Source organism: Plectropomus leopardus, chromosome 17 (genome assembly GCF_008729295.1).
Source record: "Plectropomus leopardus isolate mb chromosome 17, YSFRI_Pleo_2.0, whole genome shotgun sequence".
Classification (NCBI taxonomy): domain Eukaryota; kingdom Metazoa; phylum Chordata; class Actinopteri; order Perciformes; family Serranidae; genus Plectropomus; species Plectropomus leopardus.
The window spans coordinates 26,994,520-27,239,330 of NC_056479.1; the positions used below are offsets into that span (position 1 = coordinate 26,994,520).

At 40.6% G+C, this 244,811-nt stretch overlaps 4 protein-coding genes and 1 long non-coding RNA gene across 6 annotated transcripts; 3 read left to right on the forward strand and 2 right to left on the reverse strand.

Annotated features, from left to right (window-relative positions):
* Positions 1-2,175: 2,175 nt before the first annotated feature.
* LOC121957304 (heme-binding protein 1-like) lies at positions 2,176-9,526 on the reverse strand. Its single transcript, XM_042505874.1, has 4 exons — positions 9,206-9,526; positions 4,237-4,375; positions 3,329-3,509; positions 2,176-2,755 (listed from the first exon to the last, which is right to left on the reverse strand). Exons 1-4 carry the CDS (start codon positions 9,281-9,283, stop codon positions 2,578-2,580), a joined length of 576 nt encoding a protein of 191 aa, XP_042361808.1. The 5' UTR covers positions 9,284-9,526; the 3' UTR covers positions 2,176-2,577.
* Positions 9,527-11,234: 1,708 nt separating this feature from the next.
* fmc1 (formation of mitochondrial complex V assembly factor 1 homolog) lies at positions 11,235-13,476 on the reverse strand. The gene is made up of 2 exons (XM_042505631.1): positions 13,326-13,476; positions 11,235-11,850 (listed from the first exon to the last, which is right to left on the reverse strand). Exons 1-2 carry the CDS (start codon positions 13,452-13,454, stop codon positions 11,647-11,649), a joined length of 333 nt encoding a protein of 110 aa, XP_042361565.1. The 5' UTR covers positions 13,455-13,476; the 3' UTR covers positions 11,235-11,646.
* Positions 13,477-27,402: 13,926 nt separating this feature from the next.
* LOC121956616 lies at positions 27,403-64,530 on the forward strand. Its single transcript, XR_006106709.1, has 3 exons — positions 27,403-27,528; positions 29,147-29,254; positions 64,303-64,530. It is a non-coding gene; the product is annotated as an uncharacterized LOC121956616 (long non-coding RNA).
* Positions 64,531-64,665: 135 nt separating this feature from the next.
* Positions 64,666-193,658, forward strand: LOC121956614 (glutamate receptor ionotropic, NMDA 2B). Its single transcript, XM_042504929.1, has 14 exons — positions 64,666-64,968; positions 126,865-127,008; positions 128,286-128,556; positions 138,770-138,962; positions 155,251-155,365; positions 162,060-162,268; positions 163,307-163,478; positions 169,779-169,932; positions 171,497-171,622; positions 174,991-175,220; positions 175,310-175,470; positions 176,332-176,519; positions 182,706-182,944; positions 191,361-193,658. Exons 1-14 carry the CDS (start codon positions 64,705-64,707, stop codon positions 193,656-193,658), a joined length of 4,764 nt encoding a protein of 1,587 aa, XP_042360863.1. The 5' UTR covers positions 64,666-64,704.
* Positions 193,659-222,223: 28,565 nt separating this feature from the next.
* Positions 222,224-243,048, forward strand: tcf20 (transcription factor 20). 2 transcript variants are annotated; one of them, XM_042504160.1, is made up of 6 exons: positions 222,224-222,492; positions 227,986-236,387; positions 237,212-237,305; positions 238,209-238,272; positions 238,438-238,538; positions 241,465-243,048. In XM_042504160.1, exons 2-6 carry the CDS (start codon positions 229,179-229,181, stop codon positions 241,479-241,481), a joined length of 7,485 nt encoding a protein of 2,494 aa, XP_042360094.1. In that variant the 5' UTR covers positions 222,224-222,492; positions 227,986-229,178; the 3' UTR covers positions 241,482-243,048. The 2 variants fall into 2 exon arrangements, with proteins under 2 accessions (XP_042360094.1, XP_042360095.1); XM_042504161.1 differs by having other exon boundaries at positions 238,209-238,258.
* Positions 243,049-244,811: the final 1,763 nt, after the last annotated feature.

Below are 244,811 nucleotides of genomic sequence, written 5' to 3' on the forward strand. Positions count from 1 at the left end.
ATGCTACAACAAGCAATCATGCACCACCATCCAAAATAATCATTAGCAGAGGTGTTCACATCATAAACTTAACAAACTGCCATTGATATTACTGCCAGTTAGTATTACAGTGTTCGTCAGTTCTGCGAATGATTCGTCTTCTCAGTATCTCAACAGAAGTTGTCGCTCAATTGTCATGGCTAATGTTTGGTAGTGTCAAAGACTGTACTTCCTTTATTTCATCAGTTTAAATCTATTAAAAAGTAGGAAACTATAATGTAATGCGAGTGTTTTGTGGGCTGCATATCTATACTGATATGCAGCCAAGCCTAGATACTGATGTTCAGTATTTATACTGAACAACTGATGTTGGCTCATTAACAATGTTAATATTAGCCTCGACTAACCCTTCATTGTGCAACTTTAAGTATTTAAAAACTTGTAAGTTGCACGTCTGCAATTTTTGACCTGTGCGTTTTGCATTTTCCAACTCATTTTTGTTGACTACCGCTTAGTTTTTGCATACAAATAAAATTCAATTATTATTTTTGCTAAAACGTAACATAAGTTATAAATGGTTCTCTCTTGCAACTTGTTTTAATGCAGGTAAAAAAAGTAAATCTCGACATTCTGGGTATGAGTAGCATTAACATTATTTATAATTGTTAATTGAGGAAATTATAAAGAAATTTAATTTGTTTGTGGCACCCCAAAATGTTGGCCCGATAGTTTACGGCCCTGGTACAACAGATTTTGTGAACTTTTGTGACTGTTACCATCCCTGACAGTGTTTCACAAACTATAGAAATAAGACAAGTAGAATCATCCACAGTCTTACTGAATAATGATATTTAATATATTATGAAACACTATCAAACCTGAACATAATATTCACCCGTCACAGGAAATCACACAGTACAGATGTTTCACATAGCACAGTTTCAAGAGCCTAAATAAATAAAGATGGCATCATCGTCATCATGCACTACAACACAAACTGCACACAGACGCTTCCTGGATCAACAGATAATCACAGAATTTATTATAACAACACCACTTCTAGCTAGCTAACTAATTTCCACTCAGCTGTACACCCAGTAATTCATAAAGACTAGTTCTACTTTATGGCTCGACTCCTGTTTCTTTACAGTTCCTAAATCAGGAAAAGAAAGTGTGCTTTTTACTACCATGTATTTAATATTAACTCTATACATTTCTCTGTAGCCGTGTAAACTAGATTAAAAAAAAGCTCTACAGTGTGTTCATTAGGGAGATTAAAGCTCTACAGGGACCAAATATATCATTCTAAAAGAAATAAATCAATTCAGTTTTATTTAAATACAGATTATATTAGATTATTCACTCTGTTTCACACCTCTAAACATCTGGCTGAGGCGTAAAAGTTTATCTTCCCCTTACTTTAGACATCTGAGCATTGAAATTAAATTCATTAAAATTATGTATGAAACATTTCATAGGTCTACAAGAAATACTTTCACTTTGTAACACAGCATTTGTCTAGAGGCCATTAAAGAGAGAATTAAGCCAAAATTGAAAAAAATATCTGTAGTGCTATTTATGAATCTAGATTGTTTCAGTGTTCGGCATCAGTTTTCATGTATTTAGAAGCCTTTTAAGAGAATTTAAACCTCTGACACGTGAGAAAACTGGATTGATGTCATTTGAAAACATGGAAGAATAGATAATGAGCAACTTGGCAATGACCATCGCAGAATAAATAAATAAATAAATAAAGTAAGTAAAAGATGGCAAGGAAATGGTCTGAAAATTTGCTGTGGGGAATTTTTATATATTATAAAAAATATGGAAAAAAGGCCAGAAAAGCATGTTTATAATTCCTATAACTTTATATTGAAAAGTATGATACAAAAAAATGTTTTAGCACTTTAAGGTTATTTAGTTTTGTTCTTTTTACTTTACTACTACTTACTTTAGTCATTTTCGTGTAACTTTTTTAATTTCTTGTTTTTTCCCCTATTATTTTCAGATAATGTTCCTGTAATTTTATTTTATTTTTTTATTAATTTCTTGCTAATGTGTTTTGCTTTTCAGACAATTTTCTTGTAATTAATTACTAATTTTTTGGCTGATGTTTTCCGCTTATTTTCAGATAACGATCACGTAATTTTTGACTAATTTCTTGCTAATTTCGGGCCATCTCTTGTTAAATTGCTCATTGCTTTCTTCCCATGTTTTTGAAAGAAATCCAGCCAATATGCTCAGGTTTCAAAGGGTTAATCACTTTCATCAGAGCTACAGGAGATTTTAAATTAGAAACAAAAACAAAGAAAAATGTTAATTGGACAATGCTCCTGTTGAATTTTAAATTGTCCTGCTGCTTGAACGCCTAAATTCAGTGTAGCTACTGTTACTGAGTGACGAGCAGAAGACCAGATGGGTAAAGGCAACATGGGTAATCTCTATCTGTCCATTTGGGCTCAAAGGTCTGTCAGGTCACCATATTGCTCTTACCAATCCAACACTGTTAGAGCTACAGGACTGTCGGCAATGAGAGGGCAGTTAAAGTAGAATAAAGGATTCAGCATGAGATTTGACTCAGATCGGATCCAGCGGCTTCTACGGCTCCTCCTGTAGGAACCAAACCTCGTTGCGGCGTCCGTAAGGCTTGAGTGGCGGGTCGTAGCTGCAGCAGAAGTACTGCTTGCGCTGAAAGGGGGCCGTCTCACCCAGGGTGCGCGTCAAACGCAAGGCCTCTGCTCGGTACTCGCTCTCCCCGGCGAAGCCTCCAAACTGCCTGTGAAAAACAACAAAAAAAACGCACATTTTTAAAATTTGATTAGATCAATAGATAGCACTACAGGTGAGAGGGAGAATATTTATTTTTGATTTTTTGATTGAGAAATATCTACTAGTACATAAGTGTCCTCAATTTGGCCAAATAATAACAGTGGAGAAGTAAGATATTTTATCCTACCGTGATATGAGACTATATATTTTCTTAGATATTGCATATTGTTGTATAATAAGGAATAAATGGTGTTTTTGCTGATTTTAAAGGTTGCATTACAGTAAAGTAAAATACTTTTTTTACTTTCATACTTTACCTACTCAGTCCTTAAATCAGTCAGTCCTTAAAGTAAAAACAAACATACCAAAACAATTAATCAGAAACAAATACGAGGGATGAACGGCAAAATAAAAATAAGTCAAAGGCCAACGAGAGGAAGTGGGTCTTGAGCAAAGACTTAAAAACCTCCAGAGTCTGAGCTGATCTAATATGAAGTGATAAATTGTTCCGCAGTTTTGGAGCCGTCACCTCAACCTTTACGTCGTGCTCCTTGTATAAAACACTTCAAATGACACGTACAGAGCGTAGACAGTCATGCCGGGCCGCTCCTCGATCTTGATGGCACTGTCAGAGGGCGTCGGGGGGCTGATCTGGTAGTTGGTTGGGATGCGGATGGCGACCACCAAACGGCGAGACATAACACCGTCGTTGCGCGGGTACACTGTGATGATGATGGGAGCCGCTGTGCCCATGGCCTCGTCTTAGAGGGTAAAGAGTGAAACACAGAGTGAGTTTAAAACGAGAAACTCCATCATACCCCCTAAAGCAAACTACCCAAATCTAAAGGTCAGGCTTTGTGCGGTTCTCAGTAGAGGACATAATATCATTATGCAGATCCCAAAAACAGACCATGTAAACTGCACCGTCATGACCAGCAAACAAATTAAAAGATGATTCTGCAGCGAGGCCGGCTGAGGTTAAAGCGGAGAAACATGACCTCAGAGGACATTCGTGTCTGAGCATTATTCAAATATAGAGATAATATATAAAGCAACGTCATTTTATGTCAGCTTATTCTCTAACATCAGATTTTTCATTTGAAATGAGGATGAAGACAAATTGTAGTATATGTTGATCGTAAGAAATAAAACAAGGAATATGATTTTTAAAAAATATACTCAGCCTAAATAAGGTACGGAAGCCCTGAGAGGCAAGTGAGAACAAGAAAAAGGAAAAAGTTTGATCTAAATTGTTTTCTCTCCTGTGTTTATGACTTATGAACAGGTGAAAAATGTTTTTGCCAGGATAATCTATTTAAGTTTCTCAAAAGAAATAATCTGTGAAACAGGTGGGGAAAAAAATTATACAATTTTTAATAATAATAGTAATTTTTTTAAGGTACTTTTTCTCACCTGTAGAAACAAGGAATGAGTATTACACAAACAAACACCTGAAAAAAAAGGGAAAAAAAACTTTGATTGGCTTACTTTGTTCATTGCTCCCGCCGATGTACATGAGCAGCTTCCTCACTAACTCCCCCGTCACTTGGTCAAAAGTTCGTCCCTCAGAGGACACGACAGCGTATTTGGCACCATCGTACCGCCGTACCTCAAAGCTAACTCCATCCTGAAGGAAGAAAAAAAAAAGGATATCCAGGGGGGCGATTTTAGGCATCAGAGGGCCGACCACAAATGTAGAAATTGCTTTAATGCACACATACACACAAACACACACACACACACACACACACACACACAGAGCCAGTCCTGGGGGATGCAGCATGGGAGAGGTTAAGCTCAGATGTGATTCACCTCTGACACACTGATGTTGACAATCTGCTCCTGAGGACGAAAGCCCTGAACTGGCGAGGGGGGGCGGGGAGGGGGTTAACACTCAGAGCACTCAAGTGTGCGTTTGTGTGACATGTGGGTGTGTGAAACCGATGTGGGCGGCCAAATAACGAGATGCAGATGAAACGTATCTACACTGATTTGATTTAGTCTCTTCTTCTGCTCTGCGGGGTTCAGTCAGCCCACAGAGAATAATGGGCGAGAGATGTCCTGTTACATAACTCACACACACAACTGCCCCCCCACAGACACACAGCGTCAATATGATGCAACAGTTTTGTATTAAATATGATTAAGTGGGGCTAATGTGGAGCACGGCTACTCGAATATGCTGCTGAGCAATAACTTTAATAGGTTTTGAAGGATTCTGGCCACTGTAGTCTCGGATACAGCAGCTCGTTCCACTAATGTGATTATGGTGTGTAGCCTGTAGCTCCGTGTTTGTTTGTTTGATGTTTTTTGAGCATCGGACTCTCGTGTCATTATGATTACAGTGTTTAACATCTATCTATAAGAGGCTGCTGTTATATATACTGTTGAGTCTGTCACGTTATTGACTTATTGAGGTCAATAATCCAGGTCATAACCATGTACCGTATAGTCCTTTTGTTTACATGTGTGTTTGTTCAGTGACATTTTAGCCAAAATAATGCCAGATTAAATCCTGGTAAGTAATCAATCTGTACCCCTCTGCCAAATATTTAATATTTATTTATTTAAGTACAGTTTTTGTGAGAGGTTTTACTTATTTTTTGGGTTGTGTGGTTTTATTTTATTTATCTTTTGATTATTTCATATTCCGGTTTATTCTTGAGAATAAATAGTTTATTGCCCGTCCTTCATTTAAATGTAGATTTTGTTAGAGCGTCATTTTTATTTATTGTTTTGGTTGTATAATTTTGTTTACTTTATGTTTTATTTATTCACCAAAATTTAATCTTTTTTTTCATATTCCAATTCCAGTGTATAGATATTCTTAAGAATTAAAAGTTCATTGCTCCTTCTCCATTTAAGTGCTATTATCATTATATCGGTGTAAAATGTTCTCAAAATGACAGTGATATTTTGATTAATCTGATACTCCTCAATTATTTCTGGAACATTATGATCTACTAAAATTAGTTATGAAAGGCCTGTAGACAATTTATTATTTTTCAGATGAAATTTTCCCCAAATGAAAAAAGCAACAAAAAATGACATCAACGGAAATACACACCATGCATCATTTCCACTTTATATGCTTGTATGGGATTCTTAAGTATGTTTTCTATTCCCTGAATGAAAACTCAAATCTCAAAATATCATGGAAATGATATGTCTTCAACCTTATTTCTGTCTATTGGTCTGTTTTCCAATCATATGATATTTTGGCTGTTGTTTTTTAGTTATTTAGATATAAATCTCAGGTGTTAAATTATTTCCAGTTTTATTTATTTATTATTTAGAAACAATGTCACTTAAGTATACACTGTTGAACATGAGTCACAAGTTTTATTCTTTTCATGTGTCAACGTGTACACAGTGAAAAAATTAACCTTGAACCTTATTTTTTAGGTAATTTTCATGTCTATTTATTTATTCATTTTTACAAATTTCTTGCTCTTTTTTGGATCATTTATTCTTAAATTGTTCATTGCCTATTCCTATGTTATTGGAAGAAATCATGACAATTTGTTCAGGTTTCAAATGCTAAACTCCTAAACCATATTTTTTCATGTATAGATACAAGCTTAATTTTTATTGTCAATATCACACATTTAAATAAGCTGCATTTACATGTGCTCAGAGGCGTTCATTCCTCAGCACATACGAGATAACACCATGTTATCACGGCATTCGAACTTGTGACAGGTACAGAAGCTCCTGCTTGCTAATTACAGTGGTTCTGCTCTGCGTGGCTTGTCAGCGGGACCACCATTAACATTGTGTACAAGGTGGCATACCGACAAAGCAGAGCTTGACTTCAGTTTGCAGTGCAATTAATTTGTCCATTACGTCTCTGTGGCTGTGTGTGTTTAGCTGCTGTCTTATGCCAGTTTACAGGCTACAGTGATAATTACTCTGTGCCTGAGGAGAGCGCACAAACGGTATTATCAATGCTGTGAGTGTTACATGGCCGTGTCATTTCAAGCACTGCTAAAATAATCTTGTGCATTCATTAGAAAACTTGCAGCCAAACTCCATGCATATGTCGGTGCTTATTCTGGTGTGAATGTGTGTGTGTGCATAGGTACGTGTGAATGCCCTGCCAGCTCCTCTGTATTCTGTGTCAGTTTTAATTAAGAGTGTTGGGTGTCAGAGTCAGGTGGGTGCTTCACGGATCAGGTGACGAGCTCTGATTTCAGTACCGGCTGTTTAAACGAGTCAGTCAGGTCCAGAGATTTGATGATTTCTGGCAATGCAAGGCTGCTTAATGATCACTTAGAAGAAGTGTGGGGACCGTAGTTACCTTTGACATCATCCTGCATTTGCGTGATCTGTCGGCTTTTTTTTTAGCCATAAATTGTTGACATTTTCTTGACGAGTTCTGCAGTGAAATGTATTTTCAAGATAGTCATTTTCCTGCTGGCTTAAACTGACTTTTTCTTGAATTTTAGCTCCAATAGACAATAGATGTTAGTATGCAATGTCAGAACAGATCTGCCTCCCAGTGTGTGTGTGTGTGTTGGGGGGGGGGGGTAAATGTGTCACTTTGGGTCATGTGATTGTCTGGTCATTTGGACTCTCAGTTTGTGCTGCTTTGTGTCCTCGTCAACAGTTCAGCCAGCCATTCAGAGATCAACACACACAATGCAGATTGAAAAATGCATGTCGAGCGTGACATTACATGGCCATGTGCACATTTACAGTAGTGCACTTGGGGTCAACAGAGAAGAACCTCGAAATGGCTGTTGGGCATTGCCTCGGTTAAAAACACACATCACTGGGTTTGCTGGATTGTATCCAAAGTGTGCATACATTTAATATAGGCAAACACAATATAAACAGAGGCAGGGGTGGGGGAGGTGACATGGAAAGGACATATCCTTTTTCCACTGTGACGCCACTTTTTAATGGTCAGCGTATCAGTGTGCGCATGTCTGAGCTCATGGGTTAAACACAAACACCTCTGATCTGCATCCTCTTCCAGGGCGGTGTCAGTTGGCTCGGACTTTGTGGTTTCACACGCACGCATTACCTCTTTAACCCTTTTTACTCAGAGATCGGGCTATAGAGCCACTACCAAGTGCCACTACGAAGTTCCACCTTTGCATGTTTACACAAAACGAAATGACTTTGGCATCATGCCGCTCCAGTGTGTGATTTTAGATAGCATGCTGGCATTACAGAAACAAGTGGCGCGTCATGTAACACAACAGCGTCTGCCACAAGTGTGTTTGATTTTGTTTGCAATTTTTAATTTCTAAGTTGGAATCGGCTGAATATATCATTTGAAAGACTTAACATTGTATAAACAAATAGTGGAAGCTCTCTGAGATCTCTCTCACCCCATAATGGTGCAGAATGGTTTAGTGCGCCCCTTCAAAAATGCTATTCAAAGGATGCTGGGACACGCTCTTTGACCCTGTGGGGGTATGACACATGCGCAGTGTAACTGGAGCTGCCATATTGGAGGGTTACAGCAGATGGCACAAGAAATGTAGGGTTTGAGTTTGATCAGGTGCTCTTTGTGTGCACTCTTTTTAGCCTCTTTGGTATATTATGTATATATTTAAAATTGTGTGATATTTTTTAAGCATCTTCTTAAGATATATTTTCAATATTTGTTTCCTTTTTTTTTTTTTTTGCTTATTTTCAGGTAAATTTGTTCTACTTTCTTGCTAATTTTTGTGCCATTTCTTAAGTTGCTCATCACCTTCCTCCCATGTTTTTGAAAGAAATTAAACCAATTTGCTCCATTTTCAAAAGGACTAACGTGGACGTTTATGGGGACTGAATCTGTTTTGGAGTCAACCTTTCGACAGTATCAACATTTTGAAAATATTCCTTAATTTTTGCACAAATCTGCAATGGAAACCCACTTAAACAGACTTTGTGACAAAAAGAGAAATAGATCAAGAAAGGAAATGCAGGGGCCCACAGAGACTGCTTTATGCATAGGGCCCTAAATTTGCCCCTGAACATAACACACTCATGCATCTATAATGTCATAGTGGAAAAAGGCAGTGTCCCACAGCCCGTTAAAACCTTCCTGACTTTAGTCCTGTGTGTGTGTGATTGTTTTAAGGTCACACAAACCTCAGCCTCACCATCTTTATTCATCCCTGTCTCGCTGATTGGCAGAGGACCCCCCGGCTGCTCTGCCCCCTCGCCCCTCACTGCGGCTCAGCGGGCATCCTTATAGGTCACAAGCAATTAACTGGCAGGCTGTCAGTCAAGGTTACAAGGTTGTGATGCGCACTGAAAAAGCCCACGACCATTTAAAAACAAATAACATAACCTAGTTAAGGGTTAAACGCCTGATGAAATATTAATGCAAACAGGAGGAGAAACCTCGCACCTTTGCGCATTCAGGCGTGGAGAGACGCGCGTTGGGAGGAATTTGCAGAAAAGACGTTAGAGTGGTGATGACGTTGTGTCTGACAGGTGTCCGCGCGCTGCTTACCTTGGTCTCGCTGCTGAGCACTTTATACTCCGTCTCCTCGGTGTTTCCGAAGAGCGAATTTTTGATCATGCCAAACATGTCGCTTCTTCGACCGGGTCACCTCTCCTCTCTCCTGCTCCTTTTTTTTGGTTTTGTGCGTCCTTCCTTTTCTTGTGGACAACTTTACTTCTCTCTGACTGCTCCTTTATGTGGTCGTCCAGCTCCTAAAAAAAATAATAAGACGTAATAGTATCCAGATGCTCCAAAGTGCAAAGAGTGCGCGCCCTCTTCCAACAGCCCTCTCAACAGATGCTTTTCCCCTCGCGGAGGCAGAAGTTGGAGATGCTGACTCCTCGCCCTTTGCCAGCCCAGGAATGAGCAAATCAGCCTCCACCGTGACGGCTGGAGTGTCTCCGCCCTCCTCCGCTCTTCCTTTTACCAGCTTGACGCTCACTTATGTCACAATCTTTCACTCATAGACGTTTAAATCCACTTAAAGTGGGGCATCAAGCTTGCAGCATAGGGCTAATTTCCCACGGTTTATCAAAGCGTGGGAAATTAGATTCAGATTACGCTCAAATAAAAAAAAAAATCATTCACTTGCATAACTAACTCTGCAGCATCTGCAGGGAGTCACCTTCCTAAAATACCCCCTTCCCCAAAAATAGAGTAACCTTCAGTGCCACTCAGCTTTTGTTAGGGTTTTCTCTCTCATTCAGTTTGTCACGGCTGTCTGTTCCGGGATGCGTAAAGCAGCGGGGAGTGGAGAAGCACATTTACATCCAGCTTTTTGCGCAATATAAATTTTGACACAAGCCGTTGGTTTGTCAGGATGCATTGGACTTTCTTTCCCGGGCTGTGTGTGTGTGTGTGTGTGTGTGTGTGTGTGTGTGTGTGTGTGTGTTTGGGGCAGCGAATGGGCGCGCGTCTTACTCCCTGTGTCACTGTGCGTTGCTTTGCTTTAGGGTTAGTCTATTTAAATTCACACTGAAGGCAATGTTAGTCACTGCTGGGGAGTAAGAGGTAACAGGAAGGGCAGATTTAATGAAAAGAAAAAGGGTGGATGGATAACAGTGGGACTGAAAAGATGAGGTGCTGTGTGTGTGAGAGCTGTGGACAGAGAGGGGAGGTGAGCTGGTGCTGCAGCCGCTGTACACACACTGTAAAGAAGATATTATCTGCTGAAATCACTGAGGTCAACAGGCTTATGTCTGGGACAGGTGTCTATATTGGACGAGCTTTTAATTCATTTCACATAAAACTTGCTCAGCAAAGATGGAAATACAATCAAATTAATTATTTAACCTTTTGAGACAAATTTGTAACAAAAAGAAATGGCCCAGAGGTTAGCAAGAAATCTGTGAAAATTACTTGAAAATTTGCCAAAAAGTACAGTAAAAAAATAAAATAGATATATTTAATTATTCTGGAAAATAAGTTATAGTTTACTGGACCACACATGAAGAAATGAACCAGAGGTTAGAAATAAAGGGGAAAGTACAAGAAAATAACCTGAAAATTTGCCATAACTTTTTAAAAAAAAATCTCAAACAACCAAAAAGAGAAAGTCTACATCTACTTGTCTCTTTGTTTTTCATCTTACTTGTTTACTATGCCAGTAATACCGTCTCCTTTGGTGCTCATGAGTTTACTTGAATGTGTATTGCAGTAGAGTAGTGTTTGTTCTGACTGTGTCACAGAGCTCATGATTCAGCTGTTAAATTTTGAGGATGCAGTATTTAGTATCAACAACAAACATATATGTATGTATATACAGCGTGTTCCTGTTCGCAGGGTTCCTGCAGCTTGTGGCCAGTTAGATTTTGGACTAAGTTGTTTTTTTTTTATATATATTTTTTAAATAACTCCCTGAGGTTTTACAAACTAAAAGTTTCTCCCATGCTGACACTTTCGTCACACTTTTTAATTCATTAATTCCATTGAACTAAAATGCTGATACAGATAATCTGCAAAATGCAAAATATTGGCCCCCAATAATCTCTTGACCCCTAATGTGTAACTCGTTCTTTTAAAAACAACTCTCAAAGTGTAGCAGTGACTCATATTTTAATGGGACATATGAATCACAATGAAAATGTACTTACAGTCCATTTGAATAGTTGCTTTTGCCTTTTTTACGGTTAGGAAAATTCCAAAAACAGAGACAAAAGCAGATGTTGATGAGCCGTCGCAGTATATTTACAGCTTTACAACACATCTTTCAATTTTATCATATATTTTCACAGTTACCTCAAACACTCTCAGACCAGATTATCCTCATATTGACCATTATTAGACCACACAACAACAATAAGTTGAGTCCATGATGGCACAATCTCCCGTCTTTATCCCTTTGGACTTTTCATGTGGTGATTTGTATGTGATCAGATAAATCAGCCACAGAAAAATCATTTCTGAAGAGTCTCAAAATTTTTATTCCAACAGGTCACCCTCCCGTGTCCTCACTTCTCCCAGCCTTTACCTCCAGGCTGCGTGGGCAACCGGAGCCCCACCAGGCCGGCCACTTGCTCCGGGCTGCGCTCCCCCTTGCTGTGGTAAAGGTTGTGCAGGGCCAGGTGAGTCCTGGTGGACGCCAGCAAACACAGGTATGTGTGTGAGTCGTGGTGTGCCTCCTGCTGGGCACGGCAGTACCTTTCTCCTGTAACCTGTCAGAGGAGAGAAGGGAGAAAATGTTAGCGAAAGGAGACAACATGTACATTTTTATTCCATCACTATGAAGAAAAATGAAGTCAAGTTTATAAAGAAAAGCCTCAAGGTCTAGCAGGTGGTAACAGACGATTTAAAATAAACAAACGTGCCCACATCATCAGCTTTTCCTTCATTATCTGTGGTAACCGCATGGATTGTAAACATTTGGTACATACCCTATAGAGTTTCACATATACATTACAGCGCCTTGAGGTCATTGCAGAGCTGGGACAAATACACACTGACAGGAAAGAGTTGCTCGCAGCTATTTTGCTTCACTGACTGCACATGCATTTGACCAGCCTGGTGAGCCGTGTTCTCCCAAGCTTAAATAATACAAGCTTTAAGCCTATATGCTTTAAAAAAAAAAACAACTCTTCATTTGAACGCGCAGCTCTACTGAGTTCTGGTTTGAAACAATCACAGGCACTCAGATTGACGTGATGATGAATTGTTTAATGGCGGGGGTGGGGAAAAACTAAATACAGGAAAGTATTAGGATATTTTATGTGGCAATATTTTATCAATACATGGACACCATTTTTTTTTATAACAATAATTAATAATATAGCAAATATAAATTCTAGTTTTGGAAGCCTACTAGAATGAAAATGAAATTCAAAAATGTCCTGAAAAGAATTGAAAAAAATTGAGAAGCAAAGTTTAAAAAACAAGAAAATAAATCATTGGGAGAATAAAAAAAAAGAAAAATTACACACACATAAAAACATAAAAAAGAAGGTACAAAAAAAATTAACTGAAATTTCAGAAAAACCCAAACAAAACAAACAAGTTGAAAAACAAGAAATGTCCTGACAAACAGTGAAAAAACCCCCCCAAAGAACATAGAAAGGTCAAAAAAACAAGATAAATAGAATAACACGAAAATTACCCTACGATTATTTTTAAAAAGCCAGGGAGTTTTTCCACTAATTATAATAAATTTATATTAATAATTTAAATTTCATATATTTATTTACATTTTAATTTTATAGTTTTAATTTACATTCAATTAAATTTCTTTAAATTTGTGGACCATTTCCTACGAAGCTGCTGGTTGCCCTTTTTCCACGTTTCTTAAAAAAATCGCACCAACTTGCTCTGAGTTTTTCTGAGAGAATTCATCAGTTTATCTTTGAACCTCAACACTGAGCGATGCTAAGCTAATGTTAGCATGTCCTTCTACTTCACCTTGTGCTGAACTGTTATGCTACTAAAGTTATCAGTGACATAAATATATTTTTGATAAGGGATATTCGCTCATTTTCTACGTCTGTGAACACCTGAAGGTCGAAAACAGTTTTAATTTATCTCGTAAAAAGTTATCATTCGAGAGTTAGCATGTTAGCTAGCGTTAGCCACGCATGCAGTTTAACGGTAGTTAGCACACTGAGCTAACGTTAGCAGAAAGGCTATTTGGTAGGAAACTCGCCTTATTTTTGCGAAACTGGTCCATCACATAGTTGTAGGCGAGTGAGCGTTTGTAAGTTGGTCCCTGGATGGCTCGTAGTTCTTTTAGTATCCCTCTGCAGACTCGCAGCGGTGATGACAGCGCCGCCATCTTTGAGCCGTGTTGTTGTGATTGAAGCCAGACAGCATTAATCCAACACCGCACAGTCGATCAGACATTACTGCATGTCGAGCACAGGGGGGCGATATGTCCAAATAACAACAAGTGTGATGCCGCTTCCCAAACAAACATTTACCTGCAACAGCTTCAAGGTAACGTGGATTTGATTTAAAAAATGAACACAGTCTGTCTGTAAATGATTATGTAGCCGTGCAGCGTCACGGAGGCTCTTTTGGGTGTTTTTGTCCTCCAGTATTCGTCAAACTAATTTCACTTTTCTTCTAACCAGAGTCTGTAAGGTGGCTGGTTTTAGTGCTGCTGCACGAGCCCGGGGTAAGTGCATGCTAACAGTCACTAGTTCACATGTCATAAAAACACTTTAACCTTTTTGTTACCTCAACTTTTTATATACATCAATTGTCCCAAGAGTTAAAAAAACGACCCACCTTCACTAAACCCCGAAAATAAAGCACCTTGATTGAATGTTAAACCCCAAATGTAATTCGCACGAAACATTCATCACAAACTTAGTGAATATCTAGGTTTGCCCTCTTCAAAGTGCAGAAAGACTGCATTTAGTCAGTGGAGTCAACTCGTTTTTAAGACAACATACCTGTCATAACTTATTTCTTTATTGAATTTGAGGTTTAGTGTTACTATAAATAATGTAAAATGTACTGCATATGTATAAACATATTTTTTAGCCAGATATATTGCTTGTATAACCCAAGAAAGTAGAATAAATGTGCAGAAAGTAGTTTTGAATTCAGTCTTAGCAACACAGTATATTCTACTGTACAATGAGGACAGTGTGCAAGTTTGTGTGCATGAACTTTGCAGATGCATTTGTGTGTGTGTGTGTGTGTGTGGGGGGGGGGTTTGTGGTACAAAAATGATTTCATAACTGGTAAAACATGACCCCTAAGACAAAATTTTTACACTGTTGGTGTACAGCTTTCATGGACACAAAGTCTTTGAACTTTGTCATTCTAGGAAAAGTCATCAAATTTCAAGTTGAAATGATCATTTAGGGGGGTTTATATTCTGTTAAAAGAAGTGGAGGTTCATTTTTGACTCCGAAGACGACCTTAGGGTGAATAATCAGACAAATGATATTTTCTATCTCCTTAGCTACTATTAAAGTTTTTAAAGAGTTGAAATGGCCAAAGAGGAAATGGAAATTCAACATAAGATCTCTTCTTTGTCAAGACTGTGTGTCCTTGACATAGCTGAGCTCGGTTTAATGTCGATATGACCATTTTCTTAAACTTCTGGTGCAAAAGTATGCAATTTATAAAGCATGTAAGCTCAGCAACTAGCCTTCATTAAAAACAAGGCTATCTGAGACATTTATCTCCACAGTGTAGTATTTTTTTCTGGATTTATTGACTGTGTGTTGAATGTTTTTAAATTCAGGTTCAAAGATGATGCCGGACACTTTGGGAAAAGTCAAGCTTTACCACAGTGCTGCCTCCTTTTTGGGCGGGTCCATCCAGGTGCAGACAAGAGAGAAGAAAGCTGCATCATCTGTTTGCCCTTCGAAGCCTCATTCACATGGATTCAACCTTCAACTTCACTGTAAGGTAATTTTTTTAATGGAACCAACAGGACGAACAGGAAGGAAACCCAGGCATTTCAAAAATGTAAAAAACGTTAAAAAAAAGCAGGAATTACAAAAAATGTTCAAAGTGACAGAACAGTAATAATAAATAAATGAATAATAATGATAATATTTAAACAAAAGTTTAAAACAAAATCAAAACAGCAAGAAAAAAGCAAGGGAAAAAAAGGAAAAAAAAGAAAAAAAGAATTTCTGGCATTTCCTGTTAATACAGGGACCATTGTTTATTAAATCTTTCATTTTCCGACTGCAACCCCAACGTTTTTTTTCCCATTTTAAATACAGTCTTCCCCCTGTCTCCTCACTGGTTTATACTCGGGGGCTGCAGCTTTTTGCTGCAGAATCCTTTGTATATTAATAATTTTTCTATTTGTCAGATCATCTGGCGTGCACATCAGTGTTTTTTACGACGCTGTTTGACATGTCGGAGATGGTTTGCTGGCCCAGCACCTGCTTATTTATGTTCCCAAAATTCTCTCTGGTAACTTTCAGACATTCAGGAGGTCTCCAGAACAAACTGACGTGGTGATTTTAAATGGATAAAAACACTGAAAAAAGCAGTTTTTCCAACGCCTACATCTAGAACCTGCGTTGGTTTGTCCATTCTGGGCTACTGTAGAAACATGACGGTGCGACATGGCAATCTCTATAGACAAGCACTCGCCCTATATAGATATAAACGTCTCATTCTGAGGTAACAAAAACACAACAATTTTTATTTTCAGCTGATTATACGCTCATATTTTGTTCCATTTCTGCTAATATATCCCCTTAAATCCTACACATTGCACTTTTTAAGCGATTACTGTCAGATAAAAGAGTTAACAGAGGAGACGGATCTGCCAGCCTCTCTTTCCTCACTATACTATAAATAACAACTGCAACATAGTAAGAACCAAACTACACATGCACTGTCTTCTTAACTGTGGGAATAACATGAAAAACGACTTATTCCCCGAAGAGAATAAAACAAAAGAGTCACCTCATGCTCTGTTGAGTATAAGCCTCAATTAGGCCTAGGGTACACAGTGTAGCGTCTCGTCTGCAGAAATATTTAGGCAGAGACACGACTAGTGTGGAGATGCACTGCAGTCTTCACCTTTTGAAGGATGCTATCTTTGTGTGCTACTAGCTTTTGATTTGGACACTCGAGAGTGGTCATCTGTCACCATAGCAACACTGAGTTTAGCCGAGGGCAAAATGCAGAGGAAAGGATCAGTGTGTTTTCGCAACGCCGCAGACGTGAGCTGAGATTCCTTTAATGCTTTGTCCGATTTTATGTAGGCAGAGTGCACAAAGTGTAAAAGGTAACGGTGTTTTGTCACAGAAACACGATAAACGCCGTCCTTTACGTTTGACTTTGTGTGCTGAATTGTGGTCTCATGCAACATTCCCTTAAATTTCTCTTAATTTTCAGCAGCAGAGTTGGAGGGTGTATACAGATCCTTTACTTAAAAAAGTAAAGTAAAAGTACTAATACCAAACTGTGAACATACTCTGTTAGTAAAAGCATTGAATTCAAAATGCAAAGTAAAAATAATGTGAAATGTATTAAAGTGTTAAAAGTAAAGTACACGTGCATAAAAGATTAAATGAATTAAATAAATTAAAAAATAAAATTAAAATAATAAAAAGGAAAAGCAGCAAGCTCTCGTGTGTGTGTGTGTGTGTGAGTGTGTGTGTGTGTGTGTGTGTGTGTGTGAATTTGCAACCATGAAATGTTTTTTTGCATAAGAATGACTTAAAATGACTACACAACACAAACATGTTACTTTTTACTTCACAGCTTTTACCTATATCTTAAGATTTTGCACATAAACCACATTAAAGTATACAAGTGCAGCTAAAACAATTACTTAATTAGAAATTAATTGGAAACTGTTTTTGAAATTGTGTAAGTCATTTTTCATGCAAAAAACATTTCACAGTTTCAGCTTCTCACATATACTGTACACACATATACTTGCTGCTTTCCTGTTTAATTATTGTATTTATTTTGATTTATTCAAACCTTTGAGCATGCGTCCTTTTCTTTTAATACCTAAATACTTTTCCCTAAACTCACATTAATGTTTTTTAAGTTCTACATCAATGCACTCCTGCAGAAGTGCTTCTTCTTACAGCCTTTTTTGGTGTCTTATCTCCAGTCTTTGCACACAGCACATCACCTGCCCTTATATGGTGTTTCGTGGGCGTTACCTGTGCTAACAGACTTATGATCAAGTGGGATTCATCATAACCTGGATAAGATCAAAATTGGACGGTTAAGAGTGTTTGCTGCGTCATATTTTCTCTTTCCAGCAAAATTAAGAGAAAATAAAGGAGAAATTTAAGAGAATGTTTCTTTCATGAGGCCTATTGTCTGTAAATAGATTAAAATAAATGCAGGTGATGCAACACTGCAGATCTGAAGCCGTGCATTTAGCAAAAGATTTTAAACTGTGAGGCTTAGCAACAGATCTGGGTCGCAGGTCATCAGACTGGTCTCTCCAGCACTGCGCTCCCAGTGTTTCCAGTCATTTGAAGTTGTGTATTGATGATTGACTCTAGGGGGAGCCAGTCTCTTATCAGTTTCACACACCGGTTTGGTTCCTCGACATTTGTTGGTAGGCACCCCTCTCTCCTCCTCCTCATCTCCTCCCTCTCTCTCTCTCTCTCTCTCTCACTCTTTCAATGAATACTAATGCAGCGAGTGGGCCCACCTCCCTTCCTCCCATCTTTTTCGCAGGGATGGGCGGGAGAGGGGAGACAGAGCAATTCCAGCTCAGTATCCTTCCTCATGAGGCAGGCAGTGCTTGACTAGCAGCAGCAGCCCCCTTTTTTTCCTCCCACTGAGCAATATTGGTGATACTGTGCGTTGCTGCTGCAACAATGTCTAACCTGTGTGAGTGGTGGCACGAGAGATCAGACCAGAGTTGAGAGAGGGAGGAAAAGGACATCTGTGTCTGCTGTTTTTTTTGTGTCATCTGGATGGGAAGTCTTTTTTGGGAGGAGGAGAGACAGAAGAAAGCAGAAGGCAGCCGGGGAAGGGGAACAACTGGCAACAGCCAATCCCCCCTTCCACATATAGACTGGAGACAACGGAGGCCACTGGAGTATTTGCTTTTATCTTTCGTTTTTTGTTCTTTTTTTTCCTCATCGCGCTGCTGGGAGGTGCTTTACCTTTTCATTTGCTTGCTCTCTCGGTCCTCTGTCTTCTCATCTATTTCGCCATTTACCTGGTCAACAATTTCTTCTATTTATGAGCCAGACAAGGAGGCAGAGAGAGAGGCAGAGAGACAGAGAAAAAGAGAAAGAGAAAGAGGAGGGGGATTTTTTTTGCCCCCCTTTTATTCTCTTTTTTTTTTGTTCATTCATTCTTGCGTCCCTCTCCATCGCGATCACTTCCAGCCCTTTCTATCCTTGTGCAGCCCACGCTCCCTCCTCCCTCCACCGCCTCCCTCCTCCTCCTCCCTCCTCCTCCTCCCCCTCCTCCTCCCCACTCACTGTCCATAACTTTGGCTACTTTTTTGACTTCACCACTGTTTTAATTTAACAAAAAAACCTCTCATAGAGACATTTTAATTGGCTTGCTTGTATTTTCTATTTATGCCTTTTTCACTTTTGTACCTATTTCCTATTCCCCCCTTCTCTTTTTTCCTCCTTCCATCCTATGCATCTTTTTTGGGCGATTCTTAATTCTAACCATAGGTAGGTCTAATTTAGTGTTTAGTGTCTGTCTCAAAGTCTTTGTTCCTTTTTCTGTGTATGCAAGGTGTTTTGTGTGGGGGTGCACATACATCACACACACACACACACACACACACACACACACACACACACACTGGCCTAGCGTTAACCATGTCTCCCCTCCCATCTGGCGCTCAGCTGATTTTTGCCTCATGCCGTGTCATCTTCACGTCACTCTGCATACAATAATGTGTGTTTTCTCACTTTTTTGTGTTCTCAAAGTGACTCATTAAGCAAGCACCTTCTCCAAACCACATCTTTTTTTTGTGACCACCTCATTTCCATGTTGTTGCACAAAAGTCTGTCCTTCCATTAAAAAAACAAAAAAACAATCCCACGCCCTCACGTGTCCCTTTTTGTTCATGCACATTCCTGCGTTCAAGTTTTATCAGGTGAAGGTCAAAGTGTGCAAAGGCCTAATTCACGATGCACCGTTGTTGCAAAGTGCATTTGTAAGCCAGCGCTCGTCCGTTCTGTCGGGGTGTCATTTGTGTTTATACACTCCTCTCGCCTCCTTTTTCTCTGCCCTCTTTTCCTCTCTCTCTCTCTCCCTCTCTCTCTCTGTCCTCTATCTTTCTGAACTCTCATCCTCGCAGACAGACACACATAAGCACTCAAAGAGAATGGACTAGAAAATTACTGGCTTTTATCATCCGGAGGAATTTTTTCTCCCCCTTCTTTTTTTTCCCCTTCTGCCATAATTTACACTTTTTTCCACTCACTTTGCTTCACCCTCACTCTGCTTTTAATCTTTTTATTATTATTATTTTTTGTCTCCATCACTCGCACCCTCCCTCCCCCGTCTGAATCGATCCACTCATTGATTTATTTGTTGTTCCATTTTGTCTTTTCATTCGCCGTCCAAAAAGTGTCATGTCCTACCGCTCACACGTCATTGACTCGCTTGCATCAGAGAGGAGTCGCTGTTTATTTTGCATTTTGGTGACGTAATTTTTGCAATTCATCACCTCGGCTGCTGCCATTTATTGAAACACGAGGGGCAGATTATTCCTGAATAATCGAAGATAGGATGGCTCGAAAGATTGACTGCAAAGTAACAGAATAATTTGGCGTGTGTGTGCCTGTGTGTGGTGTGTGTGTGAGCGACAGCGAGGCACAGCAGTAGACAGATGCATAGCAAAGTGAAGCAAACCACACAACTCATTTCCTTGTCCATCTCCTTTTTTTGTTATATTTCCACTTTTTACCCGAAGGAGATTTAAACGCCTCTCCTCTTCATTACACGAAGATTATGGGAACTTTTGAGCAGCCGTCACCATGATAAAGGCACTCTGGATATAGCTGTTTTCCTGTGGAATTACCCTTTAAATCCCGGATTTGAATCCAAATGAAAAAAATAATTAACAGTTATTAAAACTGTCCTAAATTCTGGACTCTTTTTGTGACTTTTTTTTGTAATGGACTGAAGCTGATTTCAATATTTCTTTTTCGACTATTGAATCTTAATGGGATTTCACTGACGCGGATTAAAGACTCAAGCAACATCTTTGTCTATTAGTCGATGTAATAGCCATGATTCTTGCCATTTCTCCAGCCTACAAAATCCATTAGTTAATATTTCTTAATGTTAAGGGTTAAATAGGTGAGTACAGTGCTTTGAATCCATACATGCTATTGCTGTTGCATGTTTCGGATGATGATTAATGGATATTCATCTTGATATTTTTTGTCATTAAGCCAGTATTTTTGCATGCGTGTGTGTGTGTGTGGGTGTGCATACACGTGATTTAAATGGATTTATTTGGGGATTATCAGAGATGAGTAATTTTCCAAACACTTTGCCATTTATCCTTTTTACCCCCCATGAGCCTTTAACCCTCTGAAACTTGAGCATTTCTTCTGGAAATAAACAAAATTACAAAATTAACAAAAAGTTACAAGAAAATTGCCTAAAAACCGAAAAAAGAATATTAAAAACAAACAAGGAAACTACCTGAAAAAAAGTACTAAAAATAAAAATAATAAAAATTCTGCAGCATATTTTGAATATAGAATTCTAATAATAATAAATATAGTTTTTGGACATTTTTCTTTAATTTTTCCATAGTTTTCTATTATTTTCTTATGCTCTTTCTCTATGTCTCTCTCTTTAAAACTAACTGAGGGTTGTTTTCTTGTCACCTTTTACCAATTTTTTTGCATTTGCTCATTTTTTCTTGGGATGAACGGTTTGGGAGTTTTACCTGATATCACATATGCCACTATAGAAAAACAACTTATTTGGCTGATAACAGAAAACGATATTGATATGTTCACTTTTTTCCCCACCAAATTTTCGTGCTCATCAAGTGTCTTCTGTAGTGGAATTACACATCATGTCATGCATACTCTTAACATGGTGGCCGCCAACAGTTGGAGACATGAAATACAATCACTTTCAATGTATGTAATATTTATTCACTGTGCAAAATTATAAAAAAAAACAACTTCATCTTAGGGTTGTGTTGTGTCCACTGCAGATGCACCAAACGCTCTTGTGTTTTGTTAACTTTTCACTTAAAAAAAAAAATCAGTTTGTGATATCGGCAGAATTAGGCATCTTGGTCGATTGCAATGTTTAATTTAAAATTTTAAAGACGATATCTGCTGATACTGATGATATGCTGATATTATCACGTATCCCTTCTTTTTTCCCATGTTTCTGAAGAGAATTGAACCTCTTTGCTCAAGTTTCAGAGGTAAAACACTTGTGAAAGGCGCCCTAATGAAGCACAAAAAATACTGATTTCCATCCAGATTTCAAAGTGTTAATTGTCTTTCTGATATTCAAATAAAATCACATGGTCATATCTGATTGTGCAGAAATGTACCACACAAATGAATCTCCACACTTGGTTTTCTCCTCATTAGCCACACTCCACCTGACGGCCACTTCTGTCATCAAATCTGCTCAGTGCTGCTTCACGCTCTCTCTTAAAGCTGAGGAGTGTGTGTGTGTGTGTGTGTGTGTGTGTGCTTGCATGAGAGGAATATATAGGCAGATCAATAAAGTAATCTACATGAAGAGACACACTGCATTGCCCTTTTCACAAAGCAATTATTTTTATCTGCTGTTATTTCAACGCCACACAAAGTGCTCCACGGCGGGAGAATGACTCTCCTAGTGGAGTGTGTTGGAATGAAATCTTGCAGCAAAATGCAACTCACACCCACTCTGTCTCTCTCTCTCTCTCTCTCTCTCTCTCTCTCACACACACACACACACACACACACACACACACACACTCGATCACACATCTATCCATCATAGGTGCATCGACGATTGACCCCTTTTCTCTGATTAACTTTCCCATCATTTGGCTGACAGCAGTTTGGATTTATGCAGCATGTATGTGTGTGTGTGCACGCTGCGCAGTCAAGGTTAGGGCTGCGTACCCGTAAAACCCACCTGGGACTTGCTCTCATAACCCGGGAACCATTACCCATTCTGCTCCGCGCTCTTGGCACACATGTGACCCCCGTAGCCTATCTACAGATGGGCACTTAAGCTCAGGTAGTGTGTCAAAGCTGTCACAGCTGCAAAATGGACGTGGCAGGTGCTGCCTCTTACACGTGGCTCACCGCCGCCTTTTTTACTATAATGATCACAAAAATAGTGTTTTTATGATCCAGTGAAACTCACTTCCTGCTGTTGGACTCCTAGACAATGTAGTAGAGGGAGGTAAAAGCACAATGGGCGCTGATGTGAACGTTATGTCCCACTCAGCTGGAGGACTGTAGTTGATACAGCTGATCTGATCATTGTTTTGCAAAGGATTGAGTCTGAACCGATGCTTACGAGCGTGGCTCGGTGGTAGAGTTAGCAATCGCTGTGTGGCTGAGCATCACTTTCATGCAAATGTGGAGATGATATGATGACGGGACACAGCTTTTTTGCAAAGTTTGCATTTGTATATGATCACTTTTTCTCACTGACAAGAAAGATGAGATTATATTTTGCAAGATTGCATCGCATTTTGTTAAATTAACGCTCCAGGCAAAAGTGTCGTCGTAGTTAGTGTTTTATGGTTTGGTCTTTACTGTAAACCTAATTCTAAATGAATCATTTTGTGTAAAATGAACGTGGCCTTTGATACGCTGCTGCCTTTTTACTATAATGTTCACAAAAATAGTGTTTTTATGACCCAGTGAAACTCACTTTCTGCTGTCGTACTCACAGACAATGTAGAAGAGGGAGGTAAAAGCACAATGGGCGCTGATGTGAACGTTATGTCCCACTCAGCTGGAGGACTGTAGTTGATACAGCTGATCTGATTATTGTTTTGCAAAGGTTTGGGTTTGAACCGATGCATTCGAGCGTGGCTCGGTGGTAGAGTGAGCAATCGCTGTGTGGCTGAGCATCACTTTCATGCAAATGTGGAGATGATATGATGGCGGGACACAGCTTTTTGTCAAATTCTGGATTATATTTGAGATCATGAACACTTTTGTCATTGACAAGAAAGACGTGAATGTATTTTGTGAGCTTTTTCCAGATGAATTACCCCAGAAAGTGTTGTCATGTTTTGCTAAATCAACCCTTTGAAACCTGAGCAAATTGGCTCGATTTCTGTGAAAAACAAGAGAAAAAGTCACAAGTTACAAGAGAAGTACCTGAAATTTAGCAAAATAATAAATAAATAAAAAAAGACAAAAGTTCATAAAATTACAAATATAGTTTTCTGGACATTTTCCTTATTTAAAAAAATATTAACTTTATCTTTTTTTTAACAAATACTTTCTCTCTTTTAAAAAAAACAATTTTCAGGTCATTTTCCTGTCAATTCCTTCCTAATTTTGTCAAAAATGTGGGAAATCTCTTTCCACATTACTCCTTGCCAGGCTTTCAAAAGAAATCAAACCAGTTAGCTCAAATTTCGAAGGTTTAAATGCTTGTGAAAGGCGTTTGAATGCAGCAAAAGAAAAACAAACCCAAAAAACAACCAAAACCTGATGTTGTTCCAGGTTTCAAAGAGTTAACGTTCCTGCCAAAAGTGGCATCGTCAACAGTGTTTTACAGTTTGTTGTTTACTGTAAACCTAATTCCAAATGAATAATGTTTGTGTAAATATGGCCACCAGATGTTATGGAACGATAAATCAGCTGTATTTGGTAACCGGGGCCCCGTATTTCAAACTTCCTGTCAATTTTTAGTGTTTGAAAACAGCCTGATGCCAGAAGCTTACGTGGAAAAAAGAAGTCTGCCAAAAGTCTCCAAACAGAGCTTAAGAGATTTCTTAGGCACCGTGTTTGCAGTCGTCATTGATAAACAGGCCAGGAGAGGAGACAGCAGGGGCTAAGGAGATTCATAATCCTATCCCCTCTTCCTACTGATTCTCTCCCTGTCTCTCCTTCTCCCCATGTGTTACCTAATGAGACAACAATACAGCTCCTTCGTCTGGCTCTGAGCACTGCATCTGCCTTAATGAAACCGGCAATAACACTCTATTAGATATCTTATCTTTAAAATAGCTTCCACTCCTGCGCCATCGAGGGATTGCTGTGTTCTGAAGCAGTGCGCCGCGTTCGCCAGAAACCTGAACGTGAGGTTGTTGGTTAAAGAGATTTTTTTGAAGTGGGGTTGTGTGGGGGAGAGCCCGACTGATAGAGGATTTTTGGGGCCGATACTGATATCGAGGAGTAAAAAAATTAGAATATTAGATTATTTTTATTGAGTTTTAATAAGTATACACTGTACACAACAGGTATAAAACTTGATAGAGCATATACGCGATGAAAAACAAAGCATGATGTCCAATCATAGTCCCCCCAGCAGGAATACTGACTATAAAACAGACCTAAATCTTTGGAGTAGTACAGAAATGACATGAGCTGGAAGTCAGTTAAGGGAGTAAAAAAATGCTGATGTTACATCGTCCAATATTAAATGTACATGTAGTTAAGCAATGCAGTTTTCCCCCGGACATGGTAAAAAAATAGTTGTGACTAAGATATGTAATGGCATGAGGATATTGCTCAGTTTAACAACAAACTATAGTTAAAAAAAGTAATAATTGTAATTTGCTCATTGTAAATTACTCTAAGCACCTTTTTCTGCATTTTGTTCAGTTTAAAATACATTTTTCATATTATGCATATCAGAAAACATATAAATCAGTACAAGTATATATGTGATTGGCTGATCTACATATCGGTCAGGCTCTAGTATGAAGTACTTATCCGTAGACCGTATATAACAAACAGTAGGTGTCAGTTAGAGCGCCCCCAGTTTGGAGAAGCAAGCGAAAGTTCGACAAGGAAACTAAATAATCTGCTGAGGACGGGGCAGCAACAAAATGAATTTTGCGTCCTAAAAAAAGTCCCATCTAAAAAAAATCATTACCTCATTAAGAGTACATTATATTTAGAATATTTTCACTGCTTTACCTTATTGTCAGACAGTGTTGTTAAACGGGAAAAAGAGGCCATCATATAGCTCTCATCAATGCCAGACTCCATTGAGAAAATCAGTGATTTAGCATAAGCTGAACACAGAGGCTGCTGGTCTACCGCTGCCTCAAACAGTTTGTTTATTTGTGTTATTTTGTGACTTTGGTGTTTGAAACAGTTAGATCAGATTCACTGTCACACAGTAACACAAAGTGACTTACTGACCGAGGCAGCGGTAGACCAGCAGCGCCTGTGTTCAGCGAGCTAAACTTACTGATTTTGTCAAAGGAGTCTGGTAACCTTGATGAGATATATGAGGAACTGAACTTTTAGGTAGGTAAAGGTAAAGGCTTAAAGGTTAATTGGTGAAAACACTTGAACTGATACTGATTATTTAGGTGGCTTAAATATATTACCCATCTATGCACTTGTCAAAGCCACCAGACTCCATTGACAAAAACACACATTTTAGCTCGCTGAACGCAGGAGCTGCTGGTTGACTCCTCCTTCGATAGGACAGTTAATTTGTGTTATTGTGTGACTTTTCCGAACTATCACATTTAAATGCCAAAGTCACACAACAACACACAACAAAAAACGAACTGATGGAGGCAGCAGTTGACTAGAAGCTCCTGTGTTCAGCGATGTTAAATCACTATTTTTCTCAATGGAGTCTCGTTTTGACGAGAGCGATACAATGGTTTAATTTTCTGGTTTTACTTTATGATTTTAAGGTAAAGCCGTGAAAATATTCTAAATATAGCGTACACTTCAACTGATTTTGATTTTTTTTTAACATGGGAATCTTTTTGAGAGGCTAAAATACTAGATTTTTCTTGCTGGACCCCATCTACAGCAGTTACCCTTAAATTCCTTGACTCTTGCATTTTTTTCCAAACTATGAGCATGCCAGCCATAGTTAGCTAGCTATGGATCAGTGCCTTATACAACCCAATTAAAAAAACCCAAAAACTATCCCTTTAAAACCTCAGATTCACACTTGTGTGCAGCTCCATGGCGACCTCGTCCATCATTTTGTTAAACGAGCGGATGAGCCTGAGCTCCGTCTAACTTTCTGCAGTTTGTGTGTCTGAGTCAACCGTTAGAGAGCGAGCGGGGGAGCGTATGTGGGGCGACTTAAAAAGTACGATTTTTATTGGCAGCATATTCACTTCAAGCGAGCGGAATATGGGTCATGATCTGATATAAAAAGGCTATTCAATAATTCATCGTGGCTGATTAAGAGGACTTGTATCGACGCAGACACTGCCCATGAGAAGGGGACGGGAGTACGCAGAGAGGCAACATTTAGGGGCCCCTGTTCGTGGGATTAGGGGAAGCTATAGAAACAAGCTGGGCGTTTCAAACGAGCGTCCTCCTTTGATGTTTTTTAATCTGCTGTACGTTCACCCCTTCTGTTTCATGTGTCGCATGTACGTCTGTGATTGCTGCCAGTGTGTACATGTTGTGCGAGTTTGTGTGAGGGCCCATCAATCTATTAAATATGGAAAGTACAATCTGTTACCCCGCAGAGACTGCTTTATTATTCATCGACATATTTCAATTAATCATTAATTTACCTAAAGTATGGCCCCACACTCTCCCCTTCAATTTGGAGTGTGATCACGCTATATGAGTTATGTGTAATCTGGATTAATAGGAGCTATTTATTATTCTTCTGATCTGCTGTAGTTGGGCGGTTGTTGGGGGATGAAGGCAGAGACAATTTAGTACTACAGTACATTTGGAGGGAATGTATTATTTATTATACTGGGCCGGATTCTCCTAAAATCAGACTGTTTTATCCCCCTGCACAAACACACACACACACACACACACACACACACACACACACACACACACACACACACACAGACAGTTCACTAAAGGGAGTTGTGAGATGCATTCAAACAAATTAAGGAGAGAGACGCATTGTTTTTATAGCGCAGAAATAGCCTTTCACAGTGGATTAGGATTGTAAACAATAATGCAGAAAGCTGCATTCAGATCTGCGCATTTTAAATTCCCCCTCATTTAATCGTCACTTATTAATTCTAAGGAGAGCAGGTCGGAGGTTGCACGCCGTGCTGAGGCGCAGCACGGCTTTATTAGAGTCTAACTGACTGTGACCTGCTTCTAACCCTCTGTCCTCCCTGTTCCCTTTGCAATAACAGACTGGCGGACGTCAGAAAAACAAGCGACGCCAAACATCTCTTCAGAGGAGCGAAAGGGAGAACAGAAGTGAAGCTGCTCCTGTGGAGTACAATTACCTCGAAATTGCTGCTTTACCCTCTTGACCTGACGAGGATTTTACCTAAAACTGCTGTGAGTTTCCCCCCCTCTGGCCGTCTTGTTCGCAATCAACACTTGGAGGATTATGATGTGCAGAAGAAATAAATGCTCGGCAACGTCGCCTCATTTTTAAAACCTCACCTCCCCATTCATGAACATCTGTATTTGCTTCAACAAACCCCACACAGCTAATGAGGTGTCCTGGTAGAGAAGTGTAATTTAATTAATCATGAAGACTAAAACCCATTTATTTTATAAAGTGCAGCTGGTTAGAGCAAACAAACCCGCTGGTGGAGAGACACCTGAAAATGATGAATTTTTAGGAAGCAATTTTGTGTTTTAGAGCCTTTTCTCTTTCAAAGTTGATCATCTTTGCCATAATTTTTCTGCATTCAACTGTCAGAAGTTAATGTGATGCTGTTTTCATCTCTTTTGATTGCTGATTGCACAGTCAGAGACAAACTGTTGTGACAGAAACTCAAAATTAGAATATTTTGAAGAGACAGTTCACCCCAAAATCACAAATACGCATTTTTCCTCTTACATGTGGAGCTGTCTATCAGATTGTCTTTAGATTGTTTTAGTGTGAGTTGCAGAGTGTTGGAGAAGCTCAGTGTCTCTTTCCAGAAATCAAGACCCGATTACTCAAAACGATTTACAGATCTTGTTGTGAGCTGTTTCATTTAGGAACTACTTTCTCTGTACTGAACTGCAGCTTCCAGCTGTATCACTACACAGAAGGAAGCGTGGTTATATGGTTATAAGTTCCTCCTTATTTTGTAGAATAAGTATCTATTCGTGATGATGGTGGTGTGGCAATCAGCTGTTGCTGCTGTTTGACGCAGCACTGAAGGACCGTCTCCTTGAGCTGCTCTCCTCCTGCTCCCTCTGCCAGATTAGCAAAATCTAACACAGCTGCAGTGGCTAATATCCAACACTGAGCCATTAAACGATCACAACAAACTCACATTGACGCTGAAATGGTTTGATTTTGTCCTGTTATAGACCTGTTGATAACTATCGGGTAACATTAGCCATGTGATGCAAACAGATAGCCCTGTCACTGCGTGTATGAATCTGTCCCAGGCACACAGCTCTCACGCTTCAGTTTTATGATAAACAGAGAGAGGCTGAGCTAATCAATACACTGCATGCAGCTCTAAAATAAAATTTGATTTGACCAGAAACCATTTGCTAAATTTGCATCAACTGTTGCACCTGAACATTGCAACATCCTGGAGGAATGAGGAGCTATCACTGTCATGAGTAGATGCACACTTCCTTCTGCAAGTTGATACAGCTGGTGGGTGTAGTTCAGTGGAAAAAAAAAATCCTACATGAAACTGCTCACAACAAGGACTGTGAATTATCTTGAGTAACCGGGTCATGATTTCTGGATTAGATGATTTCTTTTTTTGGTGCTTTGAGCACCACAAGCTGAGTGCTATCAAGCTCAATTATACTGGAGAGCCTGCAGACATCTCTGCGGCCAATATCTCCAACACTCTGCACCAAAACTATCTAGATTCATAAAAAGCACCACAGGTGAGAGGAAAAGTATGTATTTATGATTTTGGCGCAACATGCCCCTTTAAGAAACTATAGCTGCTAACAATCAATAATCATGTCTTGTCTGTTGTTTTGATTGTAGTTCAGCCTCCCTCAGTCTGAGGCTATGAGAGGGAGAGAGGAGTCCCAGGCCGCACCATCATGCTACTTCTGAGACGCCGGGATGAGACTTTGGCTGGCAAAACACAAGGTGAGACAATATTGATGCATGAGGCATCTCTACAACTCGAGCTGTTCTTTGTTTGTCCCTGTAGAGAACCGCCGAAACACCCCGTCTTATCTCACCGTTGAGTGTTTGTGCGTCTGCAGCTTCCCTGAGCGTGCGCCTCTCCTGCAGCTCAGTGATGGATGGTCTGAAACTTCTAAAGGCCTTTTTTTGCTTTGTATCTCACGCCAGGTTTGCTTGAGGGTCAGGATAATGGTTCAAGGTGGAGCGTACAGATGAGTGGTTTAATCCTGGGTTTTTAGCACAGTGTGCACTTTGATCAGCGGCATGCGTCAGCGCGTGGACGTTCAACCCCGACCCGAACCCCTATCGACTATCGGCTTAATTTGCATGGCTCTACAGGCATTGATCAGGCAATTAAAGGATTTGTTGAGTGAGATTTCTGTGTCAGGGGCGTGTGACCGTTTGTGTCCATGCTCCGTATGAAGGACAGAGTTTTGTGTGATAAGATAAAAGAAGACATAATTCTTTCTCTGTCCCAGGACCACATTACGCAGAGCAAATGTATTTGCCACAAGGGTCCGCGAGAGGCCATTATCATATCAGCACATTCCATCGTTTTCTCATATATTCATCTCCTCGCTCCTCGGTGCTTTGCTTTTTTTTCTCTTTTAATTGCTCTTAAGTTCCATCACCTTTCTTCCTCTCCCTCCCGCCCTCTCTTTTCTTCTCTTCCAATGCACTATTAATCAGCCGTGACGTTTAGGAGCCTCGCCGCAGAGGAGCAAGACTGAGAAACTAAATTTCTTCTTTTTTTTTCCGTTGATGGGAGGCACTGGTTGTTGTGGGGGCGATGGACTGTGCACACTGTGTGAGCACACTACAAATGCTGCCATTACGCAGTCACTCCTATTACTCTGAGCCGCAGCCTGAGCCAGCAGCAGAGCGACAGTGCAGCCTCGTAATGAAGTGCCTCGGCTCTCCGCCGTTAGCTGAAAGTCACACAGCTGCCTCTTCCAACGCTGACGCTGCACATTGCCTACTATCGCCTTACGTCATAAAGCATTACCATATAGATGAATTAACAGTGGTGGTGAATCTCATTAACAGAACCATCTCTGAAATGATTCCACACCGGGTTCGTATGGTCATGAAAAACCTGGAAAAGTCATGACGTTTGCACATAGCAATTTCCAGGCCCAGAAAAGTTTTGGAATACTAAATATACCCTGAAAGCTTTGGAAAAGGCATGGAATTCTGTTTCACAAACCTGTATAATGCACATGATGTGTTCAAGAACCATCAGGAATGTGAAAATCCAATGATAATTTCTGTCTTAACAGTTTCTGGCTGTGATAATTGGTGTAATTTTTTTTAAAAGAAAACACGTCTTCCAAACTCATTGGAAAATTACTAAAATTTCATTAAGAAAAAAAATGCCAAAAAAATGTTAAAGAAAAGATGGAAAATTTAAAGAAAAAACCCCACCAAAATGTTTTGTTGAAAAATGTGTTTCTTTAAAGAGCTCCAGAATGTTAAAAGGAAAAAGCTCAAAATAAATAAATAAAAAAATCGACAATTTATTCTTTAAAAAAACTATTTCTTTCTTTAAAAATTGACAGTAAAATAATTTGTAATGAGAAAAAAAATCAACTGTTTTTCTTGAAAGAGCTCCAGAATTTCTAAAGAAAAAAAGCTCAAATAAATAAATAAAAGCTTAAATAAATAAATAAAAATCAACAATTTTGTCCTTTAAAAATCTATTTCTTTCTTTAAAAATTGGCAGTAACATAATAGTCCCTCCCCAGTGCTTAGGAAAAGATTTGACATGCCTCTGGACCCCCTCTTCTCTCTCATAAATAACAAAAAGGCATATAAGAACTCTGCTTATACTTACAGTTACAAAATTTTCAGTCTGTTTGGCCTATTATTCAAGTCCAGCACACCTCCCGCTCTTACATAAGCTGTTCAGAGAACGCACCGGTTGGAATAATGCTTCAAATGAGCACATATTAGAATAATAATGCCTCATGAGTTTTTTAAAAGCTTTATCTCCAGCCCTTGTGTACCTAACCTAAATGGGATTCTGGCCCCTCATTATATCACCACCACTCAGTGCCATTAATTAAGTGCAGCCTGGCTCATTTTTCAGTCAAATCCAATTAACAACATTTAGACCCTGGGAGCCCACGTCATCACTCACATCCAGTGCACAAGCAGAGAATACTATATCCAGGCTGCAATCTTGAAATAAAGTATGAAGTATTTTCGGATCACCTTTCCTCCTCCCCTACAGAATGTAATTAACAGCAGATTTCTGTATCGAAGCGTAACAGTGAGATAAATGAGCTCCTCCTGGGTATATCTGTCTTCCTCCTATAGTGTTTTTTGAGAGTCTGGTGCTGTTCTGCTGAATCGGCCAGTATGTTTATGTGCTTATTTTGGGAGAATATTTATAACTGACATCTATGTTCTTTTCATGCCTTTTTTTCAATGGAAAGAGGAAGTTTTTTATGCCTCCGTGGTGGCGATAGCTGAGGCTGGAGGCATAATGTTTTGGGTTTGTCCATCGGCCTGTCCTTAAGTACAACCTCCTGGGCCATTCTTGTAAATGCAATATCTAAAGAATGCCATGAGGGAATTTTGTCAAATTTGGCACAAACATTCAAGTAGATTTAAGGATGAACTGATTAGATTTTGGTAATCATAGGTCAAATGTCAAGGTCACTGTGACCTTGACTGTGTCATTCTTGTGAAAACTATATCTCAAGAATGCCTTAAAGGGATTTTTTTTTCATTTTTGGCACAAACGTCAGAGTGGATTCAATGATGAACTTATTAGATTTTGGTGGTCATAGGTCAAGGTCACTGTGTGGTCTGTCTCTCTTGTGAACACGATATCTCTAGAACACCTAGAGGGAAATTCTTGAAATTGGGCACAAACATCCACTTTGACCCAAGAATCCATATGCTCAAATTTCACACATTTTTAATAGGATATGATGATGAAGTTCAGACATATTACATCCAAAAGGTCAAAGGTCAACTGCAACATCATAATGTTCTGCAAAAACACTTCTCTGGCTGTTATTGAACACAATAACTCAGAAACAGGAGGGAAGATACTGAATCGGTGACACTGATCTTAAAACCGCTGATTGTATAGATCTTCCGTGTTGCCGGAGGGAAGATGCGTGTGAAGCATCCGTGTTTTTACAGACATGGATGTAAATTTGTAAATGTAACCTGACTGGTGCCGGTAATTCTGATTTTTTGAGTTTGTGGAAAGAGGACGTTTTTTTCCTCGACTGTGTATTTCTTAAATTAGAGCAAATTCAAGAGCCGGGGAGTAAGGATGCTTTTGATGGGAAAAAAAAGGACAGGAGAAAATAAACAAGTGTGTTTTTAGTTTCCGGGGAGAGGATAGAAAGAGTTCAACTGTGTGTTTTCTCAGGAAGACAATGACTTGTGATGAGCCTGTGCTGCTGTCTATTCTGTTTTGTCACCACATGCAAAAATTACACAACAGTGTGTGAGCATATCTCATTAATTCAGTAACTCAGTCTTACTCAAAGAAACTTTTCAGGCACGGCAAACTCGCCCCGGCACGTTCCTCTTTGTAATGAATTACAATCAGATTGTTACACCTAGGCTTCACTGATGTCCTATTATCTTGTAATTGAATAAACTTGTAAGGTACAGCAGCGGGGTGAGTGTAAGTCTCCGGTGGGTTATTTATCTCTGAGTAACGCCGTCATTAAATATTAATTGAATTGAGGCTGTTAAGATCACGTGTCTTTTAGCCTGACCTGAAAACACAGCTAAGATCTGTGCGGTGGCATTGATTGGGTTGCAAAACAGCAGATCAATACGGCTTCACTCATCCTCGTCTCACAGCAGAGGAGCAGCAACATAAGTCACCTGGAAAACGGCCTGCAGATCTAGTCATTAGCTGAGCGCTGCACTTCCAACATTTGCTTTGGTGGCATCTGTTATTTTCTGGCAGGGCCTCAGATGCTGCTGTGAGGAGGCTTCAGGTGCCGTCTCTGTTTGTGCTCCAGTTGTTGGGTAGATCTAATGCTGGGACCGTTTGTCGATCAATGGGATTTTAACCGTTTATATCAAGTCCTTTACCATTAAAAATTGTCAGCATATAATGCTTCCAGCTGCTCAAATGAGATGCTTTGCGGCTTTTTTTTCTCCTTTATGTCAATGCAAAGTGAATGTAAACTGTTGGATTAACAAAACAAGTAATTTAAAGGCGGAATTTGTGATGGCCATATTTTTAGGGAGCAGGAAGAACAATGTTACGATCGCTGTGGGTCTGCGGGATCCAAATCTGTCTCTCTACCGGCCGCCCTCTCTTTCTGTGTCTGTCAGAAGTCAGTTTCATAAAGCTCTGCCCGTTCTGTCAAATATGATAAAAGAAGTAACAATATTCATTTCTGGTGTGTTATTTACCTGAATACATACTACTGCTACTACTACCACCACTACTGCCAAAACAAGTAGTATTACCACTGCTACTACTGCTACTACTACTATTACTTTTACTGCTAATACTACTGCTACTACTACTATTACTTTTACTGCTACTACTATTAATACTACCACTATTGCTGCTACTACTACTAGTACTACTACCACCATCACTACTACTGCTACTACTAGTGCTATAACTACTGCTACTACTACTACCACTACCACTACTACTACTAGTGGTACTACTAGTGCTACCACTACTGCTACTGCTACTGCTACTGCTACAACTACTACTACTACTTCTACTACTACTTCTACTAGTGCTACTACTAACAACTACTTCTACTACTATTTCTATTGCTACTATTGCTGCTATTACTTCTGCTAGTGCTACTACTACTAATACCAATACTGATAAAAATAAACTTCATTTGTATAGCACCTTGCAGACAAAAATGCAGCACAAAGCCAACACAAAAGGGATTAATAGTACCATTTAGGACTCCACTGCGGGATACAACTTGACCTGTTATATTTGTTTACATTTTGGGCATAAAAAGTATGCCGAATTAAGTACTATCACTTCCTGTTTACAATGTACCCATGGATGTACAGACAACTATCACTGAGTGACTTTGATACTGAAGAAAACTTAAAAACGTGATGTTTCCCGGGCACGTTCTGGAATTATAACAAATGTCTTTCAGTTTTATGGACGTTTATGTGCTTGTATGGGTTGTGATAATGTTGTCCTCGGAAAGCGTTAGTCACACCGAGTCTAAAAATAGGCATAACATGTCTGTGTGTTTAGAGTTATGACTCCAAGAAGGAGTGTTTTTTTAATGCAAACTGTGAGCCAAATCCGCTTGTTAAACTACCTCCTTCCTTCTCATTCACCTCACGCAGTATCTTTGCCCCACGTCTCGCTCCACACCTCCCCTTCAGCTCAGCTAGAAAACCTCTGGACTATTCAAATAATGGATTCGTTGTGCAAATACAGATTAATCACTTGTGAAAATAACTGTTATTTGCAGCCCTAGATAGATTAGTGTATTTTTTTGTCTGTGTCTATATATATATATATATATATATATACATATATATATATATAATGTATATGGGTGCATGCATTTCATTGTTGTTTCTTTATATACACTAAATCCACATATCTGCACAGCACTCCAGTAAAAGCTCGCACAGGTATGTGAGCAGCTGTCTGGAAGAGCAGCTCTGCGCTTCAGCTGACTTGTTGTTTTTCTGGCCTCACCTAGAGGTTGTGTTGTTGAAGCGGGTGAATGATTTGTTTTAGTGTGTGTGTGTGTGTGTGTGTGTGTGTGTGTGTGTGTGTGTGTGTGTGTGTGTGTGTGTGTGTGTGTATTCGCCACAGGTCAGCATCTTTACGCTGCAACGACTGACAGGAAACATTTGTGCTCATGCCTAGAGGACTAACAATGCAGTGAGTGTCAGAGGGGCTTTGCTCTATAGCTGAGAGAAAGGATGATTGTAGCTGAATAGTAAACCAAACATATTTTTTATTCGTATAGTCGCAGTACAGCAGCGATACTCAGCACGCTATGCTTGGGGCCAATTTTGCAAAATTACAGGAGGCCAAGGGCCAGTCGCAGCAGCCCCATACGTGTGTGTAGGACTTTAGGACAATTGTAGGATTTAAGGACATTTGTATAGAATTTCAGGCATTTGTCGGATTTTTTGACATTTGTAGGATTGAGGATGTTTTTTTTTTTAAGGATTTTAGGACATTAGAGACATAGCTAGGACCTCTGTCTGGGGTGCGGGGGATCCTTCACTGGCACTTTATTGATAAACAAACCCCTATTTTAGGACCTTGCTAAGATTGTAGCATATCTCTAGGATTTTAGGATGTTTCTTGGATTTTAAAACACTGCTCAGATTGAGGGATGTTTCAAGGATTTTAGGATATTTCTTGGATTTTAGCACATTTCTAGGTTTTACAGATGTTTCATGGGATTATAGGACATTTCTAGGATTTTAGGACATTAAGGGTTTAGCAAGGACTTCTGTTGGGGGTGCGTGGATCCTCTACTGACACTTTTTTTTGATAAACAAGCTCTATTTGTATGCTGTGTTATGCACTCTGACACCTTATGTATACTAAAAGTGCAAAAACTTTATTTTTATTGTGAATAAGAAAATGATTGGTGGTGCCCCTTGCAACCTATTTGGGCCCTGCTTTGGCTCGCGGGCCATAAATTTGGTATCGCTGCAGTACAGCTTAAAGGCAGTGAGACAGCGAAATCTAGTCAATGCTACTGTCACTGTAAAAACGTGTGATATTGTGTTATTTGGTAAAAGCACAGACTTTTACATAACTTCCAGGAGCTTGGAGTTGTCTTCTTTGATTTAAGGGCAGCTCCTCTGATCCAGCTTTAATTTGGAATAATAACACCTGTGTCATAGTAATGTGATAAATGCTTTACTTGAAGAATTTGATCAATGTCTTGTTGTGCAGAAGCCGCAACTAAGTAATGCCGTTTAAACTTCTTTTTCTTTCATCTCCGCTCCATAAGCTACGTTTTTCTTCCCATTATGAAGGCTGCGCGCCGGACAATAAATCAGTCTATACCAGAGAAGGGATTACTTTCCCCCCGATACGGCCTTCTACCAGGAGCAAAACACGCCCCCCCGCTGCTCTGAGATTGGATGGCGGTGCATCATCAGCCGAGCCGTGCACACACACACACACACACACACACACACACACACACACACACACACACACACACACACACACACAAAAGAATCTTTAAAAGCCTGTTTTGTGATGATGCTCAGATGAAATGGTCAAGCATGGGCAGTGACCCTCGACCATCCCTGAGTGCGCTCAGGACACAAGGCAGCGTCTCGTGGCCCTGCTGCTGTTGAAATGTCATAACTAATGCTCACCTCGCTTCAGTCGCCGCAGCAAGGCGAAGCGTGCTCTGCCCTCCCCGCCACCTCTCAGCGGTGGTCTGTCCCAAAGCCTCCTGCAGCCTTTTGCTGTGCCTCTGTTTGCCAGTAGATAATATTAAGAGTTATTGATTGCGTTGTGTTAAGGAAAAATGCCCGCCAGGAGTTTAGCAGAAGAACTCCCAATGGGAAGCTAATGCCTCTCTGAGGGACCTCGTCCACATACTGTCAGAATCTGTGATGTGTGGCAACCAGGCTGCAGAGAGAGGGAGGGAAACAGAGAAAGAGAGGGGTGGTGGAGGGACAGAATGGGTTGTATGTGCCAATGTGTTTCATATAGGACAGGACGATGCTGTAATGCCTCCAACCAGGCAGACAGACAAAGGGAACAGAGGGGAGATTGCAATGTGAGCTATTGTGAGAGATACAAACATAATAGGTTTGTCAAAGTGCGCCTGATTAAACTCAACGCACCTGGAGATGATGCAGCTCTCACGCAGCCGTTTAACCTCTTCTGTGTGTTCAGTCGATTGTTCCCGTTTGCATCTCGCATCGATTTCCGAAAGCGAGAAGTGGAGTTTTGAGAAGTATTGAAAACGCTGTAAGTGCTGCGACTGTTCAATTGTGAAAACTCCCGACAAACATCGACCGGAGATTTCGTCCTCATGGATTAATTGTGGATCGATGTCCTCACACACTGTAACTTGTGTCAGTGATGGAAAAAATAAAGATCAGTCTTACAGCTCAAGTTTGGCACTGCATCAGTTGTTTTCATGATATCTTAGTCATCGCTGGAGGGATCTTGATAAAACTTGGGGCAAAGATACTTTTCAATCGCATAAAGTAGTTGAGCGACAGTTGGAGGTCAAGTTAAGTATGGATATAGGACTGTGTGGTTTCAGGCAACAGTGTGTTCCCTGTTGACTTATTTGATTGATTTACAAATATTTTCCAGTGTTTTCAGTATTACGGTCTTGCTTTAAGAAATTTGAAACGTCACAGTTATGCATTTCGCATAACCAGAAGACACTGAGAAGTGCAAGTTCATCGAAAATTATCTATTTCGCAGTAAAGACTGAGATATCATGAAAACAACTGATGCAGTGCCACCTTCATTTCTTCAGCGGCGTAAAAGGTTAAACCAGTCTAATAAGGTTTATGATCTAAAGGAAGGCCATATAAAAAGTTATGTTTTGAGCTTTTCTTAAATATGCTCACATATGTAACCAAAACATTTGAAAGTGAGGCTACACTACACACCTGTTGCTTCTGGTGGCATGCTATGCAACTAAATGCCTCGATTCACATGTTGTGTCTGGAATTAAGTAGAAAAAAAAGTATCAAATGAAGTTCTTTTTCCCCAAGTGTACTGGTAGTGATACTGGTGACACTGGTTTTGTAAAATGAGGCCTTATTTTAGGTCTTCTGTCTGAACAATGACCGTAGCTGACCCGGTTTCCTTATCGAGGTACGGCACAGGAAAGCCGCCCAGCTAGACGAAACATCTTTTAACCTTTTAAACGTGCTCAACACTTTGGACGCTTTGTTTCTGCAGCACTGTCAGAGGCGCGCTCTTTGCGGTATTGTACACAAACAGAATAACAAGGGGATCAGTGCATGCTTGTTTCTAATACGGTTGGTATCTCATGACAACAGCTCGCCAATTAATTTAGTGTGAGCAGAGACGGGGTGGCGGGGGGTGACGGGTGCAGTTAGGGAAAGATGAGAACAGAAAGAGCAATAACAGGGGTGTTGGTTAGGGTACAAGAGTCCTTTTGGGGGGTCGAGTCCCGGGTGTAAGTGATTGTGTGTTTGTGTGTGTGTGTTTTTGAATGTGTGGCTGGGTGTAAATAACGCCAGTGCTGGGTGTTAAATTAAGCTTCGGCCCGAGAATGTGCCACCTCGAAAGATAAGACAATTAGAGCATGCTCACACAGCCAGACCCTGATGGCACCCTCATTAAGGATGTGTGTGTGTGTGTGTGTGGAAGAAAGAGAGAGAGAGAGAGAGTGTGTGAGAGATTAGGGCTGAGTACTTTCAGATTCTTTTATTGAGCACTTGATGATCAATGACTTCCTAGGCTCACTATTGGGGCAGAGCCACACTGGGGGGGGGGGGGGGGGTGGGGGGGCTATGTGGCAGCTATGTGCCCTGTTTTTCTAATCCATTTGAGATAATAAAATGCCTAAAAATCTGTACATAATTTGGGGGAAACATGATCAGAAAAAATCCATCCGTAGAGCCTACATCCTGTTTTGTGTTTAATTGTTCTCCAACGTATGCTGAGAATGACAATTTTTTACTTCTGCCACCTAAAACGATGTGAAAATAGTTTGATGTCACTAAGTGACATAAAATAGGAAGTGTAGGAATCTATCCTAAATGGCATAAGTTATCTTTAAACCTGTTTTTCCCCTTCTATGCTGTAGTAGAGTTCACAGAATGACTCCAGGATAGTACATTTAGCTGGCAAATCTGCTACATTTGAATCCATGCCATAATAATCTGGACAGCTCTAACTGCAAATCAAGGATCCCCATAAATGACAAGTGAGGCCACGTCTCGATGAGAACAGCCTGCATTCATGTGATAACATTGTGAATATTCCTGGTGTGCACAGATCTACAAAAACAACAGAAAATGCTGTTCTATGCATGCAAGGACAGAAGTTGGTGGAGTAACTTTGTAATGACACACCATAGAAGAACAGCGCGAGAAGTACGGCTGCAACATCACCGTTCTCACAGGATCCGTGCACTGCCAGTTTACACAGCGACAGAAGGGGTTTTCAAAAAAATTACACTCTGGCCCCCAAAATACTGCGTGTGGACAAAAGGCCAAACCGCAACAAAAGTTTAAAATGTAAGAACCGTGTAAACGGTCCCTAAGTCTGGTCATCATATTAGACCAACAGGACATTAACTCAAATTTCTTCAGGGATCGCATGGTAGAATAAACATTAATTTATAGCCCTATGAAATCGGTTTTAATTTTTTTCCAGCTTCAGTTGAACTTTTTCCCTCCGTGTTCGACCACAGAGATTTGAGTGACCGCGAACTTGATGCAGAATCATCCAATGCTGCCTTTAAAATGATGGGATTTGACCTGGCTTGGCTGACCGAGTCTTTACATTATTATTTAGATGACACAAAGTCAAAGGTATTTTTAAAACATAAAAAAGATTCAGAACTTTTTATAAAACAATCACGGCTGAAGCCCCTGAAGCCACCCACTCCTCCGTCTCTGTTCGCCAAAGTCTTGAAACCATGTTGATTTGACCGAACCAGACAGTGCATGAAGGCCTTTAAAAAAAAAACAACAGAATCCACATAAGCGTACATATTTTATTTTCTCATTGCAAAGAGATAACAAGCACAGCAGACCCGAGAGAGACCTGTAAAATGTTGCAAATACATAATATGCACGTCGGCCTGCCAGGTCACCGAGATGCTCCATTAAACATATAGCTAAGAGTATAATAAGAGTCAGTGGAGGGTAGAGAGGCAATCAGCCTTAAAATGTCCCGCCTAGTGGGTCTATAGGACGAATACAGTCCATATTAATTCTCAGAACTAAGCGCTCAGCCAAAGATTCAAGCTGTTTGGACTCGTAAGGCTTTCACACGTTATAATTGTAACCATAAATCCTTCAAGGGATTTATCTTTGCCGTACAGTGAGTATTATGTGGCACAGTTTGGATCATAATGTGGATACTGGTTGCAGTTATGGGGGTGATGATTGACAAGTCCCATCCTAAAACTATGTATGGAGGAAGATACATTAGGCAAGAGCTCGGGGTGACAAATATATATGTGGCTAAAAATAGGCCAAAAAACTGCCACCTCCACATTCTTACTGTATGCAAATTTAACTTTTTTAGTGCATTTCAAGATGTTCGCAGCACTTAGTAAATGTTATAGATACTGCAACGTGTTAACAGCAGCTGTAAAGTCTCATATATGAGCCAATGGTCAAATATGGTAAAATCGCACTTTTCCACTGGGAAAGGGCGAGCGCTGTTTTGACACCAGGATGATAATATATATTTCATTTTAAGTCCACTGGAATTATATTATCTGTCAAGACAAAATTGCCCCCTGACATTATCTGTAACTGCTGCCCAAGTGTCTGATATCTATTATGGAGCAGGGAAACCCTCGGGGTGACATAAGATACTGTCTCCTTGGTTGCAAAGTGCAGCGTTAGCCCTCATCTACGCACCATGTTCTCCAGTCAGTGTGTGTGTGTGTGTGTGTGTGTGTGTGTGTGTGTGTGTGTGTGTTTGCATACTGTAATGGAGAAAGAGTGAGAAAAGGGAAAAGACAACATGCAATTGACAGTATGTACATTATAGTGCAGAGGGTAAGACTTACAGGTAACCCCCCCCCCCCCAAACAATTATTTTCATTAATAATCAATTAATCAATTAGTTCATAAAATGTGTAAAATGCTTGTCAGAAGTTCACAGAACCCAAAATGATGTTTTCAAATAGCTTCTTTTGTCCAAAAGCGAAAGACTCTTCATTTACTATGTATTAACTCTTCATTTACTTACTATTTACGTTATCTGTAACTTTAGTGATATGCAGCTTTGCAGTGCAATGCAACAACCTTTTAAACAAACTTTCCAGCGGACTGTGGTTTGTGCAAGATCTGACGCTGCAAAACCAAAGCAGTTCCAGATGACTGATGAGACTGAACCTTTTTTGGGAATGCACTGGTCATGGTGTCGTGTGAGGGGGGTGGGCGCAGTGAACTATGGAAACCCAAAGAGGAAGCGGAAGAGGAAGTTTAAGAGAAAATCTAGGTTTTCATTTTTCCTAAACCACAAATTTGCATTAATAGATAAGATTTATCACTCAGCCCTCAGTATTACAATGATTTTTTCATCCATGTATTGGTAGTGAAAATTCAGTGTCAGAGTGTGGACCATGGGATTTTTTATTTTTTTAAAATAATTCTGCCATCCGCTGACAGCGAAAGAAGCCAATTTGAAAATGATCAAACAATAAATTAGAAAAGATTCTATCTGATTATATATCAGCATGATTGTCACGTACTGGCTCCTCTGTCCCTGTTTGACTGCGTCTTTCTCTAAGTGTGTGTCTTTTGTGATAAATCAGTTGTGTAATTGAAGAGGCGGTATGGATATGCTCGAATGGTTAATGTTGAGAGACAGAGTCTGCATGTTCATTACTTAACACTGAAGCCTTGTGCGCCTTCTACATAAATGGATTATTTCATAGTATGTGTATGCATCATTCAAATTGATGCAGCCTTCTCCAATGTGCGTGTGTGTGTGTGATAGAGAGTATGAGGTGGGTCAGTGCGCATGTCAGTGCATGTTTATGTGTTTGTGAGTGTGTGTGTGTACTCTCATTGTGGTTTCTGTCGTGATTGCGAGTGAGCCAGACCTTAAAAAATCAATCATCGAGAGTGACGAAGAACGAGAGAGCACAGAAGGAAGCAAAAACACATGCACAGATGCACACACACACACACACACACACACACACACACGGAGCGAAGTCCTAGAACACTGCAGTGAGAATAAACGCAGGCACGAGGAGAGTCGAGACACTCTGTGCTTTTCTGCTTTCACTTCAGTGCAGAATGAGCTCTTACTCTCCACTTATCTCACTCCTGTAATCACTCTCTTTCTGTTTCTTTTCCCTGCTCTCCACTATTTCACTCTCTGCATCATCATTCTCATCTAATGCGCCCCTCTCTCTCTTCTTCTGCACCCTCTTTCCTGTCATCCTCTCTCTGCATTTATCTCACCCCTCTCTCTCTCTTTCTCTCACACAGTTTTTTAATTAAAATCTTTCTGTATCAAGGGATTCTGTTATGGTGGTGATTTAAATGGAGGGGCTGACATAAACTTAACATTACTGTCAGACCAAAGCAAATTCCATCAGCCATGCTTAAATTTGCAGCGCTGGCTATTTTCCAAAAGGCTTCTCATTCTAGAGCCAATATCTATACTGCCACCTATCTATCATCTTTTTTTTTCTATCTGCTCTTGACCTGTGCTATTTTTTTTTTTTTTATTTTCAGAGTGTCAGGTCAGAGGCATGCATCAGTAAGTGTATGTCATGTATATGCAGGTGTGTAGTGAGGGTAATAGTGGGATTAAATGCTCAAAAATCCTAAATATCTGGAATATTTCCTTCAATTCGTTTAAAATTATTCCAATTAGAGCTTCCTACGTACCTGTTTACACAGATGCCAAATTAAGTGATCTGATAAGAGTGTGTTTACATTAAACCAAAAATAAGGCAATAATTGGTATTAGAATATCGTAAATCACTCTTTCAAAAATCTGAAAAAATGCAAATAAAAGGGAAAGTAGGATTTTCTGATTCATGTTTTTTCTGATGTAATTTAACATTTAAAAAAATTGGTGATCTCTATTTAAAAAAATAATTTACCGAATGCCTTTTGCATAACTAGAAGACAGTGAGAGGTCCAAATTTAGCAAACATTGTCTGAATAACCAAGATTTTGCAGTATTGAATCTTGAAATGCATAAGACAAAAAAATCCATAAGAAAACTTGCCAACAAACGCTAGGTATGTTCTGTACTGTTTTACCCTCGTCTCTGTCACACAACATTTGGGCAAGATGTGCGGGATCAGATAAAGTGTTTAAATTGTAATTTGGCACCAATATATTATTAAATTCATATAGTCTCTTTTTAAAATAAACGTACCTAGGTAAAAAAACTGCTCTGAGGTTCACTTCCTTCGGTTTGGTAAACAGAAGCTCATCATGAGGTTTAGAAAAAGCATCATGATTTGAGTTAAAATAATATATATACATTTTTTACTAAAGTAATGTTTCCTTAAACAACTGGATTGACTTTAGGTTTCACGGACACAAACAGCAGTCTCTCAGATGAAAGTCCGGAGTTTGTTTGACACGTCCATCTTCCCTCTGCCCCATGTGTTTTTTTTTCTTGCTCTTTATACTTATGACAGTTGCTGGGATTGTCAAAAAATGCCGCCGCCTGGTGCATCTCATAGTTTCACCAAAGGGTGCCTCTGTGACTCGGTATCTGACACCGAGGGCCGCCGACAAAGTGTCTGTATTTGGTGGATTTTGCTTTTCTGTACCGCAATACTTTTTAGCCAACTTATACGCTGATACTGAAATCAACCTACTACACCAGCATTGTCGATATGCATCCGTCAGGCTCCAGCGCAGACAGACCTGCACATATGCTCGCACGCACACACACTTTGACACACTCATGCTGAGTTATATGCCCACAGTGCCAACCACCTTGCAGTGAGAAACGAGACACTTCCCCTCCTCATGAGTGTTAGCATCCCCTCCATGCCTCCTCCTCCACGGCGGACTCGCTCTCTCTGGTGGATGGGAGCCCGTGGTCGGGTCTTCATAAATCAAGATGTTACCACCGGCGCTATAAGGCTACTTTTTAATTAAAACTGTGAATCAGTCGGCCCTGATTATGAATTGTGCTCCGCTGCCACTGAATAAAATATACAGGGCTCACTTCTTCTCCCCCTCTGACTCTTCCTCTCTCTGTCTCTTTCTGTCTCGCTCTGTCTGCTCCCCCCTGTCTCTCTCTCTCTCTCTCTCTTTCTCTCTCTCTTGTTGCTTGCTGCTCAATTTTCCACCCGAAATTGAGAATGTCCACAGCAGGCCTTGGCCGTGCACAGCGACTGAAGGCTGACATCATTGTGAAATAGTTGAGGAGCTTAGCGGTTGCATAAATTTAATAACTCAATATGGAGGGACTGGCGCCACTGGGGTCAACACCATTATGTCACACAAAACAGCCAGCAGGACAGAAACACACCACTAAAGCTACTGGGCCAGTGGGGCTGTTTACCACACACACACACACACACACACACACACACACACACACACACACCACACACCACCACTCCTTTAATTATGTCAGGGAGACTCAACTTGCTTCGGGGCCACTTTTGCAAAATGACAGAAGGCCAGGGGCCAGTCACAGCAGCCCCACATGTGTGTTTAGGGTTTTAGGATGTGTCTTGTATTTTTGCATTTTAGAATGTTTCTAGAATTTTAGGACATTTTAGGATGTCTTAGGACATTTCTTGAGTTTTGGGGCGTTTCTGGGACTTTGGGACATTTGTAGGATTTTGGGACCTTTCTAGGATTTGGGGATGTTTCTGTAATTTAAGGACATTTCTCAGATTGTAGGATGTTTCTAGGATTTTAGGACATAGGGGTTCAGCTAGGACCTCTGTTGTTGGTGCAGGGAATCCTACACTGGTACTTTTTTGATTAAAAAAAAGCTCTGATTTGATGCTGTTGTATGCACTCTGGCACCTTATGTGTACTTAAAGTACAAAAACAATTCCCAGTATGAATCATTTTAATTTTTCATTGTTGGGGGGCCACCCGGCACCCTATTGGGGGCGATTTGGCTCGTGGGCCGTAAGCTGAGTATCACTGAATTATGTCACAACATGTGAAATATGCTGCTGTGTGTTGGATGATCTTATCAAAGCAGAGACGAGAGAGCAGTCGGTCTTATCACGGTTACACGAGAAAGCTTTTGTTCCACTGGTCATATCGAATGCATCTCAGATAAACAATGAAAATGGCTTCTGTTTCTATGTCATTCATGGAGTCTGCAAGAGGAGCAGCTCGGGCAAGAGAGGGAGCAGCTCGGCTTTTCACTGTCAAAGGGCAGCGACATCAGCAGCGCTATACTGTCAAATGAAATAAATAAACCCCAAATCTATGAATATATTTATATGCAAAACAGTGAGTCTTAAAAGCTCCTCTTAGGAGTAGCACCAGGTTGAAGCTTAACAGCATGTCTCCTTCAAGGGGCCTTATTGCTAATTTATGACCTTTGCGTGTTCTGCAAGTACAACTGACACCGTCCTAGGGAGATACGGGGATGAGCCAGGCCTCGACGGGGCCCAAATTAGCCCGACGGAGCGCGGCGGTGGCGATGTAGCGGCGCACGGGGCTGCGGCTGTCGTGCCGCTGCCTCTGCTTGCCTTTACAATATATCAGCAGGGCGAGAGCAGGGAGGAAGGACTAACTAGAATTCAATCTTACAGCTTTGCACAAACAAACTCATGAATGATAATGGGTTGCTAATTGAAGGTACTGGAGCGATTCCCTCCACTGACTGTGGTGCTGCAAATGGAGTCCTCCGGGTAGTCATGGCGACAGGCGCGGCGAGGCTCTGGAGGTCTCCTGACCTGAGCTGGAGTCAGATCATCTTTTACACACGCTCCCCGTAGTCAGAGCCACCATTTGGTTATATATGCACGCATGAATATTTATAAGGAAAGTGTTTGCAGTTGGTGCATCAGTGAACTGTTTGAAAAGTTAGTTCAAGTGCAGGGTTGTATTTGTACGTCTGCATTTCAGATGCAAATATTCGGATGGTTTTATGTGCTATGCTTGTGAGTGTGAGTTTATTTAGGTGTTCATTGTGTAAAAAATCATTTTTCTTACTTCATTTCAGACAGTTGATCACTTTTAAAAAGGTGAAATAATAATTGAAATGAGAGAATCTCAGTGCATCAGTTGTTGTGGCTGTCTGTCTGTCTCACCGTCCGTACTGATGATTTGTATTGATGTGTACTTTGAGTATCTTCAGTATTCATTTAATAGAGTACAAGAACAGCTTTGGTTGCTGCAGCTCTTTCTAAATGCAGAAAAAATATATGTTTTTAGTAACTTCAAGAATATTAGGATCAGCATTATCTGAGAAAATTGTTACCAGAAAGGTTCAACAAATTGACTTAGTATCCACTTTTCAGAGTTCCCACGATCATGAAATTCCTAAAAAAGTTACAAAATTAGGAAAACTCTGTTCCAGGCCTGGAAATATTTTAGAAGTTTTAGAAAGTTTTGGAAAAGTTTTGAATTTACATTTAATTTATTTAATTCTAACAATACTTTTTTAAATTTCATTTTTTATTTAACTTCCTTATAAACGTATTTTATTAAATGTTATTATAACTGCTGTGTGTTCAACTTTATTATATGACAGTAGCTACTTTATTTAACTAAACTGTAACTGCAGTTCTATAAATAATTTTGTATTTGAAGTCAGAACTGAAGTGGGATAGAAAGCTTTTAGGTTCTCTGCACCTGCTGCATAGAACAATCTGCAGATGATCTGCAGATGATGTTGATTAAATATATGTGCTTTTCTGTAAACTGTTGAAACTCAGTGTTGCTGCTGTTCTTGGCCAGGGACAAATCTGGTTAATTAAAGGCTAAAAGAAAAAAACAACATTTTTTTCAACACTGATTAGCATCTTAAAGTCACGTGAGGTGGCAGAAGGCTTGCACAGTGGGAACTACGATGCGGGTCCTTAAAGCGGGCCCTTACTGAGTGTCTGACCTGTGGAGCTGTCCTTGAGCAAGACATTGAATTTCCACCAGCTGCAAGGTTGTCATTGTGCAGCTGACTGCTTGTGTTGACCTTGTTGTGGATAGAGCGAGGGAGAAAAAGAAGTGCTTTAAAAAGCTGCTTTTATCCAGGGGTTGGTGTATTATCAGCTCAAAGAGAAACACACAATCCAGCAACACAGAGGCATTTTTATCAGTATATGTCTTCAGTAGACACCTTGTCATACTGTTTCTGGATTAGAGGAGCCGTCTTAGCTTTGTGGAGACCAGTTTTACTCTGGTGCCACCCACTAGGTGTTCACCTGTGGCAGTGTGTTTGTTCCTGTCTTCTTCTATTCCTGCCAGTGAGCTGGCCAGTCTAACAAACTGTCTCTTTGCGTATTTCATTGGCTGCTGCCTGTCGAAGTGGCAAACCTGGCCCGTCTGTCCGTGTCTGCATGTAGCGCCGCTGCTGCTGTGGGCGAGCCAGCGTCTCTCTCTAGCTGTGCGTTGGGTGGGATTAAATGCGGGGGACATCCGTTGGAGGAGATGCTCGTAGATGCCATTATCCCTGTGGGGAGTCTCATCATCATCCCGCAGCGGAGAGGCGCTCAACACGCCAGCCACCGGGAAGACCGCGAGAGAGACAGCCGTGACAGCCTTACGTCTGCAAGAAAATGTGATGATCATGCAAAAAAAAAAAAAAAACAACATGGATGGAGATGTGCTTCAGTGACAATGTGGTGAAAACGGCAGCGTGGTGGCAGCTTCTAATCATAGCGGGTCCCGTGCAAGAATACCTGGAATTAATTGAAATGTGTAAAATTAGCAACAGAATTGATAGCTGAAAATGAAAGTCATCAGTCAATATTCAGCCTGAGGAGGGGAGGGAGGAGATGGCTGCTTCTGCAGTGTGTTTGCAGAGGTGGTGTGAATTAGAGGGGTCTGCAGGAGATTATGGATGGGGGATTTTATGTAACGTTATCATCGAAATTACAGAATAGTGTGTAGGCAATTATAGCTTGGCAAATAATTAATCTGCAGCCAATTATTAGAACACCTTGGGTAAAGTTAGGTAATTTGGGACACCTTTTGGTAGATTACTAAGAAAACCACCTAAAACTCAAGTTCAAATTTATTGTCATAGACATTAAAAAGTACATTCAGTGCAGTGGAATGCTTTATGCCCCAACACTCATTCAGCCCTTAAAACCTATTAACAGACAATAAATAAAAATACATAAAAGACAGTAGCAGTGTATACTAAAACATTAATAATCCACAGCATCTACAGTCCTAAAGGGCTATAGCGCAGTAGTCTGCAAACTACCTTAAAGGGATAATTCACTCCAAAATGAAAATTTAGTCATTATCTACTCAGCCTCATGCTGACTGAAATTTGTGTGAAGATTTATAGTCCACAAAACACTGCCTGAGTTTCACAGGGAAAAGGAGTTGCACTCATCTCCCAAACAATTGAAGCAAATGGTGTGCAGGATTCAAACGTTTAAAAAATGCATAATAAAACCACAAAATGTCTCCATACTGCTCTTCTGAAGTAATCCAAGTTTCCTGAAGCCCTGATGTGCCAAGTTGTTTTGAAAATGTCACAAGCGTCATGTCACGCTCCACTCTTATTCTCTGCCGGTGTCTCCAAGTGTCCACTCTGCCCTCATTCTCTGCTGGTGTCTCCGCCGGTGTCTCCGAATGTCCACTTGCCTTTAAACCTGGCAGAAATAGTGATTTGATGTATATTGTGATATACATCGATATCGACTGATATGAAAAAAATATTGTGATAAGACTTTATTCCATATCGCTCAGCCCTATCTGTTATATGTTATGTTATAATGTTATATTTTTGACAAGTGAACTGGCCTCTGTTTTAGCTGGAAAAAGCCGGCTGCTGTGTGACACAGTAAGGCTGTAAGCATTTCTTGCCAGAGAGCTGCGGCCAAGTTACATAGTGCTGAGAGAAGGCCACTGGGGCACAACTGGGGATAGATGCCATTCACTATTTTTGAGGTGGAAAAGCTACATAATGTTGCTTAAAGAGCCAAAGATGTAAAACCTTATTTGTCCCATTTTACCTGATGTCCCATTTTACCTGACTTCACCCTACAACAATTTTATTTAAATTAGATAAGGTGTAAAAAAAATGATGCTTTTGTGAAAAAGTTCCCTTAAGAAAAATGTTGTTTTCCGGTACACAATTTGTCCTCATTGTCCTCTTCCATTTGCCGGGTTAGTGATGTGTGTATTGTAGCGGCAGACGCGGCAGACACAGTACAGTAGCGGATTAGGCCATGTTCTTGCTTAAGCATATTTCAGGGCTTGGGTTTTGATGTATCCAAGCGTACCCATGAAATGTTGATTTCCACTCGAGGAGGCAGACTTTGAGCGCGCAGCCACACTGTATTTCAGTATCTCCTTTTAAGAAAGCGATCCAGCACAACATCCACCCGAGATTATTCTCCCCTCTACAATGGAGCGGTGCGGATACCTCGCTTCACAACCTTGTTGTTTCTCACTAGTACACACACATAAACACTCGGTTAAGAAAAAAAAACACACTTCCACACCTACTAATCCAAAAAGGCAGAATCCTGGTGCCAAAAATAACAGCTTGGAATGAGATGGATAGAGGAGGACAGATTATTGTGGCTCTAATCTGTGAAAAGCTGACAATAAAACACATTTAAAGTGATTACAGCGCCGTTATTGGCATGGGGGTCACTCGATGCACCGTGCTCTTGCTATCCCGAGCTTTACCTTTCAACAGACAATGCAGTCTGCTGCTCGTGTAAACACTCCCGCTAAGGTCTTTCACAATGACACATGGGCTGAAGCACTAATGCTGATGCAAGGCAGATGAGAAGAGAGAAGGCAAAGTGAGGCGGAGGGGAAGTAGTCGAACAGAGAGAGAAGTGAGGATGGAAGAGAACAGAGTGGAGAGAGGGATTTCGGAGCTGAAGCCACAAATCATGGAGAAGATTAAGCGTCTCCTCTGCGAGGCGGAGTAGGTGTAAATAGAAACGTGTCCCTGGGAGAGATCCTAGAGACCAAGTGCTTATCTCCCTGAGTGTTGTCAAAACACATTTGTCAATCTGAAGTGTGGAAGTGTCTTTTGTGTCTATAGGAGACCTGATATGCAAAAATAAACAGCTGATAGTAGATAGAAAAGGGTTTGCAACAAACGCTTGCAAAGACACACAACCTGGAGATCACACAACACCTGAGACAAAACTGTTTTCACTCTGATATGACCCCCCCGGCTCGACAGAAGTGTGCGGACGAGCACGTTGATCATGCATTATCCCCGCGTCTGCAGCTGCAGGACCAGCACATCATCAAACAGCTGCAGGCGGTTTTACCCGCTCAACAGCTGCCACATCTCAGGGAACGATGAGAAAACGCTTCACTTTGTGACTGCGTCTGCTCAGTAATTTAGCCAAGTGAGTCCGGGGCTCTGGCGATGCCTTTCCCTTAAACTGTGATGTGTCCTGTGGGAGCTCACTGGGCAGCTCTGTGGCTCGGATGCTGCCAGGAACAGCTGCTGGGAACTCGGGCAGCAGGTCTGCATTGTGGTTAAACAATTGGGTGCAGTATTTGACATTAACCCTTTGAAACCTAGAGTGACATCAGTTTTCTTGTGCTACTTTTTTCATGAAACCGAAGCAAATGAGCGCAATTTCTTTAAAGAACATGGGAAAAACTTGAGAAATGATCCACAAATTTCTAGAAATTAGAAGATTATTTTAAAAAAAGCCAAGAAAAAACAGGCTAGGGATAAAAATAGAAAATTTTAGCAGACCGTTAAAATAAAATTCCCTTTTTTTTTTGTCAACGATCTACAACATCTTCCTCAGGCAAAGAAAAAAAAGCCCATTGGGATTTTAACAGTGTGTGGTACTTTTACTGTTTTTATGCAGTAAGTACATCTTTTGTCCTAAACTCGTTTGTATTTTGACTTTATGTGCACACATTAGTTTCTCTTTCAAAAAAGCTAGGGAAAAAGCAGAAAACACCCAGGGAAAAACTATACTTGTAATTATCATAGTTACACATTTAAAATTATGTTACAAAATAATATTTTGAAGCAGCTAGTCTTGTTTTCCTTTGTTTCTTTTTCACTTTGTATTTCTTTTTCATACATGTATATGTATAACTAATTTTTTGGGTAATTATCTTGTACTTTTTACTAGGGATGCACGATTTTGGATTTTTGCCCATATGCTGTTATAGTATAAAAACTCATTTGGCTGATAACTGATACCGATATCGATATGTCGACTTGTTCCCTATCTAATTTTAATGATAATCAAGTCCCCTCTGTCGTGGAATTAACATCATATTATGCGTCACATAAAATACAATGCTTTTCAGTATATGTAAAAAAAAAACAAAAAAAAACTTAAACTCAGGGTTGATGTTTTGTACATTTCCACTTTGTCACTTAAGAAAAAAAAAATCTGGTTTGTGATATCAACAGAAATTAGCATGTTGGCCAATTCCGATATTTCATTTCGAAGCCAATATCTGCTGATACGGATGATGTGCCGATATTATCGTGCATCCCTTACTTGCTAATTTTTGTGTCATTTCTTCTATTGTTGCTCACTGCCATCTTCTCAAAAAATCTGGACTATTTGCTCAGGTTTCAAAGGGTTAAAAGTGTTGTCTGGAAGATGAAACGCCCAATACTGCCCCTACCAGTGTCTGTTCAGGGCCCTTGTTAATTTGGTTTTAGCATTAATGTGATTTTCGTCCTGCTTCTTGGTTAAAGTCACACAGAACTCTGGCTGGAGGCCAGCAGGAATTTTATGATCCTCCATAATTGTATTAATTCATTAAGGACGGACATTTCATAGTGTCTTGTAATTGGGAAAAGCAGTATGATTTGTCTAACGGCGTACCTTACATTGCATCCAACACATGATCTACACACTGTTAAGACTTGGGCTGTATGCCAAAGAGTATGGATCCAATTCAGCCTGTCATATTAAGTCCATTTCTAACCAATTTATTGTAATTTTTAGGACTTATGATGCATCTAATAATAGTTTTATAAATGCGCCCACTGCATGCCCCCTACCTCATGGTCTCTTGGCATCTTCCTGCACAAAGCACTTAATGAAAACTATACCTTTATTACCTTTTGTTAATCTTTGCATGCTGTTTTGAAAACAGGGCAGCCTAATGCATGCTCATGTAATTACTTACTTTGTTACATTAATCAATGGCATCATTTTATTAAATACAGGTATAATTCAAGTTGATCACGAAGTTGGAAAAACAATATTCTAATAGCAGGAGTAGGAGTAAGTACCCCCCAAATATAGCATGTATATAACGTATCGCTACTATTTAGGTACATTAAAGCTGTGAATATAAATATCAGTACCATCAACTCTGAGCATGTGACATTCTCGTAACTTAATTTTAAAGGGTAAATTGGGTATTTTTCAACCTGATCCCTACGTTTTTGTGTGACCGACGAAACAACAATTTTTGATAATGGTCGAGTACTTGGGGAAATTATGCACTGTCAGCATAGGTCCACCAAAGTGCTTGTTTTTACTACTGACAGGCTCAGATTGTTATTATAGGTGTCTGACAACATCATGGAAAGGATTCTGACAAAGAAATATCAGATTTTTGTTCCAACACTAGACCAAATACAAAAACTATTTATCCGATTAGTCATGCTGACCAAAATTTCCCCTCGAAGTTACTGTATAAGCAAATAAAAATCCTCTCATACTTCTTTCAACGCTTGTAAAATTAGTCAAAATTGTAAGTATGTGCACAAACAAAAGGGTAAACAAAAATCTTTTTTTATCAATAAATTGTTACAGATGATGCCTAAAGCACAATTCATCTGGAAAATGAAGTACAGTCCTCTGGATCGTATTGATGAGTGCTTGAGCAGGGCTCATTCACCGTGGGAAGCTGCAGCTGGAGACAGTAATTCACATTTAATATCACACACATCTCGTCCAAGTCAAAATGGCTTAACGTGAAGTCGACCAGCTATTTCAGCAACTTGTCAGTGACTAGTTAGCTCGTTCAGTACTCCCTCCTGTTCATCATGGATGCTGCAGGCCCAGAGCAGAGGCACAGACAAAAAGTGAGAGCCATAGAGCTGCAAGGGACTGGAGACTACACCACTGTGCATCTGGTTACACACACACACACACACAAACACACACACACAGAAGCTTGACTTAAAAATAAAGTAGGAAAAGTGTGCAGAGGCGTAATCATAGACCTTATGCACAGACCATGACTGAGCCCCCTGCTGCTCTCCTTCCGCCATAATTATTCCATATATAACAAAAATCTGTATGTCTAATTATCCATGGCTCCCACATATTCATTTTCTAAATATGAATTACACCCAATATCATCTGTCCTCTACTCCAAATCTGTCTGGGGACATTCCTGCTTCGATCTGCTCACAGCTTTTTTGCATTTCAACGACGGCCAATTTTACTATGACTAAAAAAAAATACCCCACAAACAATTTTTTGAAGTGAGACTTGAAAGCAACAACAAGTGTTTCAGTTGAGGGTAGTGTGTTGTCTCGGTTGTGTGTGTGTGATCAGCCGCCCCCACGTCTCGCTGCTACGCGGTCAAAGAGGTTGTCCAGGTAACGTTTTCTTTCATCACCTGTCAGCACTTGTTCTGGGTCAGGGCGAGGTGCCACCTGAGGGTTTAGCCTGGAAACACAAAGAAACACACAATGTGGAGCCAAACAAGTCAAGAACAGCAGCATATGGCTGTCAAAAATAGCTGCTGTTAAGAGTCTTTCTCCCTGCAGAATGCTAAAAGCCTCAATTCAGTTCTTATAATTAAGCACTGGCAAAAAATTGACATGTAAGTAGCCTCAAGTTTGTGCAGGTTTGACCAAACAGACTATTTTTATGTCTTTGCAACAACAAGGCATTATGTTTTCGAGTTGTCCGTATGTCAATCCTGTTCTTGTGAACGCAGTATCTCAAGAATGTCGCAATGGAATTTCTTCCAATTTAGCACAAACGTCAACTTGACCTAAAGAGTGAATTTACGAGATTTTGGTGGTCATAGGTCAAAAGTCAAGGTCACTGTGTCTTCATCTGTCTCATTCTTGTGATGCAGTATCTCAAGAGCACGTTGAGGGAATTTCTTCAAATATGGCACAAACATTCAAGCGGACTAAAGGATGAACTGATTAGATTTTTGTGGTCAAAGGTCAAGGTCACTGTGACCTTGCATCTGTCTCATTTTTGTGAACACAATATCTGAAGATGGCCTATAGGGAGTTTCCTCAAATCTGACACAAATGTCTACTTGGACTCGAGAATGAGCAGATTAGAATCTGGTGGTTAAAGGTCATAGGTCAAGGTCATGGTGACATCATAAAACATGTTTCTGGCTTTAACATGAAAATTCATTAGTTCTAATTTCACAAAAGTGTCTAAAAGGATATAATAAAGTTCTGATATTTTATATCCAAGAGGTCAAAAGTCAGGAACAGAAGGGGAGACATTTAGAAAGTGAATTGGTGACACCAATTTTGAAATTATGCTGGCTGTGTAGATCTTGTGCATTGTCGGGGGGAAGATGCGTGTGTCCATCCATGTTTTCCCAGACATGAATGTAAACTTGTAAGTGCAACTTGACTGGTGCGCGGAGGCATAAAACCACATGGTGATATTTTTAGCTCCTCTGCTGCTTTTGATACGTGAAGCTCTCATCATGACATTCTCATTTCAATTAAAAGGAGAAATGAAGCCTCTACACTACAGCACGCCTGACTTAGCAGTTAAGATAACGTACTTGCACCACGAACAGTTTGAAGTCATCCAGAGAGATATAGAAAGATCGTCCTTCCGTGCTGTCTTCTGCTGTCCTCCTAAATATCAAACCAGGCAATAAATGTGAAAAATTGCCGGTAGCCTTTGTCCTCCAGTTTTCATGCAAATAACACCATCGACAAACCTGACACTTACCACATAATGAGAAGAGGGCGATGAGAGAGTGCGAGCGCAAGAGAGAGATAAGTGGGAGAATTGAGAGGAGGCATTGTTCGAAGGGACAAAATGATAAAACAGAGAGAGAAAGAGATAAATATCGTTAAAAGGAAAGGAAGAGAAAGAGGGGGAATCTGGGAGGAAGAGAGCGATGGACGCTCCAACGTCCTTCTCGTTCTGGAAATAGACACCATTATGCCTGTAGATTGGTCCCGGAGCCTCGGCGGAACATGTGATTGCAAAGCTGGCTGGTCTGCTTTGGTGAGGGGGCTGGTGAGTGGCTGCTTCAGAACATCATGTACAGACACAGGTCCAAACACATAATCACACACACACACACACACACACCACCTTCCACCTCCACAGCAGGCTGCATAGACAGGCTGCATGAATATTTATCAGAGCAGTTTATAATGAGTTCACACATTAGACCAGCGTTTCTTTCCTGTTCTCACGTATCGAAGGTTTGGCAGCGACCACAGCATCCAGCTGATTCCTCCTCTCATCAGTATGCCGTGCAGTGACCCGAACCGCGGCCCGAGCTCGTCCCCGGGGCAGAGGGGCTTCTCAAAATGCTACCACGGGCTGAAAAAATGTCTTTAATATTGGCAGGAATCAATTTCAAATCAAAGACATCTCTCGTCGCTGAAGATTAGCTCTAAGGCTCCATTTTTCTGCTGGCTTTTGTTTGAACAAAAAAAATAAATGTCACATCTAAAAATGCATTAGGGAGAGCAAGCCACTGCTAGCGCTGTTCACAACCTTTCAAACCAAATTCATCAACTACACACACACATATTTCTGCTGCCCACGAGCGCACAAACCATCCTCGGCAGTAATGCTTCCTGTCTTGTGTGGATTTATGACTGTGAGAGCAGAATATGTTGGGATAGGAATGGAGTGCTGTTCAGTCACTTATAAAAAAGAGACAGTTCATCCTAAAATCAAATATTTGTCCTCTTACCTGTTGTAGCACATTAGTCGGATTAAAACAAGGCTAGACTGATGGTTCCATTCAGTTTATTTTACTCTTGATGAACATCGTCAACCAACATAAGAGCTAAACAGAAAATAAATAAACAAAAGGCAAAACAATACATTCAACTTTGCTCTAAAAGCACCTTGAAGTTAGAAAATACATGAAAAACTACAGATTGTGAGACAGTCAGACACAAAAATTCAGTTCATACCTTGTTGCCCTTTCAACTACAGTTAAACTCTCTGTTCGTCTTTATTTCTTATTTATGCTGCGTGTTTTTTGTCTCTGTCTTAACATTACTGCTGTGTTTACACGCCAGTCAATTTCCACGTGAAACCTTCCGTGCAACTGTCTCTCCAAAATTAAAGCACTTCCGTGTTCACAAGACAGAAAGAAATGAAAGCAACATAAAAACATTTCAAATGCAAATTTAACACGTCAGCTACTGAACTTTGGGGTCATTACACCCTGTAGTGCTATTTATCGATCAGAATTGTTTAGGTGTGAGTTACAGTGTCGGAGATGTTGGCTGCAGAGATGTCTGCCTTTTCTCCAATATAATAGAACTAGATGACACTCAGATTGTGGGGCACAAAAACATAAACGGCAACCTTGACAACAGCGTCTCCTTCCAGAAATCAGATCAGAACAGCACAATGTTGTGTCCTCTATCTGAATTCAGTTGTTTGTTTTTGGGGTCTGTGAACGCAGCACAAGTGGAATTCATTACTTTTCTTTTTTTTTTTGATCGTTTATTTAGTTTTTGGGTAAAAAAAAAGAGTTGTTTTCCTTTTTTTCCCACAGCAGAAGCTTTTTTGAGCTTGAAGCATTGGGTAGAGAGTTGATTGATCAGGGCTGATCAGATTGAGGAATTGGATTGGAGGAGCAGCTGCTGGAGAGGCGAGTGAGTGCAAACTTTTGGACCCAGGTTAGAACAGCCCTCTCTCATTCCAAATACTGCCACTTTTGCAGTGTTTTCTGTGTATTATACCGACGGCAAAAGCCACCTTTAGTGCCCACATGATACGCGTTTTGTTGCCATGTGCTTTTATTGCCTAAACAAAACCACCTGCAGTGTATGCCCACCATGTACTTGTGTTGACATCACAGTGGCGGCACCCAGAAACATCAACAGCAGACGCAGAAGGATACTTAAAGCATAGTCCACACAGAAGTCCACTTCATGGGAACACAGCCATATTACTGCTGGATTAATAACAGTGGCGTTTTTTTAGTTTCACTTTCGTCTACATTCTGCTACTCCATCTGTGCCCAGAGTATGCTCTGTGCTCCGAGAGTGTAGTGCAATGAATAATATATGAATATGTTTACTCAAACAGCCTACTAATGAACAGGCCAGCTCCAACAATTGAAAATGTATTTGTGGTGGATGATCTTGGATTATCTTAAGTGAACAGGTCCTGATTTTTGGAAAAAGACATTCCTGTTAAGTTTTTTAAATGTTGAGTGACATCAAATTCCATTGTTTTGAAGCGAAGGCAAACACCTCCACCACCGATATCTCCATCACCCTTTAGCTCACACCAAAACTATCTAGACTGATAAACCACACTTACAGCTAAGAGAAATTATGTTTGTTTTTGATTTTGGGGTGACTGTCCCTTTAAATGTTTACCTGTATTTGGTGTTATGAATCCGGAAAGCCAATTCTCCTGATTGTGTTTGTTCCACACTGGACCACATCAAAACCTGCTCTCTTATAGTTGGCATTTGACACATTCAAATTTCCGCTGTGGACTCCCTGCTAGTTATAATTGTGTGATTTATAGCTGACAAAAAGAAAAAAGAGAGTGGGGAGCCAATTACACAGCTGTAATATCTGCGTCATGCCTCATATCCCCTTCTCTGTCAACTTTGCACCACAGTAATATGAGCCATGTTAGCCTTGATGTTCATTAATGACCATTACTGCGGTTATTATCCATTTGGGCCCACTTAGTACCTGGTTTTGTTTGGTTGGGGCGGGTAACTACCTGAAACGCTGTGTTCTTACCTAATTGGCCGATGCCTTGTTTCATCTGTGCAGTAACAGAGGCTGAAGCAGTCATAACCAGGCAGTAGGAGCTCAAAAATATTGTAGTTTCCCCAATTCTGCTGTGTTAGTAAGAATGTTTTTGCGTTTGAATGTGAACATGGATACATATCCTTTCTAAAAAAAACACAGGGAAACTGTGTTTGGCATAAAAAGACATGCAACAAAAAATAAAAAGACTGTAACTTTTTGATCAATCTACCGATTACTTTCTCAACTAATTGATAATCCTTTTTTGTTTAAAATGTCAGTAGATAACAAAAACTTCTCATAACAGGTTCCCAGGTTGTGTCTAAGTGATGGTAATAACAATTTTGGAAATTGGAGTGGAGTCTGGCGAGTGTGGCTGTTTGTGCTGTTTTTGGTTAACAAAATAAATATTACTCCTCTGTAGGAATCTTTATCATAATGTGTCAGACACTGAAAGCAACAATCTGAGCCTGTCAGTGGCAAAAACAAGCACTTGAAGTGGATGTCAGTGGATGGTGCATATGCATGGAGTGCTTACATTGCAGCCTGTTTTTTTGCTACTGCCGCTGCAGCTCTCTCACTCAATACTGGACCAATTTCTTAAAAATGGTTGTCTCCGTTAGTCACTTAGAAACAAAAACCTGAAAAAAATACCAAGCTACCCTTTAGAGGTGCTGAAAATATATTTTCTCGATCAGCTTCTTACAGTGAGTGATGGGGTCTGACATGAAAACAATTTTCTGCCGGTTCGAACACGTTTGGTTACATAAACACAAGGGATGTCTGTTTTTATCTGAGCTCCTCTCACTTGTTTCAGGTGGGCAGGACTCAGTTGCAGAAAGGTGATCTCCTGTACTTTCACGTGCCAATCATGATTTAGCAAAATTTGAAACTGATGACAGTCGGTGGGTTGTTTTGCTTCTGTTGCCATGCCGATACTGTCAATCAAACCCGATCACACACACCCACACAGTCCTGATGAAGCAGATTAGCTGAACGTTTAAATGTTAAACTCTTGATATCAATACTTAAGGCTGCTCTTCTGTAAACATGATCTTGAATTGTTGCTTGTTAAGTCACTGATTAAAGAGAAACGCTTTGAGAGTTTTCAGTGGCATTAAAATGTCTTGTTTTGTCTCACAAACAGTCCAAAGACACTCAGTTCATCTGTTTTCTCTATTATAAAGAGGATGAGAACTAGAAAATATTTACCTAGTGAAGGTAAAACTACAACTACTGCAACTAGTGAATTTTTTGCATGAATTTTAAAAAAAAATCAGTAATTAACTAGTTGATGAATTTTCACACAAGAACTTTTTTTTTTAGTGTCTTGATACCACAGAATCCTGCATGGGTCTGGTTCCCAAACTGGAATCTTGGCATACATGACCTCACCCAAATCAAATTATACTTATTTTATTTTAATATATTTTTAATTCAACACACCTGATCTTGGTGTTTCTATCGAGAACCAAACCAGGATATTAAAGAAGACCAAATAGCACCCATGAATCAATTTTTGTGGGTCACCTGCTGGGTACATGACCCAATGCAAACCCTCGACACATATATTTGTTGTAAAATAAATCAGAATTACAGGAGTTTGCAAAGCTTTGAAATCAGTGGGAATCGGCCACACATTCCTTCAGAAGAATTATTTTCCAGCAAATGACATTTTAATTCCATACACTATTGAACAAATTTGATTGAAAATCAAATCAAATTTGAAATTTGATTTCTTGCAAAAACATCAGGAAAAGGTAATGAGCAACTTCAGCAAAAAAGTACAATAAAATTACCTGAAAATAAGCAAAAAAAGTAAAAACAAGCAAGACAATTGCCCCTAAAAAGTGCGGAAAAATTGAAGAAAAAATATATATATGTAGTTTTTCATAGTTTTCCCTTTTATACAATCTTGCAGTTTGTCGACATTTCTTAATTTATTATTATTGCCACTGTTATTATTATAGGTGTTATTATTATTGTTATAAACATAGTTTTCTGGACATTTTTCCTGCACTTTTTTAGTTTTCCACTTTTTATAAACTAAATTTCAGGTGATTTTTGTTGCCCTGTAACAAATGTATTAAATAAAGGCATGCACTTTTGCTTTGTTAAATATGTGTGTGTGCATTCAGAAAAAAAGATGTTCAGGAAAGCAGGAAAATGTGTGTGTGTGGCGGTTTGGACCTCGGGCGTCCTGGGCTGGTAGCGGCTATCTGCGGTCCACCCATGTGTAACTGATACGGCTGCTGTGTGCGCTGGTGTGGCTAATAGAGCAAATGGTGGGTGAGACGCGTGGGCCGGCTGACGGGGAAATGGGGTCATTTAGTGTCATAACCTCACTCATGTAATCTACGGTTTAATACGCGCCTTTTGTGTTTCTTTATGAGACATGCTTTGACTCACTGTGGGACTTTTTAATGACCTCGTCTCTCTGAATGATCATTGGAGTTACACAGTGCGTTGGCTAATATAATCTGTACCCCGGGAGTGTGCGTGTGTGTGTGTGTGTGTGTGTGTGTGTGTGTGTGTGTGTGTGAGAGCGTTGCAGGCGACTGTGTGTAGCAGGGAGAGATGGGAAGTGTGTTTTCTGTGTGTGTCAAAGGTCTCGATGCTAATATGTGCGTGAGAGGACTCTGCGTGTGTAAAGTGCACCCTCTTGAAGGATGCACACCGGACAGCATCCATGCATTTACATGATCAATGCCTTATTGCAAAATGTGTGTGTGTGTGTGTGTGTGTGTGTGTGTGTGTGTGTGTGTGTGCGTATCTCTGTGTCCATCAACTGTGTGCGCATGTAGGCCTATTTTAATTGTTGCCATGGAAACAGAGTGCTGCCAGAGAAGTCCAGATTTCAAAGAGGGCATCTCTCTCTGTCTCTCTCTGACTCTCTTTCTTACCGCTCCTCCTCTTCTCTTCCATCCCTCTTTTTTTTCATCTTTCTGGCGTCTCACCAAGGTCCTCCATGGTTTACACTCTCCGTCTCTCTCCGGTTTCCTCCCACTCCTCTCCCTTCCTCTCTTCTCTGTCTCCTCGTGCCTCTTATCATCCCTCCCTCGCTCCCTTCCCTCCCACCTCTCCATCCTTCCTGGAGAGTGGTGTGCAATAGACTATTAACACAGGGACCTGTAATTAGAGCTGACGAACCTCCAGCAATTAGTTTTCCCTAAAGAAGTTGTTCTGTCATCTCTGCATACGTCCCTTTATCCCTCTCTCAATCTCCTTCTCGCTGTTTCTTCCCCTCTTGTCATTTCCTGTCTTATTAGCTGTCAGCTTGGCGGGGCGGTTATTGTTTTAGTGTTTTTGTTCTTCTTTGTACCTTCCATCTGCCTTGTTTAAGGCAGTCATCGATGAGATATACGCACAATACACCGCTCAGAACAACTTTATGAGCAAGTACACCCCCAACGTCCCGCGTATCTCTGCCCACAAAATCAGAGGGAACATCTATTCCCAACGACCGCACACCTACACCGACTATACGCTGATAAAGTGGAGAGGACGCACGCTCTCCCACACACTCAGATGTAAACATGCAGAGAACACACGCGTCTTTATCTGAGGTCTTTTTTTATTTCTGTCCTCGGCCCAGTCTGCAGAAGAAAATGTTGGCATTGTGGATCTCTGCAAACCACTAATATTTAACATTTGCAGGCTTCATGTGCGTCATCTCGGTGTTGCTGAAGTGATATAATATGTGAGTGGATTTGTCATCGGGTGGTGGAGGGGACAGTGGATGGCGTGTCACCTAAGCGAGATGACTGCCAAGCTGTAGGCCACCGGTTGTTTTATGACGAGTCACTGCGATGTTTCCAGCGTTTCAGCCCCCAAACGTGGGTGTTTCTCAGTGACCCATCGCTGCTTTTGCAGTGGCGTTTAAGCTTACAAACGTGAGTGTGTTTTAGGGACCTGTCACGTCTTTTCCTGTGGCTTTTTAGATTCCAGATATTTGTGTTTTTTTGTGACCTTTCGCCTGTTTTCCTGTGGCTTTCAAGCCCCCAAATGTGGGTGTTTTTTGGGGACCCAACACTGTTTTTCCTGGAGCTCATAGCTCCTAAATGTGGGTGTTTTTTTTTAGCAAATCATCACTGTATATCCAGCGTTTTTTCAGCCCCGAAATATAGACGTTTATTAAGGGACCTGTCACTGTTTTTCCTGAGACGTTTTTTAACTCCCAAACATGAGTGTTTTGAGTGGCCTGTGGCTGTTTTTATAGCAGCTTTTTAGCCCCAAACATTTTTAGCAACTTGTTGCTGACATTGCTTGCAGGGATTACGCCCCCAAAACTGGATATTTTAAGCCAAGACATAATCTTTCCCCAAACATTTTTTGCCTAATCTAACCTGACCAGATGTTAACCATAGCGTTGCTGAAACATAAAGTTTCAACGTACCCGCTACATAATAGCACGCAAATGTAACATCCATGTCTGCAGAAACATACAGTGCCAACATTTTTTTCTGTTGATAAGGTTGCCGTCTTTTGTCTCGAGCTGTGTTGCTGCTGTCCCACCTTGCTGCCGTCATCTCTCTCCTCCTCTTGTCTTCTCTGGATCTTGCTCATTTCCCTCTCCCTCTTTCACCGGCCCTCATGGCCCTTCCTCCTCTGCATCCCCATTAATGAAAAGCTCTATAAATAAGCACAGAGAAGAGGGAGTCGGAGAGAGAGAGAGAGAGGTGGTCAAGTAGAACGTGGGAGGGAGGTGGAAGGATGGACAGCTGTGAACGCTAAACTAGGCCAATAGGGGTGAAGGGAGGAGGGCGGGTATCATATCAAAGTCTTGCAAGTTGCTCCGAGCTCCTCTGCCGTCAATCACGTAATCAATTTCGGCGTCAGTCAGTTTGTCTGCGTCTCGGGTTGGTGTGTCACTCATCTCGCCCCAGACAGTTTGTCAGTCAGTCGGCGCTGGCGTGGAGCCGTCTTTTTTCCTCCATCTGCCCTTTCTCTCGTTAGCATTCCCGATACAGCTTCCTTAGTTCCTCCCTCCTTCCCTCCCTCGCTCCCCTCCCTGTCAAGAAGCCAGCATCTCATCTGGGGGGAGAGTTTATATCCTCCATAATATATACCATAATACTGCTTCAGAACATTCCACATGAATTATTGATCCCAGTGAGATTATGTGTAAACTATACGCCATCCTGGCATGTATCTCTGTGTGTGTGTTTATGCACTATTTATGTGTGTCAAGTATGACCTCTTCTCTCATCCCTCTTTCTGTTTTTAAAGCAGCGATGCTAAACTTATGGCCCGCAGGCCAAATCGGGCCTGCAGTAGTGTGCTGAGTAGACCCCCAACCATTTTCTAATTCATAATAAAAATAAAATGATTCACTATAAGCATTGTTTTTGTACTTTTAGTGTACATATGGTGCCAGAGTGCATAAAACAGCACAAAGCTTTTCTAAAATCCCAGACACGCCCTAAAGTCTTAGAAATGTCCTAAAATCATTGAAATGTCCCAAAATCCTATGACCCGAAACATCCTTAAATCCTAGAAATGTCTTAAAGTTCTACAAATGCAGTAGAACTTCTATACTTTTATCTCTTATACTATTTAAATTCAATATTTTTTGTTCTTCAGTTATGTTAATTGTTTTGCCCCAAAAACACCAAGTCAAATTCCTTGTATATGGAAATGTATTAGGAAATAAAATCGAATTCTGATTCTGAAATGTTCTAAAATCCTAGAAATGCCATAACACCTGAGAAATGTCCTAAAGTTCCTGAAATGTCTTAAAGGTCCTACAAATGTCCTAAAACCAGAGAAATGTCTTAAAATTTTAAAAATGTCTTAAAGTCCTACAAATGTCCTTAAACCCGAGAAAAGCCCAAAAACCTTAAAAACTCCAAAAATCATTGAAACATCATGAAATCAGAGAATGTCCCAAGATCTAGCAAATGCCCTAAAATCCCAGAACCTTGTCTTTCTGTGACGGGCCCCCTGTCATTTGGCCCCCAAACAAAGCTAGTTGCGTATCCCTGCTTTAAAGCCTCGTTTTCCACATGGTTTCCCGCTCCTTCCTTCTCTCCCCTCTGCGCCTCATTCCCGTGGACTGACATTGATATGCACTGATTCATGTGATGCATGTAGCCTCCTGGCAATTCACTTCATTCAATCAATGTTGCACGGTGCTTTATTAACCTCGATCTTCTTCTCTCCATCTCCCGCCTCCCTCTTCTTTCCTTTTGTTTCTTTTCTCCTGTTATCTTTGTTTTTATCAAATCTCTGCCTACTCCTCCTATCTCCATCTCCTTCTCCTCCTCCATCTCTCCAGGTATTACTCTCCCACTCCTCCACCATGCCTGTCTGCGGCCGTCGCAACCCCTCCACGCCTCGCTACCAAGCCGGGGCCTCCTCCTCCGCCCCTTTGGTCGCCCCAGAGCGAGAGAGGCGAGTCCGACCCCTCCATCCACCCCCGCCTCCATCGCTCCACCGCCACACCATCGCCTCTCACTGCCTCTCCCTCCTCCTCCTGCTGCTCTGCCTTCTCCACCTGCCTCCTGCCTGCCACTCACGGAGAGAGAAGGGCGGAGGCGGAGGCGGGGGTGGTGGAGGTGGGGGAGGCGGCGGCGGCCACTACATCCCCATCCCTCAGCCCCCTCCCCACCACATGGCGTTGCCCAACATCCTGCGCGGCCTCAGCATCGCCGTCGTCCTGGTGGGCAACTCCAGCGAGATGGCGGGGGCCGGGGCTCGGGAGAAGGACGACTTCCTCCACATGGCGCCCAACGTGGAGGTGCTGACCATGAATGAGACGGACCCTAAAAGCATCATCAAGAGCATTTGTGACCTCATGACGGAGCACTGGCTGCAGGGAGTGGTGTTTGGGGATGACACCGACCAGGAGGCCATCGCCCAGATCCTCGACTTCATCTCAGCGCAGACGCATATCCCCATCCTCGGAGTCCGCGGGGGCTCCTCCATGATCATGGCTGCCAAGGTAGGAAACTCAAAGTCTTTTTTGTGAAACTGCGATCCAAAAAGATTTAAAGTTCTCCTGCGAGGACTTAAAATAACTGTGGCTGGTTTGAGTGTTAAAATATCGAGATGCGCTCATGTTGCAGAACGGAAAGTGTTGGTCAGCAACCGCATGTGACTGCTGGCAAAAAATGTTAAATTCAACAGTTTGTCCCGAAATATAAGAGCTTACAGAATGATGCCAAACTATACTTTTAAAAAAACAATTGTAGAATTGTAGATCTGTAGATTTTTTGGCTCCTGGTTAAAAAAAAACCCTGAGCAATAAACACTAAAGGAATTCTAGCTGGGAGAAGTTTTAGCTGGTTGCAATCTGCAGCTCGATGCTAGACGCCACCAAATCCCCCTAAATCTTACACACTTCACCTGCACGGACAACAGAAGTAACTGCAGTTGCAGCGCCACAAGATCTGTTGTTTCGTTCTTGTGAGGCCGCTCCGTGAACTCAGATTTCTGCAGGATTTCGTTTTATTTTGCTGTCAGTCTCGGCTGCATGTCTGTCACTTTGTGAAAGCTTGTCAAGAAAAGATTACGTCACCATACACAGTTTTTCTTTCATCAAAGAAAGATATTTATAAAGCCTTGGCTACACAGCTTAAACTGCTGCTGCTTATTTTCCTAAACGGTACCCGTTTGAGCACGTCTGCCGTGTGCTCTCTTGTGATCTTTTATTTTCTCTCTTGTTTTGTCTGAAATTAGTGAAGTTTAACAGGGTGTACTTGTTAGAATCAGCAGGGCTCTTCTTTGTGCTGACGGCCAAAAAAAACAAAAAAGATACACTGCATGAAAGCAACACAGCATGCTTCAGAAGTGCCCTGCGTTACTTGAACCTCCTGCACTGTTCTCTTAATATCAACTTTACCCGAAACAGTGGCGCCATTTTGACTGATTTGGCTGCAACGGATGATTTCTCATCTCATCCCCTGCCGCCATTACTGCGTCAGTATTAACTCTGGGTGCAGACAGACAGGCAGGGGTAAGCCGGGGTGTCTGACTTGAAAGACAAACTGCCAACAGTGCTGATGCCAGTGACAGGATCAGCTGGAGATTTCACCAGAACAGAGAGCTAGATCTCTGCCTATTTACTAGGCCTTGCCTAATGGGATAAAGCAATCTGCTGCTGCTTTATCTGCGCCCGCCTGGGATCTGGGCTTGGACCCTTTTTCACAAAATCAGCTCATTCATTCAGCACTTTGTGCATAAATGCAGCTGTATTAAATAATAAGGAGAAAAATTAAATGTGCCTTTCATGCGGGGAAAACGTTAAAATACTCATATTTGCTTCTGCTGTCGAAGACTGTGCTCGACGCCGTTTGATCCAAAGAGTCTAATCTGGTCTCCCGTCGTCCTCCAGTTTGTCCGCTGACCCTCTGGTGTCAACAGGTCTTTGTACCAGCGGAGACACGAGTCGCAGTGACACAGCAAGGCCAGCGGCCACCACTGTAGCTCTTCTCTGTGTTGCTTCTCATTAGAGCACCGAGGAGAGAAATGGCAGGGAAGCGTCCACTTCCATTTAAAACTGGGCTCCTCCAAGCACACATGCAAAAACTGTTATACACTACACACATTTTGTCACAGCCTAATGCTCACACACTCTCCCTTTTCTTAAATATCTGCCCCTAAACTGTGGCCACAAGTGTCATTAACCCCTAACCCCACTCACCATATGTCTTAAAAACATAAATCTTTCAGAGCACTCCCTCCTGGTGCATTACATGTGGAAATTTATGTCTGTGGGTTAGTGCACGGACAGCTGCAGGGAGGTGAGAGGAGGCAGCCCAGCTGCAAGAAGAAAATGGCATTCTAGGTTTCTGCAGATCTGCAAGGTTACATTAATACATTTCAAGTAAAGCATATGAACATTTCTAAAGTGACGTAGTATTCAGTATAAGCTGACTTTGTCATCCGGAGAGATGGAGAGGATAGAGGATGATATGACATGTAAGTGTGACATCTGCCAAGCTGCAGGTAATTGTTAGAGATCAGCAAACAACTAGTTTTTAGTCATTACTGCGTTTTCAGTAGCTTTTCTGCCACCAAATGTGGATGTATTTTTTACCGACACATTGCTGCGTTTCCTGTTGGGTTAGGGTCATGAAAAGCAAAAGACATTGCTGTGTTTCCTGCTGGGAAAAGTGTTTTCACTCACACATTTCTGCATTTTCTGCCATGAGAGTGCCATGAAAAGCAGCTGTTTTCTTACTGAAACACTGCTGTGTTTCTAGCTCAGATGGTACCAGAAAATATGTTTCTTTTTACCGACCCGTTGCGGTGTCTCCTGTTTGGTTTGGGGCACAAAAAGCTTTCATTTTTTGCTGAGACAGCCCTGTTTTCCCTTGATGAATTGTGCCACTAAAAATTGTTGTTTTCGACTGAGACATTGCTGCATTTCCAACCACAATCGTGCCATGAGAAGTGTTTGGTTTTCACTGTGACATTGCTGCGTTTTCTGCTGTGATAGTGCCATGAAAAGCAGCTGTTTTTTTAACTGAAACATGGCTGTGTTTCTCGCTGAGATGGTGGCATGAAATACTGTGGTATTTTTCTAATAAACGTTGTTGTTTTTGACTGCATTTCCTGTAGGGATAGTAAAAAAAAAAAGGATTGTTTTTTTCTACAAGACATCGCTATGTTTCCTGTCTGGATCGTGCCATGAAAAGTGGCTGTTTTTGCAGAGACATTGCAGCGTTTCCTGCCAGGATTGTGCCAGAAAAGGCAGGTGTTTTACAGGGACATTGCTGCGTTTCCGGCTGGGACGCTGCCACAAAAAGTGGTTGTTTTTTACTCAGCCATTGCTGCATTACCAGCAAGGATAATGGCATGTGTTTCGAGTGGAGATAGTGCCAACAAAACTGGGTATTTTTAGCAAAAACCCGATCTTTCTCCAACTATAACCAAGTGTTTTTTTGTGCTAAACCTACCCACAACGTTTTTGTAAGTTTCATCATATTCTCCACATAATATCGTACCAATCTAACGTATCAGTGCTTTGCAGAAACATACAATGCAAACATTCATATAAACGACTGGGTTGGAGGAGAAGGCATTCGGAAAGCAGATGGGGAATAGCGAAGGAATGCATGAGCCTGTGTATTTGTGTGTGTGTGCAGGGACAGTATCATTCATTAAGCACACGTGCCCTAAGTGCACCAGGCAGCAGGAAAGAGCAGCGTTTTGTGGCAGAGGTTTAAATGGATTTCCCCGGCCACAAGCCAGAGTCTGCGTCTCCTGAGAGCTCCCTCCTGGCTGCAGCGGGGGCCCTGGAGAGCGAGGACGGGGCTGCGCTAAGGCTCAGTCTCCAAACGGATTTGTGTCTGCCTAATGGGCTGAGACAATGGAGTGGCGAAAATACGATAGAGAAGGATCAGAGGGAGGAGGAGAGGGAGAGACATGGGGAAAGTGGAGGAATTGAGATAGTGAGCAGGAGATTGGGTGGAAGAAATTCTGCTTTAAGTGAAAGCAGGTCGAGGAGGAGAAGGGGTTATTGCCAGATCAGGTGGGGTTCAGATGGGGCTGCCTGAAGACGTGATGGACAGATAAGGGTAGAGGACAAGGGCAGAGTCAACAGCAGAAGAGGAGACAGAGTTTGACACAGAGGAAGGGGAGGAGGGAGGGACAAATGTCTCTGGAAGTGAGTGGAACATTCACAGAGCGATAAAGAGGAATGAGGAGCGAAAGAAAGAGTAAGGAGACAAAACTTTTCTTCCGTATGGACCGCAGAGATGAAGAGGAAGCGATAGTGACTAAATGCGACAGATAGAAGGAAAGGTGGAGTTACAGAGCTTGAGAAAAATGCTCCGTATATGTTTTTTTTTATTTTTATTGTGAGCGAGCGTCTGAAGGAAATGGACTGACAAAGATTGGGAAATAGGGATTGAAATATGAGGTGTTTATCTTACGGGCCTGCTCCATCAGACACACACACACACACACACAAACACACACACACAAACACACACACCAAAACTGAAGGCCAAACGCTGCTATTACAGTTGGCAAGACAACCCCTCCTTTTTCATTACACATCCAAGGAAGGATGATAACAGGGAGCGACACAGAAGGCGGAGAGTACGGCATTTAGTTTGTTTTTTTTTTAGTGCGGGCTGAATAGGAGAAGAATTTGGGGAAATGGTACAAGATAATTCCATAAAGTGTACCCTCTGGAGTGGACTCTTGTTGTGCCGTGTGAAAAGTCAGACTGAATCAGAATCAGAGCGACATTTTCCTGCTCACATATGCACCTACAAGGAGTGTTACTTGGTGTTAGCGGTGGTGAAACACAAAGCTAAGCACAGTTTTATGTGCCGACGGGAGATACCAGCACCAGAGTTAAAAAATTAGAGCCTAGAAATTAGAGCACAACTGTTTCCCAATCAGCCTCTAAGTTTTCTGACATCTTTAACAAGAACAAAACTTGTTTCTGTTGTGCTATTCCTCTCGGGGATGGACCCAAACTGCAGCAGCAGCTCAGCACTGAAAAAGTGGGACCACAGCTACTAGTGAATACAGTTTGCTAATATTGACTCTGTAGTTATTGAAAGAAAAAGTGAACTTGTGCATGAAAGTAAAGACGTTAAATAGATGGAGGGTGACCAACAAACAGTTGTATCACTGCGTTTTCAGATGCTTTTTTTGCCATGAGAATAAGATGTATTTCATCCATCTTGCTGGTATATTGCCACGAAAAGTTGTTGCTTTTTTACAGATAAATCACAGCGTTTCCTGCTGGGATGGTGCCACAAATAGTGTTTGTTTCTACCAAAAAATAGCAACATTTCTTGCCCTGATAGTGCCACAAAAATGTCATTTTTTTATTGAGACATTGCTATGTTTCCTTGTTGCATAGTGCTATGAAAAGTGGTTGTTTTTTACTGAGACATTGCTGTGTGTCCTGGCGGGATAATGCCACAAAAATCAGTTGATCAAAATTAGTCATACCTCCATTTTCTGCCAAAGTTTTGCCATGAAAAGCATTTTTGTTTTGTTTTGTTTTTTATTGTTGCATTTAAAAATTAGAGCCTAAAAATCAGACTGTTGCAGCATAACTGTCTACTCATTATCTTACCTACTGTGCTAAATATCTATATTTTGGTGGTTGCAAACTGGTCAGTCATATTTGTATTTTCTTAAACATTAACTAAACAGAACGTACAGATCTCCTCACTTCGTCATTGGCAAAATCCTCATTGTTATGATCATTACTGAAGCTGCTAATGCTCAGAAAGAACAAGGTATTTTCCCTGGCCATTTTAAAGTCCACAACAGCAAACAAATGTAACTAAATTTTGAAAAAACAATTAGATATCAAGCAAACATAAATTAAGATTAATAGTTACATAAGTGTACTTTCCTTTTCAGGGCTATTGGTTTCCATGATTATTTTAAGTAAGATCAACTTGTCAGCATCAATTTTAGTCCAACAATCAGCCTCACAACTTTCTGACATCTTTAACAAGAACAAAACTGGATTTTTTTTTTAATACTGTTCCTCTCGGGGACGGAGCCAAACTGCAGCAGCAGCTCAGCAATAAAAAGTGGGACTTCAGCTACCACAGTGGTTGCATCTGTGTAGAATGGACTGTCTTTAGTTACTGCAAGTGCAGAGGAAAAAGTGAACTTGTGCAGGAAAGTAAGAGAGTTAAATAGATGGAGGGACGGAAAGAGGAAGCCGGGCGGCTCCAGTATTAACAAGGAATGAAGAAGAAGGCGGAGGAGGAAGGGAAAGGAGGGAGATGGATGGAGGCAAAGGGCACTCACATCTATATCAATGAATAAGATCAGTGAGGGAGGGCCGGGGCGGTAAGTAAGAGGATGAGTGCACTGAGTGCACGGCCGCACGTCTGAGGAGGAGAGAAGGAGAGAGGGAGAGTGGCACAGCGTGTTTTTGCAGCAGCAGGTGTATCGCCATCTATCCCGGCGTTACAAGAAAAAGAGAAGCTGCCTCTTTGCTCAGGAAATCGTAAACGGAGGAGGAGAGGGAGATGGATAGAGCGCAGCTGTAGCCACATCTGTGAAAGACAGGACAAGATAAAGGAGGAGGAGGAGACGGAGGAAGGAGAGGGAACGCATCCAACAGTTTAAGGGTGTGTGTGTCCTTGTTCATCTGTGTGTGTTACCTAGCCAACATGGCTGTGGTTGGTTGCCAGTCTTCTGTCTGTGGCGGTTTCCAGCGCCACCCTGCTTGCTCGCCGTCCCTCTACAGTGTCTGTTGGACTGCAGCAATCAGAGTGATCTAAAGCTTTGGCTAATGCTCATATTATCAAGACATGGTGAGCCATTTTCCCTGCGCTTGTCTAGAAGGTATGGCTTTGTAGTGGTACAAATAACTGTAGTTGTCGCCGCTCACCCCCAGGGCCGCCACATAATGCGAGCAGCCAGCTAATCTACGAGCGGAGGCTGCTGGTGCCGCAGATTAGGAGAGAGATAGCATCCACTGGTGCACGGGATTTAAATGCAGGATCATCGGCAATTAATGAAAAAAGCCGATAGCCCGAGGGAAAAATAATTTGCAAACACAGGCAGACACATAATGCTCACACCCACACACATGTGTTTTCATAAATATATGGTAAGACATGTGTTACAAGGGGCAATTAATGTATGAATATTAAACAGATAATGGGAGAAAAAAAACTGGATTCACAGTAAAGTGCTGCTGCAACATCATCGTCACACAGTCGCTCCCACACACAAACAAATCTGTCCTCTGCCATCTTTTGTGTAACTGGCAGCCGTCTCCAGGAACAAAACAGCGGGATGCGATCAATTAACTTTTGCCCAAATAATTCAGGCTTTTCATCCTTTCCAATGTGGTCGTTTTACCCGTGGGTGTTCGAGCCTTTTGTAAGAAGAGAGAGAGTGATTTTGTGTGTGTGCCGTCTCAGTCTGTGTGTGTGTGTGTGTGTGTGTGTGTGTGTGTTGGTGTAAATGTGTGCTAATTCTTCAGAGGAAACAGGCTTGATGATAGTGTGGAATTGGTGTTGAACTGTGTCCAGGGATAATTGTTGTGGAGGATGTGTGCGCGTGTTTGTGTGAAGTGAGCCAGTTGAACAATTTAATCGCAGCACAGGGGCGAATTCAGCCGAGCATCTGATGTCCATACCTCATTTTGTCCCTCTTGTCCTCTGTGTTTGTGTTTACATTACATTTTAGGGCAGTGGTTCCCAACTGGTGGGTCGTGGTCCAGAAGTGGGTCAGAGGTCCATTCTGACATTCTGAATGGACTGCAAGTGACTCACGGCCGTGTCCAGTTTCTGAAACACACACTTTATTTGTAGTACAGTGAATTTGAAGCTTTTGTTTTAAAGTGTTGTTTTCTGCTGTAGATTGACAGAAACATGTTAACTTAACTTCAAAAGAAAAAAAAATTGGCAACGTTTTTTAGAGAAAAAGGAAATAACCCCCAAATTAAAAAAAAAACAAAAAACAAATAAAGCAAAAAATAGATAAATCATCACAAAATAGTTAAAAAAAAAGATATGGGCAAATTGTTAAAAAATAAATAAAAAAGCTGCCAAAAAGTTTTTCAAAATTACCAGAAATTTTTGGCTGTGATAAGTGGTGGAATTTTTTTTTGTTTGTTTTGGCTGGTCTGTGGGTTTGGATGCCATGTTGTCTTTAAAAAGTAATAAAAAAAATAAAAATCAAAAATTTAAAAGAAAAATAATCATTGCATTTTCTTTTAGAGAAAAAGAAAATAAGAAAATTGCCATTTTTTAAAAAAGAAAATCACCCTAAAATTTTAAAGGAAAAGAAAAATTTAAAAAATAATAATAAAAATTAAAAATTAAAATTTACCAAAAAGAAAAATAGAAAAAATCTTTGCAAAATAGTTTTAAAAGAAAAAAAAAGGGTAAAGAAAAAATCACTAAAATGTATTTCTTTTAAAAATTTTGCCTTTTGAGGCTTAGTCCAGGCTAAGCCCTCAATGTCCACCCCAGGTTTTAACTTAATACCCCTTATTCTTGCAATATATTTTATTTCATTCTCTTTTAAGCTCACTTGTTATTTACATATTGTCAAATCAAATTGAATATGTAATAAGTTCTCTTACATGCAGACCTTGACCTTTAGACTAAGGAAAATCTGGACCTGGTGGCTGGACCAGTTGGGAACCAGTTAAAGGGGAAATAGTCTTTTTTTCAAGTCACAAAAGAAATCAACTTGTTTTGGCGTCATTTCTTGTTTTCCACGTCCTCTTAAGGGGTTTTAGTCCAGCGGGTTGAGCATAAACGTTCCTGCGTTTATATTCCCCAATTAATGTCCTACAATAGCACCTATTGTTGTAGTAATCACTGAGGTCCTGTACTCTATTAATGTAATGTGCTGTTCGGCTTGGCAGCACCGCGTCCTTGCTAAAACATAGACGCAATTAGGAGCATTTGTAAACGATAAGAGAATTAAAAAGCGAGTGTTCCCGTGCCTGACGTCTCTCTCGGTGTCCGTCCCTCTCTGTTCCTGTCTCTTTCTCATCTCTCTCCCCTAATTGTTTGCTTCATTCATGGATTTTGTTGGGTCCAGTAAAGCACAGTAAACCCCTTGTAACAGCTTTCTGATTTATCCTTTTATCCCGGATATGTTCTTTCCTTCTTTTTTTTGCTGCTCCCTTTGTCAACTTTTATTCTCGGGTTTTATCCTCTGTAGTCTGTGTGTCTCTAGCACCTTCTCATAGGGGTTATTTTCATTTTCAGGAACTTATAAATGGAAATGTCCTTTTAAAAAAAAATTAATTGATAAATTAAAAATCAAAATGATGTTAAAGGTTCAGTGCTTTCTTCTGCAAACGCCCCAGTTTAAGTCTATCTTTCTAACCTGTTTCTCATTATTTTTACGCAGCAGTTTTTTAAATTGAAATATAATGCAGGAGCTCTTGTTTACTGTAATGATGCACATCTTGACTGGCAGCACATACACGAGTGATCCTTAAATATTTAAAGTGAAAGTAAAAGCCAACCTCAGATGAACTCTCATTCTGCGGTTTGCCTTCCTTTATATGTGTTTTTCAGCGCCGTGTTTCTTGGATACCTGCTGCTTATGATCTGTCATTACCTTTTATAAAGCCACAAACTCATCAGAGCTCTGTGGGGGGTATACGTCTGTAAAAGCCCCCAAAACCCCAAATTAGAAGATGATAAGAAAATACAGGCAGAGTTTCTGCAGAAAAATACACCATCACATATCCAGTGGGTCATACGTGATAATTAAGAGTGATTACTTCTGTATCGATGCAGATTATATCTTAAAATATAGTTAAATAATAAACAGTGACATCCAGGATTAACAGTGAGGTTTAAGGTCCCAGGATTTGGGGGGCAGCAGAAACCCAATTTGCTTCGTCGAAGAAGTTGGTCAGTAATCTTAAGTTTTTTTAGTACATGCATGTGTTGTTTCCTGTTACTCTCTTGTGCGTACAAAGTCAAGGTGAATCCAAAACTGCTATACCGAGAAGTAATTACAGAATGTAAATATATTAGTGGATGTTTAAAAAAACTGCCAACTGAAAACAGCAACAAAGCTGGAGGTTATTTAGAGACTGACGGATTTATCGGTTTAGCAGCTTTAATGGCCTATTGGCATCTTAAAGATGTAAAGTATCTGCGTATCTGTTTCCGATATGCTGTCAACAACACAGGACAACGCAGGACAACACAGGACAACGCAGGACAACACAGGACAACGCAGGACAACACAGGACAACACAAGACAACACAGGACAACGCAGGACAACACAACACAAGACAACACAGGACAACACAGGACAACGCAGGACAACACAACACAAGACAACACAGGACAACACAGGACAACGCAGGACAACACAACACAAGACAACACAGGACAACACAGGACAACACAGGACAACGCAGGACAACACAAGACAACACAGGACAACACAGGACAACACAACACAAGACAACGCAGGACAACACAGGACAACACAGGACAACACAAGACAACACAGGACAACACAAGACAACACAGGACAACACAGGACAACACAAGACAACACAGGACAACACAAGACAACACAGGACAACACAGGACAACACAACACAAGACAACGCAGGACAACGCAGGACAACGCAGGACAACACAGGACAATATAGGACAACACAAGACAACACAGGACAACACAAGACAACACAGGACAACACAGGACAACGCAGGACAATGCAAGACAACACAAGACAACACAGGACAACATAAGACAACACAAGACAACAAGACAGCACAAGACAAAACAAGACAAGTCAAGACAACACAAGACATCACAAAACAAGACAACATAAGACAACAACAAGACAAGACAGCACAAGGCAAGACAAGACGAGATAGACGGATATTAGTTCATGTATAAATATTAGAAATTTTGTACTCCTCTATCGGTATTGGCATCAGTCCTCAAAATCTAGTATTGATTGAACTCCACTTTCATTTTGTGAAAATCTAAAGGATTTAAAAACCTTCAGGTTCAGAGACATATGTGGACATCTGTAGGACGATGTTGAGAGCCTGTGAACTGTTTTTCCTGATGCGTCTTGGCTCGCTTTTACCTGATCTCCTGTGATGGAAATGTCCCACTACTAGCCTCTTTTTACCTCCTCATTGTCCTGGTTTAGAAAATGTGACAGCCACACTGTGTGTGTTCCCCTTCTCCGGAGAAAGAAAGCCAGGGGGGGAGAAAAAGAGAGAGGGAGAAAAGGAGAGAGGGAGAGGTAGTGAAAAATATCGAGAGCCCTAAATTTATGTGTCCTATTTTCCAACCCCGTTGGTCTCAATTTACTCCGGCCATTTAGAATGTGGCCATTTTTAAACTCGCTCCATAACTTTTTCTCTATACCTCACCCTCCCTGAACCGACTCACTTTCACTCTTTCCATCTCAAATTCTGTCTCCGTCCTCCGCTCTATGGCTTTACATTGTGGACAGATTGCTCCCATACGCTAGATTAATGCCGACAGGTACCATGGTTACGTGTACTTAGAGAGGTTCGGTGAAATCATTTGAGTGAGATGAGATAGGTGTGATCTAAAGACGTGACCCCACCTGCCTGCTTTTTACTCTTCATTCCCATGTTTTTAAGGCTATTTTTTCCCTTGCCATCACTTCTGTTTCTCTCTGTATTAATGCGGCTTGTGAGGTCGAGGTCTGGTTCATCCCGTGGCAGCTGACAGGAGGCACACGTACATATTTACACCAGATGTCCAGGTGTGAATCCACCCTCCTCCTCCCTTTTCTTCTTACCTGCCCCCCCACCTACTCACTCCCATCCCTCTCAGTGTTTCTCTCCATGCTCAGATGCCAGCAGACTTGTGGATCCACTGATTGTGAAATTTTGGGCAGATACGCATATTTAAAACAACAGTTTTGCTGATGTTGATGTCTTTGTGTTTTAATCCCCCTTTTGTGCCAGGGATATACAATATAATACGATATGATATGTATGATACGCATGATGCGATGCAATACGATACGATACGATACATGCGATGCGATATGATACAATACGTATGTACAATACGTACGATACGATACGTATGATATGATATGATACAAAACGTACAATACGGTACGGTATGGTATGTTATTATAAGAAACGATATGATTTTCTCAGTTCATTTAATTTTTTTTTTAAACCTAATTTAGTTTTTTCTTATTTCCTTCCGGAAAAATAACTGACTGTCACCCAGTGTTGCACATCATGTGATCTATAAAAGCCAAAGAATTGTTTCTGTTGCAGCTTTGTGAAAAATGGCTTTGTTCCGAATTGCCTGAAATAACACCTCATGCGAGTGGGAAAACTTTTTTGCGATAAACAGTTTTTTTGGAAATCGAAGTGTCTCCATAAGGTGTATTTTGTGCAAATTGAGGGTTAATGGAAACCCGCCTATGGTCAATAAGTCGCTATTAGTCTCAAGACGTTCTTTTTATTATTTTTTTTTTTAGCAACAGAAACATTGTTTTCTGTCATCTGAGAATTTTGTTTTATTTTGCAGCCGCGGTCAATGCGACAAATATCAGTCGATACAAATGTTTGACTAATAAATTGGTGCATCCTGAAATAGAATCCAGTAGAATAGAGGAGAATTTGTCAGAGGTGCACTCTACACAGCAACAACAGTTCCTCCCTCATCCTCACCTCCTTTCTCCCCCCTCCTCTCTGGTTCAGACGTCCTCTCACTCCCTCCCCTCCCTCCCCGTTCCTCCTGCTTGGCCTCCTTTCCTTCATTCTCACTCTGTGTCCCTCCGGTACGGGACCAGCCACACCTTCCCCTACATCCCAGCCCTTTACCCACGTCTCCTGACTCCCCCTGGACTTGCCCTTACACCCCCACAGCCCTTCCTCCCTCCCTCCCTCCTCCTCCACCTCCTCCTCCTCACTGCAACATCTCTGCTCTCCTTTCCTCTCTCCTTTACCTCGAGACACAAATAGTCTCGCCCTCCCTTTTCCCACTCCTCCCTTCATCACCACCACCATCACGAGACCTACAAGCAGCTCCTCCGCCTTTTCCTCCCTCTCTCCAGCATCCATCCTCCCCAGTTATCCCCTCGTGAACCTTACACCAGCCCTTTGCTGGGACCCTTATTAGCCTTATCTCCGCCTGCCCCCGCCCTGATTTAGAGGTGGAGAGGGAATGGACCTCTATCTAGTCATAGGCCGGGATGAGTCAGTGCTTTTCCATACAGTATATACGGAGAGGAGAGGAGATATGGAGGGAAAAAAAGAGCAAATTTAGGACTTTGGTTAATTACTGCCCCACAGCCCTCAACCGTGAAAGGATCAAAGGCGTGCAGCCCCACCCTGCCTCAGGGTCCGTACAGTCATGAAAAACCTGGAAAAGTCATGGAATAAAATAGCAATTTCCAAGCATGTAAAAGTTTTGGAAAACTAAATATACTCTAAAGTTGTGGAAAAGCCAATGATTATTCCCATTTTTACTATTTCTGGCTGTGAAAAATTGTAATTTCTGGCAATTTTTAAAGAAAATGTGCCATTTATCCCATGGGAAAATCACCAAAAATTTTATTTGAAAATTACCAAAAAATATTTCTTAAAGAATTGCCAACACTTTTGTTTGGAGGGCTTGTCTTCTTTAAAAATCACCAAAACTTTTAAAGAAAAAAAAATCACCATCAAATCATCAAAAATCTTCATTTTTTTAAAAGTACAAATTATAAATAATATTTAAAGACAAAAAAAGATCACAAATGCTTTGATTTAAAAATAGCCAAAAGATATTTAAAGAAAATAAGCCTAACATTTTTGTTTGGAAGGCATACTGTCTTCAAAAATCATCAAAAATAAAAAACAAAATTGTTTTTTTTTTTATTAAAAAAATGCCAAAAATTGAAACAAGTTAAAAAAAAAACCCAATATAAATAAAAAATGCAGCCATTTTCCCTAAAGCCAAAAATAAAAAACAAGTTATTTGAAATGCCTCCCACTTTTTGCATCACCTGGTATTATTAACAAGAGTCTCTTAATTATATTTCAATATATCCTGTTCTAAATTCATTGTTTTTTTACATAATGATATGTATTTTTAAAAGCTATAACAAGGTAATGAAAAAGAACTGGTAAGGAGTGTCGATGGTCATTTCAGAGATTTTTTAGTCTTTAAAATTTGCCTCAAAGTCATAAAAATTTATTGGTAAAGATGCGTATGAACCCTGCCGCCTAACTCGGACACTCGCCTCTTTAACCACTAACACAACCATTTCCCTGCCAACCATTCACATCTGTTCAGTTTTGAACCTCCGTCTCTTTGGTGTCGAGTGGAGAGACGCGTCCTGTAAACAAACAGTCACGGCCCTTACAACACCCAGTGTGTTCCCGTGAGAATATAATTGAGTGCGACTTCACTTCGTCTTCACTGTAAGTCATTCAAAGGTGATGAGAACAGTATTTTAACGTCCATAAATCAGAATGGCATTCAGTCTATTTCATCAGTATAATCACTGTAAACAAATGAGACCATCGCTGAAAGCTTGGCAGCCTCTGCGTTGGATTTTATAGTTTGTGCTGCTGGGTCAGATTTGGCTCAGTTTTATGGTTACAAAGCAGAAGGACCGTGCTGTTGTTCCAATGCAAATGAAATGTTGCATGTTTTCCACAAGAGAAGATTGAGGTAGAGTTTCCTCATCATACTTATCATTTGTTTGATTATGCCGGCTTATCACTATAATTCATTCGTGATATTTTGATTTTAAAATGCCATTGCACATTACATGAAGCGCTTTTAAATGCCAGAAATATAAATATCTGATTGGAAGGCTCCATTCGTTTCACTTACAGCGCTTTGCAACCAGAGATAATAGTTTGGTAAAATTTTGCTTCAATAGCCCAACACCTATTCCTCTTTAAAATTAAGTTAGTTTTTGTAGTCTTTTGAGTATCAAAATGAACTTACAGACTGACATTCACAGCCAGTCAGAAATATTCTTGGCAGACACAATTGCGGATACGCCCATAAAAAACACATCTAAAATGGGGAAGAGCTGTTTTAATATACAAATAGATTCAACAAGCAGTCGGAGTGATCTTTTTACTGACCGCCAAAAAGAGAAGAAAATGGATCGCTGCAATTTGCAGAAACAGCTGGAATCCAGGCACCGAAATGTGGATTTGCAGTTCCCATTTTGTATTAACTGTACTTAAGTATCAAAAGTACAAGTAAAAGTAAATAATACATATATTTATATGTGTCAGTACACTGTATGTCACATCGTCAGCTGATTATCTGATTTGATATTTAGCATTTTTCTGCTTTGTTTTTTAATCCATTGGCTGATTAAATAAATAAATTTAAAAATGTGCATGCTTCAAGGCTTTTGTATGCTTTCAGGCTTTTGCATTGTGTATTTTCCTGGTGTTAAAATCAGGTAAATTTAAATTTCAGGATAAACGATTTCCGGCCACATTTCAATGTCCATGGACCACTGGTTTTTCGGAAAGTCGTAAGGATCATTGTCGAGTCCAGCTGCCCTTAATTTGAGCAGATAATCGTTTTTTTTCCTCGGTTTTGCTGTGTCCACTGCTAAACTCCGCCAAGTCGATGGATGTTTTGCCAGGGGTGTGTGTCGTAAACGCATGCCCTCTGCACGAGAACAGAATCAAACAGCTTGTGAATGCGGCACTGAGGGGAGATACCTGTATACTCACTGAGACTTGAAGAGTGTTTGTTCAGTGTCACTCGGCCCGGAGCTTGCAAATGGAGAAGTACTAGAGTTTGAGAAAGGAGGATCAGTCTGTGTGAGTCAGCTGCTTGTCTGGTCATATCAGCGCGCAAATCCTCCAGAAAGTCTATCCGCAGAGTGGTGTGGGACTGAGCAGAGGAAAGAGCATTTTGTTTGAGTATACGGTGCAGGGTAAAGCACGGAAATAAACCTGGAAGATGGTTCACGGATCATTTAGTCGATTTTTTAACCTGTAGCAGGTGGAGTGTGCTGCAGGACAAAACTGTGCAGAACTTGAGACTGTAAATTTATACTTTCCCGGTTAGGAAGGAACTGATATGATTTCATGTCATGACATTATAATCTTCAAAGTGTGATTAAACCCTGAAAATGGCACTAAAACATAGTGTAGTCACTTCAAACATGCATTGAGATAGCTTGTGGTATTTTATGTTTTATCTTGTGTCTGCTCCCCTTGTATATTTTATCTGGTGTTTTATCTTTTCTTTTATTTATTTGATTTTTTTTGGGCATAGAAACACTTTTTGTGAAAGGTGCCATATAAATGCGCTTTCTTACCATTTGAATTTTATTTAATTATATATTCCTCCTGCTCCCTGATGCTTTATTTAGTTAACATTTTCCTTTTTCCTCTCTCCTTCAGACCTCTTTTTTAATTTAATCTTTTTTTTCTCTTCTCGCTGTCTCCCTGTTTGCCCTTGATTTGTCCATGCTCTGCCTCACCCGTGGCCTCCTGCGTCTGTTGCAACTGTTACAAGCTCTGCGTCTGCGGAAGAGACAGCAAAGGGAAGGGAAGACTGGGAGTGGAAAGGAAATTAGGATACCAGAGGGGAGGGAGGGAGTAAAAGAAAAAGAGAGAGACACAGAGAGAGAGAGATGGAGAAGAAGAAGTGAAGAATAGAGAGAGTGAGAGAGAGAAGGCAGGGATGTGGAAGGAGAAAGGCGTGAGCGAAGACCACAATGTGATCGCTCAATTAATCACCAGTGCTGTGCCAAGCTGGCCCTCGTCAGAGCCACATGCTGTGACACACACACACACACACACACACACACACACACAGTGGCCTATACATCACACCAATATGTTCAGATGTGTTCCTGCTGACCTACAGTATAAAAATTATTCAACCTAGACACTCTGTGCTGAGTACGGACTCACACTCACACAGCAGACGCTTACATAAGCTCCACTGCCCCTTTTTGTGTGATCACAGCATAGACTGTGTAAAATAATGGACGTAGCCACTGTGACGTTCACCGCTGGTTTCTGGACTCTAGTTCTGAAGCCTAGAGTTTTGTATTTTGACCGTCACCATCTTGTTTTCTTTTTTTTAAGCCAGAAGTGAGCATAAGAGCATAGATTTCCTTAATCTAGGCTGCTAGTTTGGTCAGCACGATGCTGCGATATTGCTAATTACCTTTAGAAAAACAGGCTTAAAACCATTAAAAGAAATATCCTTACTAAGAAAAACTGGTAATCTGACTCTATAGAACCAGAGAAGCCAAAACCAACATCAAAGAACTTGCATGAACAAATAATGCATTATGCTGGTCACCGAAGTGGTGCAACAAAGCTACACTTTGCTGGAGGAGCGTTAATAACCTCAGAAGAGTCAGCAGCACAAACACAGCTCAATAGTCCGCCATTGTTGTTGTTATTGTTGTCCTTAAGGTATGGCTATCTGTCTGAAACGTAATGTGCACGTAATATTCTCACAGGATCAGTGCATTGCCAGTTTACACAGCGACCAAAGAGGTGGTGTTTCCAAAAAATTGCACTCTGGTAGCTGGTTTCAGAAGTTTGAGGCCCCCAAAATGCAATTGTCCAGTGAACAAAAGGCCAACCGCAACAAAACGTTTAACGTTTCATGCAAGAACCGTTGCCGCGTAAATAGCCCCTAAAACACGCAGTAATATGTATTCCAGGTGACGATCCAGATCTATTTAGATGTCAGAGGTGGTTTCAATCTGAGCTGACCCTCGTTATGCACAAGGTGTTCTCCCTGAGCGGGACGCCAGAGGAAAAAAGCAGGTTACGTGTGAAGCTACCACACACACGTGGATTATCATCTAAAACGTAATCGCTGCAGTAAATAGATGCAATTGTGCATGTTTTCCCACTCTAAGCCTCTTAATGAAGAAACCGGAGCAAACTCACTCCCCCTGTGGTCTTTTTTTTTCTATGTCGTGTCACTAGTTTTAGAATGAAATGCATAATTTGTCAAAACTTTTTAATTACGAATAAAAGGGTCCCTTTTATCTCATTGTAGATGAGATGGTTTGAAACACATCCCAGGAATATTCTGTTTGCTCTCTTTTGAAAACGGAGCCTTGTATTTTATAGATTCACAGCCACAAACGCATTCCTGGGGTTGCATTTTTAAAAAAAAGGGAAAACAAGAAACACAGAAAAGATCTTTTTGCTCAACCCCATTCTGTCTCGTTGTATCTCTCCCTCCCTATTTTTTACCTCAACTGCTCTGGCGCTCTCCTTCTCTCCCTCTCCTCTCCCTCTCTTTCTCACGTCATGTGAGTTGAGGCAAGGCGAGCTCCTGTGATGAATGTAAATGTTGCCCCTCCCCTCTCTTGTTCTCCTAAATTACAGCAAACACCATCTCCTCTTTAGTCTCCACTCCCTCTGTCTGTCTGCATTTACCCACAACGCTGCAGTTCGTCCTCGCACGTCGACCGGCGGGCAATCTGCCCAGCCTTCAGCATCCATACAAACACATTTAGAGATACAGTACACAGACGTATGAGTCAGACATGACAAATAGACAATACTGCGAGACGGATAATACACCTCCAGCATGTATGATGCGTACTCTCCGTGGATACTTTCAGTACAGTATGAAGGCCGAGACTGCCAACACAGCCTGGAAACACTTGGCTCATTATCTCCATCCTCGCGCTGGTCTCCATCCCAAACTGGCAGGAGTTTATGTTATATATTTGCATATATACCAGACATATTTTTTTGTAGATTGTGTGTCAAATAATGTTTTTTTTAAGGACAAGTCACTGTGTTTCTTGCAGCTTTTGAGCGCCCAAATTTGTTTTTTTTTGGCAACCCGTGGCTGCTCTTCTAGCAAATTTTCACCCCCCAAATCTTGGTATTTTTTAGGGACCTGTTGCTGTTTTGCAGCAGCTTTTTAGACCCAGAGCTGGTGTTTTTTGGGGGGGTTCCTGTGGCTGCTTTTTCAGCGTTTTTTCACTCTCCAAATGTGGGTGTTGTGGACATGCCACTGTTTTTCAAGCAAATGTGGGTGTTTTTTAAGCATCCTAGGGCAGGTTTTTCGGCAGCTTTTCAAGTCCCAAATGCGGGCGTTTTTTCGGAACAATTCAGTTTTCCACCAGCTTTTCACCCTCTAAATGTCGTCTCTTAGGGACCCATTGCTGTTTTTGACTGTTTTTTATCCAAAATTTTTTAGCCCCCAAATGTAGAGGGTTTTTTTTGGCGACCCATCACTCTTTTTTCTTGCTCCTTTTTAGTAACTTGTCATTGTTTTCCCAGCAAGCTTTTCACCTTTTTTTTAGCATCCTGTGGCTGTTATTTAGCGCCTTTTCAGCCCCAAAATGTTTTTTTTTTTTTACATACTTTCTCTATTTTTCAGCAGCTTTTAAGCCACGACACGTCACTGTTTATCCATTAGCTTTTACCAAATATAGGTTTTATTTATCACTCTGTTTTCCAGCATTTTTTTCAGCCACCAGACTTATTTATTTATTTTTTTAGAGACCCATCATTGTTCCCAGCACCGTTATTAAACATCCTGCTGCTGTTTTTTTGAGTGCCTTATCAGCCCCGAAATGTTTTTCTTCTTTTTTTAATGGACTATCACATGTGTTTTTCAGTGGTTTTTCAGCACTGTATTGTGGGTGTTTGTTAGGGACCCGTCACTGTTTTTCTGCGGCTTTTCAACCCCCAACTGTCAGCGTTTTTAGTGACCCGTTGCTGATTTTCCAAAAAGCAGTTGTTTTGACAGTGCTGCCTTTCCAGCAAAGGATGTGCACCCAAAGCCATGTATATTTAAGCTAAAACATATTTTTTTTTCTTACCATAAACAAGTGGTTTCTGTGTCTACAGCATTGTTGATCCCCATTCTTGCATTAGTCACCATCTGATACAAACAGGAGTAAATATTTATGCATTTCAATATATGCTACACATTTGTTTTTGTGTGTTTATGTGATTTTCTGCAGGTTTGGGAGTTTGGGAGTGTTTTAGAGGTGAAATGTTTACTCTCATAGATGTGGCAGTAAAAGAGCATTTAGAGAAAAGTATTTACATTTCTAAAAACTGTGAGGTCACTCTGAAGACGAGAATTAAAATAGACAAACTAGTACTGTGGCTTAGTTATTGGTTTCCCTCCACTAACAGAGCACCCTGTTTCTTTACTGTTTGCTTGATACACAGACAGCGACATATACATGCATGAGTTGACAACTTTCAGCAATTTATTCGGTGCTGTAAGCCGACTCAGGAAAAAAAAAGAGCACATGATGTTGTCTGCAGTGGGCAGCACACAGCTTTTAGGAGTTAGAGAACATTGGCAGCAGTGTTTGTCTGGTTATCTTGTGCTTGGAGGGACTGAATGAACCTTGAGTCTCATAAACTGAATGTGCTGGGCACAGCGTCCCCGTGTTTTTCACTGAAGAGTCACTTAATGAACCAATATGACCAAAAAAAGGGGGAATGCAAAGGATTGAAAGAATTTACGTGTTACCATAGCCAATTCTTTGACTTCATCTATGGTGGAATGATTGAAACTCCACTGGGAAAGTCTGTGAAATATTTTTTGAGTCGGGAAGTCATAAAATGTTTTACGTCTCAAATCAAGACTTAGGTTGAATTTGAAGCCCCTTACCATACACCACAGACAAACGCAGTATGTACTACATGCATACTGCATAAGTCTGCAGTATGCAGTATAAAAGTTTATTTTGCAGTACTCTAGGTTTGAGACTTGAGCAAATTGCTTTGATTATTTTCAAAAACATGGAGAGAAGGGAATCAGCAACTTAATGAGACATAGCCCAAAAAATTAGGAAAAATAAATAAATAAAAATAAAAAATACTTTGAAACATTTGTAATTTCTTCATAAGTAATTTTTAATTATTAAAAGTTTAATTAAAAATGTAAAAAAATATATTTGTATTTAAAAAATCTGTCACAGTATTTTGAATACATAATTCTAATACTTAATAATTATAGTTTTCTGAACATGTTTCACTTGTTTTTGATCATTTTCAAAAAGTTCTAACCCCAGAAACCAAGAGAAAGAAAAGGCTAATTATATTGAATCTGACAAACCATTAATGAGTGTAAATGTTTATGAACTATCACCCTACAAAGACGATTGATATGTTTTCAAATCATATTCTGCCATAACTTTTTTTCAGTGTCTGGTAGCTTTTGCTTTATGCTGCATGCACTCCTAAATAGGTGCATGCAGTGGAAATGCACAACCTGGCAAAACTGCGGCTTCAGAAAACAGCTTTGGTCGCTTGGTCGTCCTTTGAGGCTCCAGAATTGCCACCAGGTCAGCTGGAGTGAGGGCGTCAAAGCAGCGGTGCATCTTGTAATGCTTTTGGTGCGTGTTTGGCTGTTTAAAAGAATAGGCAAAATGTGCATTTCAGACACTTTTATCATTTGTGGGAACCTCAAAAGACTAAAATTTCCTCATTAAACAGCTATACATTTTGATGAGGTCATAAAGTCCGTCAGCACCATTATTATCAACCCTCTGGACATTTTATTATTTGTCATCCCATTATCTTTATCACCATTACCGTGTTCTGCATCATCAATCCTCATCATCATTATTATCATATATTATCAATAAAACAACCCCCACTGGGTATTTAGTTATTCGAATTAGTTCCTGTATTTGTTCGCTGTCACATCAGGCACTTGTTTGGTAGACCGCAGCTTCGGCCTGTTTCTTCGCCACAGACTGATTTGCATGAGCAAAGTCAAACAGGCTTAATAGACTTTTATTGGCATGAGGCGGCTGGGCGCTGAGGGGGGCTTTTAGACAATGCAATATGCTAATAAACAGAACGCTGTGTACTAGGACGACAACTAAAAAAACCCGTCTCATATACATGCAGGCAGCCAGTCCATAAGCATCAATAACCTATTTCGTCATTTTTAAAATTTAGGTTTTACATATTAACGCTTTAAAACCTTGATCAACATCACTTTTCTTGTGCTCCATCCACGCGCCTTTCACAAGTATTTAAAGCTTTGAGCCCAGAGCAAAACGGTTTGATTTCTCCCAAAAGCATGGAGACAAAGGCAGTGAGCAATGTGGCAAGAAATGTCACCCGCGCTGTAATAAATTAGGAGATTTTATTTCATTTTTAAAAAAAAAAAAGGCTAGTAAAAATAACCATAAAACTATATTCAGAGTTATCATTAAAAATATTTAAAATTATTATTATTATTATTATTACTATGTTAGCACCTTTTTCTTTTTTTCCCATTTTTTTCCCCATTTTTTTCCTGCGTAATTATCAGCAAATTTTATTTTATTCTTTACTATTTTTTTTTTTTTGCTAATTTCTGGGTTATGTCTTCTGAAGCTGCCCAAGAAATTAGGAGATTTAGAAAATCAATTTTTTTAAGCTAGGGGAAAATGTCCATAGAACTTTATTTCTAATAATTTTTTTTTACATAAATATTACATATTTTTTTTAAATGGTCCCTTGTTTTTATTTTTGGTAATTTTTTTTATTTTATTATATTTACTTATTTTCAGGAATTTTTTGTCAGGAATTTTTTGTTAGTAATTTCTTGCTTATTTCTGGACCATTTCTTCTTAAGTTGCTCATTGCATTCCCACATTTGTGAAAGAAATCAAGCCATTTTGCTCAGGTTTAAAGGGTTAAACTTAATTCTAGTAGTAGGAAATATGCCCTGTAACTCTATTAACCTTATCTAAAATTCATGACATTGTAATATTTGCATCTCAGCACAGTGTCACAGCGCTGATACTGTCTCGGCACAGTCTTTGTGTAGTTCCTCCAACTTATGCCAAGGTTATTCTGTTAGATAACAACGTGGAAGTAATAGACCAGACCTGTGTTGTGTTCTGGATAGGAGCCAGTTGATAGTAGCGTCTACCTACAGCGAGTTGGGCATCTCTTTCGATCGAGTAGATTCTGCAGCAAACTGTAGCTGAACTTTCATCTCGGTAAGTGATGCCAGCAACAAAGATAAGCGTCCAAAAAAAGGAGAACCAAATTTGTCTGAGCTTGTACGATTAGATCTCGCAGTGTACTCAGTGTGATTTATGTGACCGCACGAAACAAAATACTGAATATATACTGTGTACTGTATTAAGTAAAAAAAACATCCAGCAAGATTAGCAAGATATACGGAAGGAAAGAAAGTGAGAGGAAGAGTCACATTTTGTCCTCAGAAGAGTTTGTTGTCCTTGAGTTACTGCAGTACGAACAGTGGCGTGTCCAGACTTTTTTTAGCCAAAGATGAACATCGACTTATGCAGCGGTGGCATAAAATACAAGCATTGCAGCAGCCACAAAAGTCGGCATAGCTTTAATTTACCATTTTTGTCTTTACCTAAAACTGCTTTAATTTCTGACATAGCGGTGTCTTATGTTCCTGTTTATAGTTGAGGTTAAAAGATCACAACACAAAATTTGTGACACCACACAAATGTAAAATAAAGCTTCCATACTTCATTAGAGAAATTGTTCCTCTGAAAGTGAATAGTACAAGTTTAAAGTGCCAACAAAATTAAAATAAATAAGAGTTGTTATAAACGTATTGAAGGGTAAAGATAGTCAGGTCGGACAGGACTCAGGGACGTTACTGCCTCTCAGGTTTGATGCTGCATTCATGTGATGTCGGGATGTTGTAGTTTCCGAGTTGGGAAGTCGTTTTTCTGACTTTTTTTTGTGTTCATGTGCTTTGAGGTTGTAAAGTGGGAACAACATGAAAGCTACAAAAGAGGATTAGCTGCATTTTAATGCCAAGAGTGTCTAAACAAGAGGTTGATTGCTGTTTCTAGTAAATTTACATTTCCATATATTATATTTGATCCACTAATATAGAATGCAGTGAACATTAATACCATGTTACACTTTACATGTGATCAAAAATTTATATTTTATATGTGAATTAATTAATAAAAACATTTCTTACCGATTGACCAAACATTGAATTTGCCTGCCATGTTTTATGCATTTGTGATGTCAAATCAGCAATTAGAAAATTTCATACAAAATAACTTTATTATTGATGTTAGTAGAGTTAAGGTTTGCTTGGTTGCTACAGTTAATAGATGCGTGTACTAAAAGTGAATTATAGCTACAAGGAACAAAATAATGAAATATATCATTTTTACTATCAATTGTTGACACTGTTTCTATGCTTTCGGCCATTCCTGAACGTCACAACTTGGCAACCAATTTCTCACTTGTAATTACGACTTTGGAGGGCCGTTTATGTGCTCGTAACTCGTGGGCAGATAATGTTGTGGCCAGTCAGATTTCAGGGATGGCCGTGCCGCGCCACGCCTCTCCCTCGACATGCAAAGAAGATATTGTAATTGTCTGGGGAACGGAGAAGGTGGCAGTCTACGTTGGTCTGGAGACAACACAAAGCGTCCGATACCATCATGTGTGTGTCTTTAAATTTGACATAATCAATAAGGAATGCGTGTTGCACCTTGGGGTTCTGTGAAACAGCCATATAGCATATATACCGTGACTGTTATGTGTCCACGGAGAGCAATCTGTGGACCAAATAACTCCCTAAAGATGTCTTCCTCTTTATTATAGATCCACCATCAGGTTCCACAACTGCCATTACAAAAAAAAGGAAAAGCTAATGGCCACAGGCAAGTAGTGATCTGCTACTACCCAACAATTTATCTCCGTTAAATAATGAATAAATATCAGCTTGTTAATCTTCAGCAAGGTAACACTGGTGTCCACTCTGAGGCTATTTTTGCAGCTGTAATTTTGGAACGTTGTTAGATAAATGATGTTGCTTTGAAACTTGTAAATTAAAAATGTTGACTGTCAGATGTCTTTTTAAGCTCGTGCAGCTAATTAGAGTGCACATTTTGCTCATTGCCCTTCAGTCTGGTGCGGTTCTCTTGTGTGGCTGTCGTCGTCTTTCTGTTTCTGATGTCGTCTCTCTTCACATGTCTGTTTTTAAAGTGTTACTGTTATGTTCATCCACTGCATATTGTGATTTACTTAAAATGCTAATTAACACCTGAATAGTATTTAAAAATCATAATGTGAGGCTTCTGCTTCCATATTTTTCGAGTTAGAGAGAGAAAGTTGTGGCAGCGTTTGCTCCAAGGTCATTAGGGGGACACACGAGGCTTCAGGGGTGGCCGACTTAGCTCGGCTATCTCTGGGCACAAGCATCACTTTTCTCTGTGTTGCACCCTGCAGGACTTTCTGTTATCAAGAAGACTATTCACCCGTATCCCTTTTAGCTCCACACTATTTTCAACATAATTTCTCCTCCAAGTCTTCTTGCTGACTTCTGTGGAAGTCAACGGTGTCAACAGAATTGTTTGTGCTGATGATGGATGGAGTCACTAACACGCACTTCACACAGAAACATGCCTTAACCCTTTGATGTCCTCAACAAGAAATAAGATATGGATTTTTTTATTCTATAAAAGTAAAGGTCAATGTTTTTTTAAGGTACCTAAATTCTTAGAAATGTCTAGAAGTCTCAAAACTTCCTAAAATCCAAGAAATGTCCTAAAATACTAGAGATGTTCTAAAATACAAGGAATGTCTTAAAGTCTTAGTAACATCCTAAAATCTGAGAAATGTCCTAAAACCCTAGAAATGCAGTAAAATCCTAGAAATGTCCTAAAATTCAAAAAGTTCCTGATGCCCTAAAAATGTCCTAAAATCCATTAAACTTGGGGCACCTGTGGATTGAGCGGGCACCCCATGTATAGAGGCTGTGTCCTCACCGAATTGCCCTAAATCCTAGAAATGTCCTAAAATCCCAGAAATGTCCTTAAATCTTAGAAACTTCCTAAAATCTTAGAAATGTCCAAAAATCCTAGAAAGGTCCTGAGATCCTAAAAATGTCCTAAAATCCAAAAAATGTGGTAAAATCCTAGAAACGTCCTAAAATCCTAAAAAGGTGCCAAAACACCAGACATTTTTCAACCATTTTCATTAAGATATCGTGACTCAAAATGTGCTCTACCATCGGTTGAGCAGGATATTAAGGAGTTAAACCCCCGTCTCAGCCCTTATCGCACATCAGTAACAGCAGCGGCTCGTCATGTGTGAACCTACCTGTGTGTACATGCACCTCGTATGAGCAGCTCTGCCGCTCTGCAGCTCTGTCGCTCTATATGTGAAAAACAGTCTGTTGCTGTATGAAGAGGAACAACAGCCCCCGCGCCCCGGAGCGATGCCGGGGGCTGGATATGTGCTGCTTCCCGCTCTGGTATCACCATCATGACTCTCAGTATCACAGACCCGATAACATTAGACCCTCTGCAGATGACCTCACTGTATAAACCTGCAAGTGAGTCACTGTGTGTCTGTGTGTCCGTGGAGTTCATGCACAGGTAATTCAGGCGGTGCGACTGTAACCTCCACCACTTTTCTATCAGGAGTTTGAGGGGCCGCGTGATTAAATGTAAATGTAATAACATAACAAGGTTTACAGAGCGAGGATTTCATTTCAGAATGCTTTAGTAACCTGCAGTAACCCCCGCTATGTTTTCTTTTCATACCATTACTTTAAAATGTTTTTTATTCCACTCTCATTTTGGAATGAACCCGTTTTTTATTTAAACATTTGTTTGTTTGATGCCTTTCGGCAATAAGGAACAAAACAAATCACATTTTATTTTGAGATGAAATTTCAGTGACGTGCGGCAGGTTTATGAACAGGCTGTGTGTGGCTGTTCGGCCCTGCAGTGGAAACTAGGTTATTGTCTCTGATGCCCCGGAGCGAAGCAGAGAGTGAGCAACATGCCTGCTGCCTATAGTAATATCAACATGCTGTCTAGTATCAGACTAAGAGAGTGTAATTGTGCACATTGCACATTGTAGCAGCTAATATTACTGTACAGCATTACACCTCATACAGCAGATTCCTTAAAGTCGCCCTGCAGACATGTTTTAAAGCATGTAGAAATGCTTAATATTTTGTTAAACATGGTTTCCCCATATAATAGTTTAAAAATGTTGCTGGAAGCAGGTCTTCTTTCTCTCATTTAGAAATTTTGAATCTGGCCTCGCCCCGCCCACCACTGCTGCTTGCATTACGTTTCACTTTCTGCTTTCTCCAGTGCTGCTTCTACGAGATTGACCGGTAAAAGAGCAGTGCGCATCAAGATGGCTAGTATTACTGTTAGAAGGAAAATCAGAGAGGTTTGAGCTTCATTTACAATGTGCAATTTTTGGGCTGTCCCAGACGAAAGATAACCAGCGTGAAAGAAACATGGCGATATCTTTGGTTGTGGCTCTAAATCGGTGGTCGTCTGGGATAAAATTCTGACAGTGTCAGAGATCTGAGATGACCATCTCACTGTGTGACTGCTGTTACGACAACACACTAACCAACCAACAGAAATGTTAGTGAATGCTGCTGCTTCAGACTTTTTGGACACACATAAATGCCACTTTAGCGAGGGCTCCATTTGTTTGTTTACATTTTGCTCTTATCACTACAGCAGCATAGATGGATGACGCATGCCGACAATGTTTTGCTCTTGCATGTTGATGTCGATGGACGAAGGTCTGCATACATGCCTTACCTAACCTTAACATTTGCAAAAATCTCACAGTCTGCAGGAGGCTTCAGCCACACATGTTTGAGCCTCACTCTGACTCAGATGAGTTATGCACCAAAATTGGCCACTAACAGACTTGTCAGAATCTAAAGTGTAGTTAGCATCAGGGGCCGACTGATTATCGGCCGATTACTGGGACCGCTATTTGGAATTATGTGCATTAGTGTTTTATTTTAATGATTGCCAGTAAATTTAATTAATTAAAAAGTGCAAAGAAAGCATCATCTCTTTAACATAAGAAAAACACATTTTTGAACGGAGGGGGACTTTAACTTCTGCAAGTCGGACTCCTCTGAGCCAGTTAGAGAGCATCTGCGGTCATCTGCACCATGCCCCAATTTAGATGAGATCGTAATATGACTTCCTGACTTATAAATTAACAATTAATCCTCTCTGCCCCTTTGTCCTGCCATCAGGATGCTGTTGAGCATCACTGAGGGTTGATGCAGAGGGTCTGCAGCATGCCTCCTGTGTAATGAACTATCTACATGTCCTCTGAATACTAAAGAATAACATTTTCTGCCCGACTCTTTCTATTCCACTCAGCCTCTCTCTGTCTATACGAATATTGTCGGAAGGGGTACTTCTGCAGTCTGGGTGTTGCTGCTTTGACCTTCATGCTCCTTAACTGTTGTCTGCTTTATACGCTGGCGATTTACAAATTTAATCTCTCCCTCTTGTGGATGTTTTTTGTGTATTCTGTTCTGATAAGAGAGATACGCCCAATTCCATAATGCAAATATGTGTATACGGTAGCGAGGTTCTGGCCCGGCTGATTTTTCAGCTGACCGTCCGTGTATCATTAGGTGCAGTTCGCCTGCATATATTAACACCACGACCAGTTCAGTTCGGCTGCTTTCTCAGCTGATGCCGTCCATTAGCCTATCATGCAGACGCTGGCTTTTGCCGTTTGGATCTTTTGCCGAAAGCTCTTCAAAAGTGGCGGTATTTGACGACTTCTGAATGCGAACTGGCTGAGTGTCTGGTGTACTGGCTCTGTAGGCCCAGTGATGTGGAGATAATGATACGCCCGACTGCTGAACCATTTTGGCTTCATGTGCATCTAACCAACTCTCATCAGAATAAATGGGGCTGCCGCCAATGCTGCATCCAGATGTCTTAATGCATCCATATGTAGCTCGAGTAACAGTCCCGAGAGCCAGCGAGGAGCGATATGTATGTAGGACGTGATATGTGGACGCTGTATTTGGAGTATTTTCCCTACTTTACCTCCTACACAGCCTTTTCCTTTGGCACTACATTTCTCCTCCGCCGACCAGTCAGCTGTATGGGTCAAAAAGTGCTGTTAGCGGCTGTTACGTGATCTGACTGAAACCAAACTTCACGTTGAAAACGCTCTCAATACAGCATCAGCTTAGACTGATATTGTATTCTTAGGCAGGCGTTTTTTAAAGTGGCTAAAACACGTTTTGATATCAACTCCTCTATACAGCAGGGTAATGCTGAGTCATCTGTTTCTGCAAAGCAGGAGTGCATCGAGCACCAGCTACTGTATGTAACACACTGACTACACATGACAACACACACAAGTATCTCATAAAGCCCCCTTTAAAAAATCCAGAATTACTCCTTTAATACAGAGCTGGTTGAAATTCTGCAAAATGTCCCTTTAACATCCCTTTGGCGCTTTAGAAGAATATGGACGCAGCTCCTCGGTGTCCTGCGGCGTGTTGGCGCCTCGCTGCTCTCAGCTCAAAGTGTGTAATGATTTTCATGTGGTATTATATAGGAGCCTCGGCAGGATTGATCGCAGGTGTGAGACAGATTAGTACATGTCTGTGTTAGTTGGGGGTGGGGGGGGGGGGGGGGGGGGGTGGGGGGAGGGGGGGGGGGGGGTGGGGGGGGGGGGGGGGGGGGGGGGGGCAGCGCGCCGTGTAGGTGGATAAGTGTGTGTGTCTGTGTGTGTGGCTTGAGTGCTTATGCGTGTTTGTTCGTGTAAAAAGACGTATAAATGCAGGTTGTGTTTCTCTGTGTGTGTGTGTGTGTGTGTGTGTGTGTGAGTGTGTGTGTGTGTATGTTCCATACCAGCGGTGAGTGGCATTCTCTTTTTGTTCCCCACTAATGGCATCCTTAGCAGGGCTGTTACGATGGAAACCACGTTGCCACGGAAACGCAGCCCGTCTCTGTGAATTAGAAGTATTTCACTCCCTCTCTTAGCCTCCCTCAACCTCTCTCTCTCAATTTCTGTCACCCTCTCTCTCTCTTCCCGTCACCCTCTCTGTCCTCTCCCCCCGTTCGTCTCTCTCTCTGTCTCTTCATCTCCCCACCTGTCCCCCCCCCCGAAAACCTGACAGGGCAGCAGCTGACGCCTGAAGAGCAAGTGCATGAACATGAAAGAGCGAGGGACAGACTGACAAGGGGGGGGGAGAGGGAGAGATAGAGAGAGAGTGAAAAGAGGAGTGGGAGTGGAATTTTTGTTATGAGGTAAAAACTCTCTGAGCGTGAAGGAAAGGTGGGTGGAGGGACAAATAGAGGGATGTGACGGAAGGGTTTTGGGGATGGGAAAGAGAGAATTTAAGTGGGGCAAATGTTCATGTAGCAGAGCACGTAGCAGTGAGGCAAAGAGATGCACCAAATCGACAAAAGTATGTAGACATGTTAATTCAAGGTCATAAATAAAGGATAATATCTGACATTTGCAGTTTCGGGTGCCGTCATGTCATCTATTACAAACACTCAGGGTATTATCCTGCTCATACAGTATCGTGGCCCGGAAAATGTCACATGTAATCAAATTAAAAGTATAATACATTGAGATAATTATATAACTAACTTAGAGCTCACTTTTCTGCTCTGAAAATGATAAAATATGGCTCCATTGACTCAGGATTCTTGCCCTTTGTGGTGCTAGGCAACAGGACGCTAATCAGGAAGAAGTGTGAGCCAGGGGTTTTAAAATCCTGACAAGTTTTAAAATCAGGAAAAAAAAAAATACCGATTGCGTTTAAGTATTCAAACCTACTTAACCTGCAAGAACTTTCTTCAACATGATGTTATTGTAATAAGAGATTTATCTTAATCATGTTTTATTTTATTTGATAGATAATTTTATTCTTTTCTCAGATTTATTTAGATAAATAAGTTGATTTCATTAATGGTAAATTAATACACGACGCAGTTTCTGTCTTTGTTTTAGACTGCTTCATCCTCCGATGCACCTGTCACACACTCAGGTGTGCAGAGATTTCATGGAAAAAGACAACAAACATTCAGACGGAAAGCGAACACTGGACTCCTGCATGAAAGTTCTGGGTTTTTTGGACCCATCTACTGACCTTGGCGACCTTCGTGCTTCTTATATTACGTTGTTACTGGCTGTGTTTCAACATGACGCCGTGTGGACACGGCAGGTGCTGTGCTGACGGCGTAAATAATAACACCGCAAACAATTCTGACCAGCCGCGTTCTCACCTGATAAAAGGTGGATTTTGGCAATGGGATCTTGCATCAAAAGCACTGCGTTAATATTTGACGACTTCGTGTTAAGACCGAGCTGTGCGGCCAAATTGAAAGCACACGCTTGTCTGAAATATTCTGTGTGCTGTCGCTTGAAAAGGTGCCCTGTGGTGTTTTCTTGTAAACAAACGAAAGCATTTCTTGAGGCATTCTCGAGGCCTAACAAAAATTTTGAGAACTTTGTTTGTCATAAAACATTTGCAAAGCCTTTATTTAAAATTTTTAATCATGCAACGTTTACTTCCATGTTTATGAGCGTGCTAGCTCTTCTCCTTCCTCGCCTTTGTCAGCAGCTACTGTTGGTGCAAAAATGTAAAACCTGCAGCAATGAATGTGTCTTGCTTCACTCGTGCATTGTCATGCATGTGCACAAATCAAACAAAACTGTAAACCCACACATAAAAACATTGCTCTGTAGTGCTGCTAGTGGTATACTTCACATTGTACCTTTAAAATTTCCTTTAGCTGAAAGAAAGGGGCCAAAGCCCAAACCGTGACAAACCACACCATGTAGTGTAATGTCATGCTCAAGTTAAAAGAAGACAGACATTTAGAGAGCAGGGATGAAATATTCAAACGAAAAAAGGCTCGATTAGAAGGGAGTGTGGAGATAGAGAGGGAATTAAAGCAGACAGAGAGTTTGAGTCCTGTTCCACATATGGAGGGAATATAAAATAGGGTGAGAAAACAGAGAAGGAGGGGAGGCAGAGGGAGATTGATGATGTTCTCCTAAGTGCTTTCGGCATTATTGGAACTGTACTGTCCTCCCAAACCAGGCAATTTGAATTAACATTGCAGGGAGAGTGATTGAGAGGGGCGGGGGGGGGGGGGGGGTGGAGAAACGGGACGAGGGAGAGATAGCGGGAAGGAGATGGAAGGAGGGCGAGGGGACGAAGGGGCGGGTTGGCAGGGAGACAGAAAGGGAGAGCAAGGGGTCTGGAGGGAGGACAGAGAGATAGATAGAATAAGTGGGTTCAAAAGTAGGACAGAGAGAGAGATGGCAAGAGACAAAGGGAAAAAGCGTGAGAGAGGGAAAGAGCATTCGGGGTTGAGAAGGCTCGCAAGACTCGCCAAATTGAAAAAATCAACACGCTAAACTCTACTTTATAAATTCCAGCTGGGTGCTGTGCATAATAATCCATTTGGAGGATAATAACTTTAGAAATTCCACTTTAAATATTCATTCTAAATGCTGAATCGTCAGAACAAAAATCCATTTGGGGAATAATAATAGTTCAATCACGAGCAGGAGGAAAAGATAACACAGGGGAGTGAGAGACAGAGGCGTAACTTGAAAGAGAATGGACAGATTGGGTTTGGATAAAGTTCAGATTTAAAAAAAAAAAAAGAGGGGGGAATGGTGTCGGGTGTAACACCAGCAGAGACGGCGGGAGAGGACATCTAAGGACATGCGAGGAGAGAAGGTTGAGCGTGGGAAAAGAGGAAGTGTGTGTGTGTGTGTGTGTGTGTGTGTGTGTGTGTGTGTGTGTGTGTGTGTGCTTGAGTGAGTGCGTGCGTGTGCCGGGCAGAACAACGTACAAAGAGGATAGAGGCTGATAGAAAGTGAGGGATGCGAGTGACGCATGTGCAGGACAAGTGCAGATGGGAGGAAGGGAGACGGATGTGAAGCGACAAAGCTGGAGGAACAAAATGTGTGATGGGAGAGAAAAAAAGTCATGCAAACTTAAAGAAGGTTTGGAGCATTTGTCTGATGTCTGTCCTGCCTTCACTCGTCGCTCCCTGTGGCATCTGACTTTCCCCTTTCATGCCTTCATGCCCACGATAGACGAGGCCGGAGGCTTTATGTTTTCAGGTTGTCCATATGTTTGTCTGTTCTTACGCCCGAACTGCTATTCTTGTGATATCTCAGGAACGGTTTGAAGGAATTTCCTCAAATTTAGCACAAATGTCCAGTAGATTTTAACAATAAAATCATTAGATTTTTGTGGTCATAGGTCAGAGGTCAAGGTCACTTTGACCTTTTATGTCTCATTCTTATGAATGTGATATCTCAAGAAGTCATTGAGGGAATTTTTTTCAAACTTGACACAAATGCCCACTTGGACTCAAGAGTGAACTGATTACATTTTGATAGTCAAAGGTCAAGGTCATTGTTACCTTGTATCCATCTCATTTTTGTGAATGCGATATCTCAAAAACGCCTTGAGGGAATTTCTTTAAATTTAGAACAAATTTACACTTGGATTTAAGGATGAACTGATCAGATATTGTTGGTGACTGATCAAAGGTCAAGGTCATTGTGGCCTCATCTATCTCATTCTTGTGAATGTGATATCTCAAGGAAACCTTAAGGGCCATTTCTTCAAATTTGGCACAAAAATCCACATGAACTCAAGAATGAACTTATTAGATTTTGGTGGTCAAAGGTCAAGGTCACTATAGCCTCATCTGTCTCATTCTTGTAAAAGCGATATCTCAAGAACTCTAATGGAATTTTTTCAATTTTTTTTGGTACACATATTCGAGTGGACGAACTTATTCAATTTTGGTGGTCATAGTTCAAGATCAAGGTGGCCTTGTGTCCATCTCATTCTCATGAATGCAAAATCTCAAGAATGACATGAGAGAGTTTCCTCAACTTTGGCACAAATGTCCACTTGGACTCAACAATAAAATGATTACATTTTGGTGGTCAAAGGTCAAGTGACCTCACAAAACACGTTTTCGGCCTTAACTCAATAATTAATATGCTAATTACAGCAAGATTTCAAACAAATGTCAGCAGAATATCATGATGATGTGGTGACATTTTATATCCAAGACAATCCAAAACAATACTAACCTGTCCTGACCACAGAGCTTCTGTGCTGCCGGGGGGAAGATGTTAAGCATCCGTGTTTTTTAAAGAAATGGATGTTAACTGCATGTGTACTTGACTGATGCACGGAGGCAGACAACCGCGTGGCGATAATTCTAGTTACTATACACTCTGCCAACCTCCTTGTCCATCCTTTCCTTTTAATACCTGCGTTTTTATTGGAGAGGAGTGACCCCTGCCCTATTGACTGCACAGGCCGGACAAATAAAGCAAACATTAAGTCATGCTTTACGCTGCATGCTGAGTGCATTACTCTGAGGAGGACGGGGCGGCAACCTGATGGAAACGAAATGCCAGTGATGGAGCACCTGCCTCTTTAGTCTAATGAGAATCCTGGTCAGGTAATAATTTAATATCGCTGAGAAGAAAGCGGCAGAGGTGGAGCCAGGATGCTTTGCATCACGCTGGGGATTAGAGGTTTTCTGTGGGCACGAGAAATCCATTGATTTCTGTATAATCCCTGTTTACTGCACGTTTTACTTTTTTTATAATCGTATAGCATATATGACAGGCATCCCAACATATCTACAGTTTGAAGTGCTGGAAGAAGTATTTAAATCCTTCATTGAAAGGTTCAGTGTGTAGGATTTAGAGGAATATATAAGCAGGAATGGAATATGATATAATAAGTATGTTTCTTTAGTGTATAATCACCTGAAAATAAGTGTTTTTGTTACCTTAGACTGAGCAGTTTATCTACATAGGGGATGGGTCCTTGTCTATGGAGTACGCCATGTTTCACTGCCATGTTTCACTGCCATGTTTCTACAGTAGCCCAGAAAGGACAAATCAAACACTGGCTCTAGACAGGGCCATTCACATTTTCTCATCAGCCACTGTAGTTAGCGGCCCCTCCATCAAGAGCAGCGTCACAAGAACACTGATTTTGTAATGTGAAACTACTTTATTCAGTGTTTTTACCAGTTTAAATCACGGGATCCGTTTGTTTTGGAGAGGAAGAGACCTCTGTGGATAATTTGGCTCCTGGTAAAAACCTCCCAAATGTCTGTTTCAGAATTAATATGAGCACACATTAGCAAATCCAGGCATAGAAACCCATCTGCAACAAGCCAAATAGCATAGAAGAAACACAGATTTTTAATGTAAAACTGCTTTATTCAGTGTTTTTACTGGTTTTAATCACATGCTCCGTCTGTTTTGGAGAGGTAGAGACCTCTGAGGATAATTCGGCTCATGATAAAAACATCCTGAACAATAAACACTGAAGAAATTCTAACTGGGAGAAGTTTCAGCTGGTTGCAATCTGCAGTCCTCATTGCTAGATACAAATATGAATACAATCACTATTATGAAAACAAGTAATAAAACTTTATTGTCCATAATGTGAAAAATTTCCTTGTGACTTAACCTTTAATGTAAACAGTTGTAACTGGTACAATGATGCGATGTGAGTGTGTGTTTGTAAGTGTTTGATTTGATCCGCTGTCACATGGTTGGCCACTGCAGAGTGACGTCAGGTTACGTTTCTCCAAAAGTTGATTCTGTTTCAACTTTTGGCTTCAGACCGCTGTGTTTGTTTTTACAGCATCTGCCACTACACGCTTTTCAATGAATGGGAGGACTAGCATTTTGTTCTGCCAACGCCTGATTTGGTTTGAATGCAGCCTTAGGTGGTTTCGCCTCTTGTGCCAGGCCGAAGTTTGCATCCTGTGTGTGTCATTTAGCATTTATCAGTCGTCCTGTCCCAGCTGGTTAGTTTCAGTTTTGTAAAAGCCCTAAATAGACTTGCAGCTTTTTGGCCGGTGCACCTGCAGTTTGGATGCACATGTTTTGGCCTCTTTGAAGCTCTGTGAGTTGTCTCCTGTTGCTCTGAAAAATCAAAGTGCACATTTACGAACCTATTTCATAACTGACAAATGCCGCTAATTGACATAATGTGACTAAACTTTGTAACAGTGTTTGTAAAGTGGGATCATGTTAAAATTTCTCCCCTGGGCCCCTTTATATGTCTGTCTTTACTTTTTTAAAATTTTGAAAATTAAAATTCAAGAATAACCATGGAAGCTTCCTTAAAAAAAGTAGAATTTGCATTTACTTGTATTGTTTTTTCTTCCATAACCTTTTAATAATTTAGCACTAACCCTTTGAAACCTGGAGCGACATCACTTTTCTTGTGCTGCTTTCAGTCGCCTTTTACAAGTAATTAAACGTTTAAACTCTGAGAAAGTTCAGGGAAACATGGGGAAAAAAAGCAAAGAGCAACTTAGTAAGAAAAGTTTCTCAAATTGCAAGAAACTAGTGGATTTAGAAAATTATTTTTAAAAGGCTAAAAAGAAAAGAAATCTCGAAAAAATGTATAAAGTTGTCATAATGACAATTTAAATTTATGTTACAGCATATTTTTTTAAGCACTTTTTGTGCAAGGTTTTTTACTAATACTTAGGTGATTTTCTGTTTTGTTTTTTTGCTAATTTCGAGCTATTTTTTGGGTTATTTATTCTGTCATGGCTTTTTGCTTCTTTCCCATGTGTTTTTTAAACAAATCTAACTGATTTGCAAGGTTTCAGAGGGTTAATAGCATACATTTAGTATGTAAGGACAAATATGTATGACTAATTAAAACATTCATTAACATATTGAATAACCCTGTTAGCATACTGCAACTGGTTATGCTTAATAAAACATTGCATTTAATTGCTGTCCTTAAAAGACTGCATGCAGTATATGTGCACGTATACATGTATGCTGTTGTTTTTGCCATCTCGTTTGCTGGACTGAAGCCGAGCGTACCTGCTCAGTAAACGCTGTTACTCTACGCGCCCTCAGCCACTTATTGTGCAATACATTACGTCTGCCTTCACAGTTCATACACTTAAAGTACTCTCTGAGGCGAGGTAACTCTTCATGCAAACTCAGTATCATGCAAAGCACACACGGCGCCTTACAGTGCAGCACTGAACCTCCATTACCTGCTGTGGGATTTGTCAGGTGATCGCAGCCCGCCCGCCTGCCTGCCTGTCGCCTTCTTATTCAAGATGTCGAAGGCGCTGTTTGGGTTCACGTGTCTTACCGGTTTTTCAATTATATGTGTTATCCTGGTTGTTTTGTGCTTTAGGTGAGAAACATGGCACAACGTAATGTCGGTGCACAGTATTTATTTGACTGTAGATAATGTGTTTTCCATGTTTGGTAGCTTTATTCTTTCTAGGGTTGTAAAACAAACCCGGCGGCTATGTTGTAAGTGTGTGTGTGTGTGTGTGTGAGAGTGTGTGTGAGTGAATGCACCACAGTGATGCCACGTTCTGGCAGATATTTTTAGCATCTTTTCAAAATTAATACATTTTAAGAATTCAGATTCTTTGCTGGAGAAAGATACAGAGGAGAGAAAACGCAGAGGTATGAGAGCAGTGTGAGAGCAAAATTGACAAGCTGAGAGACAGATAATACACAGATGGTGAATTAGAGATGCAGAAAGAAAAGCAAACACTTAAAATTTGGGGTGTAATGCTTAAAAAAAATCATGGTTTGTTATGTTTTCATTTCAACAAAAAGTATAAATGCCAGAGACATTTTCTTGTTTCCATCTTTAAATAAAGATGGAGCTATACCTGAGTGGCCCGTTTTATGGGGTGTTTAAACCAAAATATCTATTTCTGGTCAGATAATGGGGTTACTTACCATCTTGCAGGGGCTAACTTATTGAGCGTGCCTCTCAGTGTGTTTCAGTGGCGTAGAGTGTTTTGGTTTGGTGGTTGGAACGGAGGACAGCGTGTTGCCGGTTTCTTCATGTGGGCTGTCTTTTTGAGCACGGTGGAGTTAAAAACACTATATTAAACATATTTCAAGATGTATTTTTTTCCAAATGTAATGTGATGAGTTCAGGTGGGGATGGATGATAGTATCGGCATGTCAACAGTATCAGGAGATAACGCATAATAATGAAATATTGGCACTGGTCCAGAATGGAGCTATATCAGATAGATATCAGAAGATATCACTTTAATTATTTGAAATATGTCAAATTTTCTTTTTGTATTGGATATTGTCAGGATGGTCTTAGGTGTCGTTTACGCGGCAACAGTTCTCGCATGAAACATTAAGCTTTTGACGCAGTTTGGCCTTTTTTTAACGTAACAACTGCCTTTTGGGGCGACCTGAAAACATAAACTTTTGACACAGGGTTCCGGGGGTAATTTTTTTGAAAACGCCACCCCCTCTGCCGCTGTGTAAACTGGCAATGCGCTGTAAGAACAGAGACGTCGGGGCCACATTGTGCTTGTGCGCATTACGTTTCAGACAAATGAACTACTACTGAGTTATTTTTTTTCACTGCATTGGCTTCTTGTTTGTTTCTACTCACCACTCTGTACATGAACACCTTTATGGTGTGTCATTACAAAGTTACACCACCAACTACTGACCTGGTATGTATACTACAGTGTTTTCACAATGTTATCATATGAACGCAGTTTTTTTTTAAAAACACAAAGGAAAGACGTTTTTTATTTTTAGTAGGGCAATTCTCGTCTAAACGTGGCCTTAGGAAGAGCATCATCCAAGTCTAATAAATATAGCATGTTTTGCATGTAACCTAAGTCAAATAAGCTTTTTTGTTTTGCTCAGTGAATGTGTACATTTTGAAAAGCACTGTATTTTATGTCTGCATCTGCCACCAGTCGGCCATGATGATAAGAGAAGGCGTAACATGTTAATTCCACTACAGAAGACTTGATGTTCTCTGCAATAAGGTGGAAAAACGTACTTATGTTGGTATCTTCATTGGCAATCGGCCGAAATGTGTCAGAAAATATCTATTTATTGGCATGTCAGCAGAAAATCCAATATTGTGCATCCCTCAGTTCAACAAATTGTTTGATTTGTAATGCATAACAAACCAAAAAGCTTCACACTGAACGGCTGAATACAAACATGCATATTGTTACACCCCCTGATCCGAAATGTCTTCCTTCCTTTCTTATCACTCTCCGACATAAAGGCTGCATGATGCTGCAATGTCTTTATGTCCAATAAATACTCATCATTACGCACAAATGATTTGCTATTCATAGGGTCATTGAGTGTAATAGTGTGAGGTGCATACATGGAAGTGTGTGTGTGTGTGTGTATGTGTGTGTGTGTGTGAGTCAGTCACTCAGCCTCCAGATGCAGGATTCAACTTGTGTTCAGTGACACAGCGTGCAGAGAGGCGAGGAAAAGCACGGATGTGACTGCCAAAAGCTGGCTTTAGTGCCACAGCTGGTGTTTGTGTGTGTGTGTGTGTGTGTGAATGTACACAGGTGCAGCTCATGTGTGCGTACACTTGCTTTTCGAATGTGCACGTTGTTGCAGCACAGAAGTGCATTCATGCATGCGCACAGAGGCGCAGCAAGGGAGAGGAAGAATAGCTCGCACCTCCACAGTGTGTACTCAGTGGCTGCTGTTGCAACCGACTGACAGGCGGAGAGGAGGAGAGGGCGGAGACGCAGAGGGGGATGGGAGCAGGCTGACTAGGTGTGAAATCATAACCAGTGCTTATGGATGTAGAAAGCCATTAATCAGAGGTGTTTATGCGAATGAAATCACAGCCGAGGGGTTAATCGGCCGGTAAAGGGTTTATAGGCGGCCTCCGTAGAAAGAGGTGCTTGGATTGATTTTTCTTTTCTTTTTTTTTAAACCATCATCATTCAGGATGATCAAACCGTCCTCATCAAAATGTTTGATTCAATGCCCAGAAACTGTGGTAAATATTCTCATCCCCCGTGCTTTTAATGTGCCACTGCAGGTTCAAACGTCACCAGCATGTCTTTAGTACACGCTGCTCTCCAACAGATTTCCAACGGTTTTCATAAATAAAATGAAAATATATTTGGCTGTGAACTCTGTGTAGCTTGATATTTACACCAAAGTGGAGCAGAAATGCTCAAGGCAGATCAGGCTGAGTATTTGTTCTTATTTTATGGAGTTGAGTTTGGCTCAAAAACAAAAAGAGAAGGAGATTTTTTTAGTCTGAGCTTTGGAAATGTATACATTTGACCACAAGTGACAGACAGCAAAGAGATAACAGGAAATTAGGAAAAGGTAGATGCTGCAAAGGGCCCTATCCGGACTCAAAGAGAGGACATTGTGGTACCTTAAAACTCAATAACCAGAGCTTTTAAATAAGTGCTAATCAGAGTTATTGTAGTTTTGTATATTTCATTTTTAATTTGAACTTTTTCTCACTTTAGTGTACTTTTTATTGTTATTTTTTTGTAGATGATTTTTTTAATTTTATTATATTATTATTATTATTATTATTATTATTATTATTATTATTATTATTATTATTATTATTATTATTATTATTATTATTACTATTATTACTATTATTAGTAATTATTAGTATTATATTTTTCAGGGCAAGAATTTCCGAATAAGTCAAACACAGAACTTAACAAAGGCAGTTGACTCTGTTTAGTGCCTCCTCATACTTGTTGTGTTGTTGTTTTTAAGTGCACAATATTGTTTCAGTTAGTTTTCATTTTTTTCTCAATGTCTATTTTTTTTTTAAATTTTAATAGTAGTAGTAGTAGTAAACCTAAATTTTTTCTGTAAATAGTTTTCCAATAAATAAATACTTCTGAAACTTCTGATCAAACCACATCAGTATAAGATTTGAAATAACAACCTCAGATTTGGCTCTACCCATTTCTAGTAAAGCAACACCCAAATTTGGTTCAAACTTGTTCCAAGTACAGATAGGTATACAAATAATGTGTGTACTTGTTTATACCTCATTTTTAGTTCAGTTTTAATTAACTATAATAACCTTGGTGCACTGCAAGGCACCTGAATATGCAGAAATGTGTAATTCGTCTACACAAATGTAATTCACCGTACATGGAGAATTGACTTTCCAATAACATAATAAAGAAATAATTAGTAATATGAATGTTTTGGCTTTAAACTGAGCAGCTCTTTCAAGGAAAACCCTCAGGAAATAAATAACTGCTTTTTAACTCTCTTTATAAACTGTCCTGGGACTTTTTAGTCTTTTTAGAAATGTCAAGCCTGTAATAAAATGATGCCAAATGTAGTGAAAGAAAGTTAAGACTGGATGTTTCAGCATGTGGTTTAGTTGGAGCGCATCTTAACCATTTGTTAATTTAGAATCTCTGCCTGGTCAGTACATATTTACATCTAAATACAGTATTTATATATTATCATGTTAGATTTACAGAGGATATAAAAGTCGACACACCACTGATTATATTTTTTGTGGTGTAAAAAAGAGAGACCAAAATAAATCATTTACTTTTTCCACCTTTGATGTGACCTATAACCTGCACAATCTTTACATATTGTCATATTAGTGACATTTTGCAGGTTAGGGCCAGGGGGCCCCCCTTTACACGTTGGGCCCCTGATCATGTGCCCGGTAGGCCTGCTCAGTAATCCCTCCATACTGTTTGGTAGTTTCATATCTAACAAGGTGTCATATTTTATAAAAGAGTCATTAGATTAAAAATGTAAATGGAAAAGTAACTGCTGACTTTATCAAATACATTTTTAAAAAAAAAAAATGTTCTTTAATATGGAGCGGAATAAATAAGCATAAAATGGAAATACCAGAGTAAAATGCACTGTCTGAGTTAGTAGAAAATCCGAAACTATTAAAAAAAAACGCTTTTCTATTTGAAGGGGGAAAAAATGAATCTCAGCAGTTTTGCAGCAGTCTTTCCCATTTCCTATTGTGACCCTCCCCTTTCATTTCACCCTCAGTTCAAAGGTTCAAAGGTGAGCTTTATTGGCGTGACAGTCGGGCGTCGTTGCCAAAGTCGTTCCACTGCTGGGTCGGAGCGTGCCCCCACAGAGCAGCTCTTTTATTTCCTTCCCATTCATGTTCTGCAGTACCTCTACATGTGCTTATGCAGCTACTGTATCCGCTCACTATTGACACAGCACACACTAAACCTTTTCCCCCTGTTCTCCTTATTATCTGGGCCCCGCTCCTTCTTTTCATTTCATCTGGTTCTCTGTAAATGCCGTGTCCAGCGGTGTGAAATCTGTTAATCGATCGTGACACTGATTGCGGGCCGCTGTTGTAGGGCGGCCGTGGCGACAGGGAGTGAAGCAGAAAGGCCAGGGGGATGGAGAAAGAGAGTGGATTGGTGTGAAGTGTAGTGCACGTGTGTGAGAGTGTGCACATGCAGAAAAAAAAGGGTGAGAGGACGGGTGAAACAGAAGGAGGGGAAGAGATGAAAGAGAGAGGGGAGCACGTGGATGAGAGACAGGAAGAGAATAATGGATGGGCGGATTGTGTGTGTGTGTGTGTGTGTGTGTGTGTGTGTGTGTGTCTGTGCAGGGGTGGGAGGGTGAATGAAATATTCCTAATTGCCAGGCTGAAGGTTGCCGGTTGCCGGTTTAACGGCTTGATGACTCTAATGGGCCATTGTGTGCCATTTAGATATTGTTGTGGTTAAAAGGCTTTGGCAGCCACAGAGGACGCCTGTCACGGCAGCACACGGAGGGAGCGGGAAGACGGGCCACAAGTGTGCCTTAGTGTGTGTGAGTGTGTGTGTGTGTGTGTTAGGAAGATGTGAGAGAAGGGGTAGATGTGAAATGATGAAAGTAATTAGATCATTTTTTATTTTTATTTGTTTGACTATTATTGACTTTTTTTACATCAGTATCAACAGGTGGATGCATAACAGTTCACATTAAAGGGTACTTTGCAGATTTTCAGCAATTTTTTTTGTATCACAACAGTGTGGTGGGTATATGTGCAGATGAACTGTGATAAAATGATTCCTCCATCTAACCAGTGCCTAGATATCCCTCCTTCCTCCTGGTGAAACACCGCCAAGTGATGTAATTTCCATTATTTGGCGATGTTTCGCTGGTTCTCAGGCTGTATCTCGAACTACTGGCTGTACTGCTGCATTTTCGTATTGCCCGCCGTTGCGGACACAAAGAGCTGGATCAAGAGACTTGAGAGTTTCTCTCTCTCTCTCTGCCTCTCTCTCAAAGTGAGACCAAAAAATGAACAAATGACAATAACGGCTCATGCAAAAGTATTAAATAAATGTATATATATATATATATATATATATATATATATATATATATAATCATTATAGAGCACATGGAAACCATAACTCTGGAAATAAGTTGCAGACAGGCTGGAGGTAAAAAAACAAATCAAAGATATATAAATAGTTTATTAGGAATAACAACCACAATATGCAATAAAAATAAACAAAATGTGGAATTATGTTGTTATATTACTAAACTGTCCATTTCTTACCTAGCTGTAATAGCAGAAGATTGTGAACAGGAAGTTGGCGCCATACTGGATCCTGCAGGGTGAAAATGGAGACCTAAAAAAACGGGGATCAAACCAATGAATAAACTGTAATACGAGATCTGGCCGCATTGTTTCACACAGATCAGTCACCATTACCTCACCCACCTGCAGGAGCGCTTAAGCAAAAGCGCCCTTTTTCTCTGATTTCTCTGGTCATGTAACACCAATTTCAAAAGCATTTGCACCTTTTTACTGCCGAGACGGCCTTGTTTTATGTGAGCGCCGTCTTTATATCGGTAAATTCTTCTTTAAATATGAACACGTTGAAGGACTTTATTTACATCATGCTGTGATCACACTGCAGAATGCTTCTTCTACCAGTTCTCCAAACCAGTCTCCAGTACCCTCCCTGTTACCCCACCACCTCCACAGAAAGGCTTAGATGAAAAACAAAGAAACAAAAACAACAATAATTATAATAATGATAAACAGATACATCTATCTCCCAGTCTCTACAGTTCCACCCCCACACACGTACAGATTTATATATGCAAACAGCTGTGCATGCACCAAAGCACTTACAGTAATCTACTCATGTACCCACACACATGCTGCTTACTGTACATCCATGTATTCACAGTGTCTTCAGACAGAAAAAAACAACCAAAGGTAACCCTTTTTACAGGTGTGCATGCATGCATACGCACATATTCATGCATGAGTGTGCAAAACAGAGAGCCTGTGTATAAAACATGCATTTGCAGTGTTTACATGTACAATAGAGCTCATGGAAATTGTAATGTGAAAAGGAGAAAATAGTCATGCCTAGCCGTGCCTGATTAGGGCTGAGTATCAGTACTTATATTTAACCCTTTGAAAGCTAAATGAATTGGCTTGATTTCTTTGAAAAATATATGAAGAGGGCAGTAGGCTATTTAACAATAAAAGCCCTAAAGAAACAAGAAATTAGTAATGAAATAAAATAATAATAGTAATACTTTTATTTTAATTACAAGAAAATGACATGAACGTAAGCACAAAATAAGCAAATAATAAGTAAGTGAATAAATTAGTAAAAAATAAAAATAAATAAATGATAAACAAGTAAATGACCCCAAGGAAGTGCTATTTTTTAAACATTTATTTTTTTCCTTTTTTTTTCTCCATAACAAAATTTTTGGTAATGTGAAATTTTTGGATTCTCACTGTACACAGTTATAACGTAAGGGTTAAATTACATACATTGCTAAGTAACAGCAGAGCTCTGTGGGTTGGTAATGGTGTTTTCTCTGATCTCCATGGTAACTGATAGAGGAGTAAGAGGGTCAAAGTACAGGGCGCAGTGTTATGAAGAAGTAGTATGTCTCATTTGTTTGCATACTGCATGCAACAGTATGTATGAAAGGGCAGCCATAGCGGCTAATAAAAAGAAAAAGAGTTATTATGCAATTCAGGATGCACCCTGGATGCTTTTTTAGCAAGACACTGTGATTTTGGCTAAAAAAAAACAACAGGTATTTTAAGTCAAAACATGATCTTTTACCAACCATAACCAAATGTTTTTGTGCAACCACAGCGCTTTTGAAATGATGTCCACTACTGCATAATAACACCAATAACGTTTGATTTAGCTTTAGGAATGATCATATCAAATAAAACAAGTCTTATTTCGGAAAAAGAAAGAGACACAGAGGAAAAGGGTGCAGAGGAAGCGAATGAAACCTGGAATTATGAATGATGCAGTCTGAAGTGTTCATAAGTCCGGCGGCAAGTTTTGACTCCATTTGCCCTCCAGCTAAACAACCTCTCACATCTTTAGTGCGTGTACTCGCTGCTCTCTTGTCTTTTTTTTAAAGCTTCACTGACTACACTTTCCTTTAATGAGGACAGACACACACACACAGACACAAGGTGCGCACACACACACGCACGCAGACAGGTAACCACATGCACAGTAACGTCTGATCTGATGGTGACATACTGAGGGAGTGTCTCTGTGCGTTAGCATCTTCACAGGCTGCGAGAAGGAGGGAGGGCGGCGTGCGGAGGAGAAGAGGGTTTTAAGTGCTCGGCTTTACGCAGCAAAAAAAAAAAGGGTTAGTTAGTCAGAGAGGGAAGACTGGAACAGGCGAGGTAGGAGAAGAGGAGCATACAGATTGGCTTATTGTCTTAGCCCGTCTTCTAACATGTTCTGTTGTGGAGACATCCCCCCGCCACTGTCACGCCAATAAAGGAGATTTGAATTTTAATTTTCATCACAGTGAATGAAGGGAGGCCTCGGTGGGAGAGCCGTGCAAGTGAGGGACGGGGGGGGAGGGACAGACGGGGTGGTCTGTGTGAATCAGAGAGGACCGGGGATGTTGGGAGGAACATTTCTCGGTTTTCTCTTTAGCACGTGCCTCACAGTAATTCCTTTCTTTTGTCACTCCAGTTACAACAGAAGAATTGGTCCATCTGTCATCGAGCTGCCTCAGCCTCGACCTCTGCACCCCTGCTCCTCACGGTGTCTGTGAACAAGGATGAAAGCATTAAAAAATAATAATAATAAAAACAAATGCCATAAAATATCAAGGAATTATTTAAAGGTGACAAGAATATTACCAGAAAATTTGCATAAAATAAAATACATGTATAAAATAAAAATTAGAAATTTAAAAAATAAAATAGAAGAAAATAAATGTCATAAACTATACTAATAAACTAATGAAATTGATTTAATTTTATATTTAAAATCAGGCTACAAAACTTTATATTTCTCGTTATTATTTCTATTTTTTTTTTTTTTGTACTTTTCCACGTCATTTCTTGTTATTTTTGGTTTTGTTGGTTTTTTGTGTTAATTTTCACTTTTTTCTTGGGTAACTTTTACTAATATATTGCAAATACTTGGGTCATTTCTTGGAGGGGTGGGGGAGAGAGACAGGAAAGTCAGAGGACTGGAGGCATATTCTGCAGTTGTTACGTCGCTTTGGATGAGAGTATTAAAAAATGCCACAAATTGCCCCTAAAAATTAGCTAAAAAACAAAAAAACAAAAAACAAGACCAAAAAATTCCAGAGAAATATATTTTAACTTATTTTAATTATGTAAAAAATATTTAAAATTAGGCTACATGGAAAAAAAGGAAATTCATCTTTATTAATTTTATTTATTCATTTTATTTTTGCACTTTTTCCAGGTCATTTGCTGTTCTTTTTACCCTTCTCTTTGAGCTCACTTTTTTTTGTAACTTTTAATGAATATCTTGCTAAAATTTGGGTAATTACTCAGAGGCCTCGGCAGGGGAACTTTACGAGTGAGAGATGGAAAAGAGAGTCATTTCTCAGTTTTCTCTTCAGCACATGCCTGGTAGTAATTCATTTCTTCAATTATCCCAGTTGCACAGAAAATTTGTACCATCTGCCATCGAGCCGCCGCGGCCGCGGCCTCGACCTCTGCACCCCTGCTTCTCGAGGTGTCGGCGAGCGAGGACCGGAGGCATATTCCGCAGTTGTTAAGTCACTGTGGATGAGAGCAGCAGCTAAATGCCTGAGATGTAAATGTAAAATGCAGGAGATGGAGAGAGCGGCGGAGATAAAAGAGGAGGGAGATAGAGAGGGTAGTCTTTGCTTTGGGAGGGGTGGGATTGGAGAGGAGAGGAGGAGAAGGAGGGGGCGGAGGACGGGGGAGATAGAGAGGGTGGTCTCGCCACTGACAGTGACTGAGAGCGAGCCTTTATCGTGTTGCCAGGAAAAGAACACAGAGGCACATATCAACCGTACTCTCACTCTATTTCCCTTTGCTCTGCACTCGCCTCTTGCACTCTCCTCCTCCTCATCCTCCTCCTCGTCTCTTTCCTCTGAAGATTGTGCGGTTTCATGTTTTCACTCGCCTCTATAGGCTGAGGACAGTTGTGAGGGTGTGTGTTGACCTCGGCCTCCGTTGCGTGCAGATGACCTGTGAAATTGGGGTTGAGTTTAGGTGAAGATGGCGGATTAATGTGAGATTGTGCAGAATGTGTTTTGTGCGAGAGAATTCGGTTTTCATGGTGTGAAGTGGTGAGAAACAGCCCCAGCATGATGATGGCTCTGGGCCTACAACTGACAGCACAGCACAGGTGCACCCTGGGATGCATGATAGATGGAGAAAGAGGGGGGAGGAAGGGAGAGTGCAACAGAAGGAGGGAGCAGAGAGACATAGCAGGGGAGGCTGAGAGGAGAAGGAAGGAGAAAAGTTACTAAAGCCCTTTTTACACAGAGTTTGTGCAATAAAGCCGCTACAAGGTCCCGTCTTTATGCCGCCTTCGCATTTTTACACAAAACCACAAAGCGGCAGCTCCAGTGTGTGATTTTAGACAGCATGCCGGCATCGTTAGTTTAACACAAGAGCATCAACCTGTAGTGTGACATATATCATATGTATCAGCAGTTCTTTCTAAACAATAACAATGGCATAACATGGCAATAACAATAATTTACCGTCTCTGTTATATGGCAGCTGAACTCGTCCTCTGCTACGAGGGTAAAGAGTTCCTGAATCTCATTGTTTTCCTTGCTTCTTCATCTTTGAGTTAGCTGCAAACTGCTATCAGTTGCTTTTTAAATCTCCTGCAGTAGGTTGCAAATATAACACGACGTCAAACCGTCTCATCCGTCCTGTCCTGGCAATCGTAATATCCGCTCATCCCCACCTAATTTTAATGATCGTCGAGTAAAAACCTTGAGCAGATGTAGACATAAAATATAATGCTTTTCAGTGTATGTAATATTCATTTATCATGCAGAATAAGAACTTAGGGTAGATGTTTTGTTCATGTTCACTTTGTCAATCAGAAAATCAGTTTGTTATATCTGCTTAAAATCAGCATGTTGGCCGATTCCAGTATTTCATTTTAAAGCTGATATCTGCCGATACCCATGATGTGCCGATATAATCGTGCATCCCTATTACTGATGTTTTGCTAATAATTGGCTCATTTCTCGTTAAGTTGCTCATTGCCACTTTGACTTTTAAAGGGTTAAAGGCGAGACCAGTGTGTCCGCCTCTTCCATGATCGTACCTTTTTATACAGGACGGCGAGGCGGCATTAATGCATGATATCCCTGCCTTGAACAGGCTGTGTGAAAAGGGCTAGAGATTGTAATAAAAAAAAAGGACAGAAGGAAGGAGGAAAGAAGGCAAGTGAGAGGTAAGAGGGGAGTGAAGGAGGGAGAGAGGGGGGGATAATAGGGGGAGAGATGGAGAGCTGAGAGTTGAGAGCAGGAGATTGAAATCAGCAGATATGACAAGAGTGGAAGAGATAGCAGAGGACAGACGGAGAGAGTGGAGAGGGAATAAATGGATTAATAACATCCCTCATCTGGACCTTACTGTCCCCACCTCGCTCCCTCCCTCCCTCCCTCCTCTCTGACTCCCCTCCCTCCCGCTCAATCCGCCGTCACCTTTCCCCTCCTCCCCTCCGCTTGGAGCAAGGGACAGGAAGAAAGATGTCTGACTACAGGAGCGTGCTCACCTCCCTGACTCCCTAAACCACTTTACAGCCGCCCTGGGACACTCTGCGGTCCTCCGGAACCTCAGCGTCTTCACTGTCCCCACTTTCACTCCCAACCGCGTGACTTATCCCCCCCTCTTTACTGAGAAACATTTTAAAAGTCTCGCTGTGAGAGTTGCGAAGTTGAAACTTTGGGGTCGCGAAGGTTAAATCTGTACATCTGTGTCCCGCATTAACACTGTGGGTGTTTTTTCTCTGAGAAAAACCTCTTAAATCTCTGCTTTGGTCACTGTGGTCTGGTATGGCTGTGGATGAACTGGTGGACATCATTTCTAACAGGTTTTACTGAAGAAATTTGACATCTCTCTTCTTATGCTGATGTGTCATCACTTTTCTTTTGCTGCTTTCAGACACTTTTTACAAGTATTTCAACCTTTAAACCTGAGCAATTTGGTGCAATTTATTTTTAAAAAAGGGGGGAAAAAGGCAATGAACTACTTAATATAATAATAATGTTCCACAAATTGCAAGAAATTAGTTGATTTAGAAAATTATTTTTAAAAAAAACCTAAGAAAAATGTCAAGGGAAAAAAAAGAAAAAAGAATTAGGGAAAATTTATATAATTACTGGAAATGTACATACTTAAAAGCATTGTACATGAATAGATAAATAAATAAATAAATAGAAAGATAGATAAATAATATTTGCTTTCTTTGGATTTTGGATTTCTTTAAAAAAAAAAAACATAGAAAGAAGGCAATGAGCAATGAGAAAAGACCCAAATATTAACAAGATATTAGTTAAAAAGTTACAAAAAAGAGTGAAAATTAGCACAAAAAAGAAAACTACATACTTAAGATTAAATTGCAGGATTATTATACTTTTTAAGCACAATTTTTATTATTAATATTACTATATTTTCAGCTAATTCTGGGGTCATTTCGTCTTTTTTTGCTTGTTGAAAGAAATCAAGCTAATTTGCTCAAATAAACAAATAAAATAAAATGAGCCTATTATACACCTGCAGCTTTATTCTGTTATCTGAAATAAGTATTTTCGATAGTTGACAAGGTTTGAGAGTTTGGAGAGGCAGTCTGTCCACTTTTTGGGTGTGCATGGTGCGAGACAGAAATTGACTGTTAGCTGAGCCGTTTGCTTAAACAACAGGTCATTGATTTCTAGTCGACCACTATTGATTTTGTCAGCTGAAATAACACTTAGTTGGCAGATGTCATCAGTTGTAGCTTGTTAATTAAACTAACGCACCCTGACTTAATTGACAATGTTGTCTTCCTCTGGCTTTTTAATGTTTCTGACTGTCTTAAAGTGGATCTTTTAGTTGTATAATGCAGATTTTTCCTAAAAAGCAATGATAGATTGTACAATGATGGACAAAAGTAACCCCCCTCAATCCCTTAGAAGTGCGTAGCAGGGTATTTATCTGCAGAGACTCTTCTCTCTGCATGTATTATCTTATTTTCTTTCTTTTTATTTGAGGTTGCAAATCCAGTAAAGAGTAGAATAGAGCTGCTAATGTTACCCTACAAATACTACACAGAGGATGTGCTTTTGTAAATGGGACTTCAACGTAAAGATGGACATTCATTGTACAATTTGAGCCCGTTTTTGACCTAATCTTTGAGCCACACGACTCATTTTAGAATCCAAACCAAATTTTTGGCTGTGCAGGGACCCCTTTTTGGACAGTTGGATGAATTTCCGAAATGTAAGAAGTTTTGGTTGGCTGTGGTCGGACACACAGTAAAGCTGAGTTAGTTCCCCAAGATCAGCACCTTTTTTTCACTCAGTCAATCGTACAGTGTAGATGATACTCTGTGAGTTTGTTGGTTCTTCAAACTGTAAGACAGAGAGAGAAAATCAAAACTTGAACCGACCTGTTTTTGCAGAAATTGACTTTTAAGCTCCACTTGGGACCTCGGTCTCTACATTATTGAGAACCATACCACTGCAGGCAAACAAACTTCTACCTTCCCCGGAGCTCTCCAGCGAGTCTTTATTGACAAATGTCAATGAGCCAGAATGGTCTGCAGGACCAGGTGAGCCATTTTATTTTCTGTTTTACATGAGCAATGTGAGCATTCAGGTTGTGACTTGATGAACAGAGCGTGTAGTGTGAGCACATAAATCATGAGCCCATATATAACTTACTGTGGAAGTGAGGGGAAATACATGTAAAACAACCACAAATCCAAACGTCATACTTCAAAAAAGAGCCCTAAGAATTGTAAACAAAAGCACTTACAGAGGCCGAAAAACCCACTTATCAAATTAAAAGCACTTAAATTCAAAGATCTGCTTGATTTCAAAACTGTTGAAATCATACGCTGAGCTAAAAATCGTCTGTAATAGCGAATGCAGCTCAAGTTAGAGCAGGTATACTCACATTTTAATCAGTTTCTTACACTTTAGCCCTTGTTTCTTTAGTTTTTAAAAGGCTAAAAAAAGAGACCATCATCCAAACACTTAAAATGCAGAGCATCTCCACAGAGATTCCTGTCTGGGGATGGATAGGAGGACACTCCTTAGCCAGTCTATGTAATTGCTTATCTATAATATTCTGCAGAATGTGGTCCTACATGCTCACTTACCACACTGTTATTTATCTGCAGCCATTACATTTCCAGAGACAAACGCACAGACCTAAAAGCTGGGCTGCGTCCATATATTCTGCAGACTTCAGCCTTCCCTCCAGCCAGCCTATTTAGTCTCCTCAGCCTAACTCTACGAGACACGCTCACAGACACACTCTCAGAGAAAAGAACTATTACCGTTCTACAAGGACCAGGGGACAAACAAGAGCAGCAGCAGGAAAAGCATCAGACTGCAGAGGCCCCTCGGTGGGTCGTCTGCTAAACTTAGAGCAGAAATGGGCCAGAGAGAAACGATCTGTGCATTCGCGTGTCTGTGCCTGAGTGTGTGTGTGTGCTAAGTGGCATTAACTTCCATTCAATCTGATTGTGTCAAGATGTGAAACAAAACTCCTGGTTTAATTTGTCCCTTCCAGTTTCTGTTGCCTCTTTTTCTTTATCCTTTAACTCTTTGAAACCTGGAGCGACATCAGTTTTCTTGTGCTGCATTCAGACGACTTTCGCATGCATTAAAAGCTCTGAAACCTGAGCAAATTGATTTGACATGTTTTGAACAAAAAAAAAAAGGCTAAAAAGACAACTTGGTAAGAGATGCCCCACAAACTGCAAGAAATTAGGAAAAAGTGAAAATGACATTCAGTTTTTAAAAAGTTAAGTTAATAATAGTTGTTTAAAAAAAAAGGAAAAAATTTCCAGAATATACAGTATATGTATGAAAAAAAATATTATTATTAAAATTTTATCTGTATATTTCTAAAATATATATATATATATATATAAAAAGGGCTGGGGTGATAAAACGATAGCGATAAAAATAACTTTTCTTTGATTGAAATATGAGACCATAAAATGTCGATAGAATGTCGATAGAACTCTTTCCAGCCATGTTTTGACATCCAACACGAACAGCCAATGATAAACAAATGCAGAGAATGACTTTGACTGTAGAACAGCTGAGTGTTTGACAGCCACAGCACTGAAACAGCCAAATCTGCAGAGGTGGAAAGTGACTTCTTTAGACTTATACAGACTTCTTTGTGTTAGTTTTGGGTTTAATTAGAAATCTGCTACTAATAATAATGGTGATGATGATAGTAATAATGATTATTTTAACTATTTTATCCAAATATTTTAAAACATTTTTGGTGTGTTACCTTTTTCAAAACTTTTTTTCTTTTCTTTCTTTTTTTAACCACTATTCATGTTGTTTTTTTTTCCCAAAACAACTTACAACTCATGAGTTGTAACTTTTTTTTGTTTTTGGAGGAAATCAAGCCAATTGGCTCAGGTTTTAAAGGGTTAAACCTTGTGCAGCTAATGGCGGCTGTGTCAGGGCAGCCACATTGCAATCAAAATTATGTCGAGGCAAAATTAGTCAAATACTCTGATGAAGACCTGTGCTTTTTTTTAATTAAGGTTCAAAAAGTACTTAAAATAAGGTCACTGTTAATTAGATGATGGTCTGACAAATGTGCCAGCTAATTAAGCTTGTATGTGTTTGATTAAAGATAAGTAGGCTTCCATGATAAGAAATGTGATGATGAGGCACGAGAAGAGCGAAGGAGAGGGGAAAACGAGATACGGGGAGGAGGTTTAATTGAGGTAGAGATGATAAGTGTGTGTGTGTGAGGCGGGAGAGCGAGGGACAGAGAGGAATGACGGGGGAGCGGAGAGGAGGGCTTGTCATCAATACGTAATTTCTGCACACGTGGTGATGGCGGCTTGTGCTCGCAGGCTTTATCTGAAATGAACGTGTGTGTGTGTGTGTGTGTGTGTGTGTGTGTGCGCGTGTGTGTGTGTTTCAGTGCCTGTGGCTGTGCTGAGTTTCTATCTCCTGCCCACTGTCTTTTAAATTCACTATATCCAAGTGAAGGCCAGCTGTTCTCCCCCCTCTCTCCTCCCGCCTCACCTCCCACTCCTGCTCTCTCTTTTTTTTTACATCCCTCCATCCCTGCTTCTCTCTTTGTCTTGCTCTCTCTCTCTTTCTCTCTCTCTCTCCTCTCTCCATCAGGCAGTGCAGCAGCAGTCAATAGCACCCCCCCCCCTCCCGCTCAAGTTCAAAGGAGCCTTTAAAGGCAGGATAGAAATATGCATTGCCAAAAACCTCCCAGCAACAGACACCATCATCTCTCTCTGGCTCGCTCTACCTTTCTATCTCTGTCTTTGTCTCTCTTCCACTCACGCTGTTTCTGTCTGCCTCGTTGCTACAAAGAAAAAAATATACTTTTATGGTATGTAAAGGTTCATTAAATATTCCTTGAAATCAAGGGGAGCTGGCAACCTCGCACTTTTTATGGGCTAATTAGGATGTGTTCCACATTTTCCCACATCATCTGTGGTACTTTTTGTAGTTTTTACCAGTGTTTCAGTCTATGTATTCATACAGCAAGCGGGCACATGACACAGAAGTTAAAGGTTTGACTCATTTTTTCAATGTTTGTGTTTATTTTATTCTAGAAGAGACTATGCATATTGATTAACATGAACATTGACGTTCATCATGTAAAAGATGTAGCAGGATCGAGGACAAATGTGCTTTTGTTTTTTAAACTTTGTTTAAAAAATGACTAATAAATCTACCTTCCAACACATTTTTCCTTCTTAAAATGCCAAATTTAGCCATACGGGCTAATTCTCATCTGCAGTCCCTGACAGGTTACTTGTAAAGAAATTGGGCTTTTACTTGCTTCAATCGCTTCATATATTTGGTAATTTCTTTAGCACAAAACTCTTGCTCAGCAAAGATGGGAAATACTATCGAACAGTATAAATATCATTTCTATAAAACTGTTATTTGAGGATTAATGGTACTCTCGCCTGTGAAGTCCTCTAATTACGTAGAGGACTTCACAGGTCCAAAAGCATCTCAAGATGTTAAGAACCCATTTTAACGATAAAATCTTTAAAATCCAAATATCATCTCGACAAACTAACCCTGAGATAAATAATCACATCAGAATACTCAAATACAATAAACATCTATCTGACATGAGCAGTGTGTGTGCTTTGCCTGAAAATAATTCTCAACATTTTCAGCAGTGTCAGCTGTCAGTCAGACCGAGGAAAATGTTTTCTGCAGCTCGAGCGATGGCACAGTGTGTCATCGTTTATTATTACAATGTTTCCCGTGGTAACATCAGAGCTCAGTATGTACAGAACGCAGAGAATACAAGTGCAAATGTGTGCATGAGCGCGACCTGTGAAAGCGTCTTCCCATGTTCCCGTTTGTTTTGCGTCATGTGATTACTGTACAATACGCTTTAGCAGTGTGAGTCGTGTTGTTTTATCGTGCTGTTACTGAGTGTGTGTGTGTGTGTGTATGAAGTGTGTGCGAGTGCTTGTGTGTGTCCAAAGCAACACTCCAGTATTAGTCTGTGATTGCAGTCGTGATTTGTCATTTTGTGTTTTGTATTGTGAGCGCTCGAGTGTGCCCTTCTATTGGAGGGTGTATTTGAATGCAGCTGTGTGTGTGTGTGTGTGTGTGTGTGTGTGTGTGTGTGTGTATGTGAGAGGATGTCAGTGTCTGTTTTTAACGCCATTCAAATTTGTGTGTGTGTGTGTGTGTGTGTGTGTGTGTGTGTGTGTGCATATTCCAAAGCAAGATTGGAAGTGGGTCTATTTCTTTTGCAGTCACTGATGTGCCCCTGTGTGTGTAATTGAAATACCTGAGTTATTGACTCTCTCTCCCCCTCCAAGTCAAATAACTGCTCCAGGAGTGTGTGAGTGCACTCATTTAGAGGCTCTGGGGCAGAGCAGGCAACTCTGGCAGACCAAGGCTCGTCAGCCATGCAATACACACAAAACACAAAGAAACACACACATGTGTAACAAAGAAAGAGCCTTACTGAGGCCAAAGCAACACAAATACCGACATGCAGACACTCACAAACAAAATTAGAGGCACAGAAACACACACATGCATCAAAACTAAGCTTAATGGCTAAAATCTATATCACGGTATGTGTAATTTTGTATTTCGGATCAGTAATGGTATATATCACAATACACAGGCGTGTAGTGCTGCCGGGTTGAGCGGGAATGAGTCTCCGCCACATTATTGTGAGGAAGAGGAATATTTTCAATTTGCATAATAGGTTGAAATCTTATAATACATCAGTGGTTATATTCATACATTCTTTTAGGAGTTTGAAAATCCAATCATCACCAAATTGTATGGCATGCAAGAGAGCCAATAAAATCAAGTTGTCATATGGAGATTTAAGTTTACGTTTGTCTTGATTGATTCACGACATCAACTCATGCACTCAGTAACAAGCAAGAAAACGTTTTACCTCAATAGTTGCTCTTAGCTGCCAGTGGTAGCCTTAAAATAAAAAAGTAAAAATACATATTACACACATACATATATATTTCAATGATAAATGTGAATATAGTTTTCTGGACATTCCTTAGCTTATTTTTTTTGTATTAATTCTCGAAATGGACTCATGTCTTGCAATATGCAGAACATTTCTTTCCAAGTTGCTTATTCACTTTTTTCCCAATTTTTTCTTTTTTTCAAGAAATCAAACCAATTTGCTCTGCGTTCAAAGGTTTAAATATTTGTGAAATGCACCTGAACACTGCGTAAGAAGAGTGATACTGATCCAGGTTTCAAAGGATTAAACAGTAAAAATGTAAAAACAGCAAAATATACTTTAATTTTACAGTAGTTATAATCAACTAATGCATGTAAACTTTGCGTTGTAGGAGCAGTGGTCACGTAAGATTAAAAAAACTTTAAGGGATACTTGGTTTGTATTACAATAATGTGCATAGCACTGTGTGTAAATGAACTTTGGTAAACTTCCCTCCATCGTGGCCGTGCCTAGATTTTCCCGCTCATCTTTTTGCTAAAAATCCGGTGGATAATGCATTTTGCAGCAGATTTATGGCGGCTGTAGGGCAGTCGCTTGAACTATAGATTGCACTTCAGCATTTTTGGATGCCCGCCACCCCAGGCTTCTCAAAAGTATCACACACTCTTTGACCCCATGGGAGCTATGGGGAACGACACATACACAACCTGGAGCTGTGATGTTGAAGGGTTACAGCAAATGGCACTAGAAATAATGATGTCTGCTCAGGTGCTCTTTTGGTGTGCTATCTTGATAATTGATAATGGGTGATATAGAATAGAGCATTTGCATATAGAAAGTGTTTGTTTATGGTCTTCTTAATGGATAGTTAACCCAAAAAATGAAAATTCAGTCATTATCTACTCACTCTCATGCCGATGGAAAGTTTGGTAAAGTTTTGTAGTCCACAAAACACTGTTTTACACGGGGATAAGGTGTCACACTCATCTCCTAAACAATTGATGACCAGGATTCAAACATTAAAAAAATACATAATAAAAACACAAAGTGTTGCCGTACTGCTTGTCCAAAGTAACTCAAGTGTCCTGAAGCCCTGGTGTGCCAAGTTGTTTTGAAAAATGGCACTGATGTCTTGATTTCAGCCTTGTTGTAGCCTGTAGCCTGAACCTACTAGTGTGGGGAGCTTTAAGCAACAACTCCCTTTGTCAGATTTAAAACGACTATTTGTGGAACCTGTAAACCATTCCACATCTTCAGACCAGATTTCAGTGTGCGTGTGTTGTACCTTTTTTGATATGATGTGATAAAGCGCCATGATTTCTCCTCTTTTAAACCTAGAAGCAGAGTGAGAAAGAGCCACCCCATTGCTGCGTTGTGTATTTCTCACCTAAAATGTTTCCAGAAACACATTTAAGCTCACCGATTAACTGTAATATGAGATCACTTCTTGCCACCTGCTGCCATATTCACCCACCAGCAGGAGCATTTATTGGTCAGGTATGACACAGTGCATTCTGGTAGTTGTAGGTTTTCAACCTCTTAGGCAAAAGCAATCGCCTGTTTTCTCTGGTCACCAATAATTTGCGAGTATTTACGTCTTGCTACTGCATTTGCAGTCTATTTTTATGAAAAGAACATCTTTACAGCATTGGAATACCTTTTTAATCATGCATATGCGTCATAGGTGCGCTGCGTAATTAAACAAATAACACCCCTGAGAGTACAGTAAGTGTTTTGTAAATTAAATTAATGGTTTAAAATACCCACACATACGTCATTGCATTTAATTATTTTCTTCTTTTATTTGGAACATCTTTACAAACAAAGCATAACAAATACTTCACATGAGACAACACTGTTGGTAAAACAAGACTCAAGAGAGAAGGACAGTAATTCTTTCAAAATTGAAGCTTCAAGGTTTTTTAGATAGTAATTTCAAATGTTACAAGTATCTGTAATTACATCTTCACTTAACTCCTCTGTATCTGCCCAAATCATGTTATCTTGCAAGAGGCAAAGTTATGAGTTTAGCGAGATCACGCAACAATCCTGAGATCACGTGAGAATCCAGCCCTGAATAGCTTCTGTTGTGGAAAGGGAGATCACACTAAATACTTAAAAGTTCAGCTTGCTGTTGTTTTATTCTAAAATATTTGCATTTTTTAATACTGAATATGTATTTTCTGTATGTTCAGGTTGTGTTTTAGTGACTATTGAGAAATGAATATATTAATAATATTAATAATAATGTATTTTATGTTCTTTATACTTTATAATTTTTTTTTTTAAAAGATCATAGAATAGATTACACTAAAATACACAATAAAATATGTAACATTAAAGTTCACATGACAAAATCCACTATATATTTTATTATATTTTTATAACCTTGCTAAAACAACAAAGTTAAAAGTGGCGTAAGACTTTTGCACAGTGCTGTATAAACTTAACAAATTGGCACACACACACACACACACAGACAGAAACATAGTTTCGGATATGTTTCTATCCCTCCCACACGCCTCCTGCAGACGAGGGCACACATGTGTCCCATCCCTTCGTCCCTCGTCTTCGTCTCTCTGACAGCAGCAATCTCTGTGGTTGAACAACTCAGGCTTAGCCTCCTACTGCCTAAATGCCTGGCTGACTGCCTGACACACACACACACACACACACACACACACACACACACACACACACACACACACACTCACACACTCATGTCCTCACACACACACCTCCGTTTCCCCGCTCCTTCACCGACTCCTGGCTTCCTGCCCCTTCACCGCTCGCTCGCTCCACACAGGATCACAGCCGTCTGCCAGGCCTGCCCTCTCCCTCTCCATTCATCCTATTGTCATCACATTGTCCTCTCCCTGTGTCCCTCTGGAGCCTTCAAATCTCCGCTACACCCTCGCTGCTTTTTGTACATCTCTATCTTTTCATTCTTGCTCGCTTAATTCCTTTCTCTCCCTTTTAGTTTCCCTCTCTTTTTCTCTTATCTGTTCCCTCCTCTTTTATCTCTGGCCGTATCTCTCCATCTCTCCTTCTCCCCTGTCTCCACCGGTCATTCATCCTGCTGCATTGTGTGCTGTAGTGTATTGTTGTCTGTGTACAGTAGCCAACACTGACGTCAGCCGTGGATCCACAGAGAAGACAGTGACCGGCTCAGAGGCGCATTCAAAGCCTCGCTGGCTCGGCTTCCTGCGTCTGGCTGACTGACTCGCTGGCCTCGCTCCCCCCTCAGGGAATTTTAATGCTCACTAATCGATCACCTTGTGCCAACAGAGGTGATAATGTGGTTAGACCCTAATTATTGTTGCTGTAAATGAAGAGAGGTGTTTTGCAGCACTTAATTTTACCCAAGGTTTCTTATCATTCAGCCTGCTCCCAACGATTTTTAATGCCTCTCTGTTGGCGATTGCCGAGGTCGAAGGCATTATGTTTTAAGTTTTTCTGTCTGTCCAGACGTACGCACATCAGGCCTATTCTTGTGAAAGCGATATCTCAAGATTTAACACAAACAATCACTGGGACTCAACAATGACCTGATTAGATTTAAGTGGTCATAGGTCAAAGGTCAAGGTCCCTGTGACCTTCTCCATCTCTTCTTGTGAATGCAGTATTTCAAGAAAATCTTTTTTATCCAATTTGACACAAACGTTTTAGTGGACTAAAGGATGAACTGATGAACTGAACTGATTTTGGTAGTTTTTCGCCTGGAGGTTTTTTTTTTTTCAAATTTGATACAAACATGTCCTTGGACTCAAGGATGAGCTGATTAGATTTTAGTGGTCATAGGTCAAAGGTGAAGGTCCCTGTGACCTTGTCTGTCTCATTGTTATGAATGCAATATCTCAAATACACCTTAAGGGGAAGTTTTTCAAATTTGCCACAAACGTGCAAGTGGACTCAAGGATGAGTTGATTACATTTTGGTGGTCAAAGGTCAAGGTCATGGAGACCTTGCACTTATCTCGTTTATGTGAACTTGATAACTCAAGAACACCTTGAGGGAATTTCTTTAAATTTGGTGCAAACATTCACTTGAACTCAACAATAAGATGATTAGGTTTTGGTGTTTAAAGGTCAAGGTCACTGTGGCCTTGCACCTGCCTCATTTTCATGCATGCAATATCTGCAGAAATGTCTACTTGGACTGAAGAATGAACTGATTAGAATAAGATGGTCGAGAGTCAAAGGTCAAGGTCATAATTTCAGCTCAAGAACCTTGATTTCGTAGTTCTCCTGTGCTGCCTGGGGGAAGATGTTTGTGAAACAACCATGTTTTCATAGACATGGATGTAAACTGTAAGTGTAACTTGACTGGAGGCGTACAACTGCTCGGCGGTGTAACTCTTTTTTTTTTTTTCTTTTTTTACTACCATATCTCTCATCCTTTCCTTTCCTTGCTTCTGCTTCTTTCTTCTTTTAGCATGTATTTTACTCAAAGGCTAATGAAAATTCTGCAGACCTCTGGCACTCTGAGTGAGTGTGTTGGACAGTACATTAATACTGCTCTTAAGAGGAGAGAGATAGAGAGAGGGAGCCAGAGGAAATGGGGGGAAACTGGGTGGCGAGGGTGCTGTGTAGAGGATAAAGGGGGGAGCGGGAGTGCGCGAATCTGGAAATTCAATTATAACTGTGCCCTGGCAGTAATTCCACTGGTATAAATGGGACGACGGAGCGAGAGAAGAGATGGATAGAGATGGATGAAGGGTGAAAGGAAAAGAGGCAGAGAAGAGATGGAAAGTTGAGGAACAAATGGATTTGAGTTTGCTGAGAAACATGGAGTCCAGCGTGTGCATCATTATTTCATGATTTTGAAACAGCCTCTGCTTCATACTCATCGGATGCACACGTTTCACACAGCAAGGCACGACAACATGTTTCTCACGGATGTGTTTTTTTTTTGCATTCGGCAAGTGTTTTTACACGCGCACTGTAGCTATCAACATGCCACCTCTATGGTATAGCCCTGATCTCATTAATGCAGAAACAAGGTAACGGATCAGATCATGTGCGTCCCCTGGGAGCGGCAGGTTAGCCTTTGATGTTGAGTGAAGCGCAGAGAGAGTCCTAAGAAGCCAGAGAGATTTCAACACCCTGCCTGCACGTCCTGGCTGTCAGCTACTGTACTCACATAGTCAGCAATCGAAATGTACTCAGGGTCTCTGCAGGTACTTAAAAAGTTATATTAAATTTTGTAAATATTAGGCTTTAAACGTCATTAAAGCAGGGGTAAGCAGAAATCTGGAAAGGCAAAAAAAAAAGGCAGAATTTGAAAATACATCCTCCACCCGAAGCTTCAACACATTCTTATCCCAAGTCGTCACATATTGCTGCTTTCCAGTGGATTTCTGCGTCTAAATATTACACTCTAGGTATCCTTCCGTGTCTGCTGATGACGTTCAGGGATGCCGCTGCTGTGATGTCAGCAAATGCACAGATGGTAAGAATAGGGCAAAAAAATTAACATGGTTAGGTGTAGAAAAAAAACAAAAACTTAACATTCAGACAGGAAGCAAACACAGGACTCCTGCATCAAAGTCTGGGTTTGTTGGATCCGCCCACCGTCCCACACGCCTCATAGGAGCACCATGGTGTCGGGATCTTGTGCCAAAATCATTGCAAAAGCAGCAGTATTATACGACTTCGGAATAAAAGCGGGCTCGTACTACTTACCTTTGTACTTTTCTGCAGTGCTTGAATAAGAAAAAGATGTTATGTTCAGAAGTTAGTCTTAAATTTGGTAAAGATGATCTTGAAAAGGTCTTTCCTTTGTATCATTTTGTCCTATATTACTGTCATTTTATTATTCTGTAAACATGATATCCATTGCACGTCTGTCCGTCCTGAAAGAAGGATCCCTCCTCAGTTGTTCCCCAGTTTCTTTCATTTTTTCCCCAGTTAAAGGGTTTTTTTTTGCAAATTTTCCTTATCTACAGTGAGGGTCCAATAACAGGGATGCCATTTGCTGTAAAACCCTCTGAGGCAAATTGTGATTTGTGATAATGGGTTTCAATAATAAAATTGACTTGAAAGGCATTAAATTTAAGTGTCTCTTACCTGTGGACACCCTGACACAATAACATTAGTCTCATTCATAGAATTTGCCTCATTAGAAGCATGAATATCCAAGAGCATAAAGACGCCACTTTGCTTTGTGCATACAGGAGCTGTCCGACTCACCCGTGCACAATAACAAGCTCATGTCGCAGAACTGCAGAGTCTTGTCTAGACTAGCATTTCTCACCTCCTCCTCTTCTGTCCAGCTCAATATTCCATTTCAGCACTGGTGGCGTGGATATCAGTGTGTGAGCGATGTTTATTGCAGTGCTGCTGTTTGGATTGCTGTACATTCTGTATCTCTTATACTCAGGGACTTAGTTAGTGACTGCTTTATGTATATTGTGTCCAGGCCTGGTGTGTGCCATTTTCTGGTATAATCGTCGTCCTAATATGCAGCACCTTGCAGGTTACACTGAAATTGCATTGCTCCAACACGGCTGTAATAAAACAAATTGGTGAAAATGATCAATGAGATTAAGGACAGCAGCTCCGAGTCCCCAGAATTTGCTCCAGCCACCCCTGTGTACAAACTCATTAAAGGAGTCATGAAGGCAACTAATGAAAATCATGACCGGTATCATTACAAGCCCACTGGTGTCCTCTCTCCTTTCTCCTCTGTGAGCGAGAGAATAAAGGCGGCTAAATTAATGTTCCCACCAATAACGTTACAAAACCACCGCCGTCCTTTAAGCAGTGTCTGCTCTCCTCTGTGTGTAAAGCCAACTAAATTAAAGTTCAGGCCGATATTGTTACGTAACCGTTTACACTCTGCCTGTGTGTGTGTGTGTGTCTTGTCATTTTCCAGGATGACAACTCCATGTTCTTTCAATTTGGCCCCTCCATCGAGCAGCAGGCTTCGGTCATGCTGAACATCATGGAGGAATACGACTGGTACATCTTCTCCATCGTCACCACGTACTACCCTGGTTACCAGGACTTTGTCACCAAGGTAACGGCACCCAGCTGAGACAACATGCAGCAATAATCAGGATGTAAAGATGACACAGAACAGAAGATGAATTACCTTCTCTCATCACTTTAATGTCACAGTAGTTATATATTGCAGCCCTTTAGCAGGAAATTTAAAGGATAAATACATATGTAGAATACAAACACATTCAGAACCACATTATGATCCAGACACACAAAAAATATTATAATGGTTCATTTCTATTCTAAATGCACTCATAAATAATTAACAAAAAAAGTGTTGATCAGAGTGTGTAATTATGTGTATTATTTTCTGTCCATCCCAGCGAAGGAAGATTCTTAACGCACAAGTCACCTATTTTTTTTCATGAGGGATCAATTCATATTATTGAATAAAGTGATGCTTTTAAACACATTGCATATACATTTTTCAGCGTTTTTGACATCACAACTTAAAATATACTAAATATCTGAAGCATCTCCAGAAAACAGTATGTTGAAAACCTTCTTAGATTAATTATCTGTGAACATAATAAAATGCATTATAAGCTGATTGTTTCATTAGAAAATCCAATCAGATGTTTTCAGTATTTGCCCAATTCACTGAATAAAGGAGTAAATAAAGTTTATACTTCTTCATACTCCTTTTTGTACATACGGTATTAATTGAGGCAATTTGTGGATGGATTTCATTATGTCTTTTCTTTCTCTCTTTATTTTATTCATATGATTTAACAGCTGTTTTTGTTTTATCTTACATGTTTGAATTAAAGACATTAATCAGTCATTTTTCGGTGATTATCAGAGCCACTGATTGTAAAAAATCTTGAGTGAAAGCTATAAGTATTTAATGTAATGTTACATCTCATGTTTGCTTTAAACACAGTTTAAACACGAATTATGTACTTTAAAAATATGATTTATAAACTGAAATGTGCCTTGTGTGCCCAATGTCCTCATTTCGGGGAATGCTTGTTAAAAAAGGGGGCATGGATCTTTTGCGGTCCATTTTAGATGATGTGAAACACTGTAATTGGCTTATAGACATCCCATCAAATAAATCTGTGCACTTGAGTGGAGTGAGATGACACTAATTATAGATCTAGACATCCTGGAAAAGTTATGTCCATTGGAACTGATGGGATGTCTGAACAGGTTAATATGATGCTTATTAAAGACAGGTCCTTCGTCCTTGTCAGTTCTTAGACAAAAACACAAAAGTTACTATGAAACAAATGTCAAATTAAGATAAAGAAGTACGAGTCTCCTCTGTCTTCTGTCCTGCGTCCTGTCCAGATCCGTAGCACCATCGAGAACAGCTTTGTGGGATGGGAACTGGAGGAAGTTTTACTGCTCGACATGTCTGTAGATGACGGAGATTCAAAGATCCAAAACCAGCTGAAGAAGCTCCAGAGCCCCGTCATTCTCCTCTACTGCACAAAAGAAGAGGCCAACACCATCTTCGAGGTGGCTCACTCCGTCGGGATCACCGGCTACGGCTACACGTGGATAGTGCCCTCGCTGGTAGCCGGAGACACTGTCGTAGTGCCTGCAGAGTTCCCCACAGGTAAGAAAACTGCTATAGCAAAAATAAATGTTTTAGACGTCCACTTGCAAGTCACAAGTTAGTTCTAAAAACTCAAAAAGTGCATGCACATGTGCTGACGGGCTAAAGATTTGTGCATGCAACATATTACATATTTCTGCATTTTTGTTGTGTAACAAAAAGTAGTCCGAACATAAGTCCTAACACTTATGTGAAGTCCACACACACACACACACACACACACACACACACAGATGTAAGTGCTCGTTGGTGAGTTTGCTGCACTCGACACTTTCACTATATTCATGGTTGAAAATGCTGACTCACTGCCCAGTGTTGTTGTTCAATTTATTTTACAGTTATTCTGTCGGTAGCTTAATTTGATGTTTTCAGATGGTTTGGTGTTTCTTACTTCCGAGACTAGTTTGGTAAAAAATGTTTGGTGTTGTAGTAGCATTTTACTACACTTCACAATAACCAGCTGGCTTGCTGAAAACAATGCACATTGGTCTCTGGAGACTCTCAGATACAATAATTAAGTGCTCCTTAGAGCCATTTTCCAACAAAATCAAACAATGCACAACTTGGTAAGAAATGGCCCATAAATTGTAAGAAAGAAATGACCAGAAAATGTTTCTTAAAACAAAGAGGGGGAAAAAGTTCAGAAAATCTTTATTTGTAATTATTATAATTATAAACTTAAAATTATGTAACAGAAAAAAGTTTACAAGCAATTTTCAGCACTTTTTCGGTTAATTCTCTTTTTTTTTTCCCTTTTTGTCTTGCTTACTTTCTGAGAATTTTATTGGATTTTTTTAAATTAGTTTTTTGCTAATTTTTGGGTGATGTCTTGTTAAGTTTTTTTTATTGCCCTCTCACCATGTTTTTGAAAGATAGTAAACTAATTTGCTCAGGTTTCGGAGGGTGAAATGCAGCCTAAAAAAATGACAGGTGAGTTTCGGTCAAGGTTGCATTGAAACTTTTTCAAGGGTCTGATTTAAACTGTGTTCAGATTACAATAACAAGGTTGAAAAGAAGCTTTCACACTCAAAAAAACACTCAAAAAAATGTGTTTTCTCTCAATGAGGATGAAGTCTGCGGTTGCAAGAAACAACGTCATGTTGTTTCTTGATTTTGTGTTCTTGCTTAAATCGCTTATGGTAATGTTCACCTGCTGTACAGTAGCCAAAAACTTTTCCAAAGAGTAATACATTGCTGAAGTGTCTTCTGTTGGCCACCATGAGTACCAGGTTAAAATGCTGAAATATATGTAACTGCTAAAGAAAACAAAGGTACGTACCCTCATCTAGTGGTGGCAGTCCATTTGCTGCAAAGTTAGGGGCCGTGTCTGTCCACCAGAGTGGCTTTTTTCCAGCTGCTCTTCTTATCTGAGAGCGCTTGAGAGCACTTTCGAGGTGCAACGTTTTTTTTCTGCTGAGACAGTTTGGTTGAACCTGGTTGCTATGATACGCAATATCCCTGCAGAAGTAAAAATGTCAGCACAAGGTAGACCACTTGCTCTAGATGAAGGGAAGGCTGAAGCACGTTGGGAGAAAGGACGCCAGCATTTGGGTTCCTGAGATTTGTGAGGAAGGAAATGTTTATTAATAAACCTAAAATATATCTCTGCCATAGTTTTTTTTTGTTATTCAGCACTTGTACATTAAAAATGTGCTGGTCTTTGTGGTTTTTGTCCCATCCCCTCTTTTGCTGTGATTGGACAGCTGGGTAAAAAGGCAAAGTGACGAGCACAGGCAAAAGAAAATGCCAAAAATGCAGCATGAACACCATAGACTTTTTAAATAATGAACGTACCTCCATGATTTTATTCATAATTTGTGAATTCCTGTTTTGAAGACTCGAGTTCGGCATTTCAGCCGTCATTTATTGGGTGGAGCTGACTCACAGACTGCAGAGACACCTTGCAAGATAGCCTGTCACTCAGGCAGCCCGGCCCTTAAATAACCATAATTTTAAACCTTAATGTCAGCGGGTGAGTTATATAATACAGGGTTCATGTGGATTCTTAAAAATTCTTAAAAGCTTTGATTTCATTGATCTAAAAATAAAGGCCTCAATTGTTACAAAAATGTCTTAAATTAATTTTTTGAAAGTCTTAAAATACTTAGAGATAGGAAGTAGGTTTTCAAAAAAAATTTAATAATTTACTAAATGCCTTTTGCAGTAATGGCACCAAAAAGGTCAAGTTTGATATTACAATAAATATATAGGGGCAATTTTCCCTGTATATTTATTGCAATATCAAACTTGACTTTTTATCCAAAAGAAATTTATGAGTTCATAGATTTTTTTATCGTTTTTTTTTTTTTTAGTGTGGCGTTAAAAATGTCCTAAAATGTCTTAAACTGAACTTCAGTGTACACATGCAAAGAAAGGGAAAGTTGACAAAGAAAACCGAGTTTTCAAAGACAAGTGGACAGTGCTTTGGTTTAAGTGGCAGTGGCATTTTTTTCACTTGGCTTCAGTGTATTTTGTCTCAGACTGCCTTAAACTTGAATGTACGTTGCTTTTAAGTCATTAGCAAGTTAAATAAAAGTCATTTGCTCATCACCAATCGCTCCGGACTTTTGGCCTTGAATAGAAATCAGATTCGGACCTTTAAATATTAAATTTGGGAACCCCTGTTCTATTGTCTTAAACTTCACCCACTTGGCACCAACCTTTATTTTCATTTGGCCATTTGGATTTTTCTTGCAAGACAACAAACAAACTGACCTTTCCTAACAAGAAGTGAGGGAGCGTCTCTCCCCACCGTCCCAAACACCACTGGAGGTCATTCTAACCTTTGAAGGTCAAACGTGGAACCAAAGTGTCATCCAAGTTGGGGTGCATTAACCACCGAACCTGCTCACGCAATCTGGCGGGGACACCTGTCACGCCGCCTCATGTAACGCGGGGGTGGACGGACACTTTTTAAAAAGGCCAGCTCTCAGTGGGAATCTGTTGTCGCCGCTGCCGCCGTAATGGAACTTTCCACGACTTTAGTCTTGTTTTGCTCTCTGTAAGGACAGAAAAACCTCAGAGCAGGTAGTATATTTACGCCGGACGTGTGAGTCCGGTGATTTGTTGGTGTTTGGCTTGTTGATTTACAGTGAAGGAGAGATATTACACCGCCGCCTGTCCTCAGCAGTTTCTGGGAACGGGTTGAGATCGTTGAGCAGTTCAGACGCCGTAACTCAAACTTTTTTTGCCTCTGCTCTTTTATCGGCATCCATGGATGATTTACTCCAAATGGGAGTTAGGAGTGTGTTTTGCGAGCCTGTTTGTGCGACTATGAGTGCGTTTTCTGGTATGTGTATTTGGTGGTGATTGGTTCGGGGGTTTAATTTGCATGAGAAAATAATGTGTGAGTTTTATCAAATAGGTGTCTGTGCTTTTGTGCAGACGGTGGAGTGTGTTTACCTGAAGGCCAGGGTGAACAAAACTGTGTGTGTGTGTGTGTGTGTGTGTGTGTGTGTTAGTTTGCCTGTTCCAAATTAAGGTTACACTCTATAAAGTTTGATATATCACCACATCAGTTATGTAAATCACACAGCAACTTCGCTCTTGATTTATGTTGCCACGGAGATAATCGTGACGAGCTCATGCACTGCCTGGGTGATTACAGAGCGGAGCTGGCAGAGTGACTGCGCTGATGGACACAAACAAATCTCTTTCAGTTAACATTGAATTATCATGGGATTAATCATATGGGACGTAATGACAGATAGTAGGCTAAATGCCATCCACTCATTTAATGCATGATGAATAAGATACTAAATGTGCCTTTAGTGTAACGTAAACAACTAAATGACAGACATTAAATCATGTATATTTCGTGTTTGCTTAAATAAAATTGGTATCCTATGTGTTTATTGAAATATAGATTTGTTAAATAAGATGCTGCATGGTGCATATAAATCATATAATAGGTTGCATGTTGACTTTTAAGTCATGCAAATGGCTGAGGTAGTGCTTAAAGCATTGCTGCTGCAGGATCTGTGCCAATAATGCCTACCTTACACTACAAGACTTTAAAAAGTTTTTAGTCAGGCACTGTAAGATTTTGCAAAGATTGGGAATTTATGCTGCTCCTGTTGGAAAATATCACACCAAACTCCCTTTAAGAAATATGACACATTAACCATTCCTTACATATCTGCAAAAATGCTTAACTCTAGAAACACAAGATAAAAGAAGTCACATGTTGACAATATTTTTGTCGATTTGGCATCAATATAATCCATAAAGCTAAACTTTATTTGTGTATAAGCTTTAAATTTTGAATTTTGTTTTCTCAGCTTGCTACCAGCCTCCGTTGGTTAGCTGCAACGTTTTAGCAGGAGGAGTCTGTGTATGAGAGGCAAAATTAAGATTTCTCACCAATATAAGTGCTGGTTGGTGGATTTGCTACATGCCAATAAACACGTGCAAAATGGTTTGATTTCTTTTGAAAATTTGGGGAAAAGAGATTTCTTGCCAAGTTAAATACATTTTTTTCCTCTCTTTTGTGATTATTTTCTGGTAATTTTCCTGTAACTTTTTTCCTAATTTCTCGCTAATCTTTCGACAATGTCTTGTTGAGGTGCTTATGGTCAGCATTTTTTTTTTGCAAGAAATCCAACCAAAGTGCTCAGATTTCAAGGGCTTAACCAGGATGAAGACCTTGCACAAAATCAAGATACTGGCATGATATTTTGTAGTCATCAAGCATTCAACTGTGGCGCTCAGCCATTCAGCCGACCCTTATTTCTGAGTTTCAACATCATAAAAGCCACTTGAAGCCTTTAGTGGCCACACCAACTTTTAAGCCAACACGGCGGCACAGCGGGGCGCCTGATGGTGCGGCGGCGCGTGCTCTGGGTGAATCCAGCAGTTCAGGGTTCAGCAGAAGGTGCACGCTCGCTGTGGGGGGAATTTGCTTACGAGGCACACTTAATAATTCGCACCATGTGTGATGAAGAGCCTCCAATTCTCATGGGTAATTCCACTGATGCCTCCCTTAAGTGGCGCTCTGGGGAACCATCTCTCCTCCTACTTCCATCCTTCCCTTTCCTCCTTATTTCATGCAGTTGTTCCCTCGCTTCTCTGTGGTTTCTGTCTCACTATCTCCTCTGACTCTCCGAACTCTCTTCTCCCCTCAGCTTTTTTTTCTTTTGCTTCTTTATCTTTGTGTCTCTGCTGCTGTCTGACTTTTTCTCTCTGCACACTGTGTCCCTCTTTTTCCTCCCCTCCCTCTCAGCTCTCTCTCTCCTTTACCAACAGCTTTTTTGTCTCTATTCTCCCTGATCAGATACACATTTCTAGCTGCACAGAGCGTGCTAACGTTAACACCCAATCTGACATCACTGACAATAATAATCTGTTTCCAAAAATACCCACCGAAACGGTACTTCTGCTATTACGTCTCCTGCTCTATGTGCTTGCGTGTGGATGCTTTCTTTGTGATTTGTCTTGTGTTTGTGTCTGTGACGGGGAGACAGCGTTGGCCTTCAGATGAAGCCAAGGGACACCATTTTTGTATAATGGCAGGAGGCCAGGGGCCAGTTGCAGCAGCCCCATAAATGTGTCTCGGATGTTGGGACATTTCTAGGATTGTAGGATTTTTGGACATTGTTTGGATTTTAGAACACTTCCAGGATTTTTAGGACATTTCTACAATTTTAGGATGTTTCAAGGATTTAATGACATTGGACATATTTCTTGGATTTTAGGGCATTTCTCAGATGTTTTTCGGATTTTAGGACTTCTCTAGGATTTTATGACATTTCTCGAATTTTAGCTTATTTCAAGGATTTTAGGATGTTTTGGGGATTTCAGGACATTTCTTGAATTTAATGACATTTCTAAGACTTAAGGATGTTTCTCTGATTTCAGGACGTTTCTTTTTAGGATGTTTTAGCTAGGACTTCTGTTGGGAGTGCTGGAAATCCTCCACTTGTACTTCTTTTTGATAAACAAGCTTTATTTTGATGCTGCTTTATGCTGCCACCTTATGTACACCAAAACTACAAAAACAATCCCAATGTGAATCACTTTATTTTTAGTGTGAATTAGAAAATGGTCGAGGGGCCACCCGGCACCCTAACAGGGGCCAGGTTTTGCCCGTGGGGCTGTAAGCTGAGTATCACTGTCGTAGCCAGTTTACCGGCCAGGAAAAGGCTCTTCAGCTGCCACGGTGCTGCTCATCTATAGCGCAGCCAGTTGAAATGTCTGTTGTGACATTTAAAACATGTCCTGAGAGATGTTTGAACATATGCATATCATGCAGCAATTCCCAAGATGGAGAAAATAACACGGTGCATGCACATGCGCAGCACTAACACACCGCCAAACCACACATGCATCTGCCAATGACAGAATCTTCACCATAAAATAGTAAAACTGAAGTGTGCAAAAAAGGAACAAGCAATGGGAGTGAGTGAGTGCTGAAAAAGTGTCAACAGTGTGTGACATTAGATGTGGTCCTGGAGGGCCGGAGCTGTCAGTGCCGAGGCCCCCGAGAGGAAGGCAGGTTGCCAGGCCGCCTGTCTATTTCTGCCCACTGACATGGTAGTGGACCGGCTGACATGTGGTCATACTCTGTCAGATAGAAGCAGAGCGACTGATGGACACAGAGAGGAACAGATAAATTGACTTGAAGGCAAGCCGTGCTTCACTGAGAGCTGTGTGACCTGAACTCAGAGGCGTCCAACGTGTCCTCAAACACGAAGATCAGTTATTGGCCTTTTACAGAAGTCATGAGGGCACTTGGTGCTGAGAGTTTAGATCAGACCAGACTTTAGATTTAGAAGGTTTCCAGGTTAAAGGCCTTTATGGTCCAGGGGTGTGTTGTTTTGGCTTTTTTTCCCCCATTAATTCACACATCATTTGGCATTTTTCAAGTACAGATTTGCGCAAAACTTAAGCAATATTTTCAAAATGCTGATAAAACACAATTGTGAGATGACTGCGTTTCTATGGAGTGATGTTATGTGACCTCTCCTCTGGCAATAACATCCCAAGAAGCATGACAACGGATGTTCAAAACATCAGCAGGTTTATTTTTATCACAGCCACCACACAAGCTGTCATTATTTCCAATCGAAGGTGACGTTGGTGTGTTATGAGAGCGATAATGGAAAGGCAAGACTCTCATATCTTGGAGTGACCATGTATCAGGGATTTCTGGGAGCTGATGGTCCACGATTTCACAGAGGAATTGTGGATTCAAAACTTCGGGATGATTCATTTAACTTTTTAGTTATGCGATGCAATAACAGCTCTTGTAGCTCCTGCTGCATCATGAGCGAGCCAGTTCCTACTGACTAGCACATAGCCATAGCATCATGTGACCTAGAAAATTTTTAAAAAATTGCATGGCTTTTTCAAATCACCTGAAATAACACCTCATGCGAGTGCCAAAACTCTTTTGCAATAAATGGGAGTTTTTTCTAAATTTACATATTTCCATAAGGCATATTTTGTATTTGTAGTTTGAATTTGTGCAGTTTGAGGGTTAATGGAAACCTGTCTAGTGATCTGATTAAAAAAAAATATATACATACATATATATTTATATATATATATATATGAATGATTCAAGATCCAATTCCTAAAATGAATCCAAAACAATTAAACCCCCTGAGCCCAAGGACGGTCCCACCTGTTAGCTCCAACCTGATGAAATCCTGACAGCACTGAACGAGAGAGCTAAATGATTGGTCATTAAGAAGAGATAAACAATGTGCATCAGGCTCACTGCTGGGCAGCACGCGGTGTGTGTCATCAATTAATGGTGACTATTTGTCATGAGTTAATCATATTATCAATAACGGCGGTTTAATATAAATGAAACCCATTATCAAAATGTCAGCCGTGTTTGAATGGATGCATAATAGTTTCATAGTGGATCAACTCTTCTCATGGCGGCTCTCTGTGCTTTTCTTTATTTATTTTAGATTAATAACAAAGCCAGAATAGATTAAGAAACAAGTCAGGCATTCAAGGGCCCACACAGGTAATGTCTATCATACATTATCAGACTTTGAAAAGACTGATGTCAGACGCATCAAAAGACAATGTCACATTTTAGTCGCACACAATAAGATTTTGCAAAGACTGGGGATCTCACAGGGTCACGATTTGCAAGACAACTAAATTTCTTTTGAGATTATTTCCCATCCTGCCCCTGGTGGAAAATGCTTTGCCAAAGTCCCTTAACCCTTTGAAACCCAAGCACACTGGCTTGATTGATTAATTCTCAAAAAACAAACAAACATGGAAGTTGAAAATGACCCACACATTAGAAAGAGCAACAAATGACGTGACGGTGGAGAAGGTCTTGATAATAAATTTTTGTTGGAGGCTAAATTCATAGAAAGGCCAAATTTGTAATATTTAAACAGAATATGCTGTTTACATGACCTGCATCAAATTCAGAATATTGTTATATTTGGAATAAAAAGTAATTTTGATGTGCATGTAACTGTAGTCTATGTTCACATCATCGAACTTCCGTATTTGCATGAGCCAAGACGAAAAACTTCTGATAATTTTAAAGGTTTCTGATTTTGTTGAGATGAGAAACAGTTGACTGAGTTTTATTTACCACCTTGACCCAAATGATCCAGATCACCAGAAACCGTCACGACTGAGGTAAAACTCCTGATTTTATTCTAACACTGGAAACTTGACAGTGTAATGTTTTGAAAAAGTCATCTGGCGTAAGGCTGGCATACGGTGCGATAAGGTGACTTTCATGCGGCAGCTTGCACGGGTGAGTTTTGGACATCCTCAGCCAGCCTCCTCTTGGTAAATAAGGTTAAAAAAAGAGGCAAAATTTATGTATCGTCCATGTACGCAAGCTGTGTTAATCAACAGCAGAGGGGGACGTTGGGGTGGAGGACGGACGGACGGGCGTCCTGGCAAATAGTAAAATGGGCTGATGGATGGTTGCAAGGGCACCGGGGGAGACGGCGACGGAGAGAGAGACCTGCAAATGATTGTTCATAAACAGACAGATTGTGAAAAGAGAACAGGCAGAGACAGAAGGACAGATAAACAGACGTACAGACAGAGCAAAGGCCAACAAACAGAGACAGACAGAGCTTTAGACAGACAGATGGACAAACACGGCAAGGTGATAGACGCTTAGTCAGGCAGGATGGGAGCGCTATTCATCTGCTCCGTGAGTCATCACGTAGTGTGTGCTCTGTCTCTTGGAGTGTGTTCAAAACATGTACACTCTGTATACCCTCGCAGAATTATCCATCCCTGCCTGCTTTAGTGTTCTCCATCTGTCTGCCTCTAAACTTTTCACCAGTTCAACTCTCTTTTTCCTGACTCTGATTCCCTCCCTTCTTACCTCTCTGTTGTCACACTATAGAGCCGTCACGATGTCTCTTCTTTACGTCGCCTTGCATTTATTTTAAACAAAAACAACTGACTGCAGCATTATGCTGCTCCAGCGTGTGATTACAGACAGCATGCCGGCATTGCGGAAAATTAGAGTCACACGTGACAGTTTAACACAACAGTGTCGATTTCTAGTGTGAAGTGGTGGAATGTGACTAAGTACATTTATTCATTTATACTTCAGTATACTTCAGTATAGGACTTAAGTATTTTCTTTTCATGTCACTTGAGACTTTTACTCCAGACCACAATATTGTGCTTCACTACATTTATCTCACAGACTCACACAGATACGATTTGAGATTTTTGAGTTTGTAAAATATGACAAAATAAATGAAATATCTATTAGCCAATTGACTTAGAAAATGTAAATTGTATTAGAAAATGTAATGTATTTTGATTTTTTTTTTCTTTTTTAAAAAAGAATTTCAAGTTTTTGCAGTGTTTTTTTTCTTTTCATATTTTTCTGTATTACGTACTTTTTTTTTTTTTTTTTTTAGATTTTTGGGAGGCTTTTTTAAATAATAATTTAAAGTTTTTGGAGTGAGTGTTTTTTTTTTTTTTTTTAGATTTTTTTGTATTGCGTATTTTTCTTTTTAAAGATCATTTTTGGGGCTTTTTTGCTGCAGCAAGGACACAGCTTTTTTAGATGGGGGCCTGCTCTACCAGATGAGCTAGTAGGTGCCTCTGCAGTAGGTACTTTTATTTTTAATATAAGTGAAATGGCAAAAATAAAAGTACCTAATGCAGGGATGCCCACTATCTCAAAGGCAGCATTAAAAGAAGCTTTTGTCCCCACACCTCCTCTGATCTTTCTCTCCTCTTCTCCTCCCTCCAGGTCTTCTCTCCGTCTCCTATGACGAGTGGGATTACGGCCTGGAGGCCCGCGTTCGCGACGGTGTGGCCATCATCACGATGGCAACCTCCACCATGATGATGGACCGCGGACCTCACACCCTGCTGAAGTCTGAGTGCCATGGAGCTCCTGACAAGAAGACCCCCATCTCAGGCAACCCCAACGAAGTGCTCAGGTGGGTGACGACGGGCGCTCGATTCCGTCTTTTACTGTTACGAAAAAGTGCCAGACTCATAAGTTCAATACAACATGAGTCGTCAATCACATGTGATGGGAAGTTGGTAAACAGTGTAACAAGTTGGCTGCATATTCAGATAACTTCAGTGTTTGCAGTGGCTTTCTATTTAATTTAATCATAAAATATAAACATTTGATACTTGGGCAGATTGGCTTGATTTCTTCTTAAAACATGGGAAGAAAGCAATACGCAACTTAAAAAGAAATTATCCCAAAAATTAAATGAGTAAAAATTAAATTAGTAAAAATGAATAAATATATTATTATTATTATTATTATACATATATTATGTTATATGTATAATATAACATAATATTATTATTTATTATACATAAAAAAAAAAGGTAACTGATCATTTACCTCAAAAAAGAGAAAAAGGGAAATAATCAGAAAAAAGTGCTTAAAAATATATATATTTATAATCAATTATATACTAAATATGTTGGATATTTTATTAATATTTCATGATGATATTTATATAATATTTTTTTCCCAGCTTTTTGAAAAAATATTTTTCTCCATGTACTAATTTCTTGCAGTTTGGGTGACATTTTGTGCCAAAATACTCAAAGTCTCAAAGGTTTAAGTACTTGTGTGGGGCGTCTTGAACACAGCACAAGAAAAGTAATGTCGCAGGAACATTTTGACATTTTGGGGAAACAGTCTTAGTGAGTAGGATGACAAGTTTTATACAATGCTGATATCTGTCTGATGAATATAAGGCTACGGTGACCGCCAGAATGGACTGATACAGTCGATTGGATAACAGCTTGCCTGGCTCTGTCCACAGGTAACAAAATCTGCCTACCAGCACCTCCAAAGCTCACTAATTAACACGTTACATCCAGTTGCTAGGCAACCAGCGAGTCTCCAGAAGTTGCTGCTTCCAGCAAATAAACAGTCCGACACATAATCCCCTCTGGAAAACAGCAAACTGTTGCTTTTACACTTTGGTTTTTGTACAAATTAAACAAAGGAGATAAAAACATGCTGTTCAGTGAGCTTTAGAGGAGCTGCCAGGCGGATTATATTACCTCCAGATTTAGCCAGGCAGTCTTTAAAAGGACAGTTCACGCCACAATCAAAAATACATATTCTTTTCCCTTAGCTGTCGTGCTTTTTATCAAGCTAGATTGGAGTGTTGGAGCTATCAGCCAAAGAGATATCTGCCATCTCTCTAATATAATGGAACATTATGGCACTCGGCTTGTGGTGCTCAAAAAGCCCAAAAATACTTGGAGAGGAGGCAGACATCTCTACTGCTGATATCTCCAACACTCTGCAAGACACACCAAAACAGTCTAGATTGATAAATAGCACCACAACTAAGGGTAAAAATATGTACTTTTAATTTTGGGGTGAACTGTCCCTTTAACCATTACGCCACTCAAGCACCTTGAACCTTAAATGTGATAAAATTATCAACGATTGTTGACCACCTGATCACAAAAAACGATCTCCTGAAAATTTCCAAGTGCATATGATTTTTAAGGGATGTCCTGATGTTTTTTGCTTAGGGATACAAAGGAGCTTTTGTTCTTTAAACTGGTGAAAGAGGTAGTTAATGGGAAAAAGGCTGCTTTTTTAGGAGTCAGTTGGTTAGATCTTTCTTTTTGAACATGTAAAATAAAATAAAGATAAAATAAGATAAAAAAAATCAAATATAAGCAAGAAAAAAAAAACACCAAAATACAAATTGGACAGACGGCAAGTGCGAGTGCTTTTCAGACGTATAAATACACAAAAGAAACCCACAAAATGGTAAGAAAAGTAATATTTTCACACTCATTTTCCTTACTGAACAGAAAATTTTAACTGTACACCTTTTGAATTCAACTTTCTCTCAGTCACAGAAGACTGATGAGGCTCAATTGCCTTGTTTACTCATCATAAAACACATAAAACAGAAAATAAAACTCAGCCAAATCGTCTTGGTTACTCTTGTAAGTAATCCAGTCAGCAAGTCCACTGTTCCGACAATCACCAGCTCCAGTTTGGTAAAAATAAATCCTTAATTCACCAACATAGATGTAAAAAAACATGCTGTTATTCCCAACTGTCTCTGTCAGCTCAGCTACCTGCACCATCAATAGACACTTGAGACTGAGCTCTGGTGGTGCGTGCTGTGCACTAATGCAGTGAGTTTAGTACAGAAATAGGAATGCCTGTATTTAAAATGGTATTGAAAACAGGATTTCTGCATGCCCTGGTATACTGTTAATGCTGTGATACCACCCAAGCCTGCTTGGAAATCAATTAATCTACATCCAACTATCTATATCCATCTATAAAACTGGTAGTGGCACTCTCTAGTTTGCTTTCTCTGAAGTGAAGACTGCATTTTAATGTTCAACTTCCTGTTGAATGCTGCCACTTGTCTGCACTCTCCCTCTACTGGATTTTAAATCATTACAACATCTGTTGTTGTGAGAAACTCTGAGTGCACTGCAGGAATAATGTTGTTTTTCCTGCTTTGTGTGCAACAAAACGAGCTCACTGTTTGCCCTAAAGCAACCTGCACACATCCCATGGAAGCTCGCTCTGTGGCGCACAGCGTATAACAAAGTACAGAGGCCACGTGCCTCTGCAGTGCTCTCATTTGTTCACACTCATTTATTTACAATTACACTAATGCCTCCAAATTAATGTGGCGATGATTTATGAGCTAAAATGCCATACACAGCAGCTTTAGAAGGTGCACAGGTTCAGGTGGTGGAACATCATCCTGGCATAGAGCAGCACAACCACGGATGCAGCAGATGCTGGCACACACATAAACACACACACACACCTTCATCCTTTGCAAACTGTGATCATCCTCCTCCCCTCCATGTAATAATACCCTCCACACACAAACACCCCCTTCACATGCCCCTTCCTCAGGAAAATCCGACCCCACCCCCTCAGCTGTCCGTCTCAGCAGCAGGCCTTTTGAACTGGCTGTGAAGCGCAGCGTTCGGCGGCGCTTTGCTCTGCGCGCTGCCTAATTGGTCCCAATGGCGTTTGAGTCGACGAACAGTGGCCCCTGTCGTGTTGTGCTCCAGAGCTCAGCGCAGTATTATATTCAGGGGCAGCTTCACCCCTCTGCCACTCTGTGTGTCGGCTGGAGCTGCATGTGTGTGGGTATGTGTGTGTTTTTTTGGTGGCTGTGAAGACCGCACGGTGTCGGGAGCGTTACTTTAAAATATATTCCATTACAGGTTACTGAATACATGCCCTTAAATATAATTTGTCTGGGTCTGTCAAAAACAGACGACAGTGTCCTGGCTGTGCATCTCTTTTGCCACTGTCATATAGCAGTTTTTAAGAAAAAAATCTGCGTGCCTCATGAATTTTACACTTTGTCCTAACAGCGAGTGTTGCTCTCTGTCTGCAATGAAAGTACGTTAAGACAAGAGCAGCACTACGAAAAATGGAAAAGTCTTTTCTTTGCAAAACCACCAACAACAACCAAACACAATATAATATGCCAGTAGTTGGCGGTTTAACTTTGCAATGATGAAAAACACCAAAGGCATGCGTGAAATGTGACCGTGACGTCACCGTTTTCACAGGATCCGTGCGTTGCCAGTTTATACGGCAACAGAAGAAGTTGCAAAAGATTACACTCTGGAACCCAGTTTCAAAAGTTTGCATTTTCAGGCGCTGTTGTTGTGTGAACAAAAGGCCAAACCACAACAAAAGCTTAACATTTCATGTATGAACTGTTGCCGTGTAAATGGCCCCTATCTCTGTTAAATACTGCAGGCCAGGGTTGCAGCAGTATATCATCAAACCTCATAAAATGATAAAAAAATACGGGTATCACATCATGTACAGTTGCTTGTCTACAGTATAAAAAACAAAATGCAACCAGATGGAGAATCCCACCTGCACGTGTGCACCTCCTTTTCTCCTCGACTGCCTGTTAAAGTTTTTACACATACTGGTATTATAAAAAAAGTTTAGTTTTAATTGTAATCAAGCATCTGTTCAACAAAAACAAAAAAAATCATTCCTTCAAGGTTCAAAGTGACTTGTAATACTAAAAATAAAAATAATTTTAGAAAAATATGTAAAAGAAAAGAAAAGAATAGTCTGGTACTGTGAAAGTGTGATATTTCTGAGACGGTTATCATACTGGGAAAATCTCATACCATTGCAACCCTAATGTTGTGAAGTATGTGTGTGTTTGTGCTGAGGAGCCTGTCGGAGCGTCTCTGAGGACACCAGCCTGCTCGCTGCTGTAGAACAATCCTGTTTCCTTCTCCTGTTTTTTGAAAAGCAGCGCTCACACGCACAGACTGAACCCTCTCACACTGACTCTGGCTTGTATTTGGACGGAGCAGGACAGCAGCCTCCTGTAGAAACACAGCTTTCCTGCAGCGTATGAAAGCCACGGATCATTTTTTTTCGCTCTTGCTACGAGTTTAACTGCGTCCTGCACTGAGGCAGCTTTGTTGTCCGTTCCAGGAAACTCTTCAGATGTCATTTCAGCCTCTGCCTGCGTGTTGGCTGCTCTCTGAAGCGCTGCGTTTGTTTTACGGCTGCTCTCTGCTTTGAGATAACAGGAGTTTATGCAGCTGCTGTTGCCCCAGAATACAATGCTGTTTTTGTGTTGCTGTGCTCCTCCGTGCTCCTCTCTGTTCTCCTCAGCTCTGCTGTGGTCGTCTCTCTGCTCCGCCTGGCTCCCTCTGCGCTCCGCTGTCCTCCTCTGCCTTTTAGTCTTCTCCTTTGTTCTCTCCTACTCTGCTTTTATACATCTGCTCTTTGTTCCACTTTTTCCTCTCCTCTCCTCTGCTCTCCTCTCCTCGCCTCCCTTCTTTCCTTTTCTCCCCCTCATTTCCTATCCTCTTTTCTTCTCCTTCTCTACCTCTCTTACCTCCCTCACTTCCTCTCCTCCTTCCTCTCTTCTTCTCTTCTCCCGTGTTTCCCCTCCTCCTCTCATTTGTTTGTTTTTTCTCCTCTCCTCCTCTTCTCTCCTCCCTTGTTTACTCTCTTCTCATTTCTTCCGTGTTGCCTCTTTTTCTCTACTCCCTTATTTTTTCTCCTTCTCTCCTTTTGTCCTCTCGCTTGATTCCTTCCCTCTCCTTCCTTGCCTCCTCTCCTCCCTTGATTCCCCTCATTTCCTCTCCTCCTTTTATCCTCTTCTCTTCTCCCCTTTCTTGTTTACTTTCTTTTTCTTCCCCTTCTTATGTCCTCTCCTCATCTTTCCTTCTCTTCTCTCTTCCCATTTCCTCTCCTTTTCTCTTCTCCTTCTCTCCCTTTCCCACTTGTTTCCTCCCTCATTCCTCCCTTGTCTCCAATTCTCTCATCCCTTATTTCCTTACCTCTTCTCTCCTACCTCTCTGCTCGTTTCACTTGTTTCCTTTCCTTTCCTCCCTTGTTTCCTCTCCTCTCCTCTCCTCTCCTCTCCTCTCCTCTCCTCTCCTCTCCTCCTCTCTGCGCTGCAGACCTGCAGTTTTATAATCAACTTAGCTGTGTTGATGATTAGATCAGTTGTGAGCGCTGCTAAGATCCTTCGCCCCGCGCTGCCTTAACTAAATTTGTTTGGTGATAACCTTTGTCTTCAAGTGTTCAATCAAGAGATTAGCATTTGGCCTACAGTCTATAGACCAGAAACTGAGTGAGCGGCCGGTCGCCCGGCTCGCTGGCTGCTCGGATGGCGGGATGGACGCTAAGTGAATCAGTGGAAGGATAGATGAAAGATGGGTGGAAAGTGAAGGGAACCTACACAATAAAAAAATGTCTTTTTTGTTATAAATCAGGTCACAATGATTATTAGCAGCTGAGAATGGCGTGTAACAAAGCCTGACCTCCAAAGAGATACAATGCCTTACAAAGGTATCCACCCTCCTTGGCGTTTTTCCTATTTTTTTCGTAACAACCTGCACAAAATAGACACCTTTGGTGAAATTAAATGAAAAAAAAACTGTTTTAAAGAAATTCTGTAAAATAAAAAACTTCTGTGTGCATATGTATTCACACCCTTTGCTATGAAGCCCCTAAAAAAGACCTGGTGCTACCAGTTACCTTCAAAAGTCACGTGATTTGTTAAATAAAGTCAGCCTGAATGCATACGAAAACATAGGCACATACCACTTTTAAGTTTTTTTATTTTACAGAATTTTTTAAAACAAAGAGGAGGACAGTTAAAATATTTTTACTTTGACCGGCAGTGCTGTCTAACGTTATTGTTGCCAGCTTATCGTCCTGCTCTTTTCTGCTAAAATAATATCTGGTTTGCTGTCTATCGTCTGCCTGATTCCATGTGAACGCAGCATTACACGCTCCTCCAGGAGATCCTGCCCACTCACCAATTACAAAGTTAAAGCGTTCAGGGTGCCGAGTGGGAAAGACAAAGGCGCCATTCTCCCTATTACAAGTCAGTATGCAGTCAAACTCATTTTGATGCTGTTATTTTGAGCTAAAAAGTTGCTTAATGATGCCTTTTTATGCGGACGTTTTCTGTTTAATCCAGTCATGAATTCGATTTTTCAAATTACTTTGCAGTCTTTCCACGTACCTCCTTACAACAGACGTAACCCCTGAGGTACAAGTTCCCCTGGTTGGGAATCACTGATTTAAACAATGACGTTACCTTCAGCCTCTAAAAAAAAAAAATCACCAACTCACGAAGAGCAACTGTTTAACTGTCGAGTGAGTGTGACTCAGGAGCTGCTTGGCCTTTTTTCTGACTTCAGATTTAATCCGAGACAGACAGGAGATTCTTTTTTCCAGAGCAGACGCCATATTTGAGGTTTAAAAAAATATTCAGATTGACATTCTGAGGCAGCACAGCAGGCGGTGAAGGAAAGAGGACGCCACTTGTCGATTTTGCAGCCTGGTGAAACGCTGCATGTTAGGAGCAACATGCGAACAAAGCCAAATTTGAGGGACAGCTTTGGGACTCCGGAGCCGTGAATTCCAGCCTGATATTGAATTCTGGTCGGGATTGTGACTAATTGAGACGATCACTCTTGACTTTGTACTTTTGATCACACATCGCGCGTCTTTCAAGCTTTCAGATTACAGACGGGTCAGGTCAGTTAGAGCTGCGTGGAAATATGTAAATCACATCTAGTTTACATTTCATTCTGCTGCTGAGTGATGAAGAATTGCTGCATGGTCACGGTCATCTTCTTGACTCTATAAGCCACACATTATGCCGATCCCTCTCTGCTTAGCATTTCCTTGTCCGGCCCTTAGAGCTTCGCGAAGCGCCACGAGAGAAGGACGCGTCACTCCGCTAAGTAAATTAAGTCCACTGTAGCCAGCGCTGTGACATTCCAGCTAATGCTACAGCACGAGCCTGACAAATGAAGATAGCGGAGAGAAGAGAGCGAAGCACAGAGAGCAGAAAGACGCACAGCGAGGGAGAGATGGAACGAGAGACGGCTGCAGAGCAATACACAACAGTGTGGGAATCATGAGTTTGACAACAGTGGCCCTGACCTTGCCAGACGTGGACAGGTTCCAAATGAGCTCGGAGTTGGAAAGGTGTCAAGTGCTTTTAAGCTCTGTGGACATTTTTGAACTTCTGTGGCCCCAGCGAGGCTTTCAATGGAGTGTTTGTGTGTTTGCATGTGTGTGTGTTGTGTGCAGTACACTCCGGAGCAGCATTTTGACCCTATTGAGCTGAGGGATGAGTGTGTGCCAGCTCCACGGACAGCGCGTCCACCTGGGTGTTTGTGCGTGTGTGTGTGTGTGCGTCTTGCTGTTTCCGACTGAGTCCTTAAAGGCGGGTTGAGTGTGTGTTTGTGGGGCAGGCCAGTGGGAGGTGTTAAAAAGGTACCTGTCTGTGATGAGGCTTGATTGGAACTAGGTCAGGACGCTCCTGCCCTCCTTCTCCTCGTTCTTCTCTCCTCTGTCGCTTCATTTTTATCACCGTCTCTGTCTCCACTAAATCTCTTTCTCTCTGGCAAGTTTATTCAGTTCAACTTTTCTTTGGTTTTATTTTATCTTGCATAATCTTTGCCTCTCCTTTGGTTTCTATTACACTCTTTCCTCTCTTTTTCTGCCCTTTACTGCTTCCTTGCCATTTTGAATGTCATCACTTTATCAAATGGGTGTTTGTGGTCATAGACATGGATTAGGGTCCAGCTATTAAACGTACGACAGTAAAACTTTGCTGTGGCTATGCTTCGTGTTTTCTACCAATAACATCTGGTTATAGTTTGGAAAAGATCTTTTTTTTGGCTTAAAGTACCTGATTTTGGAGACACAGTTGCCACAAGATAGGCAACGATGGCTTGGTAAAAACTGCCTGCTTTTGGAAATGTGATCCCTGTTTGAAACGCAAGGACAGGTTGCTAAAAACCACCCACATTTTGTGGCACAATCCCTTCTGGAAATGCTGTGACGATTTCCTAAAAAGGAATCATGTTTGATGGCACAGAAACGTCAGAATAAATGCAGCAAAGTCTCTGTAAAGAACACTGGTTTTGGTACAATCCCCACTGGAAATACAGTGACAGGTTGCACAAAACCACCCATCATTGGTGGCACGATTACCACTGGAAAAGCAGTGACGGCCCTAATAAAAACAAGCTCTGCTAGAAATGCAGCAGTAGCTTGGTAATGAACACCCTGCTTTTTGTGGCACAATCTGTGCTAAAAATGCAACAATGGCTGATTAAAAAAATGTTTTTTGTCGCTTCCCCTCCACTGGAAATGCAGTGATGGGCTGCTAAAAATACACCTACAGCATGGAAATGCAACAAAGTCTCGCTGACACAACCCCTGCTGGAAAAAACAAGTGATTTGGGTGCAGAAACAGCTAGAAACACAGCAATGTCTCTAAAAAAACAACAGTTTTTGTGGTTTGTTGGTCTTGATCAGTGGTCTGCATCCGCCACCCCCTCCACCTCCCAGAGACAAAGTCAGCTTATATACATGTCTCAGCACAACAACAAACACAGCTGTTTAATAGCTGATAACAGCAATCTAAAATTGCTAGTCCGTGTAGCAGAGGCCTTCAAACCTGTATCTGTAACTCTGATAAACACAGCCAATTCCTATTTAATACAGTGATAAAATTTGAACCGGGTGTCCTTGTTTCCTCAGTTCCTTCCTCTGCAGGCTGTTAAAACTCTTGATTCTTATAAGTGAAGTTTGCCCTTAAAGGCTTTTGAAGTTTTCTTCCAAAATGCTCGGAAATTAGAAAAACAAGAGAAGAATATGGCCTCAAGTGTTTTAACAAATCACTCTGAAATGTAGAGGATCCACTCTGTTCTGAGGGCTGCCATTTAAATTAATTTCATTATGATTTACTTTTAATTAAGTGCTGTCTGTCATTTGTCAAAAGTAAATCAAATGTTCTCAGCCGTCCCCTCCTCTCTGTACCTCTGTTCCTGTCTCGTCATCTCTCTGCTCTCTTCCCATTAGCACAATTTATTACACTGTTTACGCATTCATTTCCTGTGTCTGAATACACACAGACACCACTTAGATGCATACTGTACGTGTGCAACAAATTGACACCTTCCCTCACATTCACACTGTACACCCCGAGTGTTCATGCAGGAAAGCTGCAGTATTTTTTTTCTGCCATATGGGGCATGAAACGTTATTCTCCATATAGATCCTCTCCTCTACAGACCCAATAAGTACATTGCTGCACAGTAATTGCTAAGGAGTGTAATTCATGACTAATTCACATCAGGGTTAATTTATTAAAACTGACTTATCAATATTTCACACAACTCTTCCATTATTCACACCAGAACATGCGCTAAAACGTATCTGTGTCAGGCCATGTGGAGTTAGCATGGCAAGTGTTTGTCTGTGTGTGTGTGTGTGTGTGTGTGTGTGTGTGTGTCTGACACTGATATGCTCTGATTTACAGGGGCAAGAATCCTCCAAATGAAAAGACAGAAAGTGAAGATTCACTGAAATGTCTGCAAAAATGCGAGGCATTTATTGGAGGGGAGATTGTTACAGTAGCGTCCGGTCAGTGTCACTCGCTTTTGTGGGGCAGGTGGAGACAGCTGCTGCTGCTGCTGCTGCTGCTGTCTGAATTTAAATTACCTGCTGTACTGTACGGCCGAGATACTCTGCTGTAGCTCGAGCTGGAAGCTGACGGGTTCAACAGGACATCAAAACAAGAGGTTTAGTGAGTGGATGTGCGTGTGTGTGTGTAGCATTTTGACCATGCATGTATTTAAACCTTTGAACCTTAAGCAAACTGGCTTGATATCTCTAAAAAGCATGAGATGAAAGCAATAGAAGAAGTGACCCAGAAATTATCAAAAAAATATTTAAAAAGTGCAAGAAAATAAGTGAAAATTTGTAAAAACAAAACAAGAAGACAAGAGACTAAAAAAGCAAAGGGAATGACCTGAAGAAAATGCTTTAAAAAATATAAAAAATACATTTAAAATTATAAATATGATAAATTATCACTCTCTAGGCATTTTTCCTAGCTTAAAAAAAATTCTAAATCTACAAATTTCTTGCGATTTGCCCATTGCCTTGTTCCCCATATTTCTCAGGGTCCAAAGGTTTAAATACCAGTGAAAGGCGTCTGAATGCACCACAAAAAAGATGATGTTGATTCACGTTTTAAAAGGTTTAAAGGCTAACTTCTGTATTTTCCAAGTCCAACACTATTTTTTTCCATGTTTTTATGTCTAAGTGACTGACGGGAACAACAGTTTTTGAAATCTGTCCAGTAGTGAGTGAAATAAGCTCCAGTGTAGCCATTCAGGCATGTTCACACCGTCAATTTCTATTCACTTAAAGTGTTTGTGTTTGCCACTAACAGGCTCAGATTGTTATTTTAGGCGTCTGACAGCATTATGGAAATTTTTCCTAAAGAGATAGACCTTTTTCTTAAAGAATAAGATCGTTTTGTTTAACCAGAAACAGCCCTGAAATTGCTATTGGGAAAATCACCAGATTCTATTTAAATAAACAGCAATTTTAGCGTGTATCGTGCCAGCATATTTTCACACCTAACTGGGTGAATTAAGGGTTTATGTCAACTAAACCAGGACTGCTGATTGTTTGAACAGTGAAAAGTGAAAACCAAGATGTTTTTTGTGAGTTTTATTTTGTTTCTGTTGTCTTTGAATGAAGTGTTTTACGTTGATAAAATTACTGTTTATTTAAATGGAGTCTGGTTGGTTTGCTGATAGTGATTTTTGAGCTGTTTCTGGTTATACGATCTCACGCTTTTTAAAAAGTTCTATTTCTATAGGTATAGTTAGAATTTATTTATTTATTTTTTGAAAAAATTCTCCATATGGTGTTAACTAAAAATATTTTTTATCTTTTTTTACACACTGGCATCATAATGCGTACCAGGATTAGGTGTATGCAGGCATGCATGTGTGAGTGGTGGTGATACAGGAAGTTCAGAGGAGGTGACAGAAAAGCTGATGTGGTCACATTGATGCAAAAAAAGAAAAAACACAGCAGTCACAGTGTGATGGCAGGAGAGGAAAGAGAGCGATGCAGTCTAGTAGTAATGTGTCCATCCCTCCCTCTTTTTCTTTGAATCCCACCTCTCTCTCTCTTTCTCTCTCTCTCTCTCTTTCTCTCTTTTCCCCCTCCCACCCTCTGCGAGATTACCGTTACCATAGTAACACAGCAGATTGGCTTGGAACTCACAGTGGTTGTGGGTGCCATGGCAACACACATATGCTTGTTTCACTCCGTTACTGCCGTGTGTAGTATACACACACACACACATACACAAATACCTTAGACACACACACACACACGCACACATTGTTGCACGTAACAATAGCTTGCTTGGTAAAGATTAAAGAGGGCGCAGCGTCGTGTCATTTTGTAAATGGCTTATGATTTATGCAGCAGATTCTGTGCACTTTGTATCGGTGCCAGGGCTCTACAGGATGGGGCGGTTAGCCGGACACATGGGGCCGCATGAGACGCTTCTGCTGCTCATCACAGCCCATTCAAAATATCAATATTTAATACAGGAAATAGAATAAGGTAGGTGGCATTAGAGTAATTGCTGGATTATTGCATAAATCACTCCATTATGGAGAACATAGGACCTGCACGGATACGTGGAAGATACAAAGGAACAAAGAAAACACATTTAAAGGGATACTTTGCTGATTTTCAACCAGCTTTGTACAGAGCTGCACAATTATGGCTAAATGATTATAACAGTTATTTTGATCAATATTGAGATCGGGATAATTTACAAGGATTATAAATAAACTTGGTGTTTTTTGATATAACAGCTTCAGATTCCTTCTGGTAAATGCCGTTTATGGCAACATAAAGCTATGAAAATACTCTTAATACAGCGTAGACTTAGCCTGATATTGACTTTTTTCTTTTAGGTGGCTTAAAAATAATCAGTGAAGGCAGAGTTTCCTCAGAGCAGTTTGATTTTATGTTATATGTACGTGATGCAGCGGTTTTCTACCCAGAAGTGAAAGTTTAGTCTATAAGCCTACAGCCTTTTTTTCAGTGGCAATGATTCAGCACTGTTGTGAAGTTGATGCTGGAGAAGGACGAGGATTAACAGTAACAGCACGGTAACATTAACAATGTCAGTCTTCCTGGCCTTCATGCATTCATCGTACTGCAGATTGTTTTGTTTTTTAGGTGATTGAACAAGTTAGTTGTGTTGCTCTGCAGTGCAGACACAAGTCTCATGTATTCTTTGCATACAGTTTGTTCTCTTCTGTGTCCAAATGGTTTTTCCTGCCTGCAGTGGCAACGCTCAGGAGAGTTTTTCACAGGCTGCCGCTGCAGGGTGCACACAGTGGCATGACAGCTCTTCAAAAGTGGAGGCTGCTGTTAGTTTAGGAAGCGCTGATTTGATATGCAGCAATGTTTTCTATGAGCGGAGCATGCATTTTAAATGTCAGTGTTGCAGTCCATCATGTTTGTTTAACCCCCAGGAACTGTTTGATGCATTTCACAAGCTTTTCATTCTTCATTTTTTTTGTTAATTTTGGCTGTGTTCGAGCATATGGCATCAATTCTGGCAAGAGTGTGTAGTTTTGTTTATTCTTGGAATTCCAGTTCAGCTCCTACTATAAGTCTAAAATACACTGTGGAAACAAAAATTGTTACATTCATGCTATTAAGTGCAAAAGATGCACCATTGAAACACATTTAAACTGCAATTTTTGATCCCACAGTCATCAAAGCATAAAAACCTATCACAATCAATGTTGCTGCATATCATTAACATATCCCAGACTGTGATAATCAAGAATAATAATCTGCTTTGCATGTAGTATACTAAATATAATTCTTTTTCTTCATCTAAAAACATAGTGGCATAATGACAAAAAACGGGCATCAAAGGGTTTAAAATTCTGAAAATTAATGAATATCTGCTATTCTTAAACTTGTGCTCACAGCGATACGAGTGTGTGTAATATTAAAGAGTCACTTGTTGGAAGCCAAAATCGTGATTAATATGAATACGTGTACAGCTGTAGCTTTGTATCAGAACATTGTGGGTAGTATGTGTAAATGGTCGTGTAGCAATAATTTAAAAAGTATTTGCATCTTTCTGCTGCAGAGAAAGACCAGTTTTATTTAAAGTCCATCTCTCCAGCAGTGAAATGCTTCTTTGAGATGGAGCTGCAGTGAGCTTCATCTCTCTCTCCTGCAGGAAAACGTTGGTTCAAGACAAACTGGTTCTGCTGGTGATCATCTGACCCAGTCTGCTGTTTACAGACCCCATCAGCGCACTGGCACTGAGCCAAGACTTTAAACACAGGCACCTTTTTCTGTTATTTATATATTCATCTTCATATATATGGTGTGCACGGTTTTGAGGCAGTGTTACCATGGAAACAGTCAGAGAGAGAGAGAGAGAGAGAGAGAGAAAGAGAGAGAGTAAAGGATGAGGGAGTGAAAGAGTTAATAGATTCTGTACTTGTGTGTGTGTGTGTGTGTGTTGTGTGTGTGTGTGTGTGTGTGTGTGTGTGTGTGTGTGTGGATGACAGTGAAGTGATTTGAGTTCACCTGACATAAACATTCCTGTTCTCATATACACACTTACACACTCCCACGCACATGCACCATAATCACTGCTAGAGAATACAGTGTTGAGTTGCTGTGTGTGTGTGTGTGTGTGTGTGTGTGTGTGTGTGTGTGTGTGTTGTGTGTGTGTGTGTGTTGTGTTCAGTTGAAGGGAGGTGAAATGATTTCACCTGACAGAAACAATGCTGCTTTCTCTCGGTTTCTCTTTCTCCACCACACAAACACACTGACTGCAGCAGACACACACTCACACACTAACACACATACGAACACACATACGAACACACACACTAACACAGTGATCTGACGAGCTGCTGTTGGTGTGTTACATTGTACTTTTTTCACGTTAAATTTAAGGTCAGACATAAACTGCATTGCATATTTTTGTGCTTCCTCTTTCGTCCCTCTGTCTCGCAGAGCTGTTCTATGATTTCTCAGAGGGACACAACAAGACGGAGACAACAAGTGGAGAAATTTGTCAGTTTAGTTTCATGGTGATGTGACCAAATCTTGAACATTTTCAATGATTTTTCTAGTCATATATTTGTCCAGGTAGATATGACAAAAATACATATAGATCTTTGATTTTGAAAAATTTTCTTTTTTTTTTTTTTGGTTTTATTAAGTGCAATTTCAGCAACATCAACTCAACATGTTTATACAAATTTAATTACAGTCTGAGTAAGGACTTTAAGTTCAATATTTAGGTGACACTTGAGTTCCTATATATGACGGCATATTAGGGCCACTGTACTTAAAAAACAAAAAAACGAAGGGCAATATTCTGTGTTAAAAAATGAGATAAATGTTACAAATTTGCAAGGAAAAAAGCTGAATGCTCTCTGAGTTTATAGTCGCAACTTTGTGAGAAAAAAATATCTGAGACAAAAAGGAAAAAGGCTGAATACTCTCTGAGTTTATAAAGTTGCACTTTTCTGAGTTTTGTTTTGTTTTTTGGAGGTCAAAGAACCACGTCACTTCACTTTCGATCAACCTCATCATGTATTTTTCTCACTTTTATTCCCACAAATTTGCGACTTCATAAATTCAGAATAGCTGAGTGTTTTTTCTCACAAATTTGTGACCTTCATAATTGTTTGTGTTATTGTTTGCGAGCACAACGTAAATATCATTTATTCTCTCAACACTAGGTTTTGTAGTTCATGTGCAAACTGGCTTGAATCTGTCCTTTCTGTCTTCCAGTTTCCCTTTTTGAATGACAAAAACACTCTACCACGTCTTATTTGTATGGAGAGCTAATTCTTCTCACGCAGGCGCACAACATAACGTGCTAGATGGCTGCTGGCTGTCGTCTTTGTGGTGTGTTTAAGTGTAACATTTTGGCCGAGACACAGGCAGCGTGAGACGATGCAACAGTCGTCCTTTGCCGCCTCTAGTTCTTTGATGTCTGCGCCTTAAAGCTCTAATTCACACGTTAATATGTTGTCTTTTTAATCTGTACAAAACACAAAGTGTAAAAAACAAAAAGGGGTTGTGAACTACAGTATTTCTTGGCCGTGACTAATAAATAAATTCCTCGAATCTCAGCTGGTTGCCTGGAAACGGCTCCCAGCCAAGAAAAAGTTCAGCACATCTCTCCCAGTAAAAATGCCAGTTGGCGTTTTTACACTTGGACAAATTAAACAAATAAAGTGTTAGCTGTAGAGGCGCTGGCAGGTGCATTTTGTTATGGTTCAACAGAGCCAAGCTAGCTGTTTCCCCCTGTTTCCAGTCTTTGTGCTAAGCTAAGCTAACCAGCAGCTGGCTGTGGATTCATATTTGATGGACAGATTTTAAAGTGGTATCAGTCTTCTCGTTTTAAGTGTATTTTCAAAATGCAGAACTATTCCTTTACATCAATGACACAGCGAACCTGGGATGATTGCAAAGATAATTTTCTGACATTAATTTTCTTCATCTTATAATCGTCACTTCTGTCTGAGTGTCTGTCTGCAGCTGATGACTAATGTATGTTCGTCTGTTTGTGAAAACCCCGCTCAGACATTGGCTGATAGCTGTTTCCTGGCAGATGATGAATTTGTGTAATGTCTGTCTGAAAAGATAAATGCTCAAAAGATAAACTGACATACCATGAAACTTTAATGTTTGGGAAATTGAGTCATCCAACAAGGAATGATGTAGATGTATAGAGCAAATAAAACATTTGAGAGCCGCTGCTGACAGAGATATTTTTCAGGTGGTGATGTATATGTCTCAATGAGCCTCTTTCCCTCTTTTTTTCTCGATGTTTTCCTCTACAGGTACCTGATGAATGTGACGTTTGAGGGGCGTAATCTGTCGTTCAGCGAGGACGGATACCAGATGCACCCCAAGCTGGTCATCATTCTGCTCAACAAGGAGAGACAGTGGGAGAGGGTGAGAGACACAGGAGAGAGACGAAGTGTGTGTGTGTGTGTGTGTGTGTGTGTGTGTGTGTGTGTGTGTGTGTGTGTGTGTGTGTGTGTGTGTGTGTGTGTGTGTGTGTGTGTGTGCGTGCGTGCGTGCGTACATGTGTATGTCTACATTCATCTGTACCCTGTAAGTACAGTACCTGATTGGTCCACAGGTATCTGTCTGCTATCTGCATCTCATCTCTTATCATCTGATTTTTACTTTTTAAGCATTTTAAGCCTTAAGCTTTATAGGCGCCGCTCTGATTAGATATTATCAAGTCGGCGAAGGTGCCTTTGAGCAACGCGCCGCAGCACCGACTCCAGAGTGATGATGAAGTGAAAATGCTTAAATTTTTATTTTTAAAGTTTGGGAAGGTTTTACATACTACTAGGGCGGGTTGGTATGGCTTATAAATAATATCATGATATTTTAATGCTATATTATGATACAAAAAATATAACTTCATATTTTGAACTTTTCTCTGAACCCATGTAGACTAATAAAACACTAAACTACTAAATATAATATAATCACAATTAAGTTAAATAAAGTACTGTTGTAGTTAAGGTAGTAAAGTACTGTTAAAATAAAGGTAAATAAATTACTGTTAAAATAAAGGTAAATAAAGTACTATTGGGTTGATTTATCTCAAAATCTTGGAGAGAAGGCAATGAGGAGCTACTTAACAACACACTAGCAATAAAAACATAAAAAAGAACATGAATAAGAAAAGAGCAAAACCAATATATAACCATATATATATATATATATATATATATATATATATATATATATATATATATATATATATATATTTTATTTTATTTTAATTTTCTATTTAATTTTTTTTTATTTTCCCTAGTTAAGGTTAATGTGAACTGAAACAAATGAATCTAAGGGGATCATGTACATAGTGTAAACAAAAAAAAGCTTTATGAGACATGATTTTCAGACAGGAAGAATAAAATATGCATGCATTTTCCTGCACATTGCTCTTACAGTGTTGCGCGTCGCCTGGCTGCACAATCAGCTGCTGCCACTGAAAATGATCTCTGCAACAGTCAGACCTGCAGCTCCTCAGACATTACGAGGAAGACAGAACTTGTGGTTGGATTTGCCTAAAGCCGCCCTGCAGCCAGTGCTACTTCCTGTTTAACGATTAACGTTCTTTCTCAAACAGAGATTTAGGTTGTGCTTATTAATCAGACGATATTTATTTCCGTGGCAACCAGATCACGTGCAGCAGCTTGGAAAACAGTGACGTAGTGGTTGTTTGAAAATACCAAAGCTGCTGGGTCACTTAGTCTGCAAGGTGTCTCGGTTTTGACTCGTGATGCAGTTCTGTTTTGTGAAATCCAAATACTCACGAGAGATTCATTTTAAATAAATAAATATAATATATATATATATATATATATATATATATATATATAGAGAGAGACTATGACATAAAGCTGTTTATGATATTAATGACAGAGCACATGCACAAGCATTGAGGATGATGTATGACCTGCAGCTTCCACTAACTCTATGTTTTCTTTGAAAAACATGGGGAGGAGGCAATGAGCAATGGAAAAAGAAAAGACCCAAACATTTGCAAGAAATCATTTTAAAAAATTACCTGAAAATTAGAGAAAATGAAAGAAAAAGAAAGTTAAGAACAAACAAATGACCTGGGAAAAGTGCTTAAAAATTAAAATAATGAAACATAATTGTTATAAATATAGTTTTTTTCCCCTAGACATTTTCTTATCTTTTTAAAGATAATTTTCAAATTTTTTGCAATTTGTGAAACACTTTTTACCTAGGTGCTCATTACCTTTTCCCATGTTTTAAAAAAAAGTCAAACTAATTTGCCTCAATTTGTTTGAAAGCAGCACAAGAAAAAGTGATGTCTTTCCAGGTTTTTGAAGGGTGAAATTGTGCCTTGCCAAAAAACAGCATATAGGCCGTAGTCTTGGCATGTTTGGCAGTCTAGTGAGACTGCAGCGAGTTACGGTTTTAGGATCCCAGGTGGAGTTGGTAGCAGAGCCACGGTGCTGTTGACTTCAGAGGCCTCGTGTATCAAAGCATGTGCAGAGGAAGCTCATGTTTGCTGAGAAACTTTCTGCTAAAACAAGAAAGTTAGTTCCACCAAACACGCGTACTCACACCATCGTGCAAAAAACAGAGACGGAGCTCACCTGTTCTACACCCACCTGCTTGTGCACGTTCAGGCTCTTTAACATACAGCAATGTGCCAGAATGCCAAATAAGGTCAAACTCATCCCTTTGAGTCTCAGTAGAGTTACATGTTGTGGACAAAAAAGATAAAGACAGAAAACATCACAGACAGTGAAGCTCAGATACTTCAGCATCCTGGGAGTAAATGTGTTGGAAAGCTTCCCAGAATTAGGCACACAAGTCTCATTTTGTGTGTGTTCTGAAATTAATACTAGTCTTATTAGAGTTTATTTTGTGTTTTATCTTTCTAATGTTACCAAAAGCAACTTTAACCAACGTTCACATTCACTGTGTCCCGCTGTCAGCAGACTGTACAGTTGCCACGAATGTTGAAATTCGCCATAAAAACCAGAAATATTATTTATACCAGGCTGTATACATGTTAATTGCTGCTGTAAAGTTTGGCATTTTAACATGACAGTTTATGGGGATTTACTCGCTTTTGGAGTCAGCCTCAAGTGGACGTTAGCGTAAGTGCAGTTTTTGGCATTTTTGCGTCATTTTTTGGCCCCCGTGTTTGAACCTTGTGAATGTGCTGTGCGGTGAATGTGTGACTCAGATGGATCAAAACCAAACTTCAGTCAAACTTCAGATGTGCTGGTTATTCTCTAAACAAAAAAAAGGTTAAAATCTCTGTGGAGATGGAGAAATAGATGGACATTCTCAGAGCATGAGTGGACGAGAAGGTGTCGGTGGTGCAGACGGGACAACAGCGATCCTGAGTCATACTCCGAACCAAAAACCTAACATGAACTTGATGCTTGATGCCACCTGCAAAGTCACCAGCCTGCGTCTGTGTTTCCTTCTGCTCGCCCTCCATTGTGTCTGTGTCCTGCAGTCTGACTCCTTTGACTCTCCCTATTCTTTATTCTCAGTGTTTCTCTCTTTCTTCTGCCTCTCTAATCTATATTCTGTCCTCTGATCAGAGAACAAGGTGAATCGCTCCCCTTCTGTCTCCCTCTCTCTCTCTTTCTCCCCTCGCAGTCTGCACCACCCCTTCTCTTTCCTTCCCTCCTCCTCCTCCTCCTCTTGCTCCCTCACTCATGTTTAATTCTTAGCTTGACTTCCAGCTGAACCACTTTTCTTGGATCCTAATGAGTTCCAGCTCCTACAACCACGTTTCCACTGCACCTTTGAAGTACTGTGAAGACTCTGTAGTGTCCAGTCCAGTTTACTCCCCTCCGGGATGATTTTTAACCCCTTTCTCTCCACCTTCTCTCTCCTGTTCTCTCCATCTCTGTCTATCCTCATCATTCACTCACTCCTTATTTGTCCAGGCAGCATTGTGCTCCAGAGAGACACAGCCGCAGCCTGCCCTCTTCAAGCAGCCGTGGCAAGTTTGTGCTCCCTGGAGTGCAACGTGTGTCTGTACATCCTATATTTGACAAACCAGTACAGCAGTGATACTCAACTTATGGCCCTCGGGCCAAAAATGGCCCCACGTAGGGTGCCTGTTGGCCCCCTAACCATTTTTTAATTCACAATAAAAGTAAAATGTTTGACACTTGGAATTGTTTTTATATTTTTAGTATACATAAGGTGCTGGAGTGCTTAAAAATGCATCAAAGTAGAGCTTGTTTATTTAAAAAAAGTGTTAGAGGAGGATCCCACACAACCCGGACAGAGGTCCTAACTGAACCCCTAATGTCCTAAAGTTGTAGAAAGAAGACCAAGGAATTTCTTTAAATCTTAGAAATGTCCCAGAAATGTCCTTAAATGCTTCAAATGTTGTGAAATCCTTAGAATGTCCGACAAATGTCCCAAAATCCTAGAAATGTCTGAGAAATCATAGAGACATGCTGAAATTCCAGAAAGGTCCTTAAGTCCTAGAAATTTCTCTAAATCATAGGAAAATGCTATAATCCTATAATCCTAAAATCCTAGAAACATCATAGAATTGTAGAAAAGTCCTAGAGCTGTTCTTTAAATGTCTTAAAATCCTAGAAATGTCCCAGAAACGTCATAAAATCCTGGAAATGTTCTAAAATTCTAGAAATGTCCTGATATACTAGAAGTGTTCATTTCTGCTGCGACTAGCCCCTGGCCTCCTGTCATTTTGTAAAAGTGGCCCCCAAACAAGTCGAGTTGAGTGTCCCTGCTCCACACACTGGTGTCTCAGCTTCCTGTCCTGCCCTCTCTCCCATCACACTGTGTCCAATTAGCTGATGATCCGTATCCATTTCCACCCACACCCTTCTCTCCATGAAAGTGGCCGAGTGGGCACTTCTCAGGAAGGGCACAGGCAGGTATGGCTGCACGTGAGCAGCATCCGGTGGGAAATTTACTAATTGATGATGAATTTCAGTGGAGTAGAGCCACAGGGGCTGAAGGGCCCTCCAGACGTACAGCTGGACTCTCCTCTGCAGAAGAGCCAGCATTTTGCATGTGAAAGAGCTCAATCTCCGGCTTTCTCTCTCTGTGTCACGTCAACGCTCACTTGACCCTTTCTCTCTGCAAATTTCTCATCTCCCTCTTTTTCTCCGTTTAATCTCTCCATCCGGCTGTGTCCCCACCCTCTCCTCTTGATCTGAATTCTGCTCTTTCCCCCGTTTCAGTCTCGTCCTTCCCGTTAACCTTGTTCTCATTCTCCGCTCTCGGTCCCAGTCCTCTCCTCCTCCGTCTCCTCTCCTCTCACTAACTTTCTACGTCACCGTGTTTTATATTTTATCACCAGTCGTTAAATTCTGCTGTTCATTTGCTGCCTCATCGTCGTTTTATTGACAGATGGACTGATCACAGTTAAGCCCAGATAACAGAAGATGAGGCGATAAAAGCCAAATCAGAGTGAGATGTTTTTTTTGTAACAAGCGTTCAAAGTTTACATTGCTTTTTATCTCCGCCAGGCACAACCCTGGAGGGGATCATGCGTGTGGTTGTGTGTGGAAGTGCGTGAGTGTGTGTTTATGTCTGTCCGCAGCTAATCACTGGACCAATCAGTCAGTATTTTGTGTGCATATAAATGATGCTCAAGGACCTCTCATGGTTGCAGTGATTTACAATTGTTAAAAAACTTATTTTATTGAGTGTTATTCCATGGTTTACTGCTCACTCCTCTTAACTGGCCAGCATGGGCTGCAAGTTTTTCTGGAAATTGGCTCAGCTAAAGACAAGCAGTCATACGCTAATTGGACTGGGAAACGCCACAAAGCGCGTTGATTTTCCATGGACCGCTGTCTGCTTCCTTTCTGCGCCGATGTTGAGCAATCATACAGTTTACACTAGATGCACCAAAAATCTGCAGCGATTCTTTTCCACAATCAAATCTGAATACTCTATTATGAACAATGTAAAGGACACATGTATTAGGCTGCTGATCCTATTATGATAAATGATAAAATACGCATCTAGTGATTCCACAATGTTTGTCAGTAGTGTCTAAACAGAAAGGGAGAAAGATGAGCAGACACACACAGACAGACACGCTCACAGCCAGAGAGACACAAGCAAGCAGGGACAGAGCTCTCTGAGTGATTAGAAACAAGCAGAGAAGAAGAATTACTTCTGATCGATGCAGTGAAATGCGCTCCTGGTGTGAACAGCCAGGCAGCAATAAGCATATCAGGGTGCTTCTGTGTCCAGTGTGAACCCAGAGGTACCATCTGTTGCCGGCCACATTTTTATATTGACCTTCATCATTCGTCTGTGGCTCAAACACCCATAAAAAAGTTGGTCTCATTTTTAAACCAGAGCATCTGCAGATTGCAGATGATAAGAGATGAATTAGTCCCCTGATTTTGTTATCATCGTAGCTATCTTCACTGTAAGGGAGTCGGGAGGGACAATGCCTCCGAGTGCAACTTTCCACAATCCGACTAAAAGGTTTTGCTCAGTCTGGTGCTCAGTTTAATGTTTACTCAACAAGACTGTTTCAGAGGCAAACAATTTCGCGTGCTTGATTTTGTAGACTTGCACATTTGCTTGATTTGGTCATTTTTCCATAATATTTGTGCTTCTGTCATTAGTAAGTAAGCAGGCTTCATAGTTAAATGGGTTTTTGTGTATTTTAATTGTGTTTGATGTTTTTCTACTTTGTTGTGCTGTAGCCTCCAGACAAAGTTAATACCTTTCAAAGTCCAGTTATGCTACAGCTCTGTAAAAAATAGACAAGCTACGTATTTTTCTTTGCCAATGAATAATTTGTGCTGAAATCACAAAATTGTTAAGAGTGGCTGCAGTCTTCTCAGGTCGTCCCTTGGCCACCTTGGTGATGTGTTTCAACAGTTTACAAAAGCCGAATTGGGGTTATTTTTGATGGACTGGACTCATGGCAGTGTGGAGTTCATTTTTTGATTTTTATGTATTTATATTTGCACTGTTACATTTATTAGCCTTGCCAGACTGTGAGTCTCTCTGGTTGGTTAACTTGCTGGTAAAACATGAAGAATGCAGTTCTTGACCAAAAAAGACATTTAAGGCAATCTGACTGTCTTGTGTTTGCTGTGTGTCTCTGCAGGTGGGTAAATGGGAGAATGGCTCCCTCTCCATGAAGTACCACGTGTGGCCTCGCTATGAACTGTATGGGGGGGCAGCGACCAGGGAGGATGACCACCTGTCCATCGTGACGCTGGAGGAGGCTCCGTTCGTCATCGTGGAAGACGTGGATCCGCTCAGCGGGACCTGCATGCGGAACACTGTGCCCTGCCGCAAACAGATCAAAACACTGTGAGGATCACACGTCAGATACTCCAAATCAGAGACAAAGACGGGCAGCACCGAATAGTTCAAAACGTCATTCAGAACTGAGGGTGCTCCTGGCTAAAAATATATATAATCAAATCTGATTCAGCAGGTGTTGCCTGTCTTTAACTGGCAGTCACCTGTATTAACAGGGGCAGTTTAAAATCCTTGAGAACCTGAGCAAATTGGCTCTATTTCTTTGAAAAATGTGGGAAGAAGCCAATGAGCAACTTAAAAAGAAGAAATTAGTTAAACACTGCAAAAAAATTACCAAAATTACGGCCAAAAAAATACAAAGAAATGACATGAAAAAGTGCTTATTAATAATAATAATAGTAATAATAATAATGACAATAATAATAATAAATAATAAATAAGTAAATATGTAATTCTGATAATTATAAATATGTTTTAGGGTATTTATTACTAGCTTTTTAAAGATTAATTTCCTAATCTACAAAATCTGTTGATTTATTTTAAAAGGTCTAACTCTTTTAATCTGATGTATGACTTAAATTGAATTGAGGATTTATTTTTTTTTTGGATTTGACATCATACATATGACAACAGATATTCAAATCTTCAACAGAAAACCTCAAAAGAAGCTTTGAATGTTAAAAAAAACTGCATTTGGTCCAGCCCTGTAGAATCTGGAGTAAAATATCAGAGAAACAGAAGCAAAGACGCATATCAAGAAGAAACATACATTTCTGATTCATGATGTTAGTGTGAACATTTAATTCCCACACAAAGAGACTCGCAGATCTAGCCACTGAAGAACTGACCAAAGCAGAGATGAAAAGATAAAACAACTGCCCAAATTTTGCCAGCGAATGATGTTAATTTCCCACGACAGCTTTGCAGAGCCAGTGGCAGAATCAGTTCACACTTCATCGGTGTGAGAGTGACAGTGCCAGATACACCAAATCACGACCGCAATTAAAAATTCATGCCAGTTCAGGCACAAGCACACATTTGATTAAATAATTATCTGTCTATCTACCTGTTTGTCTGCCCACGCAGCAATCAGACCAAGGATTCAGGGATCTACATAAAGCGTTGCTGTAAGGGATTCTGCATCGACATCCTGAAGAAGATCGCCAAGTCGGTCAAGTTCACCTACGATCTTTACCTGGTCACGAACGGCAAACACGGCAAGAAGATCAACGGGACGTGGAACGGCATGGTGGGAGAGGTGAGGAGATCATTTGTGTCTGAAAGCTTTGATATTCACTTTTTCATTTTGTGAAAAGCTGCAAGATTCAGCAGGTCATCACTTTACCTTTTTGTGCACGTCGTGGTCATAAATGATCTGAAGGTCTCAAAGCGTGCAAATGAAAATTGCACCTGATTCACACTTTGCAACAACATCTTATCATTGTCGATGTTACTGCTGTTTCAAAGGTGGCGTTGAGACATTTGGGCCATCAGAGCGGTAAAATAAGTTGCAGAAAGACATATTTGGCCACAATTCAGGGAAGGAAATGACTTCTTTCCCTCCATTTGAGGCAGAAAATGCTGCGATTACAAAACAGGCTCAGAGCAGTCGGCTTTGGCGCAGAAGTGAAAATTGAAATGTTTTCAACAAGTTCCGAAAATAGAAAAACCAAACAGCTAAAAAAATGAATATGTTTTCCAACAAAACAGTTCAGTAAAAACAATGCGAGCAACACAAAGACTTGTTTTCCTGCTCAGTGAAAAGGTGTCAGCTGAAGCTTATTGTGCCTGCCCATTTTATACCAACTCTACTCTCCGAATGCCAGCATGCAGTTCTGATCAGATAGCTTTATATTTGTCATTTAAACACACTGAAGCAAAATGGTTTTTTCACATTTGCCTAAATATTTCCTCTGCAGAGAACTAGAACTGGGAGATATCAGCTGGAAAAAACAATGGGGCCAAAGTATGAAGCCTCACAATCCAGATGCACAGCAGATATAAAAGAAAGTACATCTTTTTTAAAATGTAGTTTTCTTATTTAACGCACACAAAAAAGGGTTACATAATCTACTGAATATGTAATATGAGTTAAAAATGAATCAACAAAGACATACATGTCTGTATAGGAGCTCACTATATATGAAAACATTTACAAAAAACCTAAACTTATAAGAAAGTCTGTTTTTTTCCAACTAAAAAGTACTTTTTACAGTTCGTTTAGCTCTCTTTTGAAGTACATTAGTTTTGGATATTTTTTAAAGATGTATTTCTCTATACATACACACATTAAGTAATGTATGATACTAGTAGTGAACAATAGAAAATGTATCGTAATGTTATCTTTAATTCCTCCCAAAAGTTTGCTTTTTTAAGGTTTTTAAGAGATTATTTTCACTGATTTTCATTATTTTTTGCTGAAAACAACACGCAGAAAAAATCTGCATTTCTCGATGTGCCGCAGCTGAGCAGCAACCGTGCTGCGCCTGAAGAGCGCTGCTCATGAAAAGCAGTGTGGCTGCTTTAACCTGTTAACATGAGCGACAAATTTTTTTTTAAAAACCGACAGATCCCGTGATGCATGCGTACTGCTGTGTGACAAGTTCCAAGTCATTTCCCTCAGTATCCAAAAGTTTAAAATTTTAATCTCTACAAAATAAATTTGCAACAAATGCAAATAAAATACATTTCAATTCGTGCAGTTGCAGTGCACCTTTTACAGCTCGATAACAGTGTGCTTGGACACTGCAAATACAACAAATCATGTGCTCATAGAGCCAAAATAATTGATTTTCATCACCCTGCAGTCGCTGTGATTCTGGTTGTTGAGATGGAAGTGAAGAAAAGTCAAAGAGCAGAAAGAGTTTGTTTTCACCTCTGTGGGCCCAATGAGCTGTACTATATTTAGCTTCTATAGGAAGCTACCTGCAGGCTTCATTTCCTCTCTGAAGTGTGTTTTCATACCTTGAATTATGAGCTTTTCTTTCCGGGTCAACCCTCTGCCCGACGGGCCTAACACTTATGTCAGATGGGCTAAGCACCTCACCCAAGGGTGCACACAGTTCAGTCAGCTGCGACAATTCACTTTGGGGCTCTAAACATTTCCTAATCGACATTGGTCCCGAGGTAAGGTCGTTGTCAGTTCTCATACTTCAACCTATAAGAGCGAGCCGAACTCGTGCCGTCTGACTTTGGCGATTGAGGGAAAAAGCAAACAGATCAATAGAAGCCAAAAGGTCACAGGTTGAAAACATGCTCCGTGTGCTTCTTTGTGTGGACACCGAAGTTTGAAAGTCACAGACAAGTGTCTCTTTTTTCAAGCATTAAAACTTTTGCTTTTTAATTTACATTAAACTGACCCATTTAATCTATTATATAAAGCCATTTAAATCATGCTGCCAGTGTCTTTAGGGGGCACTGAGCTGTAAGTGTGCTCACCTGTAAAAAAAGAAAAACTCTATCGTCCGGACTAAAAGCGCCGTAATGTGCCGTCTCCTTCTCACCTCCACAGATGAATGGTCATTAGGTGGAGGGAGGGGGGCATCCATCTCAGCAGCTCTGTCTCTTTCACACACACTCTCTCACACACGCAGACAAGGCACACTTATGCATGAACGATCACAAACATAAGAGAATACATGCATGAATGCGGACACATGGACACAGACAGGCACACACACCCAGACTGTGTCCATATGTGCACAGAGAGGACAAACTCCTGATGTTAGTTTATCTCCCTCACACACACAAATACACACACACACTTCCTCGTGTATCTGCTGTAACCAGAGGCATCATTTGAAAAGTGGGACTGATTATCGGAACCTCAGTGGGTGGGGGCCCTTGAAAAGCCTGGGATGAAAACTTTTTGTTTCCTTTGTTTGTATTTTTCTTTATTTCTGAGTAATTCATGCTATAAAAACACCCATTTTTAGTAGGGGCATTATTGTCTAAATGTTGCCTTAGTTTTAGTCAGACTGACACAATAATTTTTTCTAACATTTTGTAAACGTACCGACTGCTTGCTGCTGCAGCACCGTGGTACACTGTTGTGTTTTTTCCCTAAGAAAAGGAAAATGGGGTTCTAAAAAAAGACGGAAAGGAAAGGGAAAGAAAGCATACTGACTTTAAAAATAAAAAAATTAAAAGGTGTGTGAATGATATGGATCAAGAGAGAACACCACTTATGCACAGGGCCCAGAATTTGGTGCTGCGCCCCTGGCTGTATCTATAAAGCCATCCGGTGTCCTTCTCCAGCTGGAGCAAAGCCAGAACTACAGTATATCTCACACCATTAATGGACAGAAATCTGGACCGAGGCTGACACACACACACACACACACACATTAGGACGTGCCTATGCACACTCCTGAACACTCACAGAGATCACTGAGAGCCTTTACACAATTTACCACGGCTTGGAAAGACAAAAAATACAAAAAAAAAAATCAATGGACGCTTTAAGAAGGCCAACATTTTGTCATAACTGGATTCTGGCAGTCAGTGTCAGATTTCATGGGCTGCACTGACTTGTGCCGCCCCTAATACCCCTAATCTAAAATATTAGAGGCAATACACTTGATTACATGAGTCTGGCCGCGCCAGCACAGTCGCATAAAGACACACACCAGCTGAGACACATACACAAATCCTCGCTCACTCATTCTCAATAACACCCACATGGGTCACTTTCATAACACGGAGAGAACAAGTCGTAGGAGGGAGATGGAGAGAGCGAGCGGAGAGAGAGAGGAAGTGAGTACACTGCTGGATGGACTCGCTCTCTTCCCCAGGGAGACGTTCGCACATTCAGGCACGAACACACACACACACACACACACACACACACACACACACACACAAAGAAGTGAAACGTGCACATCCGTACTTACATGCTGACAGAACAAACAAGACTGTAAAGTTACAAATGCACACACCACACACACACACACACACACACACACACAATGCATGCTGGCAAACACTTTGAAAACTGCAGATAATGTGCAGAGTAGATGTGTAATATTCTCCCTGCCTGTAAAGGTCCACTTCACAGGTAGAGAACAAAGGTTCGCTCCCTTCTCTTTCTCTCTGTCTTTCTCCCTTTATGACTCACTCATATGCGCACACACACACACACACACACACTCTCTCTCGAACGCTCGAGCACGTACTGGAGCTTTGACTCACGCAGCCACAAACGCCTTTATTAACTCAGTAAGACAGTCTCGTCCCACTTTACCCCTGTGCTGTAGGGCTGTAAAAATTTGGGGCTAAATATACTACCTGTGCAGAGGTACTGACGGGACGGAGGGAGGCAGGTAGAGGGAGGAGAGGCATTGGGGCGGCTATTTCCAGCAGCCATGACCCACTGTGGTAACCCACTTTCTTCCTCCCTCTTTCTCCCTCCCTCGACGTGCATCACGAGTGTCCACTCCGAGCGCCGTGTGTGGAAAGTGTGTCCCGCTCCATCATTGTCTCCAACGTCTTCATGTTTCTTTGCTTCACTTTGCTCATTCTCATTTTTCCACCTCTTTTTTAATTCATCCACTTTCCCTCAAACCTGTCCGATCTGCTGTTATGTCACCTCTGATTTCCCACATTTCCCCAAAATACCTTCTGACAGCTAAAGGAGAATCTGCTGCGTGCTTCATGCATGTTAATGGCGACTAAAGTAGCCGTGATATGTTGGAATTTTTACACCTCCACGCCGTTGATCGGCTGGAGGCATTACGTTTTCAGATTGTCCATCCGTCCATCCAAGATCCTGTGTTTGCTTCGCTATACAAAAGCTAAAGGAATAGTTTGACATTTTTTAATATACTTTTCATGCGTGTGCGCCGGTGGCCCTGTGATTTTCCGTCCGTCCATCCCATTCTTGTGGAAGCGATATCTCAAGATCACCTTGAGGTTTGGCACAAACGTTCACTTGGACTCAGTGATGAACTTTAAGACTTTAGTAGTCAAATTTCACTGTGACCTCGTCTGTCTCATTCTTATGACGCCAAATGTCAACAACAAATTGAGAGAATTTTTTCAAATTTGGCACAAACGTTCACTTGGACTCAACAAAGAACTGACGAGAATTTGGTTGTCGTAGGTGTAAGGTCAAGGTCATTATAAGATTGCGTCTGTCAAATTTAGTTAAATGCAACATCTCAAGAAAGCTTTGATGATTTTTTTATTTTTAATTTGGCAAAAACGTTCCATTCTATTTATAGATGATCTGATTACATTTTGGTGGTCACAGGTCAAGGTCAGTGTGACCTTGTCTGTCTCTCTCATGAACAGGATGTCTCAAAAGGAGGGATTTTTTTCTCAAATTTGGCACAAATGTTCACTTGGCCTCAAAAATGAATTGATTACGTTTTGATGGTCAAAGGTCACTGTGACCTTTCATCCGTTTCATTCTCATGATTGCAATATGTCAAGAATACACTAAAAGAATTTCTTCAAAATTGGCACAAACCCATTCGGATTTAATAATAAACTGATGAGGATTTGGTGGTCAAAGGTCACTGTGACCTCATGAAACATGGCCATAACTCAAGATTTTATATGCAAATAATGAAAATTTCACACAAACGTCTAATAGGATAAAATGACTTGACTTGTGAGCGGAGTCATACAGCTATGAATAATTATCATGCACAACATAAATATTAAATTATTCATCCAGCAGCATAGCTCATGTTCAAGGATAATCAATAGTAGAAATAGTCCTCTTTGTAGGCCACACAAGAGAGGTCAATTAAAATTATGATTGTTAATAATCTCAGCTGTTATTTTACCAGGTCATGTGTCTTTACAGGTTAAGATCCAAGCACAACAAAACACCAACAAGTTCACTTTTAGTTATACACACGTATTACTAATAGTACAGCTGCGTGCGTGTACAGCCACATTACCTTTCTGTTAGTGCAAACTTGAATTAAACAACAGATTGTTGAAAAATGGCTTTTTGGACATCTTCCACAATGGATTCTGTCTGCATGATTGCTGGACATCAGTGCAAAGTGATGCGTCTAGACAGAAGATATTGCTCGTGGACAAGGGCTGACACTAAAACCTAATATTTACTCTTGATATATTAGATTGCTGAAGAGGCTCAGTCACATTTATTCATTCACTCAGTGAAATAAGAACCGAGCCAACAACAAAATGGACAAAGAAATGTAAGGGACGTCGTAAAAAGCTATTTTTCAGCAATGTTCGAATGAACTCGAGGGCTACTGCAGAATAACGGCGTCCACCTTTGTCCTTATCGTGTTTCTTTTCAGATTCACAGACATTCTCAATCACCCTCAAATGAACTGATGGCTGTGAAAAGCTATTTTTATGCTTTCTTTATTTTAATTTTTTTACTATGAGCTATTCTTGTCTGTCTCAATTGAATTTGTTTTTTTTGAATGCTTTTGTTGCAGCAGCACCAAACAAAACTTCCCCCCTCGGGAAAAGATTTAGAGCAGATTTTTCCTTTAAACTGCGCTCCATTCATCACCGGAAGGATAAAGAGTGTTTAATGGATGTTTTCTCTGTTTTTCACCGTCTTTACAAGGTGGTGTTAAAGAACGCCCACATGGCTGTCGGCTCTTTGACCATCAACGAGGAAAGGTCCGAGGTCATCGACTTCTCCGTCCCCTTCATCGAGACGGGCATCAGCGTCATGGTCTCTCGGAGCAACGGCACCGTTTCACCCTCGGCCTTCTTAGGTGAGAATAACAGTAGCGGGCTGTCAGGAGTCTGGGGCAGAGACAGGCTGAAGGAAAAACCTGAAGGCCATGTTTGTGACAGTTGGTGATATTGTAACTATGAGGCTGTCATAAAACATAAAAGCAACACTCACTTTTATAGGATTTGTCATTTTTTTTCCAAGAGCTTACTCACAAAAAAAAGATGATCTCCTTTTTCTCATCTCTTAGTTTATTTTTTATTTATTTTTATTTTTAAAGACATTATTATTATTATTATTATTATTATTATTATTATTATTATTATTATACTAGATTTTTTTTTTAAAAAGGAAAAAAGTGGTCTTATGTCCTGAGCCGCCCGAGGTGCAAAGCTTAAATTATTTATTTATGTATTTATGGGGACCACATATGATTTGAAGTCACTGAAGAGGTCCACTGTGATCTTAATCCTGTGCAAATCTGATAATTTGTCAAGTAAACTTCCACCACAAATTACCATATTTCGCCAAAAACAGACGCACAGCCTGATCATGTGATAATTTTGAACACCTTGGTGATTTGAGGTCATATTAAGCTTTTCTGTTTTCTCTGTGCCTCATCTCTGACGCTTTCCCCATTGAGAAAATCTTGGAGGCTGCGTCTGCAATTCTGAATGAAGGTTTTGACAGCAGTTTGGGCGCAGGAGGCTTATCTTGGTGCACAGCGTGGAGATATCGTTTCCAGGCCCACTGGGTTTATACGGGTTTAGATGGTGTGTAGTCCTACAAGTCAACAGAGGTTAGATTTAAGAAGTGCCAGCCTAATGAGAGCAAGTGCAGATATTTTGACTTACTAGAAAAAAACTGAAGGATTTTCATATTTCAAGAATAAAAAGAAAGGATATATTTCAATGGCTTTGTTGGCGATGGGTGGGTTTATTGTAAATGGACAGAAATAGAGGTGGGTGCCCTGTAAACAGGTGTACACGCTCCACCGCAGCATGGTTTCAAAGAGTCTTTGAACTGATTGAGTTTGCTCTAACTGTCTTTGCTGCCGCTCTCCTGACAGACTCCGAGTGCTTCATGCATCTTTGTCAGGTCACTTTAGGTTGACATCCATTTTCACACCTTTAGAAGTCCAACTAAAGCTGTAGTGGACGAAAGTGATTAGAGGCAAGTTTTAATGCATTTGTATGACGAGGAGGCAGACTGCAGTGTGTGATAATAAGGCTAACTGTTTATTTATTCTCTCTCTCGTTTCCTGTCTCTTTGCCCTCTTGTATTTCCCACTCCTACTCCAATTCTGACTCTTCCTTCCTCTTCTCAATCTGGCGCTCCACATTTGCATATCTCTCTTGCCCTCTCCCTCTCCCGCTTCATTTTCTCTCCCTCCCTCTCCGCCGCCCTCGCTCCTCTCTGCCTCTTCCTCCGTCCCCTGGCGTCCCTCGTTTATTCCCCGTGTTGTGCCTTCTCACACCCCTTTTTTTCCTGCTCTCTTCTCTTTTCCTAATCTCTGTCCGTGCACGCTCCCTCCCTCAATCCCCCGTCTCTGTGGTCCCCCTTCATCTCTCTCCCTCTCCTCTTTTCCCTCTTTCGCCCTCCAGAGCCCTTCAGCGCCGATGTGTGGGTGATGATGTTCGTGATGCTGTTGCTGGTGTCAGCAATGGCTGTGTTTATATTCGAGTACTTCAGCCCTGTGGGCTACAACCGCTGTCTGGCTGACGGCAAAGGTGAGAGGTTTCATGCAACACACACACACACACACACACACACACACACACACACACACACACACACACACACACACACAAGAGAGAGGCATGATGGTACCTATTGGGGGGTGGAGTTGGAGAATAAAGATGTAAATTGATGCAGACCTTTTCTTTTCCAGTCTTTTTCGTCGTGCCGCCTCCCTCTTCTCTCACTCTTTTCGCTCAGAACACAGCAGATGGGAGGGCGCGCTCAGGTTGCATTTACCGGAGAAATTATACCGCCACAACATGTGTCAAAAGTGACGTAATTCTTTGGAATTAAAGTAAGAGTTTTTAAGCTCTCCACAGGAAATCTGTTGATGCAGGAGATGTAATTTTATTCAGATTGTGTTTATCTGCATGACAACAAAGCCTGAAAGTGCCAACACAAAGTGATCATACTGAACTTGAAGGCAACTCCAAGCATTTGTTTTTTTTTGGTCACCAAATCGAGGGACATCAAGTCAAAACTGATAAAAAGCACGAGATGCTTTGGCTTTTAAAATATTCAAAATGAACTACAAGTCTTGTGCTTTTTTATGCCCCGATCACCCACCTCGACCTCCTCTACACATTGCTTTTGTGTCTGTGTATTTGTACTCTGATACTACACTTAAAGGGAAAGTTTACCCTAGAATTAAATGTTCATATTTTTCCTCTCCGTAGTACTATTTATCAATCTAGAAAGTTTTGATGTGAGTTGCTGAGTGTCGTAGAGATTTCTCTATGTAGATTTTTATAATCTAACTAGATAAAAATGGGCTTGTTGCGCTCAAAACACCTTTGAAATGTACTTTGTTATTGTCAACTAACAGTAAAAGGATTTTTTTGCAGAAAGTTGCAGCAGAGACTGATATGTTAGGACATTTTTGGATTGTTAATGCAGATGCATCAATGCATAAGTCTGATTTTAGTGTTGTAGCTGGTTGAAATGGAGCTAGTTTTATCTAGATCTGCTATTAGATATGACTGCATGTTCTGCACGGACCTGTAGTGCAGATTCAGTGGTTCACAGCCGAAGCATCACTCAGCATCAGGAGGGTTGTGACATGATTATTTTGGTTAAAAAAGTAAGTAATTTTTCAGGACTTTGGTGTGAATCATATATCACATTTGGTGGATTGGAAAAAAACATTACCCATCAGATTAACCCAGAGAACAATTAGGTTTAATTAAAAATGTATTTGGTACAGCGACTTACTAGTATAAAATCCCGTTCTGTTGGTAACCAGTTGTCGTCTTTTAAGCAGTGATGATGTTCAGCGGATCTAAAAATCACACTTGCAACACCATAACAGATGCCTCCGATAATACTTCCCTTCTTGTGGCATCACTTTTTCACAGGCTGCTTTTCACTATTTTCACTGATTAATTGATAAATGAATGGTTTTCTTTTTTTAAAACAAATGTTGTTGGCTCGTATGCACTCCCATATCAGCGCTCTGCCTGTCTTTAGTCGCCCGTTGGGTTTAATTTTCTGGCATTTTCCATTTTTACCTGATTTTCTGAATCGCATCTGAATGAAAGAATATTGAGCAGCCAACTTGAAAGTCCTGAATGTGAGACCAACAGCAGCACATGAAAGCAGTTTAATAATTTGGCAGTGAAAACAATCCGACGGTGGAATCCAAATCAGGTGCTATCTGTCGACAAAATTTAAGCATTCAAAGAGGGATAAAAACAGGAAGTACTTTCATCTTCCAAAAGTATGCAGAGAACATGGCGGTGGGCAATTTGGGCCTCTGCAGAAGAGTGTTGGATGAGTAATGCTCCGACTACTAATTTGCACCAAACAAGCGGGCACGGGTACAGCCGAGCAGGTTAATGCTTCTGTCTGTTACGTCCTCGCTGCAAATGTACAAATTGTCTTACTGTGCACAAAGACTGACAGACGCACAAGCACGCTGCGGGCCGCCTCCACATATAGACCAGCCGTCCTCGCCGTCCTCGCTGACCCAATGACTTCATTCTCCACTCCTCCTCCTCTCCTTCCTCCTCACTGCTATCATTTAAATAGCACTTTCTATCATTTACAGGTGTGTCTTTCAACACACCTCCAGTTCTTTCACTCCGGAACGAGACATTTGCATTCATTTCCATATTTCCCAAAATCACGTGTCAGATCTGACAGCAAGGGGCGAGTTTTGCGTTAGATCTCCCCCAGCCAAAAAGATAAGAAAGTGGGAAAAAAAATCAATGTCTTCCCACAACTCTATCTCTGATGTGGCTATATATAGACAATCTTTTTTTTTACATTCCTCTCATCCTTCATCATGTTCTGGAGAAGATGTACTCCTCCCTAAAGCGCTGTTCTCTTCTGTGTGCCTTTTGTTTTATCTGCGTGCAGCGCTGTGGGAGTTTGGTATCATGAAGAGTGCAGATCGAAGTTTGGACTCAGAGGTTTCGGCGCAATAATGTATCAATGGCCTGACTGCAGATTTGTAAAGTCTCTGTCCGATTCATTTAACCAACTTTCCTCGCAAACTTCACAAAGGAGATATTTGGCACCGTGAAGTCAGTTTGTCCGTGAACAAAAGCCCCATACAACAATACACACCCACGTGCGTGCACACACACTCTCTTTCTCTCTCACACACTCACACATACCCACACAAAAACATTATGAACCAACTGCTTATCACAGCATAATGGCTGCAGTGAATCAGGCTGCTGCCAGCTCATGGATGGACAGTTTAACCATTTAAAAAATAAAATATGTTAAGTACATTCAAGTGTGATATATATATATATATATATATTAGACAAAAAGCTGGGAAAATCGCATTTTTTTGCAAAAGAAAGTCATCTCCAAGAGCAAGATTAATTTCATGTTGAGATTTCTGGGGTTTTTTTCCCCCTCTTATCTTCTTATGTCAACTAGAATTATCCAAAAATAATGCTGAAAATAATATTCAGTTTAAGTTATATATAATACTAAAATAATAAAAGATTTGGAGTGGCGGTTACTCTAAAACGTAACAATGCCATGACGGCAACAGAAAAAGTTCACTCACAAGAACATGTCCAGATAAAGCTGACATGCTCATCACTTTCTGGAGGATTTGTTCATTGCAAAATAGTCAAGTCCCTTTGTGTCACTCATTTTGTGCCAAATGTCTGCATATTACCTCATTCAAATATGCGCAAATAGCACAGGAGCACCGAGACGCTGTTTGCTTTGCAGCTGTGTTGCAGTTGCAGGGCGCAATCATTTTATGAATTAGCTCGTCAGTTTCGTTCCACTACACAAAATAAAAGCTCAGCTGGAGTAAAAGACCAAATGTGTGTCATATGCACTGGTTTGGAAACAAGCTGATCATGTATAACCATCGCTGTGTTTCTTTCAGAGCCTCACGGTCCATCCTTCACCATCGGGAAGGCCATCTGGCTGCTCTGGGGTCTGGTCTTTAACAACTCTGTGCCGGTGCAGAACCCCAAAGGCACCACCAGTAAGATCATGGTCTCAGTGTGGGCCTTCTTCGCTGTCATCTTCCTGGCCTCCTACACTGCCAACCTGGCCGCTTTCATGATCCAGGAGGAGTATGTGGACCAGGTGACTGGCCTCTCAGACAAAAAGGTAAGATGGAAAGTTTCTTTCTTCTTTTTTCCATCTGTATTTAATAAAAAGTTGGTGCTTCAACATGCCTGTCTGTCTTCCATGTTTAGTTCCAGAGTCCCAATGACTTCTCGCCTCCGTTTCGGTTTGGCACCGTCCCAAACGGGAGCACAGAGAGAAACATTAGGAACAACTATCCCGAAATGCACGGCTACATGACGAAGTTCCACCAGAGAAACGTCAACGAGGCTCTGCAGAGTCTGAAGGCCGGGTAAGAAACTGCATCATTTTCTTTATTGTTAAAATTAATTTTAAAAAAAAGGGGTTTTCATGTTAAAGGGGACATATTGTGATCATTTTCAGGTTCATACTTGCATTGAGAGCCTCTAGTGGAACATGTTTCCATGCTGTAAACGTCAAAAACACTTTTTCTCCTCATACGGTGCTGACCAGAACGCCTGTGTTCAACCTCTGTTTGAATTTAAATTGTAGGGCTTTTTTTGGTTTGTTTTTTTGATATTTTAGTTCCTTTTTTTTCTTTCCCTTTCTTCCCATCTGTGTTCCTTTTTTTAGCCGCTTCAGAGCTGTTTCTCTTTTCAAACTGGAAAAAGTTTTAAATAAAATATATTTTTTTTAAAACACTTTTTCATATCGGCAGAAATCAACACGTTGGACTATTATGATATTTCATTTGAAAGCCAATATCTGTCGCTTCCCGTGAAGTGCAGATATTATCGTCAATCCGTAATTGTAGTCAAACTAGTAATCGCACAACATGTTGTCGACTACTCCCCAAAACTGCATATTTTAAGTGTAAATTGGTTCAGATCGAGAATCATTGCTAAATGTCCCGTTTGTCTTTCCTGCGTCTCTACATGTAAACATATTGTTGCTGAATAACTCCAATAATACTTCCACTCCCCCTCTTCACTTTTCATCGAGTGAGCCTTTTCACCAGTCTGTGTGCCAGCTCCCGCCTTTGGCAAACCAAGTGGAAGTCTATTACACTTATCAGCAGCTTAGTGCTATTTAGCAGGTTAATTGGATGTTGTAGCTGTGATGTCTGACTCCAAAGTGCTAATTAATTGTAACCTATCTCGCTCTCCCTCTCCCTCTCTCTCTTTTTCATTAGCAAACTAGACGCTTTCATTTACGACGCGGCCGTGCTGAACTACATGGCTGGCAGGGACGAGGGCTGCAAGCTGGTGACCATTGGCAGCGGCTACATCTTCGCCACCACGGGGTACGGCATCGCCATCCAGAAGGAGTCGCTCTGGAAGAGGCACGTGGACCTGGCCATCCTGCAGCTCTTTGGAGACGGTAAGACGGCGTGCTGTTTTCTGTTTTCGCCGCTGTTTTATTCATAGATGATGCACAGTTTCGGTGCTAGTAGAGGCTCTGTCATGCATACAGCTGCGGCGATGTGATGAGTTGTATAAATAATGACTCAAAGATGCAGGAGTTAGTCACTGAGATAACGCAGCACGCTCGGAGGGAAATAACACAAGTTGTTATTGACAGCCTTGAAGCAAACATTAAAGGATAAATCCAGTTTAGTGGTTATAATAGCATTATACTCAACATGCCTCCAATAACTGAGAAGACTTAAAAAGACATTTTAAAGACGAAAGTCTGACCCCGTCTCTCACATCTTCAGGTAATGTGAGTTTTTTTAGTCACACACTGTGAGATTTTGCAAACACCGGGGATCTTGCAGGGTCGCTATTTCATGACAGCTAGTGCTGCATTCAACAACTTCGCCATTTTAATCGCCATTCAAATAGTCTAAAAAACTGAAGTGAACTTGGTGAGATGGACCCTTGGAAGGCTGAGGGGGCGAATGAACAACAATGGTCACTCCAGAGGTCTATATCACCCACAATTCATTGCAAGTATGCATGTGAGAAAGAAAAGCCAGAAAACACGTCCATAGTTAGGGGGCAGTAATACTGTAAGTTAGACTCCGGTTGCACGACAGAAGGAGGAGAAGATGAATAAATTGGTGAATTAAAACAAATCTATGTCATTTAAAAGTCGGCTCACGCGTGTAAAGATCCACTTGTCTATTAGCAGACAGTTGCTTATTGAAAACTATATAATCTATATTTCTGTATTTCCAACAATATCTGTGAATGCATGGGGAAAAATTGCTATTTTGAAAGATATCATGAACAAATTAAGAATAAAAAAGTAATAGTTGTGATAATCATGATGCAGATCACACTCAGAAATGATTAAATCAGAAACTGATGCAGCTGATTGAGTGACTGTGTATCGCATTTATGTGCAGAGGACGCATTCAGCTCACTGAAAGGAGTCTGTAGGTATTTACTTTATTTACTCGTTTGTATTTCTGATGATTTGTAAAAAGCAATACGACACTAAACCTGCAACTGATCGATCCGTGATAGTCTGGCTGAAAGTGAACAAAGGCAGGTGTGTTTCACCAAGTTGGGCTCCGTGCAACGTCAGTTGTTACGTATTACAGAAGGCTGAGGAAAGTGAAGGAGATCTACTAATGAAATGCGGCGTAGATGCCTTTTGAGGTTATTTCCCAGGGTGCTCCTGGTCAAAAACATTAAACCAAGCTCCTCTAAAGGAATCAGACATTTTAACAATTTCTTACACCTCTGCAAAGACACGTAAATGTAGAAACAAGAGGTAAAAGGTGTCCTTTACTGACAGTATTGTTGTCAATTCTGCATCAGTATAATCCTGAAAGGTGAAGTGTATTTACATAAAACCTCTGTTGGTTAGCCGGGCTGTTTTAGTTGGAGGAGACCATGGAGGTTAGACGTAAACCGGTTAGTGATTCAGATTTATGCCGAATCAAAACTCTTGTTCACTCCACAACTCCAACAGTTTCTCCTCCTTTTCAACAGAACAAGAGAACTAGTAGAAACCAGTTTGCCAAACCAGTAGAAATCACCAAAACTAAAGAAATAAGATCCAAACTGTAATAAACATGAATTATCCTTGAAGAGCTAATTCGAGGCGCTTGATTTACCCACCAATATGCTCTGAACAAATCTTGCCTCAGGCTGCGCTGTAGGGACAAATAACAGTGGCTAAGTTTATTTCTCATGTGTAAAATACAACATTTTCAAGAACTCTAAACGCAAAAATAGGCTTCTCAGACTGTAAGATTTTAGGGTTTCATGCACTCAAAACTGTGCAGGGGTGGAAGCACTGGTCAAAGGAGGGGAAATCATAGTTCTTCTAATTAATTTCTGTGTCTGTGACCACAATTTTGGTGTTTAATTGGCTCTGCAAGTCAAACATATGTGTAATTTCCCTCTTATTATACCAAGAACAGACAGAAAAGGTAAGACAGTGCTGCCAGGAATGTAACTCGAGATTTAGCTCCACCGTGGGGGCCCGGTGCTTTATGATCACGCTTGCCTTTTATGGGAGACTGTCCAAGCTCTCCAGGGCTTGTTCTTTTGAAACACTTCATTCCTGTCAGCTCGAGCCGGAGCATTAATGAGTCTCCGAACGAGCGGGGAATGAAATGAAATGTGTTCAAAATGTCCATTCCTGACCCCCCCGTGCAGAACATGCTTTACGGTTTTCAAGAGAAAACTCTTCATCATAAATAAGTCAAAATGTCACAGAGAGCAGCTGCGCGCTCACTTTATCGACTCTAACAGTCTAATTTCACAATGTCCTGTTTTGATATACGGCTCAATGCAGAATGGGGAATGTAATGGAAGTTTGGTGTGTGTGTGTGTGTGTGTGTGTGTGTGTGTGTGTGTGTGTGTGTGTGTGTGTGTGTGTGTGCGTGCGCAAGTTTGCGTGTGAGTTTATTTGGGCACGGTCCAGCGTGTTGTGAGCATCCTGAACCAAGGGCCCTCCGGGGCCCACTATAGTGCGTCCCAGTTAGGGGTGCCAGCATCGCTCCTGGTGTATTTCAACACCGTGTGTGCATGAGTGCGCGGGGTTGTGTGTGTATGTGTGTGTGTGTGTGTGTGTGTGTGTGTGTGTGTGTGTGTGTACATGTGAATGTGGGTCAGGCCTTTAAAAATGAGAGAGCGGATGTGTGTGTGAGTGTGTGCGCATATAAGAGAGATAAAGAGAGCAGTGAAGGCAGTGATACTCAATTTATGGCCCACAGGCCAAATCTAGGCCCCAGCAGGGTGCCGGGTGCCCCCCCCCAACTATATCCTAATTCACAATAAAATTTGTGAATTAGCCCGACAGAGCTCAACCCCTAATGTCCCAAAATCCTTAAAATGTCCTAAAATTTTAAAAATGTCCTACAAAAAAAAAATCCTACAAATGTCCTAGAAACTTCCTAAAATCCTTGAAACTCACAAACACCTGAGTGAATGTCCTACATTTCTAGATAAGTGCTAAAATTCCAGAAAAGTGCTAAAATCCTAAAAAAAAAAGAAAAAAAAAGAAAAAAAAAAAACAGCAGAAAATCATTGAAATATCCGAAAATCGTAGAAACAAAATCCTAGAATAAGCTTAAATCCTAGAAATTTCCTAAAATCCTAGAAAAGCGCTATAATCCAAGAATTGTCCTCAGTTCCTATAAATGTCCCAAAATCCAAGAAAAGTGCTTAAATCCTTGAAACATCCTAAAATCCTAAAACATCCTAAAATCATAGTAATGTCCTAAAATCCTAGAAAAGTGTTTTTATCCTTGACATGTTTTAAAATCCTAGAAATGTCCTCAAATATTAGAATTGTCCTAAAATTCTAGAAACTTGCTTGAAATCATAGAAACATGTTTGGGGCTGTTGCGACTGGCCCCTGGCCCCCTGTCATTTTGCAGAAGTGGCCCCCAACTAAACGAATTGAGCGTCACCGGTGTAGAGATCCTATTAGTGACGCAGGTTTATATTGATCAACAATTCAATAAGAGTGTGTATTTCTGACTTATTGATCATAAGTTTGGTTATCTAGAAAGTTTAACTAGAAAGTGTCGGTTTTTCTGTGTGTGTGAATTTGGGTCGGCTCGCAGTAACACTACCCCCCCCGCGCCACTGCAAAAGCACTCATACAGGAACCAAGCCTCCCTGTCTCGCCACCTCTCAGGATTTCAATGTCACTTTACCACGCCTCGCCATCCACTCCCCTCCTGGTGGCCTAGAAAGCGATGAGACTCACGTGGAGAGCCCAGTGGCCTGGTACGAGGTGCTGGAAGGGAGTCTGGGTAGTCTGACGCAGGCCGAGCAAAAATACATCACAGCTGTCGTGATAAAGAAACAGCATTTTTAAACGGTGGTTTCTGATTGTCTGTTGGACGGAAAGTTTTGGAGTCACTGAGAGAGCAGGTTGAGATCAATGACCTTTTGCCCTTGAAAGCAAAGAAAGACCTGTTGTATCATTTCAGAGCTGCCTGGCATCAACTTTTTATATTTTCATAATCTGCAAACCACCTTTGTTTTTTGTAAATTATTGTTTTGATACTTTGGATATTATGGAAATTGACAAAAGGTAACAACAGTGGAAAGAACAGGGGAAATGGAATAGCTCATTTTTACTCCATGACGCCCGACATATTTTTACATTTGCACTTTGCATAACAGTGATAATAATAATAATAATAATAATAATAATAATAATAAATCTACAGTATATTCTGTATATTCTGCATGTGTCTGCATACTGGACTGTGGCTACCATACTAGTTGGTTTTCCATTACAGATTTGCACAAAACCTTAGTGATATTTTCAACATCCCAGTGTACTGTGTAAAAATACATTCATCAGAAACCAAAACACTATTATGGTCTAATAGTCCACCTGTTTAACTCTTTAAAACTTGGATCCACATCACTTTTCTTGTGCTGCATTCAGATGCCATTCACAAGTATGATTTCTCTCAAAAGCAGAGAGAAAAAGGCAATAAGCAACTTGAAGAGAAAGAAATGTCCTGCAAAATTATTTTTTAAAAATCTAGAGAAAAATTTCAACAACATTATACAAAAATATATTTTAAATGCTTATAATGATATATTGATTTTTTTTTTTTTTAACAGAATTCCTATAATTAAGCATTTTTTCAGGCCATTTCCGTTTTGTTTTGTTTGTTTTTTTGTTTTTTTTCTTTCTTGTTTAATTTTTGTTTTTGTTTTAATTTGTTGTGTTTTGGGTTTCCCCAGCCAAATTGCCAAGTAATTTCCCTGTACTTTTTTCTTGCATATCTGGGGTGGTCATTTCCCTAAGCTGTTAATGTGTGCATTTATCTGCTGAAACAGACTTGGAAAACTGAGCGGAGTGTAGCTGTTATATATTTACTTTTAATTAAAGGTCACTTTTTACAGTGTTGGACTTAACTAGCAGCAGTGTGTAACTGTGATGACCTGGATTTGACTGCAGTCGGGACAATTGTTGCATTCCCCAACCATGTTTGCTTTCCTCTCTTAGCTGTCCAATAAACACCAAAAATGGCTGTTATATTTTTTGCATTTTCCATGATCCAAATTTACCCGTTTCCCTGAAAAAGAAATCGCATCAAAAGCGTAAAGATATTCTGAGTTTTACGAGCAACCCCCCGAGAGGTTTGCCCAAGATTCCCAAGAGCGTCCGAAACTGAATCATTGTGTTGATACGCTCTTTTCATACAAATGCCAGTTTTACTGCGTCAAAACGGCTGCAAAATGGTTGCAGTTCAGTGAGTTTCTCAGTCGACATAAAGTAGTGGCTGCTGCGTGTGTTTGTGTCTGTATTTATGCCTGCGTGCATCTATGTGTGTGTGAGTGTGTGTGCGGAGCCTCTCTTGAGTTTGTATGCCGCGGAGCTTGTCGTTGGCGCTCAGAGGCCAGCCAGTGCTCCGGTGCAAGAGTCGCGCTGACATGCAGCTACAACGGCTGAATGTATGATTAATTAAGCGACGCCTGTCCTGCCACGGTCGGCTTTGATAGAGAACAGCTCGTGATGAAACAGAAGGTGACCCACAAAAGAGACCAGAAGCTCAGGGACCGGCATCAGACGCACGGACACAAACACAAACACACATTCGTGCACAGGCATACACATGCAAACACGTGTTTTCTTTACAATTTGCAGGATTGTTGACACTGGAGCTTTTATGTATTTCAAGGGGGACAGTTTTTTGCAGAAATTAGTACAAAAAAGTGCAATTAACATGTGACCAGTGGCGTGTGTGTGACTCTTTTCCTGTCTGCAATGAAGCCTACTGTGAAAATCAAGGCTGCGTTTCACTTCTAACTCCCCTGACCCCCCTTTTCCACCGCCTGCCCGCCATCTTCCCTCCTCTCTTCTTCCGTTGCATCATCTCTCCATCCCTCGTGCCCTCCAATACCCATCCTGTTGTTACATCATATTCCTCTTCTCTCCTTTATATTTTACATGCCTTCCCACTTTTTTTCACACTGCTTTCTTTATTTCAATTCCCGTACGAATCATAAAAACGCCTCTCCACATGTCATCATCGTGCCCCATCCTCTGCATCATCTCTTCTTCGGTCCATCCGTCCTCGCCTCCGTCCCACTTCCCCTCCCCCTGCTGTGTCGTCACATTCCCTCCACGCAGGTGAGATGGAGGAGCTGGAGTCCCTGTGGCTGACGGGGATCTGCCACCACGAGAAGAACGAAGTGATGTCCAGCCAGCTGGACGTGGACAACATGGCCGGCGTCTTCTACATGCTGGGCGCCGCCATGGCTCTGTCGCTCATCACCTTCATCTGCGAGCACTGGTTCTACTGGCAGCTGCGCTTCTGCTTCATGGGCGTCTGCTCCGGCCAGCCCGGCTTCGTCTTCTCCATCAGCAGGGTAAGACTGAAATGTTGTGGAAATGAAAGTCATAAATGTATCGATCTGTATGATAAAACACACAGTTATGTGTTCGCCACAGGAAATGTGCTTCAGTTTTTCATGGGTTGTATTTTTTAACAAATATTGTGATTGACAGATTCTGATTGGCAGTAGGTTCTGTTAAAGAGCAGCACGCTGGAGCTGATGCGTTTCACACCGTGCTTGTGTCTTCAAGCATCAAATTAGGGATAAACCCAGTCGTATCACACTTGACTACCTGTTTTTTTCTGTGGCTGATATATAAAAAGTGATTTAAATGTTTAAACTAAGACTATGTAACTTTTAAAGAAGAGAGATTACTTTTTGCCTTTCATTAATAAAACATTTATCAGTTATAAAACACACCGTTACCAGTTTAATACACTCATTTAGTCTGATCTGACCAGTAATTTGAATATCATTATCATTATCATTAGCAAACTTTTTTTTTATATGACATACTGAGTCATTTCACTGATTTTATGACCTTTCTCTACTTGTGCTACAGTTAACGCTGACACTGACCAATAGTGTTAAACCGTCTCCATCTCATAGCACAAGATAAATTAAGATTAAAATTATAAGCTTTCGCCATCATTCTTGCTTAAAGGTCCGGTGTTTAAGATTCAGGGGGATTTAGTGGCATCTAGTGGTGAGGATTGCAGATTACAGCCAGCTGAAACTTCTCCTCATTATAATCTGTTCATGTGGGTTTAATTGGGAGCCGAATTATCCGCAGAGATCTCTTTCTCTCCAAAAAAAACAAAACAAAACAGACCAGGTGATTCAAACTGGTAGAAACACTGAATAAAGTCATCTCACATGAAAAATCAGTGTTTAACACATGCTGCTTGGCATGTTGCACACGGGCCACGGTGCAACTGCAGCCCGTTCTTACCCCGAACTCGTCAAATATGTCCGCTCTGTCAGTATTTTCAGTGTATGATCGTTACGCCAAAAGCCACCTTCTGCCACCTTATGAAATTTCAGTATTTAAAAGTGCAGTAGTTAAAAACAATGCTAATTTTAGAGCAATAAAAAGTCTAAAGGCAGCAGGCAGGTAAGTAAACCTTTGAGCCGCGAGCAAATCAGTGCAATTTCTTTCAAAAAATTTGAAAAAAAGGCAATGAGCAACTTTGTCAGAAATGTTCCAAATATTGAAGATAAATTAGTAGATTTACATTTGTTTTTAAGGCAAGAAAAAAATATTGTGGGGAAAAAAAGAAAAGAAAAAAACTATTTAATTACATATTCAAAATTATGTTCCAGAATTATTTTTTTTAAATTATTTTTAATCACCTTTTACCAAGTTTTTTTTTTATTTTATTTTTTTAAATTTTAACTTATTTTCAGGTAATTTTCTTGTACTTTTTTTTCACTCATTTCTTTCAAAATTTTGGGTCATTTTTTAGTTTGTTGCTCATTGCCCTCTTCACATGGTTTTGAAAGAAATGCAGCCAATTTGCTTAGGTTTCAAAGGGTAAACAAAGCATCCACATAGTTTATATTTATCAAGTTTAGTGCAGCGTCACCGACTCCTCATCTGTAAAATGACCTTCATTACCGGTTTATTCATCAGTGTTTCTGTCTGTGATGTCTGCTTTATTCTGTGACTTTTTGGGGATACAAAAATTGCAAATGAGAATGTCACCAACCCAAACTCACGTCCAAACAGACACTGGAGCCCTTTTTTCTTTCGTTTCGATGGTTAGGCCCATCTGACGTCCGTGGGGTAAATATTTACAAAATGTTGAGCCAAAATCAATATTTCACTCAACAAAAATCAGCCACAGAACCGGAGAGGGTAGATTACTGGATCCCAGGAGACCAAAGTCACCCCCGAGGTATTTGATTTGCATTCCAATTGTTTTGACATGGCTCCGGTGTAATTCACTGTGTGTCTCTGAAGGTGAACCGCTGCAGGCGAAACCACGTGGCTAATTTACAGCACAGAGCCACACGCCGCCGCTCCCCCCTCCCCACATTTGATATGCTGCTTGTGCCAAGAAAGCAACACAAAAAAACCTAACATTTTCCCCTCTCTGCTCTAATGTTACGCTCCAGTGCTCAACTTTGATTATTTTGTATGGTGTTAATTTTACGTCTCCTTGTTTATGGTCGTGCGTGCGTGTCGGCGCCTGTTTGTGTGGCGGGAGCATGAAATATCAGTTGCTAAAATGTCAGTTGACTTCTCATTTCCAACGACAGGCTGCTTGGTGTTGTTTTTGATTATGACATCATTATAATTTGTTTTGGGGGGGGCTGGATCCGAAAGTAATTACGCTTTGTATAACATGCAGTGATTGCTCTCATTTACAGAAATTACCTCTGTCTTTGCCACAATGTGACAACGTAAATGAACGCCGAGTGTCCGCAAATATGGCCAGATGATTCAGTATGTTAAAATATTCAGGGGAAATGTTCATCCAGAGCGCTCATTTGCATATGTAGCACAGACATGGGCCAAACAACAACAGTGGAAATTATTATCTTTTCCACAATCCGCAGCTTCACATGGTCTCATTTACTCGAGTGTTTTTCTCTCCCGCCTTTTTCTCCCTTTTCTTTTCTCGTCCTCCTCCTCCTCGCTCTGCCACTCAGATTGATTCCGCGTTTTTTTAATTTCACAGCATAATCCAATAAACTTTATTGTTATTGCCGCAATTAACATTTAAGCCCGGCAGTGTAAAAAATGAGACATCTGTCACGGTTGGCGTGAGTCACGTGGGTTTTCGGTCATGGCGTCACGGTCTGTTAGCGTTCCCTCCCGGCTTTGTGAGCAGCGGCGGCTTCTCCCCTGGCTACCTGCTCCTCCAGGTCCCACCTGCAACACTGAAACAAATTAATTATATCGATTTAAAAAGTCTCTAATGACTTTAGAACAGTAAATGTATTAGAGCTTTAATCACTCCTCTTTTCACAGCCCTCACATCACATCACGGCTGGCTTCATTTGCATTTAGCGCCATATACTTACACCACACGCAGGCAGTATGACATTATGAGCCGCAGCATGTACAATAGGCTCTCTATATGCAATCATACATAGGGGGGCAGCTAGTCATTTGTTGATTTCCTGCCTTTCTGTACCGGTGTAATCACTTATAGATTTTGCCGTGATCCCCCCGTGGATTGAGAATTCTTAGGAGCCCTCAGGCCACAGTTATTGCTATTCACACATCCTGCCCAAATAATCAGCTACTGTAGCGCCGGGCCGGCAGCAATCTGCCAACTGTTACATTATGTGGGCATGTGGAGTAGACGAAATCTGCTGTTGAATACGAAGCAGCAATCACTTTGTCAGATGTCCAAGATTTGATGCACCACAGTATTAACTTCTTGTTCCCAGTCGTGGCCGTTGCTGATTTGTGTGCGCCAAAAAGAGAAAAAGCCTAAAAACCACACAAAAATTCATCCTCAGCTCGCTCTCAAACACCATCTATAAAGATCAAATAACACATTTTCAGCCCAGCTCGTCACATGGCGTCTACTTATGATGTTTTAGGTATCCCTCTGTGTTGGCTGTTTACGCTCCTGGATGCTGTTACCGTGACGTCCGCAAAGGCACATGGCGGCGTTGCCAGATTGGAAATGTTAAACTATCGTACAAGAGATTCAAAATTATAGTAATTTAAGAAAAATTATCATACGGCGGTCACAATCACGTCGTGCAAAATTGTCCGACAGATAATTAATTAGATAATTATTGTACATCTGGGAACACTGGCACATGGTGTGGTGAAGCAGCATGGTGCTTATACAGACTGTCGCCGTGGTTGGGATCAGGCAACAAAAGTCACGGACGGTTAGGTTTAGGCAAAGAGGCACGTGGTAAGGAGTAGAAAGAAAAACTTAACAAGAGATGGCCCAAAAAGTAGCAAGAATAAGTAACTAGTTACTAGAAAATTACCAGAAAATATAAAATAATAATAATAAAAAATATATAATTAATATGAAAATGAGCTGAGATTAATTATAATTACTCTGTCTTGTTTTTTAAATAATGTGTAATAATAATTAATCTCAGCTCATTTTCATATAGTTTTCTTGTCACTTTGTACAACTTTTTTTGTTTTTATTTTGCAGTTTGCGGGACATTTCTCACCACGTTGCTCTTCATGTTTTGCCATATTTTTGAAACATTCAAACCATTTTTTCAGGTTTCAGAGGTTAAAATGATCGTAACAGGCTTTCAAATGTAACAGAAGTAAAGTGATGTCAATCTCTTAAAAAATATATATATTCTTGTATTTGTTGTCTGTTTTATTAACCTCTGAAAGAGTGACCCAAACAGCTGATCTGTGGCATAATACAGTGCACGGCGCAATTGTGCTTAGGTATAGAAAAAGCAAATTTTTATGGCTGAGAAAAAAATGTAGTGGCAAGTGAAAAGGCTCTCTAATGGTGAGGCAAAGTGTGATAAACACACAATGTCAATACAGCGGCCACTTAAACTCATATTGATTTTTTAGGTGGCTAGAATACATTTTGTTACTGACTCCGTTCACAGCGGTGCAGTACTCTGTCACTCGTCATGTAATACACACCGACTCTGGATAAGAACCTCATAAAACCCCCCACTTCGAAAAAAATCTGAGCTATCCCTTTAAGGCGGATGCTTCTGGAAAGCCCAAAATGGGACGTTGTCATGGACGTCATGGGAGGGAAGACATGACAGATTTGGCAGCAGGTGGGGTGTAATCAAGACAATAAAAGAAGAAAAACAAAAGATATGAAGTGATGGCAAATTATATAAACAGGCAGATGGAAAAAAGAAACACAGATGAGACAGAAAAGGACCAGATAAACATTGAAAGATGGTTCTTAGTGGTGAAAATATATCCTGAAATATCACGCAGGCGGGCGTATACATTTGTCCTCCACTTCAAGAGTCCCAAACTCAAATATGAGTCCTTTTGTATTTATGTTAAACCTCTCTTGGTTGTAGCCATTGTCAGGCTTTACATACTCGACTGTTAACAGACTGTGAAATTGAAAGAAGTAATAACATTATCTATTAAACCGGAATGAGGGTTGGAGGCCTTTTTGCTGCAGTGCAGGGACTGTCCATGTAGCTAATTAACTAGCAGAAACGAGCGACGAGGGAGAGGAGAGCTGAGGGTCAACGAGTGGATAAATGCAGGAGGGTAGGAAGAGTCATGGCTTAACAGCAGAGAAGATTTGACAACCAGCTGACCCTGTGACCTCTCATCGTGACCTCTGTGGTGGCCAGCAGCACGGAGGTCAGCTGATCTGTTTTCTTTACGATGGCCAAAGCATCCCTTTATGTCCGTGATACTCAACTTTAAGCTCGCAGGCCAAATCTTGCCCCCCCTGAGGTGTCAGGTGGCCTCTCAACCGTTTTCTAATTCACAATAAAAGTAAAGTGATGCACACTGGGAATTGTTTTTGTACTTTTAGTACACATAAAGAGCCAGAAAACAGCATCAAAATAGAGCTTTATAAAAAAAAAATGCCAGTGGAGGATCTCCTGCACTCCTGACAGAGGTCCTAGTTAATCTCAAAATGTCCCAAAATCCTGGAAATGTCCTGAAATCCTAGAAAAATCCTAAAATCTGTAAAACCTCCAAAAATCCTAGAAACATTCTAAAATCATAAAAAACATCCTAAAATCCAAGAAATGTCCTGAAATCGTAGAAACATCCTAAAATCGTAGAAATGCCCTAAAATCTATGAAACATCCTAAAATCCTAGAAATGTCCTAAATCCTAAAAACAAAATGAAATTCTAGAAATGTGTTAAAATTGTACAAATGTTCTAAAATCCTAAAAACATCTTAAAATCCTAGAAATGTCCTTAAATCCTAGAAGTATCTTGAATTCGTAGAAATGTTGTAAAATGTCCTAAAATCCTGGAAACGTCCTAAAAACCTACATATGTCCCTTGGCCTGCTGTCATTTGGCTAAAGTGGCCCCTAAGCAAAGCAAGTCGAGTGTCCCAGCTTTATGTCCATAGTCATCTACAAATGTCCTGGAAAAACTGAGCAGAATCATTGTTTGGAATTGATCCGATCCGTTACCGTCCCCATCTGTCATGCCTGGTTTGCTCTCCTCCGAACATCCATTTTTATCTGAGTATTGTATCGTACATCACTGAATGCAAATGGAGCAGTTTATCTTTCTGTCACTGTAGCGCTCAGCCGGCGTCCCCTTGGTTTGGCCTTTCTTCCCGGATGGGGATTGTGTTGGGGCGTTGAGCGCTAGTGGAACTGAGGTGTTTAATAACTGCCGGAGGATATTGTTCAGCTGAATTCTAATCACATTGATTAAAGGTATTGACCAGCGGGACCCAGGGGTTTTTACAGCCCCTTTGCCTTTATCAATCATCCACCATGCAGCTACACTGTCCTCCCTGTGGCGTCACGCTGTGTGCTCTCTCCTGCTGTCTCACACCAGCTAATATTCTGCATGTTAAAGGTCCCATGTTAGGCTCATTTTTGGGTTTTTACTTTGATTTGGGGTCTCTACTATAACATGTTCATATATTTTAATGTTCAAAAAACATTAGGTTTTTCTCATTAAGTCAGCCTGAATATACCTGTATTCACTTTCTGTTTAAAACGCTCCATTTTTGCACCTGTCTCTTTAAGCCCCCCTTTCCAAAAAAGCCTGCTTTAATTGGTCAGTGTTTCTGGGTCTGCACCGTAATCACAGCAGGGGCATGACCGCAGCAGTTTGTATCTTTAAATTGTGTATTTGTGATGTCCTAACCTTTTGTCTAAAGGCACAATTTTTGGATCTGTGGTTTCAGAATTTTGATACTTTCTCATGGAAATGTGATTTTTTTTTTTAAATTGGACCTTAAATATCTATTAATCATGTGCAATATCTGTTTTTACTGATTATTAACTCCACCAAGTTATGGTTTCGCAGGATTGTGGAAAAAATGCTGGCCTTATTTTAATAAAACCTGGTAAAAAGAGTGTAGCATGAGCCATGGAAGAATGCATTCAATTTTGGAGCAGATACGAATCACAGAGCAGATACACAATTCACTTTTGTTGAACTTGTGAGATAGGACATTTGGCTTTGGTGGAGATCTTTAAGTGCCCCTCTAGTTAAGCCCCGTTCCCTGTTTTGTCTGAAGTGGGAAAGATTATTGCTTTTGTTCCTGCACAGGTTTTAGGTATTCATGGGCTCCAGCTCTGATTGGCAGTGATGGAAACCCTGACACATGGATGGACATGCTAATTGACTCCTTTTTCCGTCACGGCCGTCAATAACTTCAGCAACAATTTGTCATCTCAGCCACAAATTCTGTCCATCTCCATTTAAGCTTTTATCAAGCCTAAAAGATCAGGCCTGACTCTACATAAACCCACAGTTTCTGTCCAAAGCTGGCCCGAGCCTGCACCACAGCAAACTGAAATTTATTTTAGATTTTTATATATATATATATATATATTTGTTGCAAGCTAAAGATTAAAGTGTTTTGCCGCGCCACTTCACCTTCTTCTCCTCCTGCTGTTATTTCAATAACAACAGGTTTGGCAGAATAGGCTGTTCCCCTCAGTGCGTCTCTGTCTTTAAGTTTGTATGGCATCAGCATCCATGCAGATATAGGACATAGATGATAATCATCACTCTGCATGTCACGTACATCTCTCCCACTGCTGCGGATGCGGAAGAAAAGGCCTTGCAGTCACTTTCTCTCTCTTTCACCTCTTTTTCAATCATGGTTACCCCCACTTTTTCTCTCTTTTCCACTTGGTTTAGTCCAATACAACTCCTGCAGTTTAGCTTATGCATGAGAACTGCTAGTTTCGTTTAAAAAAAAAAACTCTGGTAAAATGGTGAGAAGTAGACTGGATTCAAGCCCGCGGTGATATTGAGAAATTGTAGCCGGGCCCGAGCTCGACGATTTGTGTCAGGTTGGACCCAATTGGGCTTAAACAAAGAATCAAAGCTCTAGTCTCCATCTAAGCAACACTCGAACATTGTTCTAATTTAAATGGCACTGAATTTGAGAGAGACCAAAAAAGAAACAGATATAAAAAAAAAAAGAAGTAAACATTGCAACATTTTCACTGGACTCCATACTGCTTTCTTCTGCTTAAGCAACAGAAAGGCATACTTGTCTATTGGCAGTTAAGAACCAATGGCAGTCAAGAGCCAATTTCTCTTTTTTTATCTTTTAAAAAAACCTGCATATTTGAATAAACTTGGGTGGAAAAAGAGTGTTATATACTGTATTTATTGAGTATGGTATTAACAGAGTCAGCAGAAAGAGCTGTAGTCACTTCACTTCACCTAGGTTGTAAAAAGTTGGGCAGTCAGGGTGCAATGCAGCCGCAGATTCATGTTTCTGTCCATTTAAAATTCATCAATGTCTAATGACGGTTGTTCATTCTCTAACGCCTGTATTTTTCCCCACAGGGCATCTACAGCTGTATCCACGGGGTGCAGATCGAGGAGAAGAGCAGCTCCGCATTGAACTCTCCATCGGCCACCATGAACAACACCCACTCCAACATCATGCGCCTCTTACGCACCGCCAAAAACATGGCCTCCCTGTCAGGGGTGAACGGCTCCCCACACAGTGCTCTGGACTTCATCCGCCGCGAATCCTCCGTTTACGATATCTCCGAACACCGGCGCAGCTTGGCGGGCCACTCGGACTGCAAACCGCCGTACCTGCCTGAAGACAACATGTTCAGCGACTACATCAGTGAGGTGGAGAGGACGTTTGGGAACCTCCACCTGAAGGACAGTAACCTGTACCAGGACCACTACCTGCACCACCACGGCTCCACGCTCGGGCTCAGCGGACCTCCTGCAAACAGGCCTCACAGTTTGGGCAGCGCAAGTTCTCTGGAGGGCGGCATGTTCGACTGTGACAGCCTGGGCGGAGGCGTGGCCCCGATCTTCACCACGCAGCCGTGCGCAGCTCTGACACACAGGAACATGAGCAAGTTCGACCTCCTGTCTGGACAGACGCCTCCGTCAGGACAGAGCTTCAAGGGAGGCCTGCCGGACCTGTACGGGAAGTTCTCCTTCAAGGGAGGCGCCTCAAGTTCAACGTACATCCCTGGGCACGGCTACTGTGGAGGAAGAGGAGACGACGACGGGAATATACGCTCTGATGTGTCGGACATTTCCACGCACACAGTGACTTACGGAAACCTTGAGGGTAATGCCAAGAAACGCAAACAATACCGCGATAGCCTGAAAAAGAGGCCGGCCTCTGCCAAGTCCAGACGGGAGCTGGACGAGATCGAGCTGGGCTACAGGAGGAAACCCTACCACATCAGCCACCACCACTACCACGGCCACCGCTCCTCCTCCCCGCCGCTTTTGCCCTCCGAACGCAAGAGAGGAGGTGGAGGAGGAGGAGGAGGAAACAATGACGGGAACTCCTATCTCTTCAGAGAAAAGGAGAGCGTTAGGGATTTTTATTTGGACCAGTTCCGGCCCAAAGAGGGCGTCCCTCAGTGGGAGCACGTGGACCTAACAGAGGGCCCCGGGAGCAGAGACGGAGGCGTGGGGACCTGCACCAGCCTGGTTCCAGTGGACGACTTTCTGAAGAGCAAACCCAAAAAGTCTGATTCAAAGAGCGGGGGAGGATCAGGGCTGGCAGGGGGAGAGTGGGAGTGCAGGAACTGTCGGGCCAGTGGGGGAGGAGTGGGCAAGCAGATGTCCATACACGGAGGAGGGGGCGGCGGTGGGTACGGTGGTGGCATGAGCTGCGGGTCCTCGGGAGGCGGGAACAGCCGCCCCAGCTCTGCGACCTGCATGCGCTGCGAGGGCTGTAAAAAGACAGGGAACCTCTACGATATCAGCGAGGACAACAACCACCTCTTGGAACAGATGGGGGGAGGGGGAGGTGGAGGAGGAGGAGGAGGAGGTATGGGCGCAGGCCCTCCGTCTCAATCTCAGGGCCAGCAGAGGAGGAAGGGTGGATTCGGCAAACCGCTGAGGCGGCAGCACTCGTATGACGCATTTGTCGACCTTCAAAAAGAGGAGTCAGGTGGGATGGGGAGTTTGATGGGCGGCCTGGGAGGTGGCGGAGGGATGGGTGGTGCCGGTATGGGAGGGATGCTGCCTCCACCCAGGAGCGTTAGCTTGAAGGAAAAGGAACGCTACATGGAGGGCACCAGCCCCTTCGCACACATATTTGAGCGTCATGGTGGCTCGGAGCGAGAAAGGGAAAGAGACAGGGACCCGTTGTTTTACGGAGGCGAAGGCCGGAAAAGACCCGGCTCGCCATTCGGCCTGTTCCGAGGCGGTGACGGCCTCCACCGCCGCTCCATCGGAGAGAGAGACATGAGAGACAGGGACAGGTCTTTGATGGAAGGCGGCGGGGGAGGGTTCTCTTTATCCAAATCTCTTTACCCCGACAGGGTAAACCAAAACCCCTTTATACCCACCTTTGGCGATGACCAGTGTCTGATGCACGGCGCCAAACAATATTACATGAAAAAGCAACAGCAGCAGCAACAAGTTGCCAAAAACAGCCGAAGTGACTTCAGGAGCCAGATGAGCACGACGTCATATCTGCCGGCGTCCGCCACAGCCGGGGTGATGTCCAACGTGACGCCCCGGTTCCCGAAAGAGCTCAGCCTGGGTGGGATGAACCACCACGGCTCCATGCTGGGGGTCGGCCCCCCGCGTCCCTTCAACGGAAGCAATGGCCATGTGTATGAGAAACTCTCCAGCATTGAGTCTGACGTGTGAGAGCAAAAACGGGGAGGAGGAGATGGCGAGGGAGGAGGAGGAGGTGAGGATTAGAGGCGTGTAGTGTTAGGAGATCAGGGATGATTTTAAAGACACTGTCCACACTCTGCAGCCCATATTGGGACAGCACGATAAGAGAGGAGAGACTGTGAAATGAAATTTTGCAAAAAAAACTAATCTGGGTTAAAAAAAAAAATCAGGACTCCCTGAGGAGGTGTGGGATGTTACCCCTCGCTCAGAAACGGCCAAAGCTACTCTACTTTTATGTCCAAACACAGTCAATCAGCATTCCCCCTCGACACGCGCTCAACTCCGAGTCCATCATTTCATCCACCAGTGAGGCAGAAGTCAATGTACTCGGTTATTATCGCAAATAGGCGACACCTCATCTTCGTTTGATATTGGACGTGTGAGCCTGGTGCGATGTGACGGCTGTCGGAGAGCTCCCGCTGAGCGCTTCTGAGGAAAAAAAGACTACGAGAGCGAACTGCCCATCTGCCCCTGTGTCACCGCAGAAACAGAGACATTGTCACGTTTACCAGAGCCGCGACACAGGACATGACTAGTGCTTCAGCCCGGCCTGTCCATCTCTCCGTCACACTCTTCTCCCCTCTTCCTCTCAGCCCCTCCTCCTCCTCATCCCCGACGCCAAAAGAGCTGATCTTGTTTGCTATGAGAAATACAATCATGAATGATAATAAGATATTCTTATAGAAAAAACAGGGTATAAGAACAACAATAATATTGATAACATTGTGAATAACAAAGATGTTAGTGCTGATTATGATAACACTGCTTATGATATCACTAAGTTCTTCTTGTTTTATGTTCTGTTGGTATAATATCTCACTACTGTTTTAGTATCTGTAGTTGTTTCCTGTGTGCCGCGGGTGGCAGCAGGAAGGTTGTTCTACATTCAACCAACAAGCCAGAAAGACTGAACTTTTCTTTTCTGTTTTCTGTAGAATATTTTACTCCATGCTCATTCGTTTATTTGCTCCTTGTGGTTAAAAACAGGATCTGGAAGACACGTTTCGAGCAGACAGATCCTTATTTGATGTTTAAGTGCACACACACACACACACACACATACACACACACACTTAAACACATGCAGATTTTTGTCGGTCTGAACTTGTGTTACTGTGAACGACGTGTTTCGTCCGAAGCTGAAGATACTGAGAGGAAGGACGTGCCTTAATGGTCTCCAGTGGATGTGTCCTCCGGTTCACACTCGACGTTTCTCTTCATGAGCCAAAACTGCAGTGAAAATTTTACAGCATGTTTGAGACACCGCGGCCGATGGTTTCAATACAAGATTGGATGTTTTATAACAGTGATACTCAACTTATGGCTCACGGGCCAAATCTGGCCCTGGGAATAGTGCTCAGTGGCCACTTAACCATTTTCTAATTCGCAAATTTTAAGTGTACATAAGGTGCCAAAGTGCATAAAACAACATCAAAATAGAGCTTGTTTACCAAAAAAAGTGTCAGTGGAGGCTTCCCCGCAGCCCTGACAGAGGTCCTCACTAAGTCCCTGATGTCCTAAAATCCTAGAAATGTGATGAAATTCTAGAAATTTCCTTAAATCACAGATATGTCCTAAAATCCCTGAAAAATGTTAAAATCCTAGAAATGTCTTACAACCATCATAGAATCCCAGAAACTCCCTGAAATCCTAAAAACGTCCTAAAGTCCTAAAAACGGCCTTAAATCCTACAAATGTCTTAAAATCCTGGAAACATGCTAAAACCCTCAAAATGTCCCAAAATTTGAGAATCATCCTAAAATCATAGAAAAATCCTAAAATCTTAGAAACAACCTAAAATCCTAGAATTGTCCTAAAACCCCAGAAACATGTTTAGGGCTGCTGCAACTGGCCCCTGGCTTCCTGATGCTTTGTAAAAGTGGCCCCTAAGCAAAGCAAGTTGAGTATCCCTGTTTTATAACTTTGAAAAAAAGTTTTTCATACGTCGAGTTCGGGCAGATGTATTCACGACGCGTCTCACTCCACAACGCGGCAGCCTTTAGACCACCTCTTTTATTCAGGTTACACGACAACAGTCACCAGGCACTTATTTTTTCCCTGGCCTCTTGCCGGTATCTCGTCGAAGGCTTTTCACTCGGAGAGGCGCACACAGAAAGCTTTGTTTGTACATTGTGTGTGATTAATGTATGCACTGTTGTTTATGTCGGCGAAAAAAAAATGCGTAGGAGACGTGTGGTCGCCCCGTGACAATGATGCCGATTAACGCTTGAGCCGAGGAGGATGTCTATTCGAGCGAGGCCTCTTTGAACACTGACGGAGGCGTCCGAAAAGCGGCCAGTTTGCGGCTTTTTACCGATGTAGATACTTTTTAGCTGGAGAGGCCTCATTTATTGCACAGGACCTTTTACTCAGTGTAGGTTCAGGCACTCAGTAGACATGCCTTATCATCCCATCACCCCCCCACCCCCACCCCCTCCACCTAGAGCTGTCTGATGACTCATCATATTACTGTACAGAATAAAGAAGCCTCTATTTAAAGGTTTGATCTTCGATTAGCTGGCGGTGTGAGAAGTTCAAGGGCTGCGGGAGATTGTGCAGGAGTGCTGGCCTGAGATTGGAGCTGCTGGAGTGTGTAGAGTGATCTTTGTCATTGCGGACTTCTATCTTATACCCTAATCTAAATGTAATAGGTTGTGTGTGTGTGTGTGGAGGGAAGCAGTTTTTTTCCCCGCTAACTTGCTGATTCATAAGTTCACAACAGCCTCTCCTCCTCCCTCGCTCCACTGATAACACCGTCAAAGTGATCGAGTTAGCCTTAAATCAAACAGATCCATCCGCCCATCCCCCGCCCCGCCTCTCCTAATAAATCGATTGGGATCTCTGGAATTTTTATACGCACACATTTTTGAAAGTTCAGGTTTAACCATTATCAGCGAGACGGTATAAGAAGGAGAACAGGAAATGGCGAGGAAATAAGAACGAGCTGGAAAAAGAGCGACTTCGGAGTGGGCATCAATCAGTGTCAGCATTTGTACGTTCAATCTTTTCCTTGTAAATAACCTATTTAAAAAATTAAAAAAAACTCTTTTCACTTTGTACAGTAAACAGACAGACAGGATGTAACTTTCAATATGTTTTACAGCAATTTAAGAAATAAACAAAACCACAATAAAAACGCATAAAAACAAAAAAAATCCATGAACAAAAAATATGCAAAAATATAGTTAAGACACAAATATTACTAATCATAAGTGATATAATTGAACCTCTTTTTCTTTAAATCTCATGTTTACTTAATTATAATAGTTTACCAATCAGTATACTGATTATGTTAAGAATTATGCTTTTTCATATTTTCACTAAAGTGTTGGAAATCGAGGATAATTTTACTGTAGGTGTAGACGTTTGGTGATAAAAAGGGGAAAGTTTAGTTTTAGGAGTCTTTGCTAAGTTTCCCTTGAATTGTGTTAGATTCTCTCTTTTTAAGGTAAGCTCTTCTTCATGCTTTTTGAGATCAATTATCTACACATTTATGTAATACAATATTACATGTATACATAGATGATATTTGCATATAGAGGCAGTATATTGTGATCCTTCATTTTTAAGCAGCGATCCTTGTTAAAAACTTACGAGATCTTTGTGTTTTTTGTTGCCCGTTTTTTTGACCTGGGCTCTAACGGTGATTGCACACAGAATTCAGAGCCATCGTCGGCCCGGCCTATCCTGTTCCCTCTCTATGTTTGGGATAGACATCACTGTGGTAACGGAAAATATACACACACACACTTATGAACACATGCACACACACACACACACACAAATGCGCGCTGGACGTTCACTCAGTGTTGTTAATACTGCTGAGCATTTCAGCACAATATCACGGAAAAACCAAGAGTGTCGTTTCATCTTCTTGAGATCTGAAATGCATTTGTGCAACCCCTTATTAAAAGGTGCGACATTTGTTTTGGAACGTCTCATTTAACCCTTTTGAAACATGAGCTAATTGGTTCACTTCAAAAATGTTGTGAGAAGGCAATGAGCAGCTTAACGAGATATGGCCCAAAAATGGTTAATAAAAACTTTAGAAGGAACTTCCCTGAAAATAAGCACACAAAAAACCCCACAAATCACCTAACAAAGTGTGTACTTTTTCTGTAACATTTTAAAGAAACCCACAAAAGTGCTAAAACAATTCAGATTCATTTTTTGTGGAACATAATTTTAAATCTATAACAATAATAAATATAAATATGATTTTTAGGTAATTTTCCTTTTTTTAAAACTAATTTTCAGGGTTTTTTTTATCACCTTTAACTAATTTCCTGGATTTTGTGGGGCATTTCTTGCAAAGTTATCTTTTTCCCCATGTTTTTGAAAGAAATTAAAACAATTTTGAAACCTGAGTAAATGTATTTGATTTCTTTCCAAAACATGAGGGAAAAGTCATTAACTTATATATGTAATTATCAATAATAATTATTCTAATTATCATAAAATTACTTTAAAGGATTATTTTCTTCTTAAGCACGTTTTAAGGTAATTTTCTTGGCTTTTCTTTTAATTTTTCCTTTATTTTTGCTAATTGTCAGCTAATTTTCTTGTACTTTTTATTTACTAATTTTGTGCTGTTTTTTTTGCATAATTTCTTCTTAAGTTGCTTATTGCCTTTCATCCCATGTTTTTGAAATACATCAAGCCAATTTACTCTGGTTTCAATGGGTTAAATAGTTTTTGAAAGGCATCTGAATGCAGCACAAGAAAACTGATGTCGATCCAGGTTTGAAAGGGTTAAAGTAGCTTCAGGGGAACTGTTGTTGCTATATTTTAGCTCATATATTACTAAACTGTGTTATTTGACAGCTGAAAAACACTTTAAATGCTTTTGGATTCTTATTTATATTTGTGCAACTTGCTCTGTGTGAGACGGGAGATATAATTTGTAATTTGTACATATGCAATTTCGTCCCCATGCAGTCAGAAATTATTTCCCCCCCCGCTCTTCTTCTGTGTGCTACTGATTCCAATAAGTCTCTATAATCTTCTTCCCGGCCCTGAGAGAAGAAATTCATCTCTCTTCTGTTTTTCTCCTCAACTGCTTTCACGTCTAGAGGGTTGATTGAAAAGTGAAAAATGTATCCGTGTGCACGTCTGCATATTTTTCCACACACGTTCCTTCTCATTTGCAATAAACAGGATGACCACAGAAAGAGCTCTTAGTGTACACTGTATGTGCCAATTCTTCACTTCCTTCTTTGTCATGCATTGGAAGGGCCAGTTTCCAGCTGCTGGTCAGGAAGTCAAAGGTGCACCTGACACTGTGGTAAACATCATCATGCCTCTGTACCACCTCCAGCTGCTGTGCTGCAGCCAGCGTGTGCAGGTCAAGCGGTGATGCAGAGTAAGCGTGGCTCGTCTTTTATTTCCCTCACGGCCAAATTGGTCCCGGGCTCACTTCTCTGCACACGAGCATGCCACAACACATTTGTTCAAAATGGGTCATGTAGAGCAAAAACACTGTGTCACATTTTTTTTTACAACGCAAGAAAGCGAGTAAGCGGAGCTGGAACATCCTGGAGGTGGAGGATGTAAATATCACCTCAGCTGACGTGTGTTTTTCTGTCAGGAATATCTGACACATGGGACCAAATAAGAGCGTGACGTGGTCAGCAACAGGGATCGACGTACCGGTTAAACTGACTCTTGAAAATGTTTTTTTTTTTTTGTGCTTTTGGAGGAATTTGACATATTGAGTTGCTTATCACTTGTTTTTTTTTTGTTTTTTTAAATTAAGACGTCACCTGCAGATAGGAGGAATTATACTGTGATATTATATGACTGATTTGTTGTGAAGTTTCATGTTATTAAGCTGCTTATAATTTCCAGTTCACCCTGATTCACTGCAGAACTTGTTTACTCATATTTTAAAGTTCAATCTGTGTGTACGTGTATTAATGCTTTATATTGATGCATACAAAATTTTTCTATTAAATTGTGTACAGTTTTGTTTGTTTGTTAATATTGCTATTTTTCATCACAGTTATTAAGAATGGATTGCTTCACCTGAATGGTAATGACATAAGGGGTTGCTACTAAATGTATTTCACACGGTGAATCACTGAAACTACATCGCCTGATTCAATTAACTGTGGGGGTTGACAAAAATGTAACATATGAATAGTATCAATTGTATACATAATGATATACATAATATTATTCTTGGCCATTCTTTTCTCTTTTTGTGGCCCTTTTTTCTTTTGAAATAATTCCCCCAAATTTTTACACCAACAGAAAACGACACAAAAACAAATAATTGTACAGGTTGTGTAAATACTGAATATCGGGGGAAACATTTACCTTTTTTTTTTTTGTAAGGAAACAAAGTAATCTCAATAACAAAATTAACCACGTCATGACAAAATTGCAAAAAAAAACCATCATTAAGGTACTTCTAATAAGGATAATACTGATATCTACGATTATAAGTGCTCAAATAAGACTATTCTTTCTCTTTGTACATGATGAACAAAATGAAGTGTTGAGTATTAATAATAAAAAACTATAAGTTTCACGCATATGGCACTGAGTCTTTTTAAGCTTTTTGTGTCTTTTGAGTTTTGGCACTTCTTATTTGAAACACACACACACGCTTGTACTTGTATTATTGTGAGGACCTTTGATATGATGCATTCCCTTACCTTTTATCCAAACCGTAACCATCACAACTTAATGACGCTGCGTTTTAACCCATACCTAACATAAACCCAATTCTAACCTAATCCTTAAAACCAAGTCTTAACTCTTAAGCAGACCTTCAAGGAATAGAGGGACATCCAAAATGTCCTCATTTTCCAAACTGTCCTTGTTGCTAAAATACTTGTTATAGTCCTCACTATGTCATAACAGCAAGAACACACACACACCTTTGTATCCTCTTGATGAATTTCATTTATCTTTTGCAAGGCCGTAGCCATTGAGTCTACACTTTGGGGAATTTGCTCGGGCTCTGTGGTTCTGTAGCAAAATATTTATTTGCACAATTACTCTTACAGCACAAAATAATGTTTTGACATTACCGTTACCTTTTCATGCATGTTCTCGAGATGCCATTTAATACATCGTGACATGTGGATGGACAGATCTTTTCACTGTATTATTGATTAGTTCCATGCAGTGTTTTTTTAAATGTCTTTGTTATCTCCTACAGTCGTGTCTCTCTTGATTTATGCTACACCGCCCCCATAATCGGTGCTGGTTCTGCGCTTTTTGCTTTCAGAAAACATGCACAAATACAGAAGAAACAAATGCACAGGATGGACAGAAGGCTCCATCAGCCTCTCTTTCTACCCAGCACTTCATAGCTATAGCTAAATGCTAACTCAGGGCTGATTGTGTATGATGCAAAGCTAGCAAGTACAATATGTCCAGCTGTTGGCTAGTTAATGCACAGAGTGTATGCTCACTATTTTAGCACAAAAGACTGTAAAATAACCATTCATACAATTTTTAGATCACTTTACAGGAACTATCACAGTCAACAGTGACTTAGCCTTCATAACAGTTATATTACATTTTAGTTCTTGCACTTTTTAATGCATTTAAAAGTCATGAAATAGAGAGACAACACAGTGTTTGATATTGATTGTACCCACAGCAGTTGTAGGAGGAGTGTGGGAGAGGTACAGTGGCCGACACAAAAACGTGAATGGCCAGTATGGGCAGAGTATGAGACAATGGGCCCCTGGGCACAGATATGCAAAATGCAACACGATCTCTCCTACAAGCGAGCAAGACACAGGCTTTCTGATGGATTTGCCTCTTTTCTTTGTTGTTTTGTGTGTCTTTGCAGTCGTTCTGTATCCTGTTTTTTTGTCTCCTTGTGGTAATTTTGCATCTTTTTGCACTCTTTTTGCATCTCATTGTGGTCATTTTGTGTCTCTGCAGTTTCTTTGCAGCCTTTTGTGGTGATGATAGAATAACGAAAATATCAATATTTTATATAATTAATAGCCGATTAATACCTCTGCATCCTTTACACGGGACCTTTACCTAGCAATTTGGCTCGATTTCTTTCCAAAACATGGGAGGAAGACAATGAGCAATTGAACAAGAAATAATTCCAAAATTAGCAACCAGTTAGTAAAACCTTACCAGAAAAATAACCTTAGAATTAGCAAAAAACACAAATAAAATAAGATAAAAAAGGAAGTAAACATAACACCAATCAAGGAAATGACCTGAAAACAGTGCTTAAAATAAAGAAATAAAGAAACATGATTTATTCTAAAGCATATTTTGAATATACAATTCTAATAATTATAAATACAGTTTCTGGACATTTTTTTCTGTTTTTTGATCAATTTCTAATATTTCTCTCTTTCTTTTCTGTCTTTTTGCTCAGTTTTCAAAGTTTTGAATACTTGTTAAAGGTGTCTGACAGCAGCACAACAAAAACTGATGTCAGTCCAGGTTTCAAAGTGTTAAGCATATTTGAATATATGTGTCCTCCTTAATATATATTATAAATATTGCTGTGAGTTAGTGGATTTATGAGCCAGAGAGGTTCCCCCCTCTTGCATCTCTTGTGCGCCGCTGTCATGTTTCCCAGCGTCCTGTAGTGGACACACAGACTCTCTGTCTGTCTTTACCTCCTCTTTCTGTCTGAACACACACTTGCATAATCTGAAACCTTTCGTTGAGTCCTCTTTCTCTCTTGCTTTCTTTCACAGACTCAAATGTATGATCTTTCTGTCACACACAAGCTGTCTCTCTCTGTCTCTGTCTCTCTCTGGGGCAGGAAATCCTGGGAGATGGGGGAGAGGAGAGGCCGGCCCGAGAGAGCAGGGCCATATGGTGACTGTGTGGTGGAGTGGTTGGGTCTGGGTCTGCCCTCTCAACAACCCACACTGCTGCTGGCGCTTCACCCAGCCTCGTCTGATGCCGTCCAGCCCCCTCGGGGCTCTCTCAGGCTGCTCTCTCAGGCTGCTCTCTCCTCTCGCTGCTCCTGCTGGACTGTGCTGCAGACCTGCCTGAGACCTGTTGTGTGTCAGTTCACACTTAAATGATTCTACACGTATTTATGTAGGACAGATCGACAGTGAGGTTGTCTTTCACAATGCATAAAAATTATCTCGAGGTCAGGCAAGCGGGACGGATTGAAAAATCGGGGTGATGGAAGTAAATGAAGAAAAGCCTCCCCTGTCTCGGCAATTGCCATCAAACTGACATTGAGAAGGGCATTTATCTCCCAGCAGCAGTCTCAAACGCTGTTCGGTTGCCAATAGCGTAATATTGTGCTTGTTCTGAGCAGGTCCCCTGTGTAAATGTATTTAAATGTATGAATAATAAGCAGGAGGATGCAGGCAAAACATCCCAAGAAAATCAAAGCTGAAATCATGTGCGTTTAGCTCTACTACTAATGTCTGGAGGTATTTAAGCTCATTTACAGCAGTGTGCATTTAAAACATTACCGCAGGCCAAATTTGATCCCCCATAGTGCCAAGTGCCCCTCCCCCAACAATTTGTGATTCATACTAAGAATTGTTTTTGTACTTTGAGTATACATAAGGTACCAGAGTGCATAAAACAGCAAAAATAGAGCTGGTTTATTTAAAGAAGAGTGCCAGCAGAGGGCCCTCCAACAGAGGTCTTAGCCAAGCCCCCAATGTCCTAAAATCCTGGAAATGTCCTAAAATCCAAGAAATGTCCTGGGATCCTAGAGATGCTCTGAAATTTTAGAAGTGTCCTTAAATCCTAGAAATGTCCTCAGTTCCTAGAAATGTCCTAATATCCTAGAAATGTCAATAAATTCTACAAATGTCCTAAAATACCTAAAACATGCTAAAATCCTAAAAATGTGCAAAAATCTTAGAAATGTCCTAAAATCCCAGAAATGTCCAAAACCCCTTGAAACATCCTAAAATCATTCTAAAATTGACTGGCCCCTGTCCTCCTGTCATTATGCAAAAGTGGCCCCTAATAAAAAAAAAGTCCAGATAGACATGAATAGAAAGAATAAGTAACGCCATAACAAACTCATCCTGCAAATTCTTTCATGAAATATAACTAAACCCAAGCAATCAGCACTCTAGTTGTTTATTTGTTTACATTGTGTTTTGTTTATCTGTTTGTTTGTCTTTTTTTTCTTCAAGTATATTTATGTTCATAATTGTTGGTTCTTTCTTATTTCTACCCAATATTGAACCCCATATTATCGCTTTGTTGACTTTGTATTTGTTTGTATGTGTGCACTAAATGGTGAATAAAGGCAAGCAAAACATGCAACATTAGCTGTTCTCACGATCTTTCACGTTATAAAAACAGTTTTTTCTCACCGTTGTACAGAACTCTGTGAAGTCTGCAAATTTAACATTTTGACATTTTAAAAAGCAGATCTTATCTGGAGTGACTTAAAGCTGCATTGAGACTTTTACTGCTCAGATGGTGCAAAATTTGATCTGGTTGTTGATCAATACTAACAGCTTCACAATTCATTTTCCAGGTCCTGAGACTCTCGGCGCTTCCCACCTCTCGCATGCTCAGCTGGTCAAAGATGGAGGACGGGTGCTTCTATGCGTGAGTAAACCAGCACCGCAAACACATTTCGTGCTCCAGCCGAAAAAGCAAAGCGCTGTTTCTTTGCTTCGTGACACATCATCTCTGCACCCAAATAGTCGGTGGCATTTCTGCCCTCATTAGATAGCTTTCTGTCTTTCAAGTGTAAGAATGAGATTAGTGCAGTTCTGTCAGTTAGCATCTCCGCTCTGCCGCACACCTGTCAACATTATGCAATTCCCCGGACGCCAGTCAGAAGTTACAAAGTCGCCTTTGAAGAAAAGTCATCTGCCGAGGCCGCTCGGCGTGATGTGAGTGTGAGTGAGAATATGTCTATAAACGTCTGTCAGTATGGACATGTTAAATATCGTAAACCTGGTTAGATTCTCCACATTTCAGACGTCAGATTGAAACCATGCACTAATTTTCCTTCATTACATATGAGTGAAAGGATCAAAACAGTATTTTGAGAAAAGTAATCCAAAGTGTTAATATTGTTTTTACAGGAATTTTTTGTATTATTATTATTTTTTGCCACAAAACGACCATCGTAATGCTCTCCTGCTCGCTCGCCTCGCCTCTCTCTACCTCTCCCTCACTGCTATACCTGTAATATTCATACCGGTTTAACACTTTTAAAAAAATGTGTTCAGAAATATGGTTACATAACACTTTAAAATTCTTTTTCAATAAGGAAAAATTGGAAAAATGTGGAAAAATTTGTTGGATCAATTTCACATTTTTATAAATAATCAACTTAAAAACTTGTGTTCATAATTATAGTAATTAAATATTTAATAGAAGGAATAGAAAAGAGCAGCGAGTGACTTAAATTTGAATTCAATTATTTTTAAAAATCATATGAAATTATTCAAAGCTACACTTAGAAAAATACTATAGATTTAATAAAAAATATATTGACTTGTCTTTTTGATTATTAGGAAAGTAAAAACAATGTAAATCAAATAATTACGCATATGAAATTATTAAAAGTTGCCCTTAGAAAAATATAAAAGTAAAATGAAGTAAAAACAATGTAAATAAATGGTTACTCGTGTATATTAAACATTTTTACTTGATAATTATGTCCCCAAATCAGGTGACTGTGTTTTTTTATGATGTTTGTCTCTAAACCAGTCATAAGGGTTCATCCTCTGGGGAACATGAATTACTTAAATTTTAGGGAAATCCATCCAAATTGGGCTTTGCTGTCGGCCTTGTTAAAGCTGCAGGGGTTAGGGTGAAGCTGGGAGGAGCGATGGGCTGTTGGAGAAGAGAAAAGTAAGTTTTTAGTAAGAGAATAAGAGCATGAGAGAGTTGCGTTTAGGAGCTTGTTTAGGACTCGTCGTTTCAGCTTCTTCCCAAAATAGTGAAGACGAGATGAAGCCGTTGGACTGTCTCCCTGCAGACGCTCACCTGCGCTCCCCACAGACCACAGCTAGGAAACGTGCGTCTGCCGGGGAACCTGGAGGTTCACAGACATGATGTTAAACTTGCTGACGAGAGCGAACTCTGCAGTCAGGCTCTCCGGTGTGTCGACGGAGCGAAACACACGAGCGCGGCTACCTGCTGGACAATCCGATAGCTAACTAACTTCCACTCTGTATGCTAAACATCTGACCCGCTCTCACCTCCATACCTGAACGCAGCAGCCCGCCTGTCCCCCACCGAGCTCTGATGACACCCACCTCCTCATCCATCATCCCTGGAGCCGCACACCCCCCTCCTCACTCGCTCCTCGCTCACATTAATTTTTCAGTCACACGGCGAGCAAGACTTATTAAATTATTGATGGAGGGGGTGAAGGTGTGAGGGAAAAAGGATGAGATATATTAGTAAGATAGAGATTCACATGTGAGGTTGCACATTTCCTTAAATGTGAAATATCCCTAACTGTGCGACAGAGTGGTATTGTTTTCTGAAGATCAGCTGAATGAAGTGTTTTTTTCGACAGTGCGACCGTGACGTGACAGGAGCTCGACACGAGTGCGTCTGAAGGCCGAAACCTTCGACAGCTGTAACTCAACAGCCAGTCAGAGGCGAAACCTTTCTGTCCACCTACTTTGTCGCTCCTGTCTTTCACCCAGTGGTGGAGGAAGTATTCAGGTTCTTTACTTAAGTAAAAATACTAAAACTATACTGCATAGTACTCTGTTGCTACCACATTTCAGCAACAAGGCTGTCAGAATCAGAATAAGAAAATTATTTATTGCCAAGTAGGTTTTCACTTACAAGAAATTTGCTTTGGTTTTTGGTGCAAACATTAAACGTATTAAGAGAAGAAATAAAATTTAAAAAAAATAAATAAATAATAAGGTATAAGTACTGCAACACTAAAGAAGTTAATAATATATATATGTGTGTGTGTGTGTATATATATAAATAAAAATAAGGTTAAAAAAGTACTTATAAAATGACAAAGTTGTACAATGTAGCTACTCTAGAATAAGAAAGCTGCACAGTTTTGTGGAGATGTGCAATTTCAAGTTTTATAGTGGTCTACATAAAACATCAAAAGTATCAAGACAGAGCAAAAGAAAAACATCTAAAAAAAATCTAAAAATGACTAAGATGGGTATAAAATACAAAAATAAGAGTTAATGTTCAGGGTAAGAACTTACTGAGTATTTAATTTAATGAAAGGCAGCCTTAAAGAGAGGAAAAAGTTTACACAACCTGTTTTAAAAATGGTAAAAATACCGTTAAGCAAAAGTATGTAAGTACTTTCTGTCCTTAAGTAAAAAAAAAAAGTACACGTTCTCAATGCAGAAATCAAAACAGTTACAGTTATTAAAAGAAAACAAAGTATATTTGAGAAGTTGGAAAAAAGAAATATTTTTGCATGAAAATGAAAAACTTAATCTTCAAATCAGTTTCTTCAGTTGCACTTGGCTGGAGGCATAATATTTTCATGTTGTCCATCCGTCCCTCCGTCCATTCTTGTGAACACGATATCTCAAAAACATCTTCAGGGACTTTATTCAAATTTGGCACAATGGGACTCAAAGATTTAAAAACTCAACTAAATAAAAAAATACCTTTAAATTTGTACTTCAGCACTGATTTACATTTCATTACTGCTTCCACCAGACACTCTCTAACACCAGGCGGGCTTTCATCACAGATTTGCAAAAAACTTAAGTGATATATTTTTTAAAATGTCGATAAAACACAATTGCACTATTCCCAGTAACCATGGCAATGGATGTTAGAAACATTAGCAGGTTATTTCTGTTGCAGCCACCGCACTAGCCGTCATTATTTCCAATGGCTTTTTCAATTTGCCTAAAATACCACCTCATGATGCAGGCGGAAAACTTTTTTGCGATAAATGGGAGTTTTTTCAAAATGGTTTCCATTAGGCGTATTTAGTATTCGCAGTTTCAATTCCTGCAATTTTAGTGTTAATGGAAACCCGCCTATTTTTTTCCCCTCTCCTCTGTCTCTCCCCTCCTCTCTTTCACTCCCTCTCTCTCTTCAGTGCCACCTTATATTGTGCGTCAGCTTGAATTATTAGGACGGAGGGAGAGGTGGCGGCGGCGGTGGTGAGGGAGGGCATGGCGGTAATAAAAGAAAGAGGGGCCTGTGAGTTATGGATGAGAGTTCACTGGATTATGGAGAATGAGAGGGGGAGCAGGATGGAGGGAGCAGAGGGGTAAAAAGGACAGATGACAGAGGGGCTACAGTGCTTCCATAAGTCCAATAAAGCAAGCTTCCTCTTCAGTGATACAGCTCACTTTATCCTTGAAACTTGTGACCTTAGAAGACTCATTTGTTTGCAGAATATTGCTCAGCTCTTTTTGTGTGTGCTGCAGCTACAGCCACCGCTCTGCTCTATCACTCTGCTGCTCCCTCTTACCTTTTCTCCCTTCTCTTTATAAAGCACCTGCGTTTAAACAATTAACAGTTACCTAGCAACGGGATAAATTATGTCGAAAAACAGCGAGGAGAAGCGTCTGAGGTGGTGGTGAAATGTTAAGTATATTATTTAGAGTAATATTGCCAATAATGCATGTGGACTTAATAACCACATTTGGTGAAAAAATGGAGGGCGGATGCACGTGAGTGACACGTGCTGATTACATTCACCTCTGCACACCGTGAACAAACTGTTCCTTGAGATTTAATTTGGCTGGACACACTGTGATTGGTGTGTGTTTGTGTGTGTGTGTGTGTAGGCATTGCCTCGTGGAGAAACATCAGCCGCTGATTTCACACAGCAGCTGGACAGCACACCAGCATTCATGATCTATGCAGCGCGAGGACGCTGCATGTGATCAATACACAAACACAAAGCGTGCAGGATTGTGGTTCATTGTGGCGGCAGCAGCAGCTTTTTTTTTTCATGATGCAGCATTTGAAGAGCGACAGAGTAAATACTGGCAATTGGCAAGAGTTGATGTTGGCACTGTATTTTTCATCCTGACCTCTAAATGTCCTGTTTTGCTCTGGCAGACGTCCATCATGTCAAATTGTTGAGACAGGAGTGAACTTTAATTCATTTGTGAATTTAAGTTGGATTTGATTTTGGCTTAAGTTTGCAAATTCAGGATTAGTACTGGGTGGCATTAAGGGCAGCGCATACTTTAAAGAACAGTTTGACATTTAGGGAGATACATATTCACTTTCATGCCCACAGTTAGATGAGAAGATTGATACCGCACTAATGTCAGTGAGCTGAATATGGAGCTTCAGCCAGCAGCACGTTGGCTTATTTTAGCACAAATACTGGAAATATGGTGACAGCCAGGTTCTGTTTATTTAAGTTGTTTAAGTTTAAACATGGCAGTGTTACAGGGGTTATGTGCTGGGCTGTTTGATGGCTCGGACCAACTGTCAGGTAATCAGTGCAGACTCCAGGAAGTGACTGGTCCAGGCCAGGGACTGTGAAATAAATAATTAAATAAAATATATAATAATTAGGAAAAATAAATCAATAAATAAATATTTAAACATTTTTTATAACAATATATCACTATAGAAATACAGCGATTATCTCTTATATAATTAATTGCTTGGTTTATTGTTTATTTATTAAGATGTTTATAATTATTGATTATTGTCAGGCTGGACTATTTTTTGGCTGGGACCAACTGTCAGGCAATCTGTGCATTCTCCAGGAAGTTACTGGTCCATGCCAGGAGCTGTAAAAAAAAAATAAATAAAAAAAATAAATAAATAAAAAATAAAAGAAATAATAATAATTTTACAACATTTTTATAATTATATATGAATATATGTAAAATTACAGCAATTTCTCTTATTTAATCAATTGCTTGGTCTATGTCTGGTAATAAAACAAATAAGATTATTATTAGGCTGGACTATTTCGTGGCTGGAAACAATTGTCAGGCAATCTGTGCATCCTCCAGGAAGTAACTGGCCCAGGCCAGGAACTGTGAAAATAAATAAATAAATAAAATAAATAAATAAAATAAATGAAATTGTTACAATATTTTTACATTTGTTATAAACACATACAAACAAGTGTAAAATGGCAGCAATTATCTATTATTCAATAAATTGGTTGGTTTATTTCTGTAATAAAAACTTTTTATAATTAATTATTAATAATTATTAGGCTGGACTATTTCTTGACTGAGAGCAACTGTCAGGCAATCAGTGCGGACTCCAGGAACTGTAAAAAATAAAAATTTAAAAAATGATAAAATAGAATAAAATTGTTACAATATTTTAACATTGTTTATTATTAAATACAAACATACCTAAAATCACAGCATTTATTTCTTATTTAGTAAATTACTTGGTTTATTCGCGCCCTTGCAAATATACGAACATTCACATCCTTCAAACTGACCAAACAGCACTGTCAGCATGTCTTCCTTCAGGGCAGCTCATCTCTTTCCTGCATGCCTGCAAACATGTTGCGGTGTTAAAGTTCTCAAATCATCAATAACACCTGCAGGGGAACAATAACTTCCTGATACTCGGCACACTTTAGCACAATCGCAATCGTTACTGCTGTCGAGCACAGAATGATTCAGTGTTAACAAAGCACATGTGTGCAGACAAAATGACAGGTGTGCCGACATGAGGATGAGTAATCAAGATGAGAGCGAGTGGCTCACCAATTGAGAGAGAGAGAGAGAGAGAGAGAGAGATGGCGAGCAGAGAGCTGCACGGAGATAAAGACAGGGACAGATGGAGTGATAGGACATCAACAAGTGAGAGAGATCGCTGCGATGCTAAAAGACAGAAGGTGAAAAGGAAGTGCTGAGGAGAAAGGGTTAAAGAGGAGAGGGGAGAGAGATGGTTGCCTGGGCAACAGCAGCCAGCGTTTTCTCTCTTTCTTTATCAATCCCTCTTGCAGGCACACACACACAGAGACACAGAGACATACACATGTTCTCCTCTCCCTCCCTCCTTCATCTCCTCAGAGTGAAAGTTTTGCAGATCATCGCGCTGCTCTTCCTGGAACAGATTTCTTCAAAGGACGTCGTGGTTGTCTGATGCTGTGGCAAAAGCACAGGATGTACTTTCAAATGAATGGTGTTGTACAACGAGTTCAACCGATGAGTTTAATCACATCAGATCAGATCATATATCATATCTCTGTGCACATTTCACGTCCATCAAAAGCAGGAATTAATTACAGGGGTCAAAAATTGTTTCTTCATAATTAGTTTCACTTTTATTTCCACTCTTGTCAACACAGTTAACATGCATTTTATTATTGCTCATATTATTTTTAGGTAGATAGACAATAAAACATTAAAATTGCCAAAAATTCATCAGAATACAGAAAATTGAGTATTTGATGCCAAATTTGTAGTCCATCATGAGCAGAAATTAATTGTAGTTGGAGCCAAAAAAATGTTTCTATATCATTAGTGCCACTGTTACTTCCATTAATCTTATTCTTAGCTATTCATCTTAGATATTCTAACAATAAAACAGCTTAAAATTATGTATATGCAGGAAATGCACAGATTGATGTGTTGAGATTTATCAGAATTAAGTGTTTTATGCCAAATTTCAGGTCCATCATGAGCAGAAATTCATTGTAAATGTTTGAAAATCATTCTGGTCAGTGTTTCCACTGTTATATACAGAAAATGGTGCATAACAATTCATCAGAATATCCAAAAATAGGATAAAATGTTTTTTTAAAAATCTATATAAAAAATGCTATGATTTATTATTTAAAACAATGTTGCAAAAAATGTCAATAATTTTCTGCACTGTTTACTTTTTTTTGTTGATCCTGTTAATGTATGTGCAATATTTTGGTGTGTGGTTCATCACCTTCTCCCCATGTTTTTAAAGAAATTGAGACAATTTGCTCTGGTGTCAAAGGGTTAATGTGATCCATGCAAAAGTGTATTGCTCTCCTGCTGAGACTAAAATAAATGTAAAATTAAATGCACAGTAATCACAAGGTGAAATGAATATTAACACAATAATCAGTTTATTGAAAGAAACTCTTCGTCTGTGCAACATTGTTCAGGCTGATATTTTAAAATACTGCAACAAATCTACAGAATCTCGCCACCAGAAATAACTCGCATGTGCACTAATACTACAAAATGTCGTATTATGTTGCATAGAGTCTGTTTATATTCACTGTATCGTGTGAGTTTGTTGGCTCAGAGTATCAGATTGCAGCTTTCACTCCTGTTGTGTCACTGGAGTTGAACGTGGCTCGGTCTTCCTGACTAAACGCTGTCATGCGTGTTTCTGTGCGGCGCATCCAACATGACAGCAGCCACAGGGGAGGGGAGGAGATCCAGTGTCTAAGGTCACTGTCACACCACAGGAGGAGTGTGTGAAAGCGTGTGTGTTGTGACTGTGAGTGACGCGCGTGTGGAGGTGTGTGTGTGAAGTGTGTTGTCTTTGCATGCATGACATATGCACACAATGTTCTTTGTGACTGTTGTCGTGCAGGTATGCGGTAACTCCAGCATACAGGTGTAAATGCATGCATGTGATGCTACATGTCTTTGTCTCTGCAGATGCGTGCACGCTGCATGTGTGTGAGATAGATCACTGCAGAGAGGCGGCCGGACCCCCAAGGAAGAGTGGAGTGATAAAGCACAGAGGCCCGCCACGAGTCGCAAGGACGGAGCACAGATGATGATGGCGCCATCAAATTTAATGGGCTACAGGAGAAGGTGGGTGAGAGCAGAAGAAGAGAGGACAGGAGGAGCAGGTGGGGGAGGAGGAGGGACTGGAGCTGTGGAGGCTAAGCAAAGGGGACCCTCAAGACAAACAGGCTTAATTGGGGCAATCACTCTCCTCCACTTCACATCCTGTAATACGCCTGATTTGAATTATGATCTCAATATGTCCCTGAGAACTTTGGCTCCATGATTCACCTCTCCCACCCGCCACAACATGATCCACCTCCTAAAGGTTAGCTTCGCTATATGTCAAGCTGGACCCTATTTTCGGACGTTTTTGTGTGATTAATGAGAACAACAGTTTTTGAAATTGGTCCAGAGAGAGAAAGAGTGCCGTAGCTGACAGCTGTGAAACAGGCTGCAATGTAACTACTCAGGACATTTGTTCACCGTCAGTTTCAACATATTATGCATTTTAGATTTCTTTATTACATTTTTGTTTTTAAATATTATGCTCTAGGTCTCTGCGTCTGCTGTGGACGCTCCAGGATGCAGCTACAGAGGTTGGTCAGTCAACAGCACTTGGTAGGGCAGCCCGTTCTCACTCTGAACTTGTAAAATAGTGCCTCTTTGTCAGTGCTATCGGCGTAAGAGCACGACGTCGAAAGGCACGTTTTGCATGCACATGAAACGCCCCTCACCGGTGTCACTTGAGAACACATCCAGACGTAATCTGGCGTGTATGCATGAAACAGCGGTGTACGGCATCAGGTTAAAACGCTGCCAGTAACAATGCGGTGCCTATAGGGCAGGTGGGAGCAGTGATGGATCGGTCAAACAAATCAGGACTTTTGTGTGGGATTCTGTTGTTCGCTTCCCGTCTGAATGTTACGTTTTTTCTAAATCTTACCATGAGCCTCTTTCCCCTAATCTTAACCATGTGTGCCAGCCTATGTTTGTTGAAGTTGCGTGTTGGTTATCATGTGCAACATAACCACGTGCAGCTCAGTCCCACCATGTGCATTTGTTGACATCACGGTAGCGCCATCATGGGATGTAAACAGCAGACACAGAGGGATTCTAGAGCATAATATGTAGAAGTCCACTGCACCGCAGCAATATGCAACAATTTCAGATGAAAACATGTTGTTTCAACCCGCAGCATGCGCCATCAGGCTTCCAGGCCATCCGCCGGCATATAATGACATTGTCACTGTTTCTGTCTCGGGGGGCGTTCTCAACTGACGCCGTCCAACGGAGTATTGTACAGTCACAAAAGGTGTCTTTTGGCATCGGGATCCTGCGCCAAAATCACTGCAAAAAAATATTCAAATTACTGCATTTATGTCCCCTAGAAGTGCTTCCTTTTGCTATTATCATTCTAAGCGTCTGACGAGATTATGGGAAGAATTCCTGCACAGAAAGATCTTTTAGTTGAAGAGTAAAATCCTTTTTGTTTAACCAGAAAACACCACAAAATCACTATTGCCAAACCCACCAAACTCCATTAAAAAACAGTAGTTTAGTCTTTATGTAACACACTACATTCAGAGTGTAAAGAAATTAAAACAAATCACAGAAACCATCTTGCTCTATCTTTCCACTGTTCCAACAATCACCAGCTCTGGTTTGGTTGGAATAAACTCCTTAATTCAGTCAGATGTAAAAATATTCTGGCTCTATACACACTAAAATTATTGTTTATTTAAATGGAGTTTGGTGGGTTTGGTGATGGTGACTCTGGGGCTGTTTCTGGTTAAACAAAAAGGATCTTACTCTGAAAAAGGTCTATCTTTGTAGGGATCCTTTCTTATAATAGTCTTATAATCTTACAACACATTTATAATAACAATCTGAGCCTGACAGTGGCAAAACAAGCACTTTAGTGGATTTATATTGACGATGCACAAATGCCCCAAGTGGTTACATTGCATCCTGTTTTTTGACCGCCAGCTGCAGCACTCCCGCTCAGTGCTGGACCAGTTTCAGAAAACAGTTGTTCCCATCAGCCAGATACATACAACATGCAAAAATATGATGAAATAGGGTCTAAAATACAAAAGTTACCCTTTAAACCTTTGCATCATTTTTTTTTTTTACCTTAACACACTCTCAGTTGTAATGTTTGGGATGCTGATACCTTGCAAGCCTCTCCTCTTCCTCCTCTTCCCCCTCTGCCTGGTTCACACTCTCCCACCCTCCCTCCATCCCTCCCGGTATCCGTAGTGATTGGAGGCAGGGTGCTGCGGTTGCTAGGAGACGAGGAGAGTGTGGCAGCCGGCCTCAGTGTGAGAGAGAGGGAGTGATGTGAAAAGATGAGGGATATTAGGAGAGATCGCCCCCTGCTGGTATCTGCTGGCCACTGGTACCTCCAGCAGTATGGCTCAATTTAGTCCTTTTTTTTTTGATTAACAAGAACGAGGCTCACACAGAGGCGAGTTTGAACATGTTGTTGTGCGTTAAATGTCCTCACTAAGAAAAAAGAGATGGAAAAATAATCTTTTCATTTTGTAAAATGTATTTTCTTGGTGGTATAATAACACAAATTAATGGTTTATTTATTTGTTTGTTTATTTATTGTATTTGTGTATTTATTTTATTGTATTTGTTTATTTTATTTATTTTTATTTTATTTTTTATTGATTTTATTTTATTTATTAGATTTTTTTTATTGTATTTGTTTATTTATCTAACAGATCCCACAGTTTATTAAATATAGGCCTCATGTTCACATTCAAAAAGAAAGAAAAAAAATCTAAATAAATATGTTAGTATGCCAGCATATATCAATTAGATAATAGTATTGTGAGTATTAGTATTATTTTCACAATTTTTTCCAGATATTTACCTTATCTAACCCTTTTTTCTCATCAAATACATAATGCAATAACATTTAATATATGGTATTAACAACATTGAATATTCATCCTTTTTAAATTTCATAAACATTGTGATTTTGTTATCAATATCTTTACCGTAATATGACAGTTTAACTGTTTGGTTGAGCATAACTTTAGACAGTAAAAAAATTGTACTTAAAAAAGTTTCACCACATATATAATGGATAATATTAAACGTATCATTTAACAACAATAAATGATCAGATTTTTTTTGTTTCAGTTTCTTAGCAAATAGTACATTTTAATTACATTCATTATGTTACATCAAAGTCAAAATCAACCGTTTGGTGGTCCACCGTTTTGGTGGACATCGGGAATGCTGATTATGTCCCGCTCATGTGCCTTTGAGACAACAAATGTTTGCATCATCAGACTCCGTTAAGGTCACAGATTTAGAGTTGGAGCTGTTGCAAGTGTATTTCAGCCGGGCTGCATCATGCTCTTTGATCTGCCAGAGTTTCACTGAGATCGTAAAAGGGGCACCACACCGAGTAGCAATCAAAGTTCAAGATCTCATCCCTCTCCGTCCGCAGAATTATGTTTTCAGCCGTGTGCTATCAAAGCTTTCTCCTGGTGTAATGCTTAATGTCCGTGGGACACTAATTGTGATATTGTAGGACAGTCCAGATGGAGACAGATCAAAGACTGTGAAATTGTACCAAAGCATAACTTTAGAAGCGTTCACTTCAAAGAGATTGATGAACTGGGATTTCAGACAAAATAATGTGAGGGCTATTTTTCATCCTGCTCAGCCTGCTGCTGGAGAGCTCGGCCAGCTCCTGAGCGTTGGAGCCCCGCTGCATGTTTGTTGTATGATTCTGACTCCATGTGGTCATCGAGGAAACTGCAAATCACTGCTGCCTCAGAGCAGGTCACTGACTGCTGCTGCACGGAGGAGATGTGCAGCAGGATGTTGTTTATGGTACACATGAGCTGATATTTGGTTTTTTATTAGGAGAAATGAAAACTTTGAGCTGATGGTGACCCTAGATAAAAATTAGATAGATTAGATTAGATAGATAGATAGATAGATAGATAGATAGATGGACGGATGGACGGAGTGATAGATGAACAGATAGATAGACAAATAGAGGGATGATGGATGGATGGATGGATGGATGGATGATGATAGATGGACGGATGATGGATGGACAATAGATAGATAGATAGATGGACGGACAGATAGAGGAGCAGATAGATAGACAAACAGAGCTATAGATAGATAGATAGATAGATCGATAGATAGATAGATAGATAGATAGATAGATAGATGGACGGATGGACGGAGTGATAGATGAACAGATAGATAGACAAATAGAGGGATGATGGATGGATGGATGATGATAGATGGATGGAATGATGGACAGACAATAGATAGATGGATGGATGGACAGATAGAGGAGCAGATAGATAGATAGATGGATGGATGGACCGATAGAGGAGCAGATAGCTAGACAAACAAAGGGATGGATGGATGGATAGACAATAGATGGACAGATAGACAGAAAAATAGAGGGATGGATTGATGGTTAGACGATAGATAGATAGATAGAGAGAGAGAGAAATACAGACAGAGAGACGGATGGACAGACACAGACAGACAGATAGCCTTTATTGTCCCAACAGGGGGAATTCATTGTCACAGTTCACAGTCTGTGTGTATCATAAACACCAGTGTATACAGACGCCTCATGAACACATAAACACACATAACATTAATATCCTGCCTGCAGCTCCACACAACACATGCAGCAAACACAGCGGAGAAAATAGGGACCAGTTTTGTGGTTGTGAGGTTGTTAAGTGCAGCTGTGGCAGACGGGACAAAGCTTTTGCTGAAGCGAGCTCTTGTCCTCTAAACTTCTGTATCTGCGGTCTGATGGCAGCACCGTGAAGTTTGGATTAAGACCGACAGTGTTGGAGAGAAACAAAGTTTCAGTGCCGTTTGAGCCACTGAACCTGGGTGTTTTTCCCAAATCCGTCCCAGCCTTTCCAGGGGCTTTTGTTTTTCACAAACACATCACGGCGTTTCCCTGCAGCTTTTGATCCACAGAACTTTTTCAACGCCACTTCCTGCGTTTCCTAGCAAGGCCTGAGCCATGAGACCTGGGTGGTTGTCACTGTCACATTGTGACGTTTCCTGGCAGCGTTTGAGCCACCATGCCTGGGTGTTTTTACCGACACATGGTGGTGTATCCCAGCGGCGTTTGTAGCACCGAGCTTTGGTGTTTTTCATTGACATATTTTTTTCAGCCAAATGTGTGAGTTTTAAGCTAAAATGTGATCGTTTCCCAAACATAACCAAGTAGTTTTTGTGTCTAAGCCTAACCACACCTTCGTCACAGTGGTGCTGACAGACAAAAAGTTTCTGTGGCATTTGAGCAAATCCGTGCCTGCCTTTTCAGTAGCTTTTGTGCCACTAAATACGGGTGTTTTACACCAAAACACCATAACCAAGTCGTTTTCCGTGCCTGAACCTAACCACACATTCACCACAGTGGAGAAATGCAAAGCTTCAGCATATCAGCCACAAAATAATGTACAAATGTAACATCTGTGGTTTGCAGAAATCTGTTTTTTTTTCTGCTGATTGAGTGGGGCAATAAATTCAATAATTGTTGTGGTCAATTGTTAACTGTAGCATGGAATATTTATTTGTGTACATCTAAAACACCCAAGATGATGTGCAATATAAGAGCCATCTGCTTCCTCAGTCGTGATCGTTTTGCTGTGGTAAAAAGCGATTCTTAAAAATGTTTATCAAAAGCATCAGCACTCAAAATGGAGTCGTTATTGGTTATTATATCCACAGGCTTTATTCAGCAGCAGAAACAACCTTCTAACTGGCCTCAAACCTACATATAAAAAGGACACTTAAGAGTGGATTGTATTCACCAGTGAGCACGCAGTGCAGGCACTTATCCACCGTTCATCTCTCCACGCACTCAGGTTTGAGAAGTATGTTCCAGCTGAGATTTAATTGCCTGTTCTCTTGCTCAAGTAACATCTGACTCGCCTGTGTCTCAGCACTGTGGACCTTATATAAAAACAGACACATTCAGCACATCCAAATCAATTCTGTGTAAATGTCTGCACTGATGCAAAATGTCTTCCATTAGTTTTGAGGTGTCAAGGGCAATGCTTTTCATTTTTTGTGTGAGGACTTACATATCTCTGTAGGTACTCAGTGCAGATAATTACTTGGATTTCTGTAAGAGCAGATAGTGTCAAAATGGAAAAGCAGACTCGATCATTGTGCAGTATATTCTCAAGTTTCATCACAGTTTCACATTCCTCTTTTCCACCGTGCATCTCTGGTTCTTGAACTGGTTCTGTTCGTGAGTCTTGGAAACTTGAACAGAACCTGCTTTTCAAATAGTTTTGCACGTAGCTATTGTTAACAAGAACGTGTCACAATGCACAGACGAAGCAAATAGTAGCACAATTATGAAATGCATTAAATACCTGTAAACTATTGTTAAAATTATTATAATGACTTTTTTTTTAAATATAGTATTTACCAAAATGTACCAAAGTGTGCTACACATAAAAACAGAATAAAAAACACACACAGGAAAAAATAACCTTTAAAATTTAATAAAGAAAAAAATGTAGGTGCAATGTCAGGAGTAAGATACAGTGTAGCTCTCTGAGTGCACTGCTCACTATGACTGAAAACAGACCTAAAAAAATGTACAAAGAGAAATCTTAGGAATGTCATAAAAAAATAAGTCTTGAAAATAATTTTAAAGAAGATGGTGATGCAGGTCGTTCCACAACCGAGAAGCCCTAACAGCAAACTATTAACTAAGATCTGTTTTTACAGATATTTGTTTTTACCCAAAAAACAAGCAGACTTATCAAAATCACTGCACACTCTTTTTCTGACGATTTCTCACTTTTCTGTTGTTGCCTTCCTCATTGTCTCTTTCCAACCTGTAGAATATGACACATCCACTGACACTGACTTTTGCTCTCCATGTTTATGCAATTACGACATCAAGTTTGGCAACTCGTGTTATAAAATAATGTCATTAATGTGTAATTAAGTATACTCGCCTGGCATGCTTTATAATTAAAGTTTTGCTTGGATGCTACAGTTAATAGATGCATATGCTAAAATGTGCAACTACTAAAAATAAATGATAACTAGTGGGGACAAAATAACTAATTTTTTTTTTTTTTTTTTTTTACTTTAAGTTGCTGACATTGTTTCCATGCTTTCCACCATCACTGCTGCCCTGAAACATCACGCAAATCTCACAATTTGGTAACTTGTGTATCATTAAAATTTCCCAGGTTCCCACTCCCACAATTATGACTTTAGGGGGCTGCTCTTGCGCTCGTAACCTGTGAATACAGAAAATACAATATTTTGAGGAGGAAATGAAGGCAACATTAATCTGTGTATCCACCACAACAAAAGTTCCTCATTGACTTTGTAGTGACATAGTTTTCATATTGCCAGCACACAATTTTAACAAATTATTTTACCCACCACCAAAGCTCATGTTTCATGAGACCAGGCTGCAAGTCAATCTAGCTGCATTGTATTGTTTTGTTTTTTTAAATTTTTTTTCTAAAGCAACCTTGAGTCCTTGAAAGGCGCTATACAAATCCAATGCATTATTATTATTATCATTGTTGGACTTTGTAAATGTGTAGGTCGTATACATAATGAGATGAACACCTTGTTCAGCTCTCATATTTATTCAAGGTTCTATAATATTTCAGCCATTATAGCAAACAGACACAGTGCTGAGGGGGAGAGCACAAGTTGTGACAATATCAGCAATTAAGTGACACAATTCAGCCTTTAGATGATTGCTGTATTAAAAATGCTAAACTGAATAGTATATGTATACGTCAAATGAGGGTCCAGTTTGAAATATACTGAAAAGCCTAAGGGATTTTTCCATTGGATATTGGATTTTGAATTATGGCAGAAACTTTTTTGTTTGGCAAGATAATCTATGGCTACAAATAAACACCACTTTTAAGATTTTTGAAACCCGAATGCAATCGCCAGAAGTAAAAACCTAATGTTAGACTATAAACAAACTACATGGTCTCATGCATCAATTTCTCTTTTGTGTCTCTCTCACACATCTTTTGAATTATCTGTTTAGTTTTTTCGCTAAGTCAGTGCGTGGTCTCTGTTATGTCTTTCTTTCTTTTCTTTTTTAAAAGTCCAATTTTCTGCATTCATTTAAAATGCAATGGAAAAATCCCACTGGCACGCTAACTTTCACGTCAGCCTATAGAAAAACGTCATCCTGCAGCACCATGAGCTGCAATTTTCTGATTAAATATATGAATTATTTAAGGAAAACTTCTTGTGACAGTAAAGACTCTCTTATTTTGAATTTTCAAAATCTGTCTTAAGTTTAACATCAAAACAGAACATGTTAGCAAACTGAAAGATGGACGGCTCTGCAGGACTGTGTGTGTGTGTGTGAAAGAAAGACATGGAGGGCATGAAGTGTGTTCAAAACGGGCTGGTTTCTTCACAACCGTGTGCTTTGAGCCTCCTCTGTAGAAGATTTTGTGACCTTGTCGGTGATGGAGAGAGTCTGTGTGTATCCCAGCAGGCGTTCCTGTTGATTGGATAGGCCTGGCTGGCTGACTTGCTGGCCCAGAGTATCAATGCCCTTTATCTCGCCTCTCAGCTCTTAGTGGCAACACAAGCACACACACACACACACACACACACACACACACACACACAAGTGATTTCGTGGCTCAAGATTTTGTGCACCGGCAATACAAGTGCGTCTGCATGAAATCGCACATGTAAAAAAGCAAGTGTAGATTCGTAGCCTAAAAATTATCCACAGTTAAGGCTCTGTGATGCAGTTGCTATGGCAACTATGATAGAAATAGACGTGTATCTGCAAGGGAATGAAATGTATTGAACTGTTGTTTAGAAACTGAGAGATTTTACTCTTGTGATCGACAGGTTAAGTGAGAGACTATGTGTGTGTGTGTGCTGACTGTTTGTGCGTTTAATTTGTGATTGATGCGTGGCGTCTTTGTGTGTGTGTGTGTGTGTGTGTGAGCGCATGCACATGTGACACACTGCAGTGCATTAAAAGTGCAGCACCATGGATGGGGGGCATAGGGCACATCATTATGATGGTAGGAGAGTGTGAGTGGGTCTGCACTGCACTCGCTGGCCCCTGTGTGAGAGCAGATAAGCTCAGGCAGGAGACAACACAATAAATTTAATGGGAAAAGAATTCTGTTTGTAGCACCTCCATTGTTGCTCTGGCCATGATGATGTTCTGAGTGTGTCAAACATTAACCAATGGCTGGATATTATGGTAATGATTTAAGTGGCTTTTCTTTGTGGGGGGAGAAAAAAACCTGCATTGTGTGTAAAATCAGCATAAGGAGACCACAATAAACTGCACGGCAATCTTCCTCTAATGCAGGCATACCTATTTGCTCACAAATTGTCTTTTATCTGTTATTGACTTATTTATTTCAGATTCCACTCAGCCCTGTCTTCTCTCCATATTGCCTTTGTACCCCTGGTGCCTTCATTAGGCATTTTCACTGGAGATGAAATAAGAACAAAGGAGCTGCGATAAAAGCCCAGAGCATGCACATGCAAAAAAAAAAAAAGAAAAAAAAAAAAAAGAAATGCATTCACAATATTACTATAATCTTAGATTTTTGTGTGGCAGAAAAGCAGTGGAATAGCAAAAGCTTGAGAGAGGGAGGGGAGTGATGGAGAGAGATGAGGGAGGGGGTGCAGGAATATGAGTGTGTATGCATTTTCAAGGCGGTCTTTCTGTTGCAAGAAAAAAAAACTAACAGGAATAGGTCGAGCTGCTGACATGCAAATGCAAATTACAGACGGAAACAGAGATCTTTATGTGCTAGAGGAGGCTTGTGAGGTGTTTAATTTTAGTTAGGTGGAATCACCTAAGCGGTGTGTGAAAGAGGGAGAGAGGGAGAGAGAGGGAGAGAGAGGCGAGGGAACAAGAGGGGAGGAGGGGGCGGGGGTGTATGGACCTCACTGGCTACGGGACCCACAGGCACCCCGATTGTGCTCTGCTCTCATCATTTTTGGAGGTGAGGACAAAAGAAAAAAGGGGAAATCGGAAGAAAGGCCCGGGATCTGAGTGTCGTGACGGGGCCCCCGACTCCGCCGCCGCTGGTCGGGGTTGTCTGGACTCAAAGAGGGTGAGGGGAAAGCGGCGGAGCTAGTCGACTCGAGACTGGGGTTTCCTGCCACAGCAGCGGGATTGTCACAAAACAGCCTTTCACTCTTCGAGGGGCCTTGTATTGCTACGTTTTCAGGTATGCATCCACAGTGTGTTAGCTAGCTCCACTGACTTGCCTCTCCCCCGGTTAGCTCTGTTTATTCAAAATGTCAGCCTGCGTGATGATAATTTTCTGATGCAGCACCCACAACCAGCCCAGATATTTATGCTAGCGTTTACTCACTGAATTTCACAGCGGGGGCAAACATCTGCACCTAATCACCTCTCTTTTTGTAGCTCCCCCCCTCCTCCTCCGTGCCTTTTAGCCTGCTATATGTGCTAATTCACAAATTAGCTAGCTTGCTAGGATGCTAACTCGTAGCTTAGCTAGCTCCCAACATATGCGGCTACATATTTAATTTGCGAGGTGGCTAACGCTAACCTTACACAGCTACAAGGCTAATTGTAATGCGTATACCTTGCTGTGGGCTAATGTGGCTGCTAAAGCTATGTTTTGACAACGTGAGACGACAAAACATCAGAGCTGGTGTGTGCAAAAAACATTGCGTATGCTCTTATCAATTAGGCAGCTGAATTGCAATTGATTGCTGACAGACTGCATTGAGGCAGTTTTTTATTAATGATGCACTGTGGTGTGTATTGTGAGTGTCTGCTCGTGCACAGTGAGCTACTGTGATTAATTACTGATCAAGGAAGGATGGAGATTAATAGTGTGCTACTAACTTTTGCAGCTTTGCATTGTATCAGCCATAGGGGTGGGAAACATCAAAAGCCCCATGATGCCATAAACTCAAGATATGATACCATAATATCACAATACTGAAGTCACCGTGCAGTATTATCACACTTTTACATGTGAGGTGCTCAAAATTAGGGGGATTTGCTGTGAATGAAGCTTTGAATTTCAGATTGCAACCATATAAAACTTAGTAATCAAGGTGAATGGAGATCAGTAGTGTGCTACTAACTTTTGCAGTTTTGCATTGTATCAGAAATAGGGGTGGAAAACATCAAAAGCCCCACAATGCCATAAATTCAAGATATGATACCATGATATCACAATACTTAAGTCACCGTGCAACATTATTGCACATTTAAATGTGAGGTGCTCAAAATTAGGTGGATTTGGTGGCATCAAACTATGAATTTCAGATTGCAACCATCTAAAACTTAGTAATCAAGGTGAATGGAGATCAATAGTGTGCCTCTGACTTTTCCAGTTTTGCACTGTATTACCCAAAAGCCCCACGATACAATATCATGATATTATGATACTTAAGTCACAATACAATATTATTACACTTTTAACATTATACTTAGTATTGCATTAACATATATTGGCATGTTGCGACTGAACACCTTTTTCAACTAAAAATGAAGGACAATTTTTTTGTCAACAACTGTTTTTTCAAATAATATGAAGTTTTCAGGCTTGTTTATTTCACTTCTGTTATTTTTATTGGAGCAAAATGCATCTAGTGGACTGTATTCTAGTCAGCTACCAAGAATTTGTTTTTGCAACATTATACATTTCTATAATAAAATATTGATACTTAGTGTTTGTGTAAGTGAGGTGGCAAATGCTAACATTACATAGCTACAAAACAAATTGTAATGCATATACCTTGCTGTGGGCTAATGTGGCAGCTAAAGCTATGTTTTGACAACATTAGACGACAAAACATCAGAGCTGGTGTGTGTAAAAAACATTGCGAATGCTCTTATCAATTAGGCAGCTGTGCAATTGATTGCTGACAGACTGCATTGAGGGAGTTTTTTATTAATGCTGCACTGTTGTGGGTATTGTGAATGCCTGGTTGTGCACAGTGAGCTGCTGTGATTAATTAGTAATCAAGGTAGGATGGAGATCAATAGTGTGCTTCTAACATACAGTTTTGCATTGCATCACCCATAGGGGTGGGAAACACCAAAACCTCCATAATACAATTATATCATGATACTTTAGTCACAATACAATATTATTGCACTTTTGAGGGTAAAGTGTACCAAATTACGGTGAATTTGCTGGCGAATAGCAGTGAATTGTAGATTTGAACCAGCTAAAACTCAATAATCAAGTAATCAAGGTAGGATTGAGATCAATTGTTTGCATCTAACTTTTCTAATTTTTGTACTGCATCACCAAAAGCAGGATGCTTAAGTCATGATACAATACCATTGTGCTTTTACACAATATACTTAATATAGCATTAACATATACTGCGACATGTTGTGACTTACCTTTTTTCAACTAAAAATTCAAGGAAAAAAATGTTTGTCAACACCTGTTTTATCAAATAATATAAAGTTTTCAGTCTGTTCATCTCACTTCATTTTTATTGCAGCAAAATGTGGACCGAGAGATAGATTTGTTTTATTATTAAACAAAAAATTTAATTCGTCTTTGCAGCAGTATTAATTTGTCAAATCAAATATAAATACTCTATCAAGGTTTGTCAACCACTAGCTTTGGCCCTTAGGTGTGACACCTGAAAAATTGCAGTGTGTTTGACTCAAAAAGATTGAAAAGGTATGACCAGTTTGTGTTGCTACCCCTCTCATCAACTGCTCATCATTTTTCTGTTGTGAAAAACAAGTGAAGATACTTTCACTTAATTATGACATTGACAGACAAATAAGACCACATACCCAAAGACCAATAGTTGCAATCAAACACAGCGAGGGTTCGTTATTTCGTGTCTCAGTGTAATCAACCCCACCATAATAAAAGTCAGATAAGTTATATCCTGTTATCTTATTTAACTCATCCGCTGCTGTAAAGACCCGTTAACAAATCAAATATTTTGGCAGTGCCTTAGCAGCACAATTCCACTAATATTGTTTGAAGACAGAAGTCTGATACAGCTGCTGAGTCACAACATTTTGCAGTGTTCAATATCTGGAAATATGACCATAATAAGTATTCTTTTTTTTGTTCAGAGAACTGTATTTTTGTCAGTGAAAATCTTCTAAAGACCCCTTTTCACCGCACAAAAAACCTCCAGCGTTTTAGATGCAATGGGGAAAGGTTATAATCTGCATTCACCCCATGTCAATTTACTCTGCAGTAGTCACAGGAATTTATCTGCTCCAGCTCCAATTCTCAGTGATGGTGACGCAACACCCAGGTGAACGCACTCATTTTAGCCACTTTACCAGCAAGATATAGCAACGCATTGACACACAATACTGTCAGTCTCCGCCCTCGCAGCACTGAAACATCAATCAAAATGAATCTGCACTGATTTTAAAAGAGAGACTAAACATGTAAGAGATAGCACTGTAACATATTCACTGGCCTCCATGCTGCTTTCCACTGTTTACTAACCTGTTACCGGCCTCTCCGTTATGTTGAATGTGACACACCAGAAATCAGAAACAGAAAGGCATACTTGTCTGCTGCAGAGCTGTGTACACAGGTCTGGTCTACTGGCAATGGGAAATGAGTCTATGGCCTTTTTTAGCGGATTTTCCAGTGTTTAAATATCAAGTGTGCACACTTGCACATTTTAGAGGGTAAGAGGTATAAAGGTGCATTTTACATGAAGTAGGCTACTCACTGTTAAAGCCTTTAAATCCTGGATTAACATCATTTTCTTGTGCTGCATCTAGATGCATTCTACGAGTATTTTAACCTTTGAACCCTTAGCTGATTTGATTTGATTTGTTTTGAAAACATGGGAAAAAGTAATGAGCAACTTGCCAAGACATTTCCTGCAAACTGAAATGAATACTTAGTGGATTTATAAAATTCTAAAACTTTTTTTTTTAAATGGGAAATATGTCCAGGAAACTATATTTATTATTATCATGATCATATATTCTTAATTATGCTACAGAGGTATTATTACTTTTAAAGCAGTTGTTTTTTTTCTTTTTTACTCAATTTTAGTTTTTTGTTGGGGTTTTTTTTTCAAATTTTGAGATAATTTTTTGTACTTTACTCATTTTTGAGTCAAGTCTTTTGAAGTTGCTCATTGTTTTCTTCCCTTTTCCTTTCCCAAAGAAAACAAGCCAATCTGCACAGGTTTCAAAGAGTCTTTGCCTTTACAAGCCCATCAATATTAAATGTGCGAAGTCATTTGGTGGGCCAGATTGGACACTCTGGGGGTCCAGTTCAGGCCCACAGGTCCTGTGTTTGATGCCCCTGCTGTATGCTGTAAGGATTTACAAGATTTAACTAGTTAAGTTTGGACCCCCCGGTCCTGTTTTCTCCCATTAACTGATCGTCACTTTCTCTTTAGCAAAACACAAGACATGCGTGAAGATAGTTTCACACTAATGATGAGATTGACAGACAAATAACACCTCTTACGCATAGACTAATAGTAGTAATCAAACACAGCGAGGGCTTGTTATTGCGTGTCTCAATGTAAGTCGACCCTGCTGCAACAAAAGTCGCCCCAAAGTTATGTTACGCCTATTAACCATTTTACAACGTATCACAGGGAGACAATAGAGGCTTGTGTCACACGTGGCAATTATGGGTACTGACCTCATAAAGATGGCGTCATGCCTTTTAATTATCACCTATAATCATTAAAGCCCATAAAAAGAAGTACTCTAACATTAGAGTCTTATTTTAAAGAGGTGGCAGATGGACTGCTTCTGTCTTGGCTGCGTGAGGTTGTTTGTTTACATGTGAGGTAGTGTTTGTGACCTTGTCTATGTTACTTTGTTGCTTTAATTGCATGCTGACACTAACCCAGTTTTCTCTCCACCAAACCAGTTTATCAGTCAGAGGAGACGGCTTTGGCATGTTTTGTTAACGCTACAACCACAGTGAAGCCAATGCATATTAAAATAAGAGTCGATCTGAGCCTTTTAAAGTTGAATGGACATGATGTGCAACAAAGAAGGAATGTTTTTTTGGCATATGCACAGTAAAAACACAGTGGTTTACCCCATACAATTCATTTTTAAACAAACAATAATAAGAACAAAACAATAATAGAATCAAAATAAAAGTTAGATTAAAAAAATACATTTAAAATCTGAGTTTAAAAGTGAGGTACACTCATGCAAGTATACAAACAAATCGAATTTACCAATAAGAGCGCTATGCCTCATGCATATGTTGCATGTTGTTGTCCTGGATTTCACATTCCTGTGACGTCTGTCTGATGATGTTTTGTTAATATATTTGTGAAGAACCTGTGTGATTTTAGAGGTAAAGATAAGTCCACAAATGCCGATGTGATCCATAATATATGGTCTGAGATCAGGACTTCTTTATCAATAAACAGCCTAAAAACTTGTATCCTCTGATTTTATGATTACTACTTGTTTTGCTTGTTATGTTGTCATGTTTGGGAGAAAACTTCTGTCAGTATTTGAACAGATTGTAAATTCTATAGAGGAGGTTTTTACTATAAGCCCCTTTGGGTTTCTTAAACTTTCCTGCACAGTTTTTGCTATGTTTGTTATTATCTACTTGTTTTTATCACATCTCGCATTCTAATGAATGAATTCAAATTTAAAAATTGGAAATAACATATGATAAACTTGATTGTCCGTAATGAAATTTGTCTTGTGCAGAGAAGTCATCAGTCATCTTTTGTGTTTGCAGAGTTGTGAAGGCTGGCGGCTTCTGGAAAGTGAACTTATCTGCATGGAAGTACTGAAGAGAAAACAGAGGCTTGAATTGACTGAACTTGAAGTGGAATAAATGGATTACCCTCCTTTTGGAAAATTGTTGCCATGGAACTAGGTAGGATTAAATGATGGTTGGCAGAAAGAAACAAAGGTAAGACAGCTACATGCTGAAGATACAGGAGAGCACCGAGAAGAATCTGAACACAGAATCAAAGAAGGACAGTTTCTAAATAGGGACCAAAGACTTTTTACAGTCCAACTGAATGCACGCCGTAGCAGGAAACAAAAAAAACAACAGTATTTGAAAGGGAATGACCAAGAAAAAGAACATCTCAAAAAGTATTACACTCCAAGAGCTGATGAGAATATCAATGGAGTGTTTGCCTCTGGGAGTGTTTAGTGCGGGTCTGTTTTCAGACCTCTTGATCCGAATTCCTGCAGTTTTGGTCTCACACAGGTGTGAGTCAGGTCCTGGCAAACATATCGACAAACTGAAGGATTGTTTTGACAGAACACACTCTCAATGGTTTTATTGAGATTTTTGTATTTTGTTTTTTTTTTTGTTTTGCACAAGATGGACCACAACTCAGTTTAAGCCGAACATAGCTCCGTCTGCTTGAGCTGTGATTCTAGCGGAGCGTGTACACGTAAAGACATTTAAAGGTTCTCACATGCTGGTGTGTCAGACGTCCGTGATATCATCGCCTGCTCGGTGCCAAACTGCTTCAGCTTCATGGGAATGACTGCACAGTTTTAGTCTTGTATTTTTCTGCAGTCGAAACCTGCCTCTTGTTTTTTTTTCTTTTTTAAATTACATTTTTGAAGCTGTAAAGTGGACTTTTTTCCATTTAAAAAAAAGTGAAAACAACCATACCATCATCAAATTGAAGACTTTTACCATTTGGCCTTTTCATATATTGATAAAATCATCGCCTGTTCAAGCTCCCTCCACACTTTCTGCTACAAAAAAAAGTGATTATAACATCTGCAATATATATATTCCTCAGCTTGGTTTCTCAAAGCATTTCCTTGTTTTGCTGCCAGGCCATAGACTCTATCTTTGTCATTTATGGTTACTGCCGTAAGCCTTCCAGTTTCTGATCAGAAGCATTCCCCGCTATAGACACTGACAGATATTTCCGTTTTCAATCCAAACTTGGACAAACAATGCAGAATTTTTCAAATAGCCCAGCTCCCCCTTCTCTCCCCCCGGGGTTCAGTGGAAGGGGCGGAGGGGGAACTCCGTATCCCCCTCAGCCAGCAGACCCCCAGATCTCCCCAAGGATGACGGATGATTACACAGGGATGCAACAGCAGAGCCTGCACCGAGGCCACCATCACCCCAGTCAAGCCAGCCACATGCTTGCATACAGCGCGAGGAGCAGAGGTGCTGTGGAGGCGGCGCCGACACAGGGTAACATTCACAGCGGCAATGCCAACAACCCATACAGGAAGGATGCCATGGATTATTATTTTTCTATGGGTGGAAAGGACAGGCACAGAAGAGGGGGAATGGCTTACGGGCCAGGATTTGGGTACCCAAATATTGATGGACATATACCTCACCAGTACCGACATGCTGGATCCGGCTCTGCACCATCATCTGGCCTGATGTCACCATATCCAGTAGACTATGGCTCCAGCGCCGGTTCAGGTGGAGGTGCTGGTGCTGGAGCGTTCTCTCCGTCTCATCAGTACAATATGAGTCAGAGCGCTGCAATGCAGTCAGTGCCCGGATCTCAGATGCAGCACCGCCAGCTTGGACAAACTTTCCCGGCCGTCCACCACGGACAGCAGCACAGGAGCTACCCGCACTCTGGGCACAGATTGACCCCTCAGTACCCGCACTACTCCCCGCAGGGTGGTGCATCCACAGGGTCATCAGGAATGTACAGCCCCCCTCCGCAGAGATATCTCGACTCAGCTGCTAGCGCGGGCTTCGATCCCAAAGTCAACAGCTCTCCCAGCGTCAACTCCAGTTCAAATTCAGTCTCCAGTTCAGTTGCTGCTAACAATGTGGGGCCGATGGAGAATGTTCAACAGAGTTACCACGCTTCGAATTATCCCGGATTCTCCCCACAGACACTCGCACTCCACAAGCAGGCCACACTACAGCACCGCAACTCACAGCACAATCTAGGGGTAGGTTATGACAACTCTCTCAAGATGCAGCACCAGGGCCCGTCTCCAGGCCCTGGATATGCTAAACATCTTCAGGCAGCCAATCCCAGTATACCTCAAGCAGCATCTCAAGAAATAGCCAAATCCCCGATGCACCCCAATGCTCAACAGACCCAAATCAACCAAAATTTTAGCCCGATTTCCAACCCTTCACCAGCTGCGTCTGCAGTGCATTCCCCTAGTTGTAGCTCCTCTCCCTCCCCTTTGATGGGCGTCTCAGAGGTACACGGAAATCCCTCAAGTCACGGCCCTGCACACCCTCCTACAAACCCGCGTAGCAGCCATGGTCAAGGTAGATTACTGCAGACCATGCCACAGTTAAGTCCCACTCCAAACTCAAACAGCAGCATTAGTAGTTGTGGTAGCAGTGGCAGTCATAAAGCTCACAGCATGAGTGCAGTCGGAGGGAGCAGCCTTCCTCCGACAGGCCGCAACAAAGTAGGCCTCAGCGCAGGATCTCGAGAGGAAGGCGCCTCTATTTATTCAGCCTCTGCGCTTGACAAAATGCAGGATGCCGGCATGAATAGTCTTAACGCCTTGAGTTCACAAGTAGCCAATTTACCAAACACGGTTCAGCACATGCTCCTCACCGACTCAGTGCTCTCGCAGAAGAAGGGGAAAGATGCGGGGCAGGTGCAACAGGCGACGCACGGCGTGCCCCCATCGCAGCCGAGGAGTCGAAATGCAAGTGCAGCCTCAAGCACGAGCACGGTTAAAGATGGAAGTGCACTTGGGATCGGTGATGGAGCCAACTTAGACGCCGGCGCCGATGAAGAGTCCTCGTTGATGTCAGTAGGAGGCTCATCCGGGACGAAGATGGAGCGCGAGGAGCCATATTCTGAGAGTGAACACGGGAGAGTGAGGCAGATGAGTGGCGCGAGCAGCGGATCTGAACCAACTGGCTATCACCCTCCCTCTCAGAGTCAGACACAGACGGGGCAAGCTGTTAAAACAGTCATCTCTGATTCACAGTCAAAAGAACCAATTGTTTCCGAAACTAAAGCAAACGAAGCTCACGTTCCCTCTTCATCATCATCTCCATCGTTTGGATGTCAATCATCAGAGGTTGGCCCAACTTCACATTCGACACCTCCTGTTTCCTCGTCCCCCTCATCCACCTCCTCCAGTGTTCCCCCTCCACAGCCAAACTGCGTCTCAGAGCCGGGTCCAACATACAATGACCACAGAGGCAGCCAGAGGACGAGGACGGCTGAAATAAAAAATGAAGTCATCAAAAATGAAAGTGAAGGCACGGTTGAGAAAACGGAGAAAAGCAGTAGCCAGCGAGATGGAGAAGCCAATTCACAAAATTGTCAGGACAAAGAAAACAGGCTGCAGTCCGCATCCAGATTACACAATAATGAGAGGGAAGAAAAGCACACATCTGAGGAGCAGCAGAGTGCCAGCAGTGTCGGCGTGATTGTTTCAGCTCGGTCTGAGGGAAGTCACAGTGAAAAGAGCAAGCATCCCCAAGACAACTGTATAGAAGACAAACACGCTTTCTTAAGAGAGTCAAGCAGCCATAATGGAGACGAAGGTGTAGATTTGAGCATGTATTCCTCCCTTCACCAGAAATCAAATTTCGGCAGGCCTCAAAATCCTCCCCAGTCTGGACCGCATAAATACGGCTACCCTGAATCAACATATGGCTCAGATTTGTCAATGAAAAACAGAGGGAGGGCTGGCCCAGCGGGTGCAATGGAATCAAATTCCAGATATTTAGGGTACCAGCAGTCCCAAACTGGTTATGGCGCCGTGCATCCAAAGGATGCTGGTTCTGTAGCAGAGGTGTTGGTGAAAAGAGGTCAAGGAGCAGGGGCTAAAAGTCTCGAGGAGAGCTCACAAATGCAGCAATTTCCGAGCCTCTTACAAGAGGTTCTTCAAGGTTACAATTTAGATAGACGTTACGGCAGACCGGAGCAGGCGTTTCCTGCACATCTCCAAGTGCAACAGCAGTTTCAAAGCAGACACCCGTATGGTGTGAGTGAAAGTATGAGGATGCAAAGTGGAGTGACGGAGGCCTCAGCGCTTTTTGGACAAATGGGAAGCTCTGGAAAGCCCCCACATCCAAACCAGAGGCCTGGAAATGAGCCTGATTTTACCACAGAAGCTCAATCCTCAGTGAAATCAGAAGCATCCAGTACTAAGATAACGCAAAATGCTGAAAAAACTGAAGCGGGTGTGTCTCAGAGCCATTTACAGCAGGCTGCAGAGTCACCGCTTCCCCCAACAAAACACATAAACTTAGCTGACTATTCTCTGCCACAGAGAAAAGTGTTATCTAATGCGCCTGCTCCATCCTCTGCTGTGCAGGAGCTCCTTTTGCAAGAGCCAGAGCCGCTAACAGGCAGCATTGGTCAAGCTGAGTCTCAAAAATCATCAGGCTCCATATTAGCCCCATCAGAGCGGCGCTCCGTCATCTGTGATGTGTCTCCAAACCGACGCAGCACACCAGAGAGGGACAGGGAAAGTGACAGAGAGAGGGAGCGGGAGAAAAGTCAGAGTGGAGCCTCTGTGATTCAACAGCCATTTTCCTCTCTGGCAGCAGCCAGTGATCTGAGTAAAAAGGATATTGCAGAGAAACAAGTGGTGAAAATGGAAACGGCTTCAAAAGAGGCCGGCACAGACGCAGCAAATGTACAAACTGATCATCATGGCAGCGGTGGAGCTAATGATGATGTGGAGTTTCACTCTAAATCAGTTCATTCGTCTGTTGTATTGAACCCTGACACCTATAGGAGAGGTAATGTTGATATTACACCCCTGCCCTCGCACCCTTTGAGCTCTAACCCTTTATCTTCACCTTCGAGGCATCAGTCCTACCTCCATGGTGTTGATTTGTCAACCGGCAGTTTCCCTGGATATCGATTCGGAGACGCAAGAGAAGGGAATATGATGCCACGCAGTAACCCTCATTTCCCCCCCCACCATCCGTACCACAATCTCTCCCCCCAGACTCAAACCACAAATAAGCTCCAAATGTATCCTCACCCCCGTGCTGCCCCTCATCACCCCCATGACATGACCGACTGGGTAAAAGCGATGAACAGGCCGCCAAAGGAGATGATGATGCAGCCCGGTGCTTCTCCGGGACGCCACAAGGTCGGCCAATCAGAGCAGAGACAGAGGATGATCTCACAAACCGACATGGCCGGCGATCAGCACGCAATCAAAAGCTCACTCCACCATCAAAGCGCTTTCTTTGATTTAAAAATGTGGGGGGAGTCGCACTCTGGAAGAGAAGGCGGCAGAATGATGGAGGGAGACCCCTTCTACAGAACACAGCCGCCTCCTCCTCTCCCTCCTCCTGCTCCCGTAGCTTCACACGTCCCTCCGCAAATCACTCACGGCCAAAATGCCGCTGAACTTGAGGTCTCCAGAGGAGCCACCGAGGAAGCCAAACAACCCTGTCCACTTCCCCCACCCAGCGCCGCTAAGCCCGCCGCTGACATGAACTCCACTCCGCCACAGGTGCAGCGTCAGACTAAAGCCGGGGGTTCAGGAGACACAAATCCGCTAATATTGCGGAGGAGAGTTCGTTCTTTTATCTCTCCCATTCCCGCCAAAAGGCAACTCCAGGATGCGTCTCAGCAGAGGGCTGCCACAAATTCACATCACTCCCCCGGGGCTCAGTCTGAGTCGAGCCATCACAATGAAGATGACTCATCCAGCTCTGATATCCCGTGTCCCAGGCTCTCCTCCCCTCTGCCCGGCGAGAACACCTATTTGCAACCTCTTTCTCCATCAAGCGGAAACACCAAGACTCTGACGCCCAGGAAAGGACGAGGTCTGAAACTGGAGGCAATAGTGCAGAAAATCACACCAAATATTAAAAAGCCGGCAGGCCATGTTGATGATGAGTCAAATCATTACCCGGGCTTCTCTCACTCAGAAATACCACCGTTTAATGACTCACAGGACCAAGACTTGGCACATTTCCCAAGGGTCGCAGGAGGGGATGATAGTTACATGGATGAAAGTCACTCATTAAACGACATGATTCCCTTCAGAGGAGTTGACGAGACGGGGCCTTTACCTCCCACTGCCTACCCATGTGATCCTCATCAGACGTCCCAAACCATAAAACAAGACTTTGACTTTGGATTAGGAGCCGCTGTGGCGGCAGCAACTGGGGACAAGGAGGATTTCGCTTTGCTCGGACCTTTACCCCCTCCTCCGCCTCTCCCTCGCCCCGTCCAGGGCTCCCCACCTCCATCCTCATCTGCTCTCTCCGACATCCAGCATTTCACCAACACTTACCAGCAGCTTGAGACAAGACGAGGGGAGCAGTCTGCTGCTAACCTTCTCCGACAGAAACTTCAAGAATCTGGCATGGGATTTGATGATTATCCAGGCAGCGACTACTACGGAGCCACCCCGCCCCACCACAGTCAGGCTCAAGGACACATGCTGAACCGGCAACATCAGATGTCCTCCGGTCGGTCCAGTCTGTCGCCGCAAGATTCAAAGCCACTGGAGAGTCTGGTGCCTAAAGGTTATTTCCCATCAGGCAAGAAAAAGGGCAGGCCCGTGGGGAGTGTGAATAAACAAAAGCGGGCCCAGAACCAAGCCCAAACACAAGGGCAGGGCCAGCCTCAAGCCCAGGCTGCGAGCACAGCTCCGAGTGCTCCTCCAGCCCCACCCGCTCCAACTATAGCTGCTGCCACAACTCCTCCGTTGGTGCAGGCTACCAGCAGCACGCCACCGCCTGTTGCACCCCCGCTGACAGACAATAAAAGCACTCCCCCGCTGACCCCACCTATTTTAACCCAGGTAGTAAAAGTGGATGTTGAGAGCGAGGACACGCAGCCAGAGATCGAGGTCAAACCGGTGCGAAGGAGACGCAGAGGTGTGAAAGATGAAAATGAGCCGCTTGAAGCAAGAGGACGACAGAGGAGGAGAAGGAGGGGAGCGGCGCCGACGGCGCCACCGGTCGCAAAGGACGACCCAGATACACCTTTAGGGGCAGGTGGGAGCCCCGGCGCAAATAGAGTATTCTTGGATCCAAATAGAAAGGGCCTGTTTGTCCCGCACATACATGTGGAGAACAAAATACCAGAGATTGGGGCTGTGTGCACCATTGTAAACGCTGAGGAGGAGAAGATGAAAGGAGAGCGGAGTGCAGTCGGAGGGAAAGCAGGCGGGAGTGGAATTGATTCTCTCCTGACCTCAGCGCTTTCCTCCCAGTTATCTAGGAGAGACAGAGAATCAGAGAAAAGGGAGACAGACGAGGTGGAAACTACACTTCAGTCAGGAAAAGCGCTCCCTTCATCTGGCTATGTTGTTTCAGGCCCCGTGATTACGGAGACCAATCACTCCGGCCGCCTGCTCTGCTGCCTCTGTCAGAAATGGGCCAATTACAAACACCTCGGAGATCTCTACGGACCTTTCTATCCAGCTGAGTATGCTGCAAAGCTCCCGAAAAACCAGCCTCAGGTCCGACAATGCCAAGCCACCACAGGCACAAACAAAACAGGACCAAATGCAGACATAAGCTCGAATGCTTTGAGCGCCGTCCAAGATACACAAACACAAGATGCTCAGTTTACAAAGCCCCCAACTGAGAGCGACTTCGCCATCAGCCTGGACTCAAACCCAATATCTCTCACTACTAAAGACAGAACAGCCCCCACGGCTGGCAGAGAGGAAATGATGATGCACATGACTGGCCAGTTCAGCAACACCGCCTCCTCCTCGTCCTCCTCCTCCACCTCTTCTTCCTCCTCATACACCAGTAAAACAAAATCTCTAACCTGGGACATGAATCTAGACATCCGGCCCATCCCGGAGCTTAAAAGAGAGCCAGACATCGAGAGCGACCAGCAACAGCCGCAAATCCAGCAACAGCTGCAGCAGCAGCCGCTGCCGCCGCCGCCGCCGACAGATGAAGCTCAACAACGACCTCAACACAGAAAGCTGACCTCACACCCCCGCTTTAAAAGGAGGCACAAATCCAGCGAGGAGTCCCCCAGGATGGTGCCATCTAACAGTAAGGCGTCGCTGCCCTTCCAGCCCCCTCCACCCGCCTTGGACTCCCTGGGACCCTTGGCACAACTCGCCCAGCTGCCTCAGATGCCCATGGACCCCGAGGAGCTGTGGGTCCACGAAGGGTGCATAGTGTGGACCAGTGGAGTGTATCTTGTCAATGGGAGGCTGTACGGCCTGCAGGAGGCACTAGATGGCACCAGAGAAACAGTGAGTCTCTTGCATCTATTTGTTTTTGTTTTTTAAGTTTTATTTGCAATAACAAAGACACAAAGATGACATACAGACACGGGGGTGAGCATGGGAACAGTTTAGTCACATATAGAAAATCATAGTAGGAAGGTTAACTGTACTTGTGCATGGTCAATATTTGAATTATTATTGTAGCGAAACTGAAAATTTAATTGTCATTTTGGTCCGTATCTGTGAGAAAAACATGCAGTGGAGCAAAATAAAGTATCTCTGGACCAGTGTGCAAAATAAAACATTTAATAAAACAGAGACTGTTAAAAGACTCTGAGTAGCAGTTAAAAAAGAGACAAGTGCAACAGATAATCGAGTGCAATGAAGTGGCTGATTTAAAAAGGTAAAATGCTTGATAAATGCTATTAAAAAATGGTAAAATATTGTGAAGGTTACAGAACGTTTAGATGTCGTATGACCTGCGGGAAGAAGCTGCCGCACATTCTGGCAGATTTTGTGGAGATAATTTGGGCCAAAAAGGATCAAATTAACATTTGTGGTAGAAGTAATAATGTAGATTAACTAAAGGGCAGTCAGCAATACCTGCATGTATACACACATACGTATGTACACATACATGCATAGATACATACACACACACATATAAATTACAAAAAGTTTTTTTGAGAGAAAAAAAGAAAAGTAAATAAAAATAATACCAAAAACAATATTTTTTAATATTTTCAGTGTTGTTTGCAACTGTTGAAAAGACATAAGAAAATGCTGTAGAGTATATTATTAATAATGTTCTGTGTGTATTGGTTTTTGTCACTCTGTCTGTCTCTGCTCAGTGCTGCTCGTACTGTGAGATGGTGGGCTCAACCCTGGGCTGCTACAGTAAAGGCTGTACACTCCGCTACCACTACCTGTGTGCTATTGAAGCAGGTGAGTGGACGCATTTAAGATCTACTATGCAGGATTTGGCGAATTTGCAAATTAAAATGTTTCACATGTAGATTAAAGCTATTGCTAGTTTCCAGCTTGTGTCCTTAGTTAGGCTTTTAGTAAAGACAAAGTGGGAAAAAAGGAGAAGATATCAAGGTTGCGTACAATAGCGTGCATACAGTTACAGTTATAGTAAAAAGAAGACAGAGAGGTTAATATTTACATCAAGATGACATAGAATTGCCATTAACATGCAGTTACAGTACAAAAATTAATGACATAAAAGTAAAAAATAGTTAAAAATACTCACATCTTCGATCATGCTTCAGCCAGCCTTTAACATGCATTAAAGGTCTACTATGCAGGATTTTTCCTTTTTAAAAAGTTGTTCATAAACTCATAAAGAAGTAATCCCTCTCAGTTATTACTTATGATCCTGTAGAAGTGTTTGGCTGTGTATTTTCCTGCAGAGACTCTGCACTCTACCTGCATTTTCTTATGTTATTCCCAGGCTTTGATAATCAAAATAATAATAATAGTATTTTGAAAATAATTATTTTTTGTGTTTTTTTTTTATCTAAAAACATAGTGGCATCATGTCAAAAATCTGCCATTTAAAAAATGTAAAATTTAAAATTCTGAAAATTAATGAATATTTGATATTTATGATTATGACGGTTGTTGATTCAAAAAACTGCCTCAATGAAAGTGGAAAATAATATCGATGCATAATATTTTTTAAAGATTGATTTTGAACGCAGAGAGATTCGAGTGTGTGTAATATTAAAGGGTTAAACCACGATATTGTTTCCCAAAAATGGATGTTTGTGCGGGTTTAAAACACATAATTTTTCTGCTGCGTGCGGAAATATCTGTACTGTGTATTCTGTGTCCCTCCTCCAGATTGCTCTCTGAATGAAGATAATTTCTCACTGCGGTGTCCGAAGCACAAGGTAAAGAAGGAGAGGTTGGTCTTTGTTTTGTGTAATTTAGTGAAAATTCTTTCTTTTTTTCCATTTGCCACTTTAGTTTCTCACCACACAATCACTGTTCTTTTATAGTTTCCTTCAATCTTTGTCTCTAATCTCGGCAATTTTCTTGCTCTCTTTTTCTCCTCCTCCTCCTCACGCAGTTTACCCAGAGCATCCGGCCAGCCAAGTCAGTGTACCTGGAGCAGTCAGAGAGAGGCTGAGAGAAACGCAGAAGAAGAAGAGACACAGGAGTCTGGGAGCTGTAAGTTCAGACTCAGCTGTTTTTTGTTTGTGTGCCTGTATTTGTATGCAAGTTAGAATATTCAAGGTGTTCTCATAAACACATCATTTGTTCATAAAGCTGATCCAAAATTATGTTAATTATTATTATTATTATAATTTTTCCCTTTCACAAAAAGGAATTTAAGAAAATTTCATAATATGAACTGGTGTGCTAGAATGGTGCATCTATATAAAATCATAATGACTGAAAAACAACTTCCATAATATGAATAAAAAGAACAAAATAATAAAAAAAATATTAAAAAAAAAAAAAAAAGAAGAAATTACAAAAAAAACGATTTTAAAAAAGTGGGAAAAAAAGAATACATAGCTAAAAAAAACAAACTGAAGCTAGCACCCTCAGTCACCCTCCGAGGTACAGCGGGGGCACTAGAGCTCAGGCAGAGGTCAGTTGGGTCTTCTGGAGTTTTAAATTCCCTGCTTTGCCTCCCAACATGATGAAGCTTCAAAATCACTATGCTTATTAGAAATATCCGAGTATAAATGCTGTTTGTAATTGTATTTTGTAAATAACATCGTCTAGTTTTTCCCGCGTGTCTAAACAGAGAGCGAGAAAGACAAGCAGACACACACAAACAGACAGATGAGATTAGCTTTTTTTTTTATAAGAAAAGAGCATAATAATGTAATACATATAAAACCACTACAAATATTCAATAAATTGAATTACATTTTCCCCCCCAGACCTTTTGAGATGTGTAGGAAACACTGCTGGTGTTCTGTTCTGCAGTGTGAACTCCTCCTCACCACACAGCGAGCTCAATCACCACAAATACATTTTCATCTGGTGAACATTGTTTGGTGGCAGACCGGTTTCTCATTAATGGACCGTCAGTGAATGGGCGCTAATTTGTTGCCTCAGGGCTGTTTACACCTTTTCTATTCAGACAGTTTATTTCACACAGCAATATAATAGCTGCCATACTCTTTGTTGGCTGGTTCTTGGGAGAAAAAGAAATCTTCCTGCTCTCGCACTCCTCCTCGCCTCACCTCAGTGGCTGAACTGCTGCCTGTCACTCCCTCTCACTGCCTCCCCCTCACTCTCACTCCAGCCTGTCCTCATGGAAACTAAAGACTCACCGTGTCTCCACCGTTGTTTTTCTTTCAGTAAGATTACAGCAGAGCGTTCACAGTATGTTGCCGTGTATCACAATGAATTGTCAACCCATTAAAACTCTGTTTCCTCCTTCAGTCGGACATCGCGTCTCTTAACTGATTTTCGTCACAAACTAATCACTAAAAGCCACCGTCCTCATTTATTTAGGGTTATTTGAAGTCCACACTGTTGCGTAGCCGTGCCAACACACCAGCAAAGCAAAGTACAAACAAACTACAACGTTTTGCGATATTACAAAGACATGCCGCTTTATTACAGCTTAAGAAACACCATGCATCTTGTCTATAGCACTCGTCATTGTTTTTTTTGAACAGCTAAAACAGTTTTTTAAAAAAAACAGCAGCTTGCATATGAAACATTACAAACCAGAAACATATAAACATAAACATATATATCTCCAGTCTAATGTAAGGAAATACCTACAAAGAAAAAGTTTTGATAATTATATTGACTCTATACCACCTTTTATTACAGTTTCACTGTCTTTATCTGTCAACCTTTCCTGTTTGTGTTTCAAAATAATAATAATAAACTTTATTTGTATAGCACCTTTCATACAAGAAATGCAGCCCAACGTGCTTCACAAGAAAGATTCAATGATGTTTCACATCAAAACATATAAAAGGCCAAAACACATAATAAAACATGCATGTAGAAATGAAATAAAATCAGACTAGAATACATAGAATGCATCTTCAAATGGATAAAATCCAATCGCTAATACGAGTAAAAATAAGAAAAGAAATGTAGTGCACAGAATGCATAACATAAAAATGGAAAATGAAATAAATACAATCTAACCTACTGACATTATAAAAACAGAGTATAAAAAATGCATTAAATCAAACAAAATACATCTTGCAGATGTGCAGCAGAACGCAGGTGCAAAGCACAATGCAAAGCAGCTGAATCAGATGTGGAAAAAGGCAAAAGTGAAGGGATAAGTTTTTAGTTTTCTTTTAAAAATAAAAGCCTGCTGACAACATTTCCGCCAACAGATTCCCATCAGTTGTTGACACGGGGCATTTTATTGTGAAAAAATACACAGGACAGCGTTGTTGACGATGCAGGAGCTTGCACAGCTTTTAAAATAAGTGGAATTTGTGCTTATAATGGTGGAAATACAGTGCTCATAGCAGCAGGCAGCTCTGCAGCAGCAGTGCAGCAACAACGCAACCGGTGTGAACACCACAAGCGTGCAAGACGCTGCAGTTCGGCGAGGTTCCCTTCATGCACCGCTCACACATGCATTGTGTTCCCGGTCTAACGTGGTTGCCACGGCGAGCTGAGCTTTTCCAGCCATTGCCGTCACATGTTAAAGAGTACACTGATGCTATGAAATGGAGCGGACCCAGATGCGTTGTCATGCCAACACACCTGTTTTGCTGGGGTTTAAAGTAAAACAAAGTCGGGCGATATTGAGACGGCAGAACAGCCTCAAAAGCAGCATCTTATCCTGCTCACTGTTGTTGTTCTTACTCCTTATTGGTTGCGGCGCGTCACTTGACGACAGCATTACAATGGCGTTAATCTCATCCATGGCACTGATTGGTTAATTGTGGCGCTCAGTGGTTGTATATTTTAACTGAGAAACAGCTGTTTTGTGTCAAAATGCTGCGAACGTCTCCCATCAGTCCAGTTAAAAAGACTTCTCACTGAAGTTTTCTCCGTTAAAGAAATTGTTTTACGTATGAAAGCCGCTGATTCTTTGTATCGTATCTGCTTACTGACGCTGCCAACCTCAATTTTGTGTGTTTCCCCTTTCCAGGTCAGTTTGGACAGTAGAAGACTGAGACATGACGCTTGTGAAACAGCCCCCAAATGTGAAAGGACAAGGACTGGCATCTGTGACTGAGAACAACAAAAGGGAATGTACAATTTCTCAACAGGAATCAGCATTATTCACATTTAAGACAATGGAGAAAAAAAAGAAACTTTTTTTTTTCTAAGAGAGTTGTTGCTCTTTACTTAAAAGCAGAAAAAAAACAAGGACATGCAACACAGAGGAACGGAGCTACGAGTAAAACAAAAACAAAAAAAAGATCGAAGCGGAATAAAATGAGATGTCAAGACTGACGGAGGAACTAAAGGAACTTTTCTGTCGAGAACAAAAAGAACAAACTTCCTCTCTAGGCTTTCTTTGATTTTCCTCAGACACCCTCACAGTGTTGTTTATCATCATCTGTATTATCATTTACCTGTTTTGTTTTTTTTAGGTGTTTTTGGTTGCTTTGAAGAGACGTATCGGGAGCAAGTCGGGTGTTAAACCCAAAGAAGAAACGGGAGAGAATTCTGTATCCTCTCACAAGTAGTATTTTATTCTTATATTAGGATGACCACAATTATTATTTTAGTCCTCATTATTATTTTGTATCCTCATCAGTATTTACTCATGAAAATGAAATGGATGTATCTCACTTTATATTCAGTCAGAATTGGATTTTTTTTTAATGATTATTTTTTTTTGATTTCATTCCTGGAGAGGGAGGAGCCAGAGTGATGCTGTCTGGATTGTCAGGGTCGAGTTTTGCCACAAAGACATTATTGCCTTGGAGAACGGACATCTGTTGCCTTTCAAAAGTCACGTGTATGAGCGAGGAGTGTGTGTGCGGGTGTGTGTGTGTGCGCGTGTGTGTGCGTGCGAGTGAGGGGGGAAAAAAATGCCGATATCTGGGTCTTTGATTCCATTTTTTGGTCCTTTTGAAAAGTGTTCTTATTTTTCATCACTGGGGTTTTTACGGTACAGATAGTATTCATGAAAAAAAAATCCGATGGACACAATCTTATTTTTCAAGTACAAATGTTCATAATGTGCAGAGAGAAGGACAGAGCCTTGTTAGGAGGAGGTAACACTATGGACTAATGCGTGTCCGCCATCTTTAACTGACAGGAAAAAGGGTGAAAAGGACACTGAGGAGTTTTCGGTGTGAAACTGTGTACTGGGTGCACAAGTTCCGTTTGACTGACAGGTGTCAGTGCCTCGAACAGTGACGAAAACTTTTTTTTTTTTTTTTGGGAACTGGAAACTTTGGAGAGGGTGTCATATGAGCGGCTGTGTTGGCCGACCGTACTGGTCGATGCGGAGTAAGCCTTACCAAGTACTTCTGAATGGTTTCGTTCTTTAGCGACGCAGCAGATCGGGAGATGCAAAATACATTCAAAAGAAGCATTGCCATAAAATTTAAAAGTGAGTCGTACATGGTGTTGTCTTTATCATTTTTTATTGTTATTCTTGTAAAAAAAAAAAAAAAAAGTCGAGCTGAGAAGAAGACAGTTACACTATCAAAACCATGCTGTATTAGAAACCTGTCAATATGTATATGAATTATGAATACACTTAAAAATGCTTCAAGTACGCTCCTCTTCTTATTTCTCACACTTATTTTTGTTGCACTGGTAAAAAAAAAAACCCCACCTGTTTTCAGTTTCTTCTGATTCCCCAATTTATTTTCCGCTTTTCCCAAACTCTCTTTCTCCCACTGTTATTTTTATTTATTTTTTTTTTTTTGCACAGTATATTCTCAATCATCTTTCTATTGCACATGTGAACACAAGCTATCTCCGTCTCTATTTCCATCGCTCTCACTTGTTTCTTCTTCACCGCCTTTTTCAGTTTGAGCGAAGTGCACGACCTCATTCTGAGTCTTTCTGACTGCCTTCAGAGGACGGGATGTGTGAGCAGTCTCAGGAGTCTAGAAACTATCATACAAGGTCAAATCTGTGTCAGTCTGGCAAAAAATATTACACTAAAGAATTTGACTCAAGAAATTAGAGCAGCTTTCATGCAAAAATGGGAAAAAAAGCCTTTTGATTTTGGTAAAAGTTCAAAAATGCATTAATGTTAAAAAAAAGAAAGCAGGCTTTAAACATTTTAAAAATCAAAGTGGCATAATATTAACTTGTATAAATTTGTGGATTAGTTTAGGTTTTATTTTTGAAACTACTGTTGGCTTCATGTCATGACTCAAGATTTCATTTATTCTGCTGCAATGGCTTAATTTAAGGGTACTTCTGCAGCTGTGACATTACCGCTGGTTGGATAGAGAAACATTACCTAAAAAAATAAAATAAAATTACAATTTGACTTTTTTTTTTTTTTTAATTATCTCAGTGGCTAAAAGTAATAGATGCGTTAAATGGTTGAAATGTTTTAAAATAATGGACAAGCAATTGGAACAGCAGGCTAAAAATGGACTAATGCACAAGCAACTGAAATAATTAGCAAAAAGTAATGCATAAACAGTTGAAATAGCCAATACTAGCTAAAAGTTATTAATAAACAACTGAAATAGTCAGCATTAGCTAAAGATACTGAATAAATAGTTGAAATAGCAATGCACAAACCTAACTAATGCAAAAACAGTTGAAACTGTAAACTTAAAGTGGTGATAAAAACAGCTGAAATAGCTTAAAGTATAATCTCTAATATCGGTAATTCGTCAAAGTAGTTAGCCAGCAAAAATAATGGATGGCTAACAGTGGCTATGTTGAAATATGTCGCTCAAAGTAATTTTTTATTTAGTTATTAGTTATTTTTTTACTGAAACAACAAAAAAAAAAGATTTTAGGAGTTTAGCATAAATGGTTCAAAAATATTGCTAAAAGTAATTAGTTGTGTAGTTATTAGTTTAGTTACTATTTATTTTTTAGGTAAAATATCTTTAAAAAGTTTATAGTTTGCTAAAATTAATGGAAAAAAAGATTTAAGTAGTTTAGCATAAATAGTTTAAACAAATTGCTAAAAGTGATGTCTAAATGGTTAAACTTTTTAGAAGATAAATGGTTAAATACCAAAAATGTATGCATTAACAGTTTGCTAAAATATAAAAAGAATCATATTGTCTGTTAATGGGTTGAAATGTGTAGTTAAGTAATGGATAAATGATGAAATAGCCCAAATTATTTTGAGAAATAGTGAAATACTTAAAAGCAAGCATGTAAATTTGACCAAACCAACCTTAATAACGTTTAAAATAGACTGTGAAACATACAGTTTTATATAGGTAACTAACAGTGTTAAGCAACATCCTGATGAGGATATAATGTCTTTTTTTTTTTTTTTTTAAAGTGCTTAATTATCTTCCTTCAGCAACATCAAACTTTGCAGTCACGTGA

Excerpts from the sequence above, each read along its gene's own strand:
- LOC121957304 (XM_042505874.1), bottom strand. The coding sequence starts at position 9,283 with ATGTTTGGCATGATCAAAAATTCGCTCTTCGGAAACACCGAGGAGACG. Across the intron at positions 4,376-9,205 it reads TGCTCAGCAGCGAGACCAAG|GATGGAGTTAGCTTTGAGGT; the intron begins GTAAGCAGCGCG and ends TTCTTCCTTCAG. Across the intron at positions 3,510-4,236 it reads CGGCGGGAGCAATGAACAAA|ACGAGGCCATGGGCACAGCG; the intron begins GTAAGCCAATCA and ends TTACCCTCTAAG.
- fmc1 (XM_042505631.1), bottom strand. The coding sequence starts at position 13,454 with ATGGCGGCGCTGTCATCACCGCTGCGAGTCTGCAGAGGGATACTAAAA. Across the intron at positions 11,851-13,325 it reads ACCAGTTTCGCAAAAATAAG|GTTACAGGAGAAAGGTACTG; the intron begins GCGAGTTTCCTA and ends CTCCTCTGACAG.
- LOC121956614 (XM_042504929.1), top strand. The coding sequence starts at position 64,705 with ATGGCGGGGGCCGGGGCTCGGGAGAAGGACGACTTCCTCCACATGGCG. Across the intron at positions 128,557-138,769 it reads GCCTGCAGAGTTCCCCACAG|GTCTTCTCTCCGTCTCCTAT; the intron begins GTAAGAAAACTG and ends TCCTCCCTCCAG. Across the intron at positions 176,520-182,705 it reads CCTGCAGCTCTTTGGAGACG|GTGAGATGGAGGAGCTGGAG; the intron begins GTAAGACGGCGT and ends CCCTCCACGCAG.
- tcf20 (XM_042504160.1), top strand. The coding sequence starts at position 229,179 with ATGCAGAATTTTTCAAATAGCCCAGCTCCCCCTTCTCTCCCCCCGGGG. Across the intron at positions 236,388-237,211 it reads TAGATGGCACCAGAGAAACA|TGCTGCTCGTACTGTGAGAT; the intron begins GTGAGTCTCTTG and ends GTCTCTGCTCAG. Across the intron at positions 238,273-238,437 it reads CACAAGGTAAAGAAGGAGAG|TTTACCCAGAGCATCCGGCC; the intron begins GTTGGTCTTTGT and ends CTCCTCACGCAG.